The sequence below is a fragment of the Microcaecilia unicolor genome, chromosome 6, assembly GCF_901765095.1.
Source record: "Microcaecilia unicolor chromosome 6, aMicUni1.1, whole genome shotgun sequence".
Lineage (NCBI taxonomy): Eukaryota > Metazoa > Chordata > Amphibia > Gymnophiona > Siphonopidae > Microcaecilia > Microcaecilia unicolor.
Window position 1 is genome coordinate 317,256,691 of NC_044036.1, and position 288,358 is coordinate 317,545,048.

The following is a 288,358-nucleotide window of genomic DNA, read 5'->3' on the forward strand; positions in this document are numbered from 1 at the left end:
GGAATCATTATTGATAGAATTTCCATGTGTGAAAGGAAGCAGCATACTAGTAGGGCTGTACCACTGTCCACTGGGACAGAACGAACAGATGGATGAAGACTGTTTACAAAGATTAGGAAAGCTGGCAGATTGGGCAACATTATAATAATGGGTGATTTCAATTACCCCAGTATTGACTGGATAAATGTTACATCAGGGAGTGCCAGGGAGATAATATTTCTAGATGTAATATACAACTGCTTCCTGGAGCAACTGGTCTAGGAACCGATAAGAGGGTGTCACGGTCGTGCCCTGGTTTCAGGCTCTCAGTCATCTCGCTTCCTGGTGGCCAGGTCGGGTGGCTGCATTGGATTGTCTGTGTGCTGTTTCCCGTTCCAGACTGCAGCCAGGTCCAGTCCGGATCTTCTGGCCTGCCAGACTTGCTTGTCTTGTTTGAGCCTGCACAGCACCCATAGCTGCCTTGTGATTGCTGCAGCTGAATCTCAGCTGCTGCTGGGCTTATTAACCATTTGGAAGCTTTCTGCCTTTGTCTTTGCATCGCCTAAGGCCCTGGTTTGTTGGTGCTTGTTGCACTTCTGCCTAGCTTGGTTTTTATTCTAGTTCCTTGTCTGATGCTAGTTAGTCTGTGTGTAGTTTAGCTTAGGGTTATTGTTTGTTTTCTTGACTTGTTCCTTGTCTGTCATTTGTGTTTAGTTTCTATTTGTCTGTGTTTCTTGTTCAGTGGCTGCCTGGCAGCTTTCAGTTCCTGCCCTGTCCTGTAAGTCCTGTCGGCTGCCTGCAGCCAGGGGCTCAACTCCTGGGGAAGGGCGGCTAGTGCAGGTGAAGTCTTGCTATTTCTATCTGAGTTCTGTCTTGTTCCTGGTGTGGGGTGGTTTTGCCTGCCACTGCCGCTCCTCGGCAGTGGCCCAAGGGCTCACTAACCTATTTCCTGCTTTGGAAAACATGACAGAGGGGGAGCTATTTTGGATCTGGTCCTTGGTAGTTTGCAGTGCGTAGTTTGAGAGGTTGTGTTGCTGGGTCCCCTGGGAAACAGTGATCATAACATGATCAAGTTTGAGCTACTATCTGGGATAAACCTGCAAAGGAAATCTACTGTAGCTGCATTTAATTTTCGAAAGGGCGACAATAATAAAATGAGGAAAATGGTTAAAAAGAAGATAAAAGGATCAGCTGCTAAGGTTAGGAAACTAAATCAGGCATGGGCGTTATTCAAAAATACCATCTTGGAAGCCCAGACCAGATGCATTCCACATATTTGCAAAGGTGGAAAGAAGAGAAAATGACAGCCAGATGGTTAAAAGGTGAAGTAAAAGAGGCCTTTACAGAAAAAAGACTGTCCTTCAAAGAATGGAAAAAGGACCCAAATGACAAAAATAAGAAGCAACATAAGTACTGGCAAGTCAGATGCAAAGCATTAATAAAGAAGGCTAAAAGACAATATGAAGAGAAACTTGCAGCAGAGGCTAAAACTCACAGTAACAACCTTTTCAGGTACATCAGAAGCAGAAAGCCTGCAAGGGAGTCCGTGGAACCATTAGATCATGAAGGAGCAAAAGGGGCACTCAGGGAGGACAAGGCCATAGCGGAGAAACACAAGCACAAGCCCCTTCCTCAACCCCACCATCCAGGAACACAGGTTGTATTTTGGTACTTTTACCCACATATCAGTGGACAGTTTTACAAAAGCTTATTTCCAGGACTTACGCATTACTTTACCCACAGACATGCCTTTGAAAACTGCCCTCCTTGTGCATACATGTGTCCAAAACACACACACACACATAAATCAACAGAAAAACACAAAAACATACATATACATTCATGCACAAACAGAAATGTGGGTAAGAGGCTCTCAATAAATAGCATACCCTGTAGCGCATACACACACACCACACACCACACACCCCAAGAGTGAAAGCCAGCACTGCTGTCATATCTTCAGATTCGAGCAGGGCACGTGCAAGAAAAATGATATAATTCTTACTCCGCTTTAGCAAACTGTCATCTCATTATTCATCCTATTCAGGAGCTGCCTCTGTTTCAACAGCTCAGATTCTCAGCCCAGAATTCCTCAGTACAGACAATTTGTACTGAAAAACTGTCTACTTTCCGTATTCCTATTGTTTTTTTTTCTGCGTTTGTGTTCATAACTAAGTATTCATAATGCAAATTCCTAACATCTGCAGTCATTAGTGAATGGAAGCGATTAAAGGGATGCTAGTGAGATACAATCACAGCTCACAGCAAAGCTGCAGCTGAAGGGCTAGATTCTATGGCAGCACTTAAGCCCTCTTTTTTCAAGCTGCGTTACCAGCTCCCGGTGCTAATGCCGAGAAAGCCCAGTCACTTTGAATGGGCTTCATCACCATTGCCGCACGGGAACCGTTAGCATGGTTTGATTAAAGATGCCCTTAGAAAATTCTACAGCAAAAGTGATAATTCTGTGGCTCAATGTACAGTACATACATCTACCTAGGTTCATATATTACATAGTGCAAATTTCTATTTCACACTATAAAAAAAATCACATGTTTATGGTATTTCTTGTGAGGGCAATTTTAAAATCCATATTTGCATCTCTGCAAAGAAATGGAGTGGAGGAGTGGCCTAGTGGTTAGGGTGGTGGACTTTGGTCCTGGGGGACTGAGGAACTGAGTTCAATTCCCACAGGCAGCTCCTTGTGACTCTGGGCAAGTCACTTAACCCTCCATTGCCCCATGTAAACCGCATTGAGCCTGCCATGAGTGGGAAAGCGCAGGGTACAAATGTAACAAAAATAAAATAGATACTATTGGAGATTCTACATGGAATGTTGCTACTATTGGAGATTCTTTCTACATGGAATGTTGCTATTCCACTAGCAACATTCCATGTAGAAGGCTGCGCAGGCTTCTGTTTCTGTGACTCTGACGTACGTGCAGGACGTCAGACTCACAGAAGCAAAAGCCTGAGCGGCCACATTGGTGATCTGCAAGGGCCGACTTCTACATGGAATGTTGCTAGTGGAATAGCAACATTCCATGTAGAATCTCAAATAGTAGCAACAGTGGAGGAGTGGCCTAGTGGTTAGGGTGGTGGACTTTGGTCCTGAGGAACTGAGTTCAATTCCCACTTCAGGCACAGGCAGCTCCTTGTGACTCTGGGCAAGTCACTTAACCCTCCATTACCCCATGTAAGCCGCATTGAGTCTGCCATGAGTGGGAAAGCGTGGGGTACAAATGTAATAAAAAAAAAATAGGAGCTTATAAAATTATGTGCAGTGTGATTGGGAATAATTCTATAACATAACATGCATAGTACGATGACCTATATAGAGGGTTCCTATTCTATAAAGGAAAGGGATTTTTGTGCCTACATTCCTTTATAGCATATTAGTGGTACAAGTGAAATATATGCCTATAACTGAGCCTGGTGTAAGTGTTCATGCTCGAATACCAGGGATACTACTACTACTACAAATCATTTCTATAGCGCTACCAGTCGTACGCAGCGCTTCACAATTGAACATGAAGAAAAGACAGTCCCTGCTCAAAAGAGCTTACAATCTAAATCAGGACAGACAGGACAAATAAGGGATAAGGGCAGGACAGACAGGACACATAGGGAAAGGGGACTATTGAAGAGAGGAAGACAAGATAAAGGTTACAAGCAGGTGACAAGTTAGGAGTTAAAAGCAGCATCAAACAGGTAGGCCTTTAAGTTATGTTCATAAGTGTGAGTCTCACCCATCCTCCTACTTGTAAAATATGTGTGTATTTTAAGAATAGTGCTTAGGTAGAATTTTGGCATTTATGCAAACATGTGCACACATATAAGCATATATGCCATTATTGCAAACGTTTATTTATTTATAGCCATTTTTATAATGCATTGTCTATTCGTGTGTTTATTAGACTCCTGAGGCAGGCACTCTTGCCGAAACACAGTGCCGTGACGAATCTTCAATAATTAGTAAAGCTCGTTTCATCAATCAGTTGGCGTCCCCAAGTATATGTTCTGAAGAGCCATTGTTCACTACCCACTTTGTATCTGTCTTATTCCAAACATTTACATGTGTAATCAGCATATGAATATTAGTGCCCACTTTATAGAATTAGCAGGTAATGCTATAACTGGATGCCCACATTTAAGCCCCACTTGTGACCGTGAATATACAGAATACCTGCAGTATACACTACGGCAGTGGCTTAGCTACGTGGGGCCACGGGGGCCTGGGCCCCTGTAGATTTGTCCCTGGACCCCCCTGCCAACAACCCTCTTTACCCCCTTCCGCCGCCAACCCTCCCCCCACCACCGCCGTCAGCTACCTTTGCTGGCGGGGCCCGCCAGCCGAGGTCCTCTTCTTCCAGCGCAAGGCTTCGTTCTGTTTCTGTGAGTCGAGACTCTCGGCAGGCTCATCGGCAGGGGGGGGTCAAAGTTGTTGTTGGTGGTGGTGGTGGTGGCGGCAGGGGGGGGTCGGCAACGGCAGGGGGGGCGGGGTCGGCGGTGCCGGGGGGGCCTAAAATGTGCCCCCTCACCTCGGGCTCTGGACCCCCGTCCCGCCGAAGTTTGGCTACACCCCTGCACTACGGGCCCTGTTTACTAAGGAACGAGCCTTAGTAAACAGGGCCCTAAGGCACCTAAGCGGCAACAGAACAATTAATGATGTGCCTCTGTTATATCCACCCAGGCTGTGACACAACATGTGGGCATGTATGATCCATTTGTGGTCACGACCCACAGTTTAAGAAGCACTGCAATGGAGCATGCTCTTTAGTGCAGATTAAATGGGATAATACATGTTAAAGTGACGCAAATGTGACCAAAAGGAAGCTGTAATCCCCTAATAGACTATGGGCCTGTTATTATACCCTTGGCTGTCAGCAACGTTTACAGCCCTGACCACTGGGGGGGCAGAAGGAGACCCAGATAACGTGGCACTGGCATTGAATATCTAGGTCATCAGTGGTTGCGGGAAGTTATCTGGGTGCCAGACAATTTCTCAGACCGGTACTCAGATACGGTTAGGACAGCCTGAAAATCACCACTAGCTGGGAATCCGTCCCTGAACCACCCTAGCACTAACCGCATGAAGGTACGGTTCTGCCCAGCTTTGCAGCAGCACTACCCAGTTCAACCCAGTCGCTGGGAGATAATTGTTTAGAAGACTCTCCTACCTTGTTATATCCCTTTAAATATCAGCCCCTGTGACTGCACTACCGTGGGGTGTGCTCAGACATCCCGCGGTGATTTCGGGATTGGTGTGCGTTTCCCACTTGCTAAAAAATAGAATTAATTTTTTTGACACTGGGCTGTATCAGCAGAGAGCAGGCACGTACTGCGCTAATCAGTTAGTGCAGCTACATTGCTGCATCCTAAACAATTAGCATAGGATTAGCAAATGAGAGCTTACCACCTAGAAAATAGGTGTCAGTAAGGGCTCATATGCTAATGACCACTAGCCCCTGTCACCTTCCACTCAACCAGATGCTAACTCAGTCAGTCACTGTAGGACCCATACCAAAGGCACTCAGTTTATTTATTACTTGTCTACGTGGAATGTGTCAAAAGGCTTTGCTAAAATCTATACATCTAGCACTCTCCCTTGATCCAACTCTCTGGTTACCCAGTCAATTTCTCTGCCTCGGGTCCTGTAATCCATTGGATTCCAAAAACTTTAAAATTCACTGTTTTAAAAGCGTTTCCATTAAGTTACTTACCACAGAAGTCAGACTTACCGGCCTGTAGTTCCCAACCTCTTCCTTACTTCCACTTTTGTGGAGAGGGACCATATCTGCTCTTCTCCAGTCCTCTGAGACCACTCTCAGCTCTAGAGAAGCATTGAAGAGGTCAGACAGAGGACCTGCTAGAACTTCCCTAAGTTCCTTCAGTACCTTCAGATGTATGCCATCTGGCCCCATCGCTTTGTCCACCTTTAGTTTAGCCAGCTCCTTACAAGAACATAAGAGTAACCATACTGGGTCAGACCAATGTTCCTTCTAGCCCAGTATACTGTTTTCCAAACAGTGGCCAATGAACACAATCCTCTGAAAATCGTTCAGGGACTACCACCCCTCCATTCCTATTTGTGTTTGTCTTCTGCAGTCCTGCTCCCGGCCCTTCAGCAGTGAACACACAACAGAAATATTTGTTAAGCAATTCCTCCTAATCTTTATCAGCTTCTACATATTCCTCCCCTTTACCTTTGAGTCTCACAATGCCACTTTTGTACTTCTACCTACCACTAAGATATCTAAAAAAAAAAAATTCTTGTTCCCCCATTTTACCATACTGGCTATTTTTTCTTTCATTTGCATCCTTGCTTTCCTGACCACTCTACCAGCTTCTCTTAGCTTTTCCAGATATTGTCGCCTGTCTTCCTCTTTCTGCTATTCCTTGTCGTTTATAAGGGATAACCTCTTTTTCCTTACCTTTTCAGCTACTACTTTTGAGAACCACAGCAGCCTCCTTTTCCTCTTACTTTTATTTACTTTCCTTACAAAAAGATCTGTTGCCCTTACAGTAGCTCCTTTCATTTTGCCCCCTGCTTTCCAGCTTCTTCCAGATCTCCCATCACAGACTATCACTTGGCACTGCCACCTCTGTTATCAATGCAGTTCTTGTGCTTTTCTCCATTACCATTATGCAGTTTCTTTGCACAGAGCTTCTTATCAGTGGGAATGGAAATGCTCAGTGGCATACCAAGGGGGGGGGGGCGGTCCGCCCCAGGTGCACGCCGCCGGGGGGGTGCCGCGCACCGGTCAGCGTCGTTTGTTTCCATGCTCCCTCTGCCCCAGAACAGGAAGTAACCTGTTCCGGGGCAGAGGGAGCATGGAAATGAACGACGCTGACCGGCGCGCGGCACCCCCCCAGCAGCGTGCACCCGGGGGGGAGGGGGTTCTTTCGCCGGGGTGGGGGGTGTCCTTTCACCGGGGGGGTCGCGCTGCAAGGGGGGGGGCGGGGCACATTGGCGATCCGCCCCGGGTGTCAGCGCCCCTAGGAACGCCACTGGAAATGCTCTAGGTGATCTTATTTATTTATTTATTTGTGGGTTACTTATACCCCACCTTTTCCCACTCATGCAGGCGCAATGTAAGGTCTGTGCCCTGAAAATTGACAGTTACAAATCAAGGTAAGATATACACAAAAACTAGCACATATGAGTTTGTCTTGTTGGGCAGACTGGATGGACCGTGCAGGTCTTTTTCTGCCGTCATCTACTATGTTACTATGTAATCCCCCCATCTGAATAAAATTAGGGGTTTTTTAAAGTCTAGAACCTTCACTTTTGAATAAATCCTCTCCACACCTATCTTAATATTAAACTATGACTTCTCTAGGTGATGGTATTGAGGAACAGAGTCCCATAGAAAGGAAGCTTGAACCAGTGGTGGGACAACAACAATGTTGTCACCTTGGGAGTGAAGAGTCAAAACTGGAGAGTAGGGTGTAACAGCACTGGACAGAAGGTATGGATAGCTTGTCTATTAACCCTAAAAGTCAATACAAGGAGCTTCAAAAGGCTATATAGAATGGGGAGCCAGTGGTTGTTGCTTAGAACAGATGAGATGTCATGTCCCCTACCTCAATGCAAGCGGCATCCTTGGGCTGTGCAGGGTCCCGTCGACATGCACACTTGACTGACACAGCCCTGAGCCATGTGTGTGTAGTTCTTCTCTGTCTGTAGCCTCCTTGATTGCTTTGCTTCCATGCACCTGGCTCTGCTCTCTCTCTGCCTGGCTTCCAGGCTCCTTGATTGCTTTGCTTCCACCCACCTGGGTATGCTCTTCCTCTGCCTGAGTTCCCTTGCTTCTCTCCTATTGGTCTTCCAGTTTCTTCTTCCCCTGCTCTTGTCCTATAGCTGTGCTCCTTCTCCCTGCTGATGTCAGATGCCAGCACTTTATCAGCTGAGCTCTCCCTAGACTCCTTGCTTCGACTTCTACTTTGGTAGGTGTTACTTGCTCAGTAGTGTGCTTCTCCTCTACTTTGTTCCTCGTTGCTGACTTAACCTGTACCTGGATTACTCTGGTGTCTGCTGCCTGCCTACTGACTCTGCCTGTACCTGGATTACTCTCATGTCTGCTGCCTGCCTACTGACTCTGCCTGTACCTGGATTACTCTCTTGCCTGCTGCCTGCCTACTGACTCTGCCTGTACCTGGATTACTCTCGTGTCTGCTGCCTGCCTACTGACTCTGCCTGTACCTGGATTACTCTCGTGTCTGCTGCCTGCCTACTGACTCTGCCTGTACCTGAATTACTCTTGTGTCTGCTGCCTGCCTACTGACTCTGCCTGCACCTGGATTACTCTCTTGACCTGCTGCCTGCTTACTGACTCTGCCTGTACCTGGATTACTCTCGTGTCTGCTGCCTGCCTACTGACTCTGCCTGTACCTGGATTACTCTCGTGTCTGCTGCCTGCCTACTGACTCTGCCTGTACCTGAATTACTCTTGTGTCTGCTGCCTGCCTACTGACTCTGCCTGCACCTGGATTACTCTCTTGACCTGCTGCCTGCTTACTGACTCTGCCTGTACCTGGATCACTCTCTTGCCTGCTGCCTGTCTGGCCATCACGTTCATCACCCCACTTCCTGCTCCATCTCTAAGCCCTGCAGGCCGCCTGGGGCTCAACCTCTGGGGAATGGTGGCGGTCAGTGCAGGTGAAACCCGTGGTTGTCCGGCCGCCAAGCAGAACCTGGTCCGAGTACCGGGCTCGGCAGCGGTCTACCTGGTACACGAACTCACAGGTCTGACATGAGACATGTTCAAATTTCTTAGCAGAATACAGGAGCAGTGTTCTGTATAAGCTGAGAGGGAGACCGTTGTACAAGGTATTGCAGTAATCAAGTCTACTCATAATAAGAGTGTGAATGAGAATAAGTAGAGCTTCTCTGTCCGAAAATCAGCAGATTAATCTGATACACTGAAGAGTGTAAAAGCAGGACTTAACTACTGAGGAAATATAAGCCTTAAAAGAAAGTTCACAATCAAAAAGTAACCCAAGATGGAGAGAGAGCTTGAGAAAGAAACCTGACGGCTAGCTGGAGCAGGAGAAAGGTATGACATTGGTTGGCTTGGTGAAACTAAGGGCAAAGAAACATCTTATGAGGAATGGTAAGAGTATCCAAGCTCAACAGACCTTCTTCTTGGAATGCCAAAGCATGATCTGAGAAAACAACACCGTAGCATCAGCACCATCCATGCAACTTTATGTTTGTCCCATGTCAAGCCTTTACCTATGAAGGATAAAAAGAAACCCTACCTGGGCTCCTGCCTCTTTCACCCATACTCTCAATAACATGTAACGCTTCTTGATCCACTCAGAGTCGCAACTGGTGATATCATTGATGCCCATATTGAGAAGCAGCATAGGGTATTGGTCAGGTGGCCCGATGAACTTTAGCAATCTTTCAACTATATCTCAGTTTCAGGGCATGGGAAGGCAGCAAAACTTCCTGGACAGCAGGTCTAGTCCTGTTCTCCCATGTAGAAGGGAGTCATCATTAATAACAAACCTCCCTTTCTCTCAGGGGCAATGTCCATGGGTTAGTTGTTCAGATACCATGACAGTAATGAACCTCATTCCTAAGGCAGGGTATGATCAAGAAAATCTCAGCCTCTCAAATTTACTGCTAACACTTACTGTAATTCATTCATCATGCCAAAGAGAGAGGGTTGAAGAGAGAATTTCAACAATGAAAATCTGAGAATATCCCTAAAGATTGAAACCATAAGAGCACTTAACCCCTGAAGAAGCCCCGTTGCTAGGAGTGAAACGGAAGCTCTGTTGGGTATTAAGATAAGTGCTACATAAAAGAACTAAAGAATTTATTTTTGATTCATTGTCCTCTCCTTTTGAATTTTATATGGTGTTTGAAGATTCACAATGAGCATTTCCCTTATAAATATATGAATCATCCATACACATTTTGCAACACATTAAAAAATACAGGAGTTGTTTTTTTTTTTTTTTTAAAGATCGATACTAGAGAATGCGACCTGCATTGTGGTAAGCTGAAAACTGGAATATGCTACCAGCAAGGTCTCAGAGGTCTTTTTTTCTCCTATTTAAAACATTTAGTGTTTGAATTGAACGATATTCTATGGAAGACCACCTATTCATTGTGAATGTTTTGTAATGATTTTTCAGCTTTTGTAAATGGTATCATTTTTTGATATTTATTTCTTTGCTACATTTATACTCCACATTTTCCCACCTATTTGCAGGCTCAATGTGGCTTACATTATATTGCAAAAGATACAGTTATGAACAGAGTAAGAGGTTTGTTCTAAATTAACATATTACTATGTAAGAATTAAGGAAGATATGTCTGTGGAACAATTTACATAACATAATAAAAAAGAAAAAAATATGATAATATGGCTAATATAATCAGTTTAGAGGGATTAGTAGGTGGTTGGTTTAGATATAGAATAATCAAGTTCTAAGGAGGATTCTTAGTTTAAGTTTTATCAAACAAGTGTGATTCAAACAAGTTTTTTCAAACAAGTGTGATAGCCAAGACCTGTCGCTTCTTTCTCTTTAACATCAGCAAAATTCGCCCTTTCCTCTCTGAGCACACCACCCGTACTCTCGTCCACGCTCTCATTACCTCTCGCCTTGACTACTGCAACCTGCTCCTTACTGGCCTCCCACTTAGCCATCGATCCCCCCTTCAATCTGTTCAGAACTCTGCTGCACGTCTTATATTCCGCCTGAACCAATATACTCATATCACCCCTCTTCTCAGGTCACTTCACTGGCTTCCGATCAGATACCGCATACAGTTCAAGCTTCTCCTTCTTACCTACAAATGCACTCAGTCTGCAGCCCCTCATTACCTCTCTACCCTCATTTCCCCTTACGTTCCCGCCCGTAACCTCCGCTCACAGGACAAATCCCTCCTCTCAGTACCCTTCTCCACCACCGCCAACTCCAGGCTCCGCTCATTCTGCCTCGCCTCACCCTATGCTTGGAATCAACTTCCTGAGCCCTTACGCCAAGCCCCCTCCCTACCCATCTTCAAATCCTTGATCAAAGCCCACCTCTTCAATGTTGCTTTCGGCACCTAACCTTTATACCTTTCAGGAAATCTAGACTGCCCCTATTTGACTGACTGTACATTTGTCCTTTAGATTGTAAGCTCCTTTGAGCAGGGACTGTCCTTCTATGTTAAATTGTACAGCGCTGCGTAACCCTAGTAACGCTTTAGAAATGTCAAGTAGTAGTAGTAGTATTTCAGTAATTTCCTGAAGTTTGTTAAGTTACGTGTTATTTTTATAGTGTTTGGTAGTTTGTTCCATGCTTTTGTGCAGAGGTATGTGAAGGTAGATGCATGTATTGATTTGTATTTGAGTCTTCTACAATTAGGGTAGTGGAGGTTCAGGAAGGTACGCGACGGACTGTTGAAGTTTCGTGCCGGTAAGTCGATTAGGTCTGACATATATGAAGGAGCTTCTCCATGGATGATTTTATGGGTCAAGGTGCAACTTTTGAAGGCAATATGGAAGAAACATTTCACTGATACCTACATTAGACCACTATTGGTTGAGCAGTATACCTTTTTTTTTTTTTTTAAACACATTTTCTTGGTCTCTGACTGCAGTTCTCGATACTTGTGAATCTTCTCTCTCTCCACACAATTCACAGACTATCACTTGGCACTGCCACCTCTACTACTACTACTACTACTACTACTACTACTACTTAACATTTCTAAAGCGCTACTAGGGTTACACAGCGCTGTACAATTTAACATGGAAGGACAGTCCCTGCTCGAAGAGCTTACAATCTAAAAAGACAAATGTACAGTTAATCTGATAGGTCCGACAGATTGGGGCAACCTATAGGTTCGAAAGGTTAGGTTCCAAATGCAGCATTGAAGAGGTGAGCTTTAAGGAAGGATTTGAAGATGGGTAGGGAGGGGGCTTGGCGTAGGGATTCAGGAAGACTGTTCCAGGCATAGGGTGAGGCAAGGCAAAATGAGCGGAGCCTGGAGTGGGCAATGGTGGAGAAGGGTACCGAGAGGAGGGATTTGTCATGTGAGCGGAGGTTACGGGCAGGAACGTAGGGGGAGATGAGGGTAGAGAGGTAGGGTGGAGCAGCAGAGTGAGTGCATTTCTATTATCAATGCAGTTCTTTTGTTTTTCTCCATTACCACTATGCAGTTTCTTTGCATAGAGCTTCTTATCAGTGGGAATGGAAATGCTCTAGGTGATCTTCCTGGGCAATTTCTCCAAATTGATTAGTTTTGCGCATAATATGACAGGAATGAGCCTCACTCCTAAGCCAGGGCATGTGGAGTACTAGCTCAGTCTCTCAAGTTTACTGCTAATGTTCACCGTAAAACTTGCATTGCGCCAAAGACAGTTTCCATCTGGATAACCAGGTACGCTTGGAAATTCTTTTTAATGAGGCCTGTCCATATCCCTCTGCCGCATTTTCTTGGCCTCAGACCGTATTTCTTGATACCTGAAGATCTTTTCTCTCTCTCTACATGATTCACTAAATAATGACTTGGGACTGATCCTCTATAATCTTCCTTGTGGTGTCTGCAGTGCTGTTCATCCCCTCCTCTATGTGTTGTGTGAAGTCTTCCTTCCATGAGTTTAGGTACAAAAACAGAGATTGTGAGCCCGTTGGGGACAGAGAAAGTATCCGCATATAATACATGTAAACCACTTTGGTTGTACCACAGAAAAGCGGTATATCAAGCCCATGACCAGGGGTGGCCCAACCATTAGGCCACCTGAGGCGGGGGGGCTCAGGCGGCACTCTTCAGGAGCGGCAACTCCCTTTCACAGCGTCACGCAACATACCCTGCCCTGCTGCCGGCACCCGCCTCTTCCCTTTACTGTGGCCATCTCTCTGATGTCATTTCCTGTTTTGTCAGAGGCTCAGGCAGCCACAGTAAAAGGAAGAGACAGGTGCCGGCGGCAGGGCAACACCATGAACGGGCTGGAGGTAGGAAGGGGGGGCAGCATCTTGGCCCGGGGGGTGGCATCCCAGCTCCACCTCAGGTGGTGTCTTGCCTAGGGTTACCATATGGCTCCAGAAAAAGGAGGACGGATTGAGGCAGCCGGGTTTTACTTCCATTGCTTTCCATTCAATCCGTCCTCCTTTTTCTGGAGCCATATGGTAACCCTAGCTTGCCGAGCCAGCCCTGCCATGACCCCCTTACCTCTCCCTCCCCCCTTCTGTCACTCAACTGATGCTATTTATCAATTATGTAGTGCAAGTAGACATATGCAGTGCTGAACACACAGGCATAAGAGACAGTTCCTCCTCCCTGGAGCGCTAACAATCTATTTTATTTATATAGACATATCAAAACGGTTTACAATTTTAATATTTAATATTCTTTTGACTATATTATTGTACTGTGTCCTTAAAGGCAGTATTTTCAAGTTCCTGGAATAAATAAAAAAAATGCAAAGAAAATAAGAAAGGAGGAATAGGTGAAAGGGCAGTGTGGTGTTTTCTGCTAAGTATGGTTATTTTACAGTTTCCATGTAGCTGACTGGGAAGCAAAGCAGCCCTTTCACTGGGGATACAGGTTGTGTTTTAAAAGGAAAGCAGCCATGCTCAAGTAGCATCAGACTCTACAGGCGGAAAGGAGTCAGCCCTCTCAAGAGACTCTCCGGAAGCAATCGGTATGTGCAGCCTGCTAACGTCATGCCAGTTTCTGTTGGGAATGGCCTGGGAGGGCTACGGTCACTGCCAGTTTCTCTGTCATAGATTTTAGTATCTTCGACTTTTACATCATTGGCTGCTTTTATGAGGTGCTGACGGATACAGAGAGCTTAATGAAGGTGCATTTTGCCTCTAGCCTGCAGTTTATAGTATATAGTTTAATAGTGCTTATTATAACGCTCTATCTGACTACGCAGGGCAGAGTGGTGTACAGTCGACTTCAGAGTAACTGCATTTCATCCAGTCCTGCACCAGCCAGAGAACATGCAAAGAATGTTAAACAGCAAATTCAGCAAGGGGGGGGAAAAAAGGCTTAGAGAAAGAGAAACGGGTGGGTTAGAGTGGGAGCAGAGAAAGACATGAGAGGCAGGATGAGAAATGAGCGACAGTGAAAAAAGTGGATGGAGAAACTGAGTGTGAGAGGAAATCAGAGGGAGAGAGGCAGCTGCTCAAGGGCAAACAGGCAGACATAGGCCATTTAGAGGGGGCGAGAACTAGATCAATAGTGTACGGAAGGTAGGAAAAGGCAGGCCTTTCAGTGAAACAGGGAGAGACAGAGAGATGTGCAAAGGCAGCAAGAGGAGACAGAAAGACTGAAAAGTAGCAGTGGCGTAGCTACAGGTGGGCCTGGGTAGACACGGGCCCACCCTGTCTGGCCCCCAAAACAGTTCAGCAGTGACCGCCTCACTCCCCTCTCTCCTTGCCCTCCTCTCCCAGATCCAGCATTTGCCCACCATCCGCAGCCTGACAACACCCCCCCTTCTCTGAACCCCGCCTCCCTGCTGTCCCTCAGCGCCTTCACCAGCAGCAGTAGTGATTCTCCATGAATAGGCCGGTGACCCAGACATTTAGGTGGTCACAAGCACAAACAGGCCAGCTCATTTTCACTAAAAGGAGCGTGCCAGAAGTGAGGGGAAAATAGAGCAGGGCAGGCAATGCGGCGGGTGCCGGATACCAGCGCTGGACAATTTATTTATTTATTGCATTTGTATCCCACATTTTCCCACCTATTTGCGGGCTCAGTGTGGCTTACAATACATTGTGAATGATGGAAATACAATTTGTTACAGTATGATTATGGGTTACATTGTGAAGAGTTATGGGAAGACAGTCAAAGTCAAAATATCAGGGGAATAGAACAATAGAATGTAACAATGGGAAATTGATAGGGCAATAGAACAATAGCAAGAGAACATTCGGGTATAACAATTTTATACAATTTTATAACAGTTTTAAGTGTGGTGAATATACGGGGGAAGAGAATTCAGAAGAGAGTGTATTGATGCATTTCTATTAGTGTGTATGGACTTCATGTGTTTTGATCTTTGCGATAAATTTTCTCAAAGAGATGAGTCTTCAATAGTTTGCGGAAGTCGGTTAATTCGTAGATCGTTTTAAAGGTTGCGTGGTAGTGTATTCCAGAATTGCGTGCTCATGTAAGAGAAGGTTGATGCGTGCAGTACTTTGTATTTTATGCCTTTGCACTTAGGGAAGTGGAAATTGAGGAAAGTTCGGGATGATCTTTTAGCATTTCTGGGTGGCAGGTCTATTAAATCAGACATGTATGCAGGGGCTTCACCATGAATGATTTTGTGAACTAAGGTGCATACTTTAAAAGTGATACGTTCCTTGAGTGGGAGCCAGTGTAGTTTCTCACGTAAGGGTTTTGCACTTTCGTATTTTGGTTTTCCGAAGATGAGTCTGGCTGCTGTATTCTGGGCTGTTTGAAGTTTCCTCAGTATTTGCTCCTTGCAGCCTGCGTATAGTGAGTTGCAGTAGTCCAGATGACTGAGTACGAGTGATTGCACTAGGCTGCGGAAGACAGATCTTGGAAAGAATGGTATTATTCTTTTCAGTTTCCACATGGAGTAGAACATCTTTTTGGTTGTGTTGTTCGCGTGATTCTCAAGTGTTAGGTGGCGGTCAATAGTGACTCCAAGGATTTTTAAAGTTTCTGAGATTGGCAGATTTAGTTTAGGTGTGTTAATAGCGATAAATTTATTCGTGTTGTATTGGGAGGTAAGTAAGAGGCATTGAGTTTTTTCTGCGTTCAGTTTCAACCGGAATGCATCTGCCCAGGTGTTCATGATGTGTAGACTTTGGTTGATTTTGTTGAAGATTTCTTTAATGTCTTGTTTGAAAGGAATATATATCGTTACATCATCGGTGTATATGTATGGGTTGAGGTTATGGTTTGATAGAAGTTTTGCCAAGGGGATCATCATTAGGTTGAAAATGGTTGGTGAGAGGGGGGATCCTTGCGGTACTCCACATTCAGGTGTCCATGCAGCAGACGTAGTTGAATTTGATGTGACCTGATATGAGCGTAAGGTTAAGAACCCCTTGAACCAGTTTAGGACATTGCCTCCGATGCCAAAATATTCGAGTATGTGTAATAGGATTCCGTGGTCAACCATATCAAAGGCACTTGACATGTCAAATTGTAAGAGGAGTATATTGGTGCCGGTTGCAATCATTTGTTTAAATTTTGTCATTAGGGTAATTAATACTGTTTCTGTGCTGTGATTTGACCGGAATCCTGATTGGGCATCATGCAGTATTGAGAACTTGTTGAGATAGTTTGTGAGTTGTTTGGTTACCATCCCTTCGGTTATTTTGGTTATTAGTGGTATAGATGCTACTGGTCTGTAGTTAGTTATTTCGCTTGCGTTTTTCTTTGTGTCTTTGGGTATTGGGGTGAGTAGAATTTTTCCTTTTTCCTTTGGGAAAAGTCCGTTTTGTAGCATGAAGTTCACGTGGTTCGTTAGGTCTATTATGAATTGTTGAGGAGCTGATTTCATGAGGTTGTTTGGGCAGATATCTAGTTTGCATTGGGATTTGGCAAATCTTTTGAGTATTTTAGAGATGAGGTCTTCTGATAGTAATTCGAATTCGATCCAGATCCTGTCTGCTGGATATATTCCGTCTTCTGGGTCTAGACAGTTTAGGAGTGTGGCGTATTCAATAGGGCTGGCGGGTATTTTAAGTCGTAATTGTATAATTTTCTCCTTGAAGTATTTCGCGAGGTCGTCGACCCCTGGTGTATCTTTGCTGTTGTTTGTAACTGGTGTGGTGTCTAGCAATTTATTTACGAGGTTGAAGAGTTTGTGTGTGTCTTTGTAGTTTGGTCCAATCATTGTTTTGTAGTGTAATCTTTTAGTCTGTTTTATGGTATATTTGTATTACCTCCGAAGTGATTTCCAGGCATTCAGTGTGTGTTCATCTTTCTTTTTGTTCCATGCGCGTTCTAGTTTTCTGACTTGCGTTTTGAGTTCTTTCAGCTCTTCGGTGAACCATGGATTTGATTTTTTTCCTATGTGATGTTCTGGTTTGGATTGGGGCAATTGTGTCTAATGTTGTCTTACATATATCATCCCATTCTTGGAGGAATTGAATGGTGTCTGCATTTGTTGACCATTCGTTTTGGTAGACCTGTTGCCAGAATGTTGTGGGGTCTATTTTTCCTCTCGTGGTGTATGTTGTTCGTTCATGTTTGTTGATTGCGTTACTGTGTATTTTCACCATTGGAGGGAGACGTATGCTTTATGGTGGTCTGTCCATAGTGTGGGTGTCCATCTTGTGTCTTTAAGTAGGAGAGTTGAGTCTGGGTCGAATTTGTGTGTAATGATTTCTAGTGTGTGTCCTTTTACGTGTGTTGGTTGAGTGTTAGGTGCGTGTAAATCCCAGAGTTTTAAGAATTCTTTGCATTCCTGTGTGCCTGTTGAGGTGTCGTCTTCGAGGTGTAGGTTGATATCTCCTATTATGAGGATGTTTGAGGCAGAGACACATGTGTTCGAGATGAAGTCCATGAGTTGCGTTTGGGAGTCTTTCCATTTTCCTGGTGGCCTGTAGAATAGGATTGCGTTGAGGTGTCCTTGTAGGTTCGGATGATTGATTCTTGTTGAGGCGATTTCGAGTTGTGGTGAGGTGGATTCGCCAGTGGTTGTGATGGTGAACTCAGATTTGTAAATTATGACTATTCCGCCACCTCTTTTTCCATTTCTTGTCCAGTGGGTGATTTTGTATTCTGGTGGACATGTCTCTATGATGGCAGGGTCTGTAGGGCCGTGGAACCATGTTTCCGTGATGAATAGAAGGTCTAGTTTCCCTGTGGTAATCCAGTCGAGTATGTCTGCTGAGTTGCTTACTGCTGATCTAGCGTTGATGTATCCTATTCGGATTGAGCAGTATGGTTCTGTATGGAGGTTAGATGTGTCTATTTTTATTAGTTGTCTGTTTCCTCGGTGGTTGAATTTGTCGTCGTTGTTTTTTTTCTCTTTCTTTTGGTGGTGTTCGTATGTGGAGGTTTTTCCTTTTGGTTGGTTATTGTATTTTTGGTCTGGTGAGTTGTTGATAGGTTGTACATAGAGTTGGTGTATTGTGGTTGAGTTGTTGTTGATGTTGGGGGTGGTCCATGCGTGGTGGATTATGGGAATGAGATAGATTATTATCAGTAGCTTATTAGTGTTCATGTTGGATTTTGTGGACGGTGTTCGTGGGAGTGTTGGGTATTGTTGGTGATATCAGTAGTTTTTGTGGGCAGTGTTCGTGGGAGTGTTGGGCGGTGTTGGTGATATCAGTAGTGCATCAACAGTCTTAACAATTGGTCCGTAACAATGCTTCAGCTGGCAGGGGTTGTGGACCCCCGCCAGCACAAACCAGGGTCCCAGAGGAAATTTGTGGGGCCCAGGCCCCCGTGGCCCCATGTAGCTATGCCACTGGAAGCTACACTCTCTCTCAACAGACCACAGGTCTCACTCTTTCCCAGGAGCAACTCCTCCTATATCTCCCAAAGAGCATTGCTCATCATCTCTTTTAGAACAAGCAGCTAAATTTATGCACAGAGCACCATTATTCTGTAATTACATGTATAACTCAAAGACACACACACCCCTGTTCCGCCCTGAGATGCCCATGACCCTTCCATTTCTGCTCCCCCTTTTTTGGAACACACGTAAATTTTAGGCGTACATCCTATGCCTAACTTTATGTGCACAGGGCCGCAGAGAGAGCCAGACCAGGGGCAGAGCTGCTGCAGCTGCCCCCCCCCCCCCACTCGGGGGCTGCAGCCATAGGCGCCGACTCCGTGGGTGCTGTGGGTGCTCGAGCACCCCCAATATTTCACCCACCGGAAGTTCGTTCCCTCCCTCCCTCCAAGTTCTAGGGTTGTTTCCCCTTCCGAGTTCCAGGGTCATCGTCCCTCCCTTCCTCCCTCCTTCCCTAGAGTTCCAGGCCCCCTCCCTCCGAATTTAAAAAGTCATCTTGACTTACCGCGTCTGGGTTACGACGGCCGGCAGCAGCAGCAGTAAAAAGCGTGCAGGCTCAGTCCTTAGTTCAGTTTTCCCTTCTCTCTCTCTCAGCTCTGGTCCCGCCATTGCGGAAACAGGAAATGAGGGCAGGACCAGAGCTGAGAGAGAGAGAAGGGAACTTGTTGCTGGAGGATGTGGTAATGATGGTTAGCAAATCTGGGTTTAGAAAAGGTTTGGACAAGTTCCTAGAGGAAAAGTACATAGTCTGTTATTGAGATGGACATGGGGAAAGCCACTGCTTACCCTGGGATTGGTAGCATGGAATGGTACTACTAATTGGGTTTCTACCAGGTACATGTGTACTGCTGCCAGGCTAATTTACGGTGCAACTAGATTTGAAAGTGCAAGACCATTGCGAGAGAAACTACACTGGCTTCCCGTCAAGGACCGTATCACTTTTAAAATTTGCGCTCTAGTACATAAAATCATCTACGGCGAAGCCCCTACTACTACTACTACTACTTAGCATTTCTATAGCGCTGCCAGGGTTACGCAGCGCTGTACAAGTTTAAACACGGGGAGGGACAGTCCCTGCTCAAGAGAGCTTACAATCTAAAGGTAACAGACTATGTAGTCAGTGTAGGTAACAGGAATGGGGAAGGTGGTTAGGCGCCAAAAGCAAGGGAGAAGAGATGGGCCTTGAGTAAGGACTTGAAAATGGGCAGGGAGGGCGCATGGCGTATGGGCTCAGGAAGTCTGTTCCAGGCATAAGGTGCTGCGAGGCAGAAGGGGCGGAGTCTGGAGTTAGCGGTGGTGGAGAAGGGTACAGATAGGAGTGATTTGTCCTGAGAGCGGAGGTTACGGGTGGGAACATACGGGGAGAGAAGGGTAGAGAGGTAATGGGGGGCAGCAGATTGAGTGCACTTGAAGGTCAATAGGAGAAGCTTGAACTGTATACGGTAGCGGATTGGGAGCCAGTGAAGCGACTTGAGGAGAGGGGTGATATGAGAGTATCGGTTCACGCAGTAGATAAGACGTGCGGCGGAATTTTGGACAGATTGAAGGGGGGCTAGGTGGCTAAGCGGGAGGCCAGCGAGGAGAAGGTTGCAATAGCCAAGACGAGAGGTAACGAACGAGTGGACGAGGGTTGGGGTGGTCTGTTCAGAGAGGAATGGGTGAATTTTGCCCCAGCATACATGGACACCTTGATCAACTTGCCACCAAGGAACATACACAGGTCTGCATGATCGTACTTAAACTTCCATTACCCAGTATATTCTGGACTTAAATACAAAAGAACCTACTCATCAACTTTCTCCTACACTAGTGCCCATCTCTGGAGTGATCTGCCTAAGCTAGTGAAATTTACCACTAATCATCCTACCTTCAAAAAGCGCCTCAAGACCTTTCTATTTGGCAAAGTGTACACACCACTACCGTCTGGCATCTCTAACTTCTGAACTGTCTTCCCCGCTGTCATATTACCACCTCTGCTTCTTCTCTTTCTCGTCACCTCACTTCTGTCCTTTCCCATTATACTTCTAGAACATTAATTGTTTTGACCTTGCCTGCTGTGTGTTTATGTAGATTGTTGTAAGCCACATTGGGCCTACCCTTGGGTGGGAAATTGTGGGATATAAGTGCTGTAAATAAATAAATAAATTGCTGGAAGAGGGATACTGGCCTAGATGGATCATTGGTCTGACCCAGTATGATGTTCTTATGCACCCTCTCTTATCCCCCAGGACCACCTCCGTAGTTCACCCATGCTTGTACTTTTTACCCACAGCCATTAAATCACAATTTCCACAGGCAAAATGAACATAAGAAACTAAGATAGAATATGCTGAGTCAAATCAAGATCCATCAGACCAGTATCCTGTCTCCAACATTGGCCAGTTCTAATCACAAGTACTGCTCAATTCTCAAAAAGTAGATCAATTTCTGATAGCTTATTTCAGGGGATAAAGGATGGCATTCCCAAGTCTACCTGGATATTCATTTTAAGAACATTTCCTCCAGAAACTTGTCCAAACCTCTTTTGAACTCCTCTAGATTAGGTGCATGACCATATCTTCTAGCTACAGATTCCATGACGTAATTATGCGCTGTGTGATAAAAATGCTTTCTACTCTTTCTTTTTAGCCTGTTGGTTAATAGTTTCATATGGTTTCTTCTTGTCCTAGTGTTGTTAGATAATCAGCCTTATTTTCGAAAGTGATGGGTGCCCAGATTTCGACCCAAATCGGGAGATGGGCGCCCATCTTGCAAAGGCGCCCAAATCGGTATAATCGAAAGCCAATTTTGGACGTCTTCAACTGCAATCTGTTGCGGAAACGGGCAAAGTTGACAGGGGCGTGTCAGAGGCATGGTGAAGGCGGGACTGGGGCGTGTTTATCGACTAAGGAGAGATGGGCGCCTTCGGCCGATAATTGAAAAAGAAAGGCGTTTTTAGCGCGAATTTGGGTCAGTTTTTTTGGACCCTTTTTTTCACGAACAAGTCCCAAAAATGTGCCCTAAATGACCAGATGACCACCGGAGGGAATCGGGGATGACCACCCCTGACTCCCCCAGTGGTCACTAACCCCTCCCACCATAAAAAAAAAACACTTTAACAACTTTTTTTCCCAGCCTGTATGCCAGCCTCAAATGCCATACCCAGCTCCATCACAGCAGTATGCAGGTCCCTGGAGCAGTTGTTAGTGGGTGCAGTGGACTTCACCCAGGTGGACCCAGGCCCATCCCCCCCTACCTGTCACACTTGTGGTAGTAAATGGGAGCCCTCCAAACCGCCACCAAAACCCACTGTACCCACATGTAGGTGCCCCCCTTCAGCCATAAGGGCTATGGTAAGGTGTAGAGTTGTGGGCAGTGGGTTTGGGGGGGGGGGACTTGAGGGGCTCAGCACCCAAGGGATGGGAGCTATGGACTTGGGAGGTATTTATTTATTTATTTTAATTGTTACAAGTGCCCCCTAGGATGCCTGGTTGGTGTCCTGGCATGTGAGGGGGACCAGTGCACTATGAATCCTGGCCCCTCCCACGACTCAATGCCTTGGATTTGTTCATTTTTGAGCTGGGCGCCTTCGGTTTCCATTATCGCTGAAAAACGAAACCGCCCAGCTCATATCCACACAAATCCGATGCATTTGCCGGGCACTAACCATATTATCGAAAAAAAGATGGGCACCCATTTTTTTCGAAAATACGGTCTGTCCCGCCCCTTCACGTACCCGTTCTCAGACATAGACGCCCATGGAGATGGGCGTTCGTGTTCGATTATGCCCCTCAATCTCAACCATAGCTTGGTACAAATAGCTGATTAGTTGCGCTCTAGTAAATTGAAACTTAATCTGGATAAAGGTGAGCCGGTTGATATTGTGTATCTGGATTTTCAAAAGGCATTTGTCGAGTGGAGGAGTGGCCTAGTGGTTAGGGTGGTGGACTCTGGTCCTGGGGAACTGAGGAACTGAGTTCAATTCCCACTTCAGGCACAGGCAGTTCCTTGTGACTCTGGGCAAGTCACTTAACCCTCTATTGCCCCATGTAAGCCGCATTGAGCCTGCCATAAGTGTGGGGTACAAATGTAACAAAAACAAAGTATCTCATGATAGACTCCAGAGGATTGGAGAGTCATGGGATAGGAGGTAGTGTTCTAATGTGGATTAAAAACTGGTTAAAAGATAGAAAACAGAGCGTAGGGTTAAATGGTCAGGATTTTCAATGGGGAAGGGTAGTTAGTGGGGTTCCCCAGGGATCTGTGCTTGGACCACTGCTTTTTAACATATTTATAAATGATCTAGAGATGGGACTAACTAGTGAGGTAATTAAATTTGTTGATGACACAAAGTTATTCAAAGTTGTTAAATTGCAAGAAGATTGTGAAAAAGTTCAAGAAGACTTTACGAGACTAGGAGACTGGGCATCAAAAAGGCAGATGTTTAATGTGAGCAAGTGCAAAGTGATCCATATGGGAAAGAGGAACCCAAAATATAGCTGTGTAATGCAAGGTTCCACGTTAGGAGTCACTGACCAGGAAAGAGGTCTAGGCACCATCGTTGATGATACATTGAAACCCTCTGCTCAGTGTGTGGCGGCGGCTAAGAAAGCAACTAGAATGTTAGGTTTTATTAGGAAAGGAATGGAAAACAAAATTGAGGACATTATAATGCCTTTGTATCGCTCCATAATGTGACCGCACCTCGAATATTGTGTGCAATTCTGGTCACCACATCTCAAAAAAGATGATAGTGGAATTAGAAAAGGTACAGAGAAGGGTGATGAAAATGATAAAGGGGATGAGATGACTTCCCTATGAAGAAAGACTAAAGCGGCTATGGTTCTTCAGCTTGGAGAAAAGATGGCTGAGACCAGGGGAGATATGATAGTGGTCTATAAAATAATGAGTGGAACGGAATAGGTAGAGTGAATCGCTTGTTTACTCTTTCCAAAAATACTAGGACTAGAGGGCACACAATGAAGCTACAAAGTAGTAAATTTAAAATGAATCGGAGAAAATATTTTTTCACTCAACGTGTAATTAAACTCTGGAATTTGTTGCCTGGGAATGTAGTAAAAGCAGTTAGCTTAGTGGGGTTTAATAACGGTTTGGATAGCTTCCTAAAAGAAAAGTCCACTGGGGAAAATCCACTGCTTATTTCTAGGATAAGCAGCATAAAATGTATTGTACTGTTTTGGGATCTTGCCAGGTACTTGTAACCTGGATTGGCCACTGTTGGAAATAGGATGCTAGGCTTGATGGACCTTCGGTCTGTCCCAGTATGGCGATACTAATGTATTTATGTACTTATAAGTCAAAACTACTTGTCTTTGGCCGCTCCAGAGTACCTACCCTTCTTGCACCAATTGTGATATCAGGAACTGCAATTCCAGTTGTAGACTCTATTAAAGTCCTCAGTGTCACTTTTGATAGCTCCTTGACATTCTCAATGCACATCTCTAAAGTAATCCAAGCCTATTACTTTATGCTTCTTATGATTTGTCCCATTCTACGTCTTTTCACTGCTTCAGCCCTCCATATTATCATCCACTCTCTTGTCATTTCTAGGCTAGATTACTGCAATGCATTCTTGTGTGAGGCCAGAACTCCGGATCTTCATCAGATGCAACTCTGCTGTAAGGCTGTTGACAGGTTCTCGTAAGTTTGATCATGTGACACCTCTTCTTTATAGTGAACACTGGCTATTGATCTCCTATCATGTTACCTATAAGATCATCCTTCTCACGTTCAAGATACTTCATGCTGGGTAGCCACTCTATCACACTTTTTTATTACTTCCTTATACACCTTCCAGAAGCCCAAGGTCTTCAACTCAACACTTGCTCCCAGTTCCTAGTATGAGATGTATCCGTTTTGAAACGATCTGCTCAAAGATTTTTGATGTGAACGGACCTCAAGTCTAGAACTCGCTCTCACCTCATCTCCATTTAGAAACTAGTCTTGATAATTTTAAAGACCTGCACACTTCATCCAGTCTGCCCAACAAGGTAGCTAAAGTTGACTCTGGCACTCTGCACACATTCTACTTCTTCGTGTTTAAACACTGGTATTCTTACAGGGGCATTTTCAATATGACATCTAAATCCAATTGTGGACATTTTGCGAAAAACGTTCAAAAATCCAGTAGCAAACATGACCATTTTCAAGCCAGGAAAATGTCCAACTTTTTGTTTCGAAAATGCCATTTACTAGATATTTTTGTGCTCAGTGCATCTATCTTTTGGGACCATTTTTGGGGAAAAAATGTCCAAGGGAAAAATGCACAAAAACAAGTCATTGGGATGAATGGGGGGACCAGCAGTAGACTCTGGCGACAGACACAGATATCCCAGCAGAGCAGTGGGGCACCCTAAGGAGCACTGCAGTGGACTTCACATAAAAGGTCCCACCTCTTGTATTGAATGTTGAGCCTCCAAAAACGTACTGTACCCAACTGTACACCACTACAATAGCCCTTATGACTGCAGGTGTCACCTATATGTAGGTATAGTAGGTTTTTGGTGGGTTTTGGAGGGCTCATACTTTCCACCACAAGTGTACCAGTTAGAATGGGATATGGGCCTGGGTCCCCTTCTCTACAGTCCACTGCACCGACCACTAGGCTACTCCAGGGACCTGCTTGCTGCTGTAATAGAACTGGCCATAACATCTGAAGCTGTCATAGAGGCTGGTATGTACTGTTTCTTTCACATCTTTGGGGGTGGAAGAGGGTCAGTGGTCATTTGGTCATTTAAGGCGTCTTTTGGTCACTTAGTGGTAATTGAAATAGGTCTAGCCAAAAACATTTTAATTTTGGCCCTAGGTTTTTCATTTTGTTTCATTACTGTAGAAAAACATCTGTCTTTTGATGCCACCCGTGTCCTGCCCAAAACACACCCCCAACACATCCCCTTGAAATTTGGATGAACTGTGGAGCACAACCTCTAAAATCGGGGTGTCGAAAATTGCAACTTGGACATTTTTGAGAGAAAAGTGTCCTGCCTTGTGAAAGTTTTTGATCCTGATCTATTTTTACCATTTATGGGACCCAAGCCATGGAAATTTGCCTAGCATTGGTCTTACTCCCCAACCTCTGAAGCTGCTGTCAAAGTTATAAGGGCCCTTGAGTTCTGCTTTAATTGGATTCCATCCTTTTTCTATATAGTGTTCCTCTGCGTTTGTCACATGCAGTCTTGAATTCCATCACTGTTTTTGTCTTCACAAGCTCCCATGGGAGGGCATTCCAGACATAAACCACCCCTTCTATGAAAAAGTATTTCCTGACATTACTCCTAAGTCTACCGCTTCCCCGTCTCTGAAAAAGATTAGTTTGCATATTAATACCTTTTAAGTATTTAAACATCTGTATCATAAGCCCCCTATCCCTCCTTTCCTCTCTAGGGTATACATATTGAGGTCTTTTGGCCCAAGCTCCATATCATTTTTCTCACTGTCCTCTGAACTGCCCACTAGGTGGCAGTGTTGTTCTACACTACCAGTTTGCCTCCATGGTCCGATGTTCTTTATTTTTGTAATGCACAGTTGTTCCTTTCTTTTAACCTTCCAAGTGTGCAGGAATTTCTCTTTTGTTCTTGATACAAATGCTAAAGAAACGGAACATTAAAAAAATAAAATAAAAAAACAGAAGAGGACTAGTCCAGCTCAGAATGAGAGGCATTGCTAGGTATGTAAAAAAAATCTGGGATTAGCAATGACATCAGCAGCTTCCCTCCTCCCCCAGAGCCATTTATTATTTATTTATTTAGATTTTTTTTTTTTTTTTTTTCGCTATTGCTTCTATTCCACCATTCCTCCAGAAGGGGGTCACAGAGGATCACAAGAAAACACATTCACAATATCATACAAACAAGGATTCAAGATTTAAAATTAGATCCAAATGCAATATAGTAACATAGTAACATAGTAACATAGTAGATGACGGCAGAAAAAAGACCTGCACGGTCCATCCAGTCTTCCCAACAACATAACTCATATTTGCTACTTTTTGTGTATACCCTACTTTGATTTGTATCTGTGCTTTTCAGGGCACAGACCATATAAGTCTGCCCAGCACTATCCCCGCCTCCCAACCACCAGCCCCGCCTCCTGATTTAAACTTTCCTACAAAATACCAAATCCAGTGGTGTTCCTAGGGGGGGCGGTGGGTACGGTCCGCCCCGGGTGCACGCCGCTGGGGGGGTGCCGCGCGCGCCTGTCCTTCGTTCATTCCATGTTCCCTCTGCCCCGGAACATGCTACTTCCTGTTCCGGGGCAGAGGGAGCATGGAATGAACGAAAGACAGGCGCGCGCTGCACCCCCCCAGCAGCATGCACCCGGGGGGGTCTTTTGCAGGGGGTGTCCTTTCGTCATGGGGGGTCACAGTGCATCCGGGGGGGCGCTGCACCCGGAGGGCGGGGCGCATCAGCAATCAGCCCCCCTAGGAACACCACTGATCAAATCATTTCTGACTGAAGGCCAAAAGAAGTGAATTCTCTAAGGGGCCCTTTTACTAAAGGGCTGGCACATGGCAACAGGTTTGCCATACACCAATTCAGAACTATCGCAGGAGCCCGGCGGGAGTTCCCACCCCCAGCGTGTTCCAGTAGCGTAGCCAGAGTTTAATTTGTAGATGGGCCTGGAGGTGGACTGGGTGGGCACAGGCCTCGCATTTCCTCTCCACCCGCTACCACCACCCCCCACCGCCGCTACCGCATTTCCTCTCCATCCGCTACCCCCCCCCCCCCCCCCCCGCGACAGCCCCCTGCACATGGTCAGTTCTGGTCATTTTTACTGACCTGAAATGCCGTTCTCCCTCCAGCACCAGCGATTCCCATAGCCAGCCTTCTGCCAGCACGCGTCGTTGGAGCCTCTTCTCAGGCGCGTCCCGCCTAATCTGCAACTTCCTGTTTTCTGCAAAGGTGGGACGCAGGAAGTTGCAGAGTAGGTGGGACGTGCCTGAGAAGAGGCCCCGACGACACACGCTGGCAGAAGGCCAGCTATGGGAATCGCCGGTGCTGGAGGGAGAACGACGCTTCAGGGCAGTAAAAGTGAGCAGACCACACGGACGGGGAGAGCGGGCAGAAGAGGCTGGGCGGGCCTGGAGCAAAAGTGGCTGGGCCTTGGCCCGTCCAGGCCCACCCGTGGCTATGCCCCTGGCGTGTTCCATTTCCAGCGCTACGAAAATCTTTTTTTCTTTTGTAGCACCGGCGTTTACCTGGAAGTAATCGCTGCCCGGTTACCGTCGGGTTAGCGCAGGAGCCTTTACCACCACCTCAATTGGTGGTGGTAAGGGCTTCCCCTGAAATGGCTACACGGCACAGCCATTTCCTTTTGACAAAAAAAGACAGCCTTTTACCTGCTATGGGAAAAGGGGGCCTCAACACACGTCAAAAGCACACACTGATGCCAGCGTAGGCCCCCTTTTACCACAGCTTAGTAAAAGGGCCCCTAAATGAGGTGTGATTATGTTTTACAATCCTGTAAACACGCTTTCCCCCACTTCTCACCCTCTGTTTTCATCCTCTCCCCACCCCAATGACTTACTTGTCCATCAAGAAAACGGGGTGGAAGTCCCCTTCTTTCCTACATAGCCGAGACATGTTAGGCGCAGTTTTCGAAGAGTTTTCAGGAATCCTCTTCCCAGTGTGCTGCAGGAGTGTAAGGGGGGCTGTAAAGAGGAGCGAGGACCACAGGCTGCTGCAATCTCCAGCTCCACTGTCCCAGAACCAAAAGCAGGCAATGGGGGCAGGTCTTTAACTCCTGCTGCTATGAATAGTACTTTAATTTGCGAGGGGACCTTTCCAGAACCCCAAACACCCTCCCCCCCCCCCCCCCCCCCCATTGTTTTTATTTCATAAACTGGGAAGTATCAGGCTTTGGGGCTTGTACTAAAGACTTTATCACTGCCCCTCACTCTCACTGGTTCCCTCTTTGCCGCACTGCCTCTCCCCCCCCCACCCCCTGTTGGACTGGGCATGAGCACAACAGCTGTGTGTAAACAAAGCTCTTGTGTGCATGCCCCTGGCACAATCCTGCGGCTTAACTTCCTATGCTCGACACTAACAGTACTCATATATTTGCATACTATTAGCATGGAGGAGTTATTTTTGCGGCGCTGATGTGGCAATATTTTCCGGCGCTGTTTGGAACAGCGCCAGAGTTTTGATCATCTGGCTGTAGGTGTACTCTGTCCTCACAGGGCTCACAATTGGTCAATATGAGAAATTGCTGACTTAAAGTAGACGCCAGTTGTGCACAAAGTTTTAGAATAGGCGCACTTATGTGTGTGGTCGGTGTCACTAATTGGAAATTATGGGCTAGATTCCTTTGTTGATTTTGATACTACATATTGTATTCTCTTGTTACTATGTAAGCCGCATTGAGCCTGCGATGAGCGGGAAAGCGTGGGGTACAAATGTAATAAATATATGGCACATGAAAAATCCACGCAGTAAAAAAATACGCCTAGGTATATTCTCTAATGTACACTAAATTTTATAGAATTAGCTTAAATTTCCACGTACTATATAGAATACGCTGAGAGTCTCTCTACATGGCCAAATTTGGTCACATCTATTTAGGTCATGCTATACTTGGCATACATCCTGACGCCTAAATTAGGCGCAGAGCTGATGTATTCTATAATAATGCACCTAGATTTTAAAAACGCCCATGATCTGCCCATTCCAAGCCCATAACCACACCGCCTTTTCAACTATGTGACTTAGAATTTGCGCGCAACATGTTACAGAATATGCTTAGCGAGCTGTACGCATAAATCTTAATGCCGATTTGGGGGTATGTGCATAAGTGCTAGGTGCTTTTCTATAACATGTGTGCCATAATGGCTTAGCACATAAGTGCGAAGAGGCGTAAACGTGGGCGGAGAATGGGAGGGTCATGAGTGTGTCTCTGAGACACACACGTAACTTAGGGCCCCTTTTACTAAGCCATGTAGGTGCCTACGCACAGCCACCGCATGCCAAATTGGAGTTACCGCCCAGTTACTGCGTGGCCTTTGCAGTAATTTCAATTTTAGTGTGCATCCACTAAGCGCATCTGAAAAATATTTTTTATTTTCTTGCGTGCGTAACGGACGCACGCCAAGTGGCATCTGACGCTCGTAGGTCATTACTGCCCAGATTCTTTTCTGCTAAGCCTATGGCTGGAGTTAAGGTCTGAGACCCAAAATGGACGCGCAGCAATTTTGATTTTGCTGCATGTCCATTTTCGGCAAAAAAAGGGCTTTTTTACCAGTGCGCTGAAAAATGGATTGGTGCCCGCGCCTACACTACCGCAAGCCATTTTTCAGCGCGCCTTTGGAAAAGGACCCCTTATGTAATCTCAAAAAAAGATATAGTGGAATTAGAAAAGATGCAGAGAAGGACGACGAAAATGATAAAGGGGATGGGACGACTTCCCTATGAGGAAAGGCTAAAGCGGCTAGGGCTCTTCAGCTTGGAGAAAAGGCGGATGAGGGGAGATATGATAGAGGTCTATAAAATAATGAGTGGAGTTGAACGGGTAGATGTGAAGAGTCTGTTCACGCTTTCCAAAAATACTAGGACTAGGGGGCATGCGATGAAGCTACAATGTAGTAAATTTAAAACAAATCAGAGAAAATGTTTCTTCACTCAACGTGTAATTAAACTCTGGAATGCATTGCCAGAGAATGTGGTATAGGCGGTTAGCTTAGCGGAGTTTAAAAAAAAGGTTTGGACAGTTTCCTAACGGAAAAGTCCATAGACCATTATTAAACGGGGAAAATCCACTATTTCTGGGATAAGCAAAATAAAATGTTTTGTACATTTTTGGGATCTTGCCGGGTATTTGTGGCCTGGATTGGCCACTGTTGGAAACAGGATGCTGGGCTCAATGGACCTTTGGTCTTTCCCAGTATGGCAATACTTATGTACTTATAAATAGAAGGCGCACCAAAAAGTGGCCTGTGGTAGTGTGGACGCATGTATTGCACATGCACTGGACCAGCCCGTCTGGAAAAAAGAAGGAGGTTTTTTGGGGCCAGGAAATGGACGTGCAGCAAAACGAAAACCAGTGCACTTCTATTTACGGCCTGAGTCCTTAACGCCACCCATCGATGTAGCAATAAGGGCTCACGCGTTACCCACACGGTAACTGTCCAGCCTGCCAACTTCCGATTACCGCTTGGAACGCCCCCATGGTAGTAAATAGAAAATTATTTGCTACCGCGTGTTTTTAGCGCGTGCCAACCCCAAAATTACCACCAGGCGCACGCGCTAGCCAGGCGGTAATGCCGATTTGGCGCATGCTGCATGCACATAGGCTCTTACGCACCTTTATAAAAGGGCCCCTAACTAAACTAACTGTACTTCTATACCACATTAACCAGTTCTATTCAGTTTCCATAAAAACAACCGAATCAGGCATATCTGAGAACAATACATATGTATTAATCATGCCAATTAAAAACTGTATCTAACATTCTAAGCTTATCATAAAATGTACATTGATTATAATATTTAAAAGCAGGGGCGTAGGTATGGGGGGCCACGGGGGCCTGGGCCCCTGCAAATTTCATCCAGGCCCCTGGTTTGGCTGGTGGGGGTCCCCAACCCCGGCCAGCTGAAACCTTCTTCAACACCGGTCTCCGGTGCAGCCGTGTTCGCTGCCTGCCCCCTGCTCTTCTTTCTTCTTGCTCCTCCTGTGCACGCTGACACCGAGGACCCCTGCCAGCAAAGGTATTTGTTTGTGAGGGGAAGCGGCAAGGAGGCGAGGCAAAGAGGTGAGGGGGAGGCAAGGCGTGGCAGGGGCGGCGGGGCAGCACTCAAAATCTTGGGCTCTGGCCCCCTCCCACCTTGAGGTCTGGCTACGCCCCTGTTTTAAAGTATCATAATAGCATTCAAGATTAATACCAAAACAAAAATCTAACATTAACAATGCAAAAATTTCTCAAAAACCACCAGATAATCTAAGAATAACTTCATAGCAGAAAAATAAAACAAATCAGACTGACATAGATGCCTGCACAGAAACTAGAAGAATACCGTACCTGTTACACAGATCCAAACATAGCACTGATGACTACAAAAGAAACCAGAAATGTGCAGAAAAAATAGGAAATTGAAAATGCAGGAAGCCAGACTCCACATGCAGCGCAACATCAGAGATACAGCAACGGAAATGCATTTCTTCTTATACTGAGCCAAAGATATCACAGATGCGCTTTCCAAAAGTGGACAGATTCCAAGCACTAAACAGCAAATAAAGGACTTCTTTTATCAAGCCGCACTAGCAGCTCCTGGTGTAGTAAAGCCAGTGCGTTTATTCTACCAAAAAAGGTGCCGGTACTCAAATGCCAGGCCACTCTTCAGGGGTGGAGTGATCACTGAGGGACCCACCCAACAATAGCCAGGTCCCCTGCAACCAGTCACAAAATCTATGACAAGGCAGATTTGGTGTGTAGAGCCTGAGCTCTTTCATTAAAACTTTGGGTCCATGGGTCAATTTTAACAAGACAATGGAAAAGGTGCCGGTACTCAGTACCCCAAAGTACCCCCTCAAAAAAAGCCCCGAGTAATGCCAACAAAGCCCATTCAAAGGCGACTTGATAAATGAAGCCCAAAATGTTTTTTTGATTCGTCTGCAGACGAATTAGTTTTCTAATTGTGCTGTTCCTCTCTTTTCTGCTTTACTCTTTCTGCCTTCATGTAAAGTTTATTTACATTTACATTTCTTTCCTCTCCTTCTGTCTTCTTTTCTTCCATTAAATTTCTTTCCCTTTCATCTATTTTCACTGTTTCTCTCTTTTCTGCCTTTCTACCCACTCACAGATAAATTGTATCCCTTTTTCTCCTCTCATTCTCCAATTCTCAGCCTTTTTTTTTCACCTGTCAGGTACCTACTAGTTTTCCATTTCCCACCCGCTACCCATCTTTCCCCAGCCCTAAATTACTTTCATCTACCTTCTATTCTCTCACCAGCTGCAGCTCCTTCTGCCACTTGTCCCTTTCGTTAATCTTTTACCTTCTTTCCACCTCCATTTCCATCCTATCTCACCCCCTCACAGAACTATCCCTTTCCACTACCTCTCACCCCTCTCCAGCCTGGCCCTTCATACCATATCTCAATCACTCTTCAGCACCTTTTCCATACCCAACAGCTAACATCCACACCCCATCTCACGACTTTCAGACCATCTAACCACGTAAACAAACAAAAAGAGACCAGGCACTTTCTGTTTCCGACCTTTCCTATTGTTTTCTGCATCATATATGATTTTTAATGGATACAAAGCAATGTTAGAGCCTGTTCAACATTCCATAAACAGACAAAATGTATCTTTGTTAAAAAAAAAAATAGCATCATTGAACACATCTTGACAAGGATTTGAATTTAGCTCAGACCTTTCTCGATAGTTCAAAGCAGAGGCGTAGTCAGCAGTCCATTTTGGGGGGAGCCCAGGGTGGACTGGGCCTCCTCACCCCCCCCCCCCCAACCACATTAACAACCATGCCTTTGCTGGTGCGGATGCCAAAGCCCTGCCACCCAAAGAGATCCACTGCCTAAACTGCCCTCGAGCTGCCTTAGGAGCGAGGAAGTTGGAAGCATGCTTTCCAACCACCAGCATCGGCACTCAGTTTGCGCATGAGCTGGGCATCCCCACCATCCATTTAATGGATGCTGCAGTTGTGGAGAGAACCGAAGCCCCCAAGCCCCCAACCGTGGCTACACCACTGGTTCAAAATAAGTTACATTCAAGTACAGTACAGTTAGGGTTACCATATGGCTCCAGAAAAAGGAGGACGGATTGAGCCAGCCGGGTTTTACTTCCATTGCTTTCCATTGAAAGCAATGGAAGTAAAACCTGGCTGGCGCAATTGCTTTCCATTGAAAGCAATGGAAGTAAAACCCGGCTGGCTCAATCTGTCCTCCTTTTTCTGGAGCCATATGGTAACCCTAAGTACAGTAGCTATTTTCCTGTGCCCAGAGGGCTTCCAATCTAAGGGCTATGTTTACTAAGGCACATTAGCGTTTTTAATGCGCCTGCAATTAGCGTGCTCGCTAACCGAGTAGGTGCCTATAGGGATACTGTAGGCATGTACACGGTTAACGTGCGTTAAAGACACTGAAGTGCCTATAACCCGGCTTAGTAAACAGGGCCCTAAATTTGCTTCTACGGCAATGGCTGGTAACGTGACCTTTGCAAGATTATAAGGCGCACCAGCTGGATTTGAACCCAGGAAGCCCACAGTTCTGGCCACCCACTGCTCTAACCATTACAGTACTCCTTCATCCCTAGGTACTGATGCTGTACAGAGCCATCGCTTTCTGTGCTGATGCCTGTTAACTGGATTTATTAAGCAAGTGTTCAATCCTCTAAATGTCATTTATTTATTTGGATTTAGTTCACACCTCTTCGGCTACACCAGATAATTTCCCTGTCCCTTTTTACTAAAGGGCATTAAGCCCTAGTACACACTTAACATGCGAGAAAACACATACCACAAAACGCTTGAAAACATTTTGCAGTAATTTCCCCTTTTCTGCACACTAACCTGTGTTATTTTTAAAAAAATATTTTGGAGGGGGCGTGCCACGGATTGGGAATGGGCATGGAAGTGTTATCCAACTGGCGCATTCCGATTAACGCACTGGATAACACAGATTTAATGCAGGAGCACTCCGTGGTTCCTAAATAGGAGATGCTAAGTGTTCCCCTGTTAATTTTTTGCAAGACCCACATGCTAATGGAAAAATTAGCACTGGACCTACAAAAAAAAAGTATCCCTAAACACTGCTGCATTAAATCTCAGTTTAGCACACAGAAAGCTTGAAACATGTTGAGCCCAGATTTTAATGCATTTTAGTAAAAGGACCTCTAAGTTTGCACCTGAGGCAATGGAAGGCTAAGTGACTTGTCCCAAGTTCTGAATCAGGCTTCCCTGGTTTTCAGACCACTGCTCTAACCATCAGGCTATTCCTATTTCATGGTATTTTAAATCTTCATTCATACTTCATTTTTTTTCTAGCAAAAAAAATAAACACCAGAACATGTTGTAAACATTTTCCAGAGGCGACTGAATTGGTTTCCAGTTCATACTTATAAGACTGGCAGAGCCTGATCAACAAACTATTAAATACTGCATAAGTGATTGGGTTCCTGATGTGTCCAGGCTAATCCTGCAGGAAGAGGAGGCTGACATAGATCCTTTCTCTTAGCCATCTCTCAGAAACCAACCTGCAAAGCTTAGAAATGAGGTTCAATAATTAACTGGGTTCCAGGAAACCCTGAGCTGTTTACGGTACAGTCTGATCTGCTCCTCGAGGCTTTGCCAGGGCTCAGTTACCTATTGGCTACTCCTGGAGCATAATTCAAGGTGGAGGAGGACCTAAGGAGTGGAAGATCCACTGGCCACCTTTTTACATAGTATTGACGTAGATCAAATCCCAGTCTGCCCAGTTATTCAGATCTGTACTAGTACTGGTTGTTTCTATAGTACTACAAGATGTACCAGCATGGACCTGAAACACATGACACAGTTCCTTCTCCGTGGATCTTACAAGCAAGATGGATAGATAAGAGGGTTTGATGGGAATGATTTGAAGTCTCACAGTCACAGGTGAGTAACTAGGTGAAGGTGTAGAAACTAGACCTTTCCCTGGGCAAATAGGTTGTGTTGTCTGTGTGTGTCCGTCCCTTCAGTCAGACAAATGGTGCCTCCAGTTTCAGGGGTCTGCTAAAAGTACATGACATCAAGCCACCTGGGTCCTTGTGTTCTGCTGAATGAACCCAGAAGGCTGAGCCACTGTCAGCCTGGGCTTCCGCTCAGTTAGAGGGTCTTTTACAAAGCCGCGATCGCGTTTTTAGCTTGTGATAACAATCAGCTGGCGGTAAATGCTGAGATGCCCATTAGGGTAGGGTTACCATATGGCTCCAGAAAAAGGAGGACGGATTGAGCCAGCCGGGTTTTACTTCCATTGCTTTGAAAGCAATGGAAGTAAAACCCGGCTGGCTCAATCCGTCCTACTTTTTCTGGAGCCATATGGTAACCCTACATTAGGGCGTCTCAGCATTTACCGCCAGCGGCTTTTTACCGTGAACTAAAAACACTAGCCCGGCTTTGTAAAAGGCCTCCTTAGTTTCTAGAAAATGATAGCCTTTGGTTCCGGTGTGGTTACCCTAGGGCCTGTGGTGACTCTGGTTCATGTTTCCTTCATCTGTCCCTTGTTTTCTCCTTTTGCTGCTGTTCTCCAGAGACAGAATGCTACAGTCTCCCACTACCCTCTGTCTGACCCAAGCAGGCATTGTACCTTTAGATTGTAAGCTCCTTTGAGCAGGGACTGTCCTTCTTTGTTAAATTGTACAGCGCTGCGTAACCCTGGTAGCGCTTTAGAAATGTTAAATAGTAGTAGTAGTGGTAGTAGCTGATTAATTGATTAACTGCCACTCATCCAGCGGTTCCACCACCTCTCTTGATAGGGTTGCCAACTGGGTTCACCCCATTGCATGCAGGGAATTGTAGTCTCTCTTTTCTTGGGGCATGTCATGGGGAAATTAGAAGTGCAAGCTCTTATATGCAATGGGGTAGGAGAGGCAGAACACCTTTTGACTTGGGAGGGCTAAATAAGTAATGCTCTGCCCCCTCTCCCCCCCCTCGCCAAATCTCCCTGGTTACTGAATGCTGTATGGACAAAAAACCTGGTAGGGCCACCATGGCCTCTGTTGCTCAAGTCATTCCGCTGCCTATCCCTATGCAATGGGGTCTGGATCAAACCCATCTATTGGTAGGTTATCCAGCTTATAATCGAATGAGAAAAACGCCCAAGTTCCGACCTAAATCGGGAGATGGACGTTTATCTCACAAAAACAAATAAAGCGGTATAATCGAAAGCCGAACTTGGACGTTTTCAACTGCACTCCATCGCGGATGCGGACAAAGTTGATGGGGGCGTGTCAGAGGTGTGGCGAAGGCGGAACTGGGGCGTGGTTATCTGCCGAACAGAGATGGGCGCATTTCACAGATAATGGGACAAAAGTATGCGTTTTTAGCTAGAATTTAGGGCACTTTTCCTGGACCCTGTTTTTTCACGAATAAGGCCCCAAAAAGTGCCCTAAATGACCAGATGACTACTGGAGGGAATCGGGGATGACCTCCCCTGACTTCCCCAGTGGTCATAAACCCCCTCCCACCACAAAAAAATGATGTTTCACAACTTTTTATTTTCACCCTCAAATGTCATACCCACCTCCCTGGCAGCAGTATGCAGGTCCCTGGAGCAGTTGTTAGGGGGTGCAGTGGACTTCAGGCAGGTGGACCCAGGCCCATCCCCCCCCACCTGTTACAATTGTGCTGCTTAATGCTTAGTCGTCCAACCCCCCCCGAACCTACTGTACCCACATGTAGGTGCCCCCCTTCACCCCTTAGGGCTATAGTAATGGTGTAGACTTGTGGGCAGTGGGTTTTGAGGGGGATTTGGGGGGCTCAACACACAAGGGAAGGGTGCTATGCACCTGGGAGCTCTTTTACCTTTTTTTTGTTTTTGTAAAAGTGCCCCCTAGGGTGCCCGGTTGGTGTCCTGGCATGTTAGGGGGACCAGTGCACTACGACTCCTGGCCCCTCCCACGAACAAATGCCTTGGCTTTATTCGTTTTTGAGCTGGGCGATTTCATTGTCCATTATCGCTGAAAAGCAAAAACGCCCAGCTCAGAACTTGGCGAATAAAACATGGACGTCTATTTGTTTCGAAAATACGGTTGGGTCCGCCCCTTCACGGACCCGTTCTCGGAGATAAACGCCCATGGAGATAGGCGTTTCTGTTCGATTATGCCCCTTCATGTCTTTCTTTCATTTTTGAGATTTTCCCTTCCCTGAATTATGGATTCCCCACGTTATCCTCAGTCCAGCCCAGCAACCACAATAGATCTCAACCAGGATCACAGACCATGGCTCATCCTCTACACCCGCAGCCCAGCTTGCTGATTTGTTGCTCTGGAGTTGGAGCCCTCAGACTTATAGAGTGAAAGGTCTGATAGGACATTTCAAATCACAGGTAGGGGCAGTGGCATAGCCACAGGTGGGCCTGGGTGGGCCGGGGCCCACCCACTTAGGGCTCAGGCCCATCCAACAGTAGCACATGGTAAGGAAAATGCTGCTCTCCACAATACTGGCACCTTCGCATGCTCGGTTTTCCCACCAGCTGAGATATGTTTTTTGATGTGGGGGTGGGGGAGAGAACATTTGGTGCCCACCCAGTTCTTGCCTAGGCCCACCCAAAATCTGCTGTCTGGCTACGCCCCTGGGTAGGGGTGTACAGGGAAGCTACCCTTTGAGTTTGCTAAACGAACGGAGATCCACCTCAGAGCCTGCTGAGTTTCTCATCCTGCTGTAACACCATCATGTTCTCTAGTTGATGGAGCCTGTGACCCCTGCCAGCTTTGCTGTTTTTGCCAGTGCCACACATGGAAAAAAAACAAAAAGTTAAACTTCCTCCCTGGCCAGAATGAGCTGTGAGTAGAAAAGTGTGGTGAGCTGGAAAAATGAGTTCTGTGAGCCATATCCAGCCCCTGGGCTGTACTTTGAGGTCCTGGAGCAGTGGCTGGAAGTCCAATCCGCTCCCTAGAGCTCCGATTACTGCCTTTGTGGCATTTCCAAGCAGTTGCAGTCGAATCTGTGAATTGAATGTGGATCTCCAGCATGGCTCAGCTTTTTCTGCATATTCATAGATCAATTAATGTCTTGACTGGATCATCAGGGAAAAAAATTGGACTGGGGGAAATACTAGGAGATACTTTGTCCACTGTTTTCATTTTCATGCTTCACAAAACAGCTGGGGGGAAGGGTATTTGAACAGAATTACTCCTTGTATATAGACCATGTGCACACAAGTGACGGGAATACGGAAACCTTCAGAACACTATTTAGAACTTAGGAAGTTATTATTCCATCAGTGGGCTTTAGTTATCACTTTGTTTCGCTCTTTGTTAAATTTTCTTTCCTTCATATTTTGTTATGTATTTTATACCTGTCTAACATCAATTCAAGAACGGGCTAAAACAACAAACTCCACCTGAACCCAAGCTTCTCTGGGTCCCTAACACAAGTGGATGCATACCTGATAGCAAAATCTCCTTTGAAAAATATGAACTCCCCCTGAAATCACAAGTCAGGAACCTTGGAATACAGCTAGCTTCAACACTTACTCTGATCCCCCCAATCCAAGCAAGAGCTGCTTCTGTCATTTGCAATAACTACGCTACCTGTCTACCTACATTGAGAAGGCAAATCTTGTCTCAGTTGTGCATGTCATGATAACATCAACCAGCGGCATAGCCAGACCTCGGCAGGAGGGGGGGGGCCAGAGCCCGAGGTGGGGGGCACTGTTTAGCTGCCTCCCCCCCCCCACACTGACCCCCGCCAACACTTTGGACCGCAACTGCAAACCCGCCCGCCCCCCGCCGCATCAGGTACCTTGTTTGCTGGCAGGGGTCCCCAATCCCCGCAAGCCGAAGAGTTTTCTTCATCGCCAGTCGACTCCGGCGCCTTCGTTGTGGGATCATCTGTTTCTTACTCCTTACGTCCTGCATGGGGCTAAATGCACGGTGCAGGATGTAAGGCATCAGAAATAGATGATCCCATAACGAAGGCACCGGAGTTGACCGGCGCTGAAGAAAACTCTTCGGCTGGCTGGGATTGGGGACCCCCGCCAGCAAACAAGGTACCTGATGTGGCGGTGGGACGGGGCGGGCGGTGGCAGCAGGGGGGGTCAAATGTAGAGGGGGCCAGGGCGTAATCTGTGGGGGCCCATGCTCCCATGGCCCCACGTAGCTACACCCCTGACATCAACACTGGATTACTGTAATGCACTCTACACTAGTCTGACCACAAAGCATTGGCGTAGGCACAGGTGGGCCTGGGTGGGCCAGGGCCCACCCACTTAGGGCTCAGGCCCACCCAACAGTAGCACACATTCAGCAGTAGCTGGTAGGGATCCCAAACTCCACCAGCTGAAGACTTTCCCCTGATGGTAACGAAAACATTACTCTCCACGATACCGGCACCTACACATGCTCAGTTTTCAGTGCATGCCTGCTGCAAAGGTGGAAAGAAGTGTTTTCCCGCCATCTGAGATATTTTTTTTGGTGGGGGGGGGGGGGGGGGGGAGACAACACTTGGTGCCCACCCAATTCTTGCCCTTGCCCACCCAAAATCTGTTGTCTGGCTACGCCCCTGCCACAAAGGGTCTGCACCAGCTCCAATTGATTCAGAATGCTGCAGCAAGACCAATAGAAGGTTGTAAGCGATGTGACCACATCACACTATTTTTTGCAAAAAAGTCACTAACTACCAGTACAATGCAGGGCTAAATTTAAAACCTTATGTTTGATCTTCAAGACCCTTAAAGGAAATGGCCCAGAATGCTTGAAGAACAGGATCTCCCTCTAGACACCTCCAAGGATACTAAGGTCCTCCCAAGGAGTATCCCTAACCACACCCTCTCCAAAGACATAATTTGATACCAGCCAGCCAGCCTTCTCCAGAGTAGCCTCCACATTCTGGAATGCACTTCCTGAAAGGCTTCACTAAACAGAAGACTATCTCTAGGAAGCAGGTAAAAGCTTAACTCTTCAACCAGGGCTTTAATGGAAGAAATAACTAACTTACTAGTTACACACACAAGGAATGACACCAGCTGCATGTACTGTAGCATGACGTATTTATCCACCCCTACCCTAGCTAAGATAATATTTAAGCACCTTTCTGACCTCATGTGCAACTTTCATAAATTAATCCCCTTATTTTCTTACTCCTGTTATTCTATCTTATCTATAGGTTCCATCTTTGCTTATATTCTATGCTGTCTATTAAAATGTTTCACTGTGTGTTGTGTTGACATTGAAATGTAGCATACTATGCCATACTTTGCGTTGTTGTTCGAATATTTTTACTGCTGTAATTGTCTATTGCCTAAGTTTGACTTATTCTTGCTATGCACCACCTTTAAGTGAATTCCTTCAAAAGGCGGTAAATAAATCCTAATAAATAAATATCTCTAGACATATATATATAGTAACATATAGTAGATGACGGCAGAAAAAGACCTGCATGGTCCATCCAGTCTGCCCAACAAGATAACTCATATTTGCTACTTTTTGTGTATACCTTACCTTGATTTGTACCTGTGCTCTTCAGGGCACAGACTGTATAAATCTGCCCAGCACTATCCCCGCCTCCCAACCACCAGCCCCGCCTCCCAACCACCGACTCTGGCACAGACCGTACAAGTCTGCCCAGCACTATCCCCGCCTCCCAACCACCGACTCTGGCACAGACCATATAAGTCTGCCCAGCACTATCCCCGCCTCCCAACCACCAGCCCCGCCTCCCAACCACCGACTCTGGCACAGACCGTATAAGTCTGCCCAGCACTATCCTCGCCTCCCAACCACCAGCCCCGCCTCCCAACCACCGACTCTGGCACAGACCGTACAAGTCTGCCCAGCACTATCCCCGCCTCCCAACCACCAGCCCCACCTCCCGATCTTGACTAAGCTCCTGAGGATCCATTCCTTCGGCACAGGATTCCTTATGCTTATCCCACGCATATGTGCTGTGTTGCTCGAAGTATTGCTATTTCACTGATATATGTGCTACTTTATCCTGGATGGTAATTACTGTTATTACTTTGACAATACCATTGTTAGTTTTATTTGAAAATTTAATACAAAAATTGTTTGAACTTTAAAAAAATAAAATGCTTCAAGAGAGCAGCTTATTTGGCCGAACATAAAGCAGTCATACATAGAGAGAGAAAACAGGCCAGCAGATAGGGAGTGGGAGGTTCATCCAGTCTGCTCTGTTATGGAGCCCAGTCCTTCTCTTGACTTCCCCTTCAGCTCTGCTGCTAAGGACTCTCTGTGCCTATTCCAGGCTGTCTTAGCATTCTCTTACCAGTTTTATCTTGACCACGTTCTCTGCAAGACCATTCTTTATTATCTTTATTTATAATTTTGAATTAGAAAACGCGAACATAATAAAACAAAATAAAAAAACAAATGACAGTGGGTTATATTCAATGCAAGACCATTCTTTACATCCACCATCCTTTCCATAAAGACATATTTTCTCCTGTTGCTGTCATCTGACCCTCACCCCTATCTTAATACCTTTCTCTCTCATCCAAGACTGGTTTTTCCTCTGACAAGGGTCTGCTTCTTGTGAATCATTTAGACCAGGGACTCCCCAAGCCAGCCAGGATTTCAGGATACAAAGAATGAATATGCATGAGATAGATTTGAAAACCTTCTTGTTCCTGCAGTTATATTTCATGGTTATAAGATTTAATAATTGATTGTTTATTGTCTTAGAATGTTTGTTTCTGGTCTCTTGGAGTTTGTGACCTGTGTTGAACTGATAAGGTGTAATGTGGACTATAAGAGGTGTTATAACGTAACATAACACAATCACCTGCACATGAGTATCTGATCTCACCACCGTACTGACAAACATTGATAATGGTTATAAGATTTAATAATTGACTGTTTATTGTAAGTCTTAAAGGTTATCAATAGAAATCAAACAAAATAAAACATGGAAAAGAAAATAAGATGAAACCTTTTTTATTGGACATAACTTAATACATTTCTTGATTAGCTTTCGAAGGTTGCCCTTCTTCATCAGATCGGAAATAAGCAAATGTGGTAGCAGATAGTATATATAAGAGAAACATCAAAGCATTTCTTTGACAGTCTGACAGAGTGGGGGTATGCATGGGGACATTTCTATTGATTACCTTTAAGAGTGGACTAACACGGCTACCACACCTCTCTACTTAAGTTGTAAGTCTTAGAATGTTTGTTTCTGGTCTCTTGGAGTTTGTGACCTGTGTTGAACTAATAAGGTGTCATGTGGGCTATAAGAGGTGTTATAACATAACATAACACAATCACCAGCACATGAGCATCTGATCTCACCATCGTACTGCCAACCATTGACCCCACTATGAACTTTGCTTAGATAACTTATTCTGTATTTTGCAAAGGCATGGCCAAATTTACATTTTTGGGCACTGATGGTCAACAGAGGGGAAGGATTTAGTTTTAGCTCATGTCTTTTTCAGTTCAAACTCAAGGTGGGGTGCGTGTGGCTGGTGCAACTGCACAGGGTGAAGGTAAATGGGGGTGGCCAAAATTGCACCCTGCCATTACTACTACTACTACTACTATTTAGCATTTCTATAGCGCTACAAGGCATACGCAGCGCTGTACAAACATAGAAGAAAGACAGTCCCTGCTCAAAGAGCTTACAATCTAATAGACAAAAAATAAATAAAGTAAGCAAATCAAATCAATTAATGTGAACGGGAAGGAAGAGAGGAGGGGGTAGGTGGAGGCGAGTGGTTACAAGTGGTTACGAGTCAAAAGCAATGTCAAAGAGGTGGGTTTTCAGTCTAGATTTAAAGGTGGCCAAGGATGGGGCAAGACGTAGGGGCTCAGGAAGTTTATTCCAGGCGTAGGGTGCAGCGAGACAGAAGGCGCGAAGTCTGGAGTTGGCAGTAGTGGAGAAGGGAACAGATAAGAAGGATTTATCCATGGAGCGGAGTGCACGGGAAGGGGTGTAGGAAAGGACGAGTGTGGAGAGATACTGGGGAGCAGCAGAGTGAGTACATTTATAGGTTAGTAGAAGAAGTTTGAACAGGATGCGAAAACGGATAGGGAGCCAGTGAAGGGTCTTGAGGAGAGGGGTAGTATGAGTAAAGCGACCCTGGCGGAAGATGAGACGGGCAGCAGAGTTTTGAACTGACTGGAGAGGGGAGAGGTGACTAAGTGGGAGGCCAGCAAGAAGCAGATTGCAGTAGTCTAAACGAGAGGTGACAAGGGTGTGGATGAGGGTTTTGGTAGAGTGCTCGGAAAGAAAGGGGCGGATTTTACGGATGTTGTAAAGAAAGAAACGACAGGTCTTGGCGGTCTGCTGGATATGAGCAGAGAAGGAGAGAGAAGAGTCAAAGATGACCCCAAGGTTTCGAGCTGAGGAGACAGGGAGAATGAGAGAGCCATCAACAGAAATAGAAAATGGGGGGAGCGGGGAGGTGGGTTTGGGGGGGAAAATGAGAAGCTCGGTTTTGGTCATATTTAATTTCATTGCTTCCTCTGCTTCACTGTGACATAATGATTGAAGTGGGAGTGCTGGGGGGGGGGGGGGGTGTCACACAGGGTGCATTTCTGGCTTGGGATGCTCCTGTCTCTGGAGGGCCTACAATCTAAGGGGTCCTTTTACCAAGCTGCGGGAAAAAGGACCCTGCACTAGTGGAAGGAAGCCATTTTTCACATACGCCAGGGCCCTTTTTAGTGCAGCAAGTAAGAAAGCCCCCAGACACACATGGCCATGCAGTAAGAGAATCCTGTTCAGAAGGAATGGATCCTCAGAGGCTTAGCGGAGATTGGGTAGCAGAGCCGGTGGTGGGAGGCGGGGCTAGTGCTGGGCAGACTTCTACGGTCTGTGCCCTGAAAATGGCAGATGCAAATCAAGGTCAGGTATACACAAAAAGTTTATCTTGTTGGGCAGACTGGATGGACCGTGCAGATCTTTCTCTGCCGTCATCTACTATGTTACTATATGGCCATGAGGCGGGGAGCCCTTACCACCACCCATTGAGGTGGCGATAAGGGCTTCCACACTAACCCGGCAGTCACCAGGCAACTTGCGGCAATGCCCGATTACCACCAGGTTATCACCGTGCAAGCCATTTCCGGGGGTTTTCTTTTTTCCCCCCAAGTGACTTGCCCAAGACCACAAGGAGCTGCAGTGGGATTTGAGCCTTGGCTTCCCCTCCCTGTCCAGATTCTCACCTGGAGAGCAGCCAGCTGTGGCCCCCACAGTAAGAAACTTCAGCACAGGGCCTGCAAGCCCGTGCACGCTGTCAGGCCCTTTGCCGCCTGGCCCTCCACTTCTTTGGGCTTCTTTTCACCATGGGACATAGCAGTAACAGCGATGCTGCTACTACTACTATTTAGCATTTATATAGCGCTACAAAGCGTACGCAGCGCTGCACAAACATTGCTCCACTGTGTCTATGAGAATGTGGAGATGGAGACAGTTGACTACATTACCTATGTCTAAATTGGAGCTCTGTACCTGGGCTGTGTCCCTATATTAACTTTTCATGTAATTCCCGATATGTTAGTGCTTCTGCTTTTTTGCCAGTACCTCCTACTTAGTCACTCAGCTATACAATGCCCAGTGATTTGGATTGAGTAATGCAGACCCTCCTGGGAGCCCCATGCAGATGTCTCACTGCTGCTATATGCAAAGCATGGGCAGCAGAAGGGCAAATCTTCATTAGAGCATGGTGTCACGTTGATACATCATAAATCACTGATGGATGTTCCTTCAGGAAAGGCCATGTACAGCCAAGTTACCCAGTTTCAGGAGGAGGGAGATTTTAGGCCAGTCCTAAGACTGCAGACAACTCTATCCTGTTGCATTAAGGAACTTGCAGCACTGATTTAATGGGTAGCAGCAGAGACTACAAATACCACACTATCAGTTCTTGAACAGTAGAGTTTGGTTGGCCTGCAGACTAATATAATCCTTGGATTATAGCTGTGTTTTAACTTTTCCTTAATTTCAGTGTATGATTGTACTCTTTCCTATCCTAAATGGAGCTGTTTATTGGGGGGGGGGGGGGTTTAAACCGCTGTGAGCTGTAACCAGAAATGGCTGTTTATTAAATTGTTTTAATAAACATTGGGATGTGAGCTGAAAACTAGGATTAGCCAAAAAAAGTCTCCTAGTCTTAGTTCACCATGCAGGGTCTTACTGATATTTATTTATTTTAAAAACATATAGACTGCTTTGTCTCACAATTCTAGGCGGTTTCCAAAAGAATGTACACAGTAAAATCATTCTTAACGTAAAATTAACATATTAACCACAAAAAAAGCAACAGTGTGTACAAACAGCCGTAAACATGAATACAGCACAGACAGCTGAAGAAAGGAATTGGCACAGGACAGCAGTTAATTTTTTTTTTTTAGTTCAGTTAAAAGTAGAAAATGCATCCCAAATTGAGATCAACAGAAGAAATAACAGAGTAAATAAACGTATACGGTGATGTTCAGAACAATATTCTAGGGGCAGGCTCTGTAAACTTCTCTAAATACCCAAAGACCAGCAAAACTGCCAGAGTGTTTGTGTTTAATCACCTTGGAAGTTTCCAAAAGTCAGCGTGCTCCCAGCACCCCTTGACCTAGATAGATCTGAGCGCTTGCCAGTGTTTTCGCGGGAGTGAGGGGGTTAAACAGGGGGAGAGGTGGAGATGAGTCTCCTCTGTTATTCGCTGCCTCTCAGTCTCGTACCAGTTTTTCCAGGTACTCCTCGTCGCCTCACTCCACCCTCCTCTTCCCGGGCCCTGCCTGGCATGAATCACCGGGAGTGAGCGGCGTCAGGGCCAGCCCTCCCCTCCCCGATCAGGGCAGGAGGGAGGAGGGATTTCCTGCCCCGGCCAGGCAAAGGAGCAGACTGGTCTGTGCCCGGACTGGGGTCTTGGCGGAGGGAGCAGCTGGTGCTCTGCAAACTTTAGTCTTCCTCCGCCCGGGGGGGGGGGGGCGATCGAGGACGCTGCAGCCTGGATCTGCCCTGAGGGAAGCAGCAGCTGAGCCGAGGTGAGTCCCGGGGAAGCGATCGGGGACCTCTCTCCCAGCCCCCTGTGTCTCCGGCTTCGGCCGAACTTTTTGGCCTCGATTTCTTGCACGGGTCTGTTTGGTTTAGCCGCCTCCCTGCTTCTTGCACGGGTTTGCATTGCAAAACTTTTTTTCGTGGCGTGAAGGTGTGATGGAAATGAAATCTCTTCTGTTGACTCTGACCTTTCTATCTGTTATTCCGTTTTGGCTCTCGTCCCCCCCCCCCCCCCCCCCCTTCCCCTTCCTAGCCTCCAGCTCCGCTTTTGTGTTTGCTGGAGTTCTCAGAGGGTTCTTCTTTTTTTTTCCCTTCCTATTGAAGGGATTCTTTGAATGCCAACAATTTCTCTCCGGGATGATTTCTAGGTTAGAAAACCAAGATTAGCACTTAGGAGTGGGTAGGCTTAAACCTGTTTCATTGGTAGAAACAAAGCCAGCTTTCCAGCGATTGGAACCTGATATGAAAAAGTAAAAGTTAGATTCCCCCCCCCCCCCCCCCCCACTTTGCACATCTGATCCCCAAAGTTCTTTGAAACTTCTGTCCGAGGCACAGAGTGTTCTGAAAAGTGAAAGGAGCTCTTTGAAAATCTCCTCAACCAGAGCCCCCCACCCCCCACCCAACTTGTATAACCACTGCAGTCTCTTCTGGAGGGAGCGATTCAGTCCTAACATCCAGCAGCTCTACCAATGGTATCAGACAAGTCACTCTTGTCTTCTGATGCCTCTCCTGGGGTTTTTTTTTTAATGGCGGTAGCTTTTTCAGATTGTAAATCCCTCTGATGTTACTGTGAAGGACGGTGTATCAACTTTACCCAGCTGTCATTAGCAGAAAGTCTACCAACCCTGTCCACTGTTGGTTAACCAGAGCTAGCTATATTCTACTAACCTATAAATGTACTCACTCTGCTGCTCCCCAGTATCTCTCCACACTCGTCCTTCCCTACACCCCTTCCCGTGCACTCCGCTCCATGGATAAATCCTTCTTATCTGTTCCCTTCTCCACTACTGCCAACTCCAGCCTTCTGTCTCGCTGCACCCTACGCCTGGAATAAACTTCCTGAGCCCCTACGTCTTGCCCCATCCTTGGCCACCTTTAAATCTAGACTGGAAGCCCACCTCTTTAACATTGCTTTTGAGTCGTAACCACTCGCCTCCACCTACCCTCCTCTCCTCCTTCCTGTACAAATTAATTGATTTGATTTGCTTACTTTATTTTTTATCTATTAGATTGTAAGCTCTTTGAGCAGGGACTGTCTTTCTTCTATGTTTGTGCAGCGCTGCGTACGTCTTGTAGAGCTATAGAAATGCTAAATAGTAGTAGTAGTAGTAGTATATTCAGACTCTCTATCATTAATTCTGCTTCCTGTTTCTGTTAAATGCATTAAATCTGAAGGACCAGGAGGCCTGGCAAGTGCAAAACCATGGTTTGTATGGTCCACAGCTTGTCACAGCCACTATCCAAATCCTAGACACAGTAAAATCCCAAATGTTCCACAGCTAATAAAGCCAGAGAAACACTAACCTCGACAAAAAAAAAAAAAGTTCATTTCACTATGTTTATTTATTTATTGAATGTGCGTTTATTTATTTAACTACCTGGCTGAATAGATTCACCCAGAGTAGTGTACAACAGGTGCAGTGTGGTATAAACATGTAATGGAGTAATAATGTAACTATGGTAAAATGACCAGCGTAATAAAACAATTAGAACAAGCAGGTAAACTTGGAGACAAGCAAGTTGTTATAGTTCTGGCAATAATAGGACACAGTGTCAATGCTGAACACATTAAAACAGCACAGCAGAACATTCAAATAACAGAAATATGGTATAGAAATGATAGCACAGTATAATGAGTGCCTACAGTTGTCTCATACATACAGACCAGATGGGTAAGATAAGGCATTTATTGGCAATGGATTGAAAACCTGCTCTCCAAAGCTGAACCATCTCTGCATTGGTGAAGTCCCAGTGATGCCGGTACTGGGTTTCATACTGTCCTTGCACCGATTTTTTTCTGGCAGACTCTGGTTCTAGGATTTTCATTTGGTTATTTCCAGGTTTTCCTTTTCAAACTTTACCTGAAGTGGAAATAAAGAGAAAGTCCAGTGGAGGAGTAGCCTAGTGGTTAGTGCAGTGGACGTTGATCCTGGGGAACTGAGTTCCATTCCCACTGCAGCTCCTTGTGACTCTGGTTACATCACTTAACCCTCCGTTGCCTCTGGTACAAAATAAGTGCCTGAATATATGTAAACTGCTTTGAATGTAGTTGCAAAAACCTCAGAAAGGCAGTATATCAAGTCCCATTTCCCTTTCCCCCCCCCACATATGCTGGAGGGACGCTGGATCCAAAGCTTTTCAGAGACTCACAGAGGCCCCCAGCTATAGAAGCAACTGAGAGAGAGATTTTCAGCTGTGGATGTAACATAGTAGATGACAGCATGGTCCATCCAGTCTGCCCAACAAGACAACCCATATGTGCCACTCTGTGTACACCTGACCCTGATTGGTATCTGCCACTTTCAGGGCACAGACTGTAGAAGCCTGCCCAGCATTAGCCCTGCCTCCCCACCCCCACCGGCTCTGCCACCCAATCTCCCAAACTTATTTATAATTAAGGGAGTTAATTTTGTTTTACATTAAAAAAATATATATTAAGCAAATCAGCTTTTTGTTTTCCAAACAGAAGCCCCTTTTCTTTGGAGGCCTGTGTGTCACATTTAAATCAGCAGAGGAGCAACTCTTCGCTAGCTTATGTGCTGAGGGTAGACCCTTAGTATTTGGCAAATTGATACGTTTTCTCAGCACATACAATACATGTCACTGTTTGTAAACAGAGGCATAGCAGACATCCATCCCTGGAAGTAGATCCCCATAAGGCATCAATGGTACCTACCTCCTGCCAAGCCAGCCCAAATATTGATGTTTTATGTTTATTCCACACTTGATATACTGCCTTGCCAGGCAAAGTGGTTTACATATACTATTTTTTTGCAGTACTTTTCTGTCCCTGTCTGAAAAAGCGTACCAGTGGCTGGACCTCACCAGATATTGGGTCTCGGGCGTTATTTTTATTGCTGTTGCTAGGGGACTAGACGAGGTGATCAGAGTAGCTGTCCCTAAGTGGGACCAACTGGTATGTATTGCATTGTTAAGAGGGTGAACTAGGTACCTCCGGGCACATGGAGAAACCTGCACTCTGCTGGCAGTACTGAGGCACTGCAGAAAAACAGTAACTTGAAAAAATAAATGGGGACAAAAATGCAGGAGGAAAGAAAGCAGAGGAAAACAAACTCTCTTCTGGGATCAGGGTCTGCAAAGTTTGTTTTGTATATACCATTACAAGCTTTGTTGTTTTAATCATTTCCATAATGCCCCGTAATATTATTTGTGCTGTTTGTGTCTGTCATGGATAGATTTCTGTTATGAGTTTGTGTACATAGAAAGGATAAGGAATGTTCTGGGTCTCATTCTGAAGTGCTTAGAGTATTCTGTGCTTAACTTCGGTGTTCCCAGATCACTCCAGCATGGCAGACTTCACTCCTCAGGCTGTTACCACCTGGAGGCTAAGAGATAATCCCCCTCCCCCGGAACATGTTAACTTAATGAAGGCCACTTATACAAGGCTACAGCTGTCCCCAGAAGCCCTGCGTGTCTCTCTTCCATCTGATAGCAGTATGTGCACACATGCAGCCCCTCCCCCTTTCCAGGTAGATGGCAACTGTCTGAAAATGTCTTTGCTCAGATAAAGTATATGCAAGCTTCCCCAGTGCATGTGCTTTTGTATATCAGAGGCAGCCCCAGGAGGGTGCTTAAGTGAGGCAGTAAAACAGTTCATGTGTGTTTGATTTTGAAATGTATGTGTGCTATTTTGCCCCTGCCCAGCCACCTGCAATGATAGCAAGGACACAGGTGCAAATTTTCAAAGGGAAACAGCGTGAGTGGCTCCCTCTGGGGATTGGCTGCAATCTAGATTACTACTACTACTTATCATTTCTATAGCGCTACTAGATGTACGCAGCGCTGTACACTTGAACATGAAGAGACAGTCCCTGCTCAACAGAGCTTACAGTCTAATTAGGACAGACAAACAGGACAAACAAGAGATAAGGGAATATTAAAGTGAGGATGATAAAATAAGGGTTCTGAACAAGTGAATAAGGGTTAGGAGTTAAAAGCAGCATCAAAAAGGTGGGCTTTTAGCTTAGACGGCCAGAGATGGAGCTTGAGGTATCAGCTCAGGAAGGCTGTTCCAGGTGCAGCAAGATAAAAGGAACAGAGTCTGGAGTTAGCGGTGGAGGAGAAGGGTGCAGATAAGAGAGATTTACCCTGTGAACGGAGTTCCCGGGGAGGAATGTAGGGAGAGATGAGAGTGGAGAGGTACTGAGGAGCTGCAGAGTGAATGCACTTATAGGTCAATAAGAGGAGTTTGAACTGTATGCGGAAACGGATAGGAAGCCAGTGAAGTGACTTGAGGAGAGGGCTAATGTGAGCATAACCACACTGTCCCCATTTTATTATCATGTTAAATGAATGCATTGGAACCCACTGTGATCTCTGTGTTGAAAAGTGACTCCTCAAGCTTAACATTAGCCCTAAGAATTCTGTGTCGGATATTTCCTAAAAACCTTTGCATGTGAAAACTATGAGCTGGGATAGAAGTAATCAAAATGTGTCATGTGTCTCTAGCAAAGTTGGGATGGATACCATGATGGAGAGACCGGTAGCTTTTGAAATCTAATCCAGCTGTTGGTGTGTTCTTGCAGGTACCAGGATTATCACTATCCCGCTTGTCTCTCATCCTGTTCTAAGTCTACGTGGCTTGGTTGATCCCTTATCACCAACTTCGGGGTTCAGCTAGAACTGGATGATTAAGGGCTTCAAGGGAAGACTAATGAATTCTTGTGTCGGATACAACTTTCTTACCATCACCTGAAGATGGAGGCAAGATGGGAGCTTCTCTGAGGAAGGGTTTGCTAATGCAGTCCAACAGAGACCACAGAAACGTGGACAGATCAACATGGCACCTTGGCATGTTTCTTCACAACTTAAAGAAGCATCGGCCAAATGTCTGGAAGAAATGAGCTTATTTTGAAAACGAACTGTTTTCTTTTTTGGTTGTTTTTTAGAGAGAGAGGGTGGGACAAGTTTGACCTTAATTTTGTTCATCTCATTGGCACTCGGACCTGAAGCACTTACCTAGTTTTAGTTCCCTTAATTTATTAAATATTATTTAACAGAAATCTTTATAAGTAAATAGATGAGTTTAATGTTTTAAATTCTAACCCAAACCAGCTTCATTTTTGTAAGCAGGGTCTTAGGTATTTTCCCTTCACTTTCAAGAATCTTTTTTTGGTTCTGGAGTTATTGGAGGAGAATAGACTAACAGTCTAGTGTACTGGACATTCCTTCTTGACCTAATATTGAGACACATCATCGCATGATGGGGCGGGAACAGGAGCTGATCCGGGCTGTTAAGAACAGAGATCTCGCCACTGTTCAGAAACTGGTGGCCAAGACGAAAGCGTCTAAAAACAGTGAGTATTCTTTGGGATTATTAAAGTCTATGCAGAAGTCACTTTCAGTTCAGACTGTGTTTGCCAGGTGTTGGTGGTTCTCTTGCAAGGTACTGAGGTTTCTGTTCTGCAGGCTCATGGAACGGAAGACTTAGAAGCAGAGAGTCTCAGCACTGGTAATATAGTACAGTGATGTGTGGGTGTTGCAGTACTCGGGGTGGCCATAGGGATCCTGACACATGTACACTGTTCGGTTTCTCCTAATACTCCAGACCAGGAAGTACTGGTGGTAGTGTGTGGCCCTTGTGATGTTCAGGATAGAAGGCTCCTGAAGATGGCATATGGATGCCGCTGCCTTTAGAAAGGAGTCCTGAATTAGCGAGCAGGCGTGTCTGTAGTGGTTCATTCAGGGGTGCTGAAATAGAGTAACAGCTGATGCCCTGACTGTGAGATCAAAACGTTAGGGGAGAGGAGGAAGCAGTGTCTGAGCTCCAGGCCTCTGGCAAAGGACTGAGACAGGGCCATTCGTCACTGTCTGTCTGGTGACATGCACACAGAGACAGATGACCAGCCAGCCATCTTCTGAAGGCTCCGAGGCCAAGCTCCATGACCCAGAGAAGGAGGGTTTCTCAGCACCCTCAGGTGGTTTTGGTTGGATTTGGCACCGTAGGTTGATATTGTGACATTTACATCCGTTTCTAGAAAGGTCAAACGAGACACTCGGTGAGCTGTGCGCCTTTGGTAGCGCATTTCCCATGTGAGAGGCGGAGTTGGAGGTGTCGCCATTATTAATCAAAAGTTAGACACTGTGAAAAGGCACTTTCCCCTTCTCGCCCACCACTGAAAAAATTTAACAGGCTGTTTTGATTAATTGGATATGGTGTCTGGCATCTCATTTCTTGTGTGGCTTCTCTCTCTCGCTCTCTCTCTCATAGTAAGAAGTTGAGCCACACAAATCTGGATTCTGTGCAGACTCTGATTGCTTGGATTAGATCAAGATAGACCTATCTGAAAGTGTTGCTGTGCCAGAGATTTTCTGGCCAAGCACTTTCTCCCTTCAGGTGTGACCAAGAGAACTTGGTGGCCTCCGAGTACATCAGTACCTTTGAATCATTCTTTCTGGGTGCACACTTTTCTCAGTACTAAATTTGTCAGGATCTGAGATTTATTTCTCAAAACTTTAGGTTCTGTGAAGTTGTTCTTTGGTGTTTTCTTTACTTGAGGACTTTGCTTGGACTTTCATGCATGATTGATTTATGTATCATGATAGCATCTTAATGAGTTCCTAGATTTGAAATTCCAGGTCCTTTTAAGCTAGAAAATGCTTTCAACTATTTGAGGATCTTGCTTGGACTTTCATGCATGATTGATGTATGAATCATGATAGCATCAGGCTGAGTTCTTAGATTTGAAATTCCAGGTCCTTTTACTCTAGAAAATGCTTTCAAGTCCTGACTCTTTCTGTTGGTCCAGAAGAAAAGACAAAAAATCTCTGAACACTTTGGCCAGTTGGTTTCATGTATATTTTCCTCCTTGAGCCTCTGAACAATGGAGTAGGTCGTGCCTTTTGATCTAAAGAAATAGGTAATTATTAGTTACCGATAATAACATATTATTTTTGAAACTGCATAAGAACTTTAAGAATACTGGGTCAGATCAATGGTCCATCTAGCCCAGTATCCTGTTTCCAACAGTGGCGAAGCTGGGTCACAAGTACCTGGCAGAAACCCAAATAGTGGCAACATTCCATGCTACCAATCACAGGGCATACAATAGTTTCCCCATGTCTGTCTCAGTAGCAGACTATGGACTTTTCCTCAAGGAACCTGTCCAAACCGTTTTTAAACCCAGATACACTGAACCAATTTCCATGAAATTCTTTAGAGGAAAGGCTAAAACAGCTAGGGCTCTTCAGCTTGGAGAAGAGATGGCTGAGGGAAGATTTGATAGAGGTATATAAAATACTGAGTGGAGTGGAACAGGTAGATGTGAATCTCTTGTTTACTCTTTCCAAAAATACTATGACTAGGGGGCATGCAAAGGAGCTATTAAGTATTAAATTTAAAACTAATCAGAGAAAATATTTCTTCATTCAACGAGTAATTAAACTCTGGAATTCGTTGCCAGAGAATGTGGTAAAAGCAGTTAGCTTAGCAGGGTTTAAAAAAGGTTTGGATAATTTCCTCAAAGTAAAGTCCATAAGCCATTATTAGGATGAACTTGGGAAAATACACTGCATATTCTAGGATAAGCAGCATAAAATCTGTTTTACTAGTCTGGGATCTTGCCAGGTACTTGTGACCTGGATTGGCCGCTGTTGGAAACGGGATACTATGCTTGATGGACCTTCGGTCTGTCCCAGTATGGCAATGCTTATGTTCTTATGGTTCTCAAGCCAGTCCTTAGGACACACCCAGCCAATCTGTTTTTCAAAATATCAGTAATGAAGAAGCATGACATAAATTTGCATTCACCGCCTCCATTGTATGTAAATCTATCTCATGCATATTCATTGTGGGTACCCTGAAACCCTGACTGGCTAGGTATGTGTCGAGAGGACTGAGTTGAGAACCGCTGCTTTATCGCCTCAGGGAGCGGCCATATTAGCAACTCACCTTGCACTTGCAGGATTGTAGTGGCTGTGATGTCGCAAGTGCACCACAACGAATACATGAATCAATTGAATCCCATTCTGTACAAGCCAAAGTGTGAGTCTCTCTTGCCCAAGAGGCTGTTGCTCAGATACTCTGAGGAGTTGTGCAGGAGAAGCTTTAAATCATTTCCAAAACAATGAGATTGCTGTTTTAGTTAGTAGGGGTGAGTATTACGTCTGTTTTCACACTGGAAATACTAAGCATGGTACAAATAGCAAAACTTTCTCTTAAAGGCAAGATTACAAGCAAAGACCTTGCCATCAGCAAGAACTAAGACTATCAGATTAGCTAATAATAAGAGGCTTCAAGGGTTGCAACACATTGGCCAAAAATACTCTTGTGTGGGTATAAATAGTGTATGTAGTGTTGGAGTGGGTGTGTGCTGGGTGGTAAAAGCAGTGTTCAGAATGGGTGTGGAGAGTGTTTAATTTTATTTTCTGCTTGGTAGCCCTAGTGCCTGTGAGCTGCTAATAAAAACAGGCCGGGCTAGCTCCATTCCCACCTTCATTACCTGTTTGCTAATGAATCTTTTAAATCAATAAGTAGAGGACCACAGCTTTCCAGGAAGCCCAGGGAGCTGATGGCCTCTCTTGAGAGACCCAGGCTGTGGAAACTGAGGGCTGTTTACCTCTCTCCTGGGTCCTTTTCGGTCCTGTCTGACTGCGGCCGAGTTTAATTGAAATCGTGACATAATCCATCCCAGCCTTGACTCTTCTTCCCAGCCATCGTCAGCTGCTGGTTGAGTAGGGATTTTACAATAGGGCAGCTGGTGGGATGGGGGTTGGTTTATTACCATGGAGTAAAATATTAGAGGCTGGTGTCCCTGGGGTGGAGAGCAAAGCTTCTAAAACCTGATGACTGCCTCTTCCTGCTGCTGGAGGTTTTCTGTTCTCGGGCCTTTCTGCGATCTCCCTTCATCCACTCTGTGCTAACTTTGCCTGAGATCATCTACTCTCAGCGCACAAGACTGCCATAGGTACAGCTTCCCTTCTTTACCTCCCCAAAGTGACAGCCTGGAATATTTTGGCACCGATGACGCCAGTCAGAAGTGGAGAGGTCACGTGACTAAAGGCCACTGTCTTAGGTCTCCAATTGCTGCTATACAGAAAAGACACATTTGTGCCTCTGCACCTCAGTCCTAACCCCGCAACTCCTCTGTGTCCTTAATGTACCTTATTCCTGAGCTGTAGCTCACCTGTTTTTCTAACTTTGAAATCTGCACGCAGTTTAATGCACGCCTGTTCTGGCCTGCCCCCCTCCCCCCCTACCACTTCAAGGTCTGCTGTCCACATATGGACATGTCCTGAGCACTGTAGACAATGTCCATTTTTCAGTTGTTGTAAACGGATGTCCTCTAGGGATCACACTGGAAAGGGAAAGTCATTTTCCTTAGGTCACCAGTTAATAGGGATGTGCATTCATTTGAAACAACATATCCCCATGTCATTTCGTGTGGTTGGGCAAATGAAAATGAGCAGAAAAACATGAAATATGTTTTTTTCATGCACCATTAATAGTGTGTGCTCTTCATGGCGTTGCTCCTCTGAAGATGGAAGGGAATAAAATCAAATATTCCTGGAAATAAAACAAAACTTTTCTGGCTAACCCCCCCCCCCCCCCCCCCCCAACCAGCTTATGCTGCTGAAGGATATGGAGAGGTATTACCAGGTGAGATTTGTATGGAGGGAGGCGGGGCTGGTGGTTGGGAGGCGGGGCTAGTGCCGGGCAGACTTCTACGGTCTGTGCCCTGAAAATGGCAAATACAAATCAAGGTCAGGTAACACAAAACAGTAACACACATGAGTTTATCTTGTTGGGCAGACTGGATGGACCGTGCAGGTCTTTCTCTGCCATCATCTACTACGTTACTATAATGTATGTGATAACAGAATGGGACAAGGTTAATGAGAGTGAGAAACTCCAGTGAATCCAGAATCTTCCATAGTTCACTGGGGGCATCAGAAGTCTCCATTGATCTCTGTCCGGTCTTCCTGCCCCTCTTTCCCCAGTTTAACTGGTACTCAGCCATGGTCCTTTCACTAGGGATAATGGTTCAGTGTGTCTCCCCCTTTCCTTGGTCTCTCACAAAATGGACGTGTCTAGCAGTTTCAGACTGAATTGTTGCTTTCCTGAGCTGTTTGTGGCTGTGTTTGAGTCTTTACATCCCTCAGAGCACTGCTGGTACCAAATCACATCTGTGCTCTGGAAGGGATCGTCCAGAGTGTATTCTGCTTGAATTGTCTATTCAGACTGCAGCAGCACTTCAAGGCATCTGAGGTCCTCTGCATAGCTAGGGCAGGAGGGGACTCAAACTCCGTGCAAATATTTATCTAGCGGGGCTATTTTAATGTTGTTTTGCTTGAGTTGATGCCATAGCTTAAGGGAAAGAGCGCATATCTTTAGCTGGTGATGGCACAGACAGCTCTGAGATTAGGAGCAGATATGTGTTACCTACATTTTAACCAGGGGCGTAGCCAGACTTCAGCAGTAGGGGGGTCCAGAGCCAAGGTGAGGGGGTACATTATAGCCCCCCCCCCTGCCGCCATTTGCGACACCCCCCCCCCCCCCCCCCCCCCCCGCCGCCATTGCCGACACATCCAACAATTTTGACCCCCCCCCCACCAATGACCCTCTTGACCCCCCCTGCCCGCCGTCACCTACCTTTGCTGGTGGGGGACCCCAACCCCCCCCCCAGCCGAAGTCGTCTTCCTTCGTTTGGTTTCTGACGTCTTGCACGTACAACGTGCAGGACGTCAGAGTCACAGAAACAGAACGAAGCCCTGCAGATCGCAAGGCTTCGTTCTGTTTCTGTGAGTCTGACATCCTGGAAACCAAACGAAGGAAGAAGACTTCGGCTGGCGGGGGTTGGGGTCCCCCGCCAGCAAAGGTAGCAGATGGCGTCGGCGGGTTGGCGGCGGGAGGGGGGGTTGAGAGGGTCATCGGCAGGTGGGTCCAGGGCCAAATCTATGGGGGCCCAGGCCCCCGTGGCCCCATAGCAGCTACGCCCCCCTTGCTCCCTCGCTTTCCATTTGGTTAGAACACTCTTTGTATTTGATACACTAGAACAGGGGTTCTTAACCATTTTTTGTTCCCACACCACTTTAACTGATTATTGAAACCCTCATCCTCCTTTCTAATCTAGAGGAGTGTGGAAGCCGTGTTAGTCCACTCTTAAGGTTATCAATAGAAATCAAACAAAATAAAACATGGAAAAGAAAATAAGATGATACCTTTTTTATTGGACATAACTTAATACATTTCTTGATTAGCTTTCGAAGGTTGCCCTACTTCCTCAGATCGGAAATAAGCAAATGTGCTAGCTGACAGTGTATATAAGTGAAAACATTCAAGCATTACTATGACAGTCTGACAGGGTGGGAGGATGGGGGTGGGAAGGAAGTATGCATGGGGACATCAAAGCATATCATTGATATTTTAACAGGATAGGTGAGGGGAGAGTGATCAACAGAGACATACAGCTTTATGGTTTATAATGGGCTAGGAACCCCAGGTCCTTGTTAAGTCCTTTCTGTTGGGTGTTAAAATATTCAATCATTCTGACTTCAAAGGTCTTATGTTCTTGTATGGTTTTAAAGTTACCTTTCAGTATTCTCACTGTGAAATCACTGGTACAGTGTCCTGGTTCTGTGAAGTGCTGTCCCACCGGGATGGGGGCCCTAATGGCTGTATTGTTCATGTGATGTCTATGCAAATTGAATCTTGTCTTAAGCATCTGGCCTGTTTCTCCAATATAGCATCCTTGGTTACATTTACACTGAATGATATATACCACATTGGAAGATGAGCAAGTGAAAGATCCCTTTATGTTGAATATCTTTCCTTTGTGGGTAACTGTGGGGTCCTGTGAAATATTTTGGCATAGTTTGCAACTGGATAAATTACAGGGACGTGTGCCCTTCTGTTCCTTTTCAGTTTGTGATGGAAGTTTACTTCTGATTAGCTTGTGTTTTAAGTTGGGTGGTTGTCGGAAGGCCAGTACTGGTGGGGATGGGAATATCTCTTTCTAAACCAAAGTATCCACTAGTGACTATTAACAGTTACATATATTGTTAGCTGTTAACAGTGCTAACATGTTACTAAAATTATAGTAGGACACTGTTATTCTACCAATCACTGTCCTAATAACTGCTTTCACTCTGTCTAGAAAGTTTCAATAAATTGCCTCAGATTTCAAGACCCTTCTTCACACCCTGTTTGACCTCTTCTTGCACCCCTTGTGGGGGGGGGGGTGGTCACGGGCACTACTGGTTAAGAATCCCTGCACTAGAGCATTACCTGCGCTTTCAACTTTAATACAAAACTTTATTATAACCATTTCTTTGACAAAACGTTGACTGCAGCTGGACTCCAAGGAGAAGGTATTAACTGTAGGGGAAATGAGTTGGAGCTGTGTCAAGGAGAGGGGACCTAGGCCAGTGGTTCTCAGCCCAATCCTTGGTGCATAGCCAGCCAGGATTTTGGGAATATCCATATGAAATGCTTCCTTGGTATGCAACTCTATCTCATGCATATTCACTGTAGATATCCTGAAAACCAGACTGGCTGTGTATGCCCCAAAGACTGGGTTGAAAACCTCTAATCTAGGGTACGGAGAAGGCTTTTCTAGAGTTATGTTACTCCTGGGGCACTCTGATCTGTTAAACTAAAATTTAAATTTTATTGTGTTTGTTTCTCTCTCACATATCAGACTCGTACATTACACCTTCCCTGATGTTGACATCAAAATGATCTCTTGGCCTGCCACCAACATGGCAAACCTGCTCACACAGGCCTACTGGTTATTATAACATGGTATTTTGTATCTACAAATAATGACGCAATATTCCACTAACCCAGTACTAGTACGGTGCTCAAACTGTGGAAAATGAACACAATCCAGTCTTGGTTATCTGACCTAAACGGGACCGACCTGTTGTCAGATAACTGAAAAGTCAGATAATACGGAAAACACTGCATAAACAAAGGCACAGATTTTTTTCAAAAATTGTTCTAAAATGAATCACAAGATCTTTCGGCGTTTCTGGAACAGTCTTTTTCAGCAGTCTCACATCGACAGACTTTATTGATATCACTAGTTTTTGAACAAGATCTTAACGCAATACTAAAAATGTACTTTAAAAATTCAATGAAACTTTTCTGTGGATCCAGGGTCTGGATTTATCCAGACGTAACTAAAACCACTCAAGATAGGAGAAAGTTATTCCTAGCGTTAAGAGAGGAGACAAGGGCAATTGGAGCCTCCTTCTTGCTATCCTATCCTTGTAAATGCATAGTGAAGTATCTTAATGTAAAGTATGTTTTTTTTGAGTCGGATCAGTTAAAATCTTTCCTGGAACAAAAGCGGGTCCTCAATGTACCCCGAGTGTAATAATTTAACAACGGATTAATCTTTATTATGGTGGATTAATGAGCCAGGCCATTTTCTTTATTATTTCTTATTATATAAGACTATGTTATTTCTTTATTTCTTTACTAGACACGTCTCCCTTCCCCCATTGTTTTGTGGTCTAAGGAAGAATATAAAAATGTATTTTGTTTTTTCCTCAATAATTTTTTTTGCCTTTCTGTGTTTCTAAATACAAGATGTAATGCTTGTTAATTACAAATAAATGAATAAAAAAAAATAAAAACAAAATTTGTTCTAAAACAAAGATTTTTTTAAAATAGAAATAAATGCAATGACGTCGCCGGGGAGTCTGTTGCATATGCCAGATAGTCGATTATCAAAGGTCGGACAATCGAGACTGTACTGTATTTCAGGATGGTTGGTAGACATCACATTCTCAGCAGTAGTGATTCACTGTCCTGTGCTGGATCGCCTACTTCATTGTAAATGCACCTTGGGATAGCATTGAGGGAGAGGAAGGGGATGAGACACATATAAAATTAATTCTGTAATGTCAAAAAGACAGAAAAGCAAAAGTTGTGTGCGCTGGCGAGAACTAGTTTACAAAGATGCAGAACCTTGCAAAGGGAAAACACAGCACTGTTTCGGGTGGATATCACGTGGGCTTTGGGGAGTATTTTTCCAAATGTTTAATGATGAACTAAAAGCAGAAAAAGTCCTTAAACAGTGACCAGCGGAGATTTCATGAGGAACCATTACATAGTAACATAGTAAGTGACGGCAGTGAGGAAACAGCAACCCTGCTTCTTAAGCTTCTGAAGAATTGATTTTGATCATATGTTTGGTACTTTGATTTTCCACAGTGCCACATAATATTTACATGTGTGCACAAGGTCAGCAGGTGTGTGACACATTCTGTCGTTTAGTAAAGATCCCGTTGCACGCAATCTTCCCTGTAGGCGGTGCCTGCAGGGAAATGTTTTGCTACAGTGCGTCTATGTGCAGTGTTTGTGCCTCTTTAGTTGGGTAATTTATCTTGGCGTTAAGCTGTCAAATACACCCACCTTCCTTTATGAAAACAGTGCCTGACGTTAATAGCAGGCAGGAGGTAGGAATGGAGAGATGGGATGAGATATTGAAAGAAAAAGGGACAGAGTTGATCCAGGAAAAAACCTGGAGGGTTTTATTTTTAATTCCTGCTTTGATTTTATCCGGAATGGTAGGATTGTGGTATGACTTGATAGCACCAAAGAACATTTATCCGGATAGTGGCAGCCGTTATGCAGATACATACCTTAGCTGGAACTGACCTTAGAGCGCTCGCTGCTCTGTCTGGATAGCAGCACTGCATATCTGTGAATAATTTAAAACAAACACCAACCATAGAGTTTAAATAGGGTAGGGTTACCATATGTCCAGTTTTACCCGGACATGTCCTCTTTTAGAGGACACGGGCCAGGCAGTCGGGTGGGTTTTGCCAGCCTGCCTGTTTGTCTGGATTTGTGGACAAATGGGCAGGCTGGTGGGCGGGCCTAGAGGTGTCCTATTGTCCCCTTACCTTACTGTACTGCTCTGGTGGTCTAGTGACCTTCGGGGCAGGAAAGAGCCCCCCCCCCCTTTCCTGCCCTGAGCGGCTGCAGACTGTCTCTTGTTGCCTCCGGTCCCGACGCCGATTCAGAATGGGAGAGTTCAAGCGGTGGCCTCGTTAGACTTCCCCAAAGTACTGTACTGCACTGCCCCGAAGAGGTCAGTAGACCACCAGGGCAGTACAGTAGGATAGGACACCCTTAGGGGGTGTGACAGGGAGCAAGGTGGGTTTGTGGCAGGGGCGGGGCATGCATCCTCTTTTTTTGGGGGGGGGGAGCAAATATGGTAACCTTAAAATAGTGACCTGATAGACTATCAACACCTTCCCTATAGAATGTCTCTAGTCACGTGTCTAGAATGCTGCTTTATAAAATTGATATGCAGTGATAGGAAAATACCGGTGGCACAGGTGACCGAAATGTAGCTGCCAGTAAGCCAGAGGAGCTGCTGCTGGTAGATGCCTGTCCTGAGTGGTGCCACTGCAGGGTCTCACGGAGGAGCCGGAGCGACAACCAAGTCAGCGCCCTACCACTGAGCTACCCAGAGCCGTAGTCCAGAGCAGCCTCCTGCTGCAGGCTGCATTGAGGAGAGGAGAAAAAAGGGAAAAAAGACTAAACGTCAGCCGGCGTGGCTAAACAGTAAGATAAAGGAAATCATTAGAGCCAAAAAACAATCCTTCAGAAAGTGGAGAAGAGAACCAACTGAAAGTAACAGGATAGATCATAAGGAATGCCAAGCCAAATGCAAAGCGGAGATAAGGAGGGCAAAAAAGGACTTTGAGAAGAAATTAGCGTTGGAAGCAAAAATACATAGTAAAAACTTTTTTAGATACATTAAAAGCAGGAAACCGGCCAAAGAGTCGGTTGGGCCGCTGGACGAAAATGGTGTTAAAGGGGCGATCAAGGAGGACAAAGCCGTAGCGGAGAAATTAAATGAATTCTTTGCTTCGGTCTTCACCGAGGAGGATTTGGGGGGGACACCGGTGCCGGAAAGAATATTTGAAGCGGGGGAGTCGGAGAAACTAAACAAATTCTCTGTAACCTTGGAGGATGTAATGGGTCAGTTCAGCAAGCTGAAGAGTAGTAAATCACCGGGACCTGATGGTATTCATCCCAGAGTATTAATAGAACTAAAAAATGAACTTGCGGAGCTACTGTTAGAAATATGCAATCTGTCCCTAAAATCGAGTGTAGTACCGGAAGACTGGAGGGTAGCCAATGTTACTCCGATTTTTAAGAAAGGTTCCAGAGGAGATCCGGGAAATTATAGACCGGCGAGTCTGACGTCGGTGCCGGGCAAGATGGTGGAGGCTATTATTAAGAATAAAATTGCAGAGCATATACAAAAACATGGACTGATGAGACAAAGTCAGCACGGATTTAGTGAAGGGAAGTCTTGCCTCACCAATCTAATGCATTTTTTTGAGGGGGTAAGCAAACATGTGGACAATGGGGAGCCGGTTGATATTGTATATCTGGATTTTCAGAAGGCGTTTGACAAAGTGCCGCACGAAAGACTCCTGAAGAAATTGCAGAGTCATGGAATCGGAGGTAGGGTATTATTATGGATTAAGAACTGGTTGAAAGATAGGAAGCAGAGAGTAGGATTGCGTGGCCAGTATTCTCAGTGGAGGAGGGTAGTTAGTGGGGTCCCGCAGGGGTCTGTGCTGGGTCCGTTGCTTTTTAATGTATTTATAAATGACCTAGAGATGGGAATAACTAGTGAGGTAATTAAATTCGCCGATGACACAAAATTATCAGGGTCGTCAAGTCGCAGGAGGAATGTGAACGATTACAGGAGGACCTTGCGAGACTGGGAGAATGGGCGTGCAAGTGGCAGATGAAGTTCAATGTTGACAAGTGCAAAGTGATGCATGTGGGTAAGAGGAACCCGAATTATAGCTACGTCTTGCAAGGTTCCGCGTTAGGAGTTACGGATCAAGAAAGGGATCTGGGTGTCGTCGTCGATGATACGCTGAAACCTTCTGCTCAGTGTGCTGCTGCGGCTAGGAAAGCGAATAGAATGTTGGGTGTTATTAAGAAGGGTATGGAGTCCAGGTGTGCGGATGTTATAATGCCGTTGTATCGCTCCATGGTGCGACCGCACCTGGAGTATTGTGTTCAGTACTGGTCTCCGTATCTCAAAAAAGATATAGTAGAATTGGAAAAGGTACAGCGAAGGGCGACGAAAATGATAGTGGGGATGGGACGACTTTCCTATGAAGAGAGGCTGAGAAGGCTAGGGCTTTTCAGCTTGGAGAAGAGACGGCTGAGGGGAGATATGATAGAAGTGTATAAAATAATGAGTGGAATGGATCGGGTGGATGTGAAGCGACTGTTCACGCTATCCAAAAATACTAGGACTAGAGGGCATGAGTTGAAGCTACAGTGTGGTAAATTTAAAACGAATCGGAGAAAATTTTTCTTCACCCAACGTGTAATTAGACTCTGGAATTCATTGCCGGAGAACGTGGTACGGGCGGTTAGCTTGACGGAGTTTAAAAAGGGGTTAGATAGATTCCTAAAGGACAAGTCCATAGACCGCTATTAAATGGACTGGAAAAATTCCTCATTTTTAGGTATAACTTGTCTGGAATGTTTTTACGTTTGAGGAGCGTGCCAGGTGCCCTTGACCTGGATTGGCCACTGTCGGTGACAGGATGCTGGGCTAGATGGACCTTTGGTCTTTCCCAGTATGGCACTACTTATGTACTTATGTACTTATGAGATTGGCAAGGAAGGAGGCACCAGGAAGCAGAGAGAAAGGGTATTAAAAAACTGGAGGAAGGGAAGAGAAAATGAAAGCAACAGGAGAGCAAAAAAATATGCAGAAAGAAAAACAGATTTATTCTTTTGTGCTTTTTCATTTTATTAAAAGGTAAATTTATTTTTTTCTGGTTCCTTAAACTTTTAGCTTGTACCTACATTTTGAAAATGTTTTTCCCAGCCCTGATGATATGATAATTTGAAGAGTAACAACTTAACTATATTAAACTAGTTGTAGTCAGAGCTGATTGAAGCAGTAACCTGGTAGCACATGGCTTTACTACTGATAATAATCATTTTGATAGTGCTACTAGACATATGCAGCTGTACACATTATATGCAGGTACTTTTCCTGTCCCTAAAGGACTCTTGAGGATGGGGCTGTTCATGCCTATCATGTCCTTGACAGGTTAATAAGGAAAGATTTGTGGCATGCACCCCACTGGTGACTGGCACCTGCTGTGGATTCCTAAGTGCTCCAAAACCCAGGGGTGGGGGCATCAGGTGCAAGAGCCAGAGGATTCATTGGGCAGGGAGTCTGCATGGCTGCTGGCCCCAGGTTATATCCACCTTGTGAATACATGGGTGGTACAGTTTTAATGCCGCCCTTCTGACATTGCTCACTGGCACCACGGTGAAGCATGAGAGAGAATTTCCTTCTGAGAATTAAAAACATGGTTAAACGGGATCAGAGGAAGGGGTGAAAGTGCATCTGCATTGAGAGAGAGAATTTAGGTGCAGCTGAGTCCCTGAAACAGGACCCTTGGGTACAAGGTTCTGGGTAGCCATATTGATTCTGGAGATAGGAGGATTCTTTGAAGACTGTGAAACCCTTTAATGGACTATCATATGATTTTCCAGAGAGGAGATTTTATGCATGAGGTTTGGAGATCTCCTAGGTTCTTTCTTTAAGAGATCAGTGGTCTTATTTCTTTGTGCTTGCTGATTTTGGTGACGCAGCTCGGCCGTGATCTCTGCTGCTTTGGTAACAGCCAAGCACTATGCGCCACGGAATCCATGTTTGCTGGACTGGTTCTTTCAAGCAAGCAGAGTGTTTGTCATTAACTTGGAGAACTGAGACTCTGGCTTTTAATAGAGGAGAGTTTGGTTAATCATTCACCAAGCAGAATCAGACTCTGGTTTATCTGCTGTGTTGTGTCAGGGTGCACGTCCTCAGCCACAAAGATGCCAGCTCTCCCTGCTCTGGACAACAACAACAAAAAGTGCCATTTACAGAGCTGTTTGTACAAAGACCTGACTCTGGTCTGGTGCTTTTTCAGTGGGAGGTTCAAATAGAAACTGTGGTGTCCTTGAGATTGCCTCTCATCAAATGTTGGCAGCTCTGCAGCCCTTCAAGGGACACAGTTTGCTGTTGCCCTGAGAAGCTGTTTTTGTTGGACGTCAGGGTGACTGCGTCACATGCTCTATCTACAGAAGGTGTCCATGAGGCAGGTGTCTGTGTGACATCCAGAACCTGGTCATCTTTCATGCAGCTGCTGCACAGGTTGATTTTGAAGCTGAATGTTGACACATTCTCTCCCCTTGAGCTGGGGTAGGATCGTGCTATGTCTGTATGAAATTGGTTATAAAATGCCCTGACTTAGGTCACTGTATAAATTCAACAATGGAAAAAAGAAAAATAAAAAACAAACAAACAACAACAACCTGGACTTTTTTTTTTTTTTACATTTGTACCCCACGCTTTCCCACTCATGGCAGGCTCAATGCGGCTTACATGGGGCAATGGAGGGTTAAGTGACGAATCGAACTCAGTTCCTCAGTTCCCCAGGACCAAAGTCCACCACCCTAATCACTAGGCCACTCCTCCACTGTTGCTACTATTTGAGATTCTACATGGAATGTTGCTATTCCACTAGAAGTCGGCCCTTGCAGATCAGCAATGTGTGGCCGCGCAGGCTTTTGGTTCTGTGAGTCTGACGTCCTGCACGTACGTGCAGGACGTCAGACTCACATGTAAGCAAACATGTGGACAATGGGGAGCCGGTTGATATTGTATATCTGGATTTTCAGAAGGCGTTTGACAAAGTGCCGCACGAAAGACTCCTGAAGAAATTGCAGAGTCATGGAATCGGAGGTAGGGTATTATTATGGATTAAGAACTGGTTGAAAGATAGGAAGCAGAGAGTAGGATTGCGTGGACAGTATTCTCAGTGGAGGAGGGTAGTTAGTGGGGTCCCGCAGGGGTCTGTGCTGGGTCCGTTGCTTTTTAATGTATTTATAAATGACCTAGAGATGGGAATAACTAGTGAGGTAATTAAATTCGCCGATGACACAAAATTATTCAGGGTCGTCAAGTCGCAGGAGGAATGTGAACGATTACAGGAGGACCTTGCGAGACTGGGAGATTGGGCGTGCAAGTGGCAGATGAAGTTCAATGTTGACAAGTGCAAAGTGATGCATGTGGGTAAGAGGAACCCGAATTATAGCTACGTCTTGCAAGGTTCCGCGTTAGGAGTTACGGATCAAGAAAGGGATCTGGGTGTCGTCGTCGATGATACGCTGAAACCTTCTGCTCAGTGTGCTGCTGCGGCTAGGAAAGCGAATAGAATGTTGGGTGTTATTAGGAAGGGTATGGAGTCCAGGTGTGCGGATGTTATAATGCCGTTGTATCGCTCCATGGTGCGACCGCACCTGGAGTATTGTGTTCAGTACTGGTCTCCGTATCTCAAAAAAGATATAGTAGAATTGGAAAAGGTACAGCGAAGGGCGACGAAAATGATAGTGGGGATGGGACGACTTTCCTATGAAGAGAGGCTGAGAAGGCTAGGGCTTTTTAGCTTGGAGAAGAGACGGCTGAGGGGAGATATGATAGAAGTGTATAAAATAATGAGTGGAATGGATCGGGTGGATGTGAAGCGACTGTTCACGCTATCCAAAAATACTAGGACTAGAGGGCATGAGTTGAAGCTACAGTGTGGTAAATTTAAAACGAATCGGAGAAAATTTTTCTTCACCCAACGTGTAATTAGACTCTGGAATTCGTTGCCGGAGAACGTGGTACGGGCGGTTAGCTTGACGGAGTTTAAAAAGGGGTTAGATAGATTCCTAAAGGACAAGTCCATAGACCGCTATTAAATGGACTTGGAAAAATTCCGCATTTTTAGGTATAACTTGTCTGGAATGTTTTTACGTTTGGGGAGCGTGCCAGGTGCCCTTGACCTGGATTGGCCACTGTCGGTGACAGGATGCTGGGCTAGATGGACCTTTGGTCTTTCCCAGTATGGCATTACTTATGTACTTATGTACTTCTACATGGAATGTTGCTAGTGGAATAGCAACATTCCATGTAGAATCTCCAATAGTAGCAACATTCCATGTAGAATCTCCAATAGTATCTATTTTATTTTTGTTACATTTGTACCCTGCGCTTTCCCACTCATGGCAGGCTCAATGCAGCTTACATGGGGCAATGGAGGGTTAAGTGACGAATCGAACTCAGTTCCCCAGGACTAAAGTCCACCACCCTAACCACTAGGCCACTCCTCCACTCCACTCAATAAATTGAGGTGTTGCTTTCCTTCCTTCCTGACCTTCTCTCTTGATAACAATTAGATGGCCTATTTTTTACATTTTCAGGCTCTGTCTCTGTGCTGTCTGACTACACGTGGGTGTTTTATTCATGCCTGCCATTGCACTGGGAAGATGTCCTGCATGGGTCAGGGTGTTTTCTGTACTCTACTAGTGTCAGCAGCTGCTGATATAATGATTACCTCATGGAAAGAGCTGAACTGAGCTTGCAGACGTGGCTAGACAGCAGCTGACCATTACTTGAATTTTTCCAAGGTGTAATTTTTTTTTTGTTATTACTGTTTTCAGACCACTAAGAAAACGTGAACACGTGACACATAATATGCAGAAGGCAGAGCCTCTATGTGCTGGGCCAGGATATTAGTGTAATAACAGCACCAGTCCTAAGAATCTCATCATATCAATCAGTATATAAGCATAACAGAGAGCCCATCCATAGTCATCGTCATGTAATAATTAGAGAGAGACCCTCTTGTCTCTCCGCCTCCATCATGTAATAACCAGAGAGCCAACCTGCATGCCCCTTCAAATAGGAGAAGTAGCCTAATAGTTTGAACAGTGGACTGAGAACCAAGGAAGTTAGGGTGAAATGGAGGGTGACATGACTGTGACCCCATAGTTCAGCTGGATGTGAATAATATTTCATGTATTCTAGAGGAATCTCTGACTGAATCGTCTAAAGAGCTACTTTGCTGGTCTCTCTGGTATTTGAGCAAGATCTTAATGCAATACTGAGACTGTATTTTCGTCATACACTTGAGTTATTCCATGGGGAAAGGATTGGGATTTATCCTGATATTACAGAAGCTACACAGGAAAGGAGAAAATTGTTCCTGGCTATGAGAACAGAGACTAGAGACCGTGGTGCAACATTTTTGTGGCCATACCCGTGTAAATGCATGATTAAATTTGGAGGGACCAAGTATGTGTTGTTCCCCCCCCCAGCAGTTGAGGGCTTTTTTGAATATGAAAATGATTGTTTTGAGTGTATTGCTGGTGGACGATATAGGAATAAGGAGGGGGTGGGTTAATATTCCTGCTAACGTGATCTGTTAATTCAGACTTGGTTGTATTTCCCCTTTGTTTTCTCCCTATGTTTATTTCCACTCCCTTCCAATATGGTGGTCTAAGGAACAATTGCGATTGTTGCCGATAATAAATTTAATTCCTTGTTAATGTTTTCATTTTCTGTTACTTGAGCAAGAGTAATCTTCTGAATGTATAAAAAAAATCAAGGAAGTTAGGGTTCAAATCCCACTAACACCCCTTGTGATTCACCCTCCATTGCCTTGGGTACAACCTAGATTATAAGGTCTTTGAGGACAGAAAAATGTGTACCTGAATGTAACCCACCTTGAGCTACAATGAAAAGGCCTGAGCTAAAATTCATATAAATACACAGATATCAGGGGCCGGTCCGCAGAACCCCACCTATGTAATAACAAGAAGTTAGTTCTCATACTATATCCCCAACATGTAAAAATCTCTCATTAACTTGCCGCCCAGGAACTCCCGCAAGTCAGCTCGCACGTATCTCAATCTCCACTATCCAGCTCTCAGTGGCCTCAAATATAAGACTGTCTATGCTTCCTCTTTTTCTCATCTTAGCACTCAGTCCTGGAACGGACTGCCCCAAGTGGTCAAATTCACCCCAGATCACCCGACCTTTAAGAAGCGGCTCAAGACCTTCCTTTTCGGTAGAGCATATGCCGTGGGCCCTCCTGGTGTTACATCCCTCTGAGCCACGGCAGCCACATCGACAAATTGTCACCTTCCCCTCTCTCCCTCTCCCTCCTGTTGTTCCTCTTTCCCTTCTCTGACGCTAATTCCTGTATTTTGTATTAATGTTGCTTAATAGACTATTGTACGCCACATTGAGCCTGTCCATGGGTGGGAATAATGTGGGCTATAAATGCCATAAATAAATAAACCAGTTTTCAGAGCCCCTCCCTGTATTTCTTAACCCTGTATAATAAGGAACAGGAAGCCTCTTCACCCTCCCTCCCAAGTAGTTAAAAGGAAGGTGTCCTGCCCCATGTGTTAACACCATTGAATCTACCTCCCATAACACAGTAAAAATAATTGCTGAAATTATCCTGTTTCCGGTGATATGATACTTCTGGGAGTACCAGGCTATAGTAAGCTAATTGCATTTAGCAGTGATTGAAGCTATAACCCTGTAGCTCATAGCCTGCTTTGAGGTGCGAGATTATATTTATCGGGTTGGGGCCTGAAAATGATGGGCTGGGTTTCTGGGTGGATGGTAATTTTGTGAATAGTGCTGTTGATGAGAGCCTGATATTAGGAGCAGGCCGCCCAGAGCTGGGTGCTTGCCTCTTCTAAGGATGGATGGTGGCCAGTGGCAGCTTACTTTGGGGCAAACCCGGAGCTTTTTACGAGGGTAAGAATAGGCTGCTGCCAGATTCCTTTTGGTGCCCAACTCCCCCCCCCCCCCCCCAATACTTTCTTCTAGTCACCTCTCCCCTCTCCAATCGGTTCAAAACTCTGCTGCCCGTCTCGTCTTCCGCCAGGGTCGCTTTACTCATACTACCCCTCTCCTCAAGACCCTTCACTGGCTCCCTATCCGTTTTCACATCCTGCTTCAAACTTCTTCTACTAACCTATAAATGTACTCGCTCTGCTGCTCCCCAGTATCTCTCCACACTCGTCCTCCCCTACACCCCTTCCCGTGCACTCCGCTCCATGGATAAATCCTTCTTATCTGTTCCGTTCTCCACTACTGCCAACTCCAGACTTCGCGCCTTCTGTCTCGCTGCACCCTACCCCTAGAATAGACTTCCTGAGCCCCTACGTCTTGCCCCATCCTTGGCCACCTTTAAATCTAGACTGAAAGCCCACCTCTTTAACATTGCTTTTGACTCGTAACCACTTGTAACCACTCGCCTCCACCTACCCTCCTCTCTTCCTTCCCGTTCACATTAATTGATTTGATTTGCTTACTTTATTTATTTTTTTGTCTATTAGATTGTAAGCTCTTTGAGCAGGGACTGTCTTTCTTCTATGTTTGTGCAGCGCTGCGTACGCCTTGTAGCGCTATAGAAATGATTAGTAGTCGTCTTTGGGATTCTGGAATCTTGTTACTCTTTGGGATTCTGGAATCTTGTTACTCTTTGGGATTCTGCACAGAATCTTGCTACTCTTTGGGATTCCGGAATTTTGCTACTCTTTAGGATTCCACACAGAATCTTCCTAATTAGATTGTAAGCTCTGTCGAGCAGGGACTGTCTCTTCATGTTCAAGTGTACAGTGCTGCGTACGTCTTGTAGCGCTATAGAAATGATAAGTAGTAGTAGTAGGCCTTTCTATGCTAATCGAGTAGCGCGGGCACATTACAAATACGCTACGTAATTAGTGTAAAAGCCCTTACCGCCTTCTGTAGGTGGTGGTGAGGGCTCTCGCAGTAATGGCCATGTACTAATGAGGAAATTAGCGTGTGGCATTTAAAAAGGTATGGCTCCATGACCATTTTACTGCCATGCTAAAAGTGGCCACAGTGCTTGCAAAACCCATGCGCTGACACCAGCGCCAGCCATTTTTGGCGTGGCTTGGTACTGTAAAATGACCCCTTGGTCTAGTAATTATACATTACACACACACAAACACACACGCATATATGCATACATAAAACAGGGGCAGAGGGCCCTAGGAGGGGGAGGGGCAAAAGGCTGAAGGTTTACCCTAAGAGATTTGCACTAACCCTGAAGGTCATAGGTTAGGTAAGATCTTAAACCCCTCCCATCTATTATGGTGGGAATTTGCCATTTTGTCATTTTCTTCATTCCTCAAAATCAAAAGCTGCTCTGAACCTTGCGAGGCCACATGGCTAATGACTTCCACAGCCCGGCAACTACCAGCGCCACGGGGGTGGGGGGGACTAGCACTATATGGATGTACTCCTAGAAGGGGGTTTTAACACAGACTTAAGCGAAGAATCGCATTTCACTCTTTCTGAACAGAGCGTGGGGAATGCTTGATGCAGAGAAGGAGCTTTGGGGGGGGGGGGCACTTGAGGGAGAGCAGCTCAAGTATTTGCCCAAGACACTCTCTGTTCTACTCTGTACAGAAACCTCAAAGCATGTGTCAGTCCTAGACCGTGAAATAGAAGCCCACCGGGAAAATTCCAGAGGCACTGAGTAGAGGTCTGTCTCCTGCCTTCCCACTCCTCTGTGAATAAGCAGAACACCCTCCCCCCTCCTCCTTACCCACTTCACTCTGCCACACACACAGGCTCTGAAAAGAAAGCTATTTATACAGCTAGCTATCAGCAGGATGGTCAAACAGAGCCAGGGCAGGAAGAGGAGTTATCGGTTCTTCATCCGTTAGGAACCTGTCCTATCCGTTTGCAGTACCAGCAGTGTTCACACTATTATCTTTGAGGGGGGGGGGGGGCTCAGCTTGTTTAAAATCCTCTTCAGAGCTGTAGATAGGATTCTGATTCATCTCATCTAGCCCCCTTGCCTCACTCTGCTCGTTATTAAAGATGTAGGGGATGGTTTTATTTTTTAGCTTAATTGTTCACATCTTTTTCAGTAGTAGCTCAAGATGAGTTACATTCAGATATACTAGGTACTTCCCTGTCCCTGTAGGGCTTATAATCTAATTTTTGTACCTGAGGCAGTGGCTGGTTCGGATTTAAACTAGAGACCTGCACGGGAATGGGGTTTGCGGGAATCCCCTGCAAGGCTGTGAACACAAGAACATAAGCGTTGCCATACTGGGACAGATCGAAGGTCCATCAAGCCCAGTATCCTGTTTCCACCTGAGGCAGTGGCTGGTTAAGTGACATGCCTAGCATCACCTACAGGATTTGATCTAGAGACCTGCATGGGAATGGGGTTTGCGGGAATCTCCTGCAGGACTGCGAGGTTCCCACGGGGACATAAGAATGTAAGCGTTGCCATACTGGGACAGACCGAAGGCCATCAAGCTCAGTGTCCTGTTTCCATCAGTGGCCAATCCAGGTCACAAGTACCTGGCAAGATCACAGAACAGTACAATACATTTTATGCTGCTTATCCTAGAAATGAAAGTGGATTTTCCGAAGTCCATCTGAATAATTGCTTATGGACTTTTACTTTTAGGAAGATATCCAAACCTTTTTTTAAACCCCGTGAAGCTAACCGCTTTTACGACATTCTCTGGCAACGAATTCCAGAGTTTAATTACACGTTGTGAAGAAATATTTTCTCCAATTTGTTTTAAATTTACTACTTTGTAGCTTCATTACATGCTGACTAGGGGGCATGCAGTTCTGCAGGATTCCTGTGGGGAGGGAAGCAGTTCCTGTGGGGTTACCGTGGGGCCAGAAGCAGTTTTTGTGGGAATCCCCTGGAAATGTAAGCTGCACCTGCACCAGCCTCTTGACCTACCAAGTTCTTTGAGTGCCGCCTCTTTCTCCTCTTTGCTTTTAACAGTGCAGATGCGGAAAGGCTTCCATTAATCCCCTCTGCTCCCAGGCTGATGCGCAGGTCTTAGCTCTGACACAGGCATGAGCTGTCGAAGGTCAGTTGACCTACAGGTGCGTGCATGTGACGCCCTCTCAGCGCACGGTGCCTGCGAATCAAAGATGAGACTTACATGTGCGCACCAGAGTGTTCCATTCCTTCCTTGCCTTCAGTGGACTGGAATTTTTTTTTTTTTAGGTACCATTAAATTTTTGTGCGGAAAGTAAGATTCCAGCGGGGATGGGTTAGATTTCTGTCCCGTGCAACTCTAATTTGAACTTGTAATGTGGTGTGCTGACCACTAGGCTACTCCTCCATTCTGTATTGCATTATTGTATTTTACTTTCAGTGTTTCCATTGTGCAACCCCTCATCACACTCACTGATAAATGTGAAAAATCAGTAGGCAAATAGAGTGGAGGAGTAGAATAGTGGTTAGAGCAAAGGGCTGTGGGTTGTACACCGGAAAAGCTAGAGTTCAAATCTCACCTCTCCCATGGACACTTTTTCTGACTTGGGGCAAGTTATTTGGATTAGGAACTGGTTGACGGACAGACGACAGAGGGTGGTGGTAAATGGAGTTCGCTCGGAGGAGGGAAAGGTGAGTAGTGGAGTGCCTCAGGGATCGGTGCTGGGGCCGATTCTGTTCAATATATTTGTGAGTGACATTGCCGAAGGGTTAGAAGGTAAAGTTTGCCTATTTGCGGATGATACTAAGATTTGCAACAGAGTGGACACCCGGGAGGGAGTGGAAAGCATGAAAAGGGATCTGAGGAAGCTAGAAGAATGGTCTAAGGTTTGGCAATTAAAATTCAATGCGAAGAAAGGCAAAGTGATGCACTTAGGGAATAGAAACCCACGAGAGACTTATGTGTTAGGCGGTGAGAGTCTGATAGGTACTGAGGGGGAGAGGGATCTTGGGGTGATAGTTTCCGAGGATCTGAAGGCGACGAAACTGTGTGACAAGGCGGTGGCCGTAGCGAGAAGGTTGCTAGGCTGTATAGAGAGAGGTGTGATCAGCAGAAGAAAGGAAGTGTTGATGCCCCTGTACAAGTCGTTGGTCAGGCCCCACCTGGAGTATTGTGTTCAGTTTTGGAGGCTGTACCTTACGAAGGATGTTTAAAAAATGGAAGCGGTGCAAAGAAAAGCTACGAGAATGGTACGGGATTTGCGTTCCAAGACGTATGAGGAGAGACTTGCTGACCTGAACATGTATACCCTGGAGGAAAGGAGGAACAGGGGTGATATGATACAGACGTTCAAATACTTGAAAGGTATTAATCCGCAAACAAATCTTTTCCGGAGATGGGAAGGCGGTAGAACAAGAGGTTGAAGGGGGGCAGCCTCAGGAAAGATGTCAGGAAGTATTTTGTCACGGAGAGGGTGGTGGATGCTTGGAATGCCCTCCCGCGGGAGGTGGTGGAGATGAAAACGGTAACGGAATTCAAACATGTGTGGGATATGCATAAAGGAATCCTGTGCAGAAGGAAGGGATCCTCAGAAGCTTAGCCGAAATTGGGTGGCGGAGCAGGTGGGGGGAAGAGGGGTTGGTGGTTGGGAGGCTAGGATAGGGGAGGGCAGACTTATACGGTCTGTGCCAGAGCCAGTGATGGGAGGCGGGACTGGTGGTTGGGAGGCGGGAAATACTGCTGGGCAGACTTGTACGGTCTGTGCCCTGAAAAAGGCAGGTACAAATCAAGGTAAGGTATACACATATGAGTTTATCTTGTTGGGCAGACTGGATGGACCATGCAGGTCTTTTTCTGCCGTCATCTACTATGTTACTATGTTACTATTTCACTCTCTACTGCCTCAGATAGAAAACTCAGATTATAACAGGGAAATACTGTATCTAAATGTAACGGCTTGAACTCCGATTTGAAAATATAAGTAAATCTAGATCCACCAAATGGTGATTCAGTCTTTAATCATAACAGCAGCAGTTGGGTAGCCACAGGTGGGCCTGGGTGGGTAGGGGCCCGCCCACTTAGGGCTCGGGCCCACCCAATAGTAGCACACATTTAGCAGTAGCCGGTGGGGATCCCAAGCTCCGCCAGCAGAAGACTTCCCCCTGATGGTAACGAAAACGCTACTCCCCACGATACCGGCACCTGCACATGCCTGCTGCAGACTGCCAAGGTGGAAAGAAGCATTTTCCCGCCAGCTGAGATATTTTTTTGGCAGTGGAGGGTGGGGGGGGGGGGGAGAACACTTGATGCCCACCCACTTCTTGCCCTGGCCCACCCAAAATCTGTCATCTGGCTACGCCCCTGATTACAGCAGTACCTTCTATGTAAGGAAAGACATGTTCAGATAGCACTCAAAAGGAAGCTGTTGGGCTGATGGACCCCAATCCCTGTCTCCTGCAAAGTCAAGATCACAGATGCAAGTCTCACTCTTCATCAGTGTGGCACGTAAGCTGAAGGCTCCCTCATGCTCACACTCTTTGAGCTGCTTCCAAGGTTGCCAGCTGGGAAAAATTTTCCCAGCCCAAAACCAGCCGTAAACCCGCCCAAAAAACGCCCGCAGCCAACCCCCGTCTCCCGCGTCACCGAACCCCGCCTCCCGCGTCACTAGCCCCGCCCCCGACATCACCCCTGACGTCAACCCCGCCCCTGAAAGGCTTCTATTGGACCAAATTGGACCAATAGAAGCCCCGGCAGCGGGAAAACCGGCCAATCGGCGACCGCAAAAAACCACCCAATCCCGCACCGCGGCCGCTCGAAAACCCGCCCAAATCCCCGCAACCCACGCGATTAGAAAATTCCCCGCAGCCGTTTCCGAAAAGCCGCCCAATTCGGCGGCTTAACCACAACCCTGGCAAGTTTGGCTGCTTCTCTCACTCATAGAGCCTCATTGCCAGTGCACTGCTCCTGATCACTGCTTTCATGAGAGGCAAGCCCCGCCTGAGGAAGAAAACAGAGTACACTGATTGGCTCACTCCACTCCTGACAACCAATCAGCTTTGAGGCCTGGAAATTTAAGTAGCCGTGCTCAGACCTACTTTTCAGAAGCTGAAAAGGGAGGCGTGGCCTCTGCTCCATCCTTGTTGTGGCTCTTCCTCTGAATCTGTGTGTTTCTCTCAGTGACGTAACCAGGGAGCAAATTTTGGGTGGGCTAACAAGTAGCATGACGCATTTCCTCTCTGCCATCCCCTTCACCGCTTAACTTAAAAATTAAATACCTTCACTGGTGGGGAACCCCAAGCCCTACCAGCTGAAGATATCCGCAGCCCACTATAACTCCTTTCAGACAACCATGGTAGTCAGTGGCAGCATTCCCAGCCACCAACACCAGCATCACACGCATACGAAGTTCTTGCTCATGGACGGAGCATGTGTAGGGTGCCAGCCACAGTGGACAGCTCAGACATGCTGTCACTGACTACCGAGGTCGTCTGAAGGGAGTTATGGTGGGCTGCAGAGCTTGGGGGGGTTCCTCACTAGCTACACCAACTGTTCACTGCTGCTTGCGTCTCTCCTTTCATTTCTGTTCATCTGTGTGTGTGTGTGTGTCTGGATTTCTGTTTGCCTGTGTCTGTCTCCATCTGTGCATCTCTTTGTCTGCCTGTCTTTTTCCTTCAGTTACAAGCAGAATTAGGTCCCCCCCCCCCCCCCCCCTCTGTCCATGTGCTGTGAAACCTGTACTCATACTTTTAGCCAGTGGGTCCCAAACCTGGTCCTGGAGACACCCCAGCCAGTCAGGTTTTCAGGATACCCACAATGAATATTCATGAGAGAGATTTGCATGCAGTGTGGAGGTAGCACATGCAAATGTCTCTCATGAATATTCATTGCGGATATCCTGAAAACCTGACTGGCTGGGGTGTCTCCAGGACCAGGTTTGGGACCCACTGCTTTTAGCCATTGAATGGAGGGCAGCTTTCAGCCTGGAGCATTTACCCTGGGATTTTTTCATACTGCCTCCAGTCTCCTTTTAGAGGAACCAATAAAAAAATATCATTTTATGTTGTTTCTTGAATTTGCAAGCAGTGTGACGCACATATCTTTCTATTGTACCCCAGACCCACAATCTGAGAAGTCTCATCTTTGAGTCAGTAAATCCAACTCTTTGAGATGGTTGACTTCTTAGGGCATTTCCAGGCTGTCTGCCTTCTCCGTGCTGTCTTCTTATGGTGTTTTAGGAGTTGCATCCTGCTTGCCTCTTCTCCTGCAGGAGTCCTTGTCCTTTCCTGAAGGTATTCCAGGGGTTACAGCTTGTATCCTCCTGCTGCAGGAGTCCTTGCTTTTTCTTGACACAGTCTATAATTTATGTGTCATGGACCTCTTTTGTTTTTTGCTGACAGCTTTTCAAGTTGAGGGAGAGGAGAAGTAGGTTAAGGAAAGTTCCTATGTTTCCAAATGAAGCCTGGTGATTGTGTTTTTTTTTTTTTTTAAGTTATAATAAAACATTCCCGCCATTCTTGACACACGGCCGCCAATCCATTCTCTGCCACAGCTTCTGTTTCGTTGTTACTGGGGGTCACTTTGGATCTGGGTAGGGGGGTGTATAAGAGAGGAGGGGGCAGGAACGGAGAGGCCATGATTTGTGAGAGAAATAATCCCAGGTTCTGTTGCATATAAATTTTCTCATGCTACTTCAAGAAGGAGATAGATAGGTGAAAGACCATTTTATTTCTGTTTAATTGGCTCCTCTCCCCCCCCCCCCCCCCCCCCCCCCCGCCCTTTCACTTGGCTGGTATCCTGGATAGAGCCAGTGTGGGTGGCAATACTTCAGTTACAGCACCAAGCTGCCACCGAGTCTGTAGGTGTGCCAGCATAGCTAGCATGCTTGGGGGAGAGCCGTGCAGTGTTTAGGGCAGCGAGTTAGCACAAGTTTGATGTGTAAGACGTGAACTGAGTCTCTGGCACGCTTGTGCCTCCTTATGTACAATGTACTTCTGTCTCGGTTTGCAGATTTTGGAAGCCGAGTACTGCAGCGTTGTCACGTGCTGTTTCTCGTTCAAGGCTGTACACCGCCTCATGTCACTGGGCAGCAGGCCTCGTGAGTACATAGGTCCTGTGCCAGCAGCCTTCCCCTCAGTGAAGGCCACAGCAGTTGTAGAGGGGGCCACAGAGCAAATACTGATTAGGTCAGAAGGAAAGTGAAAGAAAAGGACTTGGCTCAGGCGAAGCTGCCATCTGTAGGTCTGAAAAGGGACATCATTATCTAATCATTTGGATGATGGTCTTTGAACCAAACTGGTGTTGAAAGGTGAGCGAGGGGACTGCGAGTCCCATTGAGCCAGAGGAGTTCCAACCCAGTTTTCTGCTTTCTTTATGCCCTGAGTCCTGACGCATGTATATCAGCAGCCCAATGAAAGAGGCACCAGCCACTGAAAGATGATATGGTTTCCAGCAAATGCAGCCATGTGTACCTCTTCCCCGTGGGTACCCTGTTAACTTTGCTACCATGTCTTCAAGTGGTTGCTGCTTGCTTTTGGATTTTAGAATTTGTTTTAGATTTAGCTTACGCCTTTTTCAGCTGTAGCTCAAGTTGGATGGGTGGCACTTTGCCATGGTCAATGTACAGCTTGGGGAAAGGGTCAGTCCAAGGGTATCTGATGCCCTAGGTGAACCTTCAGCTGTGTGACGCCCCTCCCCTGAGGTGGCTCAAGTCTCTACGCCCCCCCCCCCCATAGTCCAGCACCTCCCCTTCCCCTTCCGCTGGTGTCCCACAGTGCCCCTTCCATTCCCCCACCTCAAGGTGTCCAGCATTCCCCTTTTGCCTTCTCCCTGCTGGGGCCTGTCTCACCCCTCTGTAGCACTGGCTGTCACTGATACTGCGTCACCCCGCTAAGGCCACCCCGCCACCCGGGCCTGCGTCACTAATCCAGAGTGATACCAGTCTGGTGCCTTGGACATCTGCATGTGCTTGAGACCCTGGCACATCCCAATCCTCTGAACTTCCTGTTTTGAAGGGAGCAGGATATAGCAGGCCTGAGACTAACTCTGCATTAATGATGTTGACCTGCTGTGCCAATGCCACCTCCTGAATTATGGCACCCTAAGCAGACACTCAGTCTGCCTAGTGGTGAGGCTGGCACTTGGTGGGGTCACCATGAGGACCTTTGGCTTACAGTAAATGCCTTTTTCCACTGGATGAATTTAGCTTGTGTGCTATTTCTTTGTACTAGCCTCAGAGTTGGTGTCACTGCAATGGATCTTGGTACTGTGTCTGGAAACATTAGGTCATGCACTGTGAATGAAGGATATTTATATGGGGCTGCCTGGTGTTAAATTCTTTCTCTCTCTGCTAACACTTTCCTGGAGTGTTGGAGCCGATTGGCTTGGATCATTTTTAAATTGTGCACCATCACCTTTCTCATTCTTTATGGACTTTCACCACTGTATCCTAGGAGTCACTATCGACCGCCACCTAACACTCGAAATTCACGCAAACAACATAACTAAAAAGATGTTCTACTGCATGTGGAAATTGAAAAGGATAAGACCATTCTTCCCAAGATCCGTCTTCCGCAGCCTAGTGCAATCACTCGTGCTCAGTCATCTGGACTACTGCAACTCACTATACGCAGGTTGCAAAGAACAAATACTGAGGAAACTTCAAACGGCCCAGAATACAGCAGCCAGACTCATCTTCGGAAAACCAAAATATGAAAGTGCAAAGCCATTAAGAGAGAAACTACTGGCTACCACTCAAGGAACGCGTCACTTTCAAAGTATGCACATTAGTCCACAAAATCATTCACAGCGAAGCCCCAGCTTACATGTCTGAGTTAATAGACTTACCACCCAGGAACGCCAAAAGATCATCTCGAACTTTCCTCGACCTTCACTTCCCCAAATGCAAGGGCCTGAAATACAAGACGCTACACGCTTCAACCTTCTCTCACATAAGCACGCAGTTTTGGAATACACTGCCGCGCAACTTAAGAACGATCCACGAACAAGTTTCCTTCCGCAAATTATTGAAGACCCATCTTTTTGAAAAAATATACGGAAAGAGCCAAAACACATAAAGTCCACACTCACTGTTCACTAATGCATCACACATCCAATTCTACAATCCTCTCCCCGTAATCTCACACCACTCATACCTCCACTCAGAGAAATATGTATACCATATGTCTTCATGCCTTAATATTGCCCTTTAAGCATCCCATTGTCCCCTTCCAATGTTTCAATGTCTGTGTTCCATTGTTATATTCCTTAACGTTACTTGACTATCTCGCTTAAATCTACACAATGTAATCCATAACCAAGTTGTAACAAATTGTATTTCCATCATTTATATCATATTGTAAGCCACACTGAACCTGCAAAAAGGTGGGAAAATGTGGGATACAAATGCAATAAATAAATAAATAAAATAATAATTCATTTTAACACACAGAAAACTCTGCTTTAAAGGATAGATTGCCATTACTTTTACAATTACCAGATCCAAAGAGAGTGGATTTATAAAACCATATTTAATGGCATGTTTTATCAGTCACCCCACTGGTGGAACTCGCTTCCTTCAAGCATTCAGCAGATACCTCATTCCATTCCATTCAGAAAGGCTCTTAAAACTCAACTTGATGAGTTTTTCATAAATTGTTTGTAATGATCTTTCATTTATTATTCATATTTTTTTCTTAACTGTTATAATTCATCACTATTATATTTTCCTGGGGTTTTCGTCAGCCTCTTCAAGTCTGTAAACCGCGTGGAACGTGGTGAAGACGGTTAGCTTGGCAGAGTTTAAAAAGGGGTTAGACGGTTTCCTAAAGGACAAGTCCATAAACCGCTACTAAATGGACTTGGGAAAAAGCCACAATTCCGGGAATAACATGTATAGAATGTTTGTACGTTTGGGAAGCTCGCCAGGTGCCCTTGGCCTGGATTGGCCGCTGTCGTGGACAGGATGCTGGGCTCGATGGAACCTTGGTCTTTTTCCAGTGTGGCATTACTTATGTACTTATATGGGACTTTGTGCGGTAGAAACACATGGAGGAACATTTTCGATACGATGTCTAAGTCAGACTTTGGATGTTTTGCACTAAACGTCCACAATCTGAATAGGAAATATGGCCATTTTTGAAACCGCAAAATGTCTTCTTTTTTTTCTTTTTTTTTTGAAAATATCGTTTGTAACAAGGTTTTGTGCTCTGTGCATTTTTCCTTTCAGGCCATTTAAAAAAAATGTACAAGTGAAAAACCGTAGAAAATCAAGCCATTGGTATGTAGGAGGGGCCAGCATTTTTAGAAGACTGCTATCCCCCAGACATCCCAAGAGAGCAATGGGGTTCCCTAGGGGGCACTGCTGTGGACTTCAGGTAAATGCTCCCAGGTATGTGTCTCACTGTTGCTCCCTAATCATGTCTGCTGAGCCCTCCAAAACCCACTACCCCCAACTGTACACCACTACAATAGCCCTTATGGGTGAAGGGGGCACCTGTGTGAAGTTACAGTGGATTTCTGGTGAGTTTTGGAGGTCTCAGTTTCCACCACAAGTGTAACAGGTAGGGGGAGATATGGGCCCGGGTCTACCTGTCTACAGTTCACTTCACCCACCACTAGACTACTCCAGGGACCTGCATGCTGTTCTAATGGACCTGGCTATAACATCTGAGGCTGTCATAGAAGCTGGTGAGTACTATTTTATTAACATTTTTGGGGGGTCATCCCTGATACCCTCCAGTGTTCATCTGGTCATTTAAGGCCCCTTTTTGTGCCTTATTCATTATACTGCTACTACTTCCCATTTTTGTAGTGCTACTAGACAGGTCTAGACCAAAACATTGACGTTTTCGCCCTAGACGTTTTCATTTTGTTCCATTATGGCTGCAAAACGTCCAAGTGTTAGGAATGCCCTAAGCTTACCCCCGACACGCCCCCTTGTGATTTCAACACACTGCATTTGCAAAACAGGTTTTGAAAACACCGATTTGAACATTTTGAGATGAAACCAATCCAGATGGTGCCTTGAGACTTTTTGGACATTTTTCTCTTTCGAAAATGAGCCCCATATTGTACTGTATTGAAGAATAGTATTAGATCCCATTAATTGGGTATCAGGTTGCTTCACCCATCAGAGTACATGTGGCTGTTCTCACCTGTGCTTCCTCCCCCTTCTTCCTTCATCTTCCTCTGATTGATGTACGGGGATCCTGGCCCCTCTAGTCTATTTCTGGTAAGTTTTCAAATCAACACCTAAGTCCAGAGTTGCCCGAGTCTTTACAAACCTGCAGTCAGAGATTGAAAATCAGGTGTCTATGCAGGTTTTATTTTATTTTTTATTTTCTTATATGTTGTATGTTTGTTTTTTGGCAACTGGTGCAAGGATCTAAGGCAGTGAGCTTTTTGTTTTTCCAGTTGCTGATTTATAGCTATAAGCACTTTTGCTGCTGCTAAAACCACACCCCACATGCCCTGGGTTAGGAGCAAGGTTAATGGCATGGAGGAGTGGCCTAGTGGTTAGAGCACCGGTCTTGCAATCCAGAGGTGACCGGTTCAAATCCCACTGCTGCTCCTTGTGATCTTGGGCAAGTCACTTAACCCTCCATTGCTTCAGGTACAAAATTAGATTGTGAGCCCTCCTGGGACAGAGAAATATCCAGAGTACCTGAATCTCACCTTGAGCTATTACTGAAAAAGGTGTGAGCAAAATCTAAATAGATTGTTTATGTGATTATGTACTCCACCTAAAATTGACGAGAGAGAGCAGAAAATTAAATATTGAAATAAATGCAAAATGGGTTGCAGCATGCCATTTCCCCCTGTACCCTTTAAATGTGTAGGGTGTGCCTAAAACATGCCTTTTTTTTATGTGGCCGCGTTCATATGCGTTACGAAAGCATGCACCTTTAGGCAGTGAATGTTCACTTGTCCACATGTGGCAGACTGACTCTGCTTTTACCCATTTAACAGGATCTTTGAAAATATACACTCTTTTGTCTGTAGTAATGCTGATTTGTGCTTTTAAACTTCCAAATTCTGGAGAGTTTTCTAGTTTCAGAAACCTGGAGGCAACCCCTCTGACATAAGTGAACTGGCAAAACATATTTCTAGTATGTGAACTGCTGAGGCAATTGAAAATTTTGGAAAGCGTTGGGTGCTGAGGAATAATATTGCGTAGTTATACAGTTGGGTCACAGATACGCAGCAAGGTGAAGTGATTTGCTCAGGGTCATGCAAGAGTCTGTGGGGGTAGATTTGAAACTTGTGTCCCAGGATTTCTCTTGGCTTGTAGGCTGCCCACGTGTCTCCTTTGCTCCAACAATGCTCTAGATTGTTTTGGAATTTGGCTCCAGGTAGTGTCTGAAATCAGTCCTGGAAAATCATTCCCTTTGGCTGTTCAGGATGAATGAAAACCCGTTTTGACCTTTGTTCAAAGCAGTTTCTCTCCCTTCAGATCTTGTCGTCATAAAAGAAACCTATCCATCTTATTAACGGTCTTTCACTGCCCATTCTTCCTGAGCATCTTCTGAAACTAAATGTGACTTTGCACACTCGTTTCATGCTTTTAATAGTTCAAAACTTGGTATTGTAATGTGATATATACAGGAATCACTAAATCAGAACTTAAAAGGGTATAAGCCCAACTAAAAATGGCTGCCCGTCTATTTTGTAGAGCCAAAAGGTGGGACCATGTCTCCCCAAATTCAAATTTAAGATCCTAATTTTGGTCTTCAAAGCATTAAACTCTGTCACGCTAGCTTATGTTTCCTCACTTACAATTCCCTATGTGCCTCCTGCACCTTATGCTGTATAAATGATCACAGACTGATCCTCCATGTCCTTTCTCTAGCCAAATGAAAGTCTTCTCAGGATAATGTGTTCTTTTTTTCTAGCCCTCTGTCTTTGGAATAGCTTACCCCTCCAGGTGGAGGAGGAGTCTAATTGGTTAGTACATTAGACTTTGATCCTGGAGAACTAGGTTTGATTCCATGTGATTCTGGGCAAGTCACTTAACCCTCCATTGCCCCAGGTACAAATAAGTACCATGTAAACCACTTTGAATGTAGTTGAAAAGCCACAGAAAGGTGGTATATCAAGTCTTCATTTCCCTTTCCCTATTTGAGATTCTACATGGAATATTGCTACTATTTGAGATTTCATGGAAATTCTAAGTACAATGTTGCTACTATTTGAGATTCTACATGGAATGTTGCTAGTGTAGCCTAGTGGTTAGTGCAGCGGACTTTGAAGCTGGGGAATTGGGTTTGATTCCCACTGCAGCTCCCTGTGACTCTGGGCAAGTCACTTAACCCTCCATTGCCCCAGGTACAAATAAGTACCTGTATATACTATGTAAACCACTTTAAATGTAGTTGCAAAACCCACAGAAAGGCAGTATATGAAGTCTCATTTCCCTTTCCCTATTTGAGATTCTATGTGGAATGTTGCTACTATTTGAGATTCCTCTACATGGAGATTCTGCATACAATGTTGCTACTATTTGAGATGCTACTTGGAATGTTGCTACTATTTGAGATTCCTCTCCATGGAAATTCTACGTACAGTGTTCCTACTATTTGAGATTCTACATGGAATGTTGCTACTATTTGAGATTCCTCTCCATGGAGATTCTACATGGAATGTTGCTACTATTTGAGATTCCTCTCCATGGAGATTCTACGTACAATGTTGCTACTATTTGAGATGCTACATGGAATGTTGCTACTATTTGAGATTCCATTCCATGGAAATTCTACGTACGGTGTTGCTACTATTTGAGATTCCTCTCCATGGAGATTCTACGTACAATGTTGCTACTGTTTGAGATTCTACATGGAATGTTGCTACTATTTGAGATTCCTCTCCATGGAGATTCTACGTACAGTGTTGCTACTATTTGAGATTCTACATGGAATGTTGCTTGTGTAGCCTAGTGGTTAGTGCAGCGGACTTTGATGCTGGGGAATTGGGTTTGATTCCCACTGCAGCTCCCTGTGACTCTGGGCAAGTCACTTAACCCTCCATTGCCCCAGGTACAAATAAGTACTATGTAAACCAGTTTTGAATGTAATTGCAAAAACCACAGAAAGACAGTCTATCGAGTCCATTTCCCTTTCCCCTCTTGGAGCAATCTTACAAAGCCTTTTGGAAGCTACTAAAAACATATTAGTTTGGCTTGGCATTTGGTGAGATGCAGATGGCCAGGCCTGTGCTTAATTTGTGGCATATAACTGCTTAAGCCTGCATGTATCTAACGATTGGATGTATCTCCTTTTCTATTAACTTTTTAGAGTTCTTTTCGTATTTTGTAATGTTTGGATTGCAAACCACCTTGACTTGCTTTGCATTTACAGCAGTATAGCAAGTGTCTTGGAAAACTATAAACATATGAAGGGCAGTTCTGTGACAGGGTGCCCACATTTACCCATCACTTGAGCACGCTGGCGTACAAGTGGACGTTTATGCATATAATTGACAGCAAAACAGCTAAGTGCTGTTTTGTAAGGACACAATAGAGCGAACGTGCAAGGGGAGTGTTCACATGGGAGGGACATGGACAGAGCTGCCACTTGCAAACTACTGCAAATTACACACATCCTCCCTGCATTTGCAGAAGGTCTATGACTGGTATAGGTGTGGGAGTGTCAGTGCAATTAACGAAGAAACGAAGAAGCGAGGGGAGGGCCGATCCGCCCCCGAGTCCACGTCGCTGGGAGCTGCGTCGGCTCCGTTGGTTCCTTGCTCTCTCTGCCCCGGAACAGGAAGTAACCTGTTCCGGGGCAGAGGGAGCAGGGAACCAACGGAGCCGACACCCCCCCAGGGGCATGCACCCGGGGCGGACTGCCCCACCGCCCCCCCCCCCTTCCTACGCCACTGGGGAGTGTCAATGTTAGGTGCACCCATACTGGTTCAAGCTGATTGATCTCATCATCATCCTACCTCTCCGGAATACATTTAGTCTCTCCCGTTCATATCGTACCCTTCATTATCCAGAATGCAACGGCATCAAGTACAAATCCACGTGTGCTACCTCCTTCTCTTTCATCAGCACTCAGCTTTGGAACTCTTTGCCAAAGACCATTAAAACCCATCACCAACCATCTAACTTTCAGGAAATCTCTAAAGACCATGTTATTTGGGAAGTGCTTATCCCACAGCCTCTGCATGTGTCTCCACTGTTGGAAGCGCATCGATCTAGAGACATTTTGGACACATCCCCCTTCCCTCTTTCCCTCCAGGTTTCCCTAATCCTTCCGTCCATTCCTACTCTTCCCCAATATTTCTTGTAGGTTTTTCTGCTGTATTATCTTTCAGTTTACTGCATTGGCGTCTGCCTCTGTGGTCCGTTGTAAGCCACATTGAGCCTGACGCTGTTGGAAAACTGTGGGGTACAAATGAGATAAATAAGCTAGTATTGTAATGGAATCTGAGCACCCAGATGCCACATGGCGAGAGCCTTCTCTGTAACAGCATCAGGGTGCCTTAAATGGAGTGCCTACTTATAAAATTATGTCCTAAACCTAAGGCTGATATGTCTCCCTCCATCGCCTCCATTAACAATAATAACAGGTCCACTTGTTTTTGACTGTTAGCTTTCTAGAGAAGGGATGAGTGCTGGTGTGGATCAGGTGGAGGGATGTATATTGTACTGCCCAGGAAGGGGTAATTGCGGGGTCACTGAGGTGGGGGGGGGGGGGGACAAAATTCCCCAAGCCTGGCCTCCAAGGGGGGGGGAGGCAGCGTCTGCAGGTTTCTTCCAGGTCTGTCTCTCTTCTGCTCCTATGTCCCGAGCAGTGGCGTTCCTAGGGTGGCTGAAACCCGGGGTGGATCGCCGCTGCGCCCCCCCCCCCCGGGTGCAGCGCAACCCCCCCACCCCCGGTGAAAGGCCACACCTCCTCCCTTGGGTGCATTTTTACCTACTGGGGGGGGGTGTTGCGCGCCTGTCTGCTTCGCTCATTCCATGCTCCCTCTGCCCCAGAACAGGAAGTAACCTGTTCCGGGGCAGAGGGAGCACGGAACGAGTGGAGCAGACAGGCACGCGGCACCCCCCCCCCCCCCCCCCCAGTGGCGTGCACCCGGGGCGGACCGCCCCCCCCCCTTGTTACGCCACTGGTCCCAAGACCTGGATGATTGCATTAACACAATAACCCAGCTGACCTGGGATAATGCATTAATGTAATTATCCGGGGCCCGGCACACAGTAGCAGGAGCAGTCAGACACAGAAGGTAAGGGAGCAGGCGGCCCGAATGTGAGGGGGGCAGCGTGTGTGTGTGTGGGGGGGTGGCACCAGGGGGTGGCATTGCCACAGCAGCCCAGGTGTAGAGGGCGGTCTTGGCCCGGCTGTGTCTCTCTGTGGTCCCGGGTAATTGCTTTTCAGTCCAGTGGAGAGATATCTTATCCTGTGCTACCCAGGGAAGGGTGTTTTCTTTACAGCCCAGTGGAGGGATACAGTGCTGCAGAGAGGCTATGAAATTCCTCATTCTGGCATTTTAGCACTGTTGGTGGTAGGGTTGCTGATGCTTTTTTGATCTCCGAGTTCCCAGAATGCTTTCCTCCCCAGGCCCTGTTTTTAAAAATAAATCTGGAGGTCCTGCCTCTGATTTCCCCACCCAGAAATGGCTGTGTGTGTGTGTGTACTAGGTCGTTCCATCCAGGCACACTCATTATCGCAAAAGAATGTCAACAGATCATATTTCTGGCATAGAGTGGAGCCCTGAGACGGGCACGTCCCAGCTTGAGATGGTGCTGTAGAAAGAGGCCGTGTGAGTTTACAGACACAGTTCTACAAAGCATCTCAGATCCTCCTGTAATTCCAGGCCTAAGTCCCCCTGTATTCATCCAATGCTCCTCTCTTCTCGATGAACCGTCACTGTTCCTGCCCCAGGTCTGCATACAGATCCGATATGCATCTCAGTCCTGGGTCTGTCCTAGAACAGGTTTCATGTATCTTATTCTTTGCAGTTCTTAGTGTTCCTGCCTGAACTCTTGAGGCAGCTCTGCTGATGTGTCTCACTTCTGATATCAGTGCCCCATTGCAGCTGAGAATGCCTAGGCCTCATGCCTGCTGTAATGGACCATTTGCAGTAGTCTGTGCAGGGCATCCTTGCATCTCTATATCTACATGATGTCTGGAAAAAAAAACGGGATCCCCAACATTTTTCCAACTAATCCAAAAACAAAGTGTAGTAGTATTAAAAATCTGGTGTGCATGGAAGAGAAAATTTTACAGAGCAAAAGTAACAGATGTCTCAAATCTACGCCAGTGAATATTGGATGCCTGACAGACTTGACCAGTGAGTAATTAATGAAGCTATCGGTCAGTGGCATCGAAGACTTTGTGAATGTGTCAAGGCTGAAGGAGGACCGTTTGAACATGAATTAACTAAGAAACAAAATATTACGTTAATGTATTTTCAAAGATCATGCTAAATGTTTAAACAATTGCAGAGTATTTTGAAACTATATAAGGGGTCCTGTTGTTTTCGGAACACCATGTAGAATGAGATTACTTTGTCAGAGAATGTGGTTTAATCAAACTGTACAATAGCTTGTGAAAGGAATCCAGGGAAAAAAAAAAGTCAGTCCTGACAGTCATGGGTTAGTTTGTCTGTGGGGGGGTGGGAAGAGAGCCAAAGGAAAGGAATTCATATTTGTAATAGGAGGAGGGGAATCAATTCAGCATTACATCTGGGGAGGCACTGCCCCCCCCCCCCCATGCCCCCTCCTGACTATGTCTATGCTAGTCCCATATGATGTCTCCACTCCGGTCCCAAGGCTGCTAAGCGCCCTACTATCTTGACATTACATTCCTTATTCACCTATGTTTACCATTTCTGGGGTTTCCTAGGTGCAGTGCAAATGTGTCTTCCTGCCTTCTCCGAGTATCCCATGGGCTCATGCCCGGTGTCTGAGGCATTCAGATAGTGTTCAGATTTCACTGCCATTGTTGGCCTATGGGACAGGAGCTTTAGACCTTTCATGGATTTCTAGAAGCTAAGAATTTCACTGGTTGTTTTGTTCCTGTGCTTTGGATTTGTCTGTAAATCAACCATTGTCTTTTTTTTTTTTATGGTTCTCCTGGGAGCCTCATTACATCTACCCTTCATATTCAGTTTTCAAGGCAGCTGGCAGACCCCCCCGAAATTGCGATGTCAGCAGCTCTCCACAGATGGCCGATTCAGGAGGGACCATATGTGACAGGACCTTTGGAAAGGACAATGAGATAGGACTCATAAAACAGATATCCCCATCCCCCCCTCCCTGTTATCAACAACAAGCATTTATTGGAAAAACAGAAGGATGTGAGAAAAGGAAGGAGAGCAGGAGGGGAGTGGAGGAGTGGCCTAGTGGTTAGGGTGGTGGACTTTGGTCCTAAGGACCTGAGTTCGATTCCCACTTCAGGCACAGGCAGCTCCTTGTTACTCTGGGCAAGTCACCTAACCCTCCATTGCCCCATGTAAGCCAGCATTGAGCCTGCACATGAGTGGGAAAGCGCAGGGTACAAATCGTAACAAAAATAAAATAGATACTATTGGAGATTCTACATGGAATGTTGCTATTCCACTAGCAACATTCCATGTAGAAGCCTGCGCGGCCACATTGGTGATCTGCCACATTAGTGATCTACATTCCATGTAGAATCTCAAATAGTAGCAACAGTAGAAGAGTGGCCTAGTGGTTAGGGTGGTGGACTTTGGTCCTGGGGAACTGAGGAACTGAGTTCGATTCCCACTTCAGGCACAGGCAGCTCCTTGTGACTCTGGGCAAGTCACTTAACCCTCCATTGCCCCATGTAAGCCACATTGAGCCTGCCATGAGTGGGAAAGCGCGGGGTACAAATGTCACAAAAAAAAAACCAACTTAGAACTGGAACTGCCAACCATATTTGAAACTAGCATTTGCTTTGAGAAGGCAGAATGAAGAGGAGAGATGGTCAGTCCTCTCATGGGACTTGAGAGGGAGACTCTGGGCTGGGAGTTGGGTGTAAGCAGAGGCTCTGGGTTAAGAATTAGTCAGATGAGGAAGCTCTGGGAAGGGGAGTTGGTTAACCTTCAAAGTCAAGCTTAAGGATAACCATCTCTACTCAAGAATAACCATTATCCCATTAGGTGCTAGAATGTTGGAGACCATTTTCTATCTCCTGATGAGTTGAGTAATACTAATATTACAATGTGTTTAGTTACATGATATTTTTCGCTATATGTTCCGTTCATTATTTACTGTGCTAGGCATGTGCATTGTTAAAAACGTGCATTCGCTAAATTGATTTTAACATGTATTCACCTAAAAATTAACATATGTTAAGTCAACTAGCTTATTGAAAAGTTCGAACACATTAAAAATTTGTTATTGAAATGTATGTGTGAAGTAAACCTTCCAAAAGTCAGGATAAAAATCCAAATGAATTGAAAATGAACCAAAAATATTTGCTCTGCACGCACACCTGGTATTTACCTAATAAATGAATTAAAAGTGTACGGTATGTCTATAAAAAAAAATCCAAAATAAAACAGTCCTGTGTATAAATAAACTTGCACGTGCAGCATAAATGCACATAACCGCAACATTCCTTGAAACGGTACAAAAAAGTGATTACAAAAGAGAATTTATTCCATTGCTGGTCCAATTGAATGGAATAAGCTACCGTTGACACTCAGAAGACAGAAAATCATGTCTGTTTACAAACGTCTATTGTGACAGCTCTTACTTTCACAGGTAGACATGGGACTTTGATGAAAAACTGACCAACTGTTGTCTATAGTTTTGATGTGTTATGTGGCTGTTTTTTTATTAATGGGTGTTTATGTTGTACTCTGCCTTGGATAAAGGTGGATTATAAATAGAAAAATAAATCTAAATCTAAAATCATGACACTTACAACTAGACTTATTAATGTGTGTTACGCTCTTAACGCTGTGAATGTACGTGATTTCTAACTTGGTCCCATTTCATAAAACATTAATAACAGAATGCACATTAGTAACGGACGTCATTTAAAAGATTAATGCAGATCCATCTTAAATTCTTTTACTGTGCATTTTAACTGTGCAACAGTTCTCCGTGAAGTACCTCTGGTTTTCCATAACCCACGAAACTGCATTTAATCTGTCACCCACCATAGCTCATCAGGCAGCGTTTTCTGGAGAAAAATTGCAGCACGCCAAAGGGTTCAGCTATCTGTTTAAGCGAGCTTGCCTTTTTGAGCTGTAAGATGCCTGTATTTGTAGGATGTAATACACAATTTAGGAGAACTTTCTCTTTCCATATACCCTGTTTCCCTGAAAATAAGACCTAGTGGAGGTTTTACTGAATTGCTAAATATAAGGCCTCCCTTGAAAGTAAGACCTAGCTCCAAATTGTATCTTCCGCCTCCCGCCCCCCCCCCCCCCCCCGGCTGAGCCCGCCCTCAACTCCCCGACATATTACCTTCCATTCCGTTCCAGACACGCCTCCCTGCGTTTAAAACTCAGCTGTTATTTTAAGGTCGCTGCGGCAGCTCGAGTCCAGTACTCTCCCATCAGTGTCCCGCCTTCCTCTGATGAGGTAGTTCCTGTTTCCGCGAGGGCGGGACATTGAAGGGAAATGCTGAAGTCAAATCGCCACTTCCCTTCCCCACAGACGTTCGGCAGCCTCCTGACATCTTTAAAACTGGGTGAGTGTCCCAACGGAAGGTATATGGGGAGAAGGGGGTATTAGGAACACTAAGTACTAAGCTTACTTAGAATGCTGTACTTATCTTATGGTAGGTAAATGGAGATTCTGTGCACTGTATTGCTCAGTCTCCTTCTTTTTCATTGTACCGTAGGGGGATTGTTGTGCCGACTCATGTTTCACCAAGCTGTATCAAGGCTTCCCCTTAATTTACTTAATGCTGACTTCTTGTCCTGTTGCTGTGAAATTAAAAAGGCTGCTAAATGTTGCAGTGGCCATTTTACTGTAGTACAGTATTTTGAACAGCTTGTAGCCTCTGCAGCTGATATTGAGATAAGCCTTGGAGTAAAGAACTGCAATAATCCAATCATGTTACCGTGTTTCCCCGAAAATAAGACATCCCCTCAGGGCCGTGCCTAGGGTCTCTGGCGCCCCCCCCCCCCCCCCGAAAACGATCGCTACACTACCCGCCCTCTTCTCCCCAGATCCTTTTCCTTTTGTTTAAATTTACCTCTGTCCGGCGGCAGCGTAGCATTAGTGAGAAGGAGGCGGCGCTCACCCGCCCCGACGTGTCAGTCTTCCCTTCGCTCAGTGTCCTGCTTCTTCTGACGTCATTTCTGATGTCAGAAGAAGGCGGAAACTGAGCGACAGGGACGACTGACACGTCGGGGCGGGGGAGCGCCGCCTCCTCACTAATGCTACGCTGCCGCCGGACAGAGGTAAATTTTTTAAAAAAAGGAAAGGATCTGGGGAGAAGAGGGCGAGGTAAGCATGGTGCGGTGGGGCGCCCCCCCAGAGGATGGCGCCCTCCTGCCATGCTTACCTCGCTTACCGTGTTGGCACGGCCCTGCATCCCTTGAAAATAAGACCTAGTGCATCTTTGGGAGCAAAACTTAATATAAGACACTGTCTTATTTTCGGGGAAACAGGGTATCAGTTCCTAACCTGAGGCCCTAAACCTGTTAGGAGCAAAACATGTTCCTTAGGTTCCTCCATAGATTTCAAAAGGGAAAAATTCATAGAAAATTAGGACTATGCATTCATTAGCTCACATTTCCTTTATTAGACCACCTTAAAATATTTGGGGCCCCTTTTACCAAGGTGTGCTAAAAGCTAAAGATGCCCATTATATTCCTATGGGCATCTTAGCGTTTACTACTCTAAATCCGCTAGCGCACCTTAGTAAAAGGAGCCCTAAGTGAGCACTAAATCAGTTTAATGCATGTTAGCCTATGAATTAATACATGTTAACATGTATTAAAAGGTTCTACTATTCCTTTTTGTGTCATGTCATTGTCTTTGAATTTCTGTCTTCCCTTTTTGCTCTGTCTCGTACTTTTTAGACTGTAAACCGCCCTGATGGCCTCCATAGGGCAGGGTAGTACATATTAAAGAAACTCGGAAATTTGGATTGTCTGAAACAAACTGAAAAAATGTCCAAAAATCTGGGGAAAGTCTGTCCGTGACTGTCCTTGACCCTAGAAACCCCCGATTTAAACAGAATCTGTTAGGTCTTTGGGGTTTTGAAATATCCTGAGAAGCTGGAGATGACACTCCAAGATTTGAAGTCCTGAAGCAAAAAGTTAGTTCAAGGAAAATTCACTTAAGGCCCCATCCTGCTTTCTACTGTTCTTCTGTTCTTACGATATCACCCCTCCTCCCCTTCCGTCTCAAGCCTGGATACAGAACCCCTATGGAATCTTCCTGGGAGAATCCCAAACGGAATTCCTGAGCCTCACTGACTATGAAAGCCACCTGTTGGCCAAGGGTCAAAACATTATGAGGTATTTTTAACAGTTTCCAAAGCTCCAGTTTCAAACATCAGCAGAAAACTTTGCCATTGGCATGAACGCAGCAGCTGAGCTTTTGCCATGGGACAATACGCACTAGTTACAGAAACTTCCCCCCCCCCCCCCCCACACAACCCACCATCACTTTCTTGGTTCGTTTCCAGCATGACACCTTCTGAGCTTCCAAGGATTGCTCGTTGCGTTGCTTTCGCATGTGCAGCCCCTGTTTGACCCTTGAAAGCCGGTGGAGGAAGAGACCTGAAGCCAGAATGGGATATTTCTGTTGTAATCATTTTTATTGTCTTACTGAACTCTCTGGACAGTATAAAAATGCTAAAACTTGGCAGCAAAAGAACTGAGAGAGTTCCAGCCTTGGCTTAGAATGACGTTTTTTCCCAGAAGTGCCAAAGCAATGCGTTCATCAACCATTAGAAATTACACCTGCTTGCCACCCCAACCCCCCCCCCCCCCCCCCCACACCACCACCACACACACACAATGGCTGAAGTGATGGGGGCATCTGAATTTGTCATGTATCCTGGTTGCACCTTTTTCTTTAGCAATATAATTCTAGTTGAATACAATGAAATCTAAATTTAGCCTCAAAGGGGGTCATTTTGTAAAGCGTTTTCTGTGTGAAATGCATGTTTTATACACTCAAACAATGCATGCAATGCAAAATAGGCACACCTTAAGATTGTACCTACTTCTGTGAGATCTGAATATAGGTGCTTCTAGGGGTGAAGTTTGGGGTGGCCATGTACTTGTGTATTCCGTGATCACATTTACACCACCTTTGGAACAGGAGTAAATTTTGCGCACGGTGGAGGTCATTGTACGAGCTTGGTTTATAAAAACCAGCATTAAATAGGGCCTTTTTGAATATTTCGCATAGGTGCCCTGTTGCCTCCACACGTTAGAGGGTCTTCCCGTTGATAAAACGTTTTCTGTATTTTTCCTGGTTAGAAGGCCTCCCTCTCTTTTCTCTTCCCATCTCAGCTGTCCAGAATGAAGCAGTTGGGACTATATCATAAGCCCACAGGAGCTGGAGTAAAACTGACGTTCCAGTGTCCAAACTTATCGCTCGAATGTAAGCTGTCAAGGGTTGACCAGGCCTCAGTTTTCCTGTATATTTAAGGATAAACAAATGTGTGTGTGTGGGGGGGGGGGGGGGGGGGTTCACAAATAAATTCACAGGCAATTCATTTTCCAAGGTTATTTTCTAATTTTCCAAGGGCACTTTAAAAAAAACAATTCATTCAGAGCTGAAGGAAAATAATCGATTGATTTTGTGTTTTACAGTTTTGCATGCTAAACAGGGCTAAACATATTCATCCCCAATGATCAGCAGCCAGCGCGCCAAAGATTGGGTCGCTGGCCGCAGCAAACCCAGCGCCAGCTCCAAGCTGGCATCAGGGTTTGCAGATCATTGGGGAGGAATGGTGGCTGGCAGGCCCCCATTCTTCCAACAACAAACCTGCCAGCGACAGGGGGCTGGAGGTCTGGCGGACCTCCGGTCCCCCCCTGACGATCCCCCCCCCCCAGGTTCAGGGAGGGCTGGAGATCTAGTGGGTCTCCAGCCCCCCCTAACTCCCCCAGCAAATGGTCCCTGGTGACCAACCAACCCCCCCTAGTGACAGGGGGGCTGGAGGTCCGCTAGACCTCTGGTCCCCCCCCCCCCCCCGATGATCCCCCCCCAGGTTCAGGGAGGGCTGGAGATCCGGTGGGTCTCCAGCCCCCCCTAGTCCCCCAGCAAGGGGTCCCTGGTGGTCCAGTCCCCCTTACCTTGCGTGTTGGAGGAGAGAAGGTAGCCTGCCTGCCTCCCTCCTCTTCCTGCGATGCCGCAAAATGGCAGCGCCCAGCCCTGCCCAGTGTATCCCGGAATGCGCTAGGCGGGGCTATACAACATATAAGGGACCCCTTGCTTGGGGACTAGGGGCTGGAGACCCATCGGATCTCCAGCCCTCCCTGAACCTGGGGGGGATTGTCAGGGGGACCGAAGGTCCAGCGGACCTCCAGCCGCCCTGTCGCTGGGGGGGGGGGGGGGGTTTGTTGGTCGCCCACTAGGGGAGCTGGATCGTCGGGGGGACCTCCAGCCCCTCTGTTGCTGGAGGGGGGGTTGGTTGGTTGCCCATCTGGGGGGGGGGATCATCAGGGGGGGCCGGAGGTCCACTGGACCTCCAGCCCCCGTTGCTTGGGCATGGGTAGTTGGAGCCTGGTGGTCCCATGGACAACAAGTGCTGGAGGATTGTGCTGAGCGCATGCTCAGGCACAATTCGCCCACACTTCTACCCCATGATCAGAGAGAATTGCGGGCTTAAATTTGCATGCAATTATCTCTGATCATCGGTGCGGTAAGGCACTGCGCTGTTCCAGCGCTATTTTAGAGTGGGGCTTTTGATCATCTGCTAGTAAGTGCTTGTAATTCCACAGATGCCTAGAAAGTTCACTGTGGATAACATTTAGAAGAAATTAGGACATAGCCTAAGAATTACAATGCATTACGTTAAGTACAGTTCTACAATTTGAATTACTCTAAGAAAAACTTCCTCAAAAGATAAGTCTTCAAATCTTTCCTAAATTGCCTATCCTTCTTTGTCGTCCTAATGGAAACAGGCAAAGAATTCCAAGTAAACGGGACTCGATAACTAGACAGAGTGTCCGTTGCCTAAATACTCTTAACATTCTTTACATTAGGAAAATGAAGTAAAAACGGGTTTTGAAGAGAATAAGCATTTCTGCACAATGGAAGATTGATAAAAGGCAACATGTAAAGCGGTACAAGACCCTACAATATTTTATAAACAGTTATACAGAGGTTAAACTGAATTTGGACTATATAGAAAAACATGTGATTTATACTAAATTGAACCCGCCGATTCCAAATATGAACTCCGACTTTGCCTGACACGTTTAGATTTTAAGTTATACATGCAAAGCCTATTCACTTATAATATTAATGCTTGGGATGCATTTGTGCTAGTAGGTGCAGAACTTCCTTGGGAACAGACGAGCTGAAAACTCTGCTGAACTAGTAGACAACATGCTTAAAGCATATGAACAACTTGGCTGCCGAATGTCGTTGAAAATGCATTTCTTACATTCCCATCTTGACTTTTTCCCACCCAATTTGGGACACGTAAGTGACGAACATGGAGAGAGGTTCCATAAAGACATTTCTACAATGGAGAACAGATCTCAAGGCCGCTGGAATCCCAACATGATGGGGGACTACTGCTGGTTTTTGCAACGGGAAAATACGACCGGTCACAAACGTAAAAGTAGATGCCTGAAGCACTTTTAACAGTACTGGGCCTTGCTGAAGTAAGATTTTTAAACTGGAATACGAGACATTTTTGAAATTTTGTTATTCCATTACATTTTCGTATACTGTTGACTACGAAAACTTTGATGTAGATCAGGTAATTGTTGGAGTAAAACTCGTTCTGTAAAAAATTATTCAATGCTTTCCAAGTACTTAATTCATTTGGGCAAACTTATGCAAAACAAAATTTCCTGACGTGTTACAACAATTCTGACTTTGGATTTGGAATACGCACACTGAATTTAGTATAGGGCAAATGGTTTTTGCCCAGTAGCACACGGCAAAAAAAATTGTTGTGCTGTGTGGGTAACCAGTGTAAATTTAATACAAGAAGAAGCGCAGTTCATTTCAAGAACAGAATTGAAACTAGATGTAGCAAAGGGCATGCAGAGATTATGGTTTGTCCTAGTTGCTAACTGAACGATTTAGAACGGCAAGTGGATGGTAACTCTTCAAGAAAGGCCAATGCAGTCATCAATCTTGGAATCTTGCTTTCCTCCTTCACCACACCTGTCCTCTTTTGCTCCTCCCCCTCCAGCATCTGTCACCCTTCTGGATTTAGCACCTTAATGGAGCCTGTTTGCTCCTGGCAGAATCCCAGACAGCATTCCTGAGACTGGTGGTGGAATTGGAGCCATCTGTTGGTCGAGGGTCAACGCATTTGTGTGAGGTATTCCTAAGCACTTTCCCATCTGCAACTTCAAAGATCAGTTGTAGGAGCAACTGAACCAGCTTTGACTTGGGAACAGTTAGAGGCTAGGAAAGGGATCTTAAGGATCAGATATAAAGTGAGTTTTCAGAAAATACACTTGGTCAAAGCCTTACCTGGGGGCGAGGGAGGCAGCCGGTTTCAGGAAGATTCCGCTTTGCCCTTACATTAAATCTTCCAGGATCTACAGCACTCTTGGAACTTCCTCAGATTCATCCGCCTTTGTGTCCTTTCCATTATCGCAGCAACCATCTTGGAAATCTTGCTCCAAGAAGTAAGTTGGGCAGCCTAGAAAGCCCATTTGGACCTTATCTGCCCTCGGAGTCTCTTCCTTTGTGAACAAATACAGCTTGCTTTTCTTTCAGCCAGTTTCTCCAAGTCATTGGTTCCCAAACTTTCCCTGGGGACCCCCCAGTCAGTCTGGTGTACAGGATATCTGCAGTGAGTTGGCATGACAGAAACGTGCAAGTAATAGAGGTAGTGTTTGCAGATCTGCCTCATGAATAATCATTGCAAATATTCTGAAACTTCGCTGCTCTATATATATTTGGCAAGGTGCCTCTCTGCTGGTCTTTGAAGAAGGAGCTTGGATGAAAGAACTTTCCCAGGAGTGAAGAGAGAATTTTTGGCATTGACTGTGAAAGATCAGTGGTCCTCAACTACCCCCTATCTAGTTTGGTTTTGCAGATATCTACAATGCATTTGCATGAGATATATTTTTGAATGTACTCATTATGCAAAGATACTTCATTTGTATTCATAGTCCAGATGTGCCCTTATTTATTTATTTAGATTTGCTCACACCTATTTCAGTAGTAGCTCAAGGTGAGTTACATTCAGGTACACTGGATATTTCTTTGTCCCAGGAGGGCTCAAGATCTAAGTTTGTACCATGGAGAGTTAAGTGACTTGCCCAAGATCACAAGAAGCAGCAGTGGGATTTGAACCGGCCACCTCTGGATTGCAAGACCGGTGCTCTAACCACTAGGCCACGCCTCCACTCCCTTGCGTCAGAGTTGACTCCTAGCACCCACACAGTGGCGGACTCCCCTTGTGGTTTTCTTGGCGTGATACAGGAGTGGTTTGCTATTGCTTCCCCTGAGGCATGGAAGGTTGAGGGGCCCTTTTACAAAGATGTGGGAGGGCTAACGCGTGGGTAGCACACACCAAATTGGCACTACCGCCGGAGGTACCCACATGCACCCTGCAGTAATTCCGAGTTTGGCGCACGCCAAATCCCGTGGTAGTGAGAGTCAGTAGCCGGCAGTGCTAGTATGGCTGTTGCCTTCTAGGGCTCCTGCATAGCCTTCCAGAAAGATCTGCATATATGAGTGCCTGCATTTCAATTAGGTCTTCTTGTTGGATTATTTGTAGTAAATAATTAGCAGATTTTAGTACACACAGCTTCAGCTTTAGAAATGTTAATTTCTTTCTTCATCTCTCTCTCATTCACCCCTGAATAATTCACTGCTGAGTCACTTTAAAGTTGAAGTAACAAAACATCTGTTTACTCACAGTTTGTAGTTAGATTATAATCAGACAGGCTTATATATACATATTATTATACATTTGTCTTATCAGCTCCTTCCATGTGCTTAGATGGTAATGGATGCTCACACCACCATAGATCCTCTCAGGTTAGGAGAGATCATGAGCTCCATGTGCTCCATGTGCTGCATCTGCTGTGTCTAACCCCCACAGGAAGTTGCATAGCTGTGTGACCTCTCTAAGTAATTCACATCAGAGGTCACAGAGTAATCACAGAGAAATAATAGGTGACAGGCAATGCATGTAAAATACAATTACATTCCAACAAACCCCTTCTCATGCATAACTGTCATGCAATTATTTATTCATACAAAGTCCAAGCTTTATACGCAGATTCACAAAATGTTCTCTGGGTAACGGTTTGGTCATGATGTCAGCTGTCATCTCACTGGTGTGACAATAGTGTAGACTGATGACCCCTTCTTTTGCCAACTCTCGCACGTTGTGGTATTTCGTTGCGATGTGCTTGGTGCGTGACTGAACCTTGTCATTCTGTGACAGTCGGATGCAGCTCTGATTATCTTCCATTATCTGGATTGGTCTCTTTTCAGCTATATCAAAATCCAGCAAAAGTTTTTTAATCCACATCAGTTCTCTGCACGCTTCCGATACAGCCACGTATTCAGCTTCTGTAGAAGACAGACTCACAATACTTTGTTTATGACTGGCCCATGAAATTTGTACATTTCCATACATAAACACATATCCACTTGTGGATTTATAATCAGAATGATCCCCTGCCCAATCTGAATCACAGTAACATATTAGTTTTGGATTACTATTGGCTGAAATCTTTAATTTACAATCAATGGTACCCTTTAAATACCTTACCATCCTTTTAACTGCAGTCCAATCTGATTTGGTAGGTGAGCTGACCCTTCTGCTCAAAATTCCTACTGCATTTGCTATATCAGCCCTGTATGTGGTAGCTAGATATAAAAGCTTACCTATGGCTGATCTATATTGGATGTTATCTGGTAAAGGTTCTCTTACTGTTTCATCCTTCAGAAAATCAGTGATCATGGGAGTGCTTACAACTTGGGCATCTTGCATACCTAAACTTTCAATAAGCTCATTTATTTTCTGCTTCTGGCTTAGAAGATAAGAACCATCATTTTGTTTCTCAATTTCTATACCAAGATAGTATGACACATTACCCAGTTCTTTTATCTCAACATTGTGGTTTAAACATTTTACAATGTCCTTGTACTCTTGCTCACTTTTGCTTGCAATGAGCAGATCATCAACAAAAGCTAAAATGTATGCATATTGTCCATTTGTGCACCTAGTGTACAAACATTTATCTGCTTCACCTTGCTTAAATCCTAAACTTGTCAATATTTCATGCAATTTATCATTCCAACATTTTGCACTTTGCTTTAATCCATAAAGACCTTTGTTTAATTTACACACTAGCTGTCTTTGTTTTGTATTTATGAAACCTGTTGGCTGTTCCATGTACAAGTCTTCAGTTATATCTCCGTGAAGAAACGCTGTTTTCACATCAATGTGTTTGACTTGCATGCCTTTTGAGACTGCAATGCTCAGAAGTGTTCTGATTGTCGTGTGTTTCACTACAGGTGCAAACACTTCATCAAAATCTTCTCCATATTTTGAAGATATCCCTTTGCCACTAATCTGGCTTTATACCTTTCCACTTTTCCTTGTGCATTCCTTTTTAACTTGAATACCCATTTGCATCCTATAGCTTTCTTGCCAGGAGGTAATTTTGTAAGAATCCAAGTATTATTTTTATCCAATGCATCAATTTCTTCTTGTGCAGCTTTATGCCATTCAGCAGCTTCTTCTGCTGGCATTTTCTCAATCTCATCCCATGTTAAGGGCTCTTGAGCTTCTGCTGACTTTGTTAGGTAAGACAGTCTTGGGGGTGGAACACCTTTGTTTTCCCTGGATGAGCGTCTGACAACAGGTTGGTCTGACCTTTCCGCATCCTCTAAATCTGAGAGTTCTTCTCCAATTGATTCCCCTTCTCCAACTGTACTGTCTTCTTCAATGATCCTTTCTGTGTCTGTTTCCTCTGCCTGTTCCTCGTTAGATACAGGTGAGTTGCTTTCAGACATCTGCCTTGGTATGGCATTTATATACACTGGCATGTCTATTATGGTTCTAGTTTCATATTCTGGATGATAAGGCTCATCTGGGATAATCCAGCCTTTATCAACCCTTTTGTTTTCATCAAAATATGTAACATGTCTTATGCCAACAATGCCAGTTTTCAGATTCAAAATTCTATATCCTTTGTGTCCTGGAGCATAGCCAACTAAAATGCCCCTTTCTGTTGTGGAATCCAGCTTATGCCTTCTTTGCTTTGGTATATGAGCATATGCTGTACTTCCAAATGTTCTTATGTGTGACAGGTTTGGCTTCCTACCATGCCATGTCTCATGTGGTGTGCGCTCAGCGCCTTTAGTTGGCATTCTGTTTTGTAGGTACACTGCTGTGAGAATGGCTTCCCCCCATAGTCTTTTAGGGAGATTGCTATCTGACAGCATACATCTGGTCATTTCCACAAGTGACCTAAATTTTCTCTCTGCAACAGAATTTTGCTCTGGTGTATAAGCTACTGTTGTGATATGTTGAATGCCTTCTTGTTCTAGAAATGTGCGCATGCTTTGTGAAGTGAACTCACCACCATTGTCGGTCTGAAGAACCTTTGGTTTCTTTCAAATTTATTGCTCACCATGGCTACGTATTTCTTCAGCATGTCTGTGACTTGACTTTTCTCTTTCAGCAAATAGGCCACACAGTATCTAGAGAAATCATCCAAGAATATTAGCACAAATCTGTTATTTCCCAATGATGGGATATTAAACGGTCCACATAAGTCACTGTGTATTAAGTCCAGCACTTTATTACTCCTATTTCCTGTGTATGCAGGAAATGAGGGTCTCACACCTTTTTGAGTAACACAGTCTATGCATTTCTCCATTTTACCAGCATCTGCACTTATCTGAATGCCGGTGGCCAGTTGCTTACTGTAAAGATCCTGGATCACCTTAGAATCACGATGTCCCAGGCGGCGATGCCAGATTTCCAGACTACATTTACCATCATTCTTCCTTACTTGCGCCATATGTGAGGCTTCACCTGAAATGCTCAGTTTATAAACATCATTATGCATAAAAGCTTCAGCATACACTTCATCATTTTTAGAGATTGTGCACTTACTGTTTTCAAAATGAATCACAAATCCCTTCTTATCTAATGTAGATACACTAAGCATATTGCAAACTGCTTGGGGAATATACAAGACATCACTTACAGGAATTTCTTTAACTTCATTAGACACTTTGCATTTTAAGAATCCAATACCTTTTGCTTGGATCTTAGCAGTCCCTGCGTTTGCAGTTTTAAGGATACCTTCCTCTGGACACATTTCCTGAAAGAAATCCTTACAATTGGTTAAATGGCATGTGCTCCCCGAATCCAAAATCCAAGTACTTTCATTTGAATTATTATTTACCATAGTCAAAGATTTTTCTGCCATTAGAAAGCCCTTGTGTTTATCTTTGTCCTTCATACATTTCCTGGTTTGAAAATTCTTTAGTTCCATTGGCTTAGGTGAGCTAGAGGGAGTGTTTTGTGTTTCCTTACACCATTTAGATACATGTCCCTCCTTTCCACATGAGTAGCAAATCAGCTTGCCCTTGGGTGGAGTTTTCCCATAGCTCCGCCTTCCTCTGTTCTTTGCCAAGAAATTTGTTTCATTTCTCTCTGACTGACTTTGAGAACACATCTCCTCAGAATCATTTATTATGCATTCCTGCCTTAGTTTTGATGTTGCCTGTTCAAAAGATTGCCCTTCAATGGCCTCATTTACAGACCTAAAAACATCAAACTTCTTTGATAGTGAGGTAAAAAGAAATGCTCTTTTCAATGCATCACACATGGGAATTCCAGAAAGTTCTAGCTTTTGAAATGAAGACATAAGATGCATAATGTGATCATTACATTTACTTTTATCCCTTAATTTGGTTTCATTCAACTCTGCCAACCAAATTGGTTGCTGCTTTGCATATGTAGTTGCATACATAGTTCTCAGTTTATATAAAATGTCCTTTGGTGTATCTTTTCCCTCCACTAATATGGCTTGTTTCTCTGAGAGAGCTTCCAAAAGCATGCACTTCACATAATAGTTTGCATTGTCCCATTCAGCCATATTTTCAGCTGTTCTGTCTTGATCTAAGCATATATTTAATCTTTTTGCTCGAAGGAGACATATGAATCTTAATTCCCACTGCCGATAATTAAACTCAGTTAATTTAGGCACCTTGAGAGAATAGAAAAATGGTGAATTTCTTCCCTCAGCCATTTTCTTAGCCTTCTGTCTGCTGTGTGGGGGGAGAGAGAGACAGACTGAATCTTTCCTTTAAAACTTAAGAGAAAAATGTGGCCTTTTTTTCTGCCTGGTAATATTTCTCTTCTTTTTCAATTCCTGGACCCTGGGCCCATAACCCTCTTGTTGGATTATTTGTAGTAAATAATTAGCAGATTTTAGTACACACAGCTTCAGCTTTAGAAATGTTAATTTCTTTCTTCATCTCTCTCTCATTCACCCCTGAATAATTCACTGCTGAGTCACTTTAAAGTTGAAGTAACAAAACATCTGTTTACTCACAGTTTGTAGTTAGATTATAATCAGACAGGCTTATATATACATATTATTATACATTTGTCTTATCAGCTCCTTCCATGTGCTTAGATGGTAATGGATGCTCACACCACCATAGATCCTCTCAGGTTAGGAGAGATCATGAGCTCCATGTGCTCCATGTGCTGCATCTGCTGTGTCTAACCCCCACAGGAAGTTGCATAGCTGTGTGACCTCTCTAAGTAATTCACATCAGAGGTCACAGAGTAATCACAGAGAAATAATAGGTGACAGGCAATGCATGTAAAATACAATTACATTCCAACACTTCTAACCACCCTTTTAGCTGTGCATTGTTAAGATTCTATCATGAAATGAGTGGCTTCTGGTAGATGCATATGCTACCCTTGCAGTAGTAAACATCGGTTGACAACACAAAGCCTTTAAAGGCCCAGGAGATTATCTGGAGCTCATTTTAAAAGAAACTGGCTGTAATCTCGGTCATTACCCAGATCCTTTTTGTTTAACATGCTAACCACAAGCCCCCCCCCCCCCCCTTGGCCGTTTTCAAGTCCAAGCTAAAAGCCCACCTCTTTGACGCTGCTTTTGAGTCCTAACTAGTGGCGTTCCTTGGGGGACGGACACCCGGGGCGGCGCAGCGCCCCCCCCCCCGGGTGCACGCCGCTGGGGGGGGGGGTGCCGCAGCACGCGCCTGCTACGAGTTTACTAACTTTGCTCGTTCGCTGCAGCTCCCTCTGCCCCGGAACAAGAAGTAACCTGTTCCGGGGCAGAGGGAGCTGCAGCGAACGAGAGAAGTTAGCGAACTCTCGCAGCAGGCGCGCGCCGCGGCAGCCCCCCAGCGGCTTGCACCCGGGGCGAACCACCCCCCCCCCTTGGTACGCCACTGGTCCTAACCACTGCTCACTTGCCTGTACCTTTATCCCCTCCTCTTTAATTCCCCTTGCCTCTTACTTATTCTGTCTGTTACCTGTCTTATTTAGATTGTAAGCTCTTTGAGCAGGGACTGTCTTTATGTGTATGGTGTACAGCGCTGCGTGTGCCTTGTAGCTCTATAGAAGTGATAAGTAGTAGTAGCATAGCAGAGAGTTCCAGGTGTCTAGGGCAGGCTGAGCCAGGCCTGGGGGTTTTTTTTCCTGTTCCATAGATGGACATGCAGCTGTGATTTTTATCAGGCACCAAAAGTTTGGTCAGATTAGCACAAGTATGAAACTGGAAGCTCTGGTGGGTGGGTCTACAGGGTTACTGCAGTACACTCGCAGGTCTTGCACAAATTGTAAGGATTTATTTAATTGTACTGTGGTTTCTTTTAATGTGTAACAGGTTGTTTGTTTATTTAATATGTATGTTTTATTGTAAACCACTTAGAAGTGTGATAAGTGGGTCACAAATGAAAGAAATTAAATTAAATCTGTGGAATTTTATTAGGGAACTTGTTCCTACATGCAGCCACATGGAAAAAACAGAATGTAAGCATTGTCATCAGGGCCGGTCTTAGCAATTGCGGGGCCCTGTGCAGACTAGTGGGGTCCTCTTCCCCTGCCTGCCACCGCCGTGCTCTGCCCCCCCCCCCCCCCCCCCCCCCACATAGCCCTTCTTTTACTTAGGCTTTTACTTAGTTAGCAAGGTTTAAAAAAAAATTTTTTTTATCCACTCCATACCTTAACATGCATCCACTGTGTTTCAGTAGAGAGCTGCAGGTAGTAGCAGTGATTTTTATATCCTTTCGGCTACTTAATCCAGAGCCTCCTCGCTGCTTCATCCTGCCCTTGTGGAAGCAGGAAGTGACATCAAAAGGGGGTGGGACACAGCAGCAAGGAGGCTCTGAATTCAGTGGCCGATGGGATATGAAAATCACTGCTGCTGCCTGCCGGTCTCTACTGAAACGCGGAAGCACATTAAGGCATGGAGCAGGGAGGTGTTCCGAGACAAGGGGACAGCCATGCCAGGGATGCGGGGCCCCTAGAAGTGCAAGCCCTGTGCGACCGTCTCTCTCGCCCCTGCCTAAGACCGGCCTTGGTTGTCATACTGGGACAGACCGAATGTTGATCAAGCCCAGTACCCTGTTTCCAACAATGGCCAATCCAGATCACAAGTACCTGACAAAAGACTTAATCTGTCAGTCTTAATAATGATTTGTGGACTTTTCTTTTAGGAAATTATCCGAACCTTTTTTTAAACCCTGCTAAGCTAACTTCTTTTACCACATTCGCTGGCAAAGAATTCCAGAATTTAATTACACGTTGAGTGAAGAAATATTTTCTCCAGTTTGTTTTAAATGTACTACTTCGTAGCTTCATTGCGTTCTGCCTAGTATTTTTGGAAAGAGTAAACAAGCGATTCACGTCTACCCGGTCCACTCCACTCAGTATGTTATAGACCTCTGTCATATCTCTCCTAAACCATCTCTTCTCCAAGCTGAAGATACCTAGCTACTTTAACCTTTCCTCATCGGGAAGTCATCCCATCCCCTTCATCGTTTCGTCACCCTTCTCTATACAAAGCAAGGTCTAGACTTGGCTCCAGGTCAGCTGATACCAGCTGTCTTTAATCCCTAGAACTGCAAAGTTGTAGGAGAGCTCAGAACAACTTTGCGTACCTTGAAATATGATACCTGCCATGGGTTGAAAATCATTTGGGTGCCAATACCCCAGTGAGGACATAGCACCCGGAAAGTCAACAGGGACCGCCCTTCCAAAGACGTCAAATGACCACTGTACAGCTGAAAAGACAAACCCGAGACTTAGCAGTAACCATTTTAGCTGGTAGAGGATGAGTGACTGTACGTGTCACGTGACGTTTACATTTTTACACAATATGACCTCATACATACATCTTTTAATAACAGAGTCACTGTTGACTTTCATGTTGTCTAAATAATAGCCAGGGTCAGTGATGACATCTTCTCTCTAAACTTGCCGCAGGCACTGACTGGTGATGTAATACCAAGGCGCTCTCCGGAGAGGGGGATAGAAGGGAGGGGGAGAGGACCTGAGATCCAGATTGTCATTGGCTGGAGCAGTGCATGCTGCCCACCTACAGGCAGTACTGGACTCCTCACCTTTTGGGTTCATCATAGTGGTATAAATCCAGATTTGCCAAGGTTTCTGATACGTGTAAGAAGACTTTAACTTTATGTGGGAAGTTCTTGGGCCTTGACTCCTTTTTCCACCCAGGGGTGTGTGCTGTGTTCGGAAGGGCAGAGGAAGTGGAAAAGGCTCCACCGTTTCCCTGTCTAAATACAAGTCGGATGCGTTCACATCCTGGGAAGCTGACTTAATGATTCCAGTAGAGAAGCTGAGCTCATAGAAGAGGTGCACTCCCCCCCCCCCCCCCCCCCCCAACCTCACTGGATCTCCCATTCTGCATCCTTTCTCTTCATCTTCCCTAAGCGTTACTACACTTGTCCTCCCTTTCTTCCTTTCCAGCTCCTGTACAGTTGCAGAGGATTTGTGGTAATTTGCGATTCAGCACGTTTTAATCACGGGCTATTTTTTTTTTTCCAGGACGGGGTGTGTCATGGGCGAGGTATCCAGCTACTGTGTTCGTAGTAGTGCTCGTTAACTGGATAACACTGTCGTAACGCAGGAGCACTGTGTTAATATTTTTGCAGGTCTCAGACAGTAATGGAAGAATTAGCGTGGGACCTGCAAAAAGAAAAAGCCCTGCTTTAGGGACACGCTAGAAATGGGCTGAGCACATGGGAAAGGGCTAAGCCCATTTCTTAGCGCATCTTAGTAAAAGGTTCCCTTAGATTGTAAACCCTCCAGGGTCTGGAAAAATACTTATTGTACCTGAATGTAACTCACCTTGAGCTGCAACTGAAAAAAAAACGGTGAGAGCTAAAACCAAATAAACAAAGCCGAGATTGGAGTGTATAAAGGGAAAGTGATGGGATTTGATAAACCGTCTTTCTGTGGTAACAAACAAAGCAGTTTACTTATTATATAAAAGTATTATTTTGTACCCAGGGCAGTGGAGGGTTAAGTGGCTTGCCCAGAGTCACAAGGAACTGCAGTGGGAATTGAACCCAGTTCCCCTGGGAAGGATGAAGTGAGGGGGGAGGGTAATAAAATTAACACATACTCAGAGAGTGGGTGAAGGTGTTTAAAGGAAAAGGAACATGTAATGAAGGTCACCACCCCTGCCAGCTTTCATATGGGAGGGAAATTTTCAGATTGCTCATGGAGGTGTTGATGCCCCTCTAAAAGTCATTGGTGAGGCCCCACTTGGAGTATTGTGTTCAGTTTTGAAGGCCGTATCTTGCTAAAGATGGAAAAAGACTGGAAGCGGTGCAAAGAAAAGCTACAAAAATTGTATGGGATTTGTGTTGCAAACCATACGAGGAGAGACAGGATTGTGAAAAATTACAAGAGGACCTTACGAGACTGGGAGACTGGGCGGCTAAATGGCAGATGACGTTTAATGTGAGCAAGTGCAAGGTGATGCATGTGGGAAAAAAGAACCCGAATTATAGCTACGTCATGCAAGGTTCCACGTTAGGAGTTACGGACCAAGAAAGGGATCTGGGTGTCGTCGTCGATAATACACTGAAACCTTCTGCTCAGTGTGCTGCTGCGGCTAGGAAAGTGAGTAGAATGTTGGGTATTATTAGGAAAGGTATGGAAAACAGGTGTGAGGATGTTATAATGCCGTTGTATCGCTCCATGGTGCGACCGCACCTTGAGTATTGTGTTCAGTTCTGGTCACCGCATCTCAAGAAAGATACAGTAGAATTGGAAAAGGTGCAGCGAAGGGCGACTAAAATGATAGCAGGGATGGGACGACTTCCCTATGAAGAAAGACTAAGGAGGCTAGGGCTTTTCAGCTTGGAGAAGAGACGGCTGAGGGGAGACATGATAGAGGTATATAAAATAATGAGTGGAGTGGAACAGGTGGATGTGAAGCGTTCGTTCACGCTTTCCAAAAATACTAGGACTAGGGGGCATGCGATTAAACTACAGTGTAGTAAATTTAAAACAAATCGGAGAAAATTTTTCTTCACCCAACGTGTAATTAAACTCTGGAATTCATTGCCGGAAAATGTGGTGAAGGCGGTTAACTTAGCAGAGTTTAAAAAGGGGTTGGACGGTTTCCTAAAGGACAAGTCCATAAACCGCTACTAAACGGACTTGGAAAAATCCAAAATTCCAGGAATAACATGTATAGAATGTTTGTACGTTTGGAAAGCTCACCAGGTGCCCTTGGCCTGGATTGGCCGCTGTCGTGGACAAGATGCTGGGCTCGATGGACCCTTGGTCTTTTCCCAGTATGGCATTACTTATGTACTTATGTATACCTTGGAGGAAAGGAGAAACAGAAGTGACATGATACAGACGTTCAAATATTTGAAAGGTATTAATCCGTAAATAAACCTTTTTTCGGAGATAGGAAGGCGGTAGAACTCGAGGACACGAACTGAGGTTGAAGGGGGGCAGATTCAGGAGTAATGTCAGGAAGTAATTTTTTCACGGAGAGGGTGGTGGATACATGGAATGCCCTCCCGCAGAAGGTGGTGGCGATGAAAAAACGGTAATGGAATTCAAACATGCGTGGGATAAACACAAAGGAATCCTGTTTAGAAGGAATGGTTCCACAGAATCTTAGCGGAGATTGGGTGGTAATGCCGGTAATTGGGAAGCAAAACCTATGCTGGGCAGACTTCTACGGACTGTGCCCTGAGAACAGCAAGGACAAATCAAACTTGGATACACATATAAAGTATCACATACCATGTAAATGAGTTTATCTTGTTGGGCAGACCGGACGGACCGTTCAGGTCTTTATTTACCGTCATTTACTATGTTACAAATATATCAATTTTAACAGAGAAAGTAAATCTAAATATAGTAACATCAAAATAAGCCATCAGCCCACATCAAGAGAGAGGAGAACATAAAAATTCAAGCACAATCAAAAAGTAAACAAAGAAGATTAATCTTGAACTACAAGGTCTGCCTCTCTGGGCACTTTCCTACTAAAATGCCTCGCACATTTTTGAAACTACAAAGTGTTAGGGTCCCTGCCATGTCCCTGCCCTGCCCAGAACTGTGGAACAGTGTTTTACTTGCAGAAATGACTTTGAAAATTGGGCTCACTGTGAGGGTGAAATGTCTGTAGGAAACAATGTGCATCTTTTTGAAAATACAGCCTATCTGTGGTATTTTCCAGTCCTGCTTAAAACATGCCTCCGGGAACACCAGCTCTCAGTCTGCCTTATATGCATTTTGAAAGTCTGTGTGTACGTCCTTTTCCTCCAAACTGCACACGAGTCCAATATCAGAGCCTGCTAATGGTCCCTGAACACTGAGGCCAACCCAGTAGCTCGCTACATCAAAGCTGAAATCATGAAGGAAGAGAGAATGTTGAGACAGACCCAGCATGAATGTCTTGACTGCACACACTCAGAAGGGTTAATTAACCATAGGTGAGCAAGAAACGTGACTCAACTAGCCAAGCGTGCCTCTGCAACCCCAGCTGTCATGCCCATCACACCCACACCACAAGCGTTATTCAGGGACACGCCCATCTATGTGCGGTTTGGACTACTGTAGGTGGGCTTGATGCCAGCTTGGGAGGTAAGACAGAGTTCACTCAAGCTCTGCCCTGACCTGAACACGCGTGCCCGGAGCAGTCCTCTTCCAGTGCAGGCGCCAAGCTGAGCCTGGCACTGACTTTTAAACATCTTCTTCCAACCTGTGCTAAAGCAGCCAAAGAAAAATCTGCAGCCTTTCTACAGAGATCAGCTAACAGTTGCCCAGCTCTCATAGTAAGAGGAATAAACATGAGCTTATGGTGCCCCCAACCTGGCAAGCAGCTAATAGAGCAGGCTCTATCAAGGATTGCCCTTAAAATACAAAGCAGTGGATTGATTTATTTTAGATTTTGCTCACACCTTTTTCAGTAGTAGCTGAAGGTGAGTTACATTCAGGTACTCTGGATATTTCTCTGTCCCAAGAGGGCTCACAATCTAAGTTTGTACCTGAGGCAATGGCGGGTTAAGTGACTTGCCCAAGATCACAAGGAGCAGCAGTGGGATTTGAACTGGCCACCTGTGGATTACAAGACTGGTGCTCTAACCACTAGGCCACTCCTCCACTAGCAACATTCCATGTAGAAGCCTGCCCTTGCAGATCAGCAATGCGGCCGTGCAGGCTTCTGTTTCTGTGAGTTTGATGCAGGACATCAGACTCACAGAAACAGAAGCCTGCGCGGCCGCATTGCTGATCTGCAAGGGCAGGCTTCTACATGGAATGTTGCTAGTGGAATAGCAACATTAACATTCCATGTAGAATCTCAAATAGTAGCAACATTCCATATTCCACTGCACTAACCACTAGGCTACTCCTCCACTAACAGCATTCCATGTAGATTCTCACATATTTATTTATTTAGATTTTGCTCACACCTTTTTCAGTAGTAGCTCAAGGTGAGTTACATTCAGGTACTCTGGATATTTCTCTGTCCCAGGAGGGGTCACAATCTAAGTCTGTACCTGAGGCAATGGAGGGTTAAGTGACTTGCCCAAGACCACAAGGAGCAGCAGTGGGATGTGAACTGGCCACCTCTGGATTGCAAGACCTGTGCTCTAACCACTAGGCCACTCCTCCACTCATTTAGATTTAGCCACTCACTTGTCAAAATGTGAATTACCGGTTTAGGGGCACAAGTTATTCCTTCTGCTCGAGTGGGCTTATTATGTAAGTTGTACCTGAGGCAATGGTGGGGGAAGTAACCTGCCCAAGATCACGAGGAGTGTTAGAGGAAGAAGCAGGATTTGAATTTCCCTGGTTCTCAGCCTGCTTCAACCACAAGGCTACTGTACTGTGCCCTCTCCTGGGATTGAGCCCAGCATGTCCATGATACATCCTACATCCCAATGACAGAAGGTCTGAACCCAGTGTGTGGCCTTACAGTATCTAGTCTGTAGACGAGGGGCCCTTCCCCCAGAGAAAGTTCCTTTAATAACGAGGGTCAGAGGCTCAGACCTATCCCTCCAGTCTGAGAGAGAAACCTATGAGCAAACCTGTGGTATTGAGTCCGAGATTGTACCGAGACGGAATCGTGCCCTATGTGACATCCCGGTGCCCCCACCCTGCCTGTTGCACCGCAACCAACAATTGAAGTCGATGGACGGGGACCAGTTTTGGCAACCCCGCCTTGTTTGCGCCCCTGCGTGGCTGCATTGCCTGCCCAGCTCTCGGTACGGCCCCGATTGGATTTCATTTCCATCTCCCAGATGCTCGTTGTTCAGAAGAACTTGGACTCTGGAGCAAGAAGCAGTTATAAAGGTGATCTCTGCCCAGCATCCATCCAGTACAGTGAAAGCAGACAGCCTTGGATCATTCCACTTAGAAACATAGAAAGAGAACTGCATGGAGCTCATTCTTTAACTGGAGGGAGAGAGAGAGAGAAGGGGAGGGGGACTGCCAGAGAAGAATCTGAACTTGTCCAAGTGAAGGAACAGCTGCTGGGGACATTCATTTTCCCTGAGGCAGAAGCTCCATGTTAATAACCAGCATTACTGTGGTAAGACTCTGGGCACTTGGCCAGTGACGCATGCTGTGCATTCTTCCACTTCCCCAGGGTCAGTCCCCAGCTACGTTTTTTTGTTGAAAAGTAGTGGATGCTGTCAGGGCTGCCAAGAGGTGGGGGACGGGGAGGGGGGCAAGATTCCAAGGGGGGCCCAGAGCCAGAAGGTTCTGCACCCTTGGTCTGTCTCTGTCCTACTGCTGTGTGTCGGTACCCAGGTGATTGTGTTAACTCAATAACCCGGGTCCAGAAGCAGGAGAGTGACAGAACGAGGAAGGAGAAGATGCAGGAAAGAAGGTAGGGGGCGGCGGCGGCGGCCCAAGTGGGTGGGTGAAGGGTGACAGCGCTGTCCCGGGCCTGACTCTGTCTCTCAGCGGCCCTGGACATTGTGCAGATCTGTTCGGTGCCTGCTCGTCTTCATGGGAGACTTCTAAGTCCAGGGGTGCGAGGAGACTGATCAATTTATTGAGAGGTGAGCTTTTGAGGACTAGATCCACTTCCTCAGACGCAGAGTTGTTGTTACTCCAAACTGACATGACCCAAACACACACACTACCCATATTATATATTTGGATTTGAGATTTGGACTTCACATTTAGTCACTTGCTTTTCCAAATCCAATTTCAAGGTGAGTTAAAAGTGCGGGTACATAGCGGTTTTAAAAACGAATTCACTTCTCTCTTGTATGACAAAGTTTAGACCTAACCATGAGTTTCTTGTGTAACCTTTTTGATCTTTTATTTGTTCTTAATCCTTTGGTCTCCATTATCATTTTACTAAACAGAATTTGTTTTCTCCTTATGGGCTGTCAAGCAGGGCATCCCAAGGCTCTAGAGCCGGGAGGGGTCCGATATTTTCCTCGGATCTTGATTGGAGGGGTCCAGCACTTGTTGCTGTCCCTTTTGGAAGGGTTGTTTGGTTTCACAGGCCTTAAAGCAGCAAGACTGTTTATTTTGCCTCGTCTCATCTCTCCCTACATTCCTCCCTGTGACCTCCGCTCACTGGACAAATCTCTCTTGTCATCCCCCTTCTCCTCCACTGCTAACTCCAGGCTTCATTGCGGCACCTTATGCCTGGAATAAACTTCCTGAGCCTGTACGTCTAGCTCCATCTCTACCTGTTTTCAAATCTATGCTGAAAACCCACCTTTTCACTGCTGCTTTTGGCTCCTAGCCACTACTCATTTGCCTCCCCCCCTTGTTCCTTCTCACCCAGTACTTCCCTCGCCCTTAATTGTCTTGTCTGTCTGTATTATTTTAGATTGTAAGCTCTATTGAGCAGGGACTGTCTCTCTGTGTCCGATGTTCAGCGCGGCGTGCGTCTGGTAGCGCTATACAAATGTTAATAATAATAATAGAGGGTTTTGTTCTTATTCAGTCTGCTTTCTTTTTATGCCCTAATGCTTTACTTTTTGGACTACAAAGTTAGATCTGCTTTTATTATGGCCACTTATCTGCCAACCAAGTCCTTAAGATTCTTGAGTGACCATCCTTTGATCCTCCCTAGCCCCTTGAGAGCATACTGGGAATGTTCCAGAAGAAGCACTTTTTACTGTTTGGCTCCTTTATTACGGAGCTCCCTCCCCACTGGCCCTTCACTCAGAGTTGTCTTTTTGAAAATTTAAAGCTCGACTAAAGACACATTACTTTACCCTTGCTTTGGGGGATTCGCTGGGTCAGGGAGTAGCGGTGACAGGCGTTGTGTATGCTGAGTGCTGTAGCCAATGCTGTCTCGCAGTTTGCATGTTTCTTCCGAATGAACGATGGCTGCCCTTTAATTTATGGAGTTCTTTTCCGACCGCTTGTATTTTTATTGTGAATTGCCTTGATTCGCTTTGTAATTAAAGGCGATTTTATCTAATGCCAATAAACCATAAACCACTTGCATGCCCTGTCTCTGTCCTTCAGCTGTCTGTGCTGTTTTCATGCTTTACATGTATTAGATTGATGCCCGCATGGGCCTCTGATGCAGATCCACTCTTCAGCTGTCCGTGTGGGATCATTTATAAAGTTACTGTCCCAGAAAGGGGCTTTTATAAAATTACCCCACAGTCAGTGCCGTAGCGAGGGCAGCTGACACCCGGGGCGGGTCGCCACTGCGCACCCTCCCCCCTCTGGAGTGCACCCCCCTGGAGCGCGTACTTATGAGGGAAAGCAACAAGGGAAAGCGGCGAGGGATGGGCGGGAGGGCCGAACCGCCCCGAGTGCATGTCGCTGGGAGCTGCGTTGGCTCCGCTGGTTCCCTGCTCTCTCTGCCCCGGAACAGGAAGTAACCTGTTCCAGGGCAGAGGGAGCAGGGAACCAGCGGAGCTGACACCCCCCCCCCCCCCCCAGCGGTGTGCACCCGGGGCAGACCGCCCCACTGCCCCCCTTCCTACACCACTGCCCACAGTATAGGGAAATGGGGAAAGGGAAGTTGGACTTGATATACTGCCTTTCTGAGGTTTTTGCAACTACATTCAAAGCGGTTCACATATATTCAGGTATGTATTTTGTACCAGGGGCAATGGAGGGTTAAGTGACTTGCCCAGAGTCACAAGGAGCTGCAGTGGGAATATAGTATATATGTAATATATATATATAGTGTCTGGAAAAAGAGACCCCAACATTTTTCCAGATAACCCAAAAATGTCCTACTGCAGCAGAAATTTCTTCCTGAAATTCAAGACATTTCTGAGTATTTTATTTTTCAACTGGATGGAGCTCCAGCATATCAAGCTCGCAAAACAGTTGAGCTCTTATTGAAACCCCAGAATTCAGTGAGCCAACAGCTCAGTGGTGTCGAAGACTTCGTGAACATGTCGAGGTTGAAGGTGGACGCTTTGGACACATTATAAATTAACTAAGACCCCCCCCCCCTCATTATATTAAAGTATTTTCAAAAGGTCATACTAACCCCCCCTGTTTACTAAACTGTGCGGCAATGTCAATACAGCCCATTCAAATAGCATCCCATGGAACTTTGTAAATCTAAGTGCTTTGAAAATACACCACAGTGTGTCTTTGTAAAACAGCTGTAGAATCGGCAGTTGCTTTGGGCTTCTAACTTAGTCGACCTGTTATACAATTACACTCCTTGCGTAGTGGTGTGATGGTTTGAAGCATCAACATAGGAGCAGTCCTGTGTTTTTGGATTCAAAATGAGGAGCTTTTAAACGCTTCCTTTTTTTGTTTGCTAGCTCGCTCATAAAGTACATCAGTACATATGTATTGCCACATTGGGACAGACCAAAGATCCATCAAGCCCAGTATCCTGTTTCCAACAGTGGCTAATCCAGGTCACAAATACCTGGCAAATTCCCAGAAAAGCTCAACACATTTTATGATGCTTATCCCAGAAATAAGCAGTGGATTTTCCCAAGTCAATTTAATAATGGTCTGTGGACTTTTCCTTTAGGAAGCTGTCCAGACCCTTTTTAAACCCCGCTAAGCTAACCATCTTTACCACATTCTCTGGCAACAAATTCCAGAGTTTAATTACATGTTGAATGAAGAAACATTTTCTCCGAGTGGTATCTCAAAGCCCTTTCACTACCTCCTAAACTCCTTCACTTTTACTCTCACTTGGCATCTTTAATGCCTGTCTGTCCCCTTGCGCCTTGTGACAAGTGAACCTGACCCTTCTGTCTTGGCTCTTTCACACCTCTGGTGTCACCCAGTTATGGCTGCAGGTTGGAGATGGAGGATCCCGATCTGTCAAATACAATATCAGAGCTCAGGTCACTTGGACAGGAAGCTGGAACAACATCATAGCATGGTCAGTTCAGCTCCCGTTCTGAGCTGGAACCTTTCTAAGCCTCTGCCCTGTGGTTTTGACTTCCAGACTCTCAGCTTCCTGAGTGCCTCTGCTAGTTAGAAAGAGCCTTAAAACCACAGAGTGGCATTAAAGGGCTTTACTACACTCAAAAAATACTTGTGTGGGAATCTCTTGCGACAGTGTTCCCAAGAGTCGTGTTACAGAGAATGGATGATGTGGGCAAGGAATAAAAAATAGACAAACGTACTGACCAGTGTTTTTTGACATCTTAAAGTGCAGTCAGATCCTGGGTGCAAATCCCACACAACCCAATGAAAACACTCATGGTTTTGAGGTGCTAAAGTACAGTCGGATCCTGGGTGCAAATCCCGTATGACCTAATGAAAACACTCATAGTTTTGAGGTGCTAAAGTACAGTCGGATCCTGGGTGCAAATCCTACACGACCCAATGAAAACACTCACTCCCCTTCTGACCTGCAGGAATTGACTTCTCCCACCTATAAACTTTGGAGTACCCCTAGAGCCTGATATACAAAGCCATTCATCTGGCAGCGGCACTATCGGGGTAGTGCTTTGCGAAGAAAATTGGCTGCCTATTACAGGATCCCATTCAAGACCTTCAGCATTACTCATTGGGTTTTCTGCACTGATCCAACTTTTTTTTTCTCATCTAGTCTGCTCATTCCAGATGTGCCTTAATAGTTTTTCTGCTCATCTCAGTACAATCTTTGAGTAATTCCCTCCCATTATAAAATCTGTCCTTGATTCTAATGCTTCAGTGGCCCTTTTTCTAAGCCATGCTCAAAAGCAGCTGGCACTGTTTGTAGCATGTGGGTTTTCCTTTTATTTATTTAGATTTTGCTCACACCTTTTTCAGTAGTAGCTCAAGGTGAGTTACATTCAGGTACTCTGGATATTTCTCTGTCCCAGGAGGGCTCACAATCTAGGTTTGTACCCAAGGCAATGGAGGGTTGTGACTTGCCCAAGATCACAAGGAGCAGCAGCGGGATTTGAACCGGCCACCTCTGGATTACAAGACCGGTGCTCTAACCACTAGGCCACTTCTCCACTCCAGGCCATTCCTCCACTCCTTGTGTTTTCCTTGTGCTGCGGCCACTGAGTGCAGCGGTAAAATGGCTGCATTTGTCTAATTTGTAATGGCCACGTTCTAATTTCTCAGCACGTGGCCATTACCGCAGGAGCCCTTACCGCCATCTATTTACTAGGCGCTACATCCACACTAATTTTGCAGCACGTGGTATCTGCGCTACCCGATTAGCGTTGGGCATGCCTACTCTACGCCCATAGCCACGCCTCCCGCACCAAAAAATAAAAACAATTTTTAGCACGGGATTAGCGTGCGCTGATCGGCACACTGCCTCAGGATGCCTCAGCTCATCGCACAGCTACTCTGCCTGGCACTGCTGCATTTTCAAAAATGCTGCTAAGACTTCTCTGCAGCATTCTCACGAGATTATTGCAGGAAGTCCAGCAGCCATTTTGAAAACATGGCGGCTTCAGGCAGAGCAACAGCAGTGGGCAGGAGAGAGTGGGGATCTTTTCTGCCCCCAAAGAGGCCACTAGATCATCTGGATCCTTCAAGGTAGGACCAGGAAGAGCACACTAGTGTGCGGTGGGGGGAGCGGCAGTGGTGTGCAGATGGGGGGCACAGGCAATGCCCTGGAGGAGGGAAGGTCCAGAACACTGCCAGTCCACCCCTGCTACCGCAGCTTACTAAAAGGGCCCCTTAGTGTTTTCGCCCCCTCCCTTTGGAACAGCCTCCTCCTAGATTTAAGACTTGAAACTTCATTCAAGAATGTTAAATCTTTCATGAGAGCTTATTTTTAAAAAGACCTTCTCCCAGTGGTAGCCTATTATCCACTTCGGGGCAGGCTGACGACCTCACCTAATTCCTGGCATGCCGTGGCATGACTTAAGTTGGGTTTTTTTTTAAATTTCTCTCAATACTATTGTGTCACACAAGCATGTACTGAATCTAATTGTAGTATAGTTCCTCTTGTTTACTCCCCTATCAAGCTCCACCTCTTTTTTTTGTAAAGTTTATTCCTCTTCTATATTTTATACAATTATAAATTGCTTAGATTTTCTCAAGATAGGCAATAAATCAAATCAATGTAAAGACATTAATTGAGGAGAGCTGATGGGGGGTGAATGTGAGAGATGAAGAAAGAATTTGTGAAAGAGACGGGGGGGGGGGGGGGGCAGGAGGGGAGGGTCTGTTAGCTGTGCAGTCTCCAACTGAAAAAGGGAGGGTGGGAGGGAGGAGAAGCAGGTTTTCCTTTTCAGTTTCTGGTCTATTGTTTAAGACGATGACCTCATTGCTATTGGAGTTGGTTTGGGTGATATTTCCAGCACTGAGAGGTCAAAGAATGAAAGGAGAGGGAAGACTGAGGAAGGGGAATAAATGGAGGGGGGAGAAAGGGGGGGGGAAGAAAACGGAGAAAGCCCTCCATCCTAGCTGTACACTGGACAGTTGATGTGCTTCTTCCAGGTACCCCATCCTCTGCATTGGCTCATCTGTCCGTTTGGAAGAGCCCCCATTCGAAGACACAGTGTGGGAGAGGAGTAGGGTAGATACCGAAGTCCATCTGTGGTAGTATTATTGCTAAAAAGGAGCAGTGAACATTAAACTTGGCGCTTTCTAGAAGGAGCTAAGCTTATTTTGTTTCAATTTTGTTTTATAAAACTTACCATACTGCTTAGCTTTAGCAGGGCACATTGGTTTACTTAATAAAATATCTTCCATCTTGAATAAAGTGATGTGGTAGCCATGTTAGTCCACTTGTAAGGAAATCAATCAATACATAGAAAAGGAAATAAGATGATACCTTTTTTATTGGACTAACTTAATATAGTTGTTGGTTAGCTTTCGAAGGTAACCCTTCTTCTTCAGATTGGAAATAAGCAAATGTTGACAAATATCAGAATATATAAGTGATATTTGTCAACATTTGCTTATTTCCAATCTGAAGAAGAAGGGTTACCTTCGAAAGCTAATCAAAAAATGTATTATCGTCTTATTTCTATTACCATAATAAAATCAAAAAGGAATTCTCATGTAAAATAGAACTATCCTAAGCACTCATGCAAAATTAGAATGACTTGTCCTGTGGGCAAGTTTCCAAAGAACAACACAGAGAGGGTTCAAAGCACAAAACACAGTCCAAAGCACAAAAAGAAGTACCAAGAAGAGCCTTCAAAAACGGGACAAGTCCTTTTATTCCACAGCGTAGATCAACCTTATGCATCAAAGACTCAATCTTGTACATCAATGACCCAACACGGGTCGTGTTTCGGTGCACAGCGCTGGCATCAGGGATCATATGAATTCAAAAGTCCAATATGGACATACCCAGCATCACAGCTGAAGGCAAAAAGTAGAATCCTTGTCCAAACACTGTGTGAAGTTACCGACTTGGAGTGAGTCTTTGATGCATAAGGTTGATCTATGCTGTGGAATAAAAGGGTTTGTCCCATTTTTGAAGGCTCTTGGTACTTCTCTTTGTGCTTTGGACTACAGTTGTGGCAAAATGGTGAATTTTCCAGCATATGAATTATTAGAATATTTCATGAAGTGCATTTTTCTAGTTTGGCCAGTAGGTGGTGCATGTTTTATGTTTAAAGCTGTTAAACAAAAATGTCTGTTCCCTCATTAGTTTATTACAGAGAAGTAACTTGCATTGATGTGGCCAGCTACTTTAAAAAAATGTTGTTCTGGGCTCTGATTGGTCCAGGAGCTCAAATTCAGTCTGGAAATACTGGATTTTTCTCCAGTCTCAGTTTGGAAGTAGAGAGAAAAAGACCTCTTTACTGAGGCCCTGTGAGCATTTATATTCTGTAGCCTGTGAGCAGTTATATTTCCTGTACTTCCCAGGCACTATCCAGGTAGTGATAATATGTTTAGATAGTTTTATAATTCATCCTTATTCAGTTACCTCTTATTGTTTGCTGATTGCACAACTTTTCATGACAATAAACCTTCTTTAGTTTATTGCTTCTGCTTGACTGGATGGATTAAGAATCCTGGTGGTTTGTGGTTTTGTGTCTGTGGGTGCTTTGTAGGAACTGTGGGACCACTGAGAGTGTGACCCCAGTGTCCTAGAAATCACTGGGGGAATACCTTGAGAGCGGGAGACTCGCCCAGAGGCGGTTGGGACCCAGTTGGTGGGAGGAGGGTGCTAGTGTAGAGCTTATGCCCAGGTGCAGGCGGACCTGAGCTGTGCTGGGGATAGACCCTCTAAATGGCTGCAGGGTTAGCCCCAGATGAGTGGCTAGGTGTTTCGTGACAACAGTCTTCAACATGCTACTTCAACCCCTGAACCCTATGAACTGTATGCCTGTATGTACGTACGTGCAGGACGTCAGACTCACAGAAACAGAAGCCTGCGCAGCCGCATTGGTGATCTGCAATGGTAAGCTTCTACATGGAATGTTGCTAGTGGAAGAGTAGCCTAGTGGTTAGTGCAGTGGAACATGGAATGTTGCTACTATTTAAGATTCTTTATGGAATGTTGCTATTATTGGTGATTCTACATGGAATGTTGCTGAGTGGAGGAGTAGCCTAATGGTTAGAGTACTGGTCTTGCAATCCAGAGGTGGCCGGTTCAAATCCCACTGCTGCTCCTTGTGATCTTGAGCAAGTCACTTAACCCTCCATTGCCTCAGGTACAAACTTAGATTATGAGCCCTCCTGGGACAGAGAAATATCCAGAGTACCTGAATGTAATTCACCTTGAGCTACTGCTAAAAAAAGGTGTGAGCAAAATGTAAGTAACTAAATAAATAATAGTTTGGTACTATCTCATTCCTCTTGGGCTGGGGAGCTGCTGGCTGTCTCACTGGCAGCTCCTCCCTGAGGCTATGAATTCCTGTAGACTTGCAGCTAATGATCTGCTGGAAAGAAGCACAGGAGGATCTTGTGACTGCAGGATCGGATTCACAGACCCTTCCTAGTCACTGAAGCTGGCTGCTGTGCTTTAAGAGAGCCTCCCCTCTCTAATATCTGAGGAATATTTTATTTCCTCAGCCTAACAGAGCACACTACAGCAACTTACATAAACATACAATGAATCCCTGCCCCAGAGAGCTTACAATCTAAATGGGTATCTGAGGCACAGAACGTAATTGTGATAAAGAACGTAATTGTGATAAATGCCCATGTTGCTTCTGGCAATGCTGCTTTAGAATCCTTTCAGGAACATGGGACCTGGGTTGGCCATTGTTGGAAACCGGATACTGGGCTTAACGGATCTTTGGACTGACCCAGTATGGGAGTCCTTATGACTAACCTGTCTCCTGAAGGGCCCTGGATGAACTGGGATGAACCCAGTGGAATGGCCTCCCAGTGGAGGTTGTGGACTGTGTCGGAATTTAAGAAGGCATGGGAGACGTATGTGTTAGGCAGTGAGAGTCTGATAGGTACGGACAGGGAGAGGGATCTTGGGGTGATAGTATCTGAGGACCTGAAGGCGACGAAACAGTGTGACAAGGCGGTGGCCGTAGCTAGAAGATTGCTAGGCTGTATAGAGAGAGGTGTGACCAGCAGAAGAAAAGAGGGTTTAATACCCTTGTATAAGACGTTGGTGAGGCCCCACCTGGAGTATTGTGTTCAATTTTGGAGGCCGTATCTTGTGAAGGATGTTAAAAAAATGGAAGTGGTGCAAAGAAAAGCTACAAGAATGGTATGGGATTTGCGCTGCAAGACGTATGAGGAGGGACTTGTTGACCTGAACATGTATACCCTGGAGGAAAGGAGAAACGGGTGATATGATACAGACGTTCAAATATTTGAAAGGTATTAATCCGCAAACGAACCTTTTCCGGAGATGGGAAGGCGGTAGAACTAGAGGACATGAAATGAGATTGAAGGTGGGCAGACTCAAGAAAAATGTCAGGAAGTATTTTTTCACGGAGAGAGGGTGGATGCTTGGAATGCCCTCCCGTGGGAGGTGGTGGAGAGGAAAACGGTAACGGAATTCAAACATGCGTGGGATAAACATAAAGGAATCCTGCTCAGAAGGAAGGGATCCCCAGAAGCTTAGCCGGAGGTGGGAATAGTGCTGGGCAGACTTATACGGTCTGTACCAGAGCTGGTGGTTGGGAGGCAGGGATAGTGCTGGGCAGACTTATATGGTCTGTGCCAGAGCCGGTGGTGGGAAGCGGGGATAGTGCTGAGCTGACTTATACGGTCTGTGCCCTGAAAAAGACAGGTACAAATCATGGTAACGTATACACAAAAAATGGAACATGTGAGTTTATCTTGTTGGGCAGACTGGATGGACCGTGCAGGTCTTTTTCTGCCGTCATCTACTATGTTACTATGTTATAAGCACGTGGGATCGATTAGGAAAGGGGTTACAGAGGGTGGGCAGACTGGATGGGCCATTTGGCCTTTATCTGCCCTCATGCTTCCCTGTTTCTATCCCAGAGTAGCACATTGCCAAGGTCCAGCATCCCAAGGGCAGGTCAGTTTTTCTCACCTTGTTGGCAGTGCACAGCAGGGGCGTAGCCAGAAAACAGATTTTGAGTGGGCCTAGGCAAGAACCAGGTGTGCACCAAGTGTTCTCCTCCACCCCCACCACCAAAAAAAAATCTCAGCTGGCGGGAAAATGCTTCTTTCCACCATGTGCAGGTACCGGTATCGTGGAGAGTAGCGTTTTCATTACCATCACGGGGAAGCCTTCAGCTGGCGGAGCTTGGGATCCCCACCAGCTACCACTAAATATGTGCTACTGTTGGGTGGGCCTGAGCCCTAAGTGAGTGGGCCCTGGCCCACCTGTGGCTACGCCACTGGTGCACAGTGTGTGGCAGGGATACTGAAACGCTGTCGCACTAGAAGCCACTTCAGCAGCGTGATTGTCTGGAAGAGGGCAGTGATTACTGTCGCTTAGCCTTCATCTGTAGCCTTCAGTTCCAGACCCCGATGTATTATTTAAGCAATTCTGTGCTGTACAAAAGCTAATTCTTTAGCTGCTGTCTCCCCTTTCCCTCGCCTACCCCGTTCTTTTTTTTTTTTGCTTTCTCTCTCTTGTTTTCCCTGGGTGCGTGTGCAGCCTATATGATACCTCATGCAGAGAGAGAGCATTTTCTGTAAGGGTCTGTCTCACACACTCTTCTCAGTTCACAGTTGTAGGATATTGTTGGCACAAGATATTATACTGCTGTTCCTAAATTAGCATTAGTAACAGGGTATGTTCTCTTCATAGTAACACATGGCTCTCCCTTTATAGTAAATATGCGGTGAGCTTCATTCATAGTAACCTTTTCAGTGTGTTCCACGTTTGGGCTCCTGACAAGCTCGAAGATATTTTGCAGCTGTAATAGTGGATGGTAACAGGTGAGGACCATAAATACGTAAGTAATGCCACACTGGGAAGAGACCAAGGGTCCATCGAGCCCAGCATCCTGTCCACGAGAGCGGCCAATCCAGGCCAAGGGCACCTGGCAAGCTTCCCAAACGTACAAACATTCTATACATGTTATTCCTGGGATTTTGGATTCTTCCCAAGTCCATTTAGTAGTGGTTTATGGACTTGTCCTTTAGGAAACCGTCTAACCCCTTTTTAAATTCTGCCAAGCTAACTGCCTTCACCATGTTGTCCAGCAACGAATTCCAGTTTAATTATGCGTTAGGTGAAGACAAATTTTCTCCGATTGGTTTTAAATTTACTACACTGTCGTTTCATCGCATGCCCCCTAGTCCTAGTATTTTTGGAAAGCGTGAACAGACGCTTCACATCCACCTGTTCCACTCCACTCATTATTTTATAGACCTCTATCATGTCTCCCCTCAGCCGTCTCTTCTCCAAGCTGAAAAGCCCTAGCCTCCTTAGTCTTTCTTCATAGGGAAGTCGTCCCATCCCCGCTATCATTTTCGTCGCAGTTGGTCCATGCAGTCTGGTCGGAGGAGAAGTAACCTAATGGTTAAACCAGCAGGCTGCAAACCAGGGGAACCAGGTGTAAATCCCACTACAGATCCTTGTGACCTCGGGCAACTTACTGAACTATCCATTGCCTCAGGTACAGACTTAAGAGCTCTTTTATTAAACCACATCAAGCGCTTATTGTGCACTTAATGCAGGAAACAGGCCTAACAGGACACGTTTTCCCGTTTGCATGCAGTAACCTCATGATATTTATTTAATTTTATTTTTTTGAGGGGGCATGTCAGGGCAGAGAATGGGCGTGGAAGCACTATTCAGACAACTGAATAATGCTGATGTAACACAGGAGCTCTTGGCACTTCCTAAGTAGGAAGCAATAAGGGCTCCTGCGTTAATTTTTCTCAGTGGAGTTGAACGGGTAGATGTGAAGCGTCTGTTCACACTTTCCAAAAATACTAGGACTAGGAGGCATGCGATGAAGCTACAATGTAGTAAATTTAAAACGAATTGGAGGAAATTTTTTCTTCACTCAACGTGTAATTAAACTCTGGAATTCGTTGCCAGAGAATGTGGTAAAGGCGGTTAGCTTAGCGGAGTTTAAAAAAGGTTTGGACGGCTTCCTAAAGGAAAAGTCCATAGACCGTTATTAAATGGACTTGGGGAAAATCCACTATTTCTGGGATAAGCAGTATAAAATGTTTTGTACATTTTTGGGATCTTGCCGGGTATTTGTGACCTGGATTGGCCACTGTTGGAAACAGGATGCTGGGCTCGATGGACCTTTGGTCTTTCCCAGTATGGCAATACTTATGTACTTATGTAATGTTAGTGCATGGCCAGAAAAAAAGAAATAATTGAAAAAGGCCAAATTTACAGCCGTGCTACGAACGGGTTTAGCATGTCGGAATGTCTTGCGTTAGGGTGCTGTAAGCCCATCTACTAGCAAAAGGACCTCTTAGATTGCACGCACTCTAGGGACACCTACAATAGCTGCAGATAACTCAACCTGAACTACTGAAAGGTGGGAGCCGAATCCAAATCTACACTGTTCAAGCTAAAGATATCTTCTAGCAGTCAACTGTACGAGTTGGACTGCCTGCAGGATCACTTTCTTTATCCAAATGAGTTTTACTGTAGTCCCTCCAAGGTCTTTTATTATTTCAGGTGGATAAACAGACAAGCTCCACACCCAGTCCTTTCCATCCATCTCCCTCTCCCCTCAACCCTGTTCTTAGCACTGCACTCTACATCTGTCCCAGGCATGTTTAAATTCAGTCACAGCGCAGTCATAGGTCATTGCAGGCACTTGCCACCCTGGTTTCTGTGCAGCTACATCTGTGCCTTGTAATGTTTTTTTCTAAGTTCTCCTCTGAGATGATATACTTTTCTCATTTCCCTGTAGAAGTAAAAGTGGACAAACGCACTGGAGATGATTCTTTCTATTGCAGCAGCTTCATATATTCCTGATTTAGCTTTTGAGAACTAAGCTCCATTCCAGAACTGTTAGAAAAGATAGGCGTAGTGCCCAAGGGTGCACGGAGCTGCAGATAACATGGCGCCGTGCCCCGATGGGCATGCGCTCCGGGGTCAGCAGGGTGCTAGCGGGGTGGGCACGTTCCCGCCGTCCGAGGGCACCCCGCTGATAGGGGAGGGGAGATAGAAGGGGTTAAAAACCCCTGAGCGAAGCCCGGACGACCTCTTAAGGCGTCCGGGCACCAGTCTGCACAGGTTAGCATTTGCAACTCGGAGGGCGAGCCGCGGCCGTGCACGTTCCCAAAAAAAAAAAAAAAAAAAAAGAGGGCCGCACGGGGCGCGAGTACGGGGCGGGCGATCGATACCTTACCGTCACCAGCCACGTGCGTTTTTTCTCAGCTCCGGACGCAACTCAATCTTCGGTCAGCTGTAGAAATCCATCGCTTCCAGTTGGTCAAGTGCGCTGTAAGTACTGCAATCCGGACCTTCGGGGAGGGCAGGGACTGGGATCTTCAGCCCCTCCGTATCCAAGCGCTCCGGTACGTGGCGAGTGGGGTCGGATTTAGTGAGAAGCATGAATGTGGTGTCGGGCCAGAGTGAAGCGGGTGTCCCTCTCCCCCCGCCCCTCCCCTCAACCCTGTTCTTAGCACTGCACTCTACATCTGTCCCAGGCATGTTTAAATTCAGTCACAGCGCAGTCATAGGTCATTGCAGGCACTTGCCACCCTGGTTTCTGTGCAGCTACATCTGTGCCTTGTAATGTTTTTTTCTAAGTTCTCCTCTGAGATGATATACTTTTCTCATTTCCCCGTAGAAGTAAAAGTGGACAAACGCACTGGAGATGATTCTTTCTATTGCAGCAGCTTCATATATTCCTGATTTAGCTTTTGAGAACTAAGCTCCATTCCAGAACTGTTAGAAAAGATAGGCGTAGTGCCCAAGGGTGCACGGAGCTGCAGATAACATGGCGCCGTGCCCCGATGGGCATGCGCTCCGGGGTCAGCAGGGTGCTAGCGGGGTGGGCACGTTCCCGCCGTCCGAGGGCACCCCGCTGATAGGGGAGGGGAGATAGAAGGGGTTAAAAACCCCTGAGCGAAGCCCGGACGACCTCTTAAGGCGTCCGGGCACCAGTCTGCACAGGTTAGCATTTGCAACTCGGAGGGCGAGCCGCGGCCGTGCACGTTCCCAAAAAAAAAAAAAAAGAGGGCCGCACGGGGCGCGAGTGCGGGGCGGGCGATCGATACCTTACCGTCACCAGCCACGTGCGTTTTTTCTCAGCTCCGGACGCAACTCAATCTTCGGTCAGCTCTAGAAATCTGTCGCTTCCAGTTGGTCAAGTGCGCTGTAAGTACTACAATCCGGACCTTCGGGGAGGGCAGGGACTGGGATCTTCAGCCCCTCCGTATCCAAGCGCTCCGGTACGTGGCGAGTGGGGTTGGATTTAGTGAGAAGCGTGAATGTGGTGTCAGGCCAGAGCGAAGCGGGTGCCCCTCTCCCCCCGCCCCTCCCCTCAACCCTGTTCTTAGCACTGCACTCTACATCTGTCCCAGGCATGTTTAAATTCAGTCACAGCGCAGTCATAGGTCATTGCAGGCACTTGCCACCCTGGTTTCTGTGCAGCTACATCTGTGCCTTGTAATGTTTTTTTCTAAGTTCTCCTCTGAGATGATATACTTTTCTCATTTCCCCGTAGAAGTAAAAGTGGACAAACGCACTGGAGATGATTCTTTCTATTGCAGCAGCTTCATATATTCCTGATTTAGCTTTTGAGAACTAAGCTCCATTCCAGAACTGTTAGAAAAGATAGGCGTAGTGCCCAAGGGTGCACGGAGCTGCAGATAACATGGCGCCGTGCCCCGATGGGCATGCGCTCCGGGGTCAGCAGGGTGCTAGCGGGGTGGGCACGTTCCCGCCGTCCGAGGGCACCCCGCTGATAGGGGAGGGGAGATAGAAGGGGTTAAAAACCCCTGAGCGAAGCCCGGACGACCTCTTAAGGCGTCCGGGCACCAGTCTGCACAGGTTAGCATTTGCAACTCGGAGGGCGAGCCGCGGCCGTGCACGTTCCCAAAAAAAAAAAAAAAAGAGGGCCGCACGGGGCGCGAGTGCGGGGCGGGCGATCGATACCTTACCGTCACCAGCCACGTGCGTTTTTTCTCAGCTCCGGACGCAACTCAATCTTCGGTCAGCTCTAGAAATCTGTCGCTTCCAGTTGGTCAAGTGCGCTGTAAGTACTACAATCCGGACCTTCGGGGAGGGCAGGGACTGGGATCTTCAGCCCCTCCGTATCCAAGCGCTCCGGTACGTGGCGAGTGGGGTCGGATTTAGTGAGAAGCGTGAATGTGGTGTCAGGCCAGAGCGAAGCGGGTGCCCCTCTCCCCCCGCCCCTCCCCTCAACCCTGTTCTTAGCACTGCACTCTACATCTGTCCCAGGCATGTTTAAATTCAGTCACAGCGCAGTCATAGGTCATTGCAGGCACTTGCCACCCTGGTTTCTGTGCAGCTACATCTGTGCCTTGTAATGTTTTTTTTCTAAATTCTCCTCTGAGATGATACATTTTTGTCATTTCCCCTTTTTCCCGTAGAAGTAAAAGTGGACAAACGCACTGGAGATGATTCTTTCTATTGCAGCAGCTTCATATATTCCTGATTTAGCTTTTGAGAACTAAGCTCCATTCCAGAACTATTAGAAAAGGTGAGTGAGATGTGATTGACGACTGCCAGAAGCATCAAGCACCAGTGCTCCCTTGTACTGTGACTGCCGAAGCAGGAGCTCTCCTGGGAGCTGGCCAGCAGCTGCATTATCCCAGGGGACCTGGCCAGCAGTGGAGCCCCAGCAGGCCTGGAAACGGGCCTGCTCCCTTCATCAGACCAAAGCAAGATGAGCCTATTAATGCAAACAGTGGATCCAATATTCTGTCGGTGGCGATCAACATTTTACTAACCATGGCCGGTGTTATACCTGGAAATTCAATGTTGGTCCATATCCAGGCTCCAGCATTCAAATTTCTGGGTTTATGGAGCCAGTGAAGCCATAGCCGGTTAAGTGTAGGGTTTACCATATGTCCGGATTTACCCGGACATGTCCTCTTTTTGAGGGCATGTCCGGGCAACCGGGCGGGTTTTGCCAATCTGCCCGTTTGTCCGGATTTCTGGACAAACGGGCAGGCTGGTGGGCCGCCCGCCAGCCTGCCCGTTTGTCCAGAAATCCGGACAAACGGGCAGATTGCTAGCCTCCCCTCCCCTTACTTACTAGTGCCCTGGTGGTCTAGTGACCTCTTCCGCCTTTGGGGCAGGAAAGAGCCCCCTCTTTTCTGCCCGGAGCGCTGCCCTGCATGCATCCTTCCTGTTCCTGATCCTCAGCGCCAATTCAAAATGGCCGCCGAGAGTTGAAGTGACCTCGCGAGACTTCAACTCTCGGCGACCATTTTGAATCGCACCAAGGATCAGGAACAGGAAGGATGCATGCAGGGCAGCGCTCCGGGCAGGAAAGAGGGGGCTCTTTCCTGCCCCGAAGAGGTCACTAGACCACCAGGGCAGTAGTAAGGTAAGGGGAGGGGGGGCGATGGGGTATGTGACGGGAGGAGGGGAAAATGTGACAGGGGGCGGGCGGGGTGTGAAAGGGGGTGGGCGTGGTGTGTGGTGGGGACGGGGCTGTCTCTGTCAGCTATTGGTAGGAGGGGGTGACCCCTGCAGCCGACACACTGGTGTGGGCTGTGGAAATGGGAGCAGGTATTTAAAGTGGAAGCGCAATTCCCTTCCTGCATCATTGTTGTTATTTCTCTGATCTGGCCCCCTATTCTGCTTAGGCCCCTGACTATAGTCTCGGTTACATTCCTCGCTTACCACTGAACCTTCTTTGGATATAGTGTTTGGCTTAGGACGGTCCCTCCCATGGTGGAGGGCTGTAATCAGTCTCTGACCACAGCTCTGATCTTACTTTGGGAGTAAGAACTTTTCAGCAGGGCTTCCTGTCTCTTGCCCTGTATTTAAGCATGGCTTTCCTGGGATTAGATTGCTGGAGACCGTCTTTTGTTTCCCAATATTGTTATGGAGTACGTCAGCCTGCAATGCCTTTTTCAGTCATGAAGACTCTCTGATTTTTTTTTTTTTCTTTTGCTCTGGCTGCTGAGAAAGCTCATGCCACATTGGTCTTCTTGACTTATTAAAGCAGGGTCCTTTATGTGTTATATTGAGCTGACTACTAGGGGGATTGACGTAGGTGGGATCCTACAGCATTCATCATTTTTGTTGTTTAATCAAATCAGGTTTGGATTTAGCTCACATATTTCCAGTGGTAGTTCAAGGTGAGTTACATTGCGGACAGTAGGCATTTTCCTGTCCCAAGAGGGCTCACAATCTTAAGTTTTTACCTGAGGCAATGGAGGGTTAAGCAACTTGCCCAAGATCACAAGGAGACAGAGTCAGTGCCAGCTCAGGGGACTGTGGCACCGTGAGCCAGTTTTTGATTTGGTACCCCCCCCCCCATCTGCATATACTCCCCCCCCTCTCTCTCTCACACCACCCTCCACCCACTCCCCATCTACCTTTAAATGTGGTTGGCCCCTCTTGAGCACCATCAGCCTGACACCTAAAGCTACCTGCACCAGCTCCAGCATCTTCCCTCTGCCATGCCCCACCCCAATTTGACATAACTTCCTGTTTCTGCAGGGGCGTGGCTGAGGGAAGATGCCGGAGCTGGGGCAGGTAGCGTTAGAAGAAATGCTGCTGGTGCTTGAGAAGAGACAAGTTAGATGTGGGAGGGTGGCCTGAGAGAGAGAGTGGGATTGCCAGACCCAGGGGTGTGCTGGTAAATTTTTAACAACAGGCTCTTTCTCCGGATGTAGCCAGCTCTGCAGTTGGAAGGGCCAGGGGTGGCCGGGGGGGGGGGGGTGGGGTGGGGGAGCCTCTCTCCCTCCCTTCGTGCGGGCATGCTAGGCATACCTTTGCTGGCAGCCAATAAATGCACTACCACCACACCCAATGTCTTGCTCTGAGCAGCTTGCTGGAACTTCTCTCACATGCTGGAGAAGTCCCAGCCTGCTGCCCAGAGCTAGAAACAAGGAGCGGGGAGCAGCAGTAGTCTATTTACTTGGCTGGCAGGGCTCAGCATCCCCACCAGCAAAGTAAAAGAGAATTCAGCAGGGGGCCGAAGCCCACATTTTGGGAGCCAGTTGTTAAAGTAGCCATGGAGGGCCCTACTTTAACAACCGGCTCCCAAAATTCTTAAAAACTTAACAACCGGCTCTTGCGAGCCTGTGAGAGCCTGCTCCAGCACACCACTGGCCAGACCCAAGGATGGAGATTTTGGCTGCTGCAGGGGAGCAGCTGAGGCAGACTTTTTGTGCCCTGAACCAATGCCTCACCTAGATCATGCCTTGAGTCGGTCCTGACCACAGTGGGATTGGAACCCTGACTTCTTTGGTTCTTAGCTTTACATCACCAAATACTAGGCTGCTTTTCCACTCCTGATCCCCCTCCTCTTCTATATCTCTCTATTAGTCCTATTTAAGCTGGGGTAGGAGAAGGGTAGCTGATGTTAGTGTGTGTAGATTCTATAACCCCCCCCTCCCCCACTCTCATTCCAATGAAAGGGTGAGGCAGGGAAGGCTCTGAAGTGAAGAACTAATTTTAGGAATTCTCCTGTGAAGGCAGTGGGGGAAAGTTGATCCTCTGGAATTCTGCCTCACAGATGTTGACAGCTGTGGTTGCAAGGAGAAGGGAGCAAGCAAGGAAAAGAGAATATTTACTGCTTTACCTCTCCATACCAAGGCAGACAGGGAGGTTGAAGGCAGAATGTTAAAAGAAGCAAAACAACACGGAGGCAGCCTGGCAGGGTTTGAGGTGAGAGATGGAGAAAGAGATGAGAAAATAGGGAGACAGGAGGAAAATGGAAAAGGGTTCTTGAGAAAGTACAATTCTCATGATTGCTTACTGATGTGGCAGAACTCACAGGGATAAGAGAAGGTTCTGGAATATGAACTCTTGGCCACATAGCCATGCCTTGTCCAATGGGAGGTTTTGCTTGAGCTATTGAGACCTTATGGCAATTTTGAGTTTGGTGATGTGATATATAGCATCCGTGCTTTGAGATGCACATTTTGATTTAAGAAATAATTGACCTGTTGTTCTCAGTGCTTTTTTTGTAGAAAAAATGGTACCGGTGGTGGGGTCACCAACTATGGTTCTGCCCCTGTGATAGCCGCACCCACATTAGCCACACCCCTTATACCAGCCATGGCGCATATAAACAGGCATCATTGAAAATATTATACCTGTATAGGAGAAAAAAAATAACTTGTGAATTTGTTTTTTCATTATAAATAATTTCTGTAAGCTGTTACAGCTCCAGTAGTATACCCAGTGCAAAATAAGACAGCAGATGTAAATTCTCAAATTGGACATATTCCAAACACTAAAATGAAAATAAAATTATTTTTTTCTACCTTTGTTCTCTGCTGACTTTGTTTTTCTGATCATGTTGGTCCCAGTCTCTAATTCTGCTGCTCTCTATCTGTTCTCTTAATTTTATTTATTTATTTATTTATTTATTGCATTTGTATCCCACATTTTCCCACCTATTTGCGGGCTCAGTGTGGCTTACAATACATAGTGAATGATGGAAATACATTTTGTTACAGTTCAGTTATTTATTTATTTATTCCGTTTCCAGGGCTTCCTTTCCATTTATTTCTTCCATTGCCCCAGGTACAAAATAAGTACCTGTATATATGTAAACCGCTTTGAATGTAGTTGCAAAATACCACAGAAAGGCAGTATATCAAGTTCCATTTCCCTTTCCCTTTACTTTCCTCCTTTCTTCTTCATTTCTTGCCCTACATCCACAAGTAAAAGCTGGGTCCTCCATGGATTGTCAGGAGGAGATATAACGTGGATCCAGCTTTTGCCTATTTTCTCCATCCATGTGCAGTTTTTCTCCTCTCTTCCCTTTCCCTCATCTCCATCCATGCGCATCTTCTTCTTTTCTCTTTCCTCCCCTCCATCCAATTGCAGCATTTCTCCTCTCTTTTTTATTTTTGTTACATTTGTACCCTGCGCTTTCCCACTCATGGCAGGCTCAATGCAGCCCTTACAAGGGGCAAATGGAGGGTTAAGTGACTTGCCCAGAGTCACAAGGAGCTGCCTGTACCTGAAGTGGGAATTGAACTCAGTTCCTCAGGACCAAAGTCCACCACCCTAACCACTAGGCCACTCCTCCACTGTTGCTACTATTTGAGATTCTACATGGAATGTTGCTATTCCACTAGCAACATTCCATGTAGAAGTCGGCCCTTGCAGATCACCAATGTGGCCGCGCAGGCTTCTGCTTCTGTGAGTCTGATGTCCTGCACAGCCTTCTACATGGAATGTAGCAACATTCCATGTAGAATCTCCAATAGTATCTATTTTATTTTTGTTACATTTGTACCCCGCGCTTTCCCACTCATGGCAGGCTCAATGCGGCTTACATGGGGCAATGGAGGGTTAAGTGACTTGCCCAGAGTCACAAGGAGCTGCCTGTGCCTGAAGTGGGAATTGAACTCAGTTCCCCAGGACCAGAGTCCACCACCCTAACCACTAGGCCACTCCTCCACTGTCCACTCCCCAATCCATCCATCCATCCATATCCAGCAATTCTCCTCTCTCCCCTGTCCTCTTCTCCATCCATGTGCATCTTCTTCTTTTCTCTTTCCTTCCCTCCATCCATGTCCAGCATTTCTCCTCTCCCCTGTATCCATATCCGGCAATAATTCTCTCTCCCCTCTCCTCCATCCATGTCCAGCAATCCTCCTCTCTCCCCTGTCCACTCCTCAATCCATCCATCCATGTCCAGCAATTCTCCTCTTTCTCCTGCTGTCCTCTCCATCCATTTCCAGCATTTCTCCTCCCATCTATGCCCAGTGATTCTCTCTTCCCTGCCTTCCCCTCCCATCCATGTCTAGCAGGTCTCCTCTTTCCCCTGCCCTCCTCTCCCCTGCCCTCCCCTCTCATCCATGTCCAGCGATTCTCTCTTCCCTACCCACCCCTCCCATTCATGTCCAGCGATTCTCCTTCCCCTGTCCTCCCCTGCTGTCCATTTCCATAGATTCTTCCTCCCCTCACCCATCCTCCTTCTCCCGCTGCCTGCCTGTGAGTCTGGACTCCAGCATCAGCCAGTGCAGCGATTAAGAGAGGCTGCCAGTGTCGGAGCCTTCCCTCTGCAAGTCCCGCCTACTTTGTTTCAACTTCCTGTTTCCACATAGGTGGGACTCGCAAAGGGAAGGCCCCAATGCTGGCAGCCTCTCTTAATCGCTGCCAAGTCGCTAAAGAAAAGGAGGGTCATGGGGAAGAGAGGAAGGGTGCAGGCCAGCTGTAGGGAAATAAAAAAGGTGCCGGTATGCTGTACTTGTGAGTACCGGCACAAAAAAAGCACTGGTTGTTCTATTCAGAAGATTGAAACTGAGGGGGATTTAAAAGGCATTCTTTTTGATTTCCTTATTTTCAACACTTACATGGCAACTTGAATTTGGGAGTCTCTTTCCTCACTTGTCCAAACCTGTTCCTTAAAATAACTTTTGAAGGGCTAATTTGATGGCTTGGCAACTACTGGGCATAAAGTTGTCACTTCACTCAAGCCAACCCAATCTGGCTGATCCACTCCTAGTTTTCTCTCATTGCATGCATGGACTAAATCACCTATTTGGATTGGCCTGTGTGAGGTTGCAGCCATAGCTGTGCAGGAGATCTAGGTTTTCTTTCAGACCCACTTCCTGATCCTCAGCCTAGCTGGGGCTGACAGATGCAGGATAACTGGAGAAAAAGGAAGTCCAGGTCTGAACTTCTGCTTCTCCCACTGCTGCTGCTTGGCACCTTGGAGAAGTCATTTCAACCTCCATTGCCATTGGATAGACTGGTAGAAACAGGATGAGAGAAAAAGAACTGAAAAGAGACTGGTGGATGTGGGGGAGAGAGGTTGAGCGAAAGAACAGTAGGAATGAGGGGGCTGAGAGAGAGTGAGATTGGTTGAGAATGTGGGAGAGAGGGACAGAGAAAAACAAATAGAGGGAGATTTGAGAGGGGAGAGAATTAGAGAGACTAGTGGGGGACAAGATAAATATTGAGAAAGTTGGCTACTTTGGGGTAGGAGTGGATAGAGATGGACCCCCCCCCCCCCCCCCCCCCCACACACACACACACACAATTTTCCTCCAAGGTGAGGCTCGCTGCTTCTGTTTCAGAGTACTTGGTGTCTACTACTACTACTACTATTTAGCATTTCTATAGCGCTACAAGGCCTACGCAGCGCTGCACAAACATAGAAGAAAGACAGTACCTGCTCAAAGAGCTTACAATCTAATAGACAAAAAAAAAATAAAGTAAGCAAATCAAATCAATTAATGTGAACGGGAAGGAAGAGAGGAGAGTAGGTGGAGGCGAGTGGTTACAAGTGGTTACGAGTCAAAAGCAATGTTAAAGAGGTGGGTTTTCAGTCTAGATTTAAAGGTGGCCAAGGATGGGGCAAGACGTAGGGGCTCAGGAAGTTTATTCCAGGCGTAGGGTGCAGCGAGACAGAAGGCGCGAAGTCTGGAGTTGGCAGTAGTGGAGAAGGGAACAGATAAGAAGGATTTATCCATGGAGCGGAGTGCACGGGAAGGGGTGTAGGGAAGGACGAGTGTGGAGAGATACTGGGGAGCAGCAGAGTGAGTACATTTATAGGTTAGTAGAAGAAGTTTGAACAGGATGCGAAAATGGATAGGGAGCCAGTGAAGGGTCTTAAGGAGAGGGATAGTATGAGTAAAGCGACCCTGGCGGAAGATGAGACGGGCAGCAGAGTTTTGAACCGACTGGAGAGGGGAGAGGTGACTAAGTGGGAGGCCAGCAAGAAGCAGATTGCAGTAGTCTAAACGAGAGGTGACAAGGGTGTGGATGAGGGTTTTGGTAGAGTGCTCAGAAAGAAAGGGGCGGATTTTACGGATGTTGTAAAGAAAGAAACGACAGGTCTTGGCAATCTGCTGGATATGAGCAGAGAAGGAGAGAGAAGAGTCAAAGATGACCCCAAGGTTTCGAGCTGAGGAGACAGGGAGAATGAGAGAGCCATCAACAGAAATAGAAAACGGGGGGAGCGGGGAGGTGGGTTTGGGGGGGAAAATGAGAAGCTCGGTTTTGGTCATATTTAATTTCAGGTGGCGTTGAGACATCCAGACAGCAATGTCAGACAAGCACGCTGAAACTTTGGTTTGGATGCAAGGTGAGATATCAGGGGTAGAAAGGTAGATTTGGGAGTCATCAGCATAGAGATGGTAGGAAAAGTCTGAAGGCTGCTCACTCCTACAAACATTTGCTCTTAAATTGGAACCTATGTTCCTGGAGACTCCGGCACAAAAAAAAAGGCATTGAACATTTACAAGACAGCAATTTTGAAAGGAACAAGCAGAGTAGTTCAACAAAGATGTTTATAGGTTAGGGCAGTTGTACTGTCTGGTCTGGCCTCTTGGCTTGCACAGCCTTATGTGGTCACTTGGTACATCCTTGGTCCTTGCACCATGGAGTGACACGTAAAGGGCCACCCCGACCTTAGAGATTCTATAGCCTTTTTCTAGAGACAGATTTCAGGAATAAATGTAGAATGCACTTTAGATTTCAGACACTATACTCTCCCCAAGCAGTCTGCTTTCAGTTGGATCTGTGCGTGAACATGGTACCTACAGTGATGCTAAGAACACGGGGGAGAGCATCTTGTGTTGGGGTATGTGGGTAGCTATCGTGAATTAGAGAACAATTTGGACATTCATGCTCTACTCTGAGAGCCTGACTGTCTGAACAGGAATAATGCAGATAATTTGGTCTGTAGGACTTTTCCTGGCAGCTAAGTGAGGGAATTAGAGATGGAGGCGGAAATTCCCCAGCTCAGCACTTTCCAAAAAGTGTAGAAAGAAGCATCGCCAGAGGGAGATAACAGCAGAGCCCATATCTGTACTGGCACAGGCTGCCACAGCAAAGGGAGCTGCTGTGCATCTTACCGGGTTGTCCTTAATCAACCCTAAGTCAATAGCAAGGATGTAGAAGACTGATCTTTTGACACTGCAAGATCCCAATAGAGGGTCTGTGGAAGCAAAAGAAGAAACAAGTCTACAGCAGTCAATGGAGAGGAAATCATAGTGAGAGAGACCAAGGGGAAATGGGTCAGGTGCTGTCCTGTTCAACAGCAGGTCAGTACTGCAAGAGTGTTGAGTAAGAAAAAAAGCAGGATAGGTCATTACCAGGGAGGACATGAGTAAATAAATAACACTTATGTTCTTAGCATTATCGAGAAGCAATGACATTAATGATTCCACCTGATACGGTAGCTTGCCATGGTTTTAATCTGTCTAAATGTTGTATCTATTACGTACGTTGATTTGTGATCTTTATGCATTTGTATGCAAATCTATCACATGCTTATTCGTTGTGGACATCCTGAAATTGGTTCGGTGTGTACGGAGGACTGACTTGAGAAGCCCTGACCTAGAGCCTTGCTCTTCACACCCAGTCCTTGAGGTCTGCTAACAGGTCAGGTTTTCAGGATATTCTTAATGAATATGCACGAGAGACATTTGCATGCCCAATACCTCCACAGTATGCAAATGTCTTTCGTGCATATTCATTAAGAATATCCTGAAAACCTGACCTGTTGGTGGCCCTCAGGGACTGGATGTGAAGACAACTGACCTATAAAATAAATCGAGGGATAGCTCCGGGTCGTATGAGCAAGCAGTTGAGGTACTGTATATAGTCTAATACATTGATTCTCAACCCAATCCTCAGGTCACACCCAGCCAGTTGGATTTTCACTATATCCACAAAGAATCCGCTTGAGAGAGATTTGCATGGACTGCCTCCTTGGTATGTAAGTCTATGTCAAGCATATTTATTTGTGGCCATCCTGAAAACCTGACTTGCTGTGCCCCGAGGACAGGGTTGAGAAGCACTGGTTTGATAAAAGCATTAAGTCTAGCCAAGAGGAAACCTGGTTATTCCTTCAGCTTTCAAATGTTTCTCTGCCGGTCTCCGGTCAAGGAGTGACGTTGGTATGTCTAATACCCTGAATTGAAATCATTATTGGCGTCTGCTTCAGCTTCTTCAGATTGAGCATTGTTTCACTTCATTTTTATGCTATTTATGAACACTGTGTACCATTTTTAAGACCACTGATGCAGACAGTTTTGCTGAAACACAGACCGTGTCAGGTCTGCTGAATAAAATTGAGTTGACACTCTTTTTCTTGAAGGCTTCTTGTGCTTTTGTTTCTTTATTCCTTCAGCTGCTAAATTTCAGCTTCTTTCCACATAGTTTTAGAGCAGTTTTGGAGAAGATCCCAAAGTTGTGGAATGTACTGCCAAATGATCTGAAGGTGGATGTAAAATGTAGGCCATTGCTGAAAAGCTGGCTATGGCCTCAGGACTGAGGTAGTAAAGAATGGACACTGTGTTAGGCTTTATGTTTGCATTAACCAGAATTGTGTTTGTGCCTCGATTTATTGTACACAGATTTAAACATTTCATTATTGGACTTTTCAAAACAAATACAATTCAATATTTAAGCCACAGGATAGCGGTTCTCAACCAAGTCAGTCCTCAGGACACATACAGCCAGTCAGGTTTTCAGGGTAGCAAAATGAATATACATGAGATAGATTTGCATGCAATCTGTCTCTTGCATGTTCACTCTGTATATCCTGAAAAGCTGTCTGGCTGGGTGTGTACTGAGGCCTTGGTTCAGAACCCTGACCTTAGGATAACAATGAATAAGACAGGGTTTCCCTGTCCTGGATATACCAGAGCGTCCGTATTCACTTCCAGTCCTCAAGGGCCACCAATGGGTCAGGTTTTAGGACATTCCTAATGAATATGCATGAGAAATGTGCGTGCTCACTAGCTGCTTTGTATGCAAATCTGTCTTATGCATATTCTATAGGGATATCCTGAAAACCTGCCCTCGGAATGTGAGTGAATGCCAAGGCCATAGCTAGTCAGATTTTCAGGATCTCTACAATGAATATGCATGAGGGAGATTTGCATGCTCATTCTGGAGAGCCAGTCCAGATTTGGGAAGCCCTGTATTATAATGGCAGGATGTATGTGTCTGTGGGCTGGATGAAAGCAGGTTGCCACTGGCTGTGTACATGGAGACTTTAGCAATTTAGGAACATCTGGACTCTCCTGACCAGAGACCATTTCACATGGTTAACACTGTGGAATAAATGCATAAAGATATTTGGAGGTTCGGAAGCCACCTTTTGGCATTTTGCCTCGACTCAGTAGTGAATTTTCTTCCTGTGGATACAAAGGTAAGTACACGGTTAGAAAAGGGTAATATCTCATTCAGAGTCTATGTTTCAGAATGGAAGCTAATGGCCTTCTCTTCCACCTGCCCCCCTGAAGTGGGCCAGTTGCTGCTGTTTGATGGCATTCACCTCACCTATACAAGTCAGCCATAACAGTGATAGGCCTGTGGAACCTACCGGAATACAATGTGTGTGTGTGTGTATATCCCATGTCTGCTCAGTAAATGTTGCTGTTGAGTAATGAGTGAGATGCCTACTCTCCACAGGAGGTGTGACTCCCACTTCTGTAGCATCCCCAGCCAGTCCAAAGGACAGGAGTCAAATCCGAGTCTCCTGTATCGACCATGATTCTGGCCCTATGACTGACTCATAGTTTTGGGTTTTCTTGTGTGTGTTAATAGTTACACTGTCAAACTTTCTGTATACAGTTAAATTGACCTGCAAAAATGACAATTGAAGTTCTGGTCTTGTGACCCCTCAGCAGATGAGTAACCTTAGGCCTGGCCAGTACTTGGACAGGACGTTTTCAATGCTCACAGTGGCCTATCAGAGGCTTAATTGGGGAACTCTGCACCTCTTTCAACAACAACAAAACTACAGTGGGTTTTCCTGTAGTCTCTAGCTATTATGCAACTTACAACCAAGTGGCAGAGCTGGGGAAAAGGAAGAGCAATTGATTGATTGGAGGACTGGACTGATCCTTTTGTGTAACCTTGGGCAAGTCCCTTTCTCTCCTTTTTCTGGTGAAGCACTTGCAAACAAGGGGTGTGACTTCCTCATCGTTATGCCACATATCCCAGAACAGGGCACTGCTGTTTTCTGAAAGTCCTTAGGTTCTTTCCATAGAGGTAACTTCCCCGGGTCAGAGCTATGTAACCTGTGCAGAAATTTCTGAAACGTTCTTTAATTCTATTAACTCTTTACCGCCTTGGACAATATTAAATGAGGAAGCAGAACACAGTATTCCCTGGTGCAAAAAATCCAGGAACTGGCGCTGTCAGGTGAAAGGTGGTACATGAACTCCTATTAAACTTTTTTTCTAAGCGTTGAGATCATCTCACGCTTCATCGATACCCCTCACTGGACGTTGCTGCACGTTCCTTAATTTGCCTTTCTCTTTCTCTCCTCTCTAGAGCTGCTGGGATCCACCAAGCGACTGAATGTGAACCACCAGGACTCTGACGGGTGAGTGTGCCCTGGGTCACCTGCTGGCCCCTCTGGATTTTTAATCATATGCATGGTGGTGGGAGATGGTTAGTTTTTTTTTTGGGGGGGGGGAGAGGAGGGTGGTCCTGAATTCATTGGAATATTTGAGCAGCATGGGAGAGTTAAACTGCATTTTTCATCAGCCACACATCCCCCCTCGCCCAACACACTTCTGTTGTAGGGAGATAGAATAGACTGTCAAATTTTTTTTTCTCTTTTTGTCTTTTTTCTGTTTTCTTCTCTTTCCCCTTTCATCTCTGTCCTCCTTCCTCTGTGCCGGTAATACTTTTGGGACATTTCCAGTACTAGTTACAGATAATGAAGGGATTGAGTCTGCCTCCCCCTACAGCCCTGGGCTCCCTGCATTAAAGACAGCTCCTTACATGACCAAAATGAATAGCAAAGTAGGGGGAGGGAGGAGGGCAGGGGAGCATCAGAGAAACAGCACTGGTTCTCAGCCTGAGAACAGAAGGTCTATTCATGCCAGCCCAGCCCTGCATGCAATACCCACAGCTCCTAAACAGGAGAAGCCATGCTGGACTTGGTACCCAGGGTCAAGGGATTTACAGGCCTTCTATACTACATTCATTGTATGCAAATCTCAATTGTGCATATTCATTAAGGATATCCAGAAAACCTGGCAGCCCTCGAGGACTGGAACTGAAGACCTGTTACTGTTGCACTGGGAATTTAGATTGCAGTACGGCTCTCTTGTCAGGGGTTCTCAATCTCAGTACCCACCCAGCTGGCTTGATTTTTAGGATATCCAAAAGGAACATGCTTGAGACAGATTTACATGCATTGCTTCTCTTGCATTAATTTTAACTCATGAATATTTTTTGAGGAAATCCTGGGTGTGTCCCGAGGTCATGGTTGAGAACCGCTGCCTTCAGCTTGAATTTTACTGTAGTTTTTTTTAGATGTCTGGACATTTACTCTGATTGCTTTGCATGTGTCTTAACTATGCAGTCAGCAACTAGAAAAATGAACTTACATTCAGCAAAGATTTGGGTGGAGGGTCTGCTTGGCCAACTTGGGCACAGGGCCGCTGAGGGGGGAGGGGTAAGATACCCCAGGCCCGGCCTCCATGGGGGGGCCACCGGCCCAGACTCTGGCCTGGTGCTGGCAAACTTCTTCTGCCTGCTTTCGGGTCTGTCCTCTACTGCTCCTGCGTGCTGCCCAGAACCCAGATGATTGCATTTAACACGATATCGCGTTAATGCAATCATCCAAGTCCCGACTCTCAGCGAGGACAGAGCGAGGGAGCACACAGAAAGGTGTGGGGGCTTGGCAGTCCAGTCCTGCCCCGGGCCCGCCTGTGTCGCTCGGCAGCCCTGCATGGGCAATAGAAAGAGAAGTGGAGCCACGTCCCTCAGTAAATACAGCCCTGCGGTATTTTATAGCTGATCTGAAGAATACTTGTCTGCTATTTTCTGACCCTTTAATGTCGCTGTTTTATTCTGCCAGTAATTTTATTTTAGTTCTGCACTGTTATAAATATAATTTTGCAAATATTAGACCCCTCTATATTGCTGCTCAGCAATAGCTCACAGTAGGCTGTTAAAAGTTATAAAGTGGTAGGTGGAACTCAGGACAACGTTCCATTACATTAATACAAACCTTTGATATGATGGAAAATAATAACCTTAAACTGAATCAAGCCCGTCCCATTTCTCTCTTTCTGCAGGCAGTAGATCTCAGCCAATCTGAGGTCTTCCATTCACTGCTTCAGACCCGAAAATCCAGGCTTTGTTAGATTTTGTCACCCCGACTACCACCTCTGGCAAGAGGCCATTCCATTCATGCACCACCCTTTCTAAGAACATAAGCATTGCCATACCAGGACAGACCGAAGGTCCATCAAGCCCAGTATCCTGTTTCCATCAGTGGCCAATCCAGGTCACAAGTACCGACAGTAAAACAAAGAAAAAAAAAGCACAGATTTTATGCTGCTTCTCCTAGAAAGAAGCAGTGGATTTTCCCAAGTCCATCTTAATAATGGTTTATGGACTTTTAGGAAATTAGCCAAACCTTTTTTAAACCCTGCTAAGCTACCTGCTTTTGCCACATTCTCTGGCAATTCTAGAGTTTAATTACACATTGAGTGAAAAAATATTTTCTCCAGTTTGTTTTAAATGTACTATTTAGTAGCTTCATTGCATGCCCCCTAGTCCTAGTACTTGGGAAAGAGTAAACAAGTGATTCGCTCAGTATTTTATAGACCTCTATCATATCTCCCCTCAGCCATCTCTTCTCCAAGCTGAAGAGCCCTAGCCGCTTTAGCCTTTCCTTATAGGGAAGTCATCCCATCCTCTCTATCATTTTGGTCGCCCTTCACTGATCTTTTCTAATTCCACCATATCTTTTTTTGAGATGAGGTGACCAGAATTGCACACAATATTTGAGGTGTGGTCGCACCATGGAGCAATACAAAGGCATTACAGCATTCTCATTTTTGTTTTCCATTCCTTTCCTAATAACTCCTAACATTCTATTAGATTTCTTAGCCACCATCGACACACACTGAGCAGAGGGTTTCAACGTATCATTAACAATGACACCTAGATCCATTTCCTGGTCAGTAACTTCTAATGTGGAACCTTGCATCGCATAACTATAGTTCGGGTTTCTCTTTCCCACACGCATCACTTTGCGCTTGCTCACATTAAACATCATCTGCCGTTTGGATGCCCTGTCTCCCAGTCTCGTAAGGTCGTCTTGTAATTTTTCACAATCCTCTTGCAATTTAATAGCTTTGAATAACTTTGGGGTCGTCAGCAAATTTAATAACCTCACTAGTTCCTCACATCTCTAGATCATTTTATAAATATGTTAAAAAAAAAAAAGCAGCAGTCCCAGCACAGACCCCTGGGGAACTCCACTATATCTACCCTTCTCCATTGAGTATACTGACCATTTAACCCTACTCTCTGTTTTCTTTTAACCAGTTTTTAATCCACAATAGGACATTATCTACTATCCGATGACTATCTTATTTCCTCAGGAGTTATTCATGAGGTACTTTGTCAAATACCTTTTGAAAATCCAGATACACAATATTGACCAGTTCAACTTTAGCCACATGTTTTTTCACCCCTTCAAAGAAATATAGTAGATCGGTTAGGCAAAAGTTCATTTTTTTTTATAAAGGAATATTTCCTGATGGTGGTGTTGCACTTGGGCCCTTGTACGGTGGCTTCCTTTCATGTGAAAAAGGTTTGCTTCTTATGCATTATTGATAACTTTGAGATACTTGAACATTTCTATCAACCTTCCTCCTTCCTTCCCCCATCTACTCTCTGCTGTGTTGTATTTATGTGCCCTCTCAGTGTCCCTAACCCTCTTCATGTCCAGCATCTCTTCTGTATCCCTGTCTCTATGTTCCTTCCATATCCAACACTTCTTCTGTGTCCCTTTCTCTCCGCTTATCCAGCTTGTTGCCTCTCTCTTCCCCTTCTTCCACACCCCCACCCCAGGCCCAGCGTCTCTTCCCTACTCTCTCTCTCTCCCTCCCCCCTCCACAGTCCAGCATCACTCTCTCCCTCCATTGGTCCAGCATATCTCCCTTTCAGGATCTAGTCTCTCTCTTTTCCTTCCACTTACCCCGGGGTCCAGCATTTCTTTTCCCCCTCCCCTCCCCACCCCGCCTTTTGTTCTGTTCCTCTCTCCCCTCCACTTAGCCCCATGGGTCCATCATCATCTCTCACCTTTTCTTCACCAGGTGTCTCTCTTCTCTTCCTCGATTCCCCCCTCCCTCCACACAGATCCTGGTATCCCTCTCTTCCTCTGCCCCACCCCCCATGATCTGTTCTCTCTCTAACCACTCCTCTTTCTGCCCCCCTCCACAGGTCCCAGCATTTCTCCTCTCTCCCCTACTGTGGGTCCAATATTAACCCTCCCCTTGTGGGTCCTGGCATTACTCTAACCCCCTTTCCTCCCCCCCATGGTTCTTGAAATCCATGGCATGTGGCAGGCAGCGGCAGCAACAGCGAGGTAGACAGACTGCCTATAGCCAGTACCACCAGGGTCTTTCCTCTGTCATGTCCTGCTCACAGGAAGTGACATCAGAAAGACAGGACACAGTAGTGGAAAGCTCCTGGTAGCACTGGCCAGAGGCAGTCTGTTTTCCTTGCTGCCTCTGCCGGTCACCCGCGTTGGGTTTTGAGGGTCACGGGGATACTGGACCTGTGAGAGGAGGGGAATAGAAAGGGAGAGAAATGCTGGGACCTTGGGGAGATGCCAGGACCTTTGGAAGGAGGGGCAACAGCAAGAGGCCCCTACCTTTGGGCGGCCTTAGGCATTTTGCCAGGCTCGCTCAATTGTAGGTACGTCCCTGCACACCACCACATTTTTGGATTGCCCTGTTCTCTGGGGGCCCAAGGCCCTCTGTGGCTGCTTAGTCTGTGCCCTTTTTCTCTAGTCTGAGGGGTCATTGCCTTGTAACATCAATTGAAAAACTCATTCTACCACTTTACTGTACTGTTCAGTTGCAGGGACACCAATCACACTGAGATTGCAGTGCCAGACACGATGCTTCAGATCTTCAATTTTAAGCCGTGATTCTTCCCAAATAGATTCAGCTTTTTTTTTACCATCTTCTTACTGCCACCGTCTCTTCCTCCTGGACCTCTGCCTCCTGCTCTATTATCTCCAGTCTGCTGCCAGGGTAGCAGTACTATATGCCAACTGATTTCCAAAGTTAGTTCTCACGTCTCACAGCTGCATTAAACTACGCTTTCCGCTTCTTTTTCATTTCTGACCTCATTGCTCTCCAGCATCCAAGTCGGCACATCTCAAGGACCTCTGGAATCAGTACCACTCATGGCGTCTGATGCAGAGTTGGCTACGCTGGCACATGCTGCTCACTTCCACCGCAGTTTCCTTTTCAGTGTTTATTTTTAGTTTTCGCCAAACAATAAGTACAGAAACGTAAACAGGGGTATAGCTTATAGCAAACAACAGCAACATACGAATGTTTATAATTTTAAGACATTCATAGTAGATGACAGCAGAAAAAGACCTGCACGGTCCATCCAGTCTGCCCAACAAGATAACTCATATTTGCTGCTTTTTGTGTATACCCTACTTTGATTTGTACCTATGCTCTTCAGGGCACAGACCGTATAAGTCTGCCCCGCACTATCCCCGCCTCCCAACCACCAGCCCCACCTCCCAACCACCGGCTCTGGCACAGGCACAGACCATATAAGTCTGCCCAGCACTATCCCCGCCTCCCAACCACCAGCCCCACCTCCCAACCACCGGCTCTGGCACAGACCGTACAAGTCTGTCCAGCACTATCCCCGCCTCCCAACCACCAGCCCCGCCTCCCATCCACCGGCTCTGGCACAGACCGTACAAGTCTGTCCAGCACTATCCCCGCCTCCCAACCACCAGCCCCACCTCCCAACCACCGGCTCTGGCACAGACCGTACAAGTCTGTCCAGCACTATCCCCGCCTCCCAACCACCAGCCCCGCCTCCCAACCACCGGCTCTGGCACAGACCGTACAAGTCTGTCCAGCACTATCCCCGCCTCCCAACCACCAGCCCCACCTCCCAACCACCGGCTCTGGCACAGGCACAGACCATATAAGTCTGCCCAGCACTATCCTCACCTCCCCAGCCCTGCCTCCCAACCCCGGCTCTGGCACAGACCGTATAAGTCTGCCCAGCCCTATCCCCGCCTCCCAACCACCAGCCCCGCCTCCCGATCTTGACTAAGCTCCTGAGGATCCCCACCCCCCCTCGCTTCCGCCACAGTTTTCTTTACAGGCATAGCTGACCATGCTGGTTTCTGGGGCCTAGATCTTGCTCCAGCAGTTGACCAGTAATAGGGATTCAGCAGATCTGCGAGTAGTTTTGTCTCCGCGGACCTCACTCGCTAAGCTACCACCTTCAGGGATGATATCACTGCCTCCTATTTTCAGGACTTCAGATCTCATTCCATATCTTTGCTGCTGCATTGCGGTGCACAATCAAAGTGAAAAACGCGTGCAAAATTGAACCAGTCACCGTCAGACCTCTAGATTACAATGCAATACAGTCGTATTTCATCTGAAGACGGGACCTGTGTGGTCTCGCGTACGTTCTCGGCGCTGGATCAAAGCTGCAAAGGAGCCTTGTTCTGAGAACGAGAGGGATTTCCTAGGTTATGCACACTTTGAATCGCCTTTTTTTGCCATTTTCGCTGTTCCCATTGTACCAAGATGACTGGTATCCCATTACGTGCAATGAGTTTTAACACTTGCAGGTAGGCTGCAGTGGCCGTAGGTGCTCACCAGGATTTCTTTCCTTAAAATAAACCTGGCATCTAGGCAAGACTGTACTCACCAAACTTGTCCCACTGACGCCAGCCAACTGAGTTTTCAGGGTATCTACCACTACTATTACAGTGCTGTACATTCTCTGCCCTGACATGCCCCCTAAAAAAAAAAAATTAAATAAATATTATGAGGTTACTGCATGCAAACGGGAAAACGTGTCCTGTTAGGCCTGTTTCCTGCATTAAGTACACATTAAGCGCTTGATGCGGTTTAATAAAAGAGCTCTTAAGTCTGTACCTGAGGCAATGGATAGTTCAGTAAGTTGCCCGAGGTCACAAGGATCTGGAGTGGGATTTACACCTGGTTCCCTTGGTTTGCAGCCTGCTGGTTTAACCATTAGGTTACTTCTCCTCCGACCAGACTGCATGGACCAACTGCGACGAAAATGATAGCGGGGATGGGACGACTTCCCTATGAAGAAAGACTAAAGAGGCTAGGGCTTTTCAGCTTGGAGAAGAGACGGCTGCGGGGAGACAATGATAGAGGTATATAAAATAATGAGTGGAGTGGAACAGGTGGATATGAAGCGTCTGTTCACGCTTTCCAAAAATACTAGGAGTAGGGGGCATGCGATGAAACTACAGTGTAGTAAATTTAAAACAAATCGGAGAAAAGTTTTCTTCACTCAACGTGTAATTAAACTCTGGAATTCATTGCCGGAAAATGTGGTGAAGGCGGTTAGCTTAGCAGAGTTTAAAAAGGGGTTGGACGGTTTCCTAAAGGACAAGTCCATAAACCACTATTAAATGGACTTAGGAAAAATCCACAATTCCAGGAATAACATGTATAGAATGTTTGTACGTTTGGGAAGCTCACCAGGTGCCCTTGGCCTGGATTGGCCGCTGTTGTGGACAGGATGCTGGGCTCGATGGACCCTTGGTCTTTTCCCAGTGTGGCATTACTTATGTACATTATATGCAGGTACTTTTTCTGTCCCTAGAGGGCTCACAATCAAAGCTTTTTGTACCTGGGGCAACAGAGGGTTAAGTGACTTGCCCAAGGTCACAAGGAGCTGCAGTGGGAATTGAACCCAGGTTGCCAGGATCAAAGCCCGCTGCACTAACCATTAGGCCACTCCTCCACAATGAATAGGTATAAGATAAATTTACATGTACTGGATCTTTCTTCAGTAGTCACTGTAGCTTTCCTGAAAACCCAACTGGCTGTGGGGTCAGTAGGACAAGTGCAAGAGCTGCTGCAGAAGTCATTTTTGGAGCATAGTGGCAGCGTGAGGCAGGCTGACACAGTACAATCAGAGGGGGCAATTGGTAGTACTACTAACTTTATATCTGAAATGTACTGTGTGTGCTGTGATTCTTAATGTTGTTGGGTTCCCTACAGGTTCTCGGCCCTGCACCATGCTGCCCTCAGTGGGAATCCTGAGCTCATCTCACTTCTGCTTGAAATGCAGGCAGCCGTTGACATCAAGGACAGCAACGGTAAATGGCCTTACATAGTCACTTTTTCACTTCCCTCTCCCCTCTTTAGATTATACCCCCAATGTTTTCTCATTTCTTTTATTGTTTTTTTTATATTTTGGTGTTGACATTTAAAAAACGTTGTGTAGTTAACTTCAGAAGGAGCAACAAGGGGGCTTCTCAAAGCAGAGCTAACTTTTCAGAACGGTTAGGGTGCTAAACTCACCTTAAATTACCCCTTCCTTGGGCAAGATATTCAACACCCACATCTACTGTATGTCTCCAATTATGCAGTTTAGTAGGAGCGTAAACTGGATAAGTTATCCGATTATTTAATTTTATGGTATTAAATGTATTGACCATCTGACTAATACATCTCCAAGGTGGCATAAAAAATATGCAACAGCAAAGTATAATCGATCAATGAAATTCAAAAAAAAAAAAACCCCAAACAACAGTACATGCATCACAAAATTATATATATAAAAAAAGACCACAATAATACTTCACAGAAACCACAAAATACTCATAAAATAACATCAACCCATGTCTTGCACAACTTTAAACTGTTTTAAGTGGATATTGCCCTGTTGTATATCCAGCTGTTTATTTTTCCTGGGGTTGAAGCCTTAGAATCAGGATGTTGTGTAGGGCAGCCCCAAGCTGCTAACAAGTTTCTGGGCTGATTGGTTGTGGGGAGCTACCAAATGCACAATAAGGCAGGTCGGCGACCTAGGTTAGGACAGCCCCCCCCCCCCCCCCCCCCCCCCGCCCTTGCCTTTTGTTCTTGCTCTGACCTGTAAACAAAAAAAAAAATTCATCCACTTACTTTTCTGTATTTTAATGGGGGCTTCCTAGTACTGTATCCATCCTTCCCTTCCACCAACCAAGTCCCAAACACTCCAGTCAGGCAAACCCTCACCATGTCCATCCAGCAATGTTGATACTTCTGTAAACCACCCCAACAGACAAATGAGCAATGCCACAATATGGAAACAAATTTCCCTGTGAGATTTTGCATTTAATAGATTTTTTTTTAAGTCTTCAGAATGCTTTTTATATCGAATATATAAACATTTTCTTTGGACTTGAAGCAGGAGCACAGAAAAACAATAGTTTCTTCTGCAATAACATGTGGGACGGAAATCTGGCAGCAAATAAAATATCTCACACTGAGACTGGGAAGTTTATGAATCAAACTGCTAGAACAGAATGTCCCTCTGTACATCAGATCTGAAAATGAGCTGCCCTAGGTGCAGATATCAAAGGAAGAGGATAATCTATTAGACTGAGCATATTCCCTTAGAGAGGGTTTATTATGGGATATGGCTATCACTCTCCTGTCCTTCTTATGTCCCACAAGGCCACCTGATCTTTAAGTGACTTTTCTTTGAGCATTCTTATTTATTTAGATTTTGCTCACACCTTTTTCAGTAGTAGCTCAAGGTGAGTTATGTTCAGGTACACTGGATTTTTCTCTGTCCCAGGAGGGCTCACAATCTAAGTTTGTACCTGAGGCAATGGAGGGTTAAGTGACTTGCCCAAGATCACAAGGAGCAGCAGTGGGATTTGAACCAGCCACCTCTAGATTGTAAGACCGGTGCTCTAACCACTAGGCCACTCCTCTACTAGCAACATTCCATTCCATGTAGAATCTCAAATAGTAGCAACATTCCATGTTCCACTGCACTAACCACTAGGCCACTCCTCCACTCCATTCTTGTCATGTTTGGTGCATTTAAATGCCCAGGCGCAGGCAATGGATCACTCCCATTTTATATGTTGGTTTAAATGTGCCCCAGGGATGCGTCCACTACACTATGCAGCTTGGCAAGGGAAGCCAGAGCCCGTCCACCTGCTTCTGCGTGCAGCCGCCTCTGTCAACACGGCATCGATAGATGGGCAGATACCATTACACCTCTCGGCACAGTATGGACACTATGAGGTGGTGAGTAATGAAACCAAACCCCAGTGTGTTGGAAGGATGCCTCCAGTAGCGAATACTGAGTTCAGAGTAGAGAGCTGCATGGAAATTGAGATTGCAGGAATCCCTCGGAACCCCAGAGGATTCCCATGGGTATGGGAAAAGTTACCATGGGATTCCCACATGGATGGAAGAAGTTGCCTTGGGATTTCCACGGGAGTGTAGTTAAAATCTCTGGTGACTCCAGAATGATGCCTGGAACGTACGAATAGAGGCAGTTGGGATGCCAGAATGAGGCTTGGAATGCCCAGAGAGGCAACTGGAACACCAGACTGAGGCTTGGAACACTCATTGGTTGAATAGTGAATACTGTCCCAAAAAAAAACTACAGGAGGCTGTTGGGACTGGGAGGAAACAGAGGGCTGTGAGGGGAGCGTGCCAGGTGCCCTTGACCTGGATTGGCCACTGTCGGTGACAGGATGCTGGGCTAGGTGGACCTTTGGTCTTTCCCAGTATGGCACTACTTATGTACTTATGTACTATATAAGTAAATAATAGCATTAGCATCTGTGGGTACAGGTGATTAATTGTAGGGATGGGTGCAGATGGAATGGATCTTAGCAGATACAGGTGGGTATGGGTTAGATTCCATTGGGGAATGGGTGAAATTTCTGTCCCAGTGCAACTCTACAGTTCAGAGGAGGGGTAAGAGCAGAAGCCCCCTTACTTCTTTGATACCAGTCTATCATTTGTCTCTATGAGATATAAAGCCTGCAAACAAGCCAACCAGATGCCAGTATTCATATGCCATCTTGGATATAAGGCTCATGTATCCAGCTGCACTGAGCCAGAGAGACAGCAGAGTCCAAAGATGAAGGTGCTGCTTTAGATGACTGCATGGGGAGAGGGCCCGAGGGGACCTAACCTCCACACAGCAGCTGTCTCAAAGTTTTTAAGGTTGTAAGGGTGGATGAGGAACATGGGGAAGGGGAAGTGGGTGACAGGTTCCATATGGGAATGTGTGTGCATATCTATCCAAGGGGGAAAAAAATAATGGCTGGACATTTTGGACATTATCTGCTGCTTTTTCACTGCTAAACTCTTCTTATCTCTCCTTCCTGCAGTCTGAGATGTTGCTGCAGCACCAGTCAAACCCATGCCACATCAACAAGGCCAAGAAAACCCCCCTGGACCTATCCTGCGAGTTTGGTCGGCTGAAGGTAAGTACGTCCCCCCATTTGCATGAGAAAGAACACAATGTGGAGGAAAGCAGTGGCGTACCAAGGGTGGGGGCGGTCCGCCCTGGGTGCACACCGCTGGGGGGGGGTGCCGCGCGCTGGTCAGCATCGTTCGTTTCCATGCTCCCTCTGCCCCGGAACAGGAAGTAACCTGTTCCGGGGCAGAGGGAGCATGGAAACGAACGACACTGACCGGCGCGCGGCACCCCCCCCCCCCCCCCCCCCAGCGGCGTGCACCCGGGGGGAGGGGTTCTTTTGCCGGGGTGGGGGGTCCTTTCGCCGGGGGTGGGTCGCGCTGCACGGGGGGGCGCTGCATCCGGGGGGGGGGGCGGGGCGCATCGGCGATCCGCCCTGGGTGTCAGCGCCCCTAGAAACGCCACTGGAGGAAAGTCTGAGTGGATAATTTGTGTGAAGTGTTGGGATCCTTGGGTGTGGAGTATTGGCTGTATGCAGATAAAACATTCAGTTCTTTTTCCCCAATTTTAGTGTGGGGAAAGGATCTGTCTGTGCTTTAGATAAAACAGAAATTCTTATTGTAGGGAGGGTGATGGATGATAGTTAGCCCCAGACAATTTGTGTGGGTGAAATTGATGTGCCTCTGCAGAAAGAGGTAAAATTATTGGGTGCGACTTTAGATGCTCATCCTATATAATAATTTGCACCTCCAACGTTCCATCGCTGTCTGGCTGCCTGGGTTCGTAACATCTGATGATGTCAGCCAGCCTCCAGCGTTCCATTCCCCCTCACTGCCCCGCCCTCGCGTCAAAATGTAATGACGTCAGAGGGCAGAACAGTGAGAGGGAAGGGAACGCTGGAGGCGAGCTGACGTCAGGATGTTACCAACGGAAGGGAAGCCGGCGCCAGCCAGCCAGAGAACGTTCAGGTACAAATCGAGGGGAGGAGAGAATCGCGGGACATCGAGGGGAGGGCAGAGTAGAGGAGAATTGATGGACATGGATGGGATGGGAGGACAGTAGAGGAGAGAATCGCGGGACATGGATGGGAGGGCAGGGAAGAGAAGAATCGCTGGACATGGAGGGGAGGGCAGGGAAAAGGAGAATCGCTGGACATGGAGGGGATGGAAGGGAAGGGAAGAATCGCTGGACATGGAGGGGAGGGCAGGGGAGAGACAAAAATTTACTTACAAGAGAGCCTTTCTAGGGCCCGTTCCTCCCTCTTCTGCTCCACCTGTACTTCCATCCTGCAAAACTTTAAAATACCACCACATTGAGCTAGTATGATTTCTGAGGGTACGTGGGGAGCAGAAGGTCTCTGGCAATGAAGAGCCAGTGTAGCCATGCATTGGGAGGGGGAGAGGAGAGATTGTTTCCTGTCCCAAAATAAGCATTTTCCTCCCCCAACCAATGAGGAAACTTCTTTGCATTCCTGTAACTCTTGGTTTCTTTTAAACCCTTCTACCTCCGAAACCCATCCTCAAATTCCAGATGATCTTTCTAACTCTCCTAGAAGATTGTGTGCCGTTGTACAGAGCAGAGACCAAAGATTCAATATGTGGTTGCAGTCTACCCGCGCCACCCCGTGTGAGCCATCTCTGTGCCAGTTGCTGCTCTGGTACCATGTTTGGTGCTCCCAAAGTTAGTGGCTGTGAAAGTACTAGATCGAGAGCATTAAAAACTGAAATCTGCCACTTTCTCACGGAGCACCTGCCTTGCCACTGGTCCTCAGTCCCACCCTAGAGAGAGCACCTCTCAAGGGGGAATAATTCAGTCTCTATGCCAGGGCAACATTAGACTTCTCTGCCAGCAGTGTACCAGACTGAATTGAGACCAGCAACTCACTGCAGAAAGGTCACCTTTTTAAGTCCTTATCAACCTGAGTTGGATTTAAACTGGGAGTGAAAGTGTGTAGTGTGTAGAACAAGGTATCTATTTCCAGACATGGTCCTCTCCCCTCCCCTCCCCTCCCCTCCCCTTTGAGCACTAATTTGTACCACTCTGTATGCTTCATTTATAGATTTTTTTAGTTTGTTTCCTCCTGTTTTAACCATTTGTCTTCTACTACTACTACTGAACATTTCTAAAGCGCTACTAGGGTTACGCATCGCTGTACAATTTAACATAGAAGGACAATCCCTGCTCAAAAGAGCTTACAATCTAAAGGACACGTGAACAGTCAGACCGATAGGGGCAGACAAATTGGGGCAGTCTGGAATTCCTGAGAGGTAAGAGTTAGGTGCCGAACGCAGCATTGAAGAGGTGGGCTTTAAGCAAAGACTTGAAGATGGGCAGGGAGGGGGCTTGGCGTAAGGACTCAGGAAGGTTGTTCCAAGCATAGGGGAGGCGAGGCAGAATGAGCGGAGCCTGGAGTTGGCGGTGGTGGAGAAGGGTAATGAGAGGAGGGATTTGTCCTGTGAACGGAGGTTTCGGTCTTCTTTGCTCTGTTTCTATCCATCCTTCATTTACTTCTAAATCCACTGATTGCCCAACTCTTTATTTTTAGGGATGGGGATTCATTAGCACCCCTTAAAAATGTAGTATACACCGAATTGATGTAATGGTGGTTAACCTACGAATTGTACATTAAATCAGTACGTACTTGCTAAAAAATTTCTAACATGTTACATTTTTGTTAAAACAAACGTGGGAAATGAAGCACAAAAAAAAAAAAAAAGGCTGAAGATCTATCCCTGTCCCTCCATTTTAGTTTCACAATTTGCCTTTTCTCTTTAGGTTGTCCAGCTGCTGCTGAACAGTCACCTGTCCGTGGCACTCTTGGAAGGCCAAGCGAAGGATGCGAGTGACCCCAACTACACCACCCCTCTTCACCTGGCATCCAAAAACGGGCACAAGGAAATCATCTGGTGAGGACACTTAAGCCCTCTTTGAGTAGAGTGGGCAGGGAGCAGAGATTGCAAAAGACAAAGCACTTGGCATGCTCTGAAGACACAAATCTTTGGTATGGTGTGGCAAGCTTGATCTGAATCAATTTTTGCACCGTGATCTAGCAAGCAAGGGCATCCTACCTGCCACAAATTTGATTGCGTGGAGTACCACATTTTCTTCTGTGGCATGGTGTTCTTTCATCTTGTGAGTGTGAGTGATATGGTGGTTGTTTATGTGATGGCAAATCCTGCTTCATATGGTTTTTCTAGCTTGACAGCAGGGGCGTAGCCAGACCTCGGCGGGAGGGGGTCCAGAGCCCATGGTGGGGGGGGGCACAGTTTAGCCCTCCTCCCCCAGCCGCCGACCCCCCGCCACTTTTGACCCCCCCACCCTCCCCCCGCTGCCACCAGGTACCTTTGCTGGCGGGGGTCCCCAACCCCCGTCAGCTGAAGTCTTCTTCAGCGCCGGTCAACTCCGGCGCCTTCGCTGATCTGTTTCTGACTTCTGACATCCTGCATGGGCTACATACAGCACATGCACGCAGGACGTCAGGGATCAGAAACAGATCATCAGCTTAGACGCCGGAGTCGACCGGCACTGAAGAAGACTTTGGCCGGCGGGGGTTGGGGACCCCCACCAGCAAAGGTACCTGGTGACAGGGAGGGGCAGCAGGTGGGGGGGTCAAAAGTAGAGGGGGCCAGGGCTTAATCTGTGGGGGCCCGTGGCCCCACCTAGCTACGCCCCTGCTTGACAGCAAGTACTACCTGAGTGTGTAGCATGGCAGACTGAGGTGCTGCCACCTTCACACATTGTGAAGGCCTACCAATTGCCTACCAATTGTCTACCAATTGTCCTGTGTCCTCTAGACTAAGACAGTTTACTTTCATTCTCCTACAGGCAGCTGCTGAAGGCCGGAATAGAGATCAATAAACAGACAAAAACAGGGACAGCGCTGCATGAAGCAGCCCTGTATGGAAAGACGGAAATTGTACGCCTGCTGCTGGAAGTAAGCAGGGGTAGGGGGACTCTTGATGGGAGAAACACTAAACAGAGTTTCAATTTCAGATAGAGAAACTGCTTAATCAGGTGCCAACTGTGCCAAAAAACAAAAACAAAAGAAAATCCCTTCCCCTGTGGCAATTCTCCAGGCCTCATCTCTTATAGTTAAATAAGCTGCAAACTAATGACTAGAATTTGGTTTCTTTTCATTTAGGAAACCTCTTACCAGGAGCTAGAAACAGAGCACATAACACAGTATGACTCTGCAGTTCTCTCTCCCAACAGTCCATCAGGCAGAGTACATTTTATAGGGTTTTTCGACAGATCTGCTATGACTTCTGCTACTTTATTTTGTTTCATTTGTACCCCGCGCTTTCCCACTCATGGCAGGCTCAATGCAGCTTACGTATTGTATACAGGTACTTATTTTGTACCTGGGGCAATGGAGGGTTAAGTGACTTGCCCAGAGTCACAAGGAGCTGCAGTGGGAATTGAACTCAGTTCCCCAGGATCAAAGTCTACTGCATTAGGCTACTCCTCCACTAGCAACATTCCATGTTGAAGCCTGCCCTTGCAGATCACCAATGTGGCCGCACAGGCTTCTGCTTCTGTGAGTCTGACTGCAGGACGTCAGACTCACAGAGACAGAAGCCTGCGCAGCCTTCTACATGGAATGTTGCTAGTGGAATAGCAACATTCCATGTAGAATCTCCAATAGTAGCAACATTCCATGTAGAATCTCCAATAGTATCTATTTTATTTTTGTTACATTTGTACCCCGCACTTTCCCACTCATGGCAGGCTCAATGCGGCTTACATGGGGCAATGGAGGGTTAAGTGACTTGCCCAGAGTCACAAGGGGCTGCCTGTGCCTGCAGTGGGAATCGAACTCAGTTCCTCAGTTCCCCAGGTCCAAAGTCCACCACCCTAACCACTAGGCCACTCCTCCACTCCGCAGCATAAAGTTATCTATTAATGTACCTGCCCATTATAAATCTACACAGATGAAGATTTAGCACAGTGAAGTCAGTGGCTTGTCTCCCTCTGTAGTAAACAAACAAAATCTTGAAAATGGTGATCAGCAGGGTGACGTATGATAACGTGAGCTAGTCATGGTGAATAGGTGTTGAAATTAGGCACTTTTTCACACTAGAATGAAATCACCTACCAAACAGAAGACAAGCCCTGGACTGGTTATTTCATTATGGTCCTAATAATAAAACACTCAATCCAAAATTATTATTCCATGTTTAAAAAAAGAAAAACAAAGCTGTTACTTGGCAGCAGTTTAGATTTAGGATTTTGAGGGTCACTAAATACATTTAGGATACGTATGATGTGCATGGGTACACACTAACTGGCATTTGTCTCTGGTTAGAGTGGCATTGATGTGAACATTCGAAATACCTACAACCAGACAGCACTAGATATTGTGAACCAGTTCACCACTTCACATGCCAGCAAAGAGATCAAGCAACTCCTGCGAGGTGAGCAACTAGATGGGCACAAGAGCCCAGCATGACTAGATGTTGCCTAATGCCAACTCAATACCCAGAGTTTGAGAATAGTCACAGATGCTGCATCCGTGGCTGGTGCTGGCCAGAGGAAATACCCAGTACGTGACCTGTGGTTGGCACTGGTTAAAGACAATTGACGTCTCCTCAATTTTTTTTCATTGTTCTGCCTTTATCCTTTTACCTTTCTCTGTCCGTCACATCATTGTTTTGTTAAAGCCTTTCCCCTTTTACTGTCCCCTTCTTCGTCTTCAGAGGCATCGGGAATCCTACAGGTTCGAGCTCTAAAGGACTTCTGGAACATCCATGATCCAACAGCTCTGAACATTCGAGCAGGAGACATCATTACAGTAAGAAATCTGTCTAGCCAACCACAACAGTGTTGCTGTTGCTTCCTGCCTAGGTGGCTGGAACCGAGTCTGCTGCATGCTTTGACTGCTTGGTGTTTCTACCTTACCAACGCAATTGTTTTGCTGTAAGCAGTGTTGGTTTTTCCTCTTCAGGTTCTGGAGCAGCATATAGATGGCCGTTGGAAGGGCCACATCCATGACAGCCAGAAGGGCACTGATCGAGTTGGCTATTTCCCTCCATCCATCGTCGAGGTCATTAGCAAACGCCTGGGTCAGTCACAGTGAATGACATGTTTGATGGGAGAGTAGGGAAGTGAGAACTGTCCATGCCAAAGGCCTCCGCGCCAGTAAGGTTTAATCATGAGGTTTCTCAGTACCCCATATAGGGGGAAATGTTATAAAGACATTTTTGCATGTATATGGTCATACATGCATTTAAATTGCCTCTTATAACATGCCAACCATTCTAAACATATGTGTGATGACATGGTATGTACTTTGCAGGTAGGCATGTACAGAGATGGAATTTGAGGAGTGTTCACATGTACATACGTACTTTAAAATATAGGCATGGACATTCAAACCTGCTGTAGGGGACATGAATGGAAGAGTTGTATAATGGTTAGTGCAGTGAGCTGAGAACCTGGGGAACTGAAACTGGGCAAAAATTATTACACTTAACCCTCTGTTGGCCCAGGTAAAAAAAAAGTTTAGATTGTGAGAGCCTACTAGGGACAGAGAAAGTGCCTGCATAAACTATAACACAGAAAGACAATATATGAAATCCATGACCCCTTTACCCTAAATTAAGGCTGCCAATTGGGATCCTAGATTTGCAGGACAGGATTGATCCAGTCCTGGATTGACCCCAGTGCATGTTGGGACTTGTAATCTTGCTTTTCTCAGGGAATTCAATCTTCACCTGGTGCTTGCTGAAGAATAAAATTCTAATCACTGATAAAAAGCAAGCTATACTCTCCAAAGTGCAGTGTTACTGCACTATATTTGCAGAGGAAAGGGCTTCAGATGCTCCGCATTCACTTTTGATTATATCAATGTGAAAGCTTCGCTGTCCAGTATTCACAACTTGAAAACTAATTTCTAAAATGTGAACTTCTGGTGAGCTTCTTCATAAACCGGAAAAACCTCTGATTTTAACCCTTTAATTTTTATTTTTTCTTATTAAGTGTTCAGTAAACACTAAATTCTAAACATAAGGTACTTATCTTTATACTAGCGTAGATTGTTGGGTACGCTGTACAGCGAGCCCCTGTTTCGCCAGTGCTTCATTAGGAGCGTTACCCCTTATTTCTCCGAGTACTCTTATGTTGTGCCCAGTCAAATTTCTACAGGAATGCAATGGGAGATCATCAGGGTAAACCCAGGACTGGATCCAGTTGGCAGCCAAACCCTAAAGGTCCGTACCCACAATGTAGGCACAATTTCTGCCACTTGGGTTAATATTTTATAAATATAAATAGGTGTTTACTTGTTTTATAAAATTTAAAGCAGGCACCTCCTTAAAAAATTACCCTCATAGTGTCTTCACTATGTTTTGCACTTGAAATCAAGCTGGGAGGAGTGGCCTAGTGGTTAGGGTGGTGGACTTTGGTCCTGGGGAACTGAGTTCAATTCCCACTTCATGCACATGCAGCTCCTTGTGACTCTGAGCAAGTCACTTAACCCTCCATTGCCCCATGTAAGCAGCATTGAGCCTGCCATGAGTGGGGTACAAATGTAACAACAACAAAAAATTGCCTCTGTTTTGTATCCCATTTATTATATTCTTGAAATAAGGACATCAACATTTTGGCACTCTAAATAATTATTTTTCTCTCTCTCAAATAGGCTCAACTCTCTCACGCAGTGCCACGGTACCTGCTCAGAGACAGGGTCTGACAAAAATGCAGCCATTTGGTACCAGTGTTCCTCCAGTTGCCTTGGTGCCTCCTGTGGACAACCCTCACCAGCCAGGGCAGACAAATGGCCAACCCAGTACAAACAGAACTGGACCTGAAAACGTAGGTAAGGCTCAGTGTGAAGCAGAAAATGCATCACTCTGTGAGAGGCAAGAACACATTCCCTATGGCTGGCGGTCAGGTACATATCCAAAAAAAGGACAGTAGGGGGGGGATACAGAGAAAACAGACCACTACAGGAATGCATCCAAGAAATGCTAATACTTACAGAGGAGAGTTGGATGTATGGATATATGACTGGTATGATGTCGAAAATGAAGTTTCTTGCACCGTCCTTGGCGTTAACTGCACCTTCCATTCAGCAAACAATTGTATCAGTGTTTTTGAATATAACCTAGACACCCTCTCTCTTTTTCCCTACGACAGCAGGGGATAGGAACAGTGTGGGTAGTGATGGGAGTGTGGACAGCACACGCAGCGCTGGCAGTGGACAGAGCACAGAAGGCATGACTGGACAGACCACCACCATTATTATCGAGAATGCCAAGGTACCCAAACACGATGAAAGCAAATTCTTGTGGTTCTCTTACTGAAGAGAGACAGCTGTAGGGACAAAACCAAGACAGAGCAATTAACTACTAGACTGTGGCTTTACAGAGCTTGGCTGAATATCTAGTCCATTACAGGTTTTTTTTTTTTTTTAAAGGTCTAATAATGAGATGGGCATTTGGAGGGTAATTCTGTAAAGTAGGCACTAACATTTAGAAGCCAAATATATACATAAATGATTAGAATAATGGCATAGACCCAGGTATATGTGCACATCTCAAAATGCCTCCTGCGTGGTAATCAATAAGTATTCAAAAACAAAAAAAAGCAACACTGGGCCTTCAAGACTGAGACAACAGGATTATTTTATTGACAAGTGACCCGACACGGGCTGTGTTTCGGCGTTAAACAACGCCTGCCTGAGGGGTCAGGGTCTGGATATAATTTGTTTAAAATTATATATGTGTCCAATGTCTCCGAAAGTAAACGAAGAAGATCTTTACAACCAAACTCGCCTGTCAGAATATACAACGGTGATGTAGAGTGAAGAACTCCTGTATAAGCCTTTTCTTTAGCAAAAGCAAATTATTAAAAAAAAAAAATTCTATAAAGTAAGCACTAACATTTAGAAGCCAAATATATAGATAAATGATAATGGCATAGACCCAGGTATATGTGCACATCTCAAAATGCCTCCTGCATGGTAATCAATAAGTATTCACATATCTTAGTATGTGTGTGACACTAGGGGCAGGCCTGAGGCCAAAGTGGGTGGAAACAACAACCCCACCGCCCACCAGGTGATTTCAGGGGGTGGAGAGGAGGCCTTTAACGCCACACCCCCGACCTCTTCTTCCCCAGGAACCTTTAAAGCCTTTAGGTTTTGGCTGAGAGCAAATATTAACTCATTTCTCTTGCTTGCACCAGCTCCAAGCCTTCCCTCTGATGCAACTTCCTGGTCCCGCCAACAAGAAGTTGAGTCAGAGGGAAGACTCGGAGCTGGTGCGAGCAAGGGGAATCAGTTGCTGCTCGCTGCTGGTGAAAAATTAAAGGTACTGGGGTGGGGGGGGATTAGAAAGGGAGAGATGCTGGGAGTCCACCCAGGCCCATCCGTGGCTACACCACTGTTTGACACATAGGTAAAGGCTGGGCGGGACTGATACTTACACATGTAACTTGTAGAATACTATAAGTTATGGATGCAGCTCTGGCATTTAGACCCAAGTACTTAAGCCAGCTCTAGGGCTGGTGTTGTGCTCACACCTAAATTAAAGGTGTGTTTTTCACCTGTTATGCTGGTTTTATAGGAAGGAAAGTAGGCACCTAAATAAATTGTGGAGGAGTGGCCTAGTGGTTAGGGTGGTGGACTTTGGTCCTGGGGAACTTCAGGCACAGGCAGCTCCTTGTGACTCTGGGCAAGTCACTTAACCCGCCATTGCCCCATGTAAGCAGCATTGAGCCTGCCATGAGTGGGAAAGCGCGGGGTACAAATGTAACAAAAATAAATAAATTCAGGCACATTGTTAAAGAACTGGTGCATAGTGTATATTCTAAACAACTTTTTAATGAGGGAAAGAACAACAAGAACCTGTTAATTTCAACACCAAATCAGAAACTGACCCTCTGGAATAATCATACCTTTTCTTCTCAAAGTGTGTTGTGTGGGATGCCAGCTACGCACTGTTCTGCAAATGACCACTGAAACAGGGGTGGGCAACCTCGGTCCTCAAGGGTCGCAACCCAGCTTGGGTTTTCAGGATTTCCCCAATCAATATGCCTGAGATCTAACTGCATATAGTAGAGGCAGTGCATTCAAATAGATCTCATGCATATTCATTGGGGAAATCCTGAAAACCCAAATGGGTTGCATCCCTCTTGGACTGAGGTTGCCCAACCCTGCACTTAAAAGTTATAGTGCATATTTGCAAGGTGGTGTACATAAGAACAGAGCATGGGTATGACATGGGTGTGGCTCGCACATGCCTCATGTGCAGAATACTGAAAGTGACTCGCGTCCTGCCGCACTTAGTTGCTCACACTTATGCCAGCTCGATGGTAAGTGCCGAAACGTTAGTCATGTTTCTACTGGGTCATGCTAATATTCTAGAACAGAAGCCGGGTTCCATTGTAGAACAGACTCTTACCTGATGCTCTCAGGGAGACACCGATATTCAGACTGCAGGAGTTAGCCGGGCCAAATCCCACAATCGGTGCTAAAACCGAATATTCAGTGCCAGACCGTTTCTGGGTTTCGGTGACCGGCATTGAATGTCAGGTTTATTTTTGGCCGGTTTGACGTTGATTGGCCAAGAAGATATTCAGCACTGGCCAGTCAAACCGGCCAAAGATAGGACTGTCTTGCACGTGGCCAAATATGGCCGCTAAAGTTAAGCAGCGATGTGCTGAAATCGGCGGATAGCCAGTTACATTGTCCAATATAACTGGATTGCCGGCAGTCTTCAGCAGGACATGGCTGAATATCGGCAGATAGCCGGCTATGTGGCGTTTAACGGGCCAGGTGCCGATCCTGGCCAGTTAAATACCTTTAAATATCAGAGGGTGTTTAAAAAGGAGGCGCCTTAAGTTCTTTTTCTCTTAAGTTCTTTTTGCTATATTAAGCTCTATATAGCTAATACCCACAGCGCTGTAAAAGGGTTATAGTGTCCTGAGAAACAGGACAATAATTAAGGAACTTCCATGCTCTGAAGAGCTTGGACATTAGTATGAGAAAACAGACAAATGTTTGGTAGTGCTACAACATATAACAAAAGAGAGGGAACAAAGTACAAACTAAAGTCCAAACAAAAAAAACAGCACCACGGGCCTTTAAAAATGGAACACAGTTCTTTAATGAATGAGCCTTGACAAAAAGACCCGACATGGGCCGTGTTTCGGTGACTAGCACCTGCGTCAGGGGTCACAGTGATGACGTGGAAAACTTGGGGAATAACTCGAATATATTCCTCTACAATATATTATTCCTTACCCCACGTCTCGTATAGTAAAAGCTACAAAGCACCAAGGCACTTTCACTTTCTGTATCAAAATGTCATCCATATTGCCCGTGTCGGGTCTTTTTGTCAAGGCTCATTCATTAAAGAACTGTGTTCCATTTTTAAAGGCCTGTGGTGCTGTTTTTTTTGTTTGGTAGTACTACAACAACATGTCAGAATCAGTGGAACAGCCTCAGTATTTATTATTCTACTGGTTGTGTCTATAGCAAACAGAATTTATCAGTAGGGTCTCTCAAGCTTGGCATGTGCTGCAGACACATTCTGTAGCATCTTCAATAATGGGATATTCATGTACATCCTCTACTGCAAGGCTTCTTCGCCTTCTGCAGATTACCACAACTTGGAAAAGCCTGGTGGTTTGGACTTTATCTTTGGTACCGGAGATGAATGCGTAGAACTGGTAATACTGTGGAATGTTTACAGTGTGTTCTTTTGAATGCAGCCACTGTCCCCTGCTGGAGATGACCTGCATCTGCACAACTTAGGACCTGAGTCTTGGAGCCAACAGATGGACCCTGTAACAGGTAGGTAAAAGTGATTCAGGGGATAAAGCGAGCGCTAGGAGAAGGAAAGACAGTTGTTCAGCTCCTAGTTTCCTACTAAGTTAGTCAGTCAGGCTGTATCTAGGCCACCTCCTTTCTGTGTTTTACAGAGATGATTAAGATACCAGTGTACCTGTCCCCAGAAGGTCGCCACAGTGAGTGGTAGACAGAGGAGCCTGATCAGGGTCTGGGCTCTGTGGCCTAGCTAATGCCACTCCATGCTTGTGTTTTACATTTACACACTGTGATGCTTCAGATACCAATTGGATTGGTCTCTAGTCCTTTCTTTAAATGGGCTACAGAGTTTAATATTGCACTGTATATTGATGCTGTGAAATGTACAGTAACTGGTTAGTATCATCGTGCAGGTAGTCGGAGAGCCCTGTTATAGTCCTAGTCAAGAATTACTGAATAAGCGGTCAGACTAAGTAGCAAAACAAAGACCTCCCAACCCCCCTGGATCTCAGGATGTCCAGCTCACTGGCTGGCTAAGAAGTGAAATTTGCAGTTCTTTGGACATCAAGTTGACTTTTATTTTTTTAATTGTAACAAATTTAGATAATGGGGCTGCTGCTAGGGGCAGATGGGGAGTGACTGCTTTAAGAAGGGTCTCAGCCATTTAGAATGATACACAGGGCATACTTTACACAGGTTCAATTGTATAAAGCAGGGGGTATAGAAACAGCTCTTTGTGTAAAATGTCATAATGCCGAGAACTCCATTTATCATGCGATGTGGAAATGTGTATTAATACAACGATATTGGAGACAAATAACTAACTATCTTACAGGTATGTTATGTAGTAGAGTAGATATGAATCCATTACATCTCATATTGGATATGAAGGAGGTACAATCGAGTTTAAATGCAGATAAAGTATTGCTAAAGCGCAAATTATGTTTGATAGCAAGGAAATGTATTATGCAGCACTGGACTACACACAACCCGCCAAATTTCTGGCATTGGCGTAATCAGGTACATCAATTGTTGGTTTGGGAAGCAAAAGAGGCTAAAGGAAATGATAAAAGAAAAACGAGATTTCTTAAAATCTGGGGATGCTACTTGGAAAAAATGACGCAGAAAGGGCGAAGTCTGATTATTAATACCTTATGAGTGGACTTTATGCGATACTGGAAAGTATGGGGAATTTTATAGGTTACAGGGGGAACCATGAAGAATAAGAGGGCAGGGAGGGTGGGAAGGGGGAAAGGGAAATAGTAGGTATAAGGATGGAAGAATGCAACATTATACTATGGTGGGAACTAATAATGGATTTGTTGTACTAATATCGGATAATGAAGGTGGCACAATATTTGGTTATGTTAGATGTTGACAATAATGCAATGTTCTGTTGAATTCATGGATAATACAAATTAATGAAACACACAGAGAAAGAAAAAGAAACACACTATCCTTGTGTAAGATAATTATTGTTTTATTATGCTGTTACAAGATAATGGAGGAACAAAAAAATACTTGTATTAGTTCTATAATGTCTATAAGATGTGGATATGTTGATTTCTTTCATAATAAAAAACAGTTGAAACATAAGAAGGGTCTCAGCTCTGAAATAGTAACAGTAGATGATAGCAGAAAAAGGCCCATTGACCTATCAAATCTGCTCTGTTATTCCTACCTAGACTATTTAGAATATATCCTAGCTTCCAGCCAAAGAAGCCCAGTAACCCATAGGCTGTCACTTTTTATCCAAGCTTAGGTTTTCTATCCATACAGTTGACAATTATTATTATTAGCATTTGTATAGCACTACCAGACGCACGCAGCGCTGAACACACGATACAAAGAGACAGTCCCTGCTCAAAAGAGCTTACAATCTAAATAATACAGACTCTGATTTCTGAACAGGAGGGCAGCTCCGTGTTCTAATGAGATAGTACTAATTGGTCATTTTCCTTCTTTCTTGATTCAGGAACCCTCCGTCATCTGTCTAACTGCAAACTTGGTGAGAAGATCTCTCAGCAATACAGCTGGCCAGAGCAACTCCTGGAAGGAAAGGTATCCAGACCAAAGGGACGTCTAGATACCAGCAAGTCATACCCTACGGATTCTTCTTCTAGGGTCCCTTTCGAGGATCATTAGATAAATACGCTGAGCTCTGTCATTGTTTTAACCCTCACATATTTAACTATAAAAATAGAGAGTGATAGGTTCTGCTAAGCAGCCTGCAGTTAGGATGGGTAGGCCGGTAGCAGGAGTAAAGCACAGAGAGTGAATTGCTCTCCGCCCTTTCTCCTTCCACTCCTCACTCAGTCTTCTTCCCCTCTACCAACCGAAGTCTTTTTCATGTTCCTTCTGATTCCAGGATGCTAAGGCTATTTACAGTTGGTTGAACGAGTTCCAGCTACAGATGTACACAGCTAATTTCATCAACGCAGGCTATGATATTCCTACCATCAGTCGCATGACACCAGAGGTAAATACATGCTGATTACCAGCTGACTGTACCAGTGAGATGGATAGGATGATACTGGCACAGGGAGAGAGCAGATATTATATTTCCCACAGGGGAAAAAAAAAGTAGGAAGAAGAACAGCATTTCTGGTATCAGATGTAGGGAGCTTCCGTGCTGCTGCTCCCTTGGGGATCTAATGCCCCAATACAAGATGTAACTTTTCAGCCACAGGTAGGAGGAGAACAGACTAAGGGCATTTACTAATGCTTTACAATTAACTCCTCAGTTCCTTTTCCACCCTCTGATGGTTTCATTTTCCTCTAGGTGGTACTTTTCATGCCTAGTAGTGAAAAGCAAGAAGGTGGATACAGGGCCGGTCTTAGCAAGTGCGGGGCCCTATGCAGACCAATTTGATGGGGTCCCACCCTAGCTCCAGGGCCGGCCACCCCTCCCTCCGAGCTCCCGGGCCGCTCCCTCCCAGCTCCAAGGCCCCCTCCCCCCTAGGGCCCCCAGCTCCAGGGCTTCTCCCTCCTAGGGCCCACAGCTCCTAGAATTTCAAGCTAAACATTAGTAATCTGCCGCATCTAAAGTAAAGATTCTAGCAATTCAGCATTTCACTCAGCCTCTCTCTTTCCTCAAAGGATCTTATCCAGTAACAATGTTTCCCACAGGCATAGAATGGAGAAAAGGTTTTTTGATAAAGATCGGAATCTAGGTGAGAGACTGCAAGCTAAGCACACCCACCTTCCTTACATTGCAGCCACCACAGGACTCCAAGGCCCCCCCATCTGAATTTTAAAAGCTACCTCGTCGACGTCGGGTTACAGCGCCGGCAGGTAACAGCAGCAGTCAGGGAAAAGCGTGCTCGGCGCTTCGGGAGCCTTCCTTTCCCTTGCTCAGCTCTGGTCCCGCGGGACCAGAGCTGAGCGAGGGAAAGGAAGGCTCCCGAAGCGCTGAGCAGCGCCGAGCACGCTTTTCCCTGACTGCTGCTGTTACCTGCCGGCTCTGTAACCCGACGTCGACGAGGTAGCTTTTAAAATTCAGGCGGAGGGGGGCCTTGGAGCAGGGAGGGAGAGACGTCGGCCTTGGAGCTGGCTGGGAGGGGGGGACGTCGTCGACGGGAGGTAAATTTAAAATTCAGAGAGAGGGAGGGACTGGAACTCGGGCGGTCGGAGCGGGGTGACTTCAGGCGCGCCGCGCGGAGCCCCCTTGAGCGTGAGGCCCTATGTGGTCGCCTCGCCCTAAGACCGGCCCTGGGTGGATAGATGGGGGGGGGGGGGGGGGCACTTATGATCATGAAAGGTGATGACATCTGGGGTGACTTTTCCTAGAATGGCATGAGAAAAATCATTCTGATAGACAGTCGTGTTTTGGCCCTCTGTTGTGCCTCTGTGACATTTTCCATGCTACACTCTGATATAGTTAAACTACAGCAATTGCTAAAACATAACAGCGTTAATCAAATAAACTACCCACCTTGTGTTTTTGTTTTCTATAGGACCTGACTGCTGTAGGAGTAACAAAGCCTGGACACAGGAAGAAAATCTCCACAGAGATCAGCAAGCTGAGCATCGCTGAATGGCTCCCAAACTACACCCCAGTGAGTATTTTGCATCAAACCTGAACGACACCGGAAGGGGTACCAAGGAGCAAGGTGAATCACCTTCCTGTCCTTGGGCCAGGGGCGTAGCCAGACACCCGATTTTGGGTGGGCCTGGGCCCAAGATGGGTGGACAGAAGTACTCCGCAAGTGATTTGGTCTCTCACTCTCTCACCTGCATGCCTTATGGTCTCTCACCCTGGCCCCCCCCCCCCCCCCAGCATACCTTTTAAATAGCAGATTTTCACTGGTAGCGAGCAGCAACTAATACACGCTGCTCATGTTAGCCCCACACCCTTCCCTCTGATGCAACTTCCTGTTTCCGCATAGGCGAGAATACATCAGAGAAAAGGCTGTGGGGCCGGTGTGAACAGTATTTATCAGTCGCTGCTCACTGCAGGTGATGATCTGCTATTTACAAGGTATGCAGGTGAGACAGTTGTTGGGAGTTTTCGGCTGCTAGGGCTTGGGGAATCCCTGCCAGCCACATCATAGATGTGCTGCTACTGGGTGGGCCTGGGCCCACCCTTGGCTACGCCACTGCCTTGTGCTGTACACACACTGTCTCTAGGATTCCCGCTGGTTGCTTACAAATGCTGTATTATTCAATTCTGTAGGCCCAGCACTGGAGATTCTCTTATTTTTTTATTTCTCTATAAACTGACTGGGTGACAAGCTTATCTTTGAAATGTGCTTTTCAATTTGAAAATTGCAAAAGAAAACACCAAATAGCAGACTAGCAAGTGTTTTAAGACACGGGCATTTCAGAACGGGGGCTACGATTCAACAGTATGAGCCTTCATTCACAACTTACACTGCCATCTAGCCTTCCAAACTCACCTAGTCTAGTCTTATCACTGCAACAACTCTCAGCCAGGAGGCATATTGTAGGGCTCCTCCAGAACCCTGTAATTATGGACCCTGAATTCAGCCAGTAGGTGTTGCCAATGCATGGTAGCTGGAGATACGCTTCCCCCGGCGGGCTTTGAGTGGTGCTTCTGCAGCAACCCAAGCCCAGGTAGAAAATAACCTAACCCAAGAATCAAACCCAGGTCCTCCTCATAGCAGCATGCAATACTGAAACCAGGCCAGTCTGGGATCGTGCATCTTGAAAGGTTCACTCATTCTCTGTGCTGACATAATATGCTCTCCCTACTGTTTTACTTGGTGAAGGATTATATTCCTGCCCATCGTGCTTCTGACCTGGGCATTTTGTCAGTTTTGAAAAGTAGAAAGCTTGAAGTATCATGAAAAGGGAGCAGGGTACTTTTTGTCCGTTCACAAGGTGTCTATCTAATGGCCAAGAGTCCACAGTGCTGTGGCTCATGGCACATATGGGTAGAGTGAGCAGGTGTTTACGCTGGAGAAGTAGGATCAGGACATGACGGGGAATATTTTGGACTGGAACAGTCTTCTCACCTCATTGCTGCCTTCTTTTGTTCTCCATTAATGGATTCCCTTTCTGCCATTTAGGCTGATCTGATGGAGTGGTTGAGTGCCATTGGGTTGCCCCAGTATCATAAAAAGCTTGTGGAGAATGGCTACGACTCAATCAACATTGTGACTGATCTCACCTGGGAAGACTTGCAGGAGATTGGCATCAACAAGCTGGGTGAGTGAGGATATTTAGGGGAGAAAGTTGGGATGGGGGGCATCACTGGGTGTGTTGTAAAGTTCAGGTTAGTATGGGTTCTCATTACAATCCGGTCTTTCAAAAACCAATGAAGACATTTGAAAGGCAGTTTTGCCTTTGATGGGAGTATAAGTTGTTTTAAGTTTAATCTGATATGTTACTGAACCATGAACTTTTTTTGAAAAGTTTGTTTTAGACCAGCGGTATGAAATCAGTTAACAATCTTGGTCTTCTCCCGAACAGAAATATTAAACACAAAGACAACCTACAGGATAATGAAGGGACTGGGGGGAGGGGTGGGGGGATAAGTATAAGATGTAAAATGTGTTACTAATGTTTTATATATCTAAGAAGTTTCTATATAAAAATAAAGTTAAAAAAAAAAATAAAGGTTTGTTTTAGGTTTAACTTTAGTGCATTCCTCAAGATTGTTGATCTTTTATTCTGGTCTTCTTATTTCGAAGAGTGGTTTGTTTTTAGTTTCCAGTCTGGCATGTTTATGGCTATTTTACAGTTAGATGTTGTATTTATGAATGTGATTTTTTTGCTATGTTTGCTACGTTGCTCTTTGTGTCTTCTGTAGTGAAGCAGGTTAGAAATGTAATAAATAGGTAAAGAAAACAAAAAGGTGACATGGTTAACCAGTTTCTACAGTGATTTAGAGACGTCAATGAATCTACCGTTTATTTTATTTATTTGGATTTTTTTCATACCTTTTTTCAGTAGTACCTCAAGGTGAGGTACATTCACGTACACTGGGTTTCCCTGTCCCTGGAGGGCTCAGAATCTAAGTTAGTACCTGAGGCAATGGAGGGTTAATTGACTTGCCCAAAATCACAAGGAGTAGCACTGGGATTTGAACCGGGTACCTCTAGATGTCAAGATTGGTGTTCTAACCACTAGACCACTCCTAGATGTACTTTCCACATCTGTCAACATGCCCGTATATAAAATGCAGTTGGGTTTTGTGCATTTTCTAGTTTATTGTACCCCATCGTTTTAGGTGGGCTTTCATACTTATATAATTTGTCTGCATAATTGTTTGCATTTTTTGCTTCCTTCCAGGGCCACCAAGAGGGGGGGGGGGGCAAAATTCCCCAGGCACGGCCTCCAAGGGGGAGCCTGGCGCTGGAGTCTCTCTCTCCTGCTCCTGAAGAAAACTCCGGCGCCGGGACCCCCTTGTAGGCTGGGGAGGAGGGGACACAGCAGGGCTTCAGGCCAGAGCCTCTGGTTTGGCTGGCGGGGGGTCCCGCTCCAGGCCCCGCCAGCAGAAGTCTTCCTCCAGCACTGCTCTTCACTCTGCCGCATTGCCTGCCAAGTGGCTGCTTTTCCCCTCAGGCCGCGCACGTTCGGCTTTGAAACCGAGCATGCGCGACATGAGAGAGAAAGCAGGGGCAGGGCAGGCAATTGCAGCGGAGTGAAGAGCAGTGCTGGAAGAAGACTTCATCAGCTGGCAAGGCCTCGGGGTCCCCCTCAGCCAAGGTATTTGTAGCTGCGGCCGAGTGGGGGGGGGTGGCAGCAGCGGCAACAATCCGGGCCTGGCTTAGTCTCTCGGCGTCTCTCGGCAGCCCTGCTTCCTCCAGGGCAGTGTTTCTCAACCCAGTCCTCGGGACACACCAAACCAAGCAGGTTTCAGGATACTCACAATGAATATATATATGCATGCAATTTATCTCATGCATATTCATTGTGGATATCCTGAAATTTGACTGGCTGGGTGTTTCCCGAGCACTAAGTTGACAACAAGGGGAAGACAGCACCTAGCTGAAACTGGAGTACTGGTTGGCAGCAGTGCCATAGCTAGGTGGGTCGCCAGGGGAGTGACTGCTCCACAAACGGACTTCTGATGGTGCCTACACCTTTTTTGACATGGTCCTGCCAGTCTGCCATTCTTGCACAGTCCGCTGTCTGTTCCCCACCGATGTCTCAATCTGGCTATGCTTCTGGTTGGCAGTTTTTAAACTGAGGAGTGTTTCAGTGACTGTAGATGATACTGATTGAGTGATTTCTAAATAGTTTTGATATGTTTATTATGTTTAATGCTTTCACCTAGATTATTGTTAAACAGTTTAAATAACTTTAAATAAATAATTTTTTATAAAGCCATTAGAGCTGGTCTGTTGAAGTCATGTTGCTTTTTTTTTTCTTTTGTCTTCAGATAAATGTATTTTTGTTGTTAACATCTGAATGAATAAAGAAAAGCATTTCTATAGCTTGCATTCAGATATTTCTGATCCCCAATATCTGCCTGGAATAAGCTGTCTTAAGCTGTATCAGATGGGCTAAAGCTTTAGAATGAGATTTGATGCAACTCCGTGCTGAGAGCTGAATAGACTGGTTGTTTAGCTTAGCGTCAATAATGGACATATATCTTATCAAGTTAAACTGAGCAAGTTTCTCAAGGTTAAATGATACGAATGAATCTATAGCTTTGTTTAAACCCTCATTGAAAGCTGCTTCTGAAATCACTTCCCACACCTGAGTAAATTGAGGCTTGAACTCAAAAAGACTGATGTCTTTTCCAGTCAAACTACAGTTCTATATATCGTGCACGTCCCAGTTTTGTCCCTGCTGCTGGCACAATTCCACATTTCTCAACTTTTTTATTTAAATAATTTATTTGTCTTTAGGTCACCAAAAGAAGATCATGCTGGCTGTAAAGAAACTTGCAGATCTCCGAAAGAGTTTGAACCAAGTGGATGGGAAGATGTTGAAACGACGGGTTCCTGGCTCCCTGGACATTGTTACCATAGAGTCCCTGGAGAATGGGGAGTTGCCCGAGACCCCCAAGATGTTAACATTCCAAGACAGTGAGCTGAGCTATGAGCTTCAGACTGCCATGTCCACCAGCTGCCAGGAAACACTTGGTATTGAAAGCACCCAGGGGATTTCACGAAGCCAGGAGAGCATTGGTATCCGCTCTCGAGGTTCAGGGCATTCCCAGGAAAATATGCTCACGCGGGCAGCACTCTCTAGCCATTCTCAAGAGAGCTTGGGTAGTGGCAGTAGCAGTAGTAGCAGTGGAGGAAGGACTTCTGTTCTTCATAGGACAAAAGAGAACTTGGGGATCCCTCCAGGGAGGCCAAATCAAGAGAATTATGGGAAACCTAGTTCTCAGTTGACTGTTCATGATGGAAGAAATGGCCATACCAATGGCTACGCTGGAAGTCCTCTGAAAGAGAGGAATGTTCCTGAAGGGATGGACCATTACCAGCAGCCCCAGACTCAGAAATTCAGTTCTCCAGCCAAACCTATGAATGCTCAGTTGCAGATACAACAGTCTCAGAATGTCTTGCCAGCAACACCTCCCTTCACACCACCCCATATGTCAAGTAATAAGATAATGCATCAAGTGTTCATGTACCCTAACGTCAACTTAAAATCTCATCCAGCCCCAGCATTACCTCCATCAGAACAACCCAGGACACCAACCCACTTGTATTCTCAGCATGTGCAATCTCAAAATCATGCCCTTCAAACTACTGCCCAAAAGGCTTCTCTTACCTTCATTCTCACTGTGGCAGCAGCAGCACTGAAGGTCCAGTCCCACCTGCTAAACTTGTTATGCCCGGTGCTGTCCCAGTCCTTTGGCCACCTGTTGGGGAATGTAATGGTGAAACATTTAAACTTAAGAAGCGTTCTCACAGCCTAAACCGCTATGCCAAGTCTGATGGGGAAACTGAAGAGGAGGAGGTGTCAACCAGTACTCTAGGGTCCTATGCCACTTTAACTCGGCGTCCTGGTAGGAGCCAGGTGGCACATACGTATGCCCAACCGGACAAGAAAGTGCTTCGAAGTCAGTCCTTTGCAATTCGGGCACGGAAAAAAGGTCCACCCCCTGCACCTCCTAAACGTCTCAGCTCAGTCTCCACTACGCAATCACTGGAAATGGAAAGTGAGATGGGCACAGTGTCTGAAAGAGGGCAACCTACTTCTGTGGAAGGATCTGATCTCACTTTGCCAACTGCCACAACTGAAAGTGGAAGTGGTGCAAGAAGTGTAAAGAGCATAGCTGCAATGTTGGAGGTATCCAGTACTGAGAGTCCACAGGTGGTCACCCATCCTGCCCAAAAGGACCCACCTCATAAAACAGAGAACCCAGATTTCTTCAGTGCCAAACTTGCAGAAAAGCCAAGAGATGCTCATGGTGGGAACATCACCAGAAGGAGAACAATCAGCGAGTCTGCTGTGTCCAGGATTGAGGTCTTGCCAATTATAGATGATCTAAAGTCAGATGCAGAGGATGAAAAAGTTGGAAGAGAGGAAGCTGGAATTTCCTCCTCTTCCTCACAGAATAGTTCCAGCGAATGCATCCCATTTGCAGAGGAAGGCAATCTAACCATTAAACAGCGCCCAAAACCCAATTGTGCATCCAAGGTAGACACATCTACCACAAACTTAGAGCATGGAACACAGAGTATTCCCACTATAGGCTCTCTGAACCTATCCCCTGAAAAAGACCATAATATCAGCCTAGGCAAAAAAATGGAGGTGCCAGATTTTAATCTAACAGAGTCAGATACAGTGAAACGGAGGCCAAAGCTTAAAGAGAAGGAACCACCGGTGCATAAGGAGCCAAGCTCAAATGAACAGGCTAACTCATTAGCACCACCTTCCCGATATGCTGAAGCCCAGGCTGTAAGCATAACTGCCACATCAATGCCTTTACCGGATGCTCAGCCTGTCACCAGGGACGTTTTTGACGATGAAAGCATCGAGTTCCGAATAGCTGAGATTGAGAAGAGCATCTTGTCTCTCGAAAAAGGCATGATAAAACCATCTGTCTCCCCAAAACCATCCATCCCAGCAGCAGCACAGCCAAGGCTATACACTGGTGTTAATTTACAGAAAGCAGCAATGCGGCCAGGGACACCCAATGAAGCCACTATACAGAAGGCAACATCACCAGGTATGCAACACACTTTGCTAAGCATTTATGTTAGGCTTCTGCTGTGAGAATTGTGAAGGTACTATGTACGGAGTGGTACACTAGCTTTTGCCCTGAGTCAACTGGTAGTTATCAGTCAGCACACAACCTCTTTCTGGAGTTCCCAGTACCAGGCCTTTCATAGTTGTAATGGGTAAAAGGCAATGGTATATAATGTAGTGACTGCAATGGCACCCGACTTAAATAGTGAGCATGTGCTGTATTTATAATGTACCAGACTGGAGAGCATTCAAAGAGCAGTGTAAAGATATGTTAAAAATCGTGACTATTTTCTTCTTGTTTCAGAAGTCCCTGCAAAACTGTCCTCTGTTGCTTCCACAAAACTAGTGTTTTCAGGTCCACCAACTGATTTTCAACACATTACACAGACTTCACCAGATGCTACTTCATTCAGAACAACTATCGAGACAATGCCCGAGTTTCCAGGACATTGTGTGACGTCCACATCTTCATCCTTGAAACTAAATGCTGACACAAGGATACCTTTGCGTGGCGGGAGCTGTGTTTCTATAAAGCCTTTGGCTGCTGACACTACTCTGATGCAGCGAAAATTGGATCACACCAGTTTGTCCTTGGAAGCTGCACTGCAAGATGTGGAAAAGAAGCTAGATTCTGAGGAGTTAAAAAACAGGTGAGTCATGTGGTGTAGATTGAATAGGGCAGTGGTTCCCAAACCTGATCCTGGAGGCACCCTAGCCAGTCAGGTTTTTTGGGATATCCACAATGAATATTCATGAGAGAGATTTGCATGCAATGAAGGCAGTGTCTGCAAATCTCTCTCATGAATTTTCATTGTGGATATCCCAAAAACCTGACTGGCTAGGGTGCCTCCAGGATCAGGTTTGGGAACCACTGGAATAGGGCATTGAAGATAGGTTTTATAGCTGTAAGAGATCACTCTTCACCAGCAAGGCATCCATAAGTGGGGGACTTCAAGTGAATCCCAAAGGGAAAGAAACTTTCTAAAAATATTCATGAGGTTGGGGGGGGGGGGGGGGGGTTCAAAGTTTCCTCCTGCTCCTCTGGGCGTGTGGCTCGCTTAGAATTACTAGGATCAAGACACGTAAGCCTTCATTCGCAACTGTATGGGCGACGAGGGAAGGGGAAGGGTTTATTTTAATTTTATATCCTGTCAGTTTAACCCGGTCATTGCAGCAATAGTCCTTAAACTGAAGTGGTGCATCAGGGCTCCTTTTAGAATCCTGCAATCAAAGAATCCTAATCCAGTTTCCACTGCACAATGACAATAACTGTCGCTTTCCACTTTCCCATCCCAGAGGCTGTGAACACTACCTCTGCAGCTAATCGGAGAAGTAGAAGACCTGAGCCAGATCCCTCTGCACCAATCAAACCAGGCTGACCCAAAGTGTTTGTGTTTTAACATCAGAGAGGAAAACCAGTTTCGAGTAGGCAGTTGGGTTTTTACCCTTCTCTCCTTGGGGGGGGCACTAACAGGCCAGGTTTTCAGGATCTCCCTAATGACTATGTACGAGAGTTGCATACAAAGGAGGTAGTGGGCGTGCAAATCTCTCTCCTGCATATTCAGTAGGGATATCCCTAAAATCTGACCTGTTGGTGGCCCTTGAGAACTAGGAATGAAGACCAAGGCAGTATGGTTAATGGGCACCGGGGAGTTTAGTGAAGGAGTGGCCTAGTGGTTAGAGCACCCGTCTTGCAATCCAGAGGTGGCTGGTTCAAATCCCGCTGCTGCTGCTTGTGATCTTGGCCAAGTCACTTAACCCTCCATTGCCTCAGGTACAAACTTAGATTATGAGCCCTCCTGGGCCAGAGAAATATCCAGAGTACCTGAATGTAACTCACCTTGAGCTACTACTGAAAAAGGTGTGAGCAAAATCTAAATAAATAAATAGCTCCTTAACCATGGACACCAAGGAGCAGCATTGGAAGCTTATTGGCTGAAGAAAGAGATGATTGTTGAACCATCACCAGGCAATGACTAACCAGAATTTGTTACACATGGACTAGCCACCATGTACCTACCTAGTGTACCTGACTTTAACTCACCTTGAGCTACTAGTGAAAAAGGTGTGAGCAAAATCCAAATAAATAAATATTGTATGTGATACAAGTTAGCACTTTATCCCAACTGCTAGAGCCCCATATCAACATGTAGCAGCTGGCTCCAGGGATTATTATGTAATCTGAGGGAGGAGTGGCCTAGTGGTTAAGGTGGTGGACTTTGGTCCTGGGGAACTTCAGGCACAGGCAGCTCCTTGTGACTCTGGGCAAGTCACTTAACCCTCCATTGCCCCATGTAGGCCACATTGAGCCTGCCATGAGTGGGAAAGCGTGGGGTACAAATGTAACAAAAAAAAATGCAGTTCCACCATTTCTTTTCAGAGTGCAGAGCAGCAGGGGTGGGTGTTCTGCTCCAGCCCGTCCCTTCCAGGCAGTCTACAGGAAGAAAGGGTGAACCTGCAGCAGCACAAAGAATAATCATTCTAGTCTAGTCTCTCTTCTCATGTTGCTCCTTCCCCTGGCCTTCCTGCACCATACTTCCAGTTCATTTTTGTCTACAACATGAGCCCTACCCTGCTCAATAACCATTAACTAAAAAAAAAAAAAAAAAGTAGGAAAATTAGTTGTTCTGAAGATTGCACTTGTACAGATCAAACCATTATCAGAAGCAGCGAGGGGGAAAATGTGAAGTTCTGCTACTCATGTATCTATCTGTGGAATTAACTGTTCTGAAGCCCCCACCTGTAAGGATCAAACCAGTGGTGTACCAAGGGGGGGGCAGTCCGCCACAGGTGCATGCCGCTGTGGGGGTGCCGCGCGCCGGTCAGCGTCGTTGGTTTCCATGCTCCCTCTGCCCCGGAACAGGAAGTAACCTGTTCCAGGGCAGAGAGAGCATGGAAACCAATGACGCTGACCGGCGCGTGGCACCCCCCCCCCCCCCAGCGGCGTGCACCCAGGGGGGAGTTCTTTCGCCAGGGTGGGGGGTGTCCCTTCGCCGGGGGGGGGCGCTGCACCTGAGGGGGGGGCGCTGCACCTGAGGGGGGGCGCATCGGCAATCCGCCCCGGGTGTCAGCGCCCCTCGGAACGCCACTGGATCAAACCATTATAAGAAGCAGCGAGGGGGAATTTGAAATGCTGTAGCCAGTTTTCTAGCTTAGTGGAGCCATTACTGCTGCATTAAAATACAGTACATGTAACACCACAGTAGCAAAATCTTTAGGAAAACCATTTCAAGCAAAAAATCAAAAACCTCTATATTTAAAGATCATTGCACCTTTCATCATGCTATAGGATGGGGTGGCAAGGGGTGAGATTAAATACATCATCTGAAACAGTAACAAGTTTTTATTCTGTTCTATCTTCCCATTAGCGATAAGGCTGTGAAGTCAAGAAAAAAACATTCTTGATGACATCAGTAATATGTTTGATGATCTGGCTGACCAGCTGGAGGCTATGTTGGACTGAGACAGAACCAATTAAAAGCACAAAAATCTGCTGACTGCACAGAGGTGCCCATTGGCTGCTTGAATAAACTTTGGACTGTGCTCTGGGACTGCTGCAACCAATGGGACACCTGCACTTTATTTCTGTGACTTGGAGAATCTAGTGCATCCAGACGAAACTGACGAAGTTCTCACAGAGAGAGACTACTGAAACCCTTTTCTACAAACCCATGCTATTATCTCAATGCTGCAAGTGCCATAAAAGCACAAGGCCAATGCAATATAATGAAATGAAACAGACTTTGGGCAGGGCTTAATGGCACATTTGGTTAGTAAGATTTTATAGCTACAGTCCTAGCATTGTACAGTATGTTGTTGTTTTTTTTTTTGTTTTTTTTTTAAGTAGCCAACAAGTCAAGCGGAAGATATCCAGAAGGACCAGACGGAAGTCATGGATGTTAAAAGCCAAAATGATTTATTGGGACCCAACACGGTCCGTGTTTCGGCCGAAAAAGCCTTCTTCAGGGGTCTTCAAATTCGGCAGATACGGATAATCCTTCCAAAAGTACTTAATAAGCAAAACGAGCTGGACAATACCAAGAAAAGAAAGCCGACGTGGCCACGTTTCGCCCTCAGGCTGCGTCAGGGGTACAACTATTAAAGGTGTATATAAATATATTATACGCACTTATGGTGAAAGCAAAAATTGTTCAAAAACCAAGTTCCAATTAGTACCTTTCCAATTCGTCCTTTAGATTGTAAGCTCCTTCGAGCAGGGACTGTCCTTCTTTGTTAAACTGTACAGCGCTGCGTAACCCTAGTAGCGCTTTAGAAATGTTAAGTAGTAGTAGTACCTTCTTCTTACTCCAACAGAACTGATCTACTTATATACACCTTTAATAGTTGTACCCCTGACGCAGCCTGAGGGCGAAATGTGGCCACGTCGGCTTTCTTTTCTTGGTATTGTCCAGATCGCGCCTTCTGTCTCGCTGCACCCTACGCCTGGAATAAACTTCCTGAGCCCCTACGTCTTGCCCCCATCCTTGGCCACCTTTAAATCTAGACTGGAAGCCCACCTCTTTGACATTGCTTTTGACTCGTAACCACTCGCCTCCACCTACCCTCCTCTCCTCCTTCCTGTGCACATTAATTGCTTTGATTTGCTTACTTTATTTTTTGTCTATTAGATTGTAAGCTCTTTGAGCAGGGACTGTCTTTCTTCTATGTTTGTGCAGCGCTGCGTACACCTTGTAGCGCTATAGAAATGCTAAATAGTAGTAGTAATCGTTTTGCTTATTAGGTACTTTTGGAAGGATTATCCGTATCTGCCGAATTTGAAGACCCCTGAAGAAGGCCTTTTCGGCGGAAACACGGATCGCGTTGAGTCCCAATAAATCATTTTGGCTTTTAACATCCATGACTTCAGTCTGGTCCTTCTGGATATCTTCCGCTTGACTTGTTGGCTTCTTGTGTTTTTGCGGGAGATTTGGACTCTTTGTTGTTCTTGGGGTTTTTTTTAAGTGACTTGAAGCAGTTGACCTGGAGCTCTGGCTTTTTTTTTTTTTGTGCATAAACACTGTTTTCCATAGAAAATGCATCCAGGGATACACACACACTAAAAGTATGTTCCGCCATTAGAGAGCTGGGGAAAACTTGCATGATATGTGCATGTGTTACAAAATGTGCAGGTATCGATATAAACTTGGTGAAAAAGTTACCCCTGCTGCAGGGCAGGTATAATTGTGTATAAGCTTTCAGGGAGGCAGTTTTCTAAAGGCACATAACGCATGCCATTAGAACCAGGCACCCTGTTACAAAATTACCCTCTAGCTGGCACAAGGTTCCCCCCCTCCCCCCCAACATCCTTTTGGAAGGTGAGCAGAGGGGGAAACTGAGGATTAGATACCAAATGTGGTCAGTACACCAGAGAAAATTAGATAGTGGAGCTTCTTACTGAAACCAGAAATTAATATTAAGAAGAAAAATATCCCCACCACCTCCACTATAATAGACAAAAATTAACTCAAACTAGTTACTTAAATCTAGTTGCTTGACTGCAGGCGGGGCTGGTGGTTGGGAGACGGGGATAGTGCTGGGCAGACTTACACGGTCTGTGCCCTGAAAAGGACAGGTACAAATCAAGGTAAGGTATACACAAAAAACTAGCACATATGAGTTTATCTTGTTGGGCAGACTGGATCGACCGTGCAGGTCTTTTTCTGCCATCATCTACTATGTTACCTAAAATCCAGGTATCTTTTCAAGACACCACTTATAGCTGATGAACTAATCACTTGTGCAATAACATCGCCTTCCTGTGACTAGCTTGACTAATCCAATTAAATGAATAAACATAGGAAATCAAAGATGTGGGTCTATTAGTACATGTCTTTGAGGGTAGTATAGCAAAATGTGAACCCCCTTCCTGACCTTGCACCTGTCAGCCCAGGAAGTTAGAACCAGGTACCTCCCACATACAATACAGTTAAATTTAATAACAGGGTGCCTAAAAAGGTGCTTATTTTGTAAGGGCAACAAAAGGTGCCTATGAGCATTCATTCATAAATTAACAGTACAACAATTTAATCATAATAGTGGGATTGGATCTTCAAATGGGGGACTCAAACGCATGTAGAACCAGTAAACAATATTGGCTATCACTGGTTCTCCACAGTAATCACTCCAAAGAATTCTTAGATGTGTTCAAAGAAATATAACAAATGTCAACATGTCAAATCGAGCCAATAGAAAAATCAAAATGACTTGATTTGACACATGCATATGGGAGGCGGGACTGGTGGTTGGGAGGCGGGAAATACTGCTGGGCAGACTTATACGAGCTGTGCCCTGAAAAAGACAGGTACAAATTCAAGGTAAGGTACAAATTCAAGATAAGGTATACACATACGAGTTTATCTTGGGCAGACTGGATGGACCATGCAGGTCTTTTTCTGCCGTCATCTACTATGTTACTATGTATGTTATGTATTTCTTTGAGAGCATCTATAAACATTTCTTTGATTGGACTGATTATTGTGGAGAACCAGTTATAACCAATCTTGTTTACTGGTTATATATGTGTAAGTTCTGCAAGAAGGTCCAATTCATTATGTTTAAATTGTTGTACTGTTATATAAGTGTTTTTGTATTGTTTTTCTTCTTTTTATTGAGGCCATTTATAAAAATAGTTACCCAGAACCAGGTCCAGTAGTAGAAAAATCTTCACCTGCTCAGTTAATTTTACACGTTTACTCTCATATTCTATGAATTACGTGTCTCCATCGTAACTCTGCCTGCAGGAACATCTACATATAGATTACATAAAAGCAGGTGCAATTTTTCTGTGCCTAATTTATGTGTATATACTCATGCACAATTTTCTCTGTGGAAAATGCTTTAAAATGATTCCAAATGTTATTTCAGCGTGGGATGGGATAGAAAGAAAAGTCAATGTTCAGCAGCTAAATATCCAGTTAAAGGTAAGCAGATATGCAATAAGATGACAGGGTAAAGCTAGCCAGATAACTGTTTCCCCCCCCCCCCCCCCCCCCCCCAAACCAAACCTTACCAGCTGTATAAGGGAAGGGCACTGAACGTAATTCAATTATAACCCCCAGTACACCTCTAATATATTTAAACCAATGAGCAGCCAGAGACATTTAAGCTAGATTATTTATACCGCTAAATCTTGATGTTAAAATAAATTATGTGAATATTGACTCCCTCCCACCTCCTATTTTTGTTCAGCATGATTGCAGGTTTGTGATGCTATAGGTATGTTTTCACAGAGCACAGACAGACATGATCACATAACACACATTTGGAAATTCAGACGCTCAGTTAGTTACCAAGTAGTTCAATTTGTTTTTAAATGAATGCAGGTCTAATATACCGTCCCCCCAACTCCATAATTTAAAGCATTATAATCCTGCTATTCTTTCCTCAGGGAAAATCAGTACTACAGTCCCTGTCATGGATTGTGAACCTCAACAACAGAAACCAGTTTCACATCAGGAACTCAGCAACTATCAATCATCAACCTCAGTCCCTATCGTTTTTAATCAGATCAACCTATTCTTTGGAAATAATGCAGAACTGCCCTACTGGGTCAGACCAACCGGTCCATAAAGCCCTACATCCTGTTTCCAACAGTGGCCAATACAGTTCACAAGTAGTTGGCAGGATCCTAAAGATATCAATAGGAAGCTACACACACACACAAAGGTAGAAATAAATTTCAAAAACAAAACCTCTCTAAACTACTTCAACTTTAAATTCTAGTTTATTTATAAGCATTTACGTCAGAGAGAAAAACTATTTGTAAAGTTCAGTCTTTATATACTTCAAAAATGTGCAGGAGAAGGGGCAAGGAATTTTTAGAGAGACTTTTTTAGATTGAGGCCTGACACACAGTGCCCTTAGCGCTGAAAAATGACTTGCGGTACTGTAGGCGCGGGTTTTGGGCATGCGCGTCAATCCATTTTTCAGCGCACCAGTAAAAAAAAAAAGCCCTTTTTTGCCAAAAATGGACGTGCGGCAAAATCAAAATTGCCACACATCCATTTTGTGTCCGAGACCTTACTGTCAGCCATAGACCTAGCGGTAAAGAATCTGGGTGTTAATGACCTACACACGTCTGTTACGCGCACCAGAAAATAAAAATATATTTTGTGGATGCGCGCCACAATTGAAATTACCGCAAGGGCCACATGGTAACCAGGCTGTAAGTCCAGTTTGGTGCTCATTTGCCACGCATAGGCGCCTACACAGCTTAGTAAAAGGGGCCCTTAATTCTTATGTGAACACCCTCCTGGCATAATATATTAGCAAATGTTGTGTTATAAAGTCTGAAACTCTGGGGCAGTTTGCATAAGTACATAAGTATTGCCATACTGGGAAAGACCAAAGGTCCATCGAGCCCAGCATCCTGTTTCCAACAGTGGCCAATCCAGGTCACAAATACCCGACAAGATCCCAAAAATGTACAAAACATTTTATACTGCTTATCCTAGAAATAGTGGATTTTCCCCAAGTTCATTTAATAACAGTCTATGGACTTTTCCTTTAGGAAGCCGTTCAAACCTTTTTAAAACTCCGCTAAGCTAACCGCCTTTACCACATTCTCTGGCAACGAGTTCCAGAGTTTAATTACACGTTGAGTGAAGAAAAATTTTCTCCGATTCATTTTAAATTTACTACATTGTAGCTTCATTGCGTGCCCCCTAGTCCTAGTATTTTTGGAAAGCGTGAACAGACCCTTCACATCTACCCATTCAACTCCACTCATTATTTTATAGACCTCTATCATATCTCCCCTCAGCCACCTTTTCTCCAAGCTGAAGAGCCCTAGTCGCTTTAGCCTCTCCTCATAGAGTAGTCGTCCCATCCCCTTTATCATTTTCATCGCCCTTCTGTGCACCTTTTCTAATTCCACTATATCTTTTTTGAGATGCGGTGACCAGAATTGAACACAATATTCGAGGTGCGGTTGCACCATGGAGCAATACAAAGGCATTATAATATCCTCATTTTTGTTTTCCATTCCTTTCCTAATAATACCTAATATTTTATTTGCTTTCTTAGCCGCAGCAGCACACTGAGCAGAAGGTTTCAACATATCATCGACGACGACACCTAGATCCCTTTCTTGGTCCATGACTCCTAACATGGAACCTTGCATGACGTAGCTATATAAATCCACTGCTTATTTCTGGGATAAGCAGTATAAAATGTTTTGTACTTTTTTGGGATCTTGCCAGGTACTTGTAACCTGGATTGGCCACTGTTGGAAACAGGATGCTGGGCTTGATAGACCTTCAGTCTGTCCCAGTATGGCAACCCTTCTCTTCTTCAGACCTAAAAATTTAAGCTTCAGAGCTATTTTGGTCTCTCTTTAGAAATTCTCCAGTACAAACAGAGCCATGCTGGCCTCAATTTGAGTTAAGTATAAGGAAATGAGAAATTTACATTAATAGCATGTCAGTCTAGGTCAGGATTGAACAAACCACCCTGAGGCAATTCTTATTGGCTTGGCATTTCTGTTTTGAAAACAAACCTACACTGTATTCTATGCTTGGGTGGTCTAATTCTTATCTTGTCTTAGTGGGAGCTGCACGGGAACTAATTGGGGCACGTTAACATTTCAGAGTCAAAGAAACATTTTGTTTTGAATTATTTTTATGGATTACTACTATATTAGTCTTACTAATGCCCTAGTCAATTTAAGGGCAACCCCATAATCTAGGTGCCCACCTTTACACGCCCCCTGTGCACACAAATGTCTAAAATACTAGCACACTAGTAAGTGTACTCTTACCATGAAAGTGCCGGCCAGGCCCCTAAGTGCTATTCTGCAAATATATGCATAGCGCTTATTTACAAGGTGGCAGCACATGGGTGACTTGGAGGCTACTGTGAGTTACATGCATCTGTGCTGCATTTAGGCACCTGCATGTCTATCAGCTCTAGGACTTGTTTAACTGAAGGGGGTGTAACTGTTAGGTGCACAGATATCAGCTTATACTTGTATTGTATACCAGAACCTGGGCACCTAGGTTTCGTTATATAATAGGCTGCTGCCACATGTCCGTGAGGCTCCTAAATGGAGATGCCCAGTTGTAGAACTGCCCCCCACCTCCCACTTTATGATGAAATGTTGCTTCCTAAGGAGAGTTTTGTGTCCTCTGTGAGGGAGCTTGCTACAGAACTATAGTGGCATCTGCTGGGCATCCATAGGCTTATTTAACCAACTGAAGTGGCCCAAAACATTCAACAGTTGCTATCTTTTTTTTTAAATGGAGGAAAAAGCCTCTGTAGTCCCACTTCAGAACATAATCTCGTCTAGGCTTAAGCAAAACACGAAGGCCAGCCAGCACAAAGTGACTGAGTAAAGTGAGTAATTAGTATAAAGGATGGAATATTTCCTCAGTCCTGCTTTTCTTGCTAGAGTGACTATTTGGGCAAAGCTCATGGTAAATTCATTTGACCATGTTATCCTCCTAGGGAACTCTCACATTTAAGGTATCTATTAAAGTGTTCTTGGAAGTGATTTTGTCAGGACAGTAGCCCAGCAAATATTTGTCATTATCAATCAGGTGCTGGTTTTTTGCATCACTAGCTTCACGCCAAATTTTGCTGCAAAATGTTAGCCATAAAAGCTTTCCTCGTGTGTAAAAAGTTCAAGTTCTCATTAAATGTATGCTTTGCATGGTATTCTTCTCCTTCCTCCCCCCCCCCCCCCCCCCCCCCCCCCGAGAACTAAGCACCTTCTGCTCTCAGAATCTGATTTCCATCTACATTGACTGTGTATGATCTATCTCTTGCTTCACAAGACCTGATCCTTGTATGACATTGTGAAATTGAAAAGGCGCTATGATTAGTAGCACTTTATAAACACTAAGAAGCTTTTCAAAAGGGCAGGAATGGTGAGTGATTTGTTATTTTGCTAGGAATAGAAAACGTGTCAATGTTGATTTTTTTAAAAATGTAAATTTGCGCCTTAAAAAAAACTGTATATATTTTTTCATCGATTTTTCTATGTATCTTTACTAACTAAAGTTCAAACTGTTCTTTTATATTGTGAACTTTTAGCATTCAATATCTAAATGAAAGCAGTACAGGGATGAATAAATAAAAACTATATTAATACATGTTTGAATACCCAGACACAGCAAAGCTATTGTCTGACCGTTTCCCTTTTAAGAGTGTCCAGTGTTTGCATGTTTAAAAAGCTGCAGAAAGTATGTTGTATAAATTATGTGTGCATGTGGTCCCTAACTTGCAAAATCCTACAACGCTGACTGTATCTGCTCTGTCCCGAGTATGTAACAGGTAAAGAAGAAATTGTTCTTTGAGTGAAGTCCAGGAAGCAGCTTCCAGAGCCTCACGTGGGAATTTTAAATTAGATTTGGGTTTTTTTTAATTAAAGCGTAATCACATTGTTTCTTTCATTAACGAAAATGTAAAGCTTCATTCCATTAAATGACTTTTAGTAAATTGTGTGTTTTGTGACTGTCATCTCATCATTGTGCTCTCTTCCTAAATCAAGTCAATTGTTATGAATAGCCTGAACTCTGCAGCTAAGATCCGTGAGATTTGAATGTGAGCATTATCCTTTCCTGTCCCCAAAACACTTCAGTCTTCAGCTGCTGTATTCCAGCCCTGCTCACCCCATTCCCCAAAAGCTCTACTCGTATGCCTCACCTCAGTGACCTTGGTCTATTCCACTTGTAAACGCTCTCACTTTTTTCTCTGTGCCTCAATACTGGCTGCCAGAGAAGCAGGCTTTGCAAAATGATTGGAGTATTACACATTTACCTCTCCCGGACACAATTAATGAGTATCCTCAATATTGGGACTCCACCCACTGAGCTGGCACCTGCGCCAACTGCTGTTCCAAACGGACATTGCTTGTGAAAGCTGCCATCTTCATAGCTCTTTGAAAGTAAAGGCAGTTAGCCAATCAAGACCATGTAACAATGGCTGCTTTTCACCCCCTGCAGACTCTATGGACCTCCAGCTTTGTCCTTGCTTTCCTACTCTAGCTTCTAAATTCCTCTATAAGGGAGCATTTGCCTCCCAAGAGGTACATACTGCAGTTGACAAAAAGTGTTAAGTAGTGATTGATACTATTTCTCAAGCATCCCCCAGAAAGCATTTTTTTAAAATTATTATTATTTTAAGCAGGTAACTATTAAAAGGATTATCAAACAAACAGCAGTACAAATGCAGTAAATACATAACCATGGAAACGGATCGATCCCAAGCAGGCATCCAAACATTCAGAGCAAAAAGTACGTACCTGCATTTCTTTTAAAGGTAAGGAAACATGAACAAGACACACGATAAAAAACAGAGCCAGAAGGCATGTTTTTAAACAAGTACATTGGCTACCAGTGTAAGAATGTACTGTTTATTAGTTAGGGATCCTTTTACTAAGTGGCAGTAAGCCCAATGCAGGCTTACCACTCGTGTAAATATGTTACTAGTTTTTTTACCACCTCCCCAAATTAGTACTCACCAACCACCCACAATTTAGAGAGATAAAAGACTAGAAAGGCCACGTTTTATGAGAAAAGCAATTCTTTAATTCTTACCAAGAGAAAGTTACAATTACAAATGCTAGTTTCTCATGTGGAAAGGAGGGGACACAAACATGTGGTCTGCCTCTGCCTCTCCAACGTAATGCTCTTGTTCAATCGTTTATATACCTTTTGTGTTAAGCAAGGCTTCACATACTTCAGCACTTATCTTCCTGAGAGATCATTCTATTCTCTGTTCTCACCATATATTTTCCCTTAAGTGCTACATCACATTCTTTTGTTTATACTAGTTTATTTCCCAAGGCCTGCTTTGCCCTCTAAGGGTATAAATTCCTGAGTCTACGCAGGCTTACGTTCTCAAATAAATCACAAGCTTCTCAATCTCTGATAGCTTCCAGAGTAGCTTGTCAGCCTCTGCCTTTTTTGACCTGTGCTCATAATCCTACACTCGCTATACAGGAAGTACCACCGGGCTACTGCAGCAGCCCGGTGGTACTTCCCACCCCTAGCGCACCATCATTTCCAGCACTACAAACATTTAGTTTTATAGTGCTGGAGTGTACCCAGCGGTAATCCTGCCCAATTACCACCGGGTTAGCATGGAAGCCCTTGCCACCACCTCAATGGGTGGCGGTAAGGCCCCCCCCCCCCCCGAAATGGCCGCATAGCAAGTGCTTTACTTGCCGCACAGCCATTTAATGTAGGAAGGCGAGACTTCCCTTTTACCAGCTGCAGTAAAACGTGTGCCAACACCAGCACCGGCCCCCTTGCTTCGTAAACCTTAGAGCTTTATGTATCATATTTGTCACCAGTGCTTAAAATGTATCTTCCAAGCCATACACTAAGATCAGAGAGCTTACAACTTTTGCATGTTCTGACCCTGAGAAAGACACATTTTAAGGAAACAAGAAAGTGTGTTTTCTATTGCAGGTCTATCAGCTTGGAATCATCACTTACCCTAGCAGAGTAGATTGATAACGGGCATGACCAAATTTAAGAAACTTCTGAAGAGCTATTTAAGTTGGTACAGTTTATGGAACATTGTAGTAGAGAGATTTAAGACATCTTATAATTCAAGCAAGATTTCATTTTATATAAGGATTGTTACATAAATTGTATTTTTATGTTTATGCGAAGAAATTATGTATGTACCAAGTGTGACCCAACTAGATATTATTAAACTGTAACGGTGTATTCTAGGGTTTTAAGATACTGACTCCGAGTGTTCTAGAAAGGAATAAAAAGTGGAAGGAGGGGTTTCTGTTTCAAGCAGAGCCACAGAGGCAGCAGGTGTGTCTGGCTGCTGGGATGGAGCCTGCAGTCCCAAGGCCTATGGTTCTGGCAGCCTGTGGCCCCAGTTCGTAAGGGAGTTGAGAGACTATTCTAGTTCCTATTGCCCTCTTCCCTTTTGGGTATTTTTTTCTGGTATGTTTTTGCCAGAACAGGATCTCGCAGGACTTAGGTGGAACTTTTTGCTGAAAGAGGAGTTTTATACAAACTAATCCAATTCCTATACCAGGTTGCCCAATCTCAGGGAATTCAGAGTACTTATCTCAGAGCTCAGATAAGTCCAACTGCACTTGTGGAGTAAAGTACCTGAGATTGTGCTTGAGGAGCACAAGAATCCGAGGACCCTTTCTTCAGAGACATTTCTGTTAAATTGACTTTGGGAAAGGTTAAGGTGACCATCATATTGTTAACAGAGGACAGAATTCATGGATGATAAATCCTTATCAAACCACTGTTACCCTCAAGCAGTAAGTAAACTGATTATTTTGTTAGGAGCACAAAATTGGGGATGTGCACTGGAAAACAAGTTATTTTCAGACTTTTTTCCCCCCAAATTTCAAACATTTTTCTATTATTTCACACAATTATTATTGTAATGTTTTATAGGTTAATGTGTATTAAATCAATTTGTGTACTAAATTTAAAGCAGACTAATGAACGCACACCCAATGGGCTTCAGTACAGAGGTCTAAGGGCTTTGAAATGCATCATTCAAAATGACTCAACTTCAACCTTAAATAATTCATTTGAGCAAGCAGTGATGGCTCTACTCTTGTATATGCTCTAGAACTGGATTTAATGGAAACACTACATGATGCTGAAGCATCAAAGTTTATTCCGGGTAGTCAAAACTCTTTACTCTGCAGCATTTTGAAAAACAGCAGCATTTAAAAGATGAAAAGTGCTCTAGACCATCTAAGAAATTATAGCATACAGAGATGGGGTTAAAGTAGGGTAGGGAAGTGTTGTGGGGGTGATGCTGGAGGGGTTTTAAGGGAAGTTCTTGATACTGTGGTTCTCCGACTAGTGAAGGTGCTTAGAGGGGGCTATAAAAAGAGTATAGGCTCTGAGTTTTTTCTTGTTTGAGATCTTAGCAGCTTGGGGGCAATGAGGTTGGGTGGGAGGGGAGTTTGTATTCCAACACAAAATAATGTTTTATATTTGATAGATGCTATATGCCAATCGATTTGTGATTGATGTACCAGTGCCAATTTGTTATACAGGATGTCACTTTTAAAATAAAATGAAAAGCACTCTTAGGCAACAGAAATCCTGTGTAAGAGTACTGCTGTTTCTTGGCAGACTGTAAATCTTGTATTCATTTTACACAGCACAATATGCTTTCTGTTTTGCAAATTTTGCTATCAACTTGAAAGTCAGCTGTAGTACTTCTCAACAAAATCCTAACCTAACATAGGAGGCAATAACCTGCTACTGATCTCCAAAGAAAATGGTTGTAGGGCTTCCCAAACTTGTCCCAATGACCCCACAGCTACCTGTGTTTTCAGGATATCCACAATCAATACAAATGAGAAACAGTTGCATATAGCAGGGCCTCCAATGCATGTGAAGGTATAGCTCCAATATATGCCTCGTCATTATTGGTATCTTGAAAATCGAACTGGCAGTGGGATCACCAAGAAAAGTTTGGGAACCGTTATGTTATAGTATCCTATATAATAAAAAGCACCTCCAGCGTTCTGAAGCTGACTCCATGGCACTGTAGGGTTCGTAAGTCTGTAACTCAGCGTTTCATTGGCTCTCACTGTCCCGCAACGTCACAAGAACGAGGAACCAATCAACGGTCTATAAAAAACGCCCAACCCACCTGCCCAGTCCGTCATTGCCACCCAGTGATTCTCCTCCCTCCCCTGCCCCCCCCCCCCAGGCACCCACCGAGTCTCCATCGCTCCTTTGAAAGCCCTGCCTGTCTGTAGCCTTCCCTTCCAGTTCGTTCCCTCAGAGTCCTGCCCTCACGGAAAGAGGAAATGACGTCAGAAGGCGGGACTCAGATGAAACGAATTCGAAGGGAAGGCCAGACGGGCAGGGCTTTCAAAGGAGCGACGGAGACTCGTGGGTGCCTGGAGGGGGGCAGGGGAGAGAGGAGAATCACTGAGTGGCTGGAGAGGGGGAGGCAGGGGACAGAGGAGAATCGCTGGGTGGCTGGAGGGGGGCAGGGGAGAGAGGAGAATTACTGAGTGGCTGGAGAGGGGGGGCAGGGGAGAGAGGAGAATCGCTAAGTGGCTGGAGAGGGGGGCAGGGGAGAGAGGAGACAGTCTCACTCTCTGTCACACACACATACTCGCACATTCACTCTCTTGCTCTCACACACAGTCACTGTCAAACACACTCTGTCAAACATACACACTCCAAGGAAAACATTGCTAGCGCCCGTTTCATTTCTGTAAGAAACGGGCCTTTTTTTACTAGTAAATTAATAAAGCACAAGCACATATTTACTGTCAAAATGTCATACAGTACAGTTATGCTGCTGTTTTTATTTAACGTACTTTATTGAGCTGAAGTTCCACTAAAATCTAACCACTTGTTTAAACTCCTTTAAACTATTGCTTTCTCGTTTATAGTTTAATCTAAGAACTCAGGGGCGTAGCCACGGGTGGGCCTGGATGGGCCCAGGCCCATCCACTTTCCCTCCAGGCCCACTCATCCAAATCCTTCATCGCTGTCGCTGCCTTTTCTCCCGCGGCTCGGAACGGCCATCCAGGAGGCAGCGATCAGCGTTGCCTGTCAGTGCCTGCTTTGAAATTGTCCTTCTCTTCTCCCCAGGCTTCGCCCTGTTCTTTTCTTCGCTCGTCGCGCAGCGCTGCGCTGCTATTCAAACAGGCAGCTCCGCTCCTCTCTGCCGCGTCCATCCAGCCCTACTAAACAGGAAGTGCATCAGAGGGCCGGATGGACGCGGCAGAGAGGAGCGGAGCTGCCTGTTTGAATAGCAGCGCAGCGCTGCGCGACGAGCGAAGAAAAGAACGGGGCGAAGCCTGGGGAGAAGAGAAGGACAATTTCAAAGCAGGCACTGACAGGCAACGCTGATCGCTGCCTCCCGGACAGCCGTTCCCCGAGCCGCGGGAGAAAAGGCAGCGACAGCGATGAAGGATTTGGATGGGCGGGCCTAGAACAGTAAGTGCTTGATTTGTGGTTGGTTGGGGGGGGGGGGGAGAGAGAGAGAGAGGAAAGGGAAGGGATACTTTTGCCAGGGTCAGACTTGTAGGAGGAAGGGGATTAGAGGGAACTGGGAAGGAAGAGAGCTGCTGGAGGTGGGAGGAAAAGGAGGAGGGGATCAGGATAGAAGGGAGAGAGCTGCTGGACATGGGAGGAAGGGGCTGGAGAGCTTCTGGACAAGGGAGGAAGAGGGAGGGAAGGGAGAGAGCTGCTGGACATGGGAGGAAGAGGAGGAGGGGACTGAATGGAAGGGAGAGAGCTGCTGGACATGGGAGGGAGAGGAGGAAGGGGCTGGAGAGCTGCTGGACAAGCTAGGAAGAGGAAGAAGGGACTGGAGGAAAGGGGGAGAGCTCCTGGACATGGGAGGAAGAGGAGGAGGGGACTGGATGGAAGGGAGAGAGCTGCTGGACATGGGAGGGAGAGGAGGAAGGGGTTGGAAAGCTGCTGGACAAGGGAGGAAGAGGAGGAAGGGACTGGAGGGAACGGAAAGAGCTGCTGGACATGGTAGGACGAGAAGGAGGGGACGATGGAAGGGAGAGAGCTGCTGAAGGAAGAGGAGAAGGGGATCTGGGTGGAAGGGAGAGAGCTGCTGGACATGGGAGGAGAACTGGAGGGAAGGGAGAGAACTGCTGGTACAGCACAAGGAGGGAGGGAAGGGAAACAGAGATACCAGACCAATGAAGGAAAAGGGAATATTAAACCTACAGCTTGAGGGAGGGAGGCAGGAAATCAAGCAACCAAACCAGATGCTGGAAAGAGGAGGGAGTGAGAGGGAGAGAAGCTGGATGGGGTAGGGTCAGAGAGGGTAGAGATATATTGGCACTGGGGACAAAGAGAGGGGAGAAGATGGACAGAGTAATATAGGGACACAGAGAAAAGGAGATACTAAACATGGAGGAAGATAGAGGTACAGAGATGGAAGAAGATGGAAGGATGGCAGAGAAAGAGAGAAAACAGATGGAAGGATGGCAGAGAAAGAGGGAAAATGGATGGATGGGGAGAGAGACACTGGATTGAAGGATGGGGAGAGAAAGAGGGGAGATGGATGAAAGGATGCAGAGAGAAAGGGGAGAGACTGGAAGTATGTGGAGAGAGAAGGGACACTAAACAGAAAAGGGTAGAGAGATAGACACTGGTTAGAAGGAGGGAGAGAGACATTAGATGAAAGGATCAGGAGAGAGGGTAGATGGGTAGAAGTATGGGGAGAGAAAGAGGGAAGATGCTGGATGGAAGGGTAGGGAGAAAGGTGACACTGGATGGAAGGATGCAGAAAGAAAGAGGGGAGACTATTGGAAGGATGGGGAGAGAGAGGGGAGACACTGGAAGGATGGCAGAGAAAGAGGGAAAATGGAAGGATGGGGAGAGAAAGAGGGAGAGCGCTGCATGGGAAAGGGGGAGGAGTAGTGAAAGTTGGGAGAATAAGAGGAAGGGGCATGGGGAGAACCAGGGTGAGAAAAAGATGAAAAGCCATAAGTAGATGAAGGAAATTAACGAATGGATAGTAAGAATGAATTAAATCTGGACACAGAGAGAGGCAGAAAAATATTGAAGGAAAGCAAAGAAAAGGAGAGAAAAGTGACAAATGGCCAGGAAACCCTGGCAGAAGAGTTAAGCGAAAATGAAGGAAAGCAGAATCTAGAGACACAATGAGAAAAAGTAAATGGCCATACAACAAAGGTAAAGGAAATAATTTTATTTTTAATTTAGGATAAAGTAATATGGTGTTAATAAAGTTTCAGAGACCAATACTTCTTTCCTTAGGTCAGGAGAGGATACCGTAACAGCATTATACTGACCTGAGGCAGGAGGTTTTGGTCTCTGAAAGCTCACTGAAAAGGTTTAGGCTATTAAATAAATTGTCTGAAATCGGATGCACTGAAAAGCAGCACTTTACCCTGTGTGACAAATGCATCTAAGTGTGACTAAATTTTGCTAGGGGGGGTGGGGTACAGAGAAAATTTTGTGCCCACCCACTTTGGGTTCAGGCCCACCCAAAATTGGCAGTCTGGCTACGCCACTGCTAAGAACTCCATGTTGGAGGGAGCTGTTTTTGGTCTAAAGTTGTTAAAGCAAAATGTTCAAAAGTTCAGCCATTTATCAAAAAACATTTTAAATTATTTTTGTTTATATAAATAGTTTGAATTTTTTAAATCATATCCCAATCCTGGGGAAATCCATAGTTAATAAACCACCATAACAAAGGTCTTTGTTTATGGGTTGACTGTGCTGTTTGAGAAAGCTGGCAGAAGGTGGTACACAATCTTCAGGACAGATAATGCCCATATGACCCTTTTCACCAGCAGCAGTGGCATAGCCACAGGTGGGCCGGGGCCCACCCATTTCGTGCTCAGGCCCACCCAACAGTAGCACACATTTAGCGGCAGCTGATGGGGATCTCAAGCTCGGCCAGCTGAAGACTGCCCCCTGATGGTAACAAAAATGCTACCCTCCACGATACTGGCACCTGCACACACTCAGTTTTCAGTGCATGCCTGCTGCATACTGCCAAGGTGGAAAGAAGCATTTTCCCGCCAGCCGAAATATTTGTTTTGGTGGTGGTTGGAAGGGGGGGGAGAACACTTGGTGCCCACCCACTTCTTGCCTAGGCCCACCCAAAATTTGTTGTCCGGCTACGCCCCTGACCAGCAGACTGATAAACGTTCACAACAAAAAGCTAAACTTGTAGGTGAAGGTCCATGCCAGCCAGTGTGCCAGTAATGCAGAATCATGGCACCAAGACACACTCATATAACAACACACAAAGTAACTAAGCCCAATATTCTAATTTTGTCTTAAACAATTTACAAGTTTTAATACAAATCACATTATCTTTACATCCAAAAACATCATTTTCATATAAAATATACATTATTTAAAAACATTTAGACTTAATAATTCCAATCTGGAGCTATGTACATACCTTTCAGAAGCCCATACTTTGGTTAGCATCTGTAGCACGTTCATACCTTTTCTCTCACACTTGGCTAGTACCTGGTTTTTCTTGCCGGGGGGGGGGGGGGGGGTTGTTGCTATCACAATTTTTGCACAGCTAGCTTACTACAAAACTTTCTTATTTCTAAAGAGAATGTTCGTCAGTCTGCCCTAGGAGATAGACTAAAAAAATGCCACCAGGCAGATCAAGTAACTCCAGTGTTTAAGAAATCAATGATCAATCCTTTGTAGAAACTGGGCAAGAGGAAACAGGTCAGTTTCAATGTTCCACAACAAAGCAATAAGATCATCAAATGGGTTTGAAGAGAAAGTTGGGGACAATTAACCCACCTTAAATTCCCACAATCTCTTGCATCCTGATAGAATACCTAAGTAAAGAATCTTCAAAATACTTACCAATTGCCTTGCCATGTCAGTAATACCTTCATCCATCACCTTTCCAGACATTAGGATCAATTCTACCTACAACTACAGCTGTGACCTATTAGTCCTCCATCCTCACCTTCCTACCTTGACCTTCCTTCTTTCTCCACTTGCTCCCTCCCAGACTGAATTACAGCATAAAATAATTTGTGAATCAAAATATGTAAGAACCCTTAACAAATTTACATTGGTTAAGATAAAAGGTATAATATACATGTGGTATAATTAAAAAAAAAAAACACCAGCTGCCATATCAAACTGGCAATGGACATTTTGGTGGTTAACATACACTTGTACACCCTTTAATAGTTTAACAATTTGCAAATACTCTTTGTCAAACAATGTTCTCTGTTTTCTAATATCCCAAATTAATAAGGTTCCACATTTTTCAAATATTCTTAATACACTAGTAAAAAAGGCCCGTTTCCAAAACCAATGAAACGGGCGCTAGCATATGGCTTTTTTTGTGTGTGTGTGTGTATGTGTCACAGAGTTATTTTGTGTGTGTGTGTGTGTGAGTGTGTGAGGGTGCGGTGTGTGTGCAGGTTGTTGATGTGTGTCTTTTTTTGTTTTGTTTTTTGCTTGGGGGTTGGGGGATGTGCTGTGCTGTCCTTGGTTGCTGTTTCCTGCTGGCTGGGTCGTGGGTAATCCTTCCAGCTGGTCCGCAGCTTGTCCTGTTCGCCTACGTCCCAGATGGTGACGGGCACGTTGTTTTCCGGCTCCTCTGACTCCATGTCAAGCGATCCCAAATATAGTCTGTGCTATAGGCCCTCTGGCACGCTTCAGTACTGGCATTAGGCATTTTAAAAATTTCTCCCCCCCCCCCCCCCCCGGTCTATTTTTGCACATACCCACAGCAGGAATATTCTTCTCTCGTTCCAGCGGTGGTTCTGTGCTCTCCATGCTGCACAGATAATGAGCCATTCTGCTGGGGAATGCTCCTCCCTTATTGTCACGTAGTTTCCTCTGATTGGTCCGTCTTACGTTGCCTAGTGTTGCCTGGGAACGGTGTTGTGATGGTCCTTGTGTTTCAGAATGTTGAGTGTGTTTTTTCTGATTGGTCCCGTCATGTGAGGCAGGGCAGAGAGACATGGTCAGTGTTCTGGCTTCACACCATGAACCCTTCGGGAGTGACTGAGTGACTTCAGAACGTTGTCTTCAGAACGTTGAGGGTGAGTTTTATTCTTAAGGAATGGAACTTTGCTGACACAGTATATAACTTCTTGGTAGATCACCTAGATCAGGATTATTTGATGATCAACTGATCTCTGCAAGCCCTTACAGCATTCCATACTGCCTTAAGCCCCAGAAAAGTTTTCTTCATGGATCAAAAACAGTGTGTGTGAAACTGATCATCGTGGGCTCGCCAGACAGTTTGGAGTCATCTGTGTAAAGACAATTTGAACAAAAAGAATTTTCCAAGTGATCCCCTTTGCTAGACTAAATTGATTCATCTACCAGGACAGAGTCACTGAGAGATCTGGTGATCCTATGGCTTGTGAGCTCTCCCTGATTCTATAAGTTGCTTGTGCAAGTTATAGAATAGTGGCAGTTATGGACATAATTTAATAATGAGCTGTTAATTTACTAACACGCAATAACTGGTAGTACTGTTCAGGAAAGGTCTAAAAACTTCTCTATTCAAGAAATTCTATGGCTAATCACTCATAACACAAAATGTTGAACATCATCATCAGAAGATGTTATATTCTTTTGTAATTAAGCCACATTGAACCAAAACTTGGTTTTGGATAATGCGGGATACAAGAACAAATAAATAAAATAAATAATTGGCACGTTAACTGCCATTAGTCAGTATTTTATAGAATGTGTATACGGGGGTTATAGAATACTAGCAGGTTTGCTTATACCAGAGGTCGCAATGTGGGTGAGATGTTGTCAGTGCATAGGGAACAATGATGTGACAGATCAAATGATGGGTCACTATAAATGTCAAGCTTGCACATATTGTCAATATGTTTGGGAACCTCATATTGTGTGCATTCCTCATACAGTAGATAAAATGTTTACTTTATTGGGTCACACTGACTGTAATTCTCATCAAGTAATTTATGGAATTAAATGTCCATGTCACCTATATTGGACAGACCAGGAGGAAGATTAAATTTAGAAAAGCTCAGCACCTCAGCAATTTGTGGGTTCAGCATGCTGAAGCTCCATTGGTTAATCATCGCATGTCTGCACATCATCAATTGTCTGATTTAAAGTTTGTGGTGTTGTATCAATTGCATACCTCTCAGGGAGGGACCATTTCTCATTTACTTATTCGTAAGGCACGTTTCATTTTTCATTGGAGAACGGGTTGAGCCTCCCGGACTCAACAAGGAAGTTGATTGGTCAGCTGTTAGGGCCGGGGATTTATCCACTGGAGACCCAGTTGCTTCCATATGCATGCGTTGGTATTTTTGTATAGCTGACTTCATGCTGGGAGCAGTGTTGATGGTGCCCTTACTGCCTGGTGTCTGATGATAGAGGATTGTAATAACTAGGTAAGATATTGGTTAATAGATTTTTAGTTGTGGGTACATGTGGATCCTCTTGTTTAGAGCAGTATTTGTTGTTTTCTTATATTTTTTAGTCTCGATCCCTGAGGACGTAGACGTGCGAAACATGGACCAAGCCAGGTCTTGAAACATGTTGCAGAATGAGAATTGCGATCAAGACACTGTTCTGTGAATGGATGAATAGTGGGAGATGTAGCGTGCCAATTTTCCTGTGCCTTGGTGCATCCATAGGTGCATGCTTTGCTTTGGAACTAAGCAAGTTTTATAGATTAGTCACATTTGCTTTTTTTTGTTGAACTTCAGCAGTTGATACTATAGAGGACTGTCTTGTATGAAGCCTGTTTTTGTTTGGACTGATGGAACTAACATTTTGTATTTTGGGACATATCTAAGCGAACATCTTCTATGTGGTCCCGTGTCTGAGTGTTAAGATGGGTTTATGTATGCACTGAATAAGGGATGGGATAGTTTAGGATTGAGCTATGTCTAATATAGGGAGATTTTATTCAGTTTGTTACAAGGGACAATTAAATGATGAATTTTTGATAATAGTATTTATATGATTGTTTATTATTTGCATAGTTATTTGATATACGTGATTTATTAATAACTATATTGACACTGATTTTACCCATTCTTTTTTAAGTGTTTCCATAAGCCATTATTAAGATGGACTTGGGAAAATCCACTGCTTATTTCCAGGATAAGCAGCATAAAATCTATTTTACTGTTTTGGGATCTTGCCAGGTACTTGTAATCTGGATTGGCTACTGTTAGAATCAGGATACTGGGCTTGATGGACCTTCTCTGTCCGTCCCAGAATGGCAACATTTATGTAAAATTGGCTGTCCCTGACCCCAATTGGGCAGAGCTGTCAATTGAGAATACCAGCAGAAGCGACTGTTTATTAATCAGCTCTATTGCATTTGGTTCTAATTTGCCTTTTACTGTTAATTCCTTTTGAAGTGTTTGTGAAGGTACTATATATTTTATTTAATTGTTTTTTTCCCACAAAGTTCCCCTTTCCAATTCTGTGTTTTTCCATACTCCCAGGCTGTCATTCCCGCTCCAGTTATGACAGTGGTCAAGTTGATGAAAAAAAAACTGGTTTAAATGTCCCTGATGCAGATGGCACCACTGAAACATGTCAGGCTTCTTATGAATTTTTGTTTTTGAATTTATAACCTTTTAACAATCCAAGAATACACTTATACAGAAAAGCTGAAAAAGCCATACATTGTTACAGGAAAAGAAGATACTCTTCTTATAACAAGGGAAATAAAAAAACAAAATTCAGCTAAAATCCACAATTTGGGGGGGGGGGGGAGCAATATCAGAGGTATTAACAAGAAAAGGACATAAATCACAAAATAGGAAAAGCAAAGCTACCCTATAGCTCGTTAGGACAAGATATATTCACTTCCCTCCAACAGTCCTGAATCACTGTCAAAGAAGGCTGGTTGCCAAACAATTAGTCAAATGAAATAGATCCCAGAAATATACTTTGTTGGAATAATTAATACATTTACATGTGAACTTTTTATCTAAATAGTATCCAACTGAATTACTCCTGGTCATAACAACAGAATTGCTCTTTTGAGTCTCTTGAGAAATATCCAGAAAGACTAAAAAAAAAAAACTTTCATTCCCAAGAAATTTTTCTCTCTTGCCTTAGATTTGGAACAAATCTGTCTCTAGCATTTTCAAGAGACTATCAAAGTTCCTCAAAGATTCTCTAAGAATCCAAGGTATAATCAGGATTTTCATTTGTAGAATGCTTCTGACCTGGTAAACAGTAAACTTTTACAATAGATGGAATATCTTCTTGTGTAAATTAGCATCTCTACAATAAATAAACATTTCACTAGAAGAAATATTCTGATCCTGTGGAAAATTCAAAGTCTCAAATTAACACTCCTTATCGAGTTCTACAGTGATTCCAAGTTTAATTTTTACTGCAGATAGATCTGGTATACATATATTTTGTGTGACTACATTGTAACCTGCTCAATCAAGATCATTACATTAAAAGCAGACCTTATTTGCTCTATTTCTGCATCATACTGGGAGCATAATATTCACAATAGGAGAAAAATTCTACCTACATCTAAAATTGAGATCCAAATAGTTTCCAAAGTCATCTCTTGGGGTCCTTTCAAACAGTAGGAGGTAATTGTGGGTTCTTAACCATCACATCCTCTTTCACCAACAAACCTTCAGCCACCAAAGGCACTGTTGAACACTGTCCACAGGATCGCATCTGATCTTCCCACTCCGCTCAGATGTTAACTCTGGAAGTGCCATGCTTCCACCCTGTCTCTCAGCATTTCCAGAACCCTCCGCTTGATGAAGTAGGACCAACTTGGCAAGGGAACCTATAGTGTTGCATTGGGAACAACATCAACACAAACTACTGATATCAAATGGAGAATTCTCGATAAAATTGAAATGGGATGGGAGGGTGGCAATGCAATCAGGCTTTTAAATTGAATTTAGAGATTAGCTTACGGGGATGTGTTTTGATTGGTTCTGATTTTTATTCCTCATCTATTTGGAATGACAGGCTCAGATGACAATGCCATTTTGATCTTTAATGGTGATAGAGTAAGCTAGTAGCATGCAGGTAGGATGCTAAGCTATGGTAGAAACTATTTGAGAAGATATATAAGTTAAAGAGATTTTGTTGATGTTCAATTTATATTTGATTTTCAAGTTTTTAATTTTGATTTTGTTGTTTATCATAGGACCATTCCCTGAAGCATGTTGCTGCATGTTGGCAGATTGTCCAAAATTAATAAGATAGTGCATCAATTATTAATGAATTTTGAAAATTTCTTAAGGCCCAGTTTACCAAACCAAGTTATAGGATGCAAACGTATTAGCGCACACTAATAGAGACCCTATTATATTCCTATGGGTATCTCTCGAGTTAGTGCGTGCTAATTTTTAGGTGCACTAAAAGTTACATGCTACAGCGTGGCTTAGTAAATAGGACCTATATATGCTAAATGACAATTTTTCTATGATAAAGTCAATTTAAACCATCTTTCTAAAAGATAAAAAAGAGAAAAAAAGTAAAACAAAATCCAGACGCATATTATAAGAACTTATAACTGCAGAAGTGAGCCAGAGTGTACAGCTCATTTGAAGACAGTCACTGCTGATGGTTCTTTTGCAGTAAAGTTTAACGTAGAGGCTTAAGGATTATATTTTCTCTCTCTGTTCACTGCTATGCAGCCACCACCTTGGATCCACCTTCAGCCAGGCTTCTTATGAATCTGCTATGATATTGGACCAGTTGACCTGTTCCCTGTTGGGCCTTTTGTACTGACCTAGCTTGTATTTTATTTGTGTGTGTAATAAATTATTATTTATCACTGGTCATTTCCTTGTTCCCTCTGTTCCATTAGCCATGTTCCTTTCTTACATTAACCAAGTTACATTTAACAGAGCTCCTATGAATCCCAACTGAAGTGATGGTTTGATGACTCTGGCACCCAGATGGCTATATGCATTGGTCTCTGAGCTTCCTCCTAAGATAGGCTCTTGTCCAACCAGATAGGTAAACACATGCACTGCCAGTCTATGTAGTTGTGCAGCTGCCATTTCTAGATATTTCATAAATACACCTGGAGCTGTTGCTATGTAAAAGGGCAGGGTGCTATACTGATAGTGGTGGTTTCTCTTTGAGGCACTTTCTCCAAATGGGTTAGTTTTGCACATACCCTGACCATAGGATCCTCACTCCTGAGTTATGGTATACTGGGTATGACCTCACCCTCTCAACTTTGCTGAGAACACTCACCATATGATGGTTTCCTATGGTGAATCTGAGATACACATCCCAGCTACCTGAATATCTATATGGGTATAGGTATATGCATGCTCTAGGTCCAGAGAGCATAACCAGCATCCATTTTAGAGAACGGGGATTAAGCTGCTCAGGAAAACCATTTTGAACTTTTCCCAAACCAGAAACTTGTTCAAGACCTTTAGGTCTAGGATGGGATGGGACGGAATCCCCCCCCTCTCCCATTTCTATAATCAAGGTATTCTTGTAGGAATGGGTTCCACTGCAGTGGTCTCTATGGAGGGAAGAGAGCTCCTTGATAGCACTTCTCAGTGTTATAAAAGCTTAACCAAGATATTCTTGGTGGGCAATTTGGTGGGAAGCTAAATAGGTACAACTAGTATCCGTGATACTTGATCCTTAGAACCCAATAACCAGAGGGCTAACAATTTTTTTTTTTTAAGTCTCCTACTGGAAGACTGTCTGGCACAGATACTGGATCAGAAGCGGGACTTAAATGTTTTGCAGTGTTTTATGAGAGATGCTCCTCCTTAACCATATCTCCAGATTCTCCCTTTGGCAAGGTACATCAGCAAGACTTTCCCGCACAACATAATAGTGGTAATAAGCTCCCATCTGGAAGAGTCAGCAACCTCCAATAGCCTTGCAGAAGCTCTCAGGGCCATTTGAAAGCATCAGAAGTTGACCTATTTGCTTTCCATGCTCCTCCCCGTTACCCGCTAGTGACTGAAACTGAACAGATTTATCCTGAAGGAGAGGATCTCAAACTCAAGTCTCATATAAAGTGTTCAGAAGCTGTACAACATAGAAACACAGCATTCTGAAAATGTTCTCCCCCCAAAGAACCCAAAGTCCAAGCATCTCTCTGAGGAGGCATCAATGAGTGGGAATGTCTGGTACTCGAGAGTGGATTCAACAACCACAGAACAGTGTTGAAGCTGCTGTTTCTCAAATATGGAAGCTTTCTGAGTCCACAAAAGGTGTCACACATTTTCATTTGCACATCCGACATAGTCACATCTTCCTTGGTCTTGGATGTCAAGGAATCGGAGGGCATCCAATATTTCTGCCTTGGGTTCTTCTTTTCTCTAAGATAACATCAGCCATTTTCCTAATAAAATCTAGGGAAGACTCTGCTTTTGAGTGAAAAAAAGGGATCTGAAATGAAGCCAGTGGTGTCGTCCTCTTCAGAGAACTCCAGAGTTCATTCTGAATCCAATATTGCACCAGCTCAAACTCTGAGAAGTACTCTAATGGAGAGATCTGGATCTGCACCTAGCTATATGTCAAGACCTCAGTCAAAGCGGTTCTTGACTACAGGTGTCTAAGCTCTAGGGTATGTCTATGCCTCAGAAAAGCTTCCCCCCCCAAGCCCTGAGGATTGACAATGGGGCTGCTGGTACCAACCCCAGTGTCAATGAAAATACCTCCAGACAGAGAATGGAGCTCAAGGGTCAGCTACAGGATTCTGAAAATTGATCTCTATGTTGCAAGGTGGTGCCCTCTCAAAAGCTTCCAGATCTTTCTGAGCTGCAGACTTATTTCCCCCACATAGGCTCCATCAGATGACATCACCCAGATGTGTAAAATCTTGCTATCTTGATTGTCCTTAAAAAAGAAGTTTGCCCAGCCCCCACTAGTAGAACTGAAGAAAAGCCACAGAAAACATCTGTGCAGCCTGCTGGCAGAAGCCAAAGCCCAAGCCATAACAAACATTGAGGGCAGACCCTGTGACCAAATAAGAATCGGAAGGCAAAGGTAGGAAAGGAAAGATTGCAGAAGGCAGCAGTCAAGTGCATAGGGAGGTGGAAGACAATGCCTATATACTAAGAAGCAGAAATACACACCTACATTCTATAGATAGAGAAATATATACCACAAACATCTTCTCCCCCACAGCCCCTGCCACCATTATGAGATACACTTATCATGTCTTTCTCCACAGTCCACCACCCAAGACATGCCTGAGTTTGCAAATGAATAATGGGAAATGTGCCATTGTGTTAAGGACACACATTTCAACTTTACTTGTATTTAAAAAAGCCTGAAGTTTCTTCTCCAAGAATAAGGATCTTGTTATTAAACAAAGTGATTTTATTACTACTGTGGATAAACAGTTTTGAAACATTAGAAAAGTCTGACAAAATAATACCTGCAAGTTGTAAAACTAGAACATTTTCTTTTATAAAAGTACATAATTATGTAGTAGCCATCAATAAGCACAACTGGAGGCTTCTTGAAGGCCATTTTGAATCTCGCCGAGACCGTCAGGCTGCATACAGGAGGATGGAGAGCAGCGCGCTGGGCAGGAAAGAGGGGGCTCTTTCCTGCCCCGACGTCACTAGACCACCAGGGAAGATCGCGTGACGTGAGTAGGGAGAAGTGGTGACAGGGCCGGGGGGGAGGGCGATCCCGAGCTCGGAGGGCGGGCGGCCAGCCAGCCAGCCAAATCTACCTTTGGACTATAAGACGCACCCCCCATTTTCCTCCCACATTTTGGGGGAAAAAAGTGCGTCTTATAGTCCGAAAAATACGGTAAGTGATTTGCCCAGAGGCACAGAGGAATTAAACCCAGTTCCCCATGTTCTCAGCCTGCTGTACTAACCATTAGGCTCCTCCTCCACAATCTCTTTACCCTCCTCCCCAACACACATACCAGCTGCTCTGTGCCCTGTGTCAGCAGTTAGGTCACCTTTCACAGCCACAGCAGCACTCTCTCATTCTACACCAAACATTGTGCACCACTTCAGTTGTGTACATATTGGATGTAATGCAATATGATTTTGGTTTACTTATAACCTAACCAAAGCCCAGCTGCAATGACTTGACATGGGTGTGAAGCCTTTGCTGTTCCAGTGACTGTCTCTTACAGCTGCCCTCATCTGACTGCAAACTTGTTTCGGAAGTGCTCCACTTCTCTCATCCACTGGAATCCTGTTCGGATGAAAGGTGGCTGTTAAGTGCCATTGAGTTGGTGTTGGGCAACCCTCTGCATAGCTGCCCTGAACTGTGTTCGGCCTTCATCTTGCCCTGGGATTGATAGCATGGAATTTCTACCAGGTACTTGTGACCTGGATTAGCCATTGTTAGAAGCAGGATACTTGGCTAGATTTGTCTGACTCGGTAGGCTAATCTTATGTTCTTATCTATACATCTGGATGGAGTTGATAAGCAAAGGCCCTCAGAAAAAAAATACACCTAGAGTGTGCTTTGTTCTCTAGAACAGGTTTTACAGTTTAAGGACGCTATTTATAGCAACCCTATTTTAAAAAAAATAAAAGTGATTGCAAGTTTAGAGGTGGGGAATTTAAGTCAAGTGCACATCTGGGGATGGAGTTTACTTTCCTGCCTTTTTTTTCCAATTACCAATTTATTATATTTTACTAAATGATGGATAAGGAAAGGCTAAAGAGGTTAGGACTCCTCAGTTTAGAAAAGAGATGGCTGAGGGGGGAGATGATTGAGGTCTACAAAATCCTGAGTGATGTAAAACAGGTACAAGTGAATCGAGTTTTCACTCTTTCAGAAAGTAAAAAGACTAGGGGATACTCAATGAAATTATATGGAAATGCTTTTAAAACAAATAGGAGGAAATAGTTTTTCACTCAAAAAATAGTTAAGCTCTGAACTCGCTGCCAGAGGATGTGGTAATGGTGGTTAGTGTATCTTGGTTTTAAAAAGTTTGGACAAGTTCCTGGAGGAAAAGTTCATAATCTGTTATTGAGCTGGACATGGGAAAAGCCACTGCTTGCCCCAGGATTGGTAGCAGGGAATGTTGCTACTAAATGGGTTTCTGCCAGGTACTTGTGACCTGGATTGGCCACTGTTGTTAACAGGATAATGGGCAGGACGGACCATTGGTCTAACCCAGTATGGTTATTCTTATGTTCTTATATCTTTCTAAACAGGAAAAAAAATGCATCTGATGTCTTCACCAAATAAGTGCAAAGAAGCATTTTCAGAAAGGTTTTACACTTAAACTAACTGCTGAAAGGTGCATTGCAGAGTACTAGAATATCAAGGGGTTCTGATGTCAAAGCACAAGAACAGAACCCAAGATACCATCATTAAAACTAAGAAGTGCAAATTACTAATCAGAAGCCAATTTTGGACACTTGCTACTCTTCATATTACTTAGGACTCTTCCTGAGTTGATATTTTTTAAGACTTCTTGATACCTCCCATTTCCTCAGTAAAAAGCCATCTGTTAAGTGTTTTTTTAATTTTATTTTCAAAAGTACTCATCACAGATTGATAGATCTGTCAGTAGACATGGAAAAAGACCGACACTCATCAGTTGTCAGGCACCATAGGGCTAAAACTAATGAAGCAAAAAGAAGAAAAAAAAAGTCTTTTGGAAGGTGAGCATCTGGAAAGCAAATAGCAGCATGAAGGTGACAATGAGCCTGCGATGACATGGGGACATCCAACAATCTCACTAATCGTATTAAAGAACTTATACATGTCCACAAGGGGCAAACATTCAAGTAGGTAATTGGCAACACTAGAAATAAATGCTACACTTTGAACTTTTTTTTTATGTCCACAGCTTCATTAACTAAAGATTTAAATAGTTTTAAAATGTACCCATTCAAAATTATACTGATAAACCATTTGATAGTACTTTCAAAGCTGAAAGTTTCGATATCTTCAGGAGAACATGGACTATGCTTCCATAAAAGATTTAACAGCTACTTCCATATTCATTTATTCACTTCACAAATTCCTGTTCAGAAATAGGGGAGAAAACCCGATTCAATAATTGGTCCCATATTTCTGAACAAAGATTGTCAAAGTGAAATATATGAAAACAGAAATAACTCTCCTCACTTCTTTCAGTCAGAGCTCTAGATTTAACTTTCACATAGATTGAAATGCCAGCTCACAGTTAGAATTTTGGAAGTTTTCAGTCTAGGTCATTAAATTGTGTTCATTAGATTCAATGTTGCAAAAGAAAAAAAAATTATCAGTCTCTTCTAAATGTTAACTGTAATATATTTAACATTAAATCTAATATTTATTGGTTAACCAGTAACCATTTAATATTTTACATTCCTACTACCAATACATCACATTTTGCACCCTCTGAAGTATCCTCTCCCTCTCTCAGGCCACAGCCTGAATCAGTGAATACCCTGAACCAGCATTCCTCCATTCCAGTCTTCCAGAACACTTTACAGCTGCCAAACGTCATGATGCCATGTGACTTAGGGTATCAGTCAGAGAGAAATGCCTGTCCATACTCCCTTTCTTGCATGGAGGTGACCAATTAAGAAGGTGGAGTTTTCAAGCAAGAGAAATGTAGCGGGCAGTGATGGTGTGTGAAGATGGTGGATGAATTTCACGGTCACAAATGAGGCCACATGTAATCTACTGAAGCCTCATATCAAGAGACATGCTCAGAATGAAGCTTTCTACTGAAGGTGCCTGGAACCAGTCTGCTCACCAAAACAATTTTAAGAATCTCTCCCACCTTTCATAAGTTTTACAGACCCCCAAGGGGGCCATCCAGCAGCACTTATGAGAAGACCTGGGAATGTGCGTTCCAGTGTGTTCATATCACTCTGCTTCAGGGCTGCTGTGTTGGACAGAAGCTCAGTGCTTTTACTTATGTAAAGTCTTCTTTTAAGGAAGCCTTCAGTGATCCAAGAAGTCCTCCTGTGCCTGTGTTGCTCATAAGGGTATCTCTACAGGGAGCGTGTTCTTGTGAATCTTCCGCTGGAGGCTTCAGCTCAGATCAGAATGGAGAATTCATCCCCAGTTTGGTTTCAAACTGTAGCTTTTGTCTCTTTTGATAGCGAACCCGTACCCTTTGGAGTAAGAAAAGAGAGAGGGGGCACATTCTATTATTTTGGACAACAATGACATGCTCATTCTACTGGTAATCAAACCAAGCATTAGACCTTAATAACAAGGCTGCCATTTCACTGGACATTACATGGGTTCTACATGATACTAGTTGTCTAAAGCTAAGAAAACATCTAATACAAAAAAAAAAAAAAAAATTATGGATGAGTGCTGGAAGACCTCAGAAAGTAAAGGAGAATGGCTAAGTGAAAAAAAAAAACACACTATACCTCACTTTGGATCGCCTGACTCACAAAAGTTCTATTTGCTAGTTTCCTTAGTAATGGTTAAGAAATGACAGCAAACATCCTTCTCCTCCCCCTTCTGTTTTATATCTTCTGTCCTCTCACAACAACCTGCCTAACAAACGTCCCCTGCCATTGCTTCACTTGAGTCGAACCCCTCAGTGCCACATACAACCAGCTAAGGTATTACTATAGCAGCAGCTGCCTTCCCTCTCTCAAGTGCATCATCTCCAGCAGCTGTCAAGTCTATAGATTGGTAACCACTGAATTACAAATGAGTTTCACAATGGAGTGAAGTGGTGGAGTACAACAGAGCAGTGGGTTGAGAACCAGAAAAGGATTCAATTCCCACTGATGCTCACTGTGATCTTGGGCAAGTCAGTTAACCCTCCATTGCCTCAGGTACAAACTTAGACTGGAGGCAGGGAAATACCTACTGTACCTGAATGTTACTTGTTTAAGCTACTACTTAAAAGGTGCCAGCTAAATGTAAATTCATGAGCGAATACAGAGCAGTAATGACTGTGAACCTAAAAAATGGCTTAAATTAGCTTAAAATCTCTCAAACAAAACACATAGCATGGGTCATCCCCAACCATTTTGTCAAGTGTGCCAGAGCTAGGCAGAAAAGCAGCATGCCTTAAATTGTTAACTCTCTCTCCTATGTTCCATTATCTGAGCTAATAAATGAAAGATACAGACTTCTGTCAATTTCAATTTAAAGAACCAGCAATGAGATAACAATAGCAGACACTTTGATGAATGAATCACATATCAGCAAAGTATATCTAGGGTATATGGGTAAAGTGCAAACCCCCCACCCACTTCTGATCCAACACCTAAAAGATCCACACAAGTTTTGCTCTTACCTAATTTCATGAAGTTTGACTATTTCATTGACGATCACAACTGAAATGAGAGACAATAAGCCCAAAAGCCAGGAAACCAATGGGATATCAGACAAGTCAAAAGTTAGAGGGGACTGTGGGTTCGTCCAAAGTTTCAGATCCAAAGCGGTCTCAAAAACCTGGCCCAGTAACCTGAGGAATCACACACAGAGCAGGCACTTAGTCAAAGGGTACCAAAAACTGGTGTATGGCCAAACACCAACTGCACATCAGGACTTGAACCAGAAAAGGGCCGAATCAATCTGGTTGATTCTGCCTTTTTCAGCAAAAGGTTAATATATAGTCATATATAAGGACTGACCTGGGGCCACAGTTTGTAGACTGAAATAAAAAAAAATTGAGTCCATCTAGTTAAGTCATTTTCTAGTCATACACAATAACCTAAGCCACCCATGTTCTATTTGCACGTATAAAACATTTCTCCATCACCTTACCCATTGTCAATTTCCCTCTACTCAGACATATCACCTCTTCCCCTTGTGTTACTATCATCCACACCTTTATTTCATGGTTAAACAATATTACAGGCAAAGCATAAATCTCCCAGAATAGCTGTAGTAATGTATCATCCATTGCAAACTATCCAGCATCTTCCAATACTCACACAACAGGCAGAGTCAGACACCACCACATGTTACTGAATGGGCTTTTCTTCCACAGGGATTTAGAGCGATGGACATGACTGACAGAGATAAAAACTGGAAAAAAAAATCAGAAAGCACTCAGATGTTTGATCATTTATCCTCTTAATACTGTTATCAAGAGAACACATAAAAACTAACTGAGCGGACATCATACTCAGAACAATGAGGCTATCTGGAAAGAAGCTGTTTCTCTGAGCTATAAAAACATAGTAACATAGTAGATGACGGCAGAAAAAGATCTGCACGGTCCATCCAGTCTGCCCAACAAGATAACTCATATTTGCTGCTTTTTGTGTATACTCTACTTTGATTTGTACCTGTGCTCTTCAGGGCACAGACCATATAAGTCTGCCCCACACTATCCCCGCCTCCCAACCACCAGCCCCACCTCCCAATCACTGGCTCTGGCACAGGCACAGACCGTATAAGTCTGCCCAGCACTATCCCCGCCTCCCAACCACCTGCCCCTCCTCCCAAGCACCGGCTCTGGCACAGACCGTATAAGTCTGCCCAGCACTATCCTCACCTCCCAACCATCAGCCCTGCCTCCCAACCACCGGCTCTGGCACAGACCGTATAAGTCTGCCCAGCACTATCCTCACCTCCCCACCACCAGCCCTGCCTCCCAACCACCGGCTCTGGCACAGACCGTACAAGTCTGTCCAGCACTATCCCCACCTCCCAACCACCAGTCCCGCTTCCCACCACCGGCTCTGGTACAGACCGTATAAGTCTGCCCAGCCCTATCCCCGCCTCACCTCCCAATCACCGGCTCTGGCACAGGCACAGACCGTATAAGTCTGCCCAGCACTATCCTCACCTCCCCACCACCAGCCCTGCCTCCCAACCACCGGCTCTGGCACAGACCGTACAAGTCTGTCCAGCACTATCCCCGCCTCACAACCACCAGTCCCGCTTCCCACCACCGGCTCTGGTACAGCCCATATAAGTCTGCCCAGCCCTATCCCCGCCTCACAACCACCAGCCCCGCCTCCCGATCTTGACTAAGCTCCTGAGGATCCATTCCTTCGGCACAGGATTCCTTTATGTTTATCCCACGCATGTTTGAATTCCGTTACTGTTTTCGTTTCCACTACCTCCCGCAGGAGGGCATTCCAAGCATCCACTACTCTCTCCGTGAAAAAATACTTCCTGACATTTTTCTTGAGTCTGCCCCCCTTCAATCTCATTTCATAATTAAAGAAACAAGACTAAAAGGGACCTGAATTATCATCCTGTCTACTCTATTTCCATGCCAGTTCTTTAGTACCTAAATGATTTCTGATATGTTTGTCTAGCCTGTTCTTAGAAAGCTCCTGTCTAGCCTGTTCTTAGAAAGCTCCAAGGATCGATTCCACCACCTTCCTAAGAAGCCGGCATAAGGAGTGCAGAGTGCTGTGCACATTTTGTGCATACAGCTCAGCACAAGAGGCAGGAAGGACTTATACATATAAGAATGTGCACATATGTCACATTACCATTTAAATCCCATCTTAATTAATGCATTATCTCTTATTCCTCAATGCAGAGAAGTGCAAACAAAACCAAGGAATAATGCATAGCTTGTTTTAACACAGGAAATTTAACACCTGGTCTGAGGTAGAGTAATGTAGGCTGCTGTGTTCTTCATGTGCTAGAATGATTTATCTGTGATTCCTCTTCTTGCTCAACCACCTCTCTTGAGTGAGTTAGGAGAGTAAAAAGTGGGGCCCTCCTCCCGCATCAATTAAGATAAAGGTACAACATATGTAGGATAATTCAAAAAGCCTTCAGTTGCCATATTGATGGCTACCACATTAACTCTGTACTTAAAAACATTTTCTATACACAGCAGGGAAGTGAACCCCACCCTCTCAGTATCAAAGTTTAACAGATAAATGGACCCCTATCCCAACCCTCAGCATCTTAAAAAAAAGTTGTATGAAAAATTCCTAGCCCCAGCCCTAATCCCTAGAAATGGCACCAAGCCCAGCAGCAGGAACAAAGACTAATTTCCTCACTTTTTAGTGAAAGAACCGATCATTGCTGAGATTGAATTTAATTTCACATTTGTACTAAATTTTTCCATATCAGTTCAGGGCATAGTACAATAAGAATAAGATGAGTTTATAATCGCTAACACACAAAACCAAAACTAGGAATCAGAGACCAATATCATCCCTTCCCCAAACCATCACTTTGTGAAACAAGTTGTTAAGAAACAGCGAAAAAAACAATTAACAATCCCTCTATATCACATAAGGAGTTCTACTCCACTACCACCTGAAATGAAAATACTCTATCCAATGTTCTTTTATGAAGGAAATTTGTAATGAAATGATAAGCCATCTTAGGACTCCCATTTGCTCATAACATACTGTTGGTACAAAATACAACCAGGTGATACAGATAGGACAGTGCAAAACCCTGAAGAATTTAAACACTAAACAAATTTAAATATAATCCTGGCTTGCAGTTAATAAATTAAGCTTTGTGTGCATAAGACGTAATGTAGAAAACTGCAGATATTAATACATGTCTGTGTGCACATTTTTCTATCTGCACTGAGAGTAAGGTGATGTTTTTAGGGTGTGTTAAGAGATGGTTTTCAGTCTATTATATTGGCCTAAAAGTAAACTGTTGCAGTGCATGACTCCCTTATATTTGGAAATGTCTCCTTGATGTCCAACCTAATTCTCATCTACTTAATATAAACACTTTCCTTCTTGCCCTTTACAAGTGCAAATGGAGAACAGCCAAACCACTAAACTTTTATGAACACTCTGCTCCCTTTTCTCTATGTATTTGGAGATCGCTGTCTTCCCCCCTCTTCCCCCCCCCTCCGTCCATTTCAGGGTCAATATACCCAAATTCAAACTAGTCTTGTAGATCCCATTATGGGTACGCATAACTACATTGCTGCTACTGTCTGGCAATCACAAGTACTTTCCATTTCCAAGATTTTAGGAAATACTAATACATAATGCAATATTTGTTATTATTTGATTTTGCTCACACCTTTTTCAGTAATAGGTCAAGGTAAGTTACATTCAGGTACACTCTGTAATTTTGTACCTGAGGCAAAGCTCTCTCTGGTGGTGGTGGGGGGGGGGGGAATTTTCAAAACTGTCTGCATAGCTGCAAAGTCCACATGTACTTATTTTACCCTTAGGCCTTGCACTTATTTTCAAAGCACATGTATATGTATGATTTCACTGTAAAAATTACCACAGATGCAGACTGCCTGCAGGCATTTGCACCTGCTTTTTCCATTGAAAACAAAGTGCACAGGTTTGAAAATGCAATGTGCATGCATTATTTTGTTCCCCCCCCCCCCCCTCACACACACAACAAACTTAAACATGGCCCTAAAACACCTCCTCCCATTTGGGATAAGAGAATAGCATTGTGGAATTCTATGCATTCATTTAGTCAGGTTAAGTGATGAGCAACTTTCAAACAACCCTTTTACCTTGGGGAGGGGGGGGGGGATTGCCTTCTTTAATAATGACATCAACAATCGCATCATAAGCTCAGCAACACGGCAGTACTTCATATATTACTACTGTACATGTCACTAAAGCAATGAGAGCTAGCAGGAAAAGTAGGAGACCAATATTTCAATGGATAAAAGTAGATCCATTGAAACAGCTAGAATTATAGTGGTGACAGAAATCCACAAAAAGATATAGAGTGCCACAAAGTGCTGAAAACGGAAAATGTTTGCTTTATTTGTAAAGACTTCTATCACTAGTGTCCTCCACTACTTGCTTAATTACACTCTGACTGCAACTTTTAGAAAGATGTTTAAATCAATTAAGTCCTTTCTTTACTCCACCTTCCCCCTACTATAATTAGGTTCTGTCTCAAATATTAACTGTACTTCCTGAAAACTCTCCTTGTGGTCTCACTGACAGCATCGCAGGATACCTGTCTACTAACCCTTCTTGCACCTCTAGCAGCAGCAAGCAGGAAGAAAACAGGGAAAGGGAGGAGAATGGCAAGTTAAATGGGCTACAGCAGAAGAAAACAAAGTTACCTGTGTGCAAAACAATTAAGCAGGTTGCCAACTTCTGGGCAAGAAGTAGTCCATTGGAAAATGGCCCAAACCAGTCTGGAGCTCCTGGAGCATCACTACCGAGGGAAAACATGTGAAATCAGTCAGATAAAAGTCAGCAGTGGTGGAAAGTGGTTTTCATTGAGAATAAACGAGTCCCAGTGTGAGGGGCAAAGGGACAGAGGCAGCCTCCTTACAATGTGCCACAAAAGGAGCTCTGGGGAACTCTCAAGATAAAACCCCTCATCATATTAGCAATTTTCCCACCACCAAATGTTACTGAAAGCAGGAGGAACTACGTCTTTATCCTTACTGACAACAGGGATCACAAACTTTTCTCCTCTTTTACGACAACAGCCTGGCTATTAGCACCCAAAACTATCAGTGAAAGTGGCAGCTACAGTGTGGAAATGGGCTGACTGTACCTTACACATACCCCTGATTGTTACTCCTCCCTAAATACTTTGTCTAGAAAGAAAGCACATGAAAAAAAGACAGTGAAAGAACCAACAGGACTAGAGGCATGCACTTATTGCTGGTCTCCTGTTCCACTCTCAGGAGCAAACAAGAAAGGAAAGGACTATGAAAGGAAAAGGGCTGAGAAAGGAGGGCAAGCGGGAAGAGTGAGGGAAGACAGAAGCGGTCAGCGGAGGAACCCAAACATCCAGGTGAGAGAGCAGAAGTCACAGTAGGAAGAGAGAAAGGCATAGGGCCGATAGGAGGAGCAAAGAAGGGGGAGAAATTAAGATACCTGAATAGGTGGCACAGGAAAAGGGAGGAGCACGAATGACAGATCAAGACAGTGAGAATATAGGAAAAGAGGTAACAACCATCCACTTTTCCACTTTGACCCTTATTCCCAATATAGGAGGCCGCCCTTTTAAGGGCCTAAGAGGGTTACCTATGAAATCAGCTGGTTAGAGAATGCCAAAGAGAGCTCATTCACACACCTGGTAAGGTAAGAATATGTGGGTAAGAGGGTACCACTACTACTACTATAGAAGATACATTCACATGCCTGACTAAAACATGTCAAGCCAGCAGGATTTGGATGCCAGGTAAGAGGGGTTACCCAGGACCATGCACTTGGAAGCCAAGTAAAAGGACACCAAAGAGACTTGTTGTGTTTTACCTATGCAGCATGACAGAAGAGCAGTTAGTTAGATTGGAGTTTCGGGACATGTCACAGAATTTCTGAAGAGAAAACCAAAAGCAGACGAGGCAGGAACTTATGGTGGGGGTGAACTTCAGGAGGAAGCAGAGCAGGAAATATTGCTGAGTCTGACAAAAAAAAAAAAAGAGACAACCACCCAGTCAAATTGAAGAGTTTGAATAGACTGTACCAGCAAAAAGAATTTACACACATTCTTCAAATCCCTGCTCACAAAAGAGAGTAGTTGTATAAACAGAGCACCTAGGCAATGAAAGCACATAAGCCTATGTGTTACACTTATTTTATAAAGACATGTGCCGATGTGATTTTATAAAACAGACTGCCCAAAGCTTCTACACAAAGGTACACATACATATCTATTTCACAAAGTGTATACATAAGCACCAATCTCTCTCTGGCTCTGTCCATTCACCAACTCCAGAACGCCCATGCATAGATCAGAAAAGTGTGCTCTGATTTATGTATGGCTATTTTTATACAAGCATACCTTGGGCAATTTTGTGTCTACTTGAGCATTTATAACACTGTTCTACACACTCAAGTCACTTATAAAATTATCCCTAAAAACACAAGGTGTGAGCTTTCATTCAGCATTGCTCTGTCATCTTAACCTAAGGGCCCTCATAGTTACATCTACATCTCCCTGGGCAAATCAGAGGCTTTCACATATGCATTTGCCTCCTTCCAGGCTACACACAGTAACATAGTAGATGATGGCAGACAAAGGCCTGTACGGTCCATCCAGTCTGACCAACAAGATAAACTCATTACATATGGTATATGATACTTTATATGTATAACTGATCTTGATTTGTCCTTGCTATTTTCAGGGCCTAGACCATAGAAGTCTGCCTGGCACTGTCCTTGTTCTAAAATTTCTGAAGCTGTCGTCAAAGCCCCTGAAAAGCTCCACTCCAGCTCATCCAAGCCTATTAAGCCACAATCAGGGCACAGTAGAACTCTGACCAGTACTGGCTTTGTTTCCCAATTACCAGTGTTGCTACCTAATCTCTGCTAAACAGGATTCCTTTGTGTTTATCCCACACATTTTTGAATTCTGCTACCATTTCCATCTCCACCACCTCCCGCGAGACAGCATTCCAGGTATTTACCACCCTCTTGGTGAAAAGATACTTCCTGACATTATTCCTCAGTCAGCTCCCTTTCAACCTCAATTCACGTCTTCTAGTTCTATCGCCTTCCCGTCTCTGGCGCTCAGAAATATGTTGTCCCACCCCCCCCAGGTTAATGTCTAATCATTTTCTCCCTCCAGATTCATGTAGATCATTACTCACCACCACTTACCTTTCTTGGAATTGAGGATAGGTTTTTCCCAGTTGCCATAGTCAAAATGGAGTTGTGAGGGGGCTTCCCAAGAAGAGAGACACTGCAAAGAAAAGAAAAAAAAAAAACAACAACAAAAATCAAAAACACAAAAACCCCCACAAGATATGCCTTATGATTTTGGGCAAGTCACTTAACCCTCTACTGTCTCAAGTACAAACTTGGATTGTAAGCACTCTAGAGAACAAGGAAATACCTACTGTATAGGAATTTATAAAACTCGCTTCATCTTCTACTGAAATGGTGTGAGCTAAATCTAATCAAAAAAAAAAAAAAAAAAAACAGTTTCTCTCCAGGATTTAAAGATTATTTGTATTTTATGACAATTTTATTTTGACATTAAAAAAAAAACCTGACTTATGTTGTGCCTCACAGAGTATTTTTGTGATCCAGAAGGTAAAAATCAAAATAAAGGTTAGAGGATAGACCGTGAAGGATATTTGCTTTTTTTTTGCCCACTAGTATAGTATATTTGAAAGAATGACTAAGAAGCAACCACATACAAATATAACACTGTCAAATGACTACTTACAAGCATGAGAAGCTTGCACAGCATTATGGGAAATCAGGATCTTAAAGAAGAAATGGTATCTTGGATCTATAGCTTCAGGGTCATCAACTATGTACCCACCTTGTGGCATAGCAGACTTTTGACCCCAGTGAATGTTACTGGAATTCCACTTACCTGAGCAAGGGGTAGCAAAAACAGGAGAGCCACAAGATATCCGTGGTGCTGAGGAAAGGCGGCAGCTGAATTAGACAGGCTAAAATCTGCACAAAGCAGAGAAAGAAAATATCCTGTGATGACCTTCTGAACACTAGAGAGGCACCAAATAGGTCTTGGTACTAGCATCAGAAGCTTGTCACATTCACCACATACCACAGTCCCTGTGCTCAACTTACACCATTTCATCACACCCCAACTTTATGCGCAGTATATATTTCAGCATTTGTCTCATTACATCTTAACTATAATGAGTTCACATTATCCCATCATGCCCACTTTATACCAGTCAGATTTCAAAAGGCATTGATAAACTAAGTAACTCTTGAGTTAGCCATCTAAATTCTCCTGGAATATAAGAATATAACACAAGTGTTGCCATACTAGAACAGACTGAAGATCCATCAACCCCAGTATCCTGTTTCCAACAGCGGCCAATCCAGGTCACAAGTACCTGGCAAGATACTAAAACAGTAAAACAGATTTTATGCTGCTTATCCTGGAAATAAGCAGTGGATTTTCCCAAGTCCATCTTAAAATTTGCATATGGACTTTTCTTTTAGGAACATATCAAAAACTTTTTAAAAACCCTGCCAAGCTAACTGCATTTACTACATTCTCTAGCAACAAATTCCAGCATTTAGATACACATTGAGTGAAAAAATATTTTCTCCAGTTTATTTCAAATTTGCTACTTAGTAGCTTCAGTGCGTGCCCCCTAGTCCTAGTATTTTTGGAAAGAGTAAACAAGCGATTCACATCTACCCATTCCAATCCACTCAGTATTTTATAGACGTCTATCATATATCCCCTCAACTATCTCTTCAAGTTAAAGAGCCCTAGCCACTTTACTCTTTCCTCATAGGGAAGTTGTCCCATCCCCTTTATCATTTTCATTGCCCTTCTCTGTACCTTTTCTAATTCTGCTATATCTTTTTTGAGATGTGGTGACCAGAATTGCACACAGTATTCAAGGTGGGTCACACTATGGAGTAATACAAAGGCATTATAACATTCTTATTTTTGTTCTCTATTCCTTTCCTAATAATTCCTAATATTCTATTTGCTTTTTCAGTCGCCACTGCATACCTAGCAGAGGGTTTCAATCTATCAACAATGATACCTAGATCCTTTTCCTGAGCAGTGACGCTTTATGTGGAACCTTGCATCACGGAGCTATAGTTTGGGTTCCTCTTTCCCAAATGCATGTCTTTGCACTTGCTCACATTAAACGTCATCTGCCATTTGGACACCCAGTCTCATAAGGTCCTCTTCCAATTTTTACAATCCTCTAGCAATTTAATAACGAATAACTTTGTGTCATCAGCAAATTTAAGTACCTCACTAATTATTTCCATCTCTATATCATTTATAAATATGTTGAAAGGCAGCAGTCCCAGCACAGATCAGAGGTGACCCCACTATCTACCATTCTCCATTGAGAATACTGACCATTTAACCCTACTCTCTGTTTTCTATCTTTTAACCAGTTTTTAATCCACAATAGGACATTATTGCATATCCCATGACTTTCTAATTTTCTCAGGAGTCTTTCATGAGGTACTCTTTCAAATGCCTTTTGAAAATTCAAATACACAATACACCGGCTCACAGGTTTATTCACTCCTTTCAAAGAAATGTAGTAGACTGGTGAAGCAAGATTTCCCTTGACTAAATTCATATTGGTTTTGTCTCATTCATCCATGCTTATGTATATGCTCTGTAATTTTGTTCTTTATAATAGTCTCTACCGTTTTGCCCAACACTGACGTCAGGTTCATCAGTCTATAATTTCCCCATCACCTCTGGAACCTTTTTTAAAAATTGGCATTACAATGGCCACCCTCCAAGCTTCCAGAAAGATAAATTACATATTACTAACACTAGTTCTGCAAGTTTATTTTTCAATTCTATCAGTACTGTGGGATGTATGCCATCCAGTTCAGGTGATTTGCTACTCTTCAATTTGTCAGATTGCTCCATTACATCTTCCAAGATTTGTTTCAGTTTCTCTGACTCATCAGCACTGAATACTATTTCTGGCACCGGTATCTCTCCTATATCTTCCTCTGTGAAGACCGAAGCAAAGAATTAATTTAATCTCTCTGCTATGGTCTTGTCTTCCCTGAGTACCCCTTTTACTCCTCAGTCATCTAGCAGTCCAAAGAGTCTTTTACTGGCTTCTTGCTTCAAATATACCTAAAAAAGGTTTTACTACATGTTTTTGCCTCCAAAGCAATCTTCTTTTCAAAGTCTCTATTTGCTTTCCTTATCAGTGCTTTGCATTTCATTTGTCATTCCTTCTGCTATACCTATTTTCAGTTAGATCTTTCTTCCATTTTCTGAAGGATTTTCTTTTAGCTCTAATAGTTTCCTTCACCTCACTTTTTAACCATGCTGGCTGTCATTTGGTGTTCCTTCTTCCTTTTTTATACTTGCAATATAGATGGTATGGACTCCATGATGATATTTTTGAATAGCATCCACATGTGATGTAAATTTTTGATCTTTCCAGCTACTCCTCTTAAGTTTTTTTTTTTTTTCACCATTCTCCTCATTTTATCATAGTCTCCTTTTTGAAAGTTAAATTGCTACTGTATTGGATTTTCTGCATGTACTTAATGCACAAATTATATTAAATCTGATCATGTTGTGATCACTGTTATCAAGTAACTCTAGCACTATTACTTCCTGCACTACATCATGCATTCCACTAAGGACTAGAATTGTTTCCCCTCTTGTTGGTTCCTGAACCAGCTGCTCCATAAAGAAGCCCTTGATTTCATCAAGGAATGTAACTCCCTAGCATGCCTCAATGTTACATTTACCATAGTTACCCAGACAATATTTGGGTAATTTAAATCACTCATTATTATTGTGTTACCTAGTTTGTTAGCCTCCCTAATTTCTGATAACATTTCTGGATCTCTCTATTCATCCTGGCCAGGTGGACAGTAGTACACTACACTATCCTTACACATAGAATTTCTATCCATAGGGATTCCAAGATGTGTTTTGTGTCTTACAAATGGTCTATTCAATTCAAGGCCTTCTTAATGTATAATGTTACTCCTCCATAAATTCAATCCACCCTATCACTATGATATAGGGGCCATTTTACAAAGGCACGCTGAAAAATGGCCTGCGGTAATGTAGATGCGTGTTTTGCGTGCACGCAGAATCATTTTTCAGCGCACCTGTAAAAAATGCCTTTTTAAAAATTTTATCCAAAAATGGACATGCTGCAAAATGAAAATAGCCAGATGTCCATTTTAGGTCTGAGACCTTACCGCCAGCCATTGACCTAGCGGTAAAGTCTCACGCTGTAACCTGGTGGTAATGACCTACGCATGTCACATGCCGTGCGCCCAATACACGCGTCCGAAAATAAAAATTATTTTTCGGACATGGCTCAAAAATTAAATTATCGCAAGAGCCACGCTGTAGCAGGGCGGTAACTCCATTTTGGTACAAGTTGGGCACGTGTAGACGCTTATGCGGCTTAGTAAAAGGACCCCATAATTTGTACCCTGGTATAACAATGTCCCATTGGTTGTCTTCCTTCCACCAGGTCTCAGAGATACCTATTATATCTATCTTTTTATTTAGTGCAATAAATTCCAACTCAGCAGTTGGCAGCAATAATTTGCAACCTTTAAATTCTGTCTGCTCTTTATTTAAAGACCCCTCGTCTACTATGGTCTCTATTGCAACCTTGCTATCGGGATGCCCTATCTTCCCTGTTTTGGTAGAAAAGCGTCTGAGTGGCTAGAAGTATGCTCTTGACCAGGATTAAAGAGGTATTGGGGGGATGGGGGGGGTTTGGTCAGAAGAATTCTAAAAGGTATACATGCTATTTTGGCACCTGCAGACACTACAAGTGTAAAAATATATTTCTGTACTTTCAGAAAATATTCCAAAGAAAAATTCAGCAAAAGGTATGCCTGCTCTTAAGTGTAGATGCCTAAATGTTATCTCCTGTAAGCACTTTATTTAAAAAGTTTTGTACAGAAATGTCATTAAACATCACAGTACTATTATAATTATGAAAAACTTTGTCCATATTTGAAAGTGTGGTAGTCATGTCAGTCGAACTTTTAAAGATAAGAAATACAAACTAAACAAAAACAGATATATTAAGTTGGTCCAATAAAAATGGTATATTTGACTAACTTTCAAAAGCAATACCTTCTTTTCTGACCCAAAGGTATTGCCTTCAAAACCTACTCAAAAAATGTATTTAGTCTAATTAAAAAGGTATATCTTCTTTTTTTTATTTTTATTTTGTGTTATTTCTACTTATTATCCATATTAGAAGTAAACCCACAGCTTTGACAGGCTTTAGGATTATGCCATCAAAGCTGTGGATGCATTATAAGTTGTGTGTGAAGGAAGTCCTCTTGGACGCACCTGTTCACACTGGTAGGCAGGTGAAAGCTCACCTGAATAATGACCAAGGTCAGCTGACACTGCAGAAGGAACAGAAAGCATTTTCGGATCCCATATGTGGCGTGCCGAGCCTGAAAATACACAGAACCAGAACTGTCACTGGTAATACTATACTCTGTAGACAAAAGGAAGTCACTACTGCAGCATAGATAATAGTGAAGATCCAGTATTGAAAGCAATGTGATCCAATACCCAGCATTAATTCAACTGGAAACTATCACTTTAAGCCATTCAAATCAAGGACACTAGAAATCCAATTTAGCTCATACTCAAACAACAAGCTCCCAGCCACGCTCTGCTTTGGATCTATGACCTCAGGCAGGTCAGATTTCTGAAAAGATGATCATAGGGACTTCCCATCTCTCATCCAGGAAGGAAAAGGCTCCTCGAAACACAAGACTCACCTGCTCGATGAGGCGGATGATGCCAACACACTCCTCCTGGCGAAAGGAAATGGAGCATGGAAGACTGTTTAACTGGCTTGAAAGCTGCAGAGGTGTAAGCTCTTCTGTGCCCTGTACCATATTAGAGCCTGTGGCATAGCCAAAGGTCTCCCAGGAGCAACGAGATGGATAGAGAGGATCAAGTGCTATACTGAAGACAAAACACGTTATATGCATGATAAAACACTGCTCTGCTATGCTCAACATTATTCTGTTTATTCATCCAAGAATGATTTGCCCTCTTGATCTCTATACCCAATATGTATTTGAAAAGGAAACACCAGCATCTGCAACTTGTTTTCTGACACTTCTTTCCAAGTACTAAGGAAAGAGGAGAAAGAGCAAAAAGAAACACTGAACAAGAGTGCATAGCTCATCCCCTTACCTGATGTCACTCTGCAAGAAGAGGCGGCTGTTTCTAAGGCTGGCTGAGCTTCCCAGGCAGCAGGTCACCTCCCCATACTCCTGCATTATCTTTATCATCTCACACATGGCTGAGAAAACAAAACCATATAGGACAATCATCAAAAGATCTCAGCTGGAGCTGCAGCCATATAACTTCCTAGAGATTTATTACAAAGTGGTGTGGAGAGATCTCACATTTTAAAAATATGAGACAAGCAATGGATAAATATGGCTCTGGATATGTATCAAGGTGACAAGGTCCTGGGCATCACTTACTCTCTGGAGTACAATCAGTGAAGAGGGGCACCAGTAAAGGCACATTATCAATGTTCTGGAGGTGAGGTCTGACCTGGTGAATCCCTCGTGGTAGCTTGGCCTGAAGAAAGGTCAAAACAAGGTCAAAATCTACATTCACTCTTTTCAAGTTTGCCTAATAAGAGACTACAAATATTGATTGAAGCTTTTTTATTCTTTGACATACTTCTGGGCATATTTTACTCGACACTCTACAATAGGCAGAGTGAAGGGCAGGTTGTTTTAAATTAGGAATCTGTCAGGTTGATATTGAAAAACACTTTAAACTTCTCTGTTGGCTAATGGACAAATTTTGGCTAAGCAACTCAGTGCCTGGTCAAAATGTATCTGTTTAAAATTAGGAGAAGCTAAGGGTATTACAGATTAGAAACAAAAATTTATCCATTTAGGGGGAACCACACAGTCTTAAGCAGACAAGCTGTCCATACACATACTTGGCAACCCTATCCATTCAGACAGGACTGCTGAATACCATCCTCTAATACTTATGTAGAGGTCATCTTTCTGAACACTGCCCCCTGATTTTTAATTTAAAGTAATTCAAATTACTAGCAATCACTTATCTTTCTACAGAATCATGGAGATTCACAGCTCAAAACAGATTATAGAGAAAGGAGTCCTATGGAACTGGAAACATTTTACAGGACAGCGGTACCTCAGGGTACTGCAAATAGTGAAGTACAGCACACAGAGCACCTTAACCACCCCCTACTCCTGCAAAAACTTCCCAGCACACTCTGCTGAGAGGCCTCACTCTATTGCAATCCTCCAGGAAGCTAGGAATATCGCTGTCAGTTGGCTGGAAGCTAATGAGATCCGAGTGTGCTTCTTCATCCATAAGCAGCATGCCCTCTGCATCCTCTCGAGAGACTGAAGGGAAGAACACAGAACCATATTAAACCATCCACATGTACATTTCCAGGCTACTTCACTTATTTCAAAACAAGCAGGTGATGTAAATGAATTGGAATTCAGATACTGCTTTACCTTTTTTTTTTTTTTTTACCTAATAAATGTCAAGACTTATGCTGGAAGTGGAATTTCACAGAACAGGTACCTCTATGGGGTGAGAAACTAACTCAGTCTCCATGTCTGGAAAATATTTGGCCTGTCTGCAGAGACTGCCAACAAAAGTGTCACCTAACACAAAATAGCACCTCCTGTCTAACCCAGGTCAAACACCTAAAACTGGCCAGGAAATGCAGAACGCAGTAGTATCAGGTATTTTCTGAGGTATTTTATTATGCTTATCTGACAGTGTGCAAGTGTCTTATTTATTTTTGTTTAATTAACCTCATGGGTTCCCACACACACACTACACCTTTTGGGAGGCAAATTTTAAATCCCACTGAGAGTTTGCATTCTCACAGGAACACTGCATTCATAAGACAGCAAGCTCAATGTCTATCACAGGAACAGGGCCCAAACATCAGCAGACGCAAAAATACAGGCTTGCAAGGCTTTCAAAATGAAAACCCTGAATATACTCTCCTACCTCTGACTTCATCACACCTTTTCCCAGCCCTTCTAGCAAGGGGAACAAGAGGGGAGAAAGAAGACATTTTCAGTAGATCTTTTTCCATGCTTAAACTTTACCTGCAGAAACAGCTATAAAAATTTCCCTCTGAGTTCAATTAATCCACATCAGCTAGGCTATCACCCTCACTACCAAAGTAAAAGAGGCAACATTCTTATTAGTGTTTATATTGTACAAGTTTGCATCCCTTGTCTGGGACTGCTTTGATGTACGGATAAGTAATAGAGGCAACACCAGAAACCCGGTTCATGAAAGTTATTTGTCCTCTAAGTACATAAAGGTCAATAAAAATATTATAAGGTGATACCTTTTTATTGGGCTAACTTAATACATTTTGTGACTAGTTTTTGGGAGATAACATTCTCTTTGTCAGGTCAAAGCAAAGCAAGCAGGTCTTTTGCCTTGATCTGATATTTTGGGAATATAACGTCTAAAAGCAAGTCCATAGTGGGACAAAGTTAGTGGGTCCTTTTAAGTCATGGACTTTGCACCATTTTCAAAGTGAAAGTATACATGTATCATCACTTTCTGCATCCTCAGAAAATTGCACCCAATTTTTATGCTGGTATTTTTTTTCATGGCATAGATCTGAAAATGCAGTCTACATGCAGTACTTTCCTCCTGACCTACACCCCACCCCTGGGCATGCCTCCTCTCTATCTGGATAAAGCGAATGCTACATACCTGTAGAAGGTATTCTCCGAGGACAGCAGGCTGATTGTTCTCACTGATGGGTGACGTCCACGGCAGCCCCTCCAATCGGAAACTTCACTAGCAAAGTCCTTTGCTAGCCCTCGCGCGCCCGCGCGCACCGCGCATGCGCGGCCGTCTTCCCGCCCGAAACCGGCTCGAGCCGGCCAGTCCAGTATGTAGCAAGACAATACACTTCAAGGGAAGACACAACTCCAAAGGGGAGGCGGGCGGGTTTGTGAGAACAATCAGCCTGCTGTCCTCGGAGAATACCTTCTACAGGTATGTAGCATTCGCTTTCTCCGAGGACAAGCAGGCTGCTTGTTCTCACTGATGGGGTATCCCTAGCCCCCAGGCTCACTCAAAACAACAACCATGGTCAATTGGGCCTCGCAACGGCGAGGACATAACTGAGATTGACCTAAAAAATTTACCAACTAACTGAGAGTGCAGCCTGGAACAGAACAAACAGGGCCCTCGGGGGGTGGAGTTGGATCCTAAAGCCCAAACAGGTTCTGAAGAACTGACTGCCCGAACCGACTGTCGCGTCGGGTATCCTGCTGCAGGCAGTAATGAGATGTGAATGTGTGGACAGATGACCACGTCGCAGCTTTGCAAATTTCTTCAATGGAGGCTGACTTCAAGTGGGCTACCGACGCAGCCATGGCTCTGACATTATGAGCCGTGACATGACCCTCAAGAGCCAGCCCCGCCTGGGCGTAAGTGAAGGAAATGCAATCTGCTAGCCAATTGGATATGGTGCGTTTCCCTACAGCCACTCCCCTCTTATTGGGGTCAAAAGAAACAAACAATTGGGCGGACTGTCTGGTGGGCTGTGTCCGCTCCAGGTAGAAGGCCAATGCTCTCTTGCAGTCCAATGTGTGCAGCTGACGTTCAGCAGGGCAGGAATGAGGACGGGGAAAGAATGTTGGCAAGACAATTGACTGGTTCAGATGGAACTCCGACACGACCTTTGGCAGAAACTTAGGGTGAGTGCGGAGGACTACTCTGTTGTGATGAAATTTGGTGTAAGGGGCCTGGGCTACCAGGGCCTGAAGCTCGCTGACTCTACGAGCCGAAGTAACTGCCACCAAGAAAATGACCTTCCAGGTCAAGTACTTCGGATGGCAGGAATTCAGTGGCTCAAAAGGAGGTTTCATCAGCTGGGTGAGAACGACATTGAGATCCCATGACACTGTAGGAGGCTTGACAGGGGGCTTTGACAAAAGCAAACCTCTCATGAAGCGAACAACTAAAGGCTGTCCTGAGATCGGCTTACCTTCCACTTGGTAATGGTATGCACTGATTGCACTAAGGTGAACCCTTACGGAGTTGGTCTTGAGACCAGACTCAGACAAGTGCAGAAGGTATTCAAGCAGGGTCTGTGTAGGACAAGAGCGAGGATCTAGGGCCTTGCTGTCACACCAGACGGCAAACCTCCTCCAATGAAAGAAGTAACTTCTCTTAGTGGAGTCTTTCCTGGAAGCAAGCAAGATGCGGGAGACACCCTCTGGCAGACCCAAAGAGGCAAAGTCTACGCCCTCAACATCCAGGCCGTGAGAGCCAGGGACTGGAGGTTGGGATGCAGAAGAGCCCCGTCGTCCTGCGTGATGAGGGTCGGAAAACACTCCAATCTCCACGGTTCTTCGGAGGATAACTCCAGAAGAAGAGGGAACCAGATCTGACGCGGCCAAAAGGGAGCAATCAGAATCATGGTGCCTCGGTCTTGCTTGAGTTTCAACAAAGTCTTCCCCACCAGAGGTATGGGAGGATAAGCATACAGCAGACCTTCCCCCCAATCCAGGAGGAAGGCATCCGACGCCAGTCTGCCGTGGGCCTGAAGCCTGGAACAGAACTGAGGGACCTTGTGGTTCACTTGAGATGCGAAGAGATCCACCAGGGGGGTGCCCCACGCCTGGAAGATCTGTCGCACCACACGGGAATTGAGCGACCACTCGTGAGGTTGCATAATCCTGCTCAACCTGTCGGCCAGACTGTTGTTTACGCCTGCCAGATATGTGGCTTGGAGCACCATGCCCTGACGGCGAGCCCAGAGCCACATGCTGACGGCTTCCTGACACAGGGGGCGAGATCCGGTGCCCCCCTGCTTGTTGACATAGTACATGGCAACCTGATTGTCTGTCTGAATTTGGATAATTTGGTGGGACAGCCGATCTCTGAAAGCCTTCAGAGCGTTCCAGATCGCTCGCAACTCCAGAAGATTGATCTGTAGATCGCGTTCTTGGAGGGACCAACTTCCTTGGGTGTGAAGCCCATCGACATGAGCTCCCCATCCCAGGAGAGACGCATCCGTGGTCAGCACTTTTTGTGGCTGAGGAATTTGGAAGGGACGTCCCAGAGTCAAATTGGAGCAAATCGTCCACCAAAACAGGGATTCGAGAAAACTCGTGGACAGGTGGATCACGTCCTCTAGACCCACAGCGGCCTGATACCACTGGGAGGCTAGGGTCCATTGAGCAGATCTCATGTGAAGGCGGGCCATGGGAGTCACATGAACTGTGGAGGCCATGTGGCCCAGCAATCTCAACATCTGCCGAGCTGTGATCTGCTGGGACGCTCGCACCCGCGAGACGAGGGACAACAAGTTGTTGGCTCTCGTCTCTGGGAGATAGGCGCGAGCCGTCCGAGAATCCAGCAGGGCTCCGATGAATTCGAGTTTCTGCACTGGGAGAAGATGGGACTTTGGGTAATTTATCACAAACCCCAGTAGCTCCAGGAGGCGAATAGTCATCTGCATGGACTGCAGGGCTCCTGCCTCGGATGTGTTCTTCACCAGCCAATCGTCGAGATATGGGAACACGTGCACCCCCAGCCTGCGAAGCGCCGCTGCTACCACAGCTAGGCACTTTGTGAACACCCTGGGCGCGGAGGCGAGCCCAAAGGGTAGCACACAGTACTGGAAGTGGCGTGTGCCCAGCTGAAATCGCAGATACTGTCTGTGAGCTGGCAGTATCGGGATGTGTGTGTAGGCATCCTTCAAGTCCAGAGAGCATAGCCAATCGTTTTGCTGAATCATGGGGAGAAGGGTGCCCAGGGAAAGCATCCTGAACTTTTCTTTTACGAGATATTTGTTCAGGTCCCTTAGGTCTAGGATGGGACGCATCCCCCCTGTTTTCTTTTCCACAAGGAAGTACCTGGAATAGAATCCCAGCCCTTCTTGCCCGGATGGCACGGGCTCGACCGCATTGGCGCTGAGAAGGGCGGAGAGTTCCTCTGCAAGTACCTGCTTGTGCTGGAAGCTGTAGGACTGAGCTCCCGGAGGACAATTTGGAGGTTTTGAGGCCAAATTGAGGGTGTATCCTTGCCGGACTATTTGGAGAACCCACTGATCGGAGGTTATGAGAGGCCACCTTTGGTGAAAAGCTTTCAACCTCCCTCCGACAGGCAGGTCGCCCGGCACTGACACTTGGATGTCGGCTATGCTCTGCTGGAGCCAGTCAAAAGCTCGCCCCTTGCTTTTGCTGGGGAGCCGCGGGGCCTTGCTGAGTCACACGCTGCTGACGAGAGCGAGCGCGCTGGGGCTTAGCCTGGGCCGCAGGCTGTCGGGAAGGAGGATTGTACCTACGCTTGCCAGAAGTATAGGGAACAGTCTTCCTTCCCCCGAAAAATCGTCTACCTGTAGAGGTAGAAGCTGAAGGCTGCCGGCGGGCGAACTTGTCGAATGCGGTGTCCCGCTGGTGGAGAGACTCTACCACCTGTTCGACTTTTTCGCCAAAAATGTTATCCGCACGGCAAGGCGAGTCCGCAATCCGCTGCTGGATTCTATTCTCCAGGTCGGCGGCACGCAGCCATGAGAGCCTGCGCATCACCACACCTTGAGCAGCGGCCCTGGACGCAACATCAAAAGTGTCATAAACTCCTCTGGCCAGGAATTTTCTGCACGCCTTCAGCTGCCTGACCACCTCCTGAAAAGGCTTGGCTTGCTCAGGGGGAAGAGCATCAACCAAGCCCGCCAACTGCCGCACATTGTTCCGCATGTGTATGCTCGTGTAGAGCTGGTAGGACTGGATCTTGGACACGAGCATAGAGGAATGGTAGGCCTTCCTCCCAAAGGAGTCTAAGGTTCTAGCGTCCTTGCCCGGGGGCGCCGAAGCATGTTCCCTAGAACTCTTAGCCTTCTTTAGGGCCAAATCCACAACTCCAGAGTCATGAGGCAACTGAGTGCGCATCAGCTCTGGGTCCCCATGGATCCGGTACTGGGACTCGATCTTCTTGGGAATGTGGGGATTAGTTAATGGCTTGGTCCAGTTCGCAAGCAATGTCTTCTTCAGGACATGGTGCAAGGGAACAGTGGACGCTTCCTTAGGTGGAGAAGGATAGTCCAGGAGCTCAAACATTTCAGCCCTGGGCTCGTCCTCCACAACCACCGGGAAGGGGATGGCCGTAGACATCTCCCGGACAAAGGAAGCGAAAGACAGACTCTCGGGAGGAGAAAGCTGTCTCTCAGGAGAGGGAGTGGGATCAGACGGAAGACCCTCAGACTCCTCGTCAGAGAAATATCTGGGATCTTCCTCTTCCTCCCACGAGGCCTCACCCTCGGTGTCAGACACGAGTTCCCGGACCTGTGTCTGCAACCTCGCCCTGCTCGACTCCGTGGAACCCCGTCCACGATGGGGGCGTCGAGAGGTAGACTCCCTTGCCCGCATCGGCGAAGCTCCCTCCGCCGACGTGGTCGGGGAGCCTTCCTGGGAGGTGGCCGCGGTCGGCACCGCACGCGGTACCGACGTCGGGGACCTCAACCTGGGCGATGGGCCAGCCGGCGCCACGCTCGACGGTACCGGAGGCGCAAGCACCGCCGGTACCGGAGGGGTAGGGCGCAACAGCTCTCCCAGAATCTCTGGGAGAACGGCCCGGAGGCTCTCGTTTAGAGTGGCTGCAGAGAAAGGCTGAGAGGTCGATGCAGGCGTCGACGTCAGTACCTGTTCCGGGCGTGGAGGCTGTTCCGGGCTGTCCAGAGCGGAGCGCATCGACACCTCTTGAACAGAGGGTGAGCGGTCCTCTCGGTGCCGATGCCTGCTGGGTGCCGAATCCCTCGGCGACCCAGAGCTCTCGGTGCCGACACGGGGAGGAGACCGGTGTCGATGCTTCTTCGATTTCTTCCGAAGCATGTCACCGGAGCTCCCCGGCACCGACGAGGAGGACGTCGAATCCATCCGTCGCTTCCTCGGGGCCGAGACTGAAGAAGGTCGATCTCGGGGGGGCTGTACCGCAGGAGCCCTCAGGGTAGGCGGAGACCCACCCGAGGGCTCACCGCCACCAGCAGGGGAATGGACAGCCCTCACCTGCACTCCACCCGATGCACCACCGTCCGACGACATCAGCAGACGAGGTCCTGGTACCACCGACGTCGATGCAGCTATCCGATGTCTCGGCGCCGATGCAGAGGCCCGATGCCTCGATGCACTCGATGCAGGGGCGGCCAAGGAAGATGGTCTGGACGCTGACGACGTCGATGCACTCGAAGATCCCGGTGCCGATGCCGACGAAGAGCCCGAGAACAACACGTTCCACTGGGCTAGTCTCGCTACCTGAGTCCGCCTTTGAAGCAGGGAACACAGACTGCAGTTCTGAGGGCGGTGCTCGGCCCCCAGACACTGAAGACACGACGAGTGTCGATCAGTGAGCGAGATAACCCGGGCGCACTGGGTGCACTTCTTGAAGCCGCTGGAAGGCTTCGATGTCATGGGCGGAAAAATCACGCCGGCGAAATCAAAAGCCGAAATGGCGAAATTTGAAGCACCAAAATTTAGAGGGAGAAAAATCTCGACCGAGGCCAAAAAGAGGCCTACCCCGACGACGAAAGAAAACTTACCGGGGCAAAAAGCTGGAAGTACGGGGAGGATTTACACGAAACCCGGCGGGGGGTTTCCGGAGCACTTCCCGACAAAGAGAAAACTTTCCCGAAGGAAAAAAACACGCTCAAAATAAATTGGACGCGCGAGGTCGACTTTCCGGGGCTCGACACGGCGAAAACACGACCGTACCGAGTGCGGACAAAAGAAGACTGGCCGGCTCGAGCCGGTTTCGGGCGGGAAGACGGCCGCGCATGCGCGGTGCGCGCGGGCGCGCGAGGGCTAGCAAAGGACTTTGCTAGTGAAGTTTCCGATTGGAGGGGCTGCCGTGGACGTCACCCATCAGTGAGAACAAGCAGCCTGCTTGTCCTCGGAGAAACATATATACACTGTGGAACAAATGCATGTACTATAGCTATATTGAGGAAGGAAAATTTCTGGACAGTTGACTAACAAAAGGTAAAATGTTTTCAGAAATTGCTTTGAAATCTGTCCTCAAAATGTAATATTGATCCAATTAAAAACATATATATCACATTTATTCTGCATTCAAGTGTATTAACATGATCAACCACACTAAATCCTACAACAAACTACAAACTTAAAAGGAAGCAAGCCCCCTTTAACATTTTTCACTTCCTACAACTCAGTCAAGCCTCTTCTCACCTTGCTGTAGGTCATCATGTAAAGATCCTGCGTGGCTGGGGCTTGAGGGAGGGATCTCAGATCCTGGCCTGTCTCCATTAGGGGTTAGGGAGATGTGACAATTCCAGCCAGTCTCCAGACCCATCTTCTCTGCAAAAACCTGTTGAAACAAATCCAAAGTCTTTAGGGGACATTCAGACAATGATCAAAGATTTATTGCAAAGACTCTCAGTTTGAACAATGATGTCCATGATCATACTGCAATAACCAGGATAAGCCTATACAGTACTTTAGAACGGATAGCCAACTCTCTTCACAAATTTTCTATGACATCATATTTTTAAAGGCTGCAGTTTGGTTCACCAGCTGGTAATTTTTATACAGCGTAAAAAGGGTCAAATAGCTGAAGGAAAGAGAACCAGCGCATGCCGTGAAGGAGTGCTGTGCCAATGGCAGGACAGAACAGAACACACAGAAAAAAGCAAGCAGAAGTGCTACTATCTAGCACAAGTTATTACCAAAACAAAGCAGAAGAATACTGCAGTAAAACAAAAATCAGAAAAAGAGTTGGAATGAAGAAATGTGAAAACTAGAGTTATGATTTAAGTGATATGCTCAATTCCTAAAATTCAGTGGATAATTATCTAAGTTTAGAGTTGCAATTCCTTTTCTCGGATTTAGGAATCTAAGGGACCTATTTACGAAAATACACCAACACCTGTCACCGTGTTTTGAAGTTAATACAAATGGGAGTTAATCTGAAGCAATATAAATTTACATTCATCAGTACAATTTGATAAACAGCCCCTAAATTGATGTGTCTTGTGTTGTGCCCCTGTTTATCCCACCCTAACCACCCTTGTAGCCACCCACTTTTAAAGGCTAAACCTAGGGTCCAGGTAAAGTTTCATAAGAGGCTGATTAATGTACCAAAATCCTTGGAAAATCAGTCCATAACAAACAGCACAGCATATGGTTCTGTAGCTCTGAAATACACAGAATATGCTGGGTACTTTTGTTTTGTGCTCATGGTCAGACCTAGTTCTGATTTTCAGCATGCTAAAATTTTACTTATTAATGTTGGCCCCTGGGTAGGTGAAAAGACATCACCCATTCTCTAAAATTCCATCTCAGAACCGCAGAACAAAATTACAGACACAGGCAAATGGAAATTAGGGGATGTAGGAATGGCTACAGGAAAGCAGAGGGGAAGGAGCATGCATGGATGTGATTAACAATTAATCCTTACCTTGCTCTTAAGCTCATCTTCCACTGAAAAGTAGACAAAGCGGATGCAAGCATTGACCAGAGCATCAATGAGACGCACAATGTCCAAACGGGCCTGGCACTGGGAGGAAACCATTCCCATGAAGATCTGACCACTCAGGGCTTGGACACAGTCCTCCTTCTCCATCACTTCCCCGATCCCCTCTGCAAACATGCACAAGCGCAGACACACAGATGCACAGACAGAAACCGAAGACATGTTCCCAGACAAGCACACAGACACATGCCAGAGAGAAAAAATACAAAAAGTAGTCAGTTAATAACAGTACAAGAACCAATGTAAAAAGGTGTCTCTCTGTATTAAAATTCCACTGTTGATGCTTTGCAATAATCCAAGCAGAGACTTAAAGCAGAAATTCTGGGTCATTTCATTGAACTGTAAGTTTCATGTCAGGCAAGTAACAGTAAAACAATATAAGCTGTGGTAGTTTACCACAAAACAAAAAAGTTTGAGGTTAGTGTTTTTATGACCTTCACCCTGCATTTGAGTTATTCAAAGCCATCCATATTCTTAATACCAACTACATCTGAAAATTCTGAGGAAGTTTAAATTTTGCTGTTCATGAATTCTTCATCAGTTGTCCATGGCCAAATGAAAAGCTGGTTTGAATTCACAGCACAAATGAAGCTGATACACTAAGGAGCTCATTTTCTAAAGAAAGAAAAACGTGCAAAAATGGCACAAGGGAAAATGGAAAACCCTTAAACCATATAACTTTTAAAAAAATGTTTACGTCTAATATTCACCAAAAGAAAAACGTTTTGAGAGTGGGTGTGTTGTGGGCTTGAGATAGGTGGTTACATGATGCACCTCCAGGCAACCATCTTGGGCTTCGAACCTTTGTTGCTGAACCTAAACCACACCCTCATGCAGCAGCTGCAGCTTTTGGTGCCAGTAATCAGCTAGCTGCACAATTTGAGCCAGGAGTTTGTTGGCCAGCCACACAACCTGCCGCCTGTGGCGGGATGGTCCCCTACTGGCCAGCTGTGGCTCCTCAGCCAGGGGCATCTAGCATATCCGAGAAGGGGTGGTGTGGGTCCCACCATTAATTGGTCCTCCTCTTCCTCCCTTGCAGGCTGCTCCTGGCTGGTGTCTTCAGTGGGCTCTTCTGCTGGCACAGTGCCTTGTGACTCCTCTGCCGCCACTGAGTGCCCTTCCTCTGCCTGAGGCACCTGCACTGCCTGCTGGTTCCAGACTCTGCCTCAAGAGTCTTTGCATGCATAGGGAAAATAGAAGAAATTTGTCTGTTGTATTAGCTAATCTGTCAATCTACTGCAGCCTTCCCGAACCTTTCACTCCATGTGCACTCGTATACCACATGTGATGAGGACTGTCATTGTCATGCCTCCACATCCCACACTGCAGGAGACAAGGGGTATGGTGCACTGTGGACCTCAGAAACCATGATGTCAGCCAGCCACACAGCCAGCTTGGTAAAGAAGAAAGGATAGTGGCCTGGAGAGCACAATGAGGGCCCCAAAAATGCTTTGAAAGTATGAATAGCCACAGGTTGGTGACGGGGCAAGGGAAGAAGGATCCAAAAAATGATGAACATAGCAGGCACAAGAGGACCAGAAGCTCTGTCTCTGGCACACTAAAATTAGACTACCTCCAAAGAGACATGACCGGCCACACTGAGGAATGGCCCTCCACAAACGGACTTTTCCCTAAAGAAAAAGGAAAACTTTTACTCACCCCAATACCCAAAGACACAAAGAAAAGCGCAAGCGAAATAACCAATTACAGACCAGTAGCATCCATACCACTAATAACCAAAATAACCGAAGGAATGGTAACTAAACAACTCACAAACTATCTAAACAAACACTCAATACTGCATGATGCCCAATCAGGATTCCAATCGAATCACAGCACAGAAACAGTATTAATTACCCTCATGACTAAATTTAAACAAATGATTGCAACCGGCAACAATATACTCCTTCTACAATTTGATATGTCAAGTGCCTTCGACATGGTTGACCACGAAATCCTATTACACATACTCGAATATTTTGGCATTGGAGGAAATGTCCTAAACTGGTTCAAGGGGTTCCTAACCCAGCGGTCATATCAAGTCACATCGAACTCAACAACGTCTGCTGCATGGACACCTGAATGTGGAGTACCACAAGGATCACCCCTCTCACCAACCATTTTCAACCTAATGATGACCCCATAGGCAAAACTCCTATCAAACCATAACCTCAACCCATATATATACGCCGACGATGTAACAATATACATCCCTTTCAAACAAGACATTAAAGAAATCTTCAATGAAATCAACCAAAGTCTACACATCATGAACACATGGGCAGATGCATTTCGCTTGAAACTAAATGCAGAAAAAACTCAATGCCTGATACTCACTTCCCAGTACAACACGAATGAATTCACCGCTATAAACACACCTAAACTAAACCTTCCAATCTCAGAAACGTTAAAAATCCTTGGAGTCACTATCGACCGCCACCTAACACTCGAAACTCATGCAAACAACACAACCAAAAAGATGTTCTACTGCATGTGGAAACTGAAAAGAGTAAGACCATTCTTCCCAAGATCCGTCTTTCGCAGCCTAGTGCAATCCCTCGTACTCAGCCATCTGGACTACTGCAACTCACTATACGCAGGTTGCAAAGAGCATATACTGAGGAAACTTCAAACAGCCCAGAATACAGCAGCCAGACTCATCTTCGGAAAACCAAAATATGAAAGTGCAAAACCCTTACGAGAGAAGCTACACTGGCTCCCACTCAAGGAATGCATCACTTTTAAAGTATGCACATTAGTCCACAAAATCATTCACGGTGAAGCCCCAGCCTACATGTCTGATTTAATAGACTTACCACCCAGAAACGCTACAAGATCATCCCGAACTTTCCTCAACCTCCACTTCCCTAATTGCAAGGGCTTGAAATACAAGGCGCTGCACGCGTCAACCTTTTCTTACATGAGCACACAGTTCTGGAACACACTACCACGCAACCTGAAAACAATCTACGAACAAACCACCTTCCGCAAACTATTGAAGACCCATTTTTTTGAGAAAATTTACGGAAAGAACCAAAACACATAAAGCCCACACTCACTGTTCAGTTATGCATCAATACAGCCACTCCTGAATTCTCATCCCCCGGAATCTCACCACACTCATACCTTTACTCACAGAAAATGTATACCAAGTGTTTTCCTGTTATTATATATTGCCCCTTTGTGTCTCCCTTGTTTCCTTCCAATGTTTCAGTGCTTTTTCCATGATTATACTCCTCAACGATACTTTAACTTTGACTCAAATAACTCATCACAATGTAATCCATAACCAAGTTGTAACAAATTGTATTTCCATGATTCATAATGTATTGTAAGCCACACTGAGCCCGCAAAAAGGTGGGAAAATGTGGGATACAAATGCAATAAATAAATAAAAAATAAAATATATGCACATTTTGCACGAGGAGAGAACGTGCTGCTGTTGTCATGGGTGTTCTCAATGTGAGGACCAGTACCGCCATTGCACGTTTTGCATAGTATATTTTAGACTGGCAGAGACGTTTGCAGTGCGTCCTACTTCTAAACTATTTTTGTGTAATTTCAAATATCAGAACACATTTATTTCTTCCATTATGAACTTGAATTTTAAAGGTTTTCTGATAAATGTTTATTTTGCCATTTGAACGTCATATTGAAAATGCCCCTCTAAACTAATTAGCTCCTCTCATTTTCGGCACTGCTTAGCGTGGAAGACATATTTCCATTTCTAAATCTCAAAATGAGGTTGAGGAAGCAATGATTTTCATGGAAGAAGTTTACCTGTACAAACTTCTTTGCCTCTGCCCTTTTCACAATGCTGCAGTCAAGCTGAACAGGAAAATGACATTTCTCCATAAGATCCAATGCCTAGTCTGTGCCCTGCCTGCAATTCAGCATGTACCATTTTAAAAGAAATAGCTCTATAAGCAAAGAGCATCTTGGAAGCTTACACATGTGGACACATACCATCGGAACTCCAGCTGTTTCGCCGGCTGTTCTGTTTGATAGGGGTAGTCATTGGGAGATCACATGAGGTGAAGATGGCATTCTGTCCTGGCACCTGAAGAAGTTCTATACACTTGCCATTTAGTTGGGAGGACAGTGTGCAATGCATGGGCTTGTAGGAGAAGGCAGAGCAGTATCCAGAGAGACAAGCTCGCTGGTAGAAATCCAGCACTTTCTTCCTGCAAGACAGAGACGAGTACACAAAAACAGAGCGAAAAGATGGATGGAGGAAGTATTTGAAACAGAAAGACAAAAAACAAGAAGAATAAATTTCAGAAACAGCAAGATGAAACACCTCTGGCTTAAAGATGAATGCAGAGGTTTTAATTAAACACATTTAATAGAAATGTGTGATCAACTTTAAGAGCACTCCATATTTTCTTTTCCTACAAAAACCCTTATCCTTACCCACCTGTCTGATCCGGAGAGGGGGTAGATATCCGCACCATCCCAAAAATCTGTACAGGCTTCTAGGATTATATCAGCTGTGCCATGAGACAGCATCTGTTCAGTGCCTGGAGAAGGGAAAGAATATGGTTATTTAAGATTGACTAATGTCTCAAACAGGAATCTAATTTTCCATGGACAAGTAAAGTAAAGCATGAAAAGGAAAAAAAACCCACCAAAAAACTCAGAACAAGGTTCTGGCACTGACAACTTTGAAGAACATAACCGTCATATATACAGACAGGGAAAAAATGAACCTGTTCTATAATTTTGCTAATGCTGGATTTGTTTCTTTGTGCTGCCTTTGAGCTAACTCTGGCGAGAACAGGTGGCAAAGTTTTAAGCGTAGTAGCAGTGGTTCTGACTTTGGTGGGAAGTGAATCCCAGCATTGGACAATACTGACTGTCCAAACTCAGAAGTGCATGCTTACCAGAGTCTAAAGGAATCTATCCAGCCGATATTCAAAGCTATTTAAGTGGGCAGGAGTGAAGTACCGCAAGGCAGCCACAAGGGTCAGTAGCGAGGGGGCTTCGCTCCTGCCCCCAACAACCCCACCGAAGACCTCCAGTGACTGGGGGGAGGGGAGGAGTACTTTTGGAGGCCAGGAGGGGGGAAAATCAGGAGGGCTTTTATGTTTAAATTTAGTTGTTATTATTATTATTATTATTTGTAGCATTTGTATCCCACATTTTCCCACCAATTTGCAGGCTCAATGTGGCTTACATTTGCCGTAATGGCGGTTGCCATTTCCGGGTAATAGAATTACAAATGGTATTGCGTTAAGGTGCATACATACATGGCAACAAATATGGAACATAACATTAAACGAACAAATCATGGTATATATATATATATGTAGGTCCCGGCCGAAAATCAGCCAGGACCCACACAACTGTCTTATGAAGGCCTCGGATGAATACTGGTCAGGACCCGCACAGGCTCTGGCAGTCATCCCCAAGCAATTCAGCCCCCAGGCATGGCCAGGCACTGAATACTGGGGGCTAAACTAGATGGCAATAGTGAGCGTTTAAAAAACACTGACCGCTGCCAGTTGAACAGCAGCCAGTATAGTCTTTGGCCCCCTAACCAAGTAGAGGAGTGTGGTAGCCGTGTTACAGGACCAGGACACTGTACCAATGATTTCACAGTGAGAATCCTCAAAGGTAACTTTAAAACCATACAAGAACGTAAGACCTTTGAAGTCAGAATGATTGAATATTTTAACACCCAACAGAAAGGACTTAACAAGGATCTGGGGTTCCTAGCCCATTATAAACCATAAAGCTGTATGTCTCTGTTGATCACCCTCCCCTCACCTATCCACACCCACCCTGTTAGAATATCAATGATATGCTTTGATGTCCCCATGTATACTTCCTACCCACCCCCCTCCTCCCACCCTGTCAGACTGTCATAGTAATGCTTGAATGTTTTCACTTATATACACTGGCAGCTAGCACATTTGCTTATTTCCGATCTGAGGAAGAAGGGCAACCTTCGAAAGCTAATCAAGAAATGTATTAAGTTATGTCCAATAAAAAAGATATCATCTTATTTTCTTTTCCATGTTTTATTTTGTTTGATTTCTATTGATTGCCCCCTAACCAAAAATTGCAGTGGTTATGGAAGAGGGAAGGTGTCATGAAATGCCTAGCCACTCGCCTGGAGTTACCCTGTGGCCACTCAGAGGGTCTATCCCCAGCACAGCCCAGGTCCGCCTGCACCTACCGCTTGTGCCCTACACTAGCACCCTCTTACCACCAACTGGGTCACAACTGCCTCTGGGCAAGTCTCCCGCTCTCAAATTATCCCCAGTGATTTCTAAGTTACTGGAGCCACACTCGCGGTGGTCCCACAGTTCCCAGAAAGCACTCACAGACCCAACACACAGACCACCAGGATTCTCATCAATCCAGACAGGCAGAGGCAATATTAAACTGGAAATTGTTTATAGTCTTAAAAATATTGAACAATTAACAGAAAGAGTGCAATAAGCAAATAACAGGTAACTGAAATATGGATCAATTATAAACTATCTAAAAAGTACCTGCGGAGATCAAGTATAACCACAGGGCTTCAGCAAAGAGATCTTTCTCTCTTTCCCCCCCCCCCCCCCCCCCCCCCCCCCGGCTGAAACTGGGGCAAAACACAAAAGCCAGTACACTCCAAATGAAACTGAGCTCCTGGACCAATCAGAGCCCAGAAAAAAAAGTTTGAAAGTATAATGCAGACTGCCTTTCCAAAAGGCTTAAACAAAGAAAACAGCCTTGGTTCTGCAGCAGCTTCAAAACAAACACACACCACCTGCTGGCCAAACTAGAGAAATACACTTCAAGAATTAAGGCAGTTTTACAGGCTTAAAAACACACTGTTCTGTCACAGAAGGGGTTATCAAAAATTATAGAAAACCTTGTAATAAAAAGAAATCATGTGGAAGAGAAATTTACTTGTAGTGGTATCCTTCACAAAGAGGCTGACCATATGGCTCAGAGGTGGCTTTCTCTTTGTAACGGAGGAGAGTTTGCCCCCAAGAGTCTCCTTCATCATCTCGTCACTTGGCAGGCGGTAAAATACCAAGTGATTTTTGTGCTTAAACAGGTCCTTGGCACCAGGAGTAAAGCCTGAAACAAGGAGAAAACTCTGAAAGAGGTTTTCATGAGAGAAAGACTGGTGAATAACATGTCCATGAATGAATGTGGTTCTGCTTATCAAATCATACTTTTTCTCTTTTGTAAGCATTTCTTATCCAAGGCTGAAATTATTTTTTAGCATCCAAAGGCACAAGAACTTGTAAAAATTCACTAATTGAGTGAAAAACTGGAAGAGGAAAAGGTGGGACACTGTCTGTGCACCGTCCTATTGAAAAAAGGCAGAGCAGAGGAGAAGCTTAATGGTTAGAGTAGCAGGCTGCAAACCAGGGAAGCCAGCTTCAAATTTCACTGCTTCTCCTTATGATCTCGGGCAAGTCACTTAATCCTTCATTGCCTCAAGCACAAACTTAGATTGCAAATCATATAGGAACATGAAAATATCTACTATACCTGAATGTAACACCTTGAACTACTGAGAAAGGCATAAGCTAAAGTCAAATCCACCCTAATCAGATCAAGGTCATGAGGGTCAAAGTTGAATAAAGTTAGACACATCCATACATAGGCTCAATTTGAGTTTCTCCCTCAATTTTTCTTTTATTTTTGTGGTTTTAGTGGTATATTTAAATCAGTGAACACAAGATGAAAAAATTCTCTCTCTTAACTTTGCTCCTTAGTCATCAATCATAACCCCTAACCCTCATACCATCACTCATTCATCATGTTCCTGTGAAATCAAATAGGTAAAATTGCTCAGTCTAACATTATCATAAGAAACAAAACAACTTGCCCCTCCCCCCCCCTTAGGCATAGCCACTGTATGGTTACACAGTGTAAAACACAACCTTAATACACTAAATGAGCCTAAGTTTGGGATCATGCTGCCAATATCCAAACTACGATGAGGATGAAGCAACTATTGCTCTCAAGAATGGACCTGAACTTTAATATCCAAGATACTATGCAGGGAATGTTACATTTTACCAAGTAACACCAAGCCTGCCATGAACAGTGTTTAAAAGGGATCTTTCAGCAATAACAGCAAACAGAGGGGAGCAAATCTTTTCAGCATGCAATAATATGGTGGGCCATTGGCTAATAAATTTCAGGTCAAGGAAAACTCCTCCTAAAAACACCTTTATTGGTTAGCAACTAGATAGGTTAATAACCAATTTTAACCAGTGAACAGACTGGGCATCAGAAGGACATGACAGATAGCCAAAGACAGGTAATCCCCTAACTCTCAATATTTAGAATCGCTTATTACCAGTGCACCTGGTCACTGACTTGTGAAATATAATGAAGTGTCTATCTCTCTAAAAGCCCATTTAGAGAGCAAAAAGCATGAAAACATTAAAACGAACTGCAAACAACCTCTATCAGCATTAAGAGAGCACACAAACCTCCATCCACGCTATACATTCCAGATTTGCTTGCAGGAGTCAATACCAAAGTAGAGCCAAGAGTTGCAACCCAGCACGAACCAGGAAGCTTAAGAATAGATAAACCACCAAAAGACAAATGTTCAAGCACATTTTCCTAAGCTCTAAGGCACAGATATAAACAGAATGCAGACTGAACAAAACATTCTTTTCATCTAGTCCTTTTTGGACTAAATGCTTGAGAACTTGTAAGGCTCTGTTTTTGTTGCAGTCCGAGTCTATGGGAAGTCTCGGTAATCAGGCCCTCTGATACGTTTCGCTGTTCCCAAGAAATGTGCTAGTCTTTGAATATCATTATGACATTTCATCTTCAGTCCTTCCACTTCTAGTCTTTACATACCTATTAATCTGGCAAGCTCACAGAGCCCCCAGGGCACATGGATGGGCACCACGGTGTTGTGGGTCTCTTGGAGAGCAATGTTGCACAGGTGGTCAGAAAAGCGGCAAAGGGACTCTGTCACATTGGCATTGCACAGATTCAGGAGCACATTCAAACCCAAGGGCTTCAAGGACGAAAGGTGCAGTTGCCAGTTGGAGTCATCAAACTGAATGCTGGAAGGGTTCTGCTGGTCTTGAGACAACCTAAGCATCTCCAAATGGTAGTCACACACATAATCTTCGGCCTCACATACTACACCGTCTCCTTCAGTGTGCCCCTAACCAATAAAAAGAAACATTTAGTGGACACTTTTCATACTGCCTGCATAGCTGCTAAACCCACAGGTATGTTTTACCCCAGACTTTACTATAATTTTCAAAGTAAATTTGTGCAAGTTCTTTTACTTTGAAAACTGCCTAAGAAACATGTACCCGCAACTCCTTTGTGCCTCAGTTATGGGGATCCTCTTTCAACTGAAACAATGTGTGTACTTTTGAAAACACAGAAGTAGATATGTTGGTGCAATCCCTGCCCTAACCTGCCCCTGGGAATGACTCTCTCAAATGTGGATAAAGTGCATGTGTAGTACCACCTAACAGGTTGGGAATTTTCAGTCAATTTAAGAGAGTAAAACACTTTTTACTCATAGAGAAGAGTAACAGAAGACTCAATCTAGCAGGCAAATAAGGAAACAAAAGCAGTAAGGAGGGAGCAGAGTCTGCAGGAAGTAGAAGAAGCAGAGAGTGATACAGTCAGGCAGCTGATAAAACCAGGAAGGTTTCAGAAGCAGCATAAGCACCAGAGGAGACTTTAGAAGTACCAGGCTGCAAGAAGTGGAGAGTACAAAGAGTTAAGCAGAGAGCAGAAAACCAGCTGGTGGTACAGGTAACATTATCCAGGCCTTTAAGTGCCAGACATGAATTAGAGAACCTGCAGTTAGTTGATAAAGCTCTGACAGAAAGGAAGAAGAGGAGAGACAGGTTGCAAGTAACCAAAGATCTTTAAAGAGCATCCCATACCAACAAGAAAAAATAAAATTTAAAACAGAAAAATCCATAAGAATTCCTCTCACTGCACTGAAATTGCTACAAAGTTGCATCTTTGATTATAAACTGTACAATTTGGATTATCTGGTACAAGGGCATTGGTAATTCACATTAACTCCCTCAGATTTTGCAATGCATAGGGTTGCTCCAGGAATGCCTATAACAGAACAGACTGGCCAGTTATGACCCATTTCATGGCTTACCTGAGTTTGCCCCTCCTGCTCGCCCCCCTCAGTGTCTTTACTGAAGCTCACATTTGATCCAGATGGGTGCTTGCTTCTGCTGCAACTGGTTTTGCGGTACCCATGTGTGTCAGATGATTTCGGGGTGTCACTGGACCACTCACTCTTCTCGTGCTCACTGATGATGTGAACTGTGTCTGTCACTGGACCAGAAAGCAAAGCATCCCTCTCCTGGGGCTATAAGAAAAGCAATGCAAGAGGACACTTATCCAATATTTCAGCTGCATTGCAAGCAAAGCAACAGAAATTCAGTGATCAGATTACAAATGCCAAACTGAATTGGTCCTTTGTAGCCAACTTCCAGTGGCCATGTGGCATGTACACTTCACAACCGCAAAACCAAATGGGGTTCACAATTTCCACAAAAGTTCAACAACATGAAAGGAAGTGGAAAAGAGACCAACTTCAAGAGATCAAACAGAATGCCAGGAATGCCAAGATAAGATGCTCCAAAACACAAACTTTATTCAGACCCTACATGGTCCGTGTTTCGGCTTTTAACAAAGCCTTCCTCAGGGGTCGATCAGTGAGTGCACAGTAGTATACTGATTGACAGTGGAGCACATAAATTGATGTCTCCAAATACAGGGAGGTATACTGTCTCGCACCAACAGGTTCAATTTATGTGCTCCACTGTCAATCAGTATACTACTGTGCACTCACTGATCGACCCCTGAGGAAGGCTTTGTTAAAAGCCGAAACACGGACCGTGAAGGGTCTGAATAAAGTTTGTGTTTTGGAGCATCTTATCCTGGCATTCTGTTTGATCTCTTGAAGTTGGTCTCTTTTCCATGTACACTTCACAAACCATTTCTGCTGCTCTATTGAAGCAACAGCTGCATTTTATCTAAAGGAATCTGTAGAGAATTCACCTATAAGAGTGGCAAAACAGTACTATAATATATTGTAGGTCCACACCTCTGCATCAAGCACACAGCCTTACTAAGGACACAGCTGATGGTTCCAGCAATTTCTCTGCATGTATTGTTACAGATCAAAGCACTTAAAGACACAAATGTCAGGTCCCATTACTTTCTATTAAATACAACTTGTGTTGTACAGCATAGCTCCAAATGTGAGTTTCCTCCACATCATCTCCATCTTCAGGGTGGGAATAAGTTTACACGATACCTGCGCCTTCTTTACAGAAGACGGTGCAAATGGGTTAAAGAAAATAGTATCTTGGAGATCACCTCACCTCCTCATCCATCTCCGCATGACAGAAAGACCTTATAGAGAGGTCATCGGTCAAGTCATCGTGGCTATCATGGGGTGGTTCCACCTTCCCACTAAAGAACAGAACTGTCTCCGGGCTGGGATTAGGCCAGGATAAAATCCCCTGTTTGTCCACACAGCAAAGCACCTAAAGGCAGAATAAATCTCAATAAAAATCAAGGCATAACATACTCAGGAGGTTTCCAATTGACACAGTCATGGTCTCAACTGGAGAAAAAAAAATAACCACCTTAAAATCTGAAATTTTATTAACTGGTTAATTTTGAGACGGACCTCTGCAGGCATCACACTAGCACATTTAAACAATGAATTCAGCAAACAGTAGAAGAATGAATTTAAAGAAGGTTTTTTTGAACAATGAGGAGCATAAACAAAAGAGGTACATATTTTTATGCTTTTTCGGTAATAAAAAGTAAGGCACTATAAAAAAAAAAAAAAATCCTGCTAAGCTAACTGCTTTTATCACATTCTCACACAATGAATTCCAGAGTTTAAATTACTCATCAGTGAAGAAATATTTTCTCAGATTCATTTTAAATTTACTACTTAGTAGCTTCTTTGCATGACCCCTAATCAAAATATTTTTGGAAAGAATCATCCAGGGTGCCCATTTTCTCTATACATTTATATGGCACATCCATCGCTAAAAAGGAGCCAAGATAACTTACATTACCAATGAAATGCATCTTGGAAGTCTTATTACTCATCTCAAAAGCCTAAAAGACTAGTTAGGCAGAGGGTGACCTTGATATGAAAGCCTCTCAGGGGAGATTTGATGACTTCATGCTGTGGGTGACCCTCTCTGTCTGTCTCTTTTGCTTCCGAATATAAATTCTTGGTTTAGAAAAAGTACTTTAAAACTAAAAAAATCTTTCTCCTGTTTACTAAGCTGCGCTAGCAGCTGCCATGCACTAATGGCGACACAGCCCATTCAGTACCCTCTGTTTTCTGTCAAGGGGCAAGATGCACTAAACGAGCCTTTAACGAGCATTTAACAAGCCTTTAATGAACAAGTAGATTACCCTGGCATGCACTAAAGTCCAATTTCCGAAGACGGTAGCAGTTAACGAAAATGGAATGCAGATGAGCAAACTGTGTAGAAAGCCTATTGAAATGAGATGCACTAAGGTTTTCCGCTTGCCCTAATGCTGGAAAACTCCAGGAAAGCTAACGAGAGGTCTGTACCTCTCGTTGAGGCTGCCCGGCTTCCAAAACTTAAATGTAAAAAAAAAAAAAAAAAAATCGGGAGGGGGCAAAAACGCTCATCAGGAGCATATCCTTTATTGACGGCCTTGCCCCCCCCCCCCCCGCCCGAGGTCGCCGCTGCTCCCCGCTCCCCCCCTGCATTAAAATCATAACTTTAGGTGGCCCTGGACCCCCCTCCCTTCCTCTCTTTCTCCTCCTTTCTTTGAAATGACAGCTCCCGCCATCCTCTGCCCCCCCGTGCCCCGCCCCCGCTGCCCCCCCTGAGGTTGTCGCTGCTGCTCCCCCCCTCCACCAGGCCCCCCTCCATCTGATACCGGGCCCTCACAGCGCCTCTCACCTCTGTGTGAAGGCGCTGCACGGGCAAGAACAGCTGATCGCCTCTTCGAACGTCCCTCCTTTCCTCCTGGGCCCGCCCTCGTCTGACGTAAGTAACCTCAATGGAAAGCACCACCAATGACTCAGAAATAAGACTACTGAGCTCATCTTTACTTTCGAATCATCTCTGGTTAGCATATCTGGGTTTAAAAAAACATTTGGACAAGTTCCTGGAGGAAATGTCCATAGTGGACATGGGGGAAGCCACTACTTGCCCTGGGTTTGGTAGCATGGAATGTTGCCACTATTTGGATTTCTGCCAGGTACTTGTGACCTGGACTGGCCACTGTTGGAAACATGATACTGGGCTATATGGACCATTGATCTGACCCCGTATAGCTATTCTTATGTTCTTATACCTTTCACCTACCCAGTTTTGGAAACAACCTTCTCACATTTTTTTTGTATTTGTCACTATTGAGTGAAAATTATTACAAGCATTTCCATGGGTAAAACAGTTTAAAACTGCAGAAATGGGGGCTTTGATTACTGCACACCATCAGCACAGGCAAAATTACCTGTCAGTATACAACAATTTGTTTTGCATTAGTTCTAAAATAGTCTTAAAAATTTTTTTTTCTATTTTAGAAAAAACAATAAGAGCACAGATCATGGAAGACTCTGTTAAGGGGTTATGGTGCACTGATGCAACACACTGTGACACTTAACATTGAACTGTACTGTAAAACACACTACTCTAATCATATCTTATTCCAGAAGCCAATTAAATCTGCCTACACTCACCGTGATGGATCCAAGGCTGTGCAGTAAACTGGAGGTGTAGCTGAGTGTTTGAGACTTGCCTTTCAAAACACACAGGAAGTGATTCCAAATGCAGTGTATCATTTCCTAGCAGGGGAAAGGAAAGCAGTTTAAGAAAATGTGATGTGTAAAAAGGGAAAAGTGGAGGAGTGGCCTAGTGGTTAGGGTGGTGGACTTTGGTCCTGGGGAACTGAGGAACTGAGTTCGATTCCCAGCACAGGCAGCTCCTTGTGACTCTGGGCAAGTCACTTAACCCTCCATTGCCTGCCGCATTGAGCCTGCCATGAGTGGGAAAGCGCAGGGTACAAATGCAACTAAAATAAATTAAAAAAATCGGCAGTTAAGCACTATGTTATGCATTCAAAGACCTGAAAACACATATATTGAGACACAACAAGAGGCATTCTTCTCTCTCCTACACCCAGGATCACTCTGCCCTGGATGAAAAATGTTCAAAGAGTTAATCTGCCTCTCTGCCTCCAGATTCACATTACACCAGATGAAGAAGGGGGAAAGTCCTTACCAAGTTCCTGCATAACTCATGTCACCATTATTTTGCATCCCAATTGTGCCAGGTGCACTTGTTCTGTCTACTCTAACTGTTCACTTTTTACCTGTCTATTTTCAAGAAAACATTGTGACCAGCACCAGGCAGGGAGGTACATAATGGCCACAGTAAGCAGGCTGGATAAAGACTGAACTATGTAGGTAGTAGGAAAGATGAAGACCATGCCAGGCAGAGAAAGGATGAAGGCAATAACAGGCAAATGAAAGAGAGAGGGAGGGAAATGCAAGACTGGTCGAAGGATGGATGAAGATAATATGCCAGGCAAATAGTAAGGGGCAGCAGAGAGGTGCCAGGCAGGGTAACAGTATCAGAGAGGGGATATGATGCAAAAGGTACAAGCAGCACAGAACAAGGCAGCAAAAGCCTGAGTATATTTAAATGGGGCAAGTGGCACTTGATACCATAAGGGAGAATCCAAGGGTGATGGCAAGGCTGGTGAAAGATCAATACCTGAGAAGACACCATCTCTGTGTAGCTGCTGAGCGTGTCTTCTGAAAACTTAGCCATCTGGAGCGAGAGAAGAGGCTAATTATCACTGTGCCACAAAGTGCCTGGCAAGGCAACTCTCTCTTCTGAATGCTAATCCAGGGTTGGAGTGGGGGTATAGGAAAGAACTTCTGCTACATCTTAAACATGTGGAAAGTGTAGGACTAGGAAGCACCAACTCACAGCTATTTTAGGAAGGAGGAAGATCTGCTGCCAGTCCACTGATAAAATGATGGACAACGGCATTTTGAAACCAACCTACTTCAGTGCAGCCTCATCCACAGCAAAACTACTTGTATCCTAGGGAGGGGGTAGGCTCCACTATGCTCAGTGAACAACTATGCCATTGTTCAGCACACTAAGTTGTCATGGAACATTAAAACCTTAAGTGACTGGCCAGAGAAAGCAATTTTATAACAGAGCAACAGATGATGTGCTTATTTTACAAAAAGGCAGCATAGGCATCTTTATAAAATTACCCCAGGGAAAGTTGGTGCACGCACACTTACAGCTGAGACAAGTGTTTGTGTACATGGAAAGAACAGTCACCAATGAACATATTTCATGAAGTACATAAAGCACAAACGCCTTTGTTATTATTTTGCTTTAAGTTGGGGGGGGGGGGGGCAATCCCACCCCTGCTCAGCATAATTTTCCAGCCTCAGTCATGTCTATGCATATATTGCATAAAAGGTGCTATGTCTCTATTGCATAAAAGGTGCTATGTCTCTATGTTCCTACACAATGTTATAAGAACCCACTTAAGCCTGTAGAGCAGCATTGTATGTGCTCAAATCCTCTAAGGAAGGGTTTCCCAAGTTGATCCTGGAGTACCCCCTTGCCAGTCAGGTTTTCAGGATATCCACAATAAATATGAATGAAAGATCTGCATATAATGGAGGCAGTATATGCAAATCAATCTCATGCATATCCTGAATACCAGATTGGCAAGGAGGTACTCCAGGACCTGGGAAACACTGCTCCATAGAATTACTCTCCATGTAACAAAGAGTTATTTATTGGGATTTATTAACCACTTGTAGGAAGAGATTCATCCAAGACAGTGTACAGCTGAACATAAAAACTTAAAAGTTTGTTAATAGCATAACAGTAAAATGCCTCACATCTATAAGAAAAATAAACATTAAAAAAACCCACTAATGAGCAAAAATACCATCAAAGAGGTAAACTTGGAGATGGCAAAATAAACCCTAGTAATAGGAATAATATGATACAATGTCAGAAATATTCACATTAAAACCACACAGTAAAACAATCACATAAAAGAAATATGATAAACGTCAGCAGCGTACAAACAATACATCATAACAGGCAACATGAAGGAACATTCATATAACAAATATGATAAACACAATGTCAGCACAATACAAATGGCACACACTGAATATTCTAAGGGCCCCTTTTACAAAGCTGCAGTAAAAGGGGCCCTGCGGTAGTATCGGAGCTTGGATTTGACATGCGCCAAGGCCCCCTTTTACCGCAGCTGGTAAATGATGCCTTTTTTTTTTTTTTTTAAAGGAAATGGCCATGCGGCAAGTGAACTGCTTGCCGCATAGCCAATTCCCAGGGAAGCCCTTACCATTACCTATTTAGGAGGTGGTAAGGGCTCCTGCACTAACCCAACGGTAACCGGGCAGCTCATGAGGCTGCCCAATTACCACCAGATAAGCCCCCGGCGCTAAAAAAAATAAATGGTGCCATTTGGGGTCAGGCACTACTGCCAAGCTCCTGTAATAGCCCAGCAGTAGTACCAGATTGATGCACGACAGAACAGGGTACCACCGCGTCGGCTCATAGGGGCCGATATTCAGAGCGCAGGAGTTAGACCAGCTAACTCCTGCAGTCGGCACGGAGACCGGATATTCAATGCCAAGCCGTTTCTGGTGACTGGCATTGAATATCCAGCTTATTTTTGGCTGGTTTAAAGATAACCAGCCGGTTATCTTTAAACCGGCCAAAGATATCCCACTTTTTCACACGGCCAAATATGAGCACTAAACCGGCTTTAAAAATAGGCGGATAGCCGGTTATATTAGGCAACATAACCAGCTATCTGCTAGCCGCTAATTAGGGATATTCAGCTACGGAAAGCCAATATCCCCCACTAAATATCGGCAGCTAGCCAATTAAGCGCTATTTAACAGTCAGCAGCCATTCTGGTTGGTTAAATAACGCTGAATATCAGGGGATAATATCAATACCATACACTGAAACTTAACAGGCAACCAAGGGGTCAAACGCAGTTAAAACAGACATGTAGACACACACAAGGTGGGTAGAACAAAGTTGTTGGGATAAACAGATGGGTAGCAAAACTGAAGTCAGATTATATGTACAGTTAAATGAGGTATGTGGAATTGGTCTTAGTTGCAAGGTGTGTAAGTAAGCTAGTCCAGTGCTGAGTGAGGCTAGTCAGTCGCCACATGTATTAAAGGCTTGGGAGAAGAGCCAGTTTTTCACTTGTTTCATGAAGCAGAAATACTCTTAGAGGGGCTACGCCTAACTCAAGACTAACTTCCAGAGTGTTAGGCCTACTCCTAAGAAAGCTCACTTGACAGTGGTGGTGGTGGGGGGGGGGGGGGGGGGGGGAAATCACATCATACAATTGCTTTTGAAGAGGGTACAGAAAACGATGCACCTTGAGAGGATCTTATAGGCCTAAAAGGGATGTAGAGGACTCGCATCCTTTAGGTATCATACACTGGCTTTTTTTTTTTTTTTTATATTCCCAGAGGAAAACATATACACCCCAATGCTAAAGGCAAACAGGATTTTTGGATTCAGAGGTCACATAAATCAGCTCACCACTTCTCATTCTAGGCATCTATATAAATAAATCCCACCTCGAACGTTCTGAAGCTCACTGCAAGGCACTGAAGCACTGCACTCCTGTAGTCTTGGTAGGCTAGGGTATCAGGATCAGTCACCCTCAGTCATAGACCCACCCTCAGCCACGCCCCATCTGTACATAAAACGCTACCTCAACATTCTGAGGACAAAAGCTCCTGAAGCCAACTGCACACTCCCTCAAAGGTTCGTTAGTTCTTGGTGGTGAAGCCATGAAACTCACCATGTCTGTGTTCCCCGCCCTCACGTCAAACGTGATGACGTCGAGGGCGCAACACAGACGGCCAGCAACACACCTGCCCCCAACCACACACGTCACTCCCTCCATCCCTCCCAATTTGACGCCCGTCACGCCCCTAAGAACCATTTACTCACTCCCCCCTCCCTCCGATTCCAACACACCCCCTCCGTGACCCTGTGCACACCACCCTTCCCTCCGAAAACCCTCCCCCGAACCCTTCGCCTACCTCTCCTAACACCGAACAACTTCTCTTCTCACCTGTGGGGCGTGCCTTCATGAAGGAGTATCTGTTGTCTCTGTGCGTGCGTCTGACGTCAGACGCACGCACAGACACGTCAACAGATGCTCCTTCAACAAGGAACGCCCCGCAGCCCTGAAAAGAAGTTCACTTCCGTCACACTCACCACACGCACGCTGAGGCTTCGGGCCAGCTTCTCCGGAGGTAAAGGTGCTCTCCACAGAGTCGCACGCGCGGGGGGGGGGGGGGGGGGGGCAGCCAGTAACGCCAACGGAGGGGGTTGTAATCGGAGGAAGGGGGAGTCTACAACTCCGTCGGAGGGCCGTCTGCAACTCGGGAGGGAGGGAGACACGAAGGAACGGAGGGGACCCTTGCTAGCGCCCGTTTCATTCCGTTTGGAAACGGGCCTTCGTTACTAGTTATACAATAATACACTCAAATCAAGTTTTCGGCTTTATATATTGTAAATTCAATTACTTTTGCTGAAATTTTGTCAAATTTGTTTTGAACAAGGATTATACAATAAAGAACTTTTTTCCCATTTGGAGGGCAATTCTATAAAAGGGCACTTAGACACATTTATTACATCTATGTTATAAAGATAACATTCATATTTATGTGTTAAGGAGACAGTCTACTTGAAAGCTCCTATCAAAACTTACTTGTCCTCCAAGATAAAAGTAAATTTGTGTGTATGTGCTAGTAGTAATCTGTGCATTCTCTGCCCCCACAAACACATATTCATATAGCACAGTCATTCCTAAAATTACCTCCTTATACATAGGGGAAAATTCTGTACGAACAATGCCATTTAGGAGGCAAGAACTTAAAAACAACCTTCATTCAGTCACTCATTTCAACCTTGTGCCCAGATATACTCACCAAGGCAGTGGGAGAGGCTTTAGTCATCTGAGCCAGAACTCGAGCCTCTCCTAAGGCAGTGACTAAAATCCACAAGACAGGAAACAAAAGTGGAAGAACAGGCAGGACACCATTCACCTGCAGACAGCAACAACATTTATTGCTAGTTCTCCCAGGATCTACACAGTAAAAATCTTTAGTTGTGTGATGAAAGCAATTCATCAAACCTTAGCCTGATTCTAAACCAAGACTTCCCTAGTTCTTCGATGCTTCTCTACAACTCAGAAGTGAGCATGCATGCAACGTGAGGGCTTTAATAGTCTCACTGAGGTTCTTCCAGGGCAGCAAATATGAAAGGAGGATAAATATATCAGTACTACAGAGTCGGCGATATAGGCTCCTATATTCTCTTTCAACCTAAAGACAGATCCTGCATCACTGTACTCTAATCCTTGGTAACACAAACGTTAAGAGAAACAACTCATTCAATTCAAAGGTGAACCATTTTGGGTTAAGTCTAGGTGACTTCAAGAGAAGAAAAATAATCAATTAAGCCTGAAGAGAATCTACATGAGGCTGAGGAAGAGTGGGGGAGAGAACAAAAGAAATTAAAGAGTAATAGGCCACCCCTTTACCTGCATCTGGAGCAAAGCATATTGCCAGCGAGGAATCCCAGGGGCAGAGAATATGAAGCGCAACAAGTTTGTAATGAAAAAGGCAACCTGCAAACGTACAAGATAGTATGGGAACATTACAGATAAGAAGGACAGCCTTTTTTCCTTCTCCATTACATGCACATCCAGCCACCACTATTGCTCTCAAAACAGCAGCCCCTCCATATATGGAAGAGATTTGTTCCTGTAATTATTCTGTGTATTGAAAACTATTATCCTATTAAATTATTCAAAACGTATTTATCTACTGCAAAACTGCTTAAAACCATTCAAACAATTATATATCTCAAGATGCATTCTCAAGCATCTCTGTAATAAGCTTCCTATTTGGGAATAAATGAAGAATGTTTATTTTATCGGTCATTTTTTACTTTTTCTTCTCCCCCCCCCCCCCCCCCCCTTTCATGTTTGCCACTGTACAGCACTTTTATGGCTTACTATACAGGGAAAATCAGCTTCAAGTACTTTTACTCTGCTTTGTCCCTAATGAATCATCATCTTTCCAATTTTTTTGTTCTAATTATCACATGCAACTTTTGATTTTATCAGACTAATTTTTTAAAATATTTGTTATAAAGGATCTCTGCTATCTGTACATCCAATTCAGATGCCAAAATGTAAATTTCATTCAGTGAGTTACTGTACAATGTATTCTTACTCCTCATTATAAAGATAGTCATACTCCCAAATTCCACCTACCTCTCTCAAAGCATAAAGTAATCAAGTTTTGAGGCAAGGAAAAATAATTTATGTAGAGAAATTTTTCTGACCTTTATTATTTCTTCATAGAGAAACTTTCAATTTACATGTTTTAGATTGGTCTCCATCACTTTAAATTCAATTGAATGTGAACAGCAGCTTGAATAAGGTGAACTTTGCTCTTACCTTCTAATTTCCATTCCTTGATTCCTGCTAGACCAGTCCAGACAAGTGGATTGTGCCACCCAACCAGTAAATGGAGGCAGAGGATACCAACTTTCAGTGACATCTCCAGAATAAGGAGTAGTGCAGCAGCCTTGGAACTTGCTAGTGTACTATTCCCAAGCTGAGGTTAAAGAAACATTTAGGGGAAAATGCTAACACACATACGAGATTCTGAACATCTCAATATAACATCTTGGTATCTTCTGCATGGATAAAACAAACTTTTACATTTTAAAGGAAACAAGACACAAAAGGAGATTAACCTTAGTCTTCCAAGTCTTGGACTGGACTAGCAAGAAACAAGGAAAGTAAATTCGCAGGTTAGAATTTCACCTCCTTATCCTGCTAGATCAGTCCAGACAACTGGAATACACCTAAGTTTTAAGGCCTCAGATGAAAGGAAAAGCCCCCCCCCCACAATCCCAGAACGCCCTACCAAAGATGCTATATCATCCCAAGTCCAAATACCCAGCCTCTAATGCTTGCCAAACAAATGCAGCAACAGCCAAGTTGCTGCTCTGCAGACAGCTTCAGGAGTGAGCACCCTAGGCTCTGTCTAGGTCACTACCTGAGCTTTCACAGAGTCCTAAGATTCCATAGGACCTCCTTCCAATTCAACAAGTAAGCAGAGTGGATATTCTCCTTTAATCAATGAGCTACTAAGGACTTAGAATCTGCCTCTCTGTTTGCTTTGGAATGTAAGTTGATAAGTGGTTGTTCTATTTGGAAAACTAAAAGAAATTAAAAAAAAAAAGACTCTGCCTCTCCTTCATGCAGCTCATCAAAAAGAATAAAGTTGTGCATTGTAACGTTATGACTACAGTGACAACCTGGAAAGAGAGCTTGCTGTAGGGGCTGTACATGGGTCCTCATCCTAGGAATCAGATCCAGGATCACAGCCATGGATTCCAATAACAAACTAAGACCAAACACTTGGTGTGGCTCAAAAGCAAAAGACTTGGAACTGCAAAAGAAGCCTATTCACTTTGTTCTGCATCAAGTAGAGCTTGCCGACCACTGTGTCAAATTGGACCCCAGATTCTCAAGGGTCTGGTGTGATGCATAGTTCACCATCCAGCCCAGCATCAACAGCGTCAGCAAATTTTTCAAGTCAATCAAGCTGCCACCACCATCAAAATGATTCTGATGGCTGTAACCAATCTACAGGCTCTGAACCGATACTGGCCAGTGAAGAAACTTTTGTGTTACTCCTAATCAGTATGTGAAAATACACCTCAGACGAGTCCAGGGATGCAAGAAACTCAAATCTGATTAATGCAATAACCCATCTTAGGGTTTTAATTTGAACCCCTTGAAATGTAGGATGGGGCAAAAGAATCTCCCTTTCTTGGGAACGGCAAAGTAGACTGAGTAGACCTTGGCTTCATCCCTACTTTTGCAAAGACACAGGGATGATGGCCCCTAACTGATGAAGATGCTGCAGGATAGCACTGACCACCACCCTTTTTGCCAGACATTCACAAGGGAACATGATAAAGGCATCAGAAATGGGTTCTGCAAACTGTGGAATGTAATCATGCCGAATCAGATCAGGAACCTTTGATCAGAAGTGATTATGACTCATTGTGAGTAAAACAGAGATGGCTCCCTACCCACAGAACCTTGGGGTGGGTCCTCGACAACTCACTAGCATGTTTTAGCCGCTCCATAGGTACATCCTCCACTCTCTCAGACCTTACAAGTACCTTGAAATGGGAAGGTTTATCTTAAATCTGCCTGAAGCGTAGGACAGCACCTGTCTATCATTTTGAAGCACCTCCACAACTTTTGGCAAATCACCCCATCAAGCATTTAGAAGAATGCAGCCAATCCTCTGGGAATTACTGAGGCCTCACTTCACTCAGGTCAGGTCAGTTACTGAGGCACACATTGATAGGCCCGGAGTCCGAGAGCCAGGTTTCTCCATGGCTCAATCAGGGTACAAGTCTGCACACTGACCCCCAAGACTGATCAAGCCAGAGCTCAACCGCCAGGCCTCAGACCCCAATTTGTGCTGCCAGACCAACTGTCCAACAGCAACTATCTGCTGGAAACAGAAAACTGCAAAGTTCCAGGGCTAAACCACTCCTCATTAGGGTTACCACGTGTCCGGATTTCCCCGGACATGTCCTCCTTTTCAGGGGGAGTGTCGGGGGTCCAAACGGTTTTTTTCCCAGCCAGCCCATTTGTCCAGGTTTCTGGGCTGTCAGGTTAACTGACGAATTTGCCTTCTCCACCCCCCCCCCCCCCCCCACCCTGAGCCAACAGTAGCACAACCTGGTGGTCTAGTGGGCCTCTTTGAGGCAAGGAAAAACTCCATTCTTTCCTGCTTGCTGCTGCTGACCTCTCCGCTACCACCACTTCTTGAAAATGTCTGTCGAGACTTCAAGCGGCGGTCTCACAAGACTTCGCGAAAGGTAGGCCCGGGAGGGGAGGAGACAAACTGCTTATGGATGGGAGGAAGAGATGGGGGCAAGCTGCACATGGATGAGAGGGAGAGAAGAGGGCAAGATGCTCGTGGATGGGAGGGAAGGGAAAGGAGAGGGGAACATACTGTACGTTGAGGGGAGGGAAGGGAAAAGGGGGAAATGCAAAACACGGATAGAAGGGGATGGAGAGGAAAAGGGGACATGCTGTCATGGATGGGAGGGAAGGGAAAGGAAAGGGAAACATGCTGCTCATGGATGTTTGCTTTTTTGGAAATGTATATCTTTTCTAATTTTGTATTTAGACTACGGAAAAAAATTAATTTGTTACTTTTACCAGTATTTTCACTGCTTATAGAATCTGGCTTTCTTAGGAGATCAAGGTGACTGTGCGGCAGGGGCAGCATTTTATTTTTTATATCCTCTATTTTGTCTCTGCAAATATAGTAACCCTACTCCTCATACTGGAGATGTAGTTAATAAATAGCACTGTTCTCTGATTCCATCTGCTCACTGGGTGGCACAACAAACATGTTGGGACCAGTCTATCAGGATTATACGGCTGAAAGGAAACAGAGGAAGTGAACAGCACAGCCTCAATGAGTAATGAGAGAGAATGGTACATCTGTGTCTTTTAGCCTAAGTGCTCAAACTCTGTCCTCAAAAGCCATAACCCAGTCATATTTTTAAGCTTTATACAATGAAAATACATAAAATATATTTGCATTCATGGCCCCTGAGTGCAGAACAGATCCACATTTATTGTAGAAATGCTGAAAAGTGGATTTTAGTCCAAGTTTCAACTGTGGACATCCCTGGCTTAATATAACTGGATTCAGTTTCTGAGATGGAAAAACTGATTTAGAACTGTCCAGTTTCACTGAGCTTTACTGAATTTGATGGTAGACACTATTGCTCATGAGTTTCAGCCTTGAAACATTTCTAACCCTTTTATGTATACTACACTGAACTGAAATGCCAATACCTAATAGGGGTCATGCCTATATCGGTGGACTTCCTCCATCTTTCATTAAATGACAAAATATGAGTTCTGAGACTATCTCACCACAACACCTTTCAGACTAATAGGTTGCAGATTTAATGTGATGGCTTACCAACACCACTGGAACAGCATACTTCAGCATCACAGACTGAACCGTATACCTCTCGTTATCCAAGGCTGTCACAGGGCGAGAGAGTGCCATGTCCAGCCAGAACCTAAGCAAAAATACAAGGGGCGAGAGAGAAAGATCTCAGATCAGAAGTTCATCAAGAACAAAAAAAAACAAAAAACACCAGTGTGAATGGGAAAAAGCAACCATCGAACAGCTTAGTCATGTGTGGAGCATGAGGGAGAAAGAATACCTCTCACTGGCCTTTACCAGAAAATTTACAAATCTGTCCCCATTGGATCATATCAAGGGTAATGTAGGAGCCATCAACTGACAATGGTCCCTTCTTGGCTGAGAATAAGAACCTATACAAAGAAAAGAATGTGGTCTAAGTCCATCCAGACCAGTCCAGAACATAGGGTTATACCTCTCACACGGCAGGATAAAAACCTAATAGCTGTGAGCTCTGGTCTATAAGAGCATCCATGCAGCCTCAGCTCACCAGTATTCTTGTAACAAAGCAAATGTGCACTACCAAACTCTCTCCCAAATAAAACTACAGAAGGAGGGAATCTAGAGTCCAACCCATCAATCCCCACACCCAAAAGAACCTTCAGAGTATCCTGGTGCCTTACCACCCTTAACATCATGTAAAACAAAAGCAAGTAGTAAATCAAGGTATCAGAAAAAGGGTGGGCCTCTGGATTTGTCTGATTGGGCGCAAGGAAAGAAATTTAACAGGTTTAGACTAAATGTGTCCTTCCTTTTCATCCCACTACACCAAGCCAGAACATATAGGCTACAGCAAAGCAATCCCAGCACTCAGCAGGATGAAGACACCATTGCCATTAGAAATCCAATGCCAAGAGCGGTATCTTCTCCAGTGTTCTCTCCAGAAATGTTTGCCAGCCAAGTGGAATGGAAAGAGCAGTTAAATGGGGATGGGGAGTACTGTGCAGTATTTTATAAAAGTTTCTGTTAAGTAAGTTGGGTGGTCAGTAAAATCATCCAGGTGACACACCCATACAAAACACTGTCCTCTACAATATTTATTATATTTGTATCCCGCACTTTCCCACTAAAAGCAGGCTCAATGCGGCTTACATAGTAATAGGTAACACAGAATTTTGTTATGTAAAGTAGGAAATTAAGTATAACATAATAGAAGGATGGATGGGTACTAAATGGATGGGTAGGTAGGTAGAGACAGGTGATAGAGAGAGGAGGGTGAGGTGGGAGATAGATTCTGGGTCAATGTCATTTTCACATCCTTGCTATAACATTTGGAAAAGGACTGCAGAGAGCACCAGGTGGTGGCTCTACAAATCTCAACAGGATGAACAGGATGAATCAACCACAATGCCACCACACTTCTGGTAGAATGAGCCCAAACATACATTAGAGGCTCTCAACCTTTTAAGCATAAAAGATGAAGCTACTACTTCCATTAAGCAATGGGCAATATTTGCCTTTGTAGCAGCTTCATTCACCCTTCATGGCATCAGCAACTAACACTGAAGGATTCAAATAGAAGGGCAAAACTACCTTCAGATGAAAAGAGGGATCTGTCCAAACCAAAACCTCTCCTTCTATAAAACACATAAATAGATTCTCAGCAGGACAAGATTAGTAATTCTCAAATTCTCCTCATTAAACAGATTGCCACCATAAAAACCACCTTCAAAATAAGATCTTCAAAGACTCAAAGGGGACCATCATTTACACTCAAAGCAGCAGGTTAAGATTCCACACTGGGACCACTGGAAGTCAAAAATGTGCCATATCTTGGAGAAAACACCCCATGTCCAGGTGAGAACTGACCAAAGTCCCTTTAAACGGCCCCAATAGTAAGCCAATGCTGCTACCTGAACTTTCACTTTTCAGACCCTCTTGCAAGAAGGATAACATTTGCACAACAAAGACTTAAAGACAAATGCCTTATCCCACACTAGACCTCAAAAACGCTCTACATTCTACCATAATCTGAAAAGGTAAACTACTTCCACACCTGCAAAGGCACTGTAATCACACCGCCTATGTAACCTTTATCTCTCAAACCTATTCTACTTAAAGGAATGGCAAACTATATCAAAATTAAGTAAATCCACAAAAAATATATATAGTTTGAAAATGAGGAAGATCTTCAGGAGTTCGTGGATTTTCTGAATGGTTGTCATCCAACTATTAAATTTGAATATGGGTTCTATCTTCATTCCATTAATTTTTTGGACATGTTGGTGATCAAGGAGGATGGGGTTTTCAGAACAGATGTATATATTAAACCCACTGATAGGAACTCACTGCTTCTATATGATAGTATGCACCCTATTCATTTGAAGAGCAGCCTTCCTTTCTCCCAGTTTTTGCGCTATAGAAGAATTTGTGATACTATACAACAGTATAAACAATCTTCAGTGAAGTTGATTAACAAATGTCAGGATAGAGGATATCCTTATAAATTAGTTAAACAATCTTACAAACATGCTCTATTTAACCCAAGAGAAACATTGCTTGAACCGAAAAGTGAAAAAGACAGTCTCCCTATAATCCCCTGTATTTTAAAATATACCAATAGGTCGCCTCAAATAGCTTCCATCATTAAGAAACATTGGAGAGTTGTTCAAACAAGTGATATTTTTCAGAATCAAAAAATTATGATTTCATAAGCCCCCATGATAGAGGTATATAAAATAATGAGTGGCGTGGAACAGGTGGATGTGAAGTGTCTGTTCACGCTTTCCAAAAACACTAGGACTAGGGGGCACGCGATGAAACTACAGTGTAGTAAATTTAAAACAAATCGGAGAAAATTTTTCTTCACCCAACGCATAATTAAACTCTGGAATTTGTTGCCGGAGAACGTGGTGAAGGCGGTTAGCTTAGCAGAGTTTAAAAAGGGGTTAGACGGTTTCCTAAAGGACAAGTCCATAAACCACTACTAAATGGACTTGGGAAAAATCCACAATTCCAGGAATAACATGTATAGAATGTTTGTACGTTTGGGAAGCTCGCCAGGTGCCCTTGGCCTGGATTGGCCGCTGTCGTGGACAGGATGCTGGGCTCGATGGACCCTTGGTCTTTTCCCAGTATGGCATTACTTATGTACACAACTGTAACTTGCAAGACAAATTAAGCAATTCTGATGTATGGTCAGACAGACAATTTACATGGGGAGAACATAAAAAATGTCAGCACTGTTCTATTTGTTCTGTAACTATTGAAGGGTCCACATTGGATTTACAAAACGATACTCAGATCAAACTGCGACATAATACATCCTATGATTTGGACAATGTAGTTTTATATGTTCAAATGTCCTTGTGGGCTATTATACATCAGACACATTACGCGGAAATTTAAAACACGAGTCATTGAACATCGACACTACATTATTCACCTGAAGGCTGAAGCACCAATGGTGAAACATTGTCAGCAGTTAAACCATCAGTTCAATCAGATGAAATGTATGGTGATTGACAAGGTGGTTTGGGGTAAGAAGGGGGGGGCATCAAAAACATTTTGTGGCGATAAGAACAACGATGGATTTATCAACTTAATACAGTGGAACCGACAGGATTAAATAGGAATTTTTAAATTTATCACTAATGCTTTTTGTATTAGATGGCTGATTTATTTTTTCCTGTTTTGCAAGTAGTTATCCCCCCTGCAGTGACATTATTATGCTGGGGGTATGTGATTGGACAGCAAGTTTTCATCAGCTGTTGACATTGTTGGTGTCCTGATTTTCCTGGTGTCATCTTTTGAGGTTATAATGGTGGTGTGAAGCTTTTCTTCTGTGGTCTTCTCTTCCTGAAGCAGCAAGTTTATTTGCGAAATGAGGCTCTCTTGTTGAGGAAGAATTGATTTTTGAAGAAATGCTTGTGTCCAATGTGAACCGGCAGTGCACTGAATAGTACTGTAGGAGATGATCTGTAGATCTGATTGGAGGAAGTTTCTTGCTGAAGTTACATCATGGACATTCGATTTACAGAACAGCGGCATCTTTTTCAGCTAAGTGACTTAGTTGGTGGGGTTATTTGTGCCACCTCTTGAAATTTTTGATTCTTCCACTTTTTGTACTTTTGCAAACTTTTTTGAAAATGTCTCTACTTTTTAGGCAGTAAGTTTATCGCATAGGTGGGGTTCCATTTTGGGCAAGATTTAGCATTTTTTTGGTGTTGTGGTGTATTTTCACACATTTTTTGGATATTAGATACATTTTTATATTTTTGCATGTGCTTTTACCTGGTTCTTATCCATGGGTTGGAAGAAGTTTTTTTTTGAATCAGCAATTTTTCTCCTTGGATAGGGAGTTTTTTGTGCTGATTCTTTTTTCTTCCTCCACTTTATTCTATTGACCAATGATAATACTGGACTCCCATTTATGATACGGAAAAATACCATAGGTAATCGAATATTCCACTATCAGGAGATTTGAGGTCATGTTTCGTTAAAGTTGCTCTTAAGGTGTTTCCTTGCAACCAGGTGAGAGCACTGTAAAAATTATTTTCAAACTATATATATATTTTTTGTGGATGCAACTTACTCATAGTGTGAAGGCATCTGTTGAGCTGGCATCATTGTCATCTCGGCTGCCTTCTTTATTTGCCAACGCCCAGACACTAGTATTAGCTGGGCACACAGCTTCATCTATTTATAAAATTTTTATTAACGCAACACACAACTTCAATACTGCTCTTCAACATAATTGGCAGCTTGATACAGAGTCTGTGGTAGATGAAAATATGTGGTTCTGTTTCTGGTCTAAAGTTATGAAACCTCTTTCCTCTGCAGCGGTTTTACAGTCTATGTTTTTTTTATATCATAAAACCAATTGGACTCCTCGAAAACTTGCTACTGCTGGCCTGAGCTCATCAGACAAATGTTGGCACTGTTCACTGCAAGTGGGTACTTTCTCTCATATGTTACATGAGTGTCCTCCGATCTTTCAATTCTGGAAGGCTGTTTGGAATATTATACAAAACATTTTGCCCATAACTGATGACCTGACTTATTCAATTGTAATTTTTAAGTCCGTTCATGCAACTTTTGATTTGACCTCCCCGCAATCAAAACTATTGGACATTCTCCTCACTATTGCTCAACGGCATATTTTGCAAAACTGGAAAAATGCACAGTTGCTGAATATTCATTTCTGGTGGAATATAGTCCTGCAGCATCAGAAGTTTGAGCTCGCCATGGCTGCAAAAAGTCGGATGATAGTATCTAAGAAAAATATTTGGTCTATTTTGGACAACTACCTCCAAACTATTCAGGCCACACCTTAAACCAGTACAAAGGACTTATTTGTTAAACACCTGGATGCTTTCCCCTCCTTTTTTCTCTTCTTTCCTTTCCCATCTGTTGTGTTTCTTGCTTCCTATGTTTTTCCATCATTGTTTTCCTGTTATTTGTATTCTTGGAAATTAATAAAATATTTGGAAATATATATTTTTTGTGGGGTTACTTTTATATCTCAGACATGACCTTTCAAAGGCCAAACAATAAAACAAGTGTTCTTTTGTTCGAGGTCGAGGGAATCATCAGGTAGGTTTTCAAGGACAGTTTGTCCGAGGTCAATCAACTGTTCAGACTCAGGGATATCAAACTCGATTGAGAACAACTCAAGAACAGTGATTATAAACATCTCTACTTGTACCTTATCTGCTAATCAACAAGAATTATTGGGATTTGGTTTAAATTTTACCCCTTGGTTTAAGTATGATCCATTCCATACCCACATAGCTTCATAAGCCTTTTTTGGAAATTACATGAGACATTTTTGTCTTTGCTTCTCATGAAAGTACATCAGATTTCTCTGCGGTCAGTCCCAAAAGTAGATGGATGCCAAGTGACTGTTCGGATCCAATAATATTGATGTTTCAGTAGTTTATTTTGACAGAATTTAAAAATTTGGAAGATCTCTTTTGTAGGAAACCAATCCAAGGGAACCTGTCCTTTCATCAGAGGCAGGCGTTACAAGAACAGCGAGTTAATAAGGATATGATGATTTTGCATGCAGATAAAGGAAAAGTTTGGTCACATGTTATCGTAAAACCTCTACAAATCCTACAAATGAGAACTGTTGATAAAAGCATTAGTAGCTGAAGAGTTAAAGTCATCTATGCTCACAACAAAAAGAAGCTAAGTTTGTGATACAATCTGGTCCAGTTGTTTCTTGTATTTATTTTATTCCTAAAATACATAAAGACCTTCAAAATCCTCCGGGTCAGCCAATTGTGGCTTGAAGGAATTCCATTTTGGAACCATTATCCCAACTGGTCGATATACGTTTGAAACCAGCAGCGATTCAGGTTCCCTCTTTTTTGCAAGATACTACTCCAGAATATTGTTTTTTAGTGACCATGGATGTTACTTCTTTGCACACAGTTATTCCTCAGGATCAGGCTCTTGAAGTTATTCAAGAGACATTGGAGAAGCGTGTACAGCCTCAACATATTTCTACTGCTTTTTTACTGGAACTGGCTTCATTAGTGATCAAAAGACATTTTTTTTTTGGTTTCGTAATGAACTTTATGAACAAATTCATGGGGTGGCAATGGGAGCTTCTTTAGCACCTTCTGTTGTCACTCTCTGTACGGCATGTTTTGAAAAACAGTTTATCTATAAGTACATAAGTATTGTCATACTGGGAAAGACCAAAGGCCCATCAAGCCCAGCATCCTGTTTCCAACAGTGGCCAATCCAGGTCACAAATACCTGGCATGATCCCAAAAAAGTATAAAACATTTTACACTGCTTATCCCAGAAATAGTGGATTTTCCCCAAGTCCATTTAATAATGGTCTATGGACTTTTCCTTTAGGAAGCCGTCCAAACCTTTTTTAAACTCTGCTAAGCTAACCGCCTTTACCAAATTCTCTGGCAACGAATTCCAGAGTTTAATTACACGTTGAATGAAGAAACATTTTCTAAGATTTGTTTTAAATTTACTACATTGTAGCTTCATTGCATGCCCCCAAGTCCTAGTATTTTTGGAAAGTGTAAACAAACGCTTCACATCTATCCATTCAACTCCACTCATTATTTTATAGACCTCTATCATATCTCCCCCTCAGCCGCCTTTTCTCCAAGCTGAAGAGCCCTAGATGCTTTAGCCTTTCCTCATAGGGAAGTTGTCCCATCCCCTTTATCATTTTTGTCGCCCTTCTCTGCACCTTTTCTAATTCCACCATATCTTTTTTGGGATGCGGCGACCAGAATTGAACACAATATTCGAGGTGCGGTCGCACCATGGAGCAATACAAAGGCATTAAAACATTCTCAATTTTGTTTTCCATTCCTTTCCTAATAATACCTAACATTCTATTTGCTTTCTTCACCGCAGCAGCAATGTATCATCAACGGCGACACCTAGATCCCTTTCTTGGTCTGTGACTCCTAACATGGAACCTTGCACGATGTAGCTATAATTCGGGTTCCTCTTTCCCACATGCATCACTTTGCACTTGCTCACATTAAACGTCATCTGCCATTTAGACGCCCAGTCTCGTAAGGTCCTCTTGTAATTTTTCACAATCCTCCCGCGATTTAACGACTTTGAAATAACTTTGTGTCATCAGCAAATTTAATTACCTCACTAGTACCTCACATCTCTAGATCATTTTATAAATATGTTAAAAAGCAGCTGCCCCAGCACAGACCTCTGGGGAACCCCACTAACTACCCTTCTCCATTGAGAATACTGACCATTTAACCCTACTCTCTGTTTTCTATCTTTTAACCAGTTTTTAATCCACAATAGAACACTACCTCCTATCCCATGACTCTCCAATTTCTTCTGGAGTCTTTCATGAGGTACTTTGTCAAATGTCTTCTGAAAATCCAGATACACAATATCAACCGGCTCACCTTTATCCACATATCTGTTCATCCCTTCAAAGAAATGTAGTAGATTGGTGAGGCAAGATTTCCCTTCACTAAATCCATGTTGACTTTGTCTCATTAATCCATGCTTTTGAATATGCTCTGTAATTTTGTTCTTAATAATAGTCTCTACCATTTAGCCCGGCACCGACATCAGACTCACCGGTCTATAATTTCCCGGATCTCCTCTGGAACCTTTTTTAAAAATCGGCGTTACACTGGCCACCCTCCAATCTTCCGGTACCACGCTCGATTTTAAGCATGAATGACATATTACTAACAATAGCTCTGCAAGCTCATTTTTTAGTTCTATCAGTACTCTGGGATGAATACCATCCGGTCCAGGAAATTTGCTACTCTTCAGTTTGTAGAACTGCCCCATTACATCCTCCAGGTTTACAGAGAATTCATTAAGTTCCTCTGACTCATCAGCTTTGAGTACCATTTCCAGCACCGGTATCCCACCCAAATCTTCCTTGGTGAAGACCGAAGCAAAGAATTCATTTAATCTCTCCGCTATGACTTTGTCTTCCCTGATCGCCCCTTTTACTCCTCAGTCATCTAGCAGTCCAACCGATTCTTTTGCCAGCTTCCTATTTTTAATATACCTAAAAAAAATTTTTTTTACTGTGTGTTTTTGCCTCCAACGCAATCTTTTTTTCGAAGACCCTCTTGGCCTTCCTTATCAGCGCTTTGCATTTGACTTGACACTCCTTATGCTGTTTCTTATTATTTTCAGTCGGTTCCTTCTTCCATTTTCTGAAGGATTTTCTTTTAGCTCTAAAAGCTTCCTTCACCTCACTTTTTTACCACGCCGGCTGTCGTTTGGTCTTCCGTCCTCCTTTTTTAATACGCAGAATATATTTGGCCTGGGCTTCCAGGATGGTGTTTTTGCACCAGGAGTGGTGTGACTGATTAGAAGGCAGAATATGGAGCACCAGCACCCAATAACCACTATGTTCTTGAAGGGTGGGGTAGAGGACAGAAAAGGAAAAACCCAAGAGCTCTCTCCTGCTGCTTCTACCCCAGTGCCCTTCTTTTTTTTTTTTTTAAATAAGAGATGAAAAAAAATAAGTTAGCCAGGAAGGGGAAGGGACAGGCATAAGAGGCGTGGCCACCTCATTGCTGTCTGGCTAGAATGGGGAAGGGTTATCACCCAAGGTGTGGTTGTCTTCAACCAGGATATATCTACAAACAAAAGCTCAACTAGGTGACCAGTTCTCCAGCTGGGCCCAGGAGCCACCTCACCGAACTAATCTTGAGCTGCACAGAATGTTTTCACTATCTGATGGAGACAGACAATACTGATGAGCTGTGGCTGCACTGAGACTCTTATAGGCACAGCTCACAGTTCTTAGGTCTCTTGTCTCCATTTGCTGGCTGAGGCGCATAATCCACTTGTTCTGGACTGGTCTGATCTGGTGGGATGAAAAGAAATGGAGTTAATGCCATACCACCTACCCCACTGATACATGGCCACTGCAAGACATGATTAAGTCTCTACTAAAAAGAGACATACACACATTTTTCATGCAAGAACTTTGTTGCTTTGAAAATTGTAATATGAATGGTTAAATTCTAATACAAGTGTCACAATCTACATGGCTAAGAACATCACGTGGATATTGCAGCAGCATCCTGAAAGAGGTCCGTTTTTAAAAAACTCATTCCTTTCTATTCTAGAACTTGAACTTTCCTGGTGATATACTTCTACCTCACACTTGATATAAACATTTTATCCTGTATCCACACTGATCAGGCGAGTCCTGTAACTTTAGTATACATAGTTGAAATCTCATTTCCAGTATTGTAATACCTTTATCAACAAACAAATCTGAACAAAACTAGACACCATCCCAGCAGTCATCATAAAGGCAATTTTCAAAACAACGTAGGTATGTGCAAAGTCTGCAAGTACTTTCACCCACAGATTTTTCACCATTTCTCAAAAGAAAAATACATACATACTTTCCCTAGTGAAAAATACTCCGAGCTTTGCACTTGCTTCTCTGCACATATTTATTTTGCTGAAATATATAGTTCTGAATACACAAAACTGTGCACATTGCAGACTCCTCTGATCTAACCCTGCCCCCAAGTACAAACGCTTGCCCCGCAGGAAACAGTGTGTTCAGCACTGATCACTGGCCATATTCTGACCCATGTACAAGTGGGCAATTTTCAGAAGGGGATATTTGCACAAGCAAATGGTTTTTTGGAAATGGGCCCTGCTATGCCAGGAAAAGACTTTTGCTTTGGTCATCAATCCAACAGAACAGAACAGCCAACCCCCTCCTTTTCTGCAAATAGGCCATCATAGGCAGCATATAGACTACCTGACATTATCAATCACAGGAGTCTTCAGGACCCGGAAGAACCGGTGTTGCTGTGGATTCTGAGGGGGGCCTTTCTTGATCTCCCCTCTTGGAGAAGGCGGTGGAGAGAAAGGAGGGAACAGGTCTCCAGGCTCCAAAACAATGTGCTCATCATCCTGTTATCAAAAGGAGTTAAAAATGAGCAGGAATGACCAAAAGAAAATCCAAGGGCTGCAGAAAAAGACAGATAAGCAACCAGGAAATAAATCAGTCTCTACAAAAATAAAATGGGAGACACAGCTTCAGATAAGACAAAGATAAATAAAAGGGGCAAGAGGACAAAGTAGAAATGGACACTAAATACCTGAAAATCAAAGCAGAAATTTAAAAGTGCAGTTGTAGTACTAATAAGATCCTTTCTCTCCCTCAGATACCAAGGGTGAGGAATTGCTGAACAGCTGCTTTAAATGTCTTATTCTGAAAAATATCCTGAGTTTTATTTTGTACGTTACATTCCCTATCACTCCCAGATGACAACCTGCCACTGAGAGCACATGGCACCAATTACTTTACTTTTAAGCCAATAATTTCTTCAAAAGGGCAAAAGTAGAACATGGCACCTATTAACCCAAGATCTAAACTACTGCCTTTGGCAACTCAAATCAGTAGTTACATTCCCAAATAGGTAGCAAGCACTACTAGCTCAGAGGGCCCAAGATTAGTCCTACAGTTTCTAGCATGCTTGCTTTACTGTAACCTTGTATGGGTCTATGGAAAAAGTGAAAGTCAACATCACTCAAACAAAGTGTGTTGCAAGTTTATTTTCTGATTGGGTGAGTGGCTATTCTAAACCAAGTTCCATTTGTTACCTTAATCCCCCGAAGAGATGCAAAGGACTCCTGCCCCGGCCTCAGAGCTATAATGTCTCCCTCCACCAGCAGGCTGACAGGCAAATTCACAAGTTGTCCATCCCGGTAGACCCAGTGAAGAGACCAGGATGGGGCAGTAGGCATGTGAAGATCTGGACAGAGTGACGCAGCCCACTTCAGCTCGTTATTCAGTAGGGCATCTTAGAGATTGAAAGAAAAGAGGGAAATGTGTCATATGGAACAGGAACAGCACACTTGTTATACTATACCAGAGAGTCACCCTGGTATAGTATAACTAGATTGTATTGACCCTGAACATATCTCACAACCTCACTGCAAATATATACCTACCAGTTAGTACTGGAAGTAGATCAACAGTATAGAAGTATCACCAGCCGCCAGACCTTTAAACATCTAAAAATATAGTACACTACTGTAGGTCACAGAAATCTGCTCTCCTTTTTTCCCCTAAATTAATGAACCCCTAAACCTATATTTTTATCCCAAATGGATATAAGCATTGGTTGAAAAAGGAGAGCGAGATCCAATCCCCATCTACACTAAATTGAGGAGACAGAATTTAAAACTACTGCATTTGCAATTCAACCAGAGCAAGGGATAAAGGGAAAAGCTTACCTCTAATTCTGTTGATGATACTCAGTAACCTCCTCATGGCTTCTCTCCGTTTCAGTGCCTCCTGTCGTCCAACCAGTAACAGATTAAGTAGAAGAAGCAGGAAGAGAGCCAAAGCATTCCCAATTTCAGCACCTTGGCTTTATGAGGAATTAGGGTCATTGAATAAACAGAAATTAGCAATTAAAACAAATCCAGGAATCCAAAGGACATAACTATCATCCTCCCCTTGATTCAAGCCCCTTTTATTGGGCAGAAACTTAAGCAGGAGGCAGCGTACTTATTAACAGCTAGACAAGGCATTCAGAAAACACGCTTCACTGTAAAGTGGGTAATCCCACAGATCCTAATCTTCATGAGCTAATTGGATATTGTGCTAAACAAAGTGTGGATATCCAGTGGTCCCAAAAGTACTAGCTGCTCCAGGTGTTTCCGCAGAGCACATGTAGGACCACATGTAAAGCTGCCACAGGTTAGAGTTGGACCTGTGAAAAAGAGTACCAAGAGCCGTGTATCTTTTCAAACGACAGAAAGCAAAACCTCTGGGATAATTCTAGCTACAAATGTCTCAAGGTAAAATGTGCACCTTACACAATATGCTCATGTGATCTATGAAATAAGAATTAAGCAGGTTACTGATATGTCATGTGACCAGTCGAAGCACCATTCTGACTATATTGCCAATAAACTAAAATTCACAGCACGCATTTTTTATGCTCCTACCTTACCTGCATAAAATAAGTATGAGGCATGCTCAAGATGCAGATATTTCCTTAACCTATAGTGTATCAATATTTGACTTAAAAACCTTTCTAGCAATTTTAGAAATATCGCCATGCTGTTCTACTATGGCTTCCCTTGTGAAACCCACTGAATCTTTTGAGCTATAAAATGAAAGCAAAAATCTGTTCTCAAAGTCTGTGCTGCCTCTCATACTTGAAAACAAACTGACTGTATTACTGCTGGTAAAACAGAAGGTCAAAAACATGCAATTACACACTACTTTCACTTCCTAAAACCAAGCTGAGACATCAAACAGAAATTCAGAAAGTGACTGCAGTGAGCTATACCAGTGCCTCTCAAACAGCATTAACAAAAGTTCTTACAAAAGTCACGGGGCAGTATATAGGTGGTATATATTTTCATTTTATATTTTATCTGGTCTGCATTCAGCATTGCCAAGTGTTCTCCAGCAGAAAGAAACAGTACAAGGAATTTTAGAATGTCTTAAACCATTTGAAAACTTTGCAAATATAAAAACATCTGTATAGACACATGACCCCCAGAGTAGAACACCAACTACTTTTTCAGGTAAAATAACTTCAAAGCTACTCACCTGTAGCAGGTGTTCTACAAGGACAGCTGATCAAGTATTCTCACATCTGGGTGACGTCATCCAATGGAGACCGGTGTGGACACTGCCCAGCATATAAAGCTATTAGAAAACTCTAGCAGTGTCCCAACCATGCATGCGTGGGTGCCATCCTGCTTGTCACGTGAGCACAGGTTCCTCCACATTAATGAGGCCTTCAAGTCAATCAACCTTAAACTATATACAGACTAGTTGGGAACAGGGGCGTATCTGGAATCCGGCGGTAGGGGGGGCCAGAGCCAGAGAGGGGGGGCACATTTTTGCCTCCCCCCCCCCCCCCCCCGCCGCCTCTCTCCACCCCCTCCCCGCCGTCAACCCTCCCCCGTTGCTTACTTTTGCTGGCGGGGGGCCCCAACCCCCGCCAGCCGAGGTCCGACCCGCAATCTCCATATTTCGTCTTCCTCCGTGGCCATGTGCTTCAAGGAAGTAACGCTGCAGTGCTGATTGGTTGAATCCAGTTCGGCGTCTGACGTCGCTGCGACGTCAGACGCCGAACTGGATTCAACCAATCAGCACTGCAGCGTTACTTCCTTGAAGCACATGGCCACGGAGGAAGACGAAATATGGAGATTGCGGGTCGGACCTTGGCTGGCGGGGGTTGGGGCCCCCGCCAGCAAAAGTAAGCAGCGGGGGAGGGTTGACGGCGGGGAGGGGGGCCAGGGCGAAATCTGCGAGGGCCCAGGCCCCTGTGGCTCCACGCAGATACGCCCCTGGTTGGGAAGGTGCAGCCTGGAACAGAAAATAACTGAGCCTATGCTGCTAGAATTTTCTAATAGCTGTATATGGCAGCATCCGCACTAGGCTCCATCGGATGATGTCACCCAAATGTAATTAATTCAGACCAGCCATCAGTATTCTACTACTACTACTATTTAACATTTCTAGAGCGCTACAAAGTGTACGCAGCGCTGTACAAACACAGAAGAAAGACAGTCCCTGCTCAAAGAGCTTACAATCTAACAGACAAAAAGTAAAGCATTTAAATTTAAAATATTTAAGCAGTCAAGCACAAGAGAACAGTCACAGAAGGACAGAAGATGTTGAAGGGTGGTCAGTGTGATTAGGTGTAACTCTGGTTGGAGTAGTGGGAGAAGGTGATAGAAGAATAGAAATGGGTGAGGTAAAGTAATGAGTGGGTTGATAGGGAGGTTATATAAGACATGTCACTCTAGGGGTGGGTGGGTAGAGGGGTAGGGTGGGTGGAAGCAGGAGAAGGTATTCTCTGCAGCCTATCTGTGAGATGGAAAATGCTCTCTGAAGCTGCTGCTATAAGTTGTTAGTTTTCTCTCCCTGAAAGAGATCCAAGCCACACCCACGAAGTTCAAACTGTCAGTGGGGAGGGTGAGGGGAGGAAATGGCAGTGCTTGATGAAAAAGAGAGCTCAGTTTGATAGGAGATATACTATAGGATGTCATTCTGAGGCCAGGCTAAGTCTAAAGCAGGAGAAGGTATTCTCTGCAGCCTATCTGTGAGATGGAAAATGCTCTCTGAAGCTGCTGCTATAAGTTGTTAGTTTTCTCTCCCTGAAAGAGATCCAAGCCACACCCACGAAGTTCAAACTGTCAGTGGGGAGGGTGAGGGGAGGAAATGGCAGTGCTTGATGAAAAAGAGAGCTCAGTTTGATAGGAGATATACTATAGGATGTCATTCTGAGGCCAGGCTAAGTCTAAAGCAGGAGAAGGTATTCTCTGCAGCCTATCTGTGAGATGGAAAATGCTCTCTGAAGCTGCTGCTATAAGTTGTTAGTTTTCTCTCCCTGAAAGAGATCCAAGCCACACCCACGAAGTTCAAACTGTCAGTGGGGAGGGTGAGGGGAGGAAATGGCAGTGCTTGATGAAAAAGAGAGCTCAGTTTGATAGGAGATATACTATAGGATGTCATTCTGAGGCCAGGCTAAGTCTAAAGCAGGAGAAGGTATTCTCTGCAGCCTATCTGTGAGATGGAAAATGCTCTCTGAAGCTGCTGCTATAAGTTGTTAGTTTTCTCTCCCTGAAAGAGATCCAAGCCACACCCACGAAGTTCAAAGGGGAGGAAATGGCAGTGCTTGATGAAAAAGAGAGCTCAGTTTGATAGGAGATATACTATAGGATGTCATTCTGAGGCCAGGCTAAGTCTAAAGCAGGAGAAGGTATTCTCTGCAGCCTATCTGTGAGATGGAAAATGCTCTCTGAAGCTGCTGCTATAAGTTGTTAGTTTTCTCTCCCTGAAAGAGATCCAAGCCACACCCACGAAGTTCAAACTGGCAGTGGGGAGGGTGAGGGGAGGAAATGGCAGTGCTTGATGAAAAAGAGAGCTCAGTTTGATAGGAGATATACTATAGGATGTCATTCTGAGGCCAGGCTAAGTCTAAAGCAGGAGAAGGTATTCTCTGCAGCCTATCTGTGAGATGGAAAATGCTCTCTGAAGCTGCTGCTATAAGTTGTTAGTTTTCTCTCCCTGAAAGAGATCCAAGCCACACCCACGAAGTTCAAACTGTCAGTGGGGAGGGTGAGGGGAGGAAATGGCAGTGCTTGATGAAAAAGAGAGCTCAGTTTGATAGGAGATATACTATAGGATGTCATTCTGAGGCCAGGCTAAGTCTAAAGCAGGAGAAGGTATTCTCTGCAGCCTATCTGTGAGATGGAAAATGCTCTCTGAAGCTGCTGCTATAAGTTGTTAGTTTTCTCTCCCTGAAAGAGATCCAAGCCACACCCACGAAGTTCAAACTGTCAGTGGGGAGGGTGAGGGGAGGAAATGGCAGTGCTTGATGAAAAAGAGAGCTCAGTTTGATAGGAGATATACTATAGGATGTCATTCTGAGGCCAGGCTAAGTCTAAAGCAGGAGAAGGTATTCTCTGCAGCCTATCTGTGAGATGGAAAATGCTCTCTGAAGCTGCTGCTATAAGTTGTTAGTTTTCTCTCCCTGAAAGAGATCCAAGCCACACCCACGAAGTTCAAAGGGGAGGAAATGGCAGTGCTTGATGAAAAAGAGAGCTCAGTTTGATAGGAGATATACTATAGGATGTCATTCTGAGGCCAGGCTAAGTCTAAAGCAGGAGAAGGTATTCTCTGCAGCCTATCTGTGAGATGGAAAATGCTCTCTGAAGCTGCTGCTATAAGTTGTTAGTTTTCTCTCCCTGAAAGAGATCCAAGCCACACCCACGAAGTTCAAACTGGCAGTGGGGGCTCTCCTTTACAAATTTCAACCAGACTGGTGATGCCTCTGCTCACCCCTGTGGACACTCAGAGACTCAGCCTGACCCTCTTTCCCCTCACTGTCTTACTGTTTTTTTCCATATGTGACCATCTCTTGGAAACGGTGACTGAAGTAGAGTACCTAAGGTGTTGATCATTTTTCAAGAGAGAATTTTTCATGTCATGGGTCCATAGGCAGACTAAAAATTACATGTTTGAACTTTTGTAACTTTTTTATTATTTTACATAGAAGGATGGGGTTTGGACTGTTTTATTACACATTGTTTGCTCTTACAGTAATCATTAAAACCTCATTTTTTGTTTTTGGTGACTTGTCCCAGACATGGTCCCATATACAGATTGTTCATGAGCTTAAGATTTAATTTTTACCAGATTTAAGTAGACCAATTCCCTACTGTTTTACACAATAAGAGTTGCCTATCCCTTACTTAGCCTCACCTGATTTCATGCCTTCCTACTGTTTCACAATTGAGGTACTCATGAAACAACAAGCTGATATTGGACTTAACACGCTATGCCACTTGTGGTTAAGTTTAGGTGACATTTGAGTCGCAACCTAGCCAGCTAGATTTGCAGCTTGAAATTCATCTAAATATTGTCAGCTATAAATCTAGATTTAAGCTAGCTTTGTGTGCAGAGATAGTCACCTAACTAAACTAGCTAACAGTGAAAATTTGTGCTAAGCTGGCTGGTTAAATGTCCTACCTACCCAACCCAGCAACCTAATGACATTTGCAGAGATGCTTACTTTTTTGCATTTTGGAAGGCCAACCTATTAACTCAACAGCTTTGCTGTTCACCAAAATGCAGACAGGCCTGGACTTGATTCCCAGTTTGGGTCCTCTACTCTTCAGATCAGCTGGGCATGCTGCACAGGTTGCATTCTTAGTTTGTGAGGGATGAGAGGTCAGTCACTGACAACATATGTCTCCAGATTCCATATATGGTGCCCAAAATTGGGCTCCAATATTTGGGCACTGATCCAAGATGTGTGCCCAACTAAACAGGCTAACGGGCCAATTGGTGCCAATAACTGGATGCTGATACTAATTGACAGCAATTTGAACTTGCATACACATCTTGCTACACACTTTTCTATAACAATGTGTTACCAAATCCCATAGTGCGTAACCCAAAAGAGGGAAAGGGTGTAGCCATGGGAGGTACATGAGTAGGTCAGAGGTGTTCCTAAAATTTGCACAGTGTTACACAGAATATCAGGGATGTGCATCCAAACTGGGCATCGGAATTACATCTGGTTTCAGCAGGCATTTAGTCCTGGCACCCAAATCAGCACTCAATGTTATTCTATAATGCAGAGGTTCCTGAACCTGGTCCTGGAGGCACCTCAACCAGTCAGGTTTTCAGTATATCCAGAATGAATATTCATGAAATAGATTTCCATGCAGTGGAGGCAGTGCATGCAAATTTCTCTCATGAATATTCATTTTAGGTATCCTGAAATCCTGACTGGCCGGGATGCCTCCAGTACCAGGTTGGGAGCCACTGCTATAATGGGTGCTCATCTTTGAATGACTATAGAATAGCATTGAGTGCTGATTTTTGAGCACCATTTACTGAATCTAGCTAATAGTGGCCCAAGTTAAGAATTGTGACTGTAGGATTCCAAAAGGAGCCATGCTGATGGCATGTCACTGCTATGATTGGACTAAAAGTAATTTTGGAATGTATAGAAATAGGAGGAACATCCCAGGGTAGTTGCAGAGTTTAAAGCTTGTGGTGCCAGATTCCATGGTTTTTGACTTAAGCCAAAAGTCCAAAGGAGCACTGGGACAGACCACCAGATCAAAAAAAACAAACATAAGGCCACCAGAGTTTTTAAAAACATACACACGGCAAAGCCCACTGGTGGAGTGGCTAAGTATAACTGCCAAGGGTCAGGTCCTGAAGCTATATTGTGTCACTCTCACTGGAAATTTTTCAAAAGATAGCTGGGCTAGACCTTTTGGAAAACGTACCCAATATCATGCAGATGGATGAGTGAGTGAGTGTATACACACACAGACTAGTTGACTAGCTGATTCTTAACAGATTGTCTCAAATGTTGTGCTTTATGGAAAATTTTCAAAGCAACATATTGCCTTTTTTGACAAATTATTTGTTTTAATGTCTAGCAGTTTCCTTCGTAACCACTTTTTTTTTTTTTAAGTTATGAGCCAGAGAACATTTTATATATATTGAAATCCTCCAATACAAACCCTTTCACATGTTATTGCTGACAAATTATTTTTTCCTCAACAACTCCATTAAGAGTGCAAAATGAGCAGGAGTCTTCATGTTCAACCCAAGAACACTATTCTAAATGCGGAAACAGACCAGAAAGAGGCCAGACAATGGACAAACTATTAGGCAGGATAGACACTTCCCAGGGCCAGATGCTTACCTCCCATCTGGCTGGTTTCCATAGCAACAAAGGAGAAACACCACAGCCACCATCATCAAGGCTGCTCCTGGCCAATGGAAGCAGGAAGAGCGGTTGCCATGGTACAAGAAGCTCCTCCTACTCCACAACTCCTAAAAACAGGAAAGTTGGGTGATTGTGACTATCCATCAACTCTGCTACAGACTTGTTAAGGCTAATTAGCTCAAATAAATACCTTCCATGCAGTCGTTTTCTTTCTCTCTTTCTGATGCGCCTCCAGCACCGCAGCCAGTTCGTCCCGCAGGATAATGAGGGCTTGTCTGGTGGAGAGACCCAAACATATGGCCAGCTCATCCTGCATCAAAAAAGTCATTTGTATTAATGATTCCTTTTCTCTCCTGCCCTCCTCCAAGACCACATCCTGCAGGCTACCGTTACAACAAGAAAACCAAAGAACTGTTCAACTGTAGTGATGTCAGCTATGGCAGACTGCTTTGGTGATATAAACTTCTCTCTTTCACCTTACATTGTTCAGCAGAAAGAATAAGTTACTTACAGACAACCTAGGCATCTCCTGCCAACTCTCAATAGAAAACTGATGAGCCCTGTCTAAAAGAAAATCCCCCTGTTTAGATTAGAATAGCCATACTGTGTCAGACCAATGGTCCATCTAGCCCAGTATCCTGCTTCCAACAGTGGCCAATCCAGGTCACAAGTACCTGACAGAAATCCAATTAGTAGCAATATTCCATGCTCCCAATACCAGGGCAAGCAGTGGCTTCCCCCATGTCCATCTCAATAACAGACTATGGACTTTTCCTCCAGGAATGTGTCCAAACTTTTTTTTAAACCTAGATACACTAACTGCTGTTACTCCAGCAGCAAGATCCAGAGCTTAACTATTTGAGTGAAAAAAATAGTTCCTCCTATTTGTTTTAAAAGTATTTTCATGTAATTTGAGTGCCTCCTAGTCTTTGTACTTTTTGAAACAGTGAAAAATTGATTCACTTTTACCTGTTCTACACCACTCAGGCTTTTAGAGACATCAATCATATCCCTCTTCAGCCGTCTCTTTCCCAAGCTAAAGAGCATTAACCTCTTTAGTCTTTCCTCATATGGGAGTTCATCCCCTTTAACATTTTGGTCACTCTTCTTTGAACCTTTTCTAATTCTGCTATATCTTTTTTGAGATGCAGTGACCAAAATTGAACACAATACTCAAGGTGAAGTCACACCATGAAGTGATGCACAGGCATTATATATTCTTGGTCTTATTTTGCATACCTTTCCTAATAATTCCTAACATCCTGTTTGCTTTTTTGTCACCACCGCACACTGGGCAGAAGATTTCAAAATAGTCTCTACAATGACACTTAGATCTTTTTCTTGCGTGCTGACTCCTAAGGTGGACTCTAGCATCAGGTAACTATGATTTGGATTATTCTTCCCAATGTGCATCACTTTGCATTTGTCCACATTAAATGAGCTGGATAAAATACAGTCCAGCACAGTATGGTGAAAGTCACTCTTACTCAAACAAGCCCAACGTGGCCACATTTCGGGTTACATATGCCATCAGGGGCATAAACAACTGTCCTGTAGCATAGTAACATAGTAGATGACGGCAGAAAAAGACCTGCACGGTCCATCCAGTCTGCCCAACAAGATAAACTCGTATGTGCTAGTTTTTTGTGTATACCTTACCTTGATTTGTACCTGTCTTTTTCAGGGCACAGACCGTATAAGTCCGCCCAGTACTATCCCCGCCTCCCAACCACCAGCCCCGCCTCCCACCACCGGCTCTGGCACAGACCGTATAAGTCTACCCAGCACTATCCCCGCCTCCCAACCACCAGCCCTGGCACAGACCGTATAAGTCTGCCCAGCACTAGCCCCGCCTCCCAACCGTCTCTGCCTTAAGCAATTTATCTCCAAGTAGTAAAATTATATCTGACAGACGTGTTCTAATCATAATTCATTTGATTTGGAACAAACTCAAGCCATAGGATTATTAAATTGCTTCAGTGACAAGGAGTTTAATTAACAGGCAGTTAGGGACATGAAGGTTCAGTAACGCTTCCCTGATAATTATCCTTTCCCAAGTCCTGCTAGATCAGTTTATACAAATGGGATACGTTCCTCCTTCTGTCAGCAGATATCAGTTAGTGCTCCTGTGTTAAAGTCTAGGACAAACTGACCCTGTTTTCCAAAGCAATGCTTCTCACTAGATGCAAATCTTCACTGAACAACAAATAACGCCACTGAAAATCTTGACAGACTACCTTGGCACTATCCTGGTAGTGCCAAGGCAGTTAAGGGCAGTTCACTAACCAGGTGACTGCTCAAATAAATTCTGAACAGAAAAAAGGCTGTCCTAATTTCATCCGGTTAGCAGTCTGAATATTGCTAGTATCTGGACATTCAGCTGAATATCTGAGTATAAAATGACTACAGTGGCCAATGTTTAGATTAGAGGCCGACCGAATTTCAGTTTGGGCAGCAAAGCTTGCACAAAATTCACATTTAGCCTTGTTTCAGTTTCAGCCAAAAATGGCAGTGCTTTTTTGACTGAAACCATAGGGTTTTGTTTTTTTTTGGCTATATCCCATGGCTGTCTTCCTTCCCCTCCTCCCCCAAACCAAAAGAGTTCCCTTCCTCCTTCCCTACCACTCCCCCGAACAGAAGCAGCCCCTCTTCTAGTCACCCATAGACCCTTTCCCCTCAAGCCTACTGTGGTGGTCTAGTGGTTTAGTCAAGGTAGGAGCAATCCCCATTCGCTCTTGCTCATGTCATCTCTGCAGTCAAAATGACTTCCAGCAGAAGTCTCACAAAATTGCTGCCCGTCTCGTCTTCCGCCAGGGTCGCTTTACTCATACTACCCCTCTCCTCAAGACCCTTCACTGGCTCCCTATCCGTTTTCGCATCCTGTTCAAACTTCTTCTACTAGCCTATAAATGTACTCACTCTGCTGCTCCCCAGTATCTCTCCACACTCGTCCTTCCCTACACCCCTTCCCGTGCACTCCGCTCCATGGATAAATCCTTCTTATCTGTTCCCTTCTCCACTACTGCCAACTCCAGACTTCGCGCCTTCTGTCTCGCTGCACCCTACGCCTGGAATAAACTTCCTGAGCCCCTACGTCTTGCCCCATCCTTGGCCACCTTTAAATCTAGACTGAAAGCCCACCTCTTTAACATTGCTTTTGACTCGTAACCACTTGTAACCACTCGCCTCCACCTACCCTCCTCTCTTCCTTCCCGTTCACATTAATTGATTTGATTTGATTTGCTTACTTTATTTATTTTTTGTCTATTAGATTGTAAGCTCTTTGAGCAGGGACTGTCTTTCTTCTATCTTTGTGCAGCGCTGCGTACGCCTTGTAGCGCTGTAGAAATGCTAAATAGTAGTAGTAGAGATGGCAAGAGCCATCCCTTTTAGAAAGGACTTAAGCGAAATAGGCAAGGAAATCAGACTTGGTCTACACACCATGCTTGCTTGGGCTAACTCATTTAAATTCAAACTCAACACAGTGAAAACTCATTGCCTTATACTCTCCACTCTTTATAATAAGTTCAAGCCAACCACCTTAGTCACTCCTGAACTTTCCCTACCAATCTCAGAGACTATTGGGTGTAATTGTCAATAGAAACTTAACGCTGGAGCAGCAAACAAACTCCACCACTAAGAAAGCATTCTTCTCACTTTGGAAATTGAAACGTATTAAACCATATTTCCCAAGAGATGTATTCCGCAATTTAGTTTGCTCATTAGTCTTACGTCACCTTGATTACTGCAATGGTATATACACAGGGTGCAAAGCTCTGCTTCATAACAAACTTCAAACCGCCCAGAACACAGCTGCTAGACTGATTTACGGTAAATCGAGGTTTGAAAGTTTAAGACCACTGAATGAGAAACTGCACTGGCTTCCTATCAAGGACTGGATAACTTTTAAAGTTTGCATCCTGGTGCATAAAGTTCTTTATGGTGAAGCTCCAGCATCTATGGATGCCCTTATTTATGTATTTATTGCATTTGTATCCCACATTTTCCCACCTATTTGCAGGCTCAATGTGGCTTACATAGTTTGTTATGGTGTAGTCATTTCATGATAACAGCTTACCAGCTTATCAGCTTACCACCAAGGAACTCTTCCAGATCGTCACGCACGTACTTGAATCTTCACTACCCAGCCTGCTGTGGCATCAAGTATAAAACCGCCTATGCATCCACCTTTCCTTATGTTAGCACTCACTCATGGAATGGATTACCACAATCTGTAAAATCTATTCAAGATCATTTGGCCTTCAGAAAATCTCTGAAGACCCTATTATTTGGGAAAGCTTACGCTACAGACCCGCCTAGCATCTATAACTTCTGAACTGCTGCAGTCACTATGACATACTGAACTTTATTACTCATTCTCCTTTTCCTCTCCTTTGCTGTTACTCGCTAGTCTCTGCTTCATTGACTTTGATTGTTTGCTGAATTGATGTATGTTTTTGTAGATTGATGTAAGCCACATTGAGCCTGCCCATGGGTGGGAAAATGTGGGATATAAATGCTATAAATAAATTTTAAGACTTGAGCCGGCACCAGCAGAAGCGACTGTGGACCGAGGACTGTCCTGCCTATGCCTGCTCTAATCTCAAAACGGCTGCAGCAACCTCCAGAAGCAATCTCACTAGAATTTTGGCTGCAGATTGGGTTTCAGCCAAAAGAACCCAAGAAAACAGTTTTGGTTGCCCTCAAGTTTAAATCAAATGCCAACTAATGCAGCTGAATATTGGGGGAAGGGGATTTTAGAAAGGAATCCTTCAGTCTTACCCCACATGCTGTTTCATCCATGCCATTAAATTTTCACAGTTATGCCGTTCCCAAACAGACGGACTCGACCCCTTTTGTATAATTCTTTCCACCTCAGGTTACAAAAAATTTTTAAAAATGGACCAGCAGGTTAGATTTTTCAGTCTCTGCTCTTAAACATATCCTCTGTGCTACTTTATGGTTTTGAGGTTTCTCTGTACATGCACCTACCTGTACATGAAACTATTTCTCTGATCATATACTAAATTTCCTCAATCAAACTTCTTGGCGAGCACGAGCAGGCTCGGCGAGTTGGCACCAAGTTCAGACCGCCTTCCCTTCTCGTTGCTCTCAGCTTTGCCTCTGGTCCCGCCCTCATTTCCTGTTTCCGCAAGGGCGGGACCAGAGGCATGTTAAATTGTGAAGCGCTGCGTACAACTGGTAGCTCTATAAAAATGATTTGTAGTAGTAGTAGGCAGAGCTGAGAGCAATGAGAAGGGAAGGCAGGCTGAACTTAGCGCCGACTCGCTGAGCCTGCTCGTGCTCGCCTTTCACTACTGCTGCCGCCGGGACCCCGGTAAGAGGACTTTTAAGTTATGGGCGGCATGCAGGAAGGTGAGGGGCAAGCGAAGGACTGTTGTGGGAGTGGGAGAAGAGGTCGGGCAGCGGGCTGGCTCCTGGGGAACTTCCGGTTCCAGCGGGGAAATATTGGGGGTGCTCGAGCACCCACAGAGTCGGCGCCAATGCCAAATGCACAAACATAGAAGTGTTACTTCAGGAGCCTTACACTGATTTTACCCAGACACAAAACTAACAAAATGTCAATTACACAGAAGAGAACACAGCATCCCAAGTTTGAATGCAACCCACAACTGAGAAATCTGTATCTATTCATATAGTCTACAGAGCCTCAGCAACAGTGGCAATTCATCTCCCATCATGAGTTCCATAGCTGCAGAGTGTGCGCTAATTCCTCCTCCCAGGCTCCACATAACTAGCCCAACGACACATGCCTGCTCCTTTGGATAAATCAGATTTAATCTAAAAACACTACAAATTAAACACACTTACTTTGCACTTGCTTGGCTGAGGCATCCATAGGTCTGCAGCCCCTTTAAACAACATCTATACAACCTACAAGTCTAAAGAACTTTCAGATGGAAAGAAATGGGAAAACCTGGAATGTGCAGAGGATGGCAAGGAGAGTCGGAACTAGAAAACAGCTGCAGAGAGAGAAGCGGCAGCGTGAAGAGCCAACACACTGATTCAGCTCATTCTCAGTCACACTGCAGATCTGAAAGATAGAGAAGTGCTGATGCCGAAGACAGCATACACTCTTACACCAGATGTCCATATATAAAGAGGCAATTACATAAGCAACCAACATAACAAGTCAGTCTGTGTATGCAATTGTATGGACATAACCTGCAACAACTGTCTGTCAGTGGCACATATTGCATGACAAATATTTCATGTAATAATTTATAAATCACACCTTCCTGGCCTCCAATATGAACCCAAGCTGGTGTACAAAATTTAAAAGCATAAGCACACAATGACTTAAAACAGTATACAGCACAGCCTTGTTTTACTCTCTGCCAGACTGATCTCCATCTGTTCCACTATTCATTTGTCTGGTTAAGATAGCATTTTAACTGGTTTTTCGTAACAACAATTTCAAAACGCTATGACCACATTTATTAAGGGACAGGCAGATTCTGACTTGCATCTCCAGATTTCAACGCCCAAATCCCACCCCCAACATGCCCCCTTGTGATTTGCATGCACTGCAAAGAACATCTCCTCAAATCCAAGTTTTGAAAATCTGAAAAACGTCCAAAATGCCACTTCATGCTTTTTTTGAGACTTCTTTCTTTTTTGAAAATAAGCCCCATAATCTATTTTGCTATTTTTTTGTACTTGGATTTCAATGCTTAGTCCAGAACATTGTGCAATCTGTATTGTCGGGGGGGATCCTTTTCATAAAAGAAATATTTAAAAAAAAAACACAAGTTATTCCTTTACTAGCACCACTCATAAGCAAAGGCTTTGTATGTTAAAACAGTCTAAATCCACTTTTTAAACAATGCCTAGCCAAAAAGTACTCTGAATGCATGTATGGGTCAGAAGATTTATTGTTTCTCCAGCCAGCCATCTAACAATTAACTACCGTCATCGTGTCAACCACCTCAAATTCTCCAGGTTTCCAATTCTAAAACAAATTTTACATACAAATTTCCCTGTTTTCTATTATATAACCTCCCCACAACCACCACCAAACATGTTAGAAAGAGGTAACATGCCCTCCATAAAGTAAAGTGGCTGCTCATCATTTTCCTTCAGTTGGGGGCTTGGATTATAGGGAAAGCTTTGCAAGTTTATAGAATTTATGAAGATAGCTTGCTTTTAGAATTACTTCTTTAAAATTTCCCCCTTTCTCTCTGTCACTAGGATAAAAGCAAAGCAACTCATTATTCTTTAAAAGAGACTAAGCATGGTGCCCACAGTGAACACACTAACGCAAAAAGTAGTTTAAAATTAATTACTGATGAAAATTATATGGCCAGCCTGCTGAGTAGTGGCTGGAAGTCCTCAGAAGGCATCCAGAAGCAGATTCACCCAATTGCCACTGGGCATCAAATATTGATGCCTCTGAAGTTCATGAGTCTAACACTAAGTGCTATGCAGGTTACCAATAGTAACATAGCTGTTACTTCTCTCTGCAAAAATACCAGCTAATGGGCAATAAGAGAGCATCAGAGACACAGAACTAGAAAAAGACAAACCCTTTAGTGAAGAAAACAGGAAAAGAATCAGGAGACGGAAAGAGGATGAAAGAAAGAAATGAGAAAGGAAAGTGAAGATATAAATTCATACAGAGTAGCCCTAATGGTTACGGAAGTGGGCTGAGAACATGGGAAACCAGGTTTGACTCCCACTGTGACCCTGGGCAAGTCATTTAGCTCCACTGCCCCAGGTACCAAAAAAAAAAAAAAAAAAAGTTTGTGAGCCGTTAGGGACAGAGAAAATACCTACATATAATTAAAACGTAAACTGCTTTGGTTGTACCACAGAAAGGTAGTATGCCAAATCCATGACCCCTCTACAAGAGAGGTGGAGAAAGAGAAAGAGGCAGAAAGCATGCAAGTGCATAGTAGTCAAAAGCTGCATACCCCAATAGTATCATGCAGGCACAATATCTACTAGCTCTCTATTCAGCTCTTTATGACACTAGGCAGGATTGCCAGCTAAGAAGAGAGTGTTCAATAATCTGCTAACTGTAAACCAGACTCAAACTGTATTCCTTGCACTACAGTTAAAGGCCACTTAAAACCCACTAATACTATATTAAATAATTCATAGCAGGTTACAACAAGATATTAAAGCACAATTTCCCCAGGATGTCACAAACTTAGCAGCAACAGTTATAGGTTAGCTTATTTAAAAAAAAAAAGAATATTCTAATAATAAGTATATCCGATTATTAATTAGGGGTGAGCACCGTCGAAAAATTTTAATCGCAATGAATCACGCAATTAATAATTTTAATTGTGCTTTTAATCATGGCATGCATTTTGGAAATACACTTTTCAATTGTTTTTTGAATGTTGACCCAAACATCCTTTTGAACAAATGCTCGGCGTGGCTGATTATCCTTTACAACATGCTATTCAATTAGGGGTGGGCAACGATTAAAAGGTTTAATCAAAATTCATTGTGGTATTAAAATTTTTCAAGATTAGTCAAACCTCTGGACTGGATGGCTTGGTACTGGTAAATTCCCACTACATGGAAAAGTTTTAAACCTGCTGAATATAATGAAAAGTTGTATATACACATTTCTTTCCCACAGCACATTGCTCCCCCTCTCCTACACACAGTAACTACCTTTCTCCTTTCCTGCTGCCTCCTTCCCCTTCTGCTCCCCTTCTGCTGCTAAACCTGTTATCCCTGTCTAAAAAGTGGCATAAAGCAGCATTTGGACAATGTTCTCACAAAAATGGCCAAATTCATATTTAAAAAACCCATTTTCCAGACATTTTCTATGAAGTCTGTCAGAGGTGCGTTCAAATCACAAGGGGAGAAGTCAGGGGCATGTTATGGGTGGGATCTGGGCGTTCCTAACACCTGAACCTTTTTTCTGCCATAATGGAACAAAACAAACATCCAGGGCTATAAGTGGGACGTTTTGGTCTAGACCTGTGTTATTAACGAATAAGCCACAAAAAAAGTGACCTAAAGACCAGATGACCACTGCAGGAATAAAGGAATGATACCCCCTTACTCCTTCAGTGGTCACTGACCCCCCTCCCACCCCTCAAAAATGTAAATGAAACAGTATATACCAGCCTTTATGACAGATTCAGATGTTTATGGCCAGTCCTATTATAGCAGCAAGCAGGTTCCTGGAATAGCTTAGTGGTGGGTACAGTGCACCGTACAGAAGGTGACCCTGGCCCATAATGCACTCTATTATACTTGTGGTGGAAAGTGTCAGCCCCCCAAACCTACTGTACCCACATATAGGTGACACCTGCAGACATAAGATGCCTTGGGGTGAATTAAACTGCGATACCTTGTGGCGCAGAGCCTCATAGCACATAAGGTGCATGTCAAAGGCACGCACCTTAGTGCGTGCCTTTGTATGGCGCAGGAAAGATTGTAAGCTTTCGATTATTGCTTTAGTAGGTGTCTGTGTTTAGGATAGATAACATGGATTGGTTATGGTTTTACGTTGTGATATTTTTAATTATGGGTGGGATTACTGATAAATCAAATTTAGTCACTCATGGTTTACCCATTTTATTGACTAACAGCTTATATGCAATGGAAACTGAAAAAAGCAGTCAGATCCTGTTATATGCTTTTTTTGATTAGAGATAGAAAAAGATCCTCATGTGGACATAAAATTGCGTATGGGAACAGGAAAAATTATAGCACTTATTGTTCACAAACTTCAGAAGCCTCTCCTGGTCTACTATGGTCTCTATAGTAACCTTCTATCATCTTCCCTGTTTTGGTGATATCTTTTAAAGATACCTTGTTCCAAACCATGCGTGTCAGCCTTCCCCCAGTTTCTAGATTAAAAACTGCTCTAGCTCCTAACAAACTCGCCTTCTTACACCATCATCTCATCCATGTATTGAGACTCTGAAGCTCTGTATGTCTCTTGGTTCCTGCATGTGGAGCAGGGAGCACTTCTGAAAATGCTACCCTGGAGGTTCTGGATTTCAGCTGTCTACCTAAAAGCCTAAATTTGGCTTCCAGAACTCCCTCCCACATTTTCCTATGTCACTGGTACCAAGACAGCAGGCTCCTCCCCAGAACTGTCCAAAATCTAGGTGCCGTGTGAAGTCTGCCACCTTTGCATCAGGCAGGTAAGTAATCAAGCAATCCTCACATCCACCAGCCACCCAGCTATCTACATGCCTAATGATCGAATCTCTCAACTACAACAGCCACCCTAAACCCGTCTCTCCTGGCCAGAAGCCACTGGAGACATCCTTGGTGTGAAAGAATATTGCATCCCTTGGAGAGGAGGTCCTGGCTACAGGATCACTTCCTGCCTCTCCACAGTGATGCTCTCCCTTCAGGAGACCTTTCTCCTCCATGGCAGTACTGAGGTTGCCAGACTGGAGGTGGGACTTCTCTACGATGTCCCTGTAGGCCTCCTCTATAAACCTCTCTGTCTGCCTCAGCTCCTCCAAGTCTGCTATGATAGTCTCAAGAGATTGGAACCATTCCTGGAGTGCTAGGAGCTCTTTGCAAAGAGTACATACATCCAGTTGGCAAGAAGTTCTGAGATAATCAAACATGTGACTCTTAGTGCAAAAGACTAGATAGCCCCCATCTTGCTGCTGGATTGCTGGCTGCATATTCCCACTAATTGACATAGGCCAGGGGTAGGCAACTCCGGTCCTCGAGAACCGCAGGCAAGTCAGGTTTTCAGGATAGCCACAATGAATATGCAGGAGATAGATTTGCATACCATGGAGGCAGTGCTTGCAAATCTATCTCATGCATATTCATTGTGGATATCCTGAAAACCTGACCTGCCTGTGGCTCTCGAGGACCGGAGTTGCCTACCCCTGACATAGGCCAACTACATGAACTCAGCATGTGACACAAAATCAGACTCCAAAGGGAATGGGAGAAAAAAGTAAAAACTCCAGAGTGTCTGTAAATTGCAAGAAAAACAGATGCATATTCCCCACTCCACCCAACATTCAAATCATGTACTTCTCAGCAGAGTTGTGCAAAGCCCTGTCCTTCAGACAGAAGTATGGACTATACAAGGTGTACATGTGCTTTAAAATAAATGCATATAAACCAGTGGTTCCCGAACCTGGTCCGGGGGACAGGTTTACAGGATACTCATAATGAATATTCACGAGAGATATTTGCATACACTACCTCCGAGCATGCAAATCTCTCATGAATATTCACTGTGGGCATCCTGAAAACCTGACTGGCTGGGATGCCTCCAGGACCAGGTCTGGGAATCACCAATATAAACACTACCTGAATTGTGTTTTTACATGTCAGATGTTAAGGAAGAGATGAGTATCACCCTCCTCCTGCCTCGATTATTGAAAACAATTTTCTGATACCCGAAATTAAAGAGGATGAGACTGATTTCCATCTGCTATAATCAGCTTTGAGATTCCAGCACCACCAAGAGGCAGAGAGAAACATGGCACGTTCCTAGGAAAAATAATGTCTGATGTAATGAAAGTAATCCATATTAGGATGAGGAGGACACCGTTAACAGTGACTCAAATTAAGGGTTAGATTTACTAAAGTGCACTACCTCATCAGTACATGGTAACATGTTATTGCATAAAATGGGACCTACAACATTGTGTGTATACTAAATTTAGCCTTAAGCAAGGTACTAACAAATGCATCTCTTTAAAAGTAAAGCAACCCTGCAGAAGAAATATAACTTTAACTAGGGGACACAGCCAGAAGTCCATTTTGGGAAGCCGAGGGATGGACCAGAGGCTCTCTCTCCCTCCTGTCCAGAGCCTCAGTCGGTCAACCCCGGTCTCACTTTGAAGGACCCTGGTGGCCTCTGCGGGGAGCAGGAAAGAACCCCACACTTTCCTGCCCACTGTTGCTACTCTGCTCAGCGCTGCTGTGTTTTAAAAATGGCTGCCAAGACTTCCTTTGGCAGTTTTGTGAGACTACCATGGGAAGTCTCGGCAGCTGTTTTGAATACATGGCGGTGCCAGGCAGAGTAGCAGTAGTGGACAGGAAAGAGTGGGGTTTCTTTCCTGCCCCCGAAGAAGCCACTAGACCTCCAGGGCTCTTCAAGATAGGCCTGGGGAGGGCCCAATGAAGTTCTGGGGTCTGTATAGTGTGGGACGGGGGCGGCAGGTGTGGCATTAGGGGGGCTGTAGTGCGCGGAAGAGGAGCGGCAGCAGCGGTGGTGGGGGGCAACAGGCAGTGGCCAGGGCATCACCTTTGCATCAGGCAGGTGCCACAATTTTGCGGGGGGGGGGGGGGGGACCTGAGCCTAAAGGGAGGTGGCCAGGGCTCCTGACTCCCCCTATGACTATGCCCCTGTCCCAAATTCTATAAAATTACCCCAGTCTGACCTATGAATATGTTTATTAAGATGTAGGAGCTAGCACTGCATAATCCCAACAGGAAAAAACATCCAGTGTCAGCAACACACATTTTCAACAATGCCATCACACATACTTTCAATGTCCAATCTCTGCTAAGGTTACAAAATACAGGGGAAAAAAATAAACAAAATTTCAGTGCAATACCTAACAGCATTATGCATGCACACATAGGCACACAAGGAGTTAATTACACAGCTTACACCAGGAGGAGCTGGATAAATCATTTATACACATCACAAAGCTTTAATCCAATCCCTTCCAGTTTAACATACAGTACGTAACACAGGCTCTAGTCACTACTTAATTGTAAATATTTCTCCCTACATTCAGATGTAAGCAGACTCCATCAGGCAGATGATCAAAAGCCCTGCGCTGTTCCAAACAGCGCTCTAAAATAGCGCTGGAACAGCGCAGGGTGCTATTAGACCTATGATCAGAGATAATGCACGCAAATTTAAGCAGCGCAATTATCTCTGATCATGGGAGAAGTGCAGGCAAATTGTGCCTGAGCATGTGCTCAGCACAATCCTCCCGCACTTGTTTGACAGGTCTGGGCTGCCAAAAGCCCAAACCTGTCAAACACAGGGGCTGGAGGTCCATGGGAGGGGGGAGGTTTGGCCGACAGGCCACTGGACCACCAGGGACCATTTTCTGGGGGTTTGGGGGGGCTGGAGACCCACCAGATCTCCAGCCCTCCTTGAACCTGGGGGGGGGGGGGGGGGGGGGTTATCGGGGGAGGGGACCGGAGGTCCGCCGGACCTCCAGCCCCTTGTTGGCAGGTTTGCTTTGAGGGGGAACGGGGGCCTGCCAGCATGCTGTACAGGGCTCACCATTCCTCCCCAATGATCTGCAAACCCTAACGCCAGCTCAGAGCTGGCGTTAGGGTTTGCCACGGCCAGCGACCCAAATTTTGGCGCGTTGACCATTGGCGATGAATGCACTAAGCCCTGTTTAGCATGCATTTGCATGCTGCTTGCGCAAAGAGCCCTCGAGCGCGTTGTTTCACGCGCTCAAGGCCTCTGATCATGGGGCGGTAGCAAACGCCGGCGCTAGTATGGCACTAACAGCCTCTAGCGCCGGCGTTTGCTTTTGATCATCTGCCCCCATATGTCCAATTCACACATGAATATTTTCTACCACATTCTGAAAATGATTTTAATACATCAACATCACTGTAGGTTTTAAAACCTAATTCATTCTAGTCAAATACAATACAAGGCAAGAGGCAGATTCCCTGAGATCAATTTAGCTTAGAATGTTTGTAGCATTTATTTATTTTACTAGTAAAAAAGGCCCATTTCTGACACAAATGAAGCGGGCGTTAGCAAGGTTTTCCTCGGAGTGTACGTTTGAGAGTGTATGTGAGAGTGACTGTGTGTGAGAGAGAGAGTGAGAGTGTGTGTGTGTGTGAGAGAGAGAGAGAGAGTGAGTCTGGGTGCGAGTATGTCTATGAGAGAGAGTGTGTATGTGTGAGAATGAGAGTGTGTGCAAGTGTGTATGCGAGACACAGTGTGAGAAAGAGTGTGTTTCACACAGATACAGTGTGTGCGAGAGAGTGTGTGTGAGACACAGACTCTCTGTGAGAATGAGTGTATGAGACCAAGAGTGTGTAAGTGACTGTGTGACACATAGAGAGTGAACGTGATACAGTGTGAGACATAGTGTGAGTGAGAGAGAGAAAGACATTAACTGTGAGTGTGTGAGAGACAGTGTGTGAGAGTGAGAGAGAGAAAGACATTGACTGTGAGAGAGAGTGTGTGAGAGAGAGACAGTGTGTGAGAGAGAGAGTGTGTGTGTGACAGAGATACCTCCCCCCCTCTCTGGTGTCAGCCCCCCCCCCCCCCCCCCCATTCTCTGGTGTCTGAGCATTACTGTGCAGGACGCTGAGCTCTGGCTGTGCTTCAAGGAACTGACCAATCCTATTTAATAGAATGCACCTCCAACATTCTGAAGCCGAGAAACCTCGTGTGGTTGGTCACTTCTGCTTGTGACGAACCCGGAAGTACGTGATGTCAATTCAGGAGATGGATACAGAGAGCAGGAATGCCTCAGCCATGCAGTCAGTTTCAGAATGTTGGAGATGTGTTTTATTATGTAGGATGCTTATATCCCACATTATCCAAATATAATTATTTAGTTCAATGTGGCTTACAATTTATTTATTTTATTTGTTGCATTTGTACCCCACATTTTCCCACCTATTTGCAGGCTCAATGTGGCTTACATAGTACCGTCAAAGGCATTTGCCCAGTCGGTAATTAATAATTAATAGAGTAAAAACAGTTTACACAAGGTGAATACAAATTCTAGTGTGTATAAAGAACAAGCAACATATTAAGATTTAGACAATAGTATAGAATTAATACTGTTAATCATATATAACTGTTAATGTAGGAACTTAGTAAACAGAAAGGCCTTTAAGAAAGTAATTGGTGATCTGTCTTATTTGGAATGGAATTCCACCAGTTAGTTCCCAGATGAGAGAAGTCCCTATGTAATGTGGATTTGTATTTTATGTTCTTGTATAACGTAAGGTATTCTCTGGAAGAAGGAGTTGCATATAATTTGGAGCCATCCCACAGATTATTTTATAACTGTATCACCATGTATTCTACAAATGAGCCTATAAAAAAAGGAGGCTGATAATATCCGACAAACAGGGACCTCTTCCAGATTGGCAGACTATAAATCTTTGCTAAAAATAAAAGTAATAAACAGATATAGTTCTTTTGAGCTAGTCTAAGAGATAGGCAAGGTCTAGATCTCTTCCAGATTCACCTCCTTGAGCAGGACGTGGCACTGAGCACATCATGCCTTGAAGGCTCTTCCTACCTGTCTCTTCTCGCTTGGCTCCATGACGTGGACATGCTGTGTGGAAAGATTCCTCTGTGACATATACGAGTCTCAAGTACTCCTTCACGCCACCACTATCTATGGAGAAACAAATAAGCAAAAAAAACAAGTTAGCTGCTTATTAAACCTTCAGGTGTTTGTTTCTAATCTATTGTCACA

At 44.7% G+C, this 288,358-nt stretch overlaps 2 protein-coding genes across 11 annotated transcripts in view; one reads left to right on the forward strand and one right to left on the reverse strand.

The window, feature by feature from the left end:
• Positions 1–45,787: 45,787 nt before the first annotated feature.
• On the forward strand, positions 45,788–176,947 carry CASKIN2 (CASK interacting protein 2). The gene is given in 22 exon segments (XM_030208270.1): positions 45,788–46,062; positions 50,842–51,612; positions 139,638–139,689; positions 147,377–147,474; positions 149,256–149,401; positions 150,502–150,597; positions 153,306–153,436; positions 154,356–154,464; positions 155,836–155,944; positions 156,227–156,321; positions 156,475–156,592; positions 158,170–158,346; positions 158,667–158,788; positions 162,246–162,327; positions 164,276–164,361; positions 164,669–164,779; positions 166,257–166,358; positions 167,832–167,970; positions 170,622–171,463; positions 171,466–172,900; positions 173,225–173,570; positions 176,305–176,947. Coding segments are annotated over 21 exon segments (4,572 nt in total). The 5' UTR covers positions 45,788–46,062; positions 50,842–51,515; the 3' UTR covers positions 176,384–176,947.
• Positions 176,948–204,042: 27,095 nt separating this feature from the next.
• The window catches only part of TMEM94 (transmembrane protein 94), a 118,647-nt gene continuing 34,331 nt past the window's right edge, over positions 204,043–288,358 (reverse strand). For 7 of the 10 annotated variants that reach the window (XM_030208276.1, XM_030208273.1, XM_030208271.1 and 4 more), the window contains 31 exons: positions 288,179–288,277; positions 273,142–273,261; positions 272,928–273,058; positions 265,960–266,096; positions 265,324–265,523; positions 264,476–264,630; positions 254,257–254,359; positions 249,753–249,839; positions 249,139–249,255; positions 244,874–244,930; positions 243,838–243,942; positions 241,475–241,639; positions 240,238–240,453; positions 238,950–239,265; positions 237,024–237,197; positions 234,541–234,643; positions 234,090–234,307; positions 230,049–230,230; positions 228,821–228,959; positions 220,869–220,984; positions 220,076–220,175; positions 219,780–219,888; positions 219,356–219,545; positions 218,945–219,022; positions 214,464–214,549; positions 213,740–213,821; positions 212,393–212,541; positions 211,243–211,337; positions 207,185–207,278; positions 206,542–206,712; positions 204,043–205,390 (listed from right to left, as the gene is read on the reverse strand). In XM_030208276.1, coding sequence (XP_030064136.1) covers positions 205,318–205,390; positions 206,542–206,712; positions 207,185–207,278; positions 211,243–211,337; positions 212,393–212,541; positions 213,740–213,821; positions 214,464–214,549; positions 218,945–219,022; positions 219,356–219,545; positions 219,780–219,888; positions 220,076–220,175; positions 220,869–220,984; positions 228,821–228,959; positions 230,049–230,230; positions 234,090–234,307; positions 234,541–234,643; positions 237,024–237,197; positions 238,950–239,265; positions 240,238–240,453; positions 241,475–241,639; positions 243,838–243,942; positions 244,874–244,930; positions 249,139–249,255; positions 249,753–249,839; positions 254,257–254,359; positions 264,476–264,630; positions 265,324–265,523; positions 265,960–266,096; positions 272,928–273,058; positions 273,142–273,261; positions 288,179–288,241 — 4,131 coding nt within the window. In that variant the 5' untranslated portion in view covers positions 288,242–288,277 and the 3' untranslated portion in view covers positions 204,043–205,317. Of the gene's footprint in view, positions 205,391–206,541; positions 206,713–207,184; positions 207,279–211,242; positions 211,338–212,392; positions 212,542–213,739; positions 213,822–214,463; positions 214,550–218,912; positions 219,023–219,355; positions 219,546–219,779; positions 219,889–220,075; positions 220,176–220,868; positions 220,985–228,820; positions 228,960–230,048; positions 230,231–234,089; positions 234,308–234,540; positions 234,644–237,023; positions 237,198–238,949; positions 239,266–240,237; positions 240,454–241,474; positions 241,640–243,837; positions 243,943–244,873; positions 244,931–249,138; positions 249,256–249,752; positions 249,840–254,256; positions 254,360–264,475; positions 264,631–265,323; positions 265,524–265,959; positions 266,097–272,927; positions 273,059–273,141; positions 273,262–288,178; positions 288,278–288,358 lie in introns of those variants that run through there. The other 3 variants (XM_030208279.1, XM_030208281.1, XM_030208282.1) reach the window with 3 other exon arrangements.